Raw genomic sequence first — 288,358 nt, forward strand, 5'->3', positions numbered from 1 at the left:
AACTACTGAAACCAACATGTAACAGTAACCATAAATACATAGATGCACACCGGTATAGAAATGATACAGGCTTTATATATGAAGAGGATATTAATAGTTTATACATTCAATGTTCAAACAGGTTTTATCAGCAAAGGGCCGATAGGAGTCCTGATGGAATTGTGCACATATATCTGGGTATATATATTTATTAATAGAGATACCTCATGATGAATGCTATGGCAAAGTCCAGTTGCAGGGGCCCCTGAGGATGATGTGGCATCTGTCTTTGTGACAGATCAGACCTGAAGACAAAATCAGCAGTCACAAGGGTATCCTCCAACTGTTGTCCGACCAGCCTGGAATGGGACTGGCAGGAACTGTGGCGTCGTATTGGAACCATCTACTCTGTGCTTTAGTCCTTCCCTAGTAGTTTATAATAGTATATTCTGGTCCAGGATTTAGTAGCATGGATCTCTCTCTCTCTCTCTCTCTCTCTCTCTCTCTCTCTCTCTCTCTCTCTCTCTCCGCAGGAAGTGCATACATAATAAATGTACAGGCATTTACAGACATTTACAAATTAAGACAGTAGAGGTAAATAGATCCCTATACTTGTTAGCACAAGAGCAATACAGCACAACTGACAGGCACCTGTATGGCTTTTCTCCTCTCCCAGTCTGAATTTGCAATACAGAGACTACAAGAGGTTGATACCAGGTCAAATCCAGGTACTAAAACTAGTTGTTTTTTAGTAAATATATTTATTATGTATTAATAAAGTCCACAGTTAAAGTGGAGTTCCACCCATTTTTCTATGTTTGTCTGTGCTGCATGCTCTAATCTCATAGTGTTCAGAATGGACACTTTTTATTTAATTTGTTGCTTGTAAATACCTTTATTTTGTAGTCCTTCATTACTTCCTCCTCCTTATTTGCCTAGGCTATTTGCAAGGGTTTCTGGGATAGGCATCATGTTTCCCAGTAATCCTTGCAAACCTGACTGAAACCTATTACATTGCTTGTGCAGCACTGAGCATGTGCGAGATATGCAAAGCTGAAATCCAGGAAGTCATACAGTCTGGCTTCATGATGCCCACACTTAAGATGGCCACAGTCTATTTCTAGATTATAAACTATTTAAATGCTGTAACAACCTAACAAAACAGACCTTAGTTTACAGACTAACTTTACTAGAATACATTAAGCTTGTGTATTACAGGGGTATTTATATTTAAAAAGTGAAATTGTGGGTGGAACTCCGCTTTAAAGTAATATTTTACAAGATGAGCATACTGAAAGAATATAAACGATGTACGAAAAGAGGTAAAACACAATGCTCAGACACTATAAACAGGGCTGTCTTAATAGCATCATGGGCCCCTGGGCAAAGTAATGCTCTGGGGCCCCTACAAAGATGACCGTGCAGGTAAACAGACATCAAGTAGGTAGGAGGCAGACTGCCTCCCCTGTGTATCTATCACTCTCAGTGCCATCATGGGGCCCCCAATTTCGGGGCAGCGTGGGCTCAAGGACCAACTGCTTTAGGGAAAGTGCAGGGGTCCCCCATGCAGCTGGGGCCCCTGGGCAGTGCCCAGGTGTGCCCTCTCATTAAGACAGCCCTGACTATAAAACCATTGTAAGCTTAGTTTGCTGCAGTAGTGTCACCAGATGTACAGTATGATCCTAGCCACAAGATTCTACCCACATCCTTAATTTATGAAGCACTAAAAACCTTAAAAACGTCCTTCTTGTTTCTCTAAGTTACTAACGCTGGGCATTTTGAGTAGCTAGACATGGTTTTAGTTTCTCATTAAAGGTCACATAAACCAACAAATACAAATTGCCATATTTCGAAGGAGCAATTTATTCACACATTAACCACCACATTAGTTCAAAACTAGAGATGACACTGAGATAATCTTCCCCTTCCACAGTAATAAGTTATTCTCATATATTACTTCAGTTATGAGTTTTATGTTTCCTATAACACCCATAAATGTTACACAGTATTCTATAGTAATGAAAATTACATTTATTTAAAGGTGGGTATATACAAAGTTGTATTATATACACAGTTGTGCTCAAAAGTTTACATACCCTGGCAGAATTGATGATTTATTGGCCATTTTTCAGAGAATATGAAGGATAACATAAAAGCTTTTCTTTCACTCATGGTTAGTGTTTGGCTGAAGCCATTTATTATCAATCAACTGTGTTTACTCTTTTTGAATCATATTGACAACAGAAACTACCCAAATGACCCTGATCAAAAGTTTACATACCCCAGTTTCTTAAAGCGGAGTTCCAGCCTTCCAGACACTTACCTATTCCACGGTCCAGCGATGTGGCCGCACGGAGCGTCGCTCTTCTCCCAGCACTACTCCTCGGCGCCTCCATTCACATTCTGGGCACCCGGCAGCTTTCGGCTGCACAGCCGAGCACACACTGCACATTCACGAGTCGCGCTCACTTCCCGAATGGACAGGCGATCGCCTGGGACCTGTCACGTGTCCCCAGAGATCGCCTAGAGAGAGGGGCTGCCTAGGGGCAGAGGAGGAATCGCCTAGGCGGTCCCTAGGTGGAAGTAGGAAGTGGGACAGGAAGTCCCACTCCTACCGAACCCCCCCCCCCCCTCAAAAAAAATGACATGTCAAATGTGGCCAAAAAGCTCAATTTTGATCCCATCACTCAAAATGACTTTGTGCCAGAAGGCTTGTCTCTGTGCTGTTTAGTGTATTGTAAGTGGGATACTTTGTGGCATTTAAGTAGTAATGGCTTTCTTCTGGCGACTCGACCATGCAGCCCATCTTTCTTCAAGTGCCTCCTTATTGTGTATCTTGAAACAGCCACACCACGTTTTCAGAGATTCCTGTAAAAGTCCCGCTGTTTACCCTTTTGGAAGCCTATTAGAGCAATGCATGAATCTATCTATGTGAGAGAGCATAGGAGATAGGGCGAGCAGGAGAGGGGGGGCGGTGTTCCTGCGCCCTTTATGAACACACCGCCACTGCACCTGCAGCTCCCATGTAGGGAGTTTACACAAGGACTTGTAGTTAAGCACGAGTATGCTAGTGCCTTATTGAGGAGCTTTTTTCACTTTATGTATTGATGATAGATTTTAATCTATGTACTGACACTTGTATGTTCACTTCACGTTAGTGGGTTTAGTACGGAATAGTACCCACCTGAGGATTCCTATCTAGGCCATGTTGGGTCAGTAGATCCCACGTCTGGCACGTACTATGCACGTATCTGTATGAAGAGTGATCTGATAGATTACTCTTCAGTTCAGAGGTAGCGCCACATACCCCACTTTATCCTATTATTTTATATATATAAAAAATAAATAAATAAAAAATAATATATATATATATATGTGGTGACCGGGGAGGGTGAGTCCCACGGCCACACACATGCGCTTGATGGTTAGCTACTTGGTTCTTGGGGCTAGGAGCCCAGGGTCAGGTGGTATTAACCCTTAGTGAGGGCCAGATGGTATTAACCCTCTCTGTCACGTGACGCCACTGTAGTCTTGGTATACCCCGGGAAACTACAGCTCCGGGGGGCCACCGTATCCCCGCTAGTTAGGATGGTAATAACACAGTCCACAACAGGGGGTTAAAACAACAAAGGCTTTACTGGCATGAAGGCAGGTGTCAAAATCTTCACAGCTTTAAACAGAGTGTCAAAATGTTCTGCAGGCAGTCTCTGGATCACACAGCTGATAATGCTTGAGCTTAGTTGATCATATACTGTATATACTCGGCTGCAAAAGCCGGATAGTAATTCAGGGCCTATGCTTAACTAGGCTGAAAAATAGATACACTTACTGGAGTGTCTGTAGACTTGAGGCTTTTTGCCGGAATAACGGATTGATCTGATAAATGAGCAGAAGTACTGGTTCTGTAATGTTTAGGGATACTCCACTCTTTGCTGTATTTTCTCCTGGAGGCTTCAGGCCTGCAATGCTTCTCTGACTGTGTGTTGCTCTGCTCTGCCAGGAACTGAGGGAAGCCTTAGACTCGCTTAAACAGGAAGTACAATCCCTTATAAGGGCCTGATGAGGCTGAAGCTCATTGGTTGAGAGCTGTGGATCATAGAGACTGCCTTGTAGGATAACATAACACAATAAGGTCTTATCTAGCATTTAATCCTCCTGACTCTAATACACTGACTTAACATGAGATGGTTGACTAAACCTCTTAAAGCTATACACACCTAATAAACGTATTATCAACCATAACAGTATATAAATCACATCATAACTATCTGAGTCCCTGCAGGGGAGACCCCACAAGCCGAGGGCCTCAATCTGACAGGGACTACAACAAATACCTGTACTGGGACACCACAAACCCCACCACTAAACAGAAGTCGTCCTCGACGATGAAGGCACTGACGGATTGAGGAATGAGGTGACCTTGGGGCCACTAGAAGTCCTGAGGCATTTGTACACCAATGTCCGTTCCAGGTTCTTTGGGAAAAAATAGACATATACGAACAGGATCATATGATAAGTCCTGCGGCATTATACACATAAATGTCCCTTGCAGGCTTATTAGATAAAGTGAGATCATTATTTTGTGCAGGGTAAGTGGTTATCTGGGTCCCAGACAGAATACATATCTGTTAAACGTTATCACTCAGTTTTGAACAGTATATTATTGTTAGATCACACTTTTAAGACTGAACAGGTTTTGGATTGGGCTGCCGGAGGCTTTCTACCCAATGCCTTGGCTACTGGGGCCCTTAGGCTATTAGCTCTTCTCCCCAGAACACACTTTAATATTTGCTAGACATTTTTAATCTATGCCTGAAGTACACAATTAGACATTTCTTAGAGGATACCCTTTTTCTTTTTGTAGTGCTTAAGTGAGGGATAGGAGACTTACTGGCCAGGTATGTTCCTATACACTAAATAAGGTAAGTAGGTAACTAGTGACATATTAGTTAGTAATGATGTATACTTGAGATGTATACTAACGGAGGTGTATGTAGTCTATCTACATATATTGTAGGTATAATTAATGGATTAATCCCTATATCTTGCTGGGGGATATCCGAAATTAGGTCTGGCGGATCTACGCAACACCATTTCTGAGTTTTCTGGAGCACTGTTTTCTCCTTGAACACTTGCTTCTTCTGGACTGACAGCTGCACCTTCATCTTGGACAATGGGGGCCAGTGATGGCTCTTGACTTATGGAGCTTTCTCCCACATTAGAAGGTTCTGATGGGACTGCAGCAGGTGAGCGGATGGCTGGAGTAAACTCTGGAGCTTCTGGTGCCAAGACTGAGGTGGATGGAATGGAACTGATTGGCACATAACCAAAGAAGACGTTTTGATCAGAAGGGAAGAGAGGATCATCTTCGAACATCAGGAGTGGCCTCTCAGGCTCAACTGGCTTGGTGGGCCGCACTTGTGCTGGCTGAACTGGAGGTGGAAGACTTGGTGGTGCAGAAGGAGGCACCAACACAGGCAGGTTCCCTTTGTGACACAGCTTGATCCGGTTTCGGTGGACAACTTGTGGTTCATATCCGGCTTTTTGAACTGAGTAGACATCAGAGTCCGGGTAAGGGATGGAAATCACTGTGTATGGTTCAGTTTCCCAAAGGGAGTCCAACTTATGGGTTCTAGGATGCTTCTTCAGCCAGACTTTATCACCAACTTGCAACGGCTGGGCAGAGGCATGGCGGTTGTAGTCCTGTTGCTGCCTATAGTGTGCCTCGCCCATCTTTTTGTTGACTATCTCTCTCGCTTCCTGAATCCTTTTCTGATGTTCCGAGACCCACTCCGAAGAGGCTTGGGGGGAGTGGTTGAAAGGTGCTTGAAGTCCAAAGACCCTGTCTTTAGGCAGTTGACCGTGTCGGCCCATCATGAGGTAAAATGGAGTATAACCAGTGGAACAGTGGATGGTATTGTTGTAGATTTCCAACAATTCAGGCATTAGTTGAGGCCACTCTTCAGGTCGGGATACAGAAGCAGCTCTCAGCATGTGGATAAACACCTGGTTGATCCTCTCACAGAGTCCATTCCCTTGCGGATGATAGGCAGTGGTCCTGAGTTTCTTACAAGCATGGAACTGGCACAATTCTTGAAACAGTTGAGCCTCAAAGGCCGGACCTCGGTCGGACAAGACAGTTTCAGGACATCCAAGTATCTGTACCCAATGGGTGTAGAACTCCTGGGCTGTCGTCTTGGCTGTTAAGTCTTTGACTGGCACAACCACTACCCACTTGGAATAGTGATCCACCATGGTGAGAGCATATGAATACCCGGACCGGGTAGGTGACAGCTTGACATGATCCAAGGCGACCAATTGGTTAGGCCTCTCGCTCTGAATGGAATGGAGAGGTGCTCGCGCATTCTTGCGACCATTCTTGGTGATATTGCAGACTGCACACTCACTGCACCACTTTTCAACGTCGCTCCTCATTCCAATCCAGTAGAACCGGCGTCGGATGGTGGCTTCTGTTTTATGGACCCCAAAGTGTCCTGACTGGTCGTGGTAGGCATTCAATACCATGGCGGCATCTCTCCGAGGGATCAGAATTTGGTGTAGCCTTTCACCCGACACTGGGTCCAAGAAGTTCCTGTACACCATTCCTTTGTGCACAAATAGTCTTTTCCTCTGACGCCACAATCGCTTCAATTCGTAGTCATTCTGGCCCCGTCGTAACCGGGGAGGTACTCTCCTGGTCAATAAATACTCCTGCAGATCTCCCATAGTCTGACTTTCTTCCTGTAGGGTCCTCCAGGTATACAGGTCTTCCTGGATTGCTTTAGACCCAGATTCACTCCCCTAGCGGGTGACGACCACATCCTGATTCACGAATCTTTGATAGAAGGGAGGCATCTCCACATCTTCCCACTTGTCCTCCACTGGGGGATCTTCGCCAGGAGCCATGCGTGATAGCACATCCGCATTAATATTAGACTTGCCACTTCGGTACTTGATAGAGAAGTCATAGTTGGCCAGTCTGGAGGCCCATCTTTGCTCAAGGGCACCTAGTTTAGCGGTGTTCAGGTGAGCCAGGGGGTTGTTATCGGTGTAGACCGTGAATGAGGTGGCTGACAAATAGTCCTTAAATTTTTCGGTGACTGCCCACACAAGGGCCAGGAGCTCTAACTTGAAGGAACTGTAGTTAGAATCATTCTTCTCAGCCCCTCGCAGATTCCGGCTGGCGTAAGCTATCACCCTCTCTTGTTTTCCCTGCATCTGGGACAACACTGCCCCGAGTCCTTCAAAGCTGGCATCTGTATACAGTCGGAAAGGCTGAGTATAATCCGGATAGGCCAGGATGGGAGGCTCTGTCAATAGATGTTTTAGAGCCTGGAAGGCCACCTCTTGCTCTTTGGCCCATTCCACAGGCAGCTTGCCATTATAGTTCCCCTTCGCCGTGCCTCGCAGGAGAGAGGTCAATGGCTCGGCAATTTGTGCAAAGTGAGGAATAAAGCGGCGGTAATACCCTGAAAATCCTAAGAAGCTCCGAATATCCTTAACGGTGCGTGGGATAGGCCAATTCTTGACAACTTGGACTTTAGCTGGATCAGGTTGGACCCCTTCGGCACTGACGACGTGGCCCAGGTAATGTACTTGTGGCTTGAGTAGGTGGCACTTGGAGGGTTTGACTTTCAGACCATGCTGGATCAGTACTTGGAAGACGTCGGACAGGTGAATCAAATGTTCCTTATAGGATTTGGAATACACAATCACGTCATCCAGGTAGAGTAGGACACTCTGGAAGTTAAGGTGTCCCAGACATCTCTCCATCAGCTGTTGAAAGGTAGCTGGGGCATTGCACAGCCCAAAGGGCATACTTTTAAATTCGAAAAGACCCATGGGGGTGACAAAGGCTGTTTTCTCCCTGTCTTCGACGGCCATGGGCACCTGCCAGTATCCGCTGGTCAGATCCAATGTAGAAAAGTAGGCCGCGGAACCCAGCGCGGTGAGTGACTCCTCAATCCGGGGGAGAGGGTATGCGTCTTTATGGGTGATGTCGTTCAATTTCCTGTAATCAACACAGAAACGGATGGTCCCATCTTTCTTCTTAACTAACACCACGGGTGCTGCCCAGGGACTCTGGCTCTCTTGTATTACATCTGCCTCCTTCATGTCGGTTAACAGTTTCTTGACGGTTTGGTACATGCCTGGTGCCACAGGCCGATGCCTTTCCTTGATGGGGGGTTTATCGCCGGTCAGGATTCGATGCTTAATCATGGAGGTTTTTCCAAAATCGGTTGGGTGTTTGCTGAAGGCACTCTGGCACTCCTTCACTACCTCGATGACCCCTTCGACTTGTTCTGGTGGGGTGAGAGATCCTCCTATTTGCAGTTGGCGCCACCAAGGTTCTGGACACTCAGCTGTTGGGCCGCCTTCCGTGAAGAGAGTATGTCACTGGAGTCCAAGAAAACAAGTTGGGCCACTGGAGTGTACTTTGGTAGGGTGGTGGCTACGCCGGACAAATTAACTAGGCGGACTGGGACCCGTCCATTCACCACCGTCACTAGGCTCCTTGCAGCTCGGACCAAAGGAAAATCTTCAGATTGTATGGGCTCCAGTAAGGCCTGATAGTCCTGATTCCTTACACCAGGGCGCGCCCGACACCACAAAATTGTCTCTGTGTTCGGCTGCAGGGTCACGGGCCTCATGTCTTGGATCCGAACTTTACCGATTTCTCCTCTCCGGTTCGCGAACTTCTGTTCTGCTTTCAGAATTTTGAGATGGTGTTGCGCAGTCCTCTGACCTGAGGAAGACATGTGGGGGAGAGAGGCATGCAAGGCATCCAAAATATCACTCAAGCAATGTCTCATTATATTCATCCCCAATATAAACTCTGTGGCCCCTGGTACCGTGACATTAGTGACAATTATACCTTGACCTCTAAGTGTGTGACCTCTCAGCTGAATAGTGGGCTCCCAGTACCCATGTCTGGGAATTGGTTTTCCGTCCCCTGCCAGGACACTAAAATCCATATCATCTGGTTCACACAATGAATCGACATTCCAGTACCTATAGAATAGGCCCTTAGAGATGGTAGACACCTGCGAGCCTGTATCAATCAGGGCCTGCAGTTGGACACCATCTATGGTAACATTTACATAGGGGCAGGATGCAATGTATAAGGACTGTCCTGAGTATATTGGCTCTTCTGCTGGACCTGTGATTCGTTTTCCTGAGGGCCGGTCCTCGACCTCAGGGGACGCCCGTTTAAAGCCCAGCATTGCATCTTCCAATGACCGGGTTTGTCACAGAAATCACAGTAAGGCCTACTAGAGGGTCCCGAGCGAGGCCCGCTAGAGCAGGGAGGAGGGGCAGGAGTAGGTCTCCTAGTCTCTGGAGGCTCTCTAAGTACCCGAGTGGTGTGATTAGCCAACTCCTTTACCACTTGGGTAAGCTGGGCAATATCTTGTCTAACCTCTTGAATCTCAGTAATTGTAGTGGAGGCCAGGGTGACAGCCACGGGTGCGGGGGCTGGTGGCAACAGTGGTGCAGGGCACGCCGCCGCACCCATGGGTTCCGTTTTAGGGTCAGGATGCTCCTCGGGGCTTGCCCCCTGCTCTATAACTTGAAGGGCTAGGCGCTTAAAGGCAGAAAAAGACATATTGGGGTTCTGTACAGCTAACATCTTTAATTGCGCCTTGTCCCATTTATTTTGGACCCCTTCTGTGAATCTATCCATCAATAGTTTGTTACCCTGGTCAGGGGTGATATTGTCCAGTTTCTGGACTGCCTCCAGGGCATTCTGCAAGGCTACTGCATATGCCCTTAGTGTTTCCCCCGGCTTTTGTCGCCTCTCGTACAGCCTGAGGCGGACCTCTGAGGGTGAGTGGGACTCAAATACCTGATGTAATCCCTCGAAGATCTGATCTACTGTGGTCTTCTCAGAAGTGGGCCAGGTACGGACTTCCTCACGTGCAGGTCCCTGCAACTGTCCCAAGAGCAACAGCACCTGTTGGTTAGGGGGGAGAGAGTAGAGAGAGAAAATGCTTTGGAAGCTCTCCTGGAAATCCTTGAGGGAAAAGGGATCCCCTCTGTAGTTAGGCAACACAGGCTTCCCCAGGTAGAATGGGGGGGCCCCACTGTCATGACGTCGTACTGGAGGTGATCCCGGAGGGGTAGCTTGTGCAGGAGCCGCAAGAGGATCTGGTATATCACCTGCATCTGGTGATCTTGGGGCTGACATGTTGTAGCCTTGTTTGAGTGCGCTGTCACTTTAAGAAACTTTGAGAGCGCTGTCTTTGAGTGCGCTGTCACTTTAAGAAACTTTGAGAGCGCTGTCTTTGAGTGCGCTGTCACTTTAAGAAACTTTGAGTGCGCTGTCTTTGAGTGCGATGTCGTTGAGTGCGCTGTCTTTGAGTGCGACGTCTTTGAGTGCGCTGTCTTTGAGTGCGCTGTCTTTTATTGCCGGACACGTTGCTATGGCTGCGCCCGGCAACTTCCTTTTTTTTTTGGTCCGGTCAGCAATTGTTTCCTCCGTGCAACACAGAGTGGATTCTCTAGTTCCGGCTTGCACACTGAAAAGGGGTCACCGCGGGGCTTGACTGGGCGGAGCTGCGACCGCTCCCGCGCGCGGGAAATGCTGGAAACAATTTAACCCCTTCAGGTACAGACTTTCTCCACTTAATAATGGCAGCTAACAGTCTTTCCTTCACCTCCCCCACCACTTGTATATGCGCCTCGCTGAGTAAATTACTTTCAATGACACAGTTCAGATTCTGGGGGGGGGGGGGGAGGACTTGCTTTAGTGGCTGAATGGTTAAGGCGTACACCCGTATCCTGTTCGTGACGCCAGAAAACGATGTGGTGACCGGGGAGGGTGAGTCCCACGGCCACACACATGCGCTTGATGGTTAGCTACTTGGTTCTTGGGGCTAGGAGCCCAGGGTCAGGTGGTATTAACCCTTAGTGAGGGCCAGATGGTATTAACCCTCTCTGTCACGTGACGCCACTGTAGTCTTGGTATACCCCGGGAAACTACAGCTCCGGGGGGCCACCGTATCCCCGCTAGTTAGGATGGTAATAACACAGTCCACAACAGGGGGTTAAAACAACAAAGGCTTTACTGGCATGAAGGCAGGTGTCAAAATCTTCACAGCTTTAAACAGAGTGTCAAAATGTTCTGCAGGCAGTCTCTGGATCACACAGCTGATAATGCTTGAGCTTAGTTGATCATATACTGTATATACTCGGCTGCAAAAGCCGGATAGTAATTCAGGGCCTATGCTTAACTAGGCTGAAAAATAGATACACTTACTGGAGTGTCTGTAGACTTGAGGCTTTTTGCCGGAATAACGGATTGATCTGATAAATGAGCTGAAGTACTGGTTCTGTAATGTTTAGGGATACTCCACTCTTTGCTGTATTTTCTCCTGGAGGCTTCAGGCCTGCAATGCTTCTCTGACTGTGTGTTGCTCTGCTCTGCCAGGAACTGAGGGAAGCCTTAGACTCGCTTAAACAGGAAGTACAATCCCTTATAAGGGCCTGATGAGGCTGAAGCTCATTGGTTGAGAGCTGTGGATCATAGAGACTGCCTTGTAGGATAACATAACACAATAAGGTCTTATCTAGCATTTAATCCTCCTGACTCTAATACACTGACTTAACATGAGATGGTTGACTAAACCTCTTAAAGCTATACACACCTAATAAACGTATTATCAACCATAACAGTATATAAATCACATCATAACTATCTGAGTCCCTGCAGGGGAGACCCCACAAGCCGAGGGCCTCAATCTGACAGGGACTACAACAAATACCTGTACTGGGACACCACATATATATATATATATATATATATATATATATATATATATATATATATATATATATATATTATTTTTTATTTATTTTTTCACTTTTAGCACAGATATAATACCCCCCCCCCCCAATACTTATTAATTCGATCCAGAGCTGTGCCTGTCTGCAGCAGCTTTCTCCTTTTATTTTCTGGACTCACAGGCTTTGCCAAGGCAGGCAGCGCTCTGCTCCCTCCTCGCTCACTGGAGCACTAAGCTGGGGAGGTGGTGGAGAGGGTCATCTCAGGCTCTCAGTGGCTGGCTGAGAGCCTGAGACAGGTGTCAGTCCAGACATTTTCAGGATCCAGACTTTATTGTGGTGATGACGCGGTGCCTGGACTGACTTCTGTGACTTCAGCCCGCTTTCTGCTAAAAACGGGTCACAGGCAAAAAATAAAAATATAAATAAAAACGGGTCACAGGAGTGCAAAACGAATTGCACTCCTGTGATCCATAAGATAAGTCCAGCCAAGCAAGTTTAAAGCCAAAAAACAAGCATAAGAAAAAAATTCCCTTGCAGTGGGACTCCCAGCACTATAAAGGTTAAAGGCGCATAATGGGCTAGATTCACATAGATCAGCGGATCTATAGATCCGCGTGATCTATGAGATTTAAGATCCGCTGCCGCAAGTTTGAGAGGCAAGTGGGTAATTCACAAACCACTTACCTCCAAACTTGCGGCGGCGGATCGTAAATCCCCCGGCGGAATTCAAATTCCGCGGCTAGGGGGAGTGTACTATTTAAATCAGGCGCGTCCCCGCGCCGATTTAAATGCGCATGCGCCGTCCGCGATTTTTCCCGGCGTGCATTGCTCCCACTGACGTCGCTAGGACGTCAGTGGTTTCGGCGTGAGCGTAACTTGCGACAAGCGGGTTAGAGAATCGGCGTACGCAAACGACGTAAAAAAAAAAATTTGGACGCGGGAACGACGGCTATACTTAACATTGGCTGCGCCTCATAGAAGCAGGGGTAAGTATACGCCGGGAAAACCGCTACGTAAACATCGTAACAACACTGCGTCGGGCCCGCGTACGTTCGTGAATTGGCGTATCTCGCTGATTTACATATTTCTCAACGTAAATCAGCGAGAACGCCCCCCGCGGCCATTTTTAAATTGCAGTTAAGATCCGACGGTGTAACATAGTTACACCTGTCGGATCTTAGGCATATCTATGCGTAACTGATTCTATGAATCAGTCGCATAGATACGACGGGCCTAAGTCAGAGATACAACGGTGTATCAGGAGATACACCGTCGTATCTCTTTGTGAATCTGGCCCTATGTCTATAGGCTCTGAAATAAAGAGAAAAACTTATCTTATTCCGCACTCCAGCAAGCTCCCTTCAGCAGGGTTACTACAGCCTCCTCTCTAAACCACTCACAGCAGAGGTTGCAGGCTTACCCCTCTATCTACAATGTAGGGTTATTGTGCTTTGTGCTAGGAGGGTGAATGAGGGGAGGATTTGTGCTAAAAGGAGGGATTTGTGAGGGACAGGACTTGTGCTGGGGGAATTTGGGGAAATAAAGGATTTGTGCTTGGGAGGGGGGATTGGGGGAAGTGTTTGTGCTAGTAGGCTGGATTTGCAATTAGGAAGATTAATGCTGGGAGGGTGAATTTGGGGGGGGGGGGGGATTATTGCTGGGAAGGATTTTGGGGGCAGGACAGGATCTTTACTGGGGAAGAGGATTTGTGCTAGTACCCAGGATTTGGGTGGGGGAGGATTTGTTCTGGGAAGGGGGGATTTAGAGTGGAATTGTGCTAGGAGGTGGAATTTAGAGGAAGGAGAGGATTCGTCATAAGAGGGGGGTTTGGGGGTGAAGATGATTTGTGCTTGGTGGAGGGGAAGATAATTTATGCTCAGTGGAATTCTGGAGGAGAAAGTTAGTTCTTGGGTAATTGCAGGGGGATGGATTTGTGCTAGGAAGTGGAATTTGTGGGAAAGAGGATTTGTGCTAAGTGGGGGAACTTGAGGTAGAAGATTTTGCTGGGAAGGGGGATCTGGGGGGAGAGGATTAGTGCTGGGGAGGATTTGTGTTGGGGAGATTTGGGGGGAGGGGATTAGTGTTGGAGGAGTGGATTTGGGGGGAGGGTTAATGCTGGGGGGTAATAGGAGGAGATAATTTGTGCTGGGGGGGGGGATGATTTGTGCTAGTAAGGAAGGATTTGGGAGGGAGAGAATGGGGGGGGGTTGCCTAGGAGGTAGAATGTGAGAGGGAGGGGATTTGTGATAAGAGGTTTAATGACTAGGACCTCTGAACTCATGTTGTACTCCTTACCCCTGCACTCTGACTAAGCATTTGTGCATTACATATTCCACAGGACAACTACCCCAAACATACATTCACTATAGTGGTAGTAAACTCTGGCACACAAATCATCCATAACCATAAGGCCACAAATGTATAGTTTTATAGACACACACACAATCCAAATTATCCGGCTAGCATGTTTCTTACTTGTTTTCCAATGTATTTTAATTTCCATGCATCCAGGTATTCTATGTATCCTGGCCAAAGCCGGTGCCATCTTAGCTCCTGTCTGCCACTTCCACCCTGCAGAACACTCCTGCCCTTTTCCCCTGGGTCTTGCGTCACGCTCGCACACTGTACAGTAGACATTAGCCAAGGTCCTATGGCAACCTAGCTTACTCCGTTGATGCGGAGTGCCTTTTTCGCCACTAGCTTTACCGCCGGCGCCCCCCACCACCCCATTGTGAGAGGGGCCTTAGATTTTACTACTGCCTTAAGAACTATCTTTAGCGTAAAAAAGAAAATGGAGTCCTGGAAGTGATGTTTTGGCCCACACAGAGCCCTGATCTCAACATCGTTGAGTCTGTTTGGAACAGCCTACCTTCCAAGGTCCTTCAAAAACACAAGCACTGTGTGTACCTAGAAAAAGAATTGATGCGGATTTGAAACCAAAGGGTAGTCACACCAAATATTGAATATTGTTTTGATTCAGATTATTCTTCTGTTCGCTCAGTTTGTATTTTGTAATTTGATAAAAATAAACAATCTTCATTCCTGCCTAAAACGTTTGCATAGTGCTATATATATATATATATATATATATATATATATATATATATATATATGAATATACTGTATATGTGTATATATATATATACACACTATGGGGCAGATCCACAAAAGAATTACGCCGCCGTATCTCTTGATACGCCGCGTAATTTCAAATTTTGCGTGTCGTATCTTTGTTTTGTATCTACAAAACAAGATACGACTGCATCTCGAATCGATCCGACAGGCGTACGTCTTAGTACGCCGTCGGATCTTAGGTGCATTTTTTTGGCGGCCGCTAGGTGGCGTTTCCGTTGAATTCCGCGTTGAGTATGCAAATTAGCTTTTTTTACGGCGATCCACGAACGTACGTCCGGCCGGCGCATTTTTTTACGTCGTTTGCGTTCGGCTTTTTCCGGCGTATAGTTAGCCCTGCTATTTGGTGGCGTACTCAATGTTAAGTATGGCCATCGTTCCCGCCTCGCATTTTGAATTTTTTACGTCGTTTGCGTAAGTCGTTCGCGAATAGGGATTTGCGTAGAATGACGTCACCGTCATAAGCATTGGCTTTTTCCGGTTTAATTTCGAGCATGCGCACTGGGATACCCCCACGGACGGCGCATGCGCCGTTAAAAAAAAGGTCATTTACGTTGGGTCACAACGTATTTACATAAAACACGCCCCCATCACATCGTTTTTAATTCCTCGCCCTTACGCCGCCAAAGATACACTACGCCGTCGTAACTTACGGCGTGAATTCTCTGAGGATTCGAAAAAAAAAAAAGTAAGTTACGGCGGCGTAGTGTATCTTAGATACGCTACGCCTGCCTAAAGATAGGCAGATCTTTGTGAATCTACCCCTATATTGTCAAAAGTAATGGGACACCTGCCTTTACACGCACATGAAATTTAATGGTATCCCAGCCTTAGTGTGTAGGGTTCAATATTGAGTTGGCCCACCCTTTGCAGTTATAATCGTTTCAACTCTTCTGGGAAGGCTGCCCACAAGGTTTAGGAGTGTGTCTATGTGAATTTTTGACCATTCTTCCAGAAAGAAAATTTGTGAGGTCAGGCACTGATGTGGACGAGAAGGCCTGACTCGCAGCCTTCGCTCTAATTCATCCCAAAGGTGTTAAGGTCAGGACTCTGTGAAAGCCAGTCAAGTTCCTACAACCCAAACTCGCTCATCCATGTCTTTATGGACCTTGCTTTGTGCACTGGTGCGCAGTCATGTTGGAACAGGAAAGGGCCGTAGCCAAACTGTTCCCACAAAGTTGGGAGCATGACATTGTCCAACATGTCTTGGTATGCTGACAACTTAAGAGTTCCCTTCACTGGAACTAAGGAGCCAAGCCCAACCCCTGAAAAACAACCCCCCACCATAATTCCCCCCCCCCCCCACCAAATGATTTGGACCAGTGCACAAGGTACGGTCCATAAAGACATATATACAGTGTATATATATATACACTGGCCCAGATTCACAGAGATCGGCGTATCTCTGTGCGGGCGTAACGTATCTCATTTACGTTACGCCGCCGCAAGTTTTTCAGGCAAGTGCTTTATTCACAAAGCACTTGCGTGTAAAGTTGCGGCGGCGTAACGTAAATCACCCGGCGGAATTCAAATTCGGCGGGTAGGGGGCGTGTTTCATTTAAATGAAGCGCGTCCCCGTGCCGAACGAACTGCGCATGCGCCGTCCCTAAAATTTCCCTGGGTGCATTGCTCTAAATGACGTCGCAAGGACGTCATTGGTTTTGACGTGGACGTAAATTACGTCCAGCACAATTCACGGACGACTTACGCAAACGACGTAAATTTTTAAAATTTTCGACGCGGGAACGACGGCCATACTTAACATTGGCTGCGCCTCATAGACCCAGGGGCAACTCTACGCCGGAAAAAGCCTAATGTAAACGTTGTAACTTTACTGCATCGGTCGCGCGTACGTTCGAGAATTCGCGTATCTAGCTAATTTGCATACTCGACGGCGAAAACGACGGAAGTGCCACCTAGCGGGCAGGAAAAAAAATTGCAGTTAAGATCCGACGGCGTAAGAGACTTATGCCTGTCGGATCTATTGAATATCTATGCGTAACTGATTCTAAGAATCAGTCGCATTGATACGACGGCGCTAGGCAGAGATACAACGGCGTATCTTGAGATGCGCCGTCGTATCTCTTTTGAGAATCTGGGCCACTGTATATATGTCTTTATGGTCCATAAAGACATATGTATTTATGGACACAAAATATAGGTTAACTTGTTAAAAAAATTATATATATATATATATATATATATATATATATATATATATATATATATATATATATATATATAAATATATTTTGACAAGTTAACCTATATTTTGTGTGTTTCTACCAGCATGTCTGAATATTCCATTCCAGAATATTTTGGCTCCTGGAGTATTAAAATATATCAATCACAAACTATATATTTCATGCCCTTTTGCGATACTTATTTCCACAACCAATTTGTACAATATGTGTGGGGTCAGTTCCATGATCGAATATGTGGAAATATTATTCTCATGTATGATCAGATTTTTGTGCTTCATTAATAACCCATGATGTGTTATAAAGGTAGTTCCACAGCTCAGCCACCAGATGGCACCATATAATAATCTGGAATTGAAGGTACTTGTTAAAAATGTGGTTTTAGCTTGAAAAAGTTTACCCGCCCCTATAATGTTTACCTAGTTAAACCGGATATAACTCAAAACCAAAGATTCATTGCAGTATACCAATCATTCTATGTGGTGGTTGTATCAATTTTCTTTTCTAATGCCGCGTACACACGACCGTTTTTAATGGTCTAGAAAAAAAACTACATTTTTTTCAACCCGATTATTGCCTACACACGATCGTGAAAAAAAAAATGCTCTAGCAAAGCGCGGTGACGTACAACACGTACGATGGCACTATAAAGGGGAAGTACCATTCGGATGGCGCCACCCGTGGGGCTGTTTTTGCTGATTTCGTTTTAGTAAAACTTTGGTGAGAGACGATTCGCGCTTTTCAGTCTGTTACAGCGTGATGAATGTGCTATCTCCATTACGAACAGTAGTTTTACCAGAACGATCGCTCCCATCTCATAACTTGCTTCTGAGCATGCACATTTTTTTCACGTCGTTAAAGCCCACACACCACCATTTTTTACAACGTTAAAAACGACGTTAAAAACAAAGGGGAAAATTTAGAGCATGTTCTAAATTTTTAATGGCCATTTTTAACGTTGCGAAAAATGCTCTGGAGCCCACACACAATCTTTTTTAATGACATCAAAAAACATGTCATTTTTTACATCGCCAAAAATGGTCGTGTATACGCGGCATTAGGCTTTTTTCTCTCTGTTTTTAATGATGATCTGGCCAGTAATACACCTCCTGTATTAGAGTGTCGCAACTCTGGATGAATGAGAACAGGGGGCACAGCAGACAGAAGCAGTGTCAGTCTGGGGGGAAGGCAGTGTTAGATGTACTAGCAGATTTAAATATACTAATAAATTGAAGCCAAACTCCAGCTAACACTTCATAAACAATGTTTTACAAAAACAAAAATAAAAAAAGGTTTTCCAAAAATAAAAAAGGCCCAGATCCTCCTCTTTTCCAGTCCCCCACGGCGCTCCTGGCTCCTTCTCTTCAGCCAGTGCCCCCAAAAGCAAACCACTTGCTATGGGGTCACTGGTGTGTGCTCGCTCCCGAGCCCCGCTCTATGTGTCCATAAGACATACAGAGCAGCGGCCTGGCCCTGCCCACGCTCTCTCATCATTGGCTCACTGGCTGGGAGAGACCCAAGAGAAGCTCAGCTCTTGTGCACATTGCTGGATTGGGAGGGAGCTCAGGTGAGTATTTGGGGGGCGCTGGGGGGGGGGGGGCATAGAATGCACGTATGTAAAAAATCTTGAACCTTTAAAACCACTTTAATGCCACTTTAACTTGGACATAACTCCTGTCAATGTTATGGAGACATTATCCTTCATACCCATCTATTAGTCTTTCCTATACAATTGTCCCTCTCTTGGATCTCATGTGCCGGACAATATAAATAGAATAAAGGAACTATTTATTATTATTATTATTATTTATATAGTGCCAACAGTTTACGCAGCGCTTTGCAATGTATAGGGGGGACAACACAATTACAGTACAGTTCAATACAAAAGGTACAGGAGGGCCCGGCTCATAGAGCTTACATTCTAAAGGGAGGGGGTGGTGGTACAAAAGGTCATAGCTGCAGAGAATGATTTGATGGGGGTGGCTCAGGGACAGTTGTTAGGTGGGTTTAGGATAAGCTTCACAAAAAAAAATGAGTTTTCAGGGATCTCCTAAAAGTGGACAGGGTAGGGGCTGATCGGACATTTATTTATCTACTAACACGAAAAAACAGCCAAGGGAATGTCACTTATCCCCTCCATGCGCTGCAGCTTGAGGTTGGCACGGTTCAAATAAAGGGTTAAGGGGGGCGCATGCGCGGCGCGATGCAGGGAAGACTCGCCTGAGTTGAGCTCCATCGGTCGCGGACCCTCCGGGCGGATTACCCAGGGCTAAAACGCACTTTCAGCGGCGATTTCACCCAGCACCCCTGTGGGAACACTTTGTGCATGCCATCAGCGCGGAAGAAGGGGAAACGGAGCTCCGGCCACTGCCTCACAAACTTCCTAATTGATATGGAGCAAAGGCACAGCAAGGTGTCCCAAGATGGCGCCGGACAACACGAGGGATCGCAGGCCTGCAAGGAATTCACTTCCCCATACGTCCACTCTGACCACCAGAACAGTGAGTACGATGCCCCGCTCTCCAAGGCAGACTTGGATGCTAGCCTGACCAACATTTTTAACAAACTGGTGGACAAGATTGAGAAGGAGGTTCATAGCTCCACGGCAGCCTTATCTCAAGAAATAGCTAATATAGGCAACCGCACTGATATGTTAGAGACCAAACATGATGAGCTCTCCCTGGCTCACAATGACCTCAGAAAGGACTATGAAAATTTGGCTGACAATTTCGCTTTTATGCAGGCACAGGTCGAGGACCTTGACAACCGAAATCGCCGCCATAATATCAGGCTTCGCGGGGTCCCTGAATCAATCACAGATCTTATGCCAGCAGTCACAAAATTTTTCCATAACCTCCTGCCAGATAAACCCCCATCTGCTTTCACCTGTGACAGAATTCACAGGGCACTTCGCCCTAAACCTCCCTCTGACAGCCCCCCCAGAGATATCATCATGTACATGAGAGACTTCCTGGTCAAAGAGGACATTATGCGGGCTTCCAGGAACACCCCCAACCTTACAATGGAAGGCAAGAGAATCCAGCTATACCCAGACATATCCCCTGCCACCCTGGACAGAAGGCGTAGGATGAAGGAGGTCACTAATGTTTTGCAAACAGCCAGAATCAAATATAGATGGGGATTTCCATTTAAGCTCACGATCCCACACAACGGATCAACGTACACAGTATTTAATGTCATTGAGGGCAAAGAGCTATTAATAAAACTAGGCCTGCTGGCCCAAGACCCTCAAATCCGCCCCCCATCTACGCCCAGGCCCTCACCAATCTGGTCTACTCCTCCCACCAGACGCAACCAGAGAGATCAAAGAAGACTAATCCACTCCTTTCAGAACCAGCACTTCTAAGTCCATCATGGACAATGAACAGTCCTAACATCTAACCTATTCTTTAAGGCATGCCCTATATCTGCTTTACTTTTACCTGCGTGCTGTTCGGAGTCTCCTTTTTTTTTTTCTCCTCTAGATAGCACTATCCACCAGAGACACTTCAAGATTCTCAGATACATCCACCCATACAACAGCGAACTTCATGAACCACTCGTCAGTTCCGAATCCATCTTTGTTGGATTGTATGGACCTGCACATTGATCGAGTGTGTATGGTTGCCCCATCAGGTTATGTTTTACACATTCGGTTATATGTTTCTCACCATTTATGCCAGTGGTTATATTTGTTCCTATGGTTATATCTCATTATGACCATTATGTTCCAATTCAACTATACCTAAATGAAGCTTATATTTCACACTCTATAGTGGTGAAATTGTCTATAATATCTATAATTATCTATATTACGCTCTATAATGGTGAATGGTGCAGTTTGCACCACATATATAACATTGACAGTTTTGCCACAAGGCATCAATCTTAAAATATTAAAATGCCCGGTGCACCCGCCGCCGCTTGATTGACCCCACCCCTACAGCTGCACTCGGCTGCTGCCCCATCTCCATATGGGGCATCACCCGCTCGGCTGTTGGGATAAGAACATTTTGTCCTTCTCTTTGTTCCTTTTTGTTTTATTTTTTAGTGACAGACTTTACTCTGTCCCCACTATCTGTAAGTTCCTAAACAGATTTATGATACTCACTCTAGAGGCTTATGAGACCTCACGTTTGTTCTACATGGTTCATGATCCCCAAGACATATGTACCCGTGCATTGCTATACTACTGTTGCTTTAGTTTTCTATATAACATGCTGCTCACCAAGGTTCATAAATATTTTGAATTGTTGTTAATACCCACGGGGCCGCTGACCGCACTCCTGACAGGAACCGATTACGGACCCGGTCGGGACTGTGGTCCGCTCCTGGAATTATATATAGGGAAGTCGTGCTTTCAGAAGTTATTTCCTGTAAGGTTTTACCATGAATCTTAAAATTATTTCTCACAACACGCAAGGTTTTAACTCCCCCCAGAAACGGAAAAAAGCGTTTCAGCACTACAAAAGACTGGGGGCGGACATTGTCCTAATCCAGGAAACCCATTTTGCCACTTCTAAACACCCCACCTTTTTTAACAGATCATATAATCAATATCATTATACAACTTTTTCTAATAAAACACGAGGGGTAGCGATATTTATTAGAAATACAGTGGTTTTTGACATTCAACACATCTTTAAAGACCCAGATAGCCGTTTTATAATTCTTAAAGGCACCATTAACAACAGAGTAATCACAATTGCGTCTGTTTACGCCCCGAATGATGCACAAACTACATTCTTTTCCAAATTCTTTGACACCCTAGATAAATTTCAAGCTCCCCATGTTATTTTAGGAGGCGACTTCAACCTGGCCGCACACCCTGCCCTGGACAGGAGCAGGGTATCCCCCTCCTCTAAGGCATTTTCTAAATCCATTAACAGACTCATTAACAAGTTCCAACTTATTGATTCATGGAGAGCACATAACACTGGTATTAAATCCTATACGCATTATTCACATCCTCATGATTGCTATGCCAGGCTGGACTACATCTTCTGTACCCCAATTTTATTAGCCAACTCATCACAAGCACACATACACCCCTGTCCATGGTCCGACCATGACATTACATCGTTTAACACGTCCCACATAGGCCTAGCCCCCTCTACATATAATTGGCGACTTAACGACTCACTCCTAACAAATCCTGACATCAAGAACTCTATAACTACCCATATTGAGAATTATTTTTTGGAAAATATAAATGTCGACACCCCCCCTACCTCCCTCTGGGTTGCCTATAAGGCGGTCCTGAGGGGCCACATTATCCAAATTGCGGCGACTAAAAATAAGGAGAGACTAGCGGGAATTAAAAGCTTAACTAATGATCTAAATGAACTGTACAAAAAATTACAACACTCCACTTCCCAGGATATTACTGATCAGATACAAGCTAAGCGCCGAGATCTCGACCTAATACTATCTGCTAATACTGAAAGATCTTTGAGATTCTCGAAAGCCAAGTTTTTTCTGCATAGTAACTCCCCATCAGCCATGTTTGCTAGGAAGTTGAATCAGGATGGTAACCCCACCCATATATATAAATTAAGAGATAATAATGGGAACCTCATCACACATCCTCAAGAGGTTTTAAAAATTTTCACCACCTTTTACAAAGATCTGCTATCTGATTCAGGTGGCAGACCAAATGCTCACTCCAAATCCTGGCTGGACAACCTCCAGCTTCCCACCTTAGATCAAAACCAAAAAGACTCGCTAAACAGTCCCTGCACCACAGATGAAATCTCCCAAATTATAAAATCACTCAAAACATCCACGGCCCCTGGTCCGGATGGATTCACATCTTCCTATTACAAAAAATTCTCCCCTCTACTAGTCCCCAACCTAACAAACCTTTTCAATCACATCCTTGAGGGTAACAATTTCCCAGAGGAGATGCTCCTTGCGAACCTTTCCCTGATCCCTAAACCAGACAAGGACCATACTCTCCCTCAAAATTATCGTCCCATATCAGTATTGAACAATGATCTAAAGATCTTTGGCAGGATACTAGCTGACAGATTAGCTAAGGTCATATCCCCCCTAATTCACCCAGATCAAACTGGTTTTATACCAGGCAGACAAATAGTAGACAACATTAGATTAGTAACGAACATTGTCCAGGATGCCAATTTGAATTCCAGGCAGGCCTGTCTTCTAAGCCTTGACATCCACAAGGCTTTCGATAGCGTCAGCTGGTCCTACTTAAATGATCTACTCCCGAGATATGGAATCTCAGCCCAATTTCTACAAGGATTTAACGCTTTATACCACTCACCCCAGACTCGTGTTAAGATTCCGGGCAACAACTCGAACTTCTTCCCACTAGGCAGGGGTACGCGACAGGGTTGCCCACTATCCCCACTCTTATTTGCACTTGCCATAGAGCCCCTAGCACATGCCATTAGATCCAACACAGATATCCGAGGTTATATTAAAAATGACTCAGAATTTAAGATAAGTATGTATGCAGATGATGCTTTGGTCTTCATCTCAGAACCTTTGTTGTCCATACCGGTCCTCCTAGATACCCTAAAAATATTCCATGATATATCAGGCCTTAAAATTAACGCCAATAAATGTTCTGCCCTTTCACTTAATATTCCCTCTAATGTACAAAAATTATTACAACAAAACTTCCCTTTTATATGGTGCCCTCTCTCTTTCAAATACTTGGGGGTTAATATTACAGCCTCACACTCGCTTCTCTATAAATCCAACTTTCCTCATATTATAGCTCGGATTGAAAACCTTCTTAAATCATGGTCCTCATATCATATCTCTTTCTTGGGAAGAGTATGTGCGGTTCGAATGACTATCATACCTAAAATACTCTACTACTTTCGCTCCCTCCCTATAACAGTTCCTAAATCCAAGATAGAGGGCCTTCAGAGAACAATAAATACATTTTTATGGGCGGATAAAAAGCCTAGGTATGGCTATGCACTTTTACACCGCCCCCAGTCTATGGGTGGTCTGGGACTCCCAAATCTTTGGCACTACTATTTAGCCACTAAACTATCTCAGATCTCCCAATGGTTCCCTCCCTCACATGATTTACCGTGGAAAAGATTTGAAGCTAGCTCGATCCTCCCTTTCCATCTCCAGGGTACTACTTGGTCCAACAACATTACATACAAGAAACTTTCAAAACTTAACCGAATAGTTGCACAATTAATCCAACTATGGCTGAAAATCAAAGATATTTATCTTCTCTCCTCACCCATCTCTCCCCTAACCTCCTTCTTAGGAGATCCTAGGCTTAGGCTTGCCTTTGACAACAGACAGAGGTTTTCTGCATGGATCGATAACAATCTCACCACACTATCCTCACTTCTAACCAAGTGGGTATTTAAACCCTTTACACTGATTCAGAGAGAAAATGGCCTCCCCTCCAGAGAACTAGAAAACTATGAAATAATCAAATCTTTCTATGCCCAATACTTCTCTCTCACCATTCCCTCCACGAACACAACATTTGAAAGAATATGCATCTCATCATCCAGGGATAAAGGGATGATTTCCCGCATATATTCCTACCTCAATAACCTTAACCTACAAGACAAATCCAATCAAATGCTTCATTGGGAGAGTGATCTGAATATTACTTTCACCCCTGATACATGGTACGTCATGGCAGAAAATCTAAGAAAATGTAACAAGGCCATATCCTTCAGAGAAACACCAACGAAACTCTTTACCAGATGGTATCTCACCCCCACAAAGCTACATACATTTTATCCCTCAGTCTCCCCGTACTGCTTTAGAGGTTGCACAGAACCGGGCACGCTACTACACACCTTCTGGAGCTGCCCCTCCTTAAGTCATATCTGGAATCTGGCGGCTGCCAGATTCAAAGACTCCTCGGGCCATACAGTTACCCCCACTCCTCAAATATGTATATTATATGCCAAGATCCCAGAGATCCCCACCCACTCTACTAGACTATTCCACTCATTATGTAGCTCAATTCAGTGGATGATTGCACTCAATTGGAGATCCTGTAGTGTCTCCTGGACACAGGTACTTGAAAGAATGGAAACCATCAAACTGTCCGAAAAAGTTTATCACACACTTAATGATAGCATTCAGATCTATAACACTAAATGGTCATGTTGGAATATCCCACCACATTATTAACCCCACCCTATTTGCCTTTCGGTGTGCTTTCTTTATTCAACTTCTACTAGACAACTGATTCTACCAATATCTCTTTTTGTTGTTACAATATGCAATGTACCCCACATATGTTCTTACATCCTTTTCAACAACTTTGTACTGACATCTATCTTTGTCAACTTGTATGATTGACCATGTATTACTACTATTATTTTTTTCATTGAAAATTTTCAATAAACTTTTGTAAACAAAAAACAAATAAAGGGTTAATTATAAATTTCCTGAAGCTCATTAACTAACTGAAGTTCCTGCAACTCTCTTCAGTACAGCACATAGGAATACGTGCAATCCTAAGGTATAACTAAGGCTACTTTCACATGAAAGATCTGATTGGCCCACCTGTCCGTTTTTCAGGAGAACCCGATCGGACCCTCTATTCTCCTCTATGGGTAGTTAGATATTAAAGAGGAAGTAAACCCTCTGAAAGTTTTCCTAAAAAAAAAAAACCCTGCAAGAGAAAGGCATAATGAGCTAGTATGCATAGCAAAAGCTGCAAAGTAGAGCTGCACAATTAATCGAAAAAAAAATTGTGATCTCGATTCAACCCCCCTGGCGATCTCCAATGCAGAGTTTGCAGATTCTTTTGTATAACAAGTGGAGAGACTTTATCTGCTCACTCAGCTGTCCAAAGAAAATATCCCAGTAGTCTGCCAAGTTCTTAACAGGAAACATTGTAACTAATGCTTCCTTCTTGGATCAAAGGGATAAACTTCTTTGTGTAAAGAAAAAATCTGGGCAGTGTGCCAAGTTTGTAACAACATGAAACATTGTAACTAACTTCCTTCTTAGAGCAAATGTCTGTGTGTAAATGCAGGAAGTTTAACCACTTAAAGTCTAAGGGCCAGATCCACGAAGCGCGGCGCTTCTTTACGGCCGGCGTAGTGTATCTCAGATACACTACGCCGCCGTAACTTACAGCGTATTTCCCGTATTCTCAAAGAATTTGCGCCGTAAGTTACGGCGGCGTAGTGTAACTGTGTCGGCGTAAGGGCGTGCAATTCAAATGGATGAGATGGGGGCATGTTTTATGGTAATACGTCTTGACCCGACGTAAATTACGTTTTTTCTGAACGGCGCATGCGCCGTCCGTGGGGGTATCCCAGTGCGCATGCTCGAAATTAACCCGCAACAAGCCAATGCTTACGACGTGAACGTCATTCTATGCAAAGCCCTATTCGCCAACGACTTACACAAACGACGTAAAATTTTCAAAATTCAACGCGGGAACGACGTCCATACGTTTTGTATGTATAGTTATATGTATCTGGATGGTAATGGTGAAATGACTGTTAATTCCTTTTCGACCACTAGAGGGACGCAGTGATCTTTATGATCAGTCTTTCAGTTTTTTCCTCTTATGTAAATCCGTCCATTATACAATCATGTTAGTACATACATTTTATATATGTCTTTGAATTACATTTGTTCTATGCACACTGTTTAAAACCCCAATGATGTAACAATAATTGCGCTCTCTCTGGCCGGTTACTTCCGGTCATACGTCCTGCTTGAACACTATAAAATGCATCTGGCAGTGTTCGTGGACATTACCCATGATTAAGTCACGTGGCAAGTGACGCAACGCGTGGGGGAGGAGCCTGCCATTTCGGAGTTCCCGAGTGAGGATCTCTCACTGTTACTGAGCGGCTATTACAAAGAGGGAGATTTGTGAGTGCATTAGAGCACAGCTACTGTTGTTTGTTTGGAGGTTACAGGATTACACTATATATGTTTTCTCTCCCCCATTTCTTTCATATCCTGTCGTGATCTGTATGGAGTGGAGTCTGTAGCTGTCCTATTGCACACAATTAGGCTGTGTGTCTCATGATCATCTGGGCTTTGAAGGTACTCTGCTGTTGAAACACTGACCTATTAACCCATTGGTGTCATCATCTCTATCTAGCTCAGAGGACATTGCAATTGGAAAGCATTTGTATTTGTTTCTCTCATGTGGATTGAAGCCCTTATTCACTTTATTTTTATGATTATGTTAATCACTTAATTCACTTTGATTTATCTAATTTTTTCATCATTATTATCAATCAATTGGTTGATTGAACCTAACTATATGTACCTGGTATCACATTATTAGTTGTTTTCTAGCGCAGTTTGTATATTATTTTAATTTACTATTTGGTTTGGTCACCTTATTACTTATTGCTGCTTTTACACATTTGGTTATTAATTGTGTGGTGTGATTTTAGATTGTAGTAGCGCTGTAGTATATTATTTCACTTCATACTTAACATAGGATACGCCTCATATAGCAGGGGTAACTATACGCCGAAAAAAGCCTAACGTAAACGACGTAAAAAAATTTGCCAGCTGGACGTACGTTCGTGGATCGCCGTATCTAGCTAATTTGCATACTCGACGCTGAAATCGACGGAAACGCCACCTAGCGGCCAGCGTAAATATGCACCTTACATCCGACGGCGTACTAAGATGTACGCCAGTCGGATCTAGCCCAGCTTCAGGCGTATCTTGTTTTGTGGATACAAAACAAAGATACGCCGGAGAAAACTAGCCAGCGTAAACGCTTCGTGGATCTGGCCCTAAATCTTTTTCTGACACTTGTTTCTTTATTTAAAATCAACATTTTTTGCTAGAAAATTACTTGGAACCCCCAAACATTATATATATTTTAACAGAGACCCTAGGGAATAAAATGGCAATTGCTGCAATATTTTATGTCACACACCCAGCGGTCTTTCAAATGCAATTTTTTGGGGAGAAAATACACTTCAATGAATAAAAGAAAAAAAAAAAACAGTAAAGTTAGCAAATTTTTGTTTTTGTTTTAATGTGAAAGACAATGGATGGGGGTGTACACATCCTGCAGCTGCGATACTTTGTATCCCTCTGTCTCATTCAGCCACCAAACGTGACCCATTCCAATGAATGGGGCTGCCCTGCAACTGTATACAATGCATGCAGTTGCAGCATGGTAGTGCAGGTTTTTAGGGATTAAATTAGGCGGCGAGGAAACAATATAATGCTTCCTCACCCTCTGTCACATGCCCTCTGAAAAGCACTCCTCAGAGGGAGACAAGTGTCATCTAAAGTTTCTAGCAGTGGCGGCCCGTCCATAGGGGGCGCCTGGGCAAAACCCCCTCCCCCCTCCTGTAGTCACAAAAAAAAAAACGGGCCCTTTAAGAATTGTTATTTTGCTTAAAATTTAGTTTTAACTTTTTACTAACTGCAGTGATGGCGGCCGTCTATAGAGGGCACTGCAGCGCCACCCCCTCTCGCAAATAACATACATTTATGTATCGCATTGCATGAATGTATGTTATTGTTGCCAACTGCCGCTGGTCTATTCAGATAGCCGGACATTGGGCGCCGCTTTCCTGAATAACGGCAGCTGGTTGGCTGAGCGGAAGTGCCTATCAGAGCCAGCGGCTCTGATAGGCTTTCCGAATACAGCCCTCGTCTCCCGGATGTCTATCTTCGGAACGCACGGGGGGTGCGTTCCTTGGATAAGACTGACGGCCGTCTCAGCCAATCAGATCCGCCTATTCTGGTTATAGGTAACCTGATTGGCTGAAGCATCATCGAGGGCGGGAGAAGGCATCGAGGGACAAGGGAGCAGAAAGGTAAGTGCATTTTACAGGGCACAGCGGCGACAATGGGCACAGCGGCGACAATGGGCACAGAGGCGACAAAGGGCACAGTGGTGACAAAGGGCACAGTGACGACAAAGGGCACAGTGGTGACAATGGGCACAGTGGCAACAATTAAAGGGCACAGTGACATGCACAGTGGCAACAATGGTCACAGTGGTGACAATGGGCACAGTGGCAAAAATTAAAGGGCACAGTGACATGCACAGTGGCATTAATGGGCACAGTGGTGACAATGGGCACAGTGGCAACAATTAAAGGGTACAGTGACATGCACAGTGGCAACAATGGGCAAAGTGGCGACAATTAAAGGGCACAGTGAAATGCACAGTGGCAACAATGGGCACAGTGGTGACAATGGGCACAATGGCAACAATTAAAGGGCACAGTGACATGCACAGTGGCATCAATGGGCACAGTGGTGACAATGGGCACAGTGGCAACAATTAAAGGGCGCAGTGACATGCACAGTGGCAACAATGGAAAAAGTGGTGACAATTAAAGGGCACAGTGGCGTTGGATGGCATGGCACAGTGGTGCGAATTGATGGCATAGTGACTGCATTTGATGGCATGGCACAGTGGTGATAATTGATGGCACCGTGGCTGCGTTTGATGGCATGGCACAGTGGTGACAATTGATGGCACAGTGGCTGCGTTTGATGGCATGGCACAGTGGTGACAATTGATGGCACAGTGGCTGCATTTGATGGGCACAGTGAGGCTGCAATTTTTTTTTTTTCGTTTGCGCCCCCCAAAAATTTTGAGCACCAGCCGCCACTGGTTTCTTGGCATTTCTTATAGAGTCTGCAGCAATTAAGGAAAACTTCCCCAGGCCCTATTCCTCATTCAACATTTTTTTCCCGGAGTTCTTCTTTAAACACACACTGCCACTGCCAGAGAGAGAAGTATAAAGCATCCTATGTAACTGTCCACCCAGGTCACTTGAATTATCAATAATAAGATTGCAGATTCATGCACACAGCTAACCTTTCTATTGGTCGTGCCCGCACCTTTCCGATAGAAGATCTCCGCCCTGCAGACACGGCCACTCCAGTCAAAAAAATCCCACATGGGGGAGCCATGCAGACAAAAACGCTCTTGCGATTATAGTCTCAGATTGCCAAATGTGAACGGCAGCAGGTCCATCCTTCCTCCTACTGCCTGACAACAATTATATGAATGATAGCCACCTTTCTTCCCCGGCCCCATTTATTCAGCGGGGGCCCAAGGCCAAAATGGGGACCATTTAATCACTTTTGATTGCAGGCAGAGTGATCTCCCGTCTCGCGGTGCAAAATAGCTAAATTAATGTTCCAGCCTCTTCAATCAGCCAGGGCAGGCCGGGTCTTTAATTTAATTGTCGGGAACTGTGGCATGAAGGATTTCTCTGCCTGCACCCAAAAGTGATTAAATAGTCCTTTTTCTGCATTCAGATCCCGCTGAACCAATAGGGCCTGGGGAAGTTTTTTTTCAAGCCATTTCTCTGTGTGTCCATTCAGACATGGAGCTGTGACTCGGCCCCAATCACCTCTTTCTCCTCATTGGATCACTGACTTTGATTGACAGGAGCAGGAGCCAATGGCGCCCTACTGCTGTCTCAACCAATGAGGAGGGAGAGTCCATCTTGATCGCTGGATCAAGATGGGGTGCAGGTAAGTATTAGGGGGCTGAGGTGGGGCTTCTGCACACAGAAGGTTTTTTATCCTAATGCATAGAATGCATTAAGATAAAACACCTTCTGATTTTAGAACCAATTAAATTGCCCTGTCTGTTTGTGTCTGTGTTTGGTCTAATTACTGTTTAGCTCTCTTTTTCAAGAGCACTAGACTGAGAGACCAAGGGATTGTGGGATATATCATTTCTTCATAGGAATTGTCAGTTCTTAGGCCTTGTACACACGACCGGATCAGTCCGCTGATATTTGTCCGCGGACCAGTTTCATCGGACAGATCCGGTCGTCTGTACGGGGCCTTAGAATACAGACAGAGGTCATGCATTAATCTGTGCAGTACTATGTTACAAGCCTCATGTTTGAACTCAAACAGAAACTGCTGACAAAAGAATGTGAAGAGTCACTCTATACTACAGGCTGGGTATAAAGGACAACAGATGACACCATAAAACTACACGATCAAAGTGCATCTTATGCAGGTGAAAAAAACAGGGTGCCGGTAGGATGATTGGTAATGCCTTAAACTGGGCATGCTGTAGTCCTCTTCCACTCCTCCATGATGACATCACAAAGCTGGTGGATGTTAGAGACCTTGCGCTCCTCCACCTTCCATTTGAGGATGCCCCACAGATGCTCAATAGGGTCTGGAGATATGCCAGTCCATCATCTTTACCCTCAGCTTCTTTAGCAAGGCAGTGGTTGTCTTGGAGGTGTGTTTGGGGTCGTTATCATATTGGAGTACTGCCCTGCAGGGCCGTCTTACTGAGCCGGCACCCCTGGGCACAGCCCCATCAGGGCTGGCTCCAATCTAGGGCGATGCAGTACGGAGGTCAGGTAGCATGATAATAGCACGCACTGCGCGGTGATGTGACAGGGGAGAGACGGGCTGCGGGTGTATCTCCCCCGCTCGCCCCCTCCCCTTTCTCCTGTCAGCCGACAGGCAGTAAAGCGGCCCTCACCACCTGTTTTATTCCCTCTAAATGCTGCATCACCCCACCACAACCACATGCATTGCACGCGGTTTTGGGGAAGATTCAGCACAGAACTTTTTATTTGAATGGGTTGCGTTTGGTGAGCAGTAATGCCCACCAAATGCAACTGGTGATATAATTCTTGTATAACTCAATATAATTCTTTCTGCAGTCATAAAGAAAGGCATTGTGGCTGCAGCATGTGCACAAGCCCAGCTAAGGATTTTCTGGTGTGAATATACCTTTGCCACTTGCCACCCACACGCACTATTTTTATTGAGCTTGGGCAACACAGGCATGTCAGCTACTTGTTTTCTGGATATTTGGGGCACACACGCTTGCCCCCACCAACCCATGCTGTGATTGGAGACAGCACAAGTTAATAGACAGGTTTCAGCCAATGATTTTGTCAGAAACCTGCTAATCAGCTGTTTTCCAGTAATCCATGTCCTTAGTCTGCTTGTCTTCTGCAAACAGTTTGCATGCTTTCTTGTGCATCATCTTTAGAAGAGGCTTCCTTCTGGGACGACAGCCATGCAGACCAATTTGATGCAGTGTGCGGCATATGGTCTGAGCACTGACAGGCTGACCCCCCACCCCCTTAACCGCTGCAGCAATGCTGCCAGCACTCATACGTGTCGCAAGGTCCCAGGCCTTCTTTGATCTAATGAGAACCTCCAGGGCCAGGGATAGCTGACATCTTTCTGTATGTAGTGGGTTGTGAGGCATGGTAGGTGTAGGGTAGTTAAGTTATTGGGCGCTAGACACATCTTGGATGCAAAAAAAAGTTTATTTCTCTTAACAAACCTTTTTGGGGGAGAGAGGGTTAGGGCTCTTTCACACGGGCGGCCCCGTTCAGGTCCGCCTGCCAGTTTTTTAGGCAGACCTGAATGGGCGCTCCGGGCTCCTCTATGGAGCCGCGGATGTCAGCGGTGACATGCCCGCTGACATCCGACCCGCTCCGATCCACCAAAGTGTGACGGAGGAAAAACCTACTTTTCCATCCGTCTGGCGGATCGGATCGGGTGAACATGGACAGACGATCTGTGTTCATCCGATCCCCCCATAGGAGAGAGCGGAGAAAAGACAGGGCGGCCCTGTCATCCGACAGCTCAGCGGGGATCAACGGAGCGATCCCCGCTGAGCAAGCGGAGGTTCACGGGGCGGATCATTACTGATCCGCCCCGTGTGAAAGGGGTCTTAGGGCCAGGACATCCTTAGGCAGTTGCAAGATTAACTGACAGACTCCGAGACTTTAATAGGAGGACAGCCATGCAGGGAAAGGCATCCAGCATGAGAGGTGTCTAGTTGGGGCCTAAGACATTGTTTGTTCTTATATAAAGAATGCAGTTCATGGAAACTTGCCTAGAGTTTAAAGTAGTATTAAACCCTCAGCATTTTTTAGCTTATTGCATTGAACACAAAAAAATAAACATTCCCTAGTAAACTATTTGTTAAAATTCTTACAGCAGCACTTGCAATTTAAAACTTTAAGCGCTGCTGGCTCCTGCTCTTCCAGTGTTGCTTCCCCGATCTTCCGGTCTGTAGTCAGTCTGTTAGCTTAGAGAAGGGAGGCGAGAGGGGAGAAGGGGAGAGCCTGGACATCCTAGGCTATGTAGGCTGACAAAATTTCAGCTCCTGCATACAATGGTGACTCCATAGGATGCTGCAAGATAAAGGATCCACCTTGAAACAGGAAACCTGAAGCAGAGGTCCTGGCACCTACTTAAAGTATAAGTTCACCTTTAAAAATAAATAAATAAATAATAGTAAATGTGCATTTATAGTTTGTTTGGGAGGAGTCTGGAAAGCATTGCATCCGCGATTATCAGATTGCATGTGTAATGCAGTGTAAACTTCCTGCTCGTACCTTGCACGTGTAAGCAGTTATACAATGGCAGGAACACTCAATAAACTACCTAGAGCGCTCAACAGTGCCCTAGTGTCATGAATATGCATCAAGTCTGTCTGCCTACCTGATCTCCATCTGTTCATTAGAGGCAGATCTTGTTCTGGTTTCCCTTCTTATCACTTCCTCTTCCTGTATGGCTCCACCCTAGTCCATCCCAGGAAGCCTATATTAACCTTTGCTCTACAGGTCTGCAGTGCTGTTCAACAGTGTTCCTATGCTTACTTCCTGTCTGCAGTGTATTGCTAGTTCCTGGTTGCAGAGTGCTATGATCATCTTCCGTGTACCGTTTTGGCTTGTCCCCGACTTCCCTGTCTGCCTGTGCCCCTGACTATTTGCATGTTCCACGGTTATCCTTGTCTGCCTGTTGCCCTGACCTCAGCCTGTCCATCACCACTGTTTGTCCTGTTGGCTGCCTCCCCCTTCTCCCTGCGGAGTGTGACTTGAGGAATCCCGGGAACGCGACCTGGACCCAGTTGCGGCCAAGACCATCCCTACCACCAAGGGCTCTGGTGAATACAAAACTGGGTCTTAGACTCCGCGCCCTGGGTGATCTTGTGTTACGCTTCCTCCCTGCCAGCAGTAGTCGGCTATAGGGTTCACTTCCCTGTGGTGCATCCCTGACCCCTACAGGGTGCACTTGTCACCTGGCCACAGGTGACCTGACACCTAGTAGTTCATTGAGAACTACAAGCTATCCGCCGCAAAGGCTGTCGGTACTTGTAGTTTATTCATTCTCAGAAATATTTTCAAATTGTGACAGCGGGTGCAGGGAGAGGATCCTCAACCCGCTGTCACAGGGAGGGGAGGATTGGGGAGCAGTTCCAGGAGCAGGAACATATTTTATGTTCCACCCTAAAAATGGGTGGAACATGTAACATGTTCCCAAAGGTAAACGTATCCTTAAAAATAGAACATAGGCAAGGATTAAACAAGCTGCATACACAGTGATTAAAGCAGTAGTAAACTGACCAAAAATTTTATTTTGGTCCCCTGCAGGTTTATGCCATAATGTGCTAGTGTGGACCATATACTAGCCCATTTTGACAAACTTACCTTTTCAAACGAAGGCCTCCAGCGACCCGCTGTCACTGCTGCAGCGGCTTCTATTTTTACCCGGTCTTGCTAAGTGGGCTCTGGCCGTTTAAATGACAAGCTTGTGATGATGTCATTCCTGCATATGGGCACGGGAGCAGCACGTTGCTCAGCATTCCATGGCACACTGTGTGCCCTGAATAAAGAGTGTCACTGTGCATGTGCGAGTGATGTCAATGATTATTGCCAATGTGAAGTTCTCCTAAATGGTAGGAGATATTCATTGTTCCTACATGTAAGCCTGATCATAAGCTTACCTGTAGGTACAAGTTCAAATAGAGCGTTAACTACCGCTTTATATAGCTGCTAAAAGCACTTAAAAAAACTGAGGGTTTAGCGTCACTTTAGGGGATCAGTGCTCCTAGTATGCACTGCTAATAAGCAGTTGAGTCTGTTGCTTTGTTGGTGACCTACTCTTGCTACCATTGTCGCCACCATAGCTTTCCTGTCTGATCTAATTTTTCATCTGCCCTGACCTCTGCTTTGTTCTTCACCTCTCTTCTGTCCCTGTCCTAGTAGATTGCTGTAACGGTTTGACTTTCTTATAAATGACCTTTGGCCTGATGTAGATTACCAGCCTGCCTTACTCTTTGTACTCTGGTTCATCTGCCCTGCCCATTTGCACTAATAAGACCATGCCTGGGGTTTTACTCTAAAGTTCTTTCTTTAAAAGCACCAACCACATCATAAATGGCTCTGGTTAAGACCAGGTACCTCTAGCATCCTTGACTAAAGCATTTTTTTTATTTCTTTATATTTCAACTTTTTTTCCTTTATACAGGGAAAGGAATAAAGAAAACAGACACAAAAAAATAAAATAATCTTTACATATTTTAATAAATCTAAATATATATATACAACAAAATACAAAAAGTAAATTAGTACATTTGATTCCCCCTAGTCTTACAAACTCCTCCTTTCTAGGGTAATATCCACTAGGGGTGGGGAGGACAAAGTGAGACATTGGGCCAGATTCTCGTAGAACTGCGGCGGCGTAACATATCTCCTTTACCTTACACCGCCGCAAGTTTTACGGGCAAGTGCTTGATTCACAAAGCACTTGCCTGTAAAGTTGCGGCGGCGTAGCGTAAAGTCCACCGGCGCAAGCCCGCCTAATTCAAATGGTCCAGGTAGGGGGCGTGGATCATTTAAATTAGGCTCGTTCCCGCGCCGATCGTACTGCGCATGCTCCGTCTCGAAATTTCCCGCCGTACATTGCGCGAAATTACGTCGCAAGTACGTCATTGGTTTTGACGTTAACGTAAATTGCGTCCAGCGCCATTCACGGACGACTTACGCAAACTATGTAAAATTTTCAAATTGTGACGCGGGAACGACGGCCATACTTAACATTGGATACGCCACCTAGGGGGCATGTTTATCTTTACGCCGCGTATCTCTTACGGAAACTACGTAAATTCACTACGACGGGCAAGCGTACGTTCGTGAATCGGCGTAACTAGTCATTTGCATATTCTACGCCGACCGCAATGGCAGCGCCACCTAGCGGTCAGCGTAGATATTGTACCCTAAGATACGACGGCGCTGGCCGTCGTATCTTAGGCATGTTTAAGTGTATCTCAGTTTGAGAATACACTTAAACATGCGACGGGCTTAGATTCGGAGTTACGTCGGAGTATCTGCTGATACGCCGGCGTAATTCTATGTGAATCTGCCCCATTTAGTCTAAACCATAGTAAGGAGCGAGGTGAAAAAAGAAACAACAATAAAGTAATGAAAGAAAAAGGAGGTTCTTCCCCTCTAAATTCCGCCTCTCATATTATTTTCCTATGTCTGATCATGGGACGAAGCTATCCCATGGCCCTGCCTGTTTGGCTACAATCTCACAATATTCCATCCACCCCCCTTATTCATAGTCCATTTCCATTTCCTAAAAAAAACCCCCACAAATGTTCCCCTCCACTTCCCCCCCCCCCCCCCCCGCCGGGGCTCTCCCCCCCCATCTCTTCTCTAATTTCTATCAATTCGCTTCTTCCCTTCCCTTCCCGCATACATTTTAGATACTACGTGCGTAATTGGTTCTTTTTCCATGCATTGTTTCTCAAATGGTGTTAAATTTCGGTCCAAGGAGCATGGTGCTACCGCAGTACTTAGGAAATGTCTTAATTGTACCGATTGCCAAAAATCTAATTGGAAAGGGCCATTTCTGTACATCAGTTCCTGCAATGTTGCCAGTTGCCTGATCTCATAAAATGCGAGGCCTGATACAGTCCTCGTTCAATCAGTACTGCAAAGGGTCCTTTCTGTATACCTGGTATAAATTGAGGGTTACCTAATATAGACACCAAAGGTGAATTCTGTGTAGATATCTTATCCTTGGAAAAAAGACTATAGCATACCCGTAGTGTAGGTCCTATTGTTGGGTGTGACTTAAGGACCTCTTCACGCCGATATACGTCGGCAGAATGTCACGGCTGGGCACAAGCACGTACTTGTACGTTCTCTTTAAGAGCCTAGCCGTGGGGTCGCGAGCGCGCCGCCGCCGCCCACACGCTCGTGACCCAGTCCGAAGCTCCAAAGCTCCGTGACCGCGCCCACGGGACCCATGGACCCGATCGCTGCCGGTGTCCCCCGTTCTTCATTGTGGCAATGTCAGTGATCGTCTGTTCCCTGATATAGGGAAAGAAAATCACTGACGTCACATGTCCAGCCCCGCCCCCTACAGTTAGAAACACATATGAGGTCACACTTAACCCCTTCAGCGCCCCCTAGTGGTTAACTCCTAAACTGCAATTGTAATTTTCACAGTAAACAGTGCATTTTTATAGAACTTTTCGCTGTGAAAATGACAATGGTCCCAAAAATGTGTCCAAATTGTCCAATGTGTCCGCCATAATGTTGCAGTCATGCAAAAAATCGCTGATCGCTGCCATTACTAGTAAAAAAAAAAATATTAATAAAAATGCCATAAAACTATCCCCTATTTTGTAATCGCTATAAATTTTGCGCAAACCAATCGATAAACACTTATTGCGATTTGCTTTTCTCAAAAATAGGTAGAAGAATACGTATCAGCCTAAACTGAGGAAAACATTTTTTTTTATATGCCCTTTTTTGGGGATATTTATTATAGCAAAAAGTAAAAAATATTGAATTTTTTTCAATTTTTTTGTTTATAGCGCAAAAAATAAAAACCGCAGAGGTGATCAAATACCACAAAAAGAAAGCGTTATTTTTCGGAAAAAAAGGACACCAATTTTGTTTGGGAGCAACGTCGCATGACTGGGCAGTTGTCAGTTAAAGCGACGCAGTTTTTTTTTCTGTATAAATATATAGCCCCCCACCCCCCAAAAAGAGCTCCATAAAATTATTTAACACATGTGAAGATGCAGAACACCACATAAATCATCGAGAAAGTATTCACAGTTAACCTTGAACAATTCACAAACCTCCCACTGAGTTTTTGCAAAGTCAACAAAGAAGAGTAAGTTAATCATTCAGGACTTTAGGAAGATACTTAGATGTAATTGCCACTGAAAGACACCCTCAAAGACTTTTATGGCTGAAGGTTTGATGTCACTAAGTAAAAAAAGGAGTTCATGGGCTTTTCTCTGACCCTTCCAGGAGGTCGAAGGTTATATGTCATGTGGTCATTCTTTTGACTTAGGGGGCACAAAAAGCCACTAAACATACACTCACAATAGGAACCACATTGATGAAGGGAAAACATCTATCATTTACAAAGGGATGTGAAAGTAAATTTAAGTATTTAAAATGTTGGGGAATGTTTAAAACCCATTTCTGGCAATTGCAAATGCAAACAGTACTTATTGTTCACCGATTTGTTATTTTTAAATGAAGGCTAGAATCACTTTGTTCATAATATCATGAAACCTTTTTCTAACCTACTTTGTGCCAATAAGTTCCTTTTTCATCACACTTAAAACATGAGGTAGTTTAATATGCAGAGTAGAATTTGAGCCTATACCTAAACCTTATTAACCACCCCCCTTAAGCCCCAAAGGCAGCTGGATGGGGTTAAACACATGCCGAGGCAAAAATGATCCCCCACTGTCACGTTTAGCAGGCAGTACCACCAAACACAACTCATTTAAGTGAATGGGGTGGCGTCACAAACTTTTGCAGTGCATGCGGGTTGTGGCGCAGTGGTGCTGTATTTTATGGGGTTAAACAGGCAGTGATGCTGTGAAAACGCCTACTCACAGCCTGTCAAATGTATCAGAAATGTATTTCACTGCAGACCACTTTTCAGAGTTGTAGCTGCTACTGTAAACTTGACCTAATGGACTACTTTGATACAAAGCATTGTAGTAAAATGTGCTTACTATCAGAATGCTTTTGAAAGACGTGGGTTACCTTTAGGCACATCTCCAGCAAATATCTACCCCCCCCTTACAAGAACAAATCCACACAGCACAAATCTCTGCCCCCTCACACACCCTTTCCTTCAGAAAAAATATACCTCCATCTAAACAAATATCCCCCTCAGTACAGATATTCCCCCCAAGCACAAATCCACCACCACAAATCTTTCCCCTATCTCCCTCAGGCACACATTGGGTCTGAGGAGAGAGAATGTCTAGGAAGGGTCTGAGGAGGGGAGGGAATGTCTAGGTGGGGTCTGAGGAGGAGAGAGAATGTCTAGGAAGGGTCTGAGAAGAGAGAATGTCTCGGAAGGGTCTGAGAAGGAGAGAGGAGGTCTAGGAAGGGTCTAAGGAGGAGAGGGAATGTCTAGGAAGGGTCTGAGGAGAGAGAATGTCTAGGAAGGGTCTGAGGAGAGAGAATGTCTATGAAGGGTCTGAGGAGAGAGAATGTCTAGGAAGGGTCTGAGGGGGAGAAAGAACGTCTAAAAAGGGTCTGAGAAGAGAGAATGTCTCGGAAGGGTCTGAGGAGGAGAAAGGAGGTCTAGGAAGGGTCTAAGAAGAGAGAATGTCTATGAAAGGTCTGAGGAGGACAGAGGAGGTCTAGGAAGGGTCTGAGGAGAGAGAATGTCTAGGAAGGGTCTGAGGAGAGAGAATGTCTAGGAAGGGTCTGAGGAGAGAGAATGTCTAGGAAGGCTCTGAGGAGGAGAGAGAATCTCTAGGAATGGTCTGAGAAGAGAGAATGTCTATGAAAGGTCTGAGGAGGAGAGAGGAGGTCTAGGAAGGGTCTGAGGAGAGAGAATGCCTAGGAAGGGTCTGAGGAGGAGAGAGAATGTCTAGGAAGGGTCTGAGGAGAGAGAATGTCTAGGAAGGGTCTGAGGGGGAGAAAGGAGGTCTAGGAAGGGTCTAAGAAGAGAGAATGTCTATGAAAGGTCTGAGGAGGAGAGAGGAGGTCTAGGAAGGGTCTGAGGAGAGAGAATGTCTAGGAAGGGTCTGAGGAGAGAGAATGTCTAGGAAGGGTCTGAGGAGAGAGAATGTCTAGGAAGCGTCTGAGGAGAGAGAATCTCTAGGAATGGTCTGAGAAGAGAGAATGTATATGAAAGGTCTGAGGAGGAGAGAGGAGGTCTAGGAAGGGTCTGAGGAGAGAGAATGTCTAGGAAGGGTCTGAGGAGGAGAGAGAATGTCTAGGAAGGGTCTGAGGAGGAGAGAGAATGTCTAGGAAGGGTCTGAGGAGAGAGAATGTCTAGGAAGGGTCTGAGGAGGAGAGAGAATGTCTAGGAAGGGTCTGATGAGAGAGAATGTCTAGGAAGGGTCTGAGGGGGAGAAAGAACGTCTAGGAAGGGTCTGAGAAGAGAGAATGTCTTGGAAGGGTCTGAGGAGGAGAAAGGAGGTCTAGGAAGGGTCTAAGAAGAGAGAATGTCTATGAAAGGTCTGAGGAGGAGAGAGGAGGTCTAGGAAGGGTCTGAGGAGAGAGAATGTCTAGGAAGGGTCTGAGGAGAGAGAATGTCTAGGAAGGGTCTGAGGAGAGAGAATGTCTAGGAAGGGTCTGAGGAGGAGAGAGAATCTCTAGGAATGGTCTGAGAAGAGAGAATGTCTATGAAAGGTCTGAGGAGGAGAGAAGAGGTCTAGGAAGGGTCTGAGGAGAGAAAATGCCTAGGAAGGGTCTGAGGAGGAGAGGGAATGTCTAGGAAGGGTCTGAGGAGAGAGAATGTCTAGGAAGGGTCTGAGAAGAGAGAATGTCTCGGAAGGGTCTGAGGAGGAGAAAGGAGGTCTAGGAAGGGTCTGAGAAGAGAGAATGTCTATGAAAGGTCTGAGGAGGAGAGAGGAGGTCTAGGAAGGGTCTGAGGAGAGAGAATGTCTAGGAAGGGTCTGAGGAGAGAGAATGTCTAGGAAGGGTCTGAGAAGAGAGAATGTCTCGGAAGGGTCTGAGGAGGAGAAAGGAGGTCTAGGAAGGGTCTGAGAAGAGAGAATGTCTATGAAAGGTCTGAGGAGGAGAGAGGAGGTCTAGGAAGGGTCTGAGGAGAGAGAATGTCTAGGAAGGGTCTGAGGAGAGAGAATGTCTAGGAAGGGTATGAGAAGAGAGAATGTCTCGGAAGGGTCTGAGGAGGAGAAAGGAGGTCTAGGAAGGGTCTAAGAAGAGAGAATGTCTATGAAAGGTCTGAGGAGGAGAGAGGAGGTCTAGGAAGGGTCTGAGAAGAGAGAATGTCTAGGAAGGGTCTGAGGAGAAAGAATGTCTAGGAAGGGTCTGAGGAGAGAGAATGTCTAGGAAGGGTCTGAGGAGGAGAGAGAATCTCTAGGAATGGTCTGATAAGAGAGAATGTCTATGAAAGGTCTGAGGAGGAGAGATGAGGTCTAGGAAGGGTCTGAGGAGAGAAAATGCCTAGGAAGGGTCTGAGGAGGAGAGGGAATGTCTAGGAAGGGTCTGAGGAGAGAGAATGTCTAGGAAGGGTCTGAGAAGAGAGAATGTCTCAGAAGGGTCTGAGGAGGAGAAAGAAGGTCTAGGAAGGGTCTGAGAAGAGAGAATGTCTATGAAAGGTCTGAGGAGGAGAGAGGAGGTCTAGGAAGGGTCTGAGGAGAGAGAATGTCTAGGAAGGGTCTGAGGAGAGAGAATGTCTAGGAAGGGTCTGAGGAGAGAGAATGTCTAGGAAGGGTCTGAGGAGAGAGAATGTCTAGGAAGGGTCTGAGGACCCTGCAACTCCCCCCTGCCATCTTTCCAGTGCAAATATCCCCTCCAGCACTTAACCCCCACCTCACCACACAATTCTCCCCAAAAGTAACATTCTCACTCCAACACTAACCTCCTCCCCTGGCACAATCCAACACAAGTCTCCTCCCATCAGAAATGTCCTCTCCTCGTCCCTTAATAAACATATCTCCCATGCAGACCGCTAAGGTCTTTGACCAGAGCATGTTGTGTTGTGCAGTATGGTGAAGCTCCAGGCTTCTTTTAATCTGTGTCATGTGACAGAGCCAAGGAGGAACATGGAGGCCTTCTTCTGCTCAGATCTCTATGGTCTCTGAGGTCTAAATATTGCAGGTAATAGGACTTGCAGCACTGTAGGGATGGCTACATATAAATGTTGCTCTACCAGGGCACTGAGGAGGGGACCCATGGCATCTGCAAAGGCCTTCCTCACTGTATTTGTCTATGTATTGGGTGAAGAATACTCAGGAAATAATAATTTCTAGTTTGAACCTCTTCAAATTCTGTTTACAGATTGCGTCACCATAAATGGTATGAAATATTTAGCCTATACAGAAATTACTGGTCCATAACCAGTGAACGCAAACTCTGCTCTAGTCTAGCCCAGAAGACCCAATTATTTCCTGCTGGGCTCAGTCATTTTATTATTATTATTATTATTATTATAAAAGATTTATATAGCACCAACTGTTTATGCATCTCATTGACACATCTGCCTTTCATGTGCCAGTCATGTGTCATTGCTTCAGAACTTCAACAACTCTGAGGGAGTGGTTAGAGATGGAGATGAGGGTTTAGATCAGAGGTCTCAAACTGGCGGCCCTCCAGATGCTGCAAAACTACAAGTCCCATCATGCCTCTGCCTGTGGCAGTCACGTTTGTAACTGTCAGCCTTGCAATGCCTCATGGGACTTTTTAGTTTCGCAACAGCTGGAGGCCGCCAGTTTGAGACCCCTGGTTTAGATACTTACCAAAACTGAGCTATTGCATATCACATACAGTCCACTTAGGAAGTCCATTTTGGGAAAAAGTGCTTTTGAAATAGGTGATGGAGCAGGTGATGTGAATGCCACTATATTTATATGTTTCAGGAATTAAATGGTTAGTTTTAAAAAGGTACTGGGCCAGATTCACAGAGAAATGCCCAGGCGCAGCATTTTTAAGATACGCTACGCCGCCATATCTTACCTGGCTCTAAGTCGAATCCAGGAAGATTTCGCACCGTAAGTTACGGCGCCGTAGTGTATCTTTCGGCGCGTATTTCAAATTGGGCGGGTAGGAGGCGTGATTCATTTAAATAAAGCGCATCCCCGCGCCGATTGAACTGCGCATGCTCCGTTTCGAAATTTCCCGCCGTGCTTTGCGCGAAAATGACGTCGCAACAACGTCATTTTTAGAACTTCGACGTGACTTCCGTCCATCCCTATTCACGGACGACTTACGCAAAAAAAAAAAATCAAATTTCGACGCGCGAACGACGGCCACACTTAACATGGCAAGTCTATCTATACGCCGCAAAATAGCAGCTTTAACTATACGCCTGAAAAAGCCGACTAGAGACGACGTAAGAAAATGCGCGTACGTTCGTGGATCGTCAGAAAAAGCTAATTTGCATACCCGACGCTGAAAACGACGCAAACTCCACCCAGCGGGCGCCGAAGTATTGCATCTATGATCCGAAGGTGTACGAAGCCGTACGCCTGTCGGATCTTACCCAGATGCCGTTGTATCTTGGTTTGAGGATTCAAACTAAAGATACGACGCGGGAAATTTGAAAGTACGCCGGCCTATCAGTAGATACGCCGGCGTACTTGCTCTGTAAATCTGGCCCACTGTGTTAATTGCCATTCTTGATTCTTTTTCTGTTTTGGAAATAATGAAATAGGTAATTTCCTGCTCACGATTAGGTCAACATGTACAGAACAGGAGTGTATGGGGAAAGATCCAACTAATTTTTATATTAGACTACCAATCCTTCCTTTCCAAGCAAATGGGTGGCTTTGGGAAGTGATAGTAAAGCTAAACATACTTGGATCACAATTTGTCTGGTTCAGCAAATTTAGCCTTCTGTACAACCGGCCGGTTGGATTATTGCCACTTGATCAGTGCTGTTGGCTATTCTGCCACTGTCACAACACAATAGATCAGCAGGGAGGATTCCCCCATCCACCTTTAACCACTTCAATATCGGGCATTTTCACCCCCTTCCTGCCCAGGCCAATTTTCAGCTTTCATCAGTGTCACGCTTTGACAATTGCATGACGTGGCTCCCAAACAAAATTGACGTCCTTTTTCCCCCCCACAAATAGAGCTTTCTTTTGGTGGTAAATTGTAATAAAACACAATATTTTTTACTTTTTGCTATAATAAATATAATTATTTTTTTTTTAAACATTTTCCTTTCTCAGTTTAAGCCGATACGTATTATTTTTTTGGTAAAAAAAATCGCAATAAGCGTATAGTGATTGGTTTGCGCAAAAGTTTTAGCGTCTTACAAAATAGGGGATAGATTTATGACTTTTTTTTACTAGTAATGGCGACGATCTGCGATTTTTGTCAGGACTGCGATATTGTGGCGGACAGGTCGGACATCTTTGACACTATTTTGGGACCATTCACATTTATACAGTGAACAGTGCTATAAATATGCACTGATTACTGTATAAATGTGACTGGCAGTGAAGGGGTTAACACTTGGGGGCAATCAAGGGGTTAATGTGTTCCCTAGGGAGTGATTGTTACTGTGGGGGGAGGTGACTGACTGGAGGAGGTGACCGATCGGTGTCCCTATGTACAAGGGACACACCATCGGTCTCCTCTCCCTGACAGGACGTGGATCTCTGTGTTTACACACAGAAATCCACGTCCCTGGCTCTGTAACTGCCAATCGTGGGTACTTGGCAGACATCATGGGCGGGAGGCCCGAGGACGTCATATGATGTCCACCCTGGATGGCAGAGCCACCTTGTGGACGTCATTTGACAAGACAGCAGTATTGAAGTGGTTAATGTGTGGATGGGGAAATCAGGTCAGTTTTTTTGCTCAATCCATTTGTTAAACGTAAAACATGAATTTATTTATGGGTTGCCAAAAAAATCAGTGGGTGATTAATCCAGGGTTCAACAAATCCATGGCGACCAGAAACCGCGTCAGCCCACTCACGGCACCAGGAGCCAGCCACTACCATTGCCTGACGCCCCGGACATGCAGCTCTGGGTGTTGGCAGCCGATCCAGTTCAGCATCCAAAAAAAAAACTCCAGTTCTGTTGCTTTCCTCTCCACACATCGGCACCCTCATGCACCCTTCACCCCCTCCCCCCCTTCTATGCAGAAAAGCTCCCCCACACTCCAGTGAGAAAGCCGTCCCACCCAGCAGCATACCCAGATCCAGTCACCTCCATGTGCAAATTCGATATCTGCCATCTCCGTTTTCGAAAATAAAGCCCTGTTATAAAAAAAAAACAAAAAAAAAAAAACTCCTAACATAGATTTAAAGCAAATTTGTCAAGCCCTGGATTTAAGCCTGCTATTATTTACCCAAAAGTTAATTGGTATTCCAGAATAAAGCAAGTGAAGCCATTTCTTCATACCAGAGATTGTAAAAGCCTTTTTGATGTACCTTGAGCCTTTGTAGTTCATGTTTACCTTAGGACTGTATGTGTGATTTGGACCTTACCCAGAGCCAGGAGCATTTTCGGAATGCAATGGCTCATGTGCAAGTTCATAAGCTGAACTGCCCATCAGCCTGCAACATGGGAGAGCTGTGCCACACTCCTGTCACCTTCACATGTACATAAAATAAAATAAGAAATAAATACAGTCAGCAATAGTGGCGTGCACAGCGTACCACACTGAATGGTGGGTATGGCCAGATTGTAAGTTCTAAAGAGGCATCTGTGATTTTTAGGAAGTAAATAACATATGCTTTTTAAATGCTACAAATGTTTAGACCAGTATGTTCCCAGTAGCCAATGTCCTGAACGAAGACTGCTTGCATTCTTAACATTCGTCCCTGGGCACATACTGCCCTAACTGTTAGTAGCATTTGCTGCACCATCCAGCCACAGCAGCTTTCAGCCTCTCATAAAGTTGTACAGGAAATAGGAAAGTAGTTTTAATAGTAAAGTAATAAAACCAGTAAACTGAAATGAGTTTCTTTCGGTAAAATGATCTTTTGCATTTTATTTTTTTTACATAAAAATGTTTAAATATTTACCTCACAGACATAACTGTGGTACAAACGTGATCTAATAAACATTTATATAAGTTATGACACTGTCTTCACTTTCAAAAGGAGTCAGTCATTGTGACCTTTAAAGCTAAACCCCAGCCTATATATATATATTTTTAGTTTTGCATAGAGTGGGGTGCTTTATTGAGGTCTATGTCAACAAGATTTTGTAGGTCTTTGAATTCCAGCGCTTTCCTTACAGCCATAGATCTAAGATATCATGGGTGTTGCAGTAAAGAGACTGTTAGGGGGTGTCCTAAAACAAAGTTAAAGGAGTTGTAAAGGAAACATTTTACAGGGTATAGAGACATAATAGTCAACTGATTCCTTTAAAAAATGATTAAAAATAGATAAAAAATCAATCATATAATGTGCCTGCAGTTTCCTGCTTCTGTGATGTACAGAGCCACAGAGCCAATACAGGGCAGTGATGGTTTGGAAAACGAAACTGATTGGTGCTGAGGGGTTTTAGACACACAGTAATCACACCTCCTTAATTAGTGACCACAGAGAGAAAGCTCCCAGTACTGTGGTCATCAGGAAACAGACAACCAGGAAGTGTGGAGATCAGAGAAGAATTACAGCAACTTGAGACAAAAACCAACAATGAGGACATAAAAACAGCACTGCATTAAGGCAAAGGAAGCTATTAAGATAAAAAAAAAAAATCCTTTACAAACCCTTTAAGATACCATGGGTGTTGCAGTAAAGAGACTGATGGGGGTGTCCCAAAACAAAGTTCAAATACAGAAATCTCACGACACATCATTTAACATGAATTTATTCACCATAACCTTTTTGGGGCCAATGATGACCCTTCCCCAGACAGACCATGACCAGAGGCATTGTTTGGCTGAGGAGGAGGTCCTTAGTTGCGCAGAAACATCACTTTCTCTAAGATGGTGAATAAACGTCTTGTTGATATTCTTCCTTAGTGGTGTGTCGGTGAGATCTCTGTGTACTGTCCTGTTACGATGTCACTGAGACAGGGAATCAGGGTCAAACTCTTAAAAGAGGACACTGAACAGAATAAGGACCTGACACAAGTTCTAAGCCGACTCCACTCTACTGAAAGGTGTTTTCACTGCTGTTTGTCTCTGTTGAAGAGATTTTATTTTACTTCCTGTGCTGATGAAAGGGTAACAAGAAGTGAGGAGAAATCTGCCCATCTGGAACTCCAAAAGTAAAGTTGGGCTTTAATAAAGTTAATAGCAATGTGGAAAGTTCCGCAACCAAAACCAGACAGTTATAATTCATCTTTCCTCCCTTTTATTTTGATAAGAGGTGACATCTTTGCTAAAAGATACTGCACACTATCTTATCTATCTCGTCATATTTCAGCAAAAAAGGCCACCTGATCACCACTATTGGCTAATGCCTCGTACACACGACCAGTTTTCCCATCGGGAAAAACTGCCATGACAGCTTTTGGCTGGGAAAACTGGCCGTGTGTATGCTCCATGGCAGTTTTCCCGACAGGAAAACCTCCGGGAATCTGGCGGGAAAAATAAGAACATGTTCTCTTTTTTCCTGCCGTGATTCCCGGCGGTCTTTTTCCTGGCAGTTTTCCTATGGGAAACACTGCGGTGGAGCATACACACGGCTGGGTTTCCTGGCCAAAGCTCTCATGGCAGTTTTCCTGCCAGGAAAACCGGCTGTGTGTAGGGGGAAAAAGCTGCCAAACCGGTTCTTGGCTTTCCCACATGTGTACAGGGCATTAGCTGGGAAAAATGGACCTTGGCGTGAAATTATTCATAGAACAGAAAAATAGCAACTATAGGAAAGTCAGTTATTTTTTCTTGCAAAGGTCACATAGTCAACTTACATCTAGATGGACAAATAATGTTGGTGCCTTATAAAGTAGTTTGCTATTTCAGTACATTCACAGAAGTAAAGTATACGGATGTACAGGTTTTTTCAATGCCTTTTTTTTACATCACGTAAGGTGCTTGTTTTGGGGGAACATTCGCATGTAATATATCACTGTATATCAATGAGCATTATATTTGTTCTAAATGTTATGGCCAAGCCAAAATACCACATTTGTTCTCTTTTTACACAATACAAAAATCTACAAAAATATAACGTTAATATTTACAGAAAAAAAACTCTGAATCTCTAGTCATAGACACTATAAATATATACAACCATAATAAGTACAGAGAGTCTCATAAGGATGACATCTGAGCTAAAGAAAGTTTAAAAAGCTGTGCCTGGTTGGAAAGTTCTGTCACGCGGTCCACCATTTCCTGCAATGAAGCAGAACTTGGATAGTTCAAAGCGGCCATCTTAGTAGCCATCACAATACTTTTAAGCAGTTCACACATCTGGTTGCTGGAATTCATCAGTCTGTTGCAGATTTCCTTTGTGGACACTTGCCTTGCCAGAGTGTCGCCAATAAATACCAGTTTGTGGGCGCTCAGGATGACAAACTTGCTGTGAGCAACAAAAATCCTGGGAGGCTGTGAGGTGCTCATGCAGTTGAAGAAGGCGTCAATGGAGTTGAGGAGGGAGATGAAGAGTCTCTCACATTGCTCAGAGTAAAAGGACAGCAGCTGCTTATCTTGAGGTGTCAGGGCACTGCTTTCAACAGGGACGCTAGGAGGCGACTTCCACTTTGAGATATCATTTTCCATTGGTGTGGTAATCTCTTGCTCCAGCTGCTGGAACTGACTCAGCTGCAACAGAGATAATGAAAAACATGATCTCCTCTGTCATCTCTAAAAATAACGGTAAATGAAAAGAAAGGGGAAACTGCTTACCTGATGTTGTTCCAGTTGTGGTTTTCCGTGCTTGATAATATTTTCCTTTTCTAAAAGCTCTCTCTGGTGACGTTCAAATTCTTCTTTTCCCTGAAAAACAAAGCACGTCTCGGTTAAAACATTTTAGTGATTATGTAGTGGAAACAGTGGGTCAGAACATAAATCACAGTGAGGTCATTTCTATATATAGAATCTGTCAAACATTTTGTTAGGGTAAAGTCATGATGTAAAAAGTAGTTAAAGGTGGTGCCTAAAGTACAACTAAAGTTCCTGTATGACCGTGTAAGCAAGTACCATATTAATATGCGATGCACAAACCTCATACAGTAAATTAAAATCTTCCTTTACCCTCCCTGGCTGAGCCTACTCCTCCTTCATTTGTGTCTCAAACGCTCATACGCTCAACCTTCCAGACACTGCAGCTCACATTGGGAGGGTTTCAGCATCAGAGGCAGTGTTGCCAATCTAGTAAGCAGCAGGCAGGACTGGGTCAGGTGCAGAGTGACAGGTACAGAATCACAGTATATATAAAATAATATGCAAAGGGAGGGAAGCTTCAGAATGGCAAAGATGTTTTTATTAGGTTCCTCTTTAACTATTAGCAGAGCTGTGAAGGAAGGCCACAAATGTGATTTAGGACTGCTATTCTTGCACTGGCCCATAGTCTGATGATTCCAAGGCCTCAATATATTGAAAGGCTGAAGAATAGGGTGACAACAAGCTGACCCCTGTTAACCTCCCTCGGTATGATTATTTCAGAAAAAAGGTGCTGAAAGCGGTACCATTATTTGCAAGGAAATTTGGCGTTTTATACTGTAGGCCTGTAATTCTTATGAATAACTCATTTAAATCTGACCAAACAAGAGTCTAGTAGGTATCCCGGGTATGACATTTTTGTAAAAACAAAATTATAAATTATAATATAATAAATAATTATAAATAATTATAACAAATAATAATATAATTATAATAAAAATTATTCAATAATGTAATCAACTCAAAATCACTGAAATTTGCTCAGTTGCAGAATTGTCGCTGTCATTACTTTTATTTTTTTATGACGAATTTCCCCACAAATCGCTATCGCACAATTCTGCAAGTGATTATAATTTATTATCGCTGTTTTCTAGCTGCTCTAAAACCATTTTTGACTGCTATGGACAATCTACAGTTTGCAGGCAGAAAGAACAGTTTTTATTATATAAAAGAACATGTAGGGCACTGGGCAGACCACTAGGGACAAGGGGGGTGTGTATTTTTTACATACAGTACTGTAATCTGTAAGATTACAGTATACTGTATGTATTGTGTTTGTTTACCTTTTTGAATTTGGCGCCGTTCTCCGCTCCTGTGCGTCGTAACGTCGCAGGGAACGGAGATCGGCGGCACACACAGGCACTGTGTGAATCGAGCGAGGTCCCGCTGGATCCAGGGACAAGGTAAGTAAACCAAGCCTGTGGATTCAGCGAGGCGAGCCCGAGTCTGACTCGGGGTTACCGATCGTAGCCCAAAAATCTCACCCCGAGTCAGACGGAATACCGCCAGGGGGGTTAAATTAACATATCTGTGAAATTTCATGGGAAATACTGAAAGTGTGCATGCAAAACATACATTTAGAGCCGGTTCACACTTCCGCGGCACGACTTCGGGGGCGACTCTGCAAGTCGTCCTGAAGACGACTTCAGAGGCGACCTGCAAAACGACTTCTGTATAGAAGTCAATGCAGGTCGCCCGGGGCGGCCCCGAAGTCGTGGTCCCATTCTTCACCCCTTTTAAAATGCATGAGGGACACTTTCATAAGATCTACCAGCACCAGTCTTTATGCATTCCAGGGACTGTGCTCAAAAGGGGCCTTCAGCAAAGAGCCCTTTAGTTTAAATAACTTGTAGGCAGGAACTGCAGAGCGCACATCATGCAGGTTCTATCCTGGATTACTTTTACATGATTACAATTTAATCTGTTTAATATTAATAAGTATCAGATATAGAGTATAGATTAAGCTATAATAACAAATAAAATAGCTAATCTACTATCTTTTCATTTGTAACAACTCTTGTACAAATACAGGCATATGAGAAGTCTGAAGTTTCATTATGCATGCAGACATAACTCTTATTTTAGCATTTCTGAAACTGGAAAAACACCATCATGAAAAACAAGTTTTTGGCAACACGACATGCAAGTGCATAAAAAGATATTTAAAGCTGATTTCCAGCTTTTAGTGAAGTGTAAATAATGAATTTGGAAGCTGGTCCAAATGAACTAATTTCTTTAGTACTGGACGTGCCCACTGTGTGCGTTCTAGGTATGTGCTGTGTTCCATTAGTGGGATTGGAACTTCCCATTCTGGTCCTGGAACAAAATAGAGTCAGGCTGAACGCTGCACAGCTATTCACAGAGAGCATTGTACTCTATGAATGAAGGCGTGTAGATGACATCATGATCTCTGACTCATCCATTCATTTTTAGAATACAAAGCTTTCTACGAATGGCTAAGCAGCATCCATCCAGGTTCATCCTGACACAATTTGGTTTTGGGAGCAGTGCGAGAAGTTCTAGTCCTTCTGCCGCAACACAGTGCTATATGTTGTATGTAGCTAAGGCTACCTAAAGTCCATAACCTCGCACACGACAAGCACATCTAGTAGTGAAGGTTAAAGTTCATTTGGACTAGCTTGGTCTAAAACTATTCAAAGTGGTTCTAAAAAGGTCTAAAAAGCGAGCCTTGACTGCTGGATGCTTGGCAACTAAGCGGGGCATCAACCTAATCAGTGAGTCGGAGTGGCTCCTTTTGGATTGGCTGCTATGGCACGAGGTGACTGGGTGAAGCCGGAATTTTAGAAAAGGCAACGCAGAGGCACGACCCACTACTCCCGAGAAGATTTGACGTGACACAAGTTAACCCACCCACCAGGCCTTTGTGCGTTTTCATCACAGCTTCTTTGCAGTTTTTACATTTCCAGCAGTTGGCATTACTTTATGGGCTATGCCCTCAAGTTTAATTAAGGGTCAGTTTAATGCCTGTCTCGCACTGATGGTGGAGACAGGCCTCTTAGACTATACGGTTTGTTTATACGCTCACGGTATAACCATGACCGGCATGGTTACTGGTATGTTGAAGGTTATATACTTATGTTCACTAAACCTTTGGCCTACTTCCAATTTAAAGTGGTCCATGTGTCTTCTTTGGGGGCAAGGTTTTTTGGTTGGGGTTTAAATAAAAGGGGTGTTAAGACAAGCCTAAGATTCTCAGCAGTCATGCACTTGGAGTCCTGCACTTTACAGTACGTTAAAAGTACTTGTACAAACTATTATTAACAGCAGGGAAGTATAGGGTTCAGAAAAACACTGGCTACAATTCAAGCAGTGGTTTTACAGCAGAATGAATTTAATGAGTTTTCTCTTAAATAGGGGCACGTAAACTATTTATGCCACTGGTGTGCAACAGGTGTCCAGATGGTCTGAATGAGGTCCTCAGAAAATCTTTTTACTAAGTGTAAGAGAATGCTCTGCATTCCCTCGGTCAATAGAACCGCTGTGACTGTGTATGTCTTCTAAGACTTTTACATAACCAGTCATTGGATAGCACATTGATGGGTTATATGAACATTCCTAGCAGTGCTATAATTACAAATGACTTGCTGGCTCTCCAAAAATGAACTGCTCGTGCTAAACTACAATATAACAGCACTTAAAGCGGAGTTCCGGCCACAATTTCACTTTTTAAATATAAATACCCCTGTAATACACAAGCCTAATGTATTCTAGTAAAGTTAGTCTGTAAACTAAGGTCCGTTTTGTTAGGTTGTTACAGCATTTAGACACGTTATAAAATATAAATTGACTGGGGCCATCTTAAGTGTGGGCATCATGAAGCCAGACTGTATGACTTCCTGGATTTCAGCCTTGCAGATCTTGCACATGCTCAGTGCTGCACAAGCAGTGTCAGATCAGGTTTCAGCACCTGTGCTGTCCAAGTCACATGATTCTTTGAGACTGGGGAGTGCACAGACTCCTGGAAAGTTACACCCATTACATTCCCAGGAGTCTGTGCGGTGTAGGTTAGGAAGCATTATGCACCTAGGTGCAGGAAGTGGGAAGATTAACTATTCTGCCTAGCAACAACACTTTGAAGGCATCTAAAAAAAAAAAAAAATTTGTAAAGGACTAATGACATTTTTTTAAAACTACTGATGTAATGTTATATTTATGGGTGGAACTCCACTTTAAATACAAGTTAAATATGCAAATATTACCTGTAAGTGGACATAATCATAGTCATCCATCCAGCTTCTCATTATGCCATCCCGACTCACGAAATTAGGGTTATGTTCTTTCCCCATATGTGGAAAGGACTTTTTGTTGTCATCTTGTATATGAGGTTTTGAGTCACTGTACATAATTTCAGAAACACTGCTGATTACGTCGGAAGGTCTTCTTTTTTGCGCATTGGCAGGAGCATGCTTAAATAATTGCACAGCATTAATACTAACTGTTGTTGTTATCTGTTTTGCATCGTCCACAATCGTCCTAGCAACCATGATAAACCTTTCAAGGCTGTCACATTTGTTGGCAGTTTTATTGAAAGAAAGAACATTGAGCGACCAGTTGCAATTATTGAGTTCTTGACTGGTTTGTGTTAAGATTTGATGGGAGTCATCTAGTCTCTGTAACTCTCTTTTCATTTTATTATAAAGCCCAGGCTCCGACACACAAGATGCATTTATTCCAGCCCCTTTTGAAAAGTGAAGAAACTCAAATAGGGACTGCTTTACTTTGTCTACTGCAGAATGTATTTCATTAATATGCCTTTCCATGTAACTGTAAGATCGCCACTCAACATTGACAAATGTCAAAAGTTTAGAGACAGAAGACTCCACCATTTGTTGAAGTTTCAACAACAGTTCAATAGCAGAGTCAGGATCCATCAAGAGTTTTTTGTCCTGAGAAGGCGAGGATGTCACAGAAGATTCCTTGGAAGTTGTGGAAGACGTAGACATGTTGCTCCTAGTGCTTCCAGTGCTAGAGAAGGAAAGTCTATTTACACCGTCAGTTGCATCCTGAATCCCTTTACAGTCCTGCTGAACCTGTGGTGGGAAGTCATAGATCCCTTCCTGGTCATCAGGAAAACTTCCAGTCTCTTCAGAGAAATGGACTCCTCGAGGGAAATCATAATCTTCAGATGTGCACTGATTTTGCTGATTACGAGGAAAATCGTATAAACTGGATTTCCTTGGAGGTGTCTCAGAATGTAAATGACCGTTCATTTTTATGCATTGTTCTTGACATGTTTTTGAACTTGGAGGCAAGGTGTCATATGTTGCTTCAGGCGTTTGCTTCATTGAAGAAGGGAAATCATACATTTTATCCTTGGATGGGGGCAAGGTGTTATAGATCTGTAAAACAGCAAATGTAACAGAATTACTTATTTAGCAAACCAACTTTCTTAAAGGAGTTGTAAAGGAAAACATTTTTTTGCCTAAATTTATTGTCTGCAAGGTAGACAGACAGAATAGTGTAATGATTCTGTTAAAAAACTAGTAAATACCTATTAAATTCCTTCATCTATATCACCTCAGGCATTCTAGTTTATGTTCTCTCATCCTCTTCCTGGTTTGCGCCGCTCGTTCATGTAAGAACTACATTTCCCAGTATGCATTGCAGCACGCCCAGTAATTCACACCTCCTTGAAGTCTCTAACACAGGGATCCTCAAACTACGGCCCTCCAGCTGTTGCGGAACTACACATCCCATGAGGCATTGTAAAACTCTGAAATTCACAGACATGACTAGGCATGATGGGAATTGTAATTCCTGAACAACTGGAGGGCCATAGTTTGAAGACCCATGCTCTAACACGTAGAGAGCGTCCTGCCGCACAGATGTAGTTCCCAGGAGGGGGCGAGCACGTCACTGACCACCGCAGTAAAGCCTCCCATCGCGATGGTCAGTAAAATCAGACAAGCAGGAAGTGAACAGAATAGAAAAGAAATAGAGCAACTTCTGAGCAAAAACGAACAATGAGGAAGTGAAAAGAGGAATGTCTGCAGGTAAAGGATGCTTATTATGAAAAAAAAAATGTTTTTAATTCAAAAACTATCTCAGTTTTATAGCAAGTCTAATATTTAAAAATAAAAATAAAGTTACTCATTCTAAACTGTCACTGTGGCGGACTGTTTCAATTGCCATTTTGATGTAGATGACATATTTTATGCAAAGATAATAAACTTCAAACTACACAATGTATTTGTTTGTCGGTTTTAAGAAATGAACAAAAAAATGATAAAAAAAATTCTGTTTCAGTCTGCCTGGCAGTGTTCATTTCGTAGACTAAAACATTTTAATCTACTCAATTAATACTATTTTAGTCGACTAAAATACAACTAAAACTAAAACAATTGAGATGACTAAAATTAAAATGGCATATTAGTCAGAAGACTAATGCCGCGTACACACACTAGGAATTTCCGACAACAAATCTTCGATGGGAGCTTTTGGTCAGAAATCCTGACCGTGTGTAGGCCCCATCGGACATTTTCTGTTGGAATTTCCGACAACAAAAATTTGAGAGCTGGTTTTCAAATGATTCCGACAACAAAATCCATTCTCATAAATTCCGATCGCATGTAGACATTTCGGACGCACAAAATTCCACGCATGCTCTGAATCAAGTACGAGACGGAAGCGCTCGGTTTGGTAAAACTAGCGTTTGTAATGGAGATAGCACATTCATCACACTGTAACGAACTGAAAAGCATGAATTGTCTCTCACCAAACATCTACCACGACTGGTATTGCCCTTTTCATTAATAGTGCCACCGTACGTGTTGTACGTGACTGCGTTCTTGGCAATCAGAATTTGTGCGACCGTGTGTATGCAAGACAAGTTTTAGCCAACATCCGTCAGAAAAAAATCCACGGTTTTGTTGTCGGAATGTCCGATTGTCTGTACACGGAATAAGACTAAAACTAAATAGAAATTTTCTGCAAAAATTAACACTGCTGCCTGGTCTTAGTGGAATTGCTTAAAGGGGTGGTTCCCCCTAAAACACATTGCTAACAATAGATTCGTAAGACCCGTTACACTGCGGGTAGGCTGGCTTTTTTTTTTTTTTTTTTTTAGTACATACCGATATCTCCCCGTCTCGTTCCTTGTCGGTGGGCGTTCCTAGTTGATTGACGTTCCTCGGACGGGCGCGTACGTGACGTCACGACTTTCCGAAAGAAGCCGAACGTCGCTGCGCATGCGCCGTATAGAGCCGACTCTATACGGCGCATGCGCAGCGACGTTCGGCTTCTTTCGGAAAGTCGTGACGTCACGTACGCGCCCGTCCGAGGAACGTCAATCAACTAGTTCCGCCCACCGCCTAGGGACGAGACGGGGAGATCTCGGTATGTACGAAAAAAAAAAAAAAAAAGCCAGCCTACCCGCAGTGTAACGGGTCTTACGAATCTATTGTTAGAAATTAGTTTTAGGGGGAACCACCGCTTTAAATTGGTTCTATTTTTAAATGCTAACAGTCTTTCTGGGGTGGATACATAAGGGACTAACAGATGGTCTAAGATACTTACCTTTCTAGGAGAAACTGCAACTCCAGGGTCCCTGCAGTGGTGTTTTTATAGCAAAAAGCCTAGTTATTGGCGGTGTGATCTCCACCAAAGAGTTTTTCGAATTTAAATGAGCTGATCCTTCCTTTCAGAGAAGAACCAACCCAGTAATAAGGCTGGATTATTCATTATTAATCTATCCAGCAGTACTGGATATCATAACTTTAAATTGGACCAGTAAATAAACACACACTTCACATTAATCAATAGGTCACATGTCAGTATTTTCAAATATCACTATATTTTTGGATAAAATGATCTCATTCTTGCCATGAATAATAAATGCAGCTCACTACATAGGTAACCAAGATTGAAAAACTGGTTAATGAAGAGAGAAATCAAATCCTTACCGCTTGCGGAGGAGGAACATCGTAAATTCCTTGTTCTCTGTCCGGACTTAAGCACATGCTATTTTTAGAAGGTGGTGGAACATCATATACCTGGAACAGAAGTGGGATAAACTATTATACATTTTTTAGCCTTTAGAGTTACAGAATTAGTAAATTGCTTCCTAAAAGCAAGACCTTATCAAAGCTACACATCTGGATACAGATCAAAATTACACAGTTATCTGGATACAGACATATGTGTAGCAACTTTCATTTTTTTGGATTGGATATTAGCAGTCAAGACACTCAGAAAATGCTGAATCCTCAATTTGCAAGCTTAATGCACTACGTTGGCCACAAGTGGCACTTGGGCACATGAGCATGATCTGACTATCAAAATATATTTCTCATTAAACATTTTTTCATTAATTTATGACCTCGCATCGCCAGGTTGTGAGCTATGGAGAAAAGAGAAGGGCAGACAGATATCTAGAATGCAGCCCTAAACAACAGGGTCCTCCAGAAAAATTTAAACCCAACTAATTGTTACTCAGTGGCTCACTACTGGTATTTGATGCTGCCCATAGACACAAGTGTCACCTGATCATTACAATGAATATAAACCCGATTCATGAAATTTGAGCTGGGCACATAAATCGGCAGTATTTTGTTATCTCTTTTCAATGAGCTAAGTCTTATAGCTCTCTTCTGAACGATTCCTCTGTTACCAGCCTGAGAACTCCTGAAATATTTTTTAACTTTTTAGACAAAAGCAGCCTGAATCTTTTGTCAAATGAGGTTGCTAAAATAGAGTAGCAGAGAGCAGCTCCTATTACCAAACAGCTCTGAGAGTCTCTGCCTATGATGAGAGGGACTTGTGCCTTTCCTCCAATCAGAAATTTTAGCTATCTTGGCTGTATGCCAAACATCACACTCTGTGTTAACCAGGAAGAGAGAATCTCCTAACAAAATCTGAACTTTCTAAACAGTATATAAATGTGAAGACAGCAGATTTGGTTAATCTCTGTGTATCATCTGAGGCTGTTCACTTCACTGGGTGTATAGAGGGTTTACATCCACTTTAAGTCATATTCATTGTAATTTTAAGTTAGGAAAAGTCTTCACTGTAAAGATAAAATGTCCAGTTTAGCCCATGTAGTGCCAACTTTAATGTGTAAAGCGGTAAATACTGTATAGCAAATTTTCATTTGTACACATCTATTATGGTAGGGCAAACATAATGCCAATAAATAAAAAATAACTGCTTGGTTTCCAGCATTTCTAACAAATACCAGTACAACTAATTCAATAACTGATGCAAGAAACACAAAACTGTAACCTTTGCAAAAACAAAAAATGAATGTAAAAAAAAAAAAAAAAATGTAAATATGAAATATTTTACATTTTTAGTATGTCGTTATGTACCTACCCCCTGAGGGCGAGCCGGTGGGATATCATAGACACTGGCCTGCCATACTGAAGCTGATTCATGGTTATATCCTTGACAACGCCTGATTGGATTTACGGCCTATAATGAAAAAAAAAAAACAGAAATACTACATGAGCATTAAATGACAAGTTCTACATAGTATTAATATAGTAGTGTATGTAATAAATGCAGTAAGTAAGCAGTAGTCCTGCCTGCAATCCTCTAGTAACTACTAGACAAATGTCAATGGTCTTTTTTTTCAGTGGTGATAAATGGTTGCTTTGGAAAGCACAGTTCTTTCAGACATGTCAAAAATAAATCCCAGTAGCAAACAAATAAAAAATAGACAATTATAGACAATTATATTTATAAATTATAATTATCTACATACATTTCTGCAATATCATGACAAAGCAGTGCTATATATACAGTGCCAACATATTTTTTCCTAAATCACAGAAAATGGAATAAAAAAATGGCAAGCATTATAACCTTGTGCCTTTATTTATAGTTGTGGGATGACAATACTATCTCAAGAATGGGGATTTTTTTTTATTATAAACTTCTTATCCAGTGAAAAAAAAACAGGGACATTCCAGTAAAAGGAAATATTTCTTTGGCTATATGTGCTGCCTCCTTCGGAATGTACTTCCTGGCTTCTATGCTAATGAACTCCCTGCCATTTCACTTATTTAGGTTTCCACTAAATTCCTGCAGTCATTTTGTGGGACAAACAGCACATTCCAAGCCTATAATCGCTTGCTTGTGCAACAAAAGAAACAGCTGGAGAGCCTGCAGATAATGGTAAGGCCCTAACCCAAACACCAAATAAGCAGGCCTGTAATCACATCTCTGCGAGAAATGCTCATGTCTTAGGCTACGTGACAAGAGCATACAGTAGAGTCCTTTCCATTCAGGATGGAATACTTGCATAGTTCTATATAGGTTGGATGATATTTATGAAGCTATTGCACTGAAGCAGTATTATATTATTTTAAGGCTTATTTCCACATGGCAGCCAAACTGGGATCTCACCTACTATTTGCTATTCACATAGCATAATTAAAAAATAATAATAATTGCTGTCCCCAAAACTGCTTAACCTCTTGGAATGTTATCCATTTCTGTACTTTTTCATCCATGAGATGAGATCCATGAGGTATTTTCCAATGAGATGAGATCCATGAGGTATTTTCCAATGAGATGAGTTCCATGAGGTATTTTCCAATGAGATGAGATCCATGAGGTATTTTCCAATGAGATGAGATCCATGAGGTATTTTCCAATGAGATGAGATCCATGAGGTATTTTCCAATGAGATGAGTTCCATGAGGTATTTTCCAATTTAGCATGCTGGCCTTTTCTTCATATGTTGACCATGCATTATTATTGGTCATGCACCCTCCAGTCTAAAGCATTATAAGCCTTGGTGTGGAATGCAATGTTTACAAACTGAGTGTTTGAAGTCCAGCCTAGTTAGGATACAGCCTGGTCCAGCCATAGATTCAATGGAAGAGTGAGCAAAAGCACCCAAGGATAGACTGTTAAACCCTGTACACACGATCAGAATATCGTACAAAAGAAATACCGCTTTCGAATTGACTGTACGATAATCTGATAATCGTTAGTACACAGCTTTCGCCCAGAAATTTTTAGAAGGGACAAACACAAAAAATGTTCTCGCACAATATCAGAACATACGATTTTTGTTCTATTCTGTCATACAAGAGTTTTTGTACTTTAATTCGTTTTTCGATATGGAGACTAGTATGCCAATAAAAAACGGATGATCATTCTTCTGATAATCTCATTGTTATCATTGAATTCCTCCATTCCTTTCCAGCATTTTCTCCTATTACCAACAGCATTTAAGTAAGGAGGGAGCTTTGATCCCCTGAACCACATTAGTTTTACTTTGTGATCTTTTTATCAAGATTAATAAATCTGGACTTTTTGCACACTTCTGGCACTTGCATCATATATTCTTAACAAATAAAGGAAAAAAAGCCTATAAAAAGAAAATGAATGCAGCCACCTCGTCTAATGACTAATAAGCAGCAATACATTAGATTCTTTATTTTTTTTTGGGGGGGTTTAGATACAGTTTAAACAGTCATCCACTGTTTTTAGGAGTGCTGAAACATATTGCTTTCCTCAATATGATTATTTATCAGCTAAATAATCACAATATACACAGTACTATTTATTTGTGCCTGAGGGTTTCTTAAAGGGCCCATTTAGATGGGCACTGGCACCCGTCCTGCATGCTGAGCCACTTTTTTTCTGCGTCTACATCCACCTTGGAGCAGCCTGCAGACAGAATTTTAGAATCGGATGTGGACGCAGGGGCTGCATGAACACAGCCATATGGCAAAATCTGAAATGCGTGCGGGTGCATGGCTTCAAATGCAGACAACCCGTGTGTGTCTGTATCCGTATACTTGCTCTTGTACGGATGTCAAATTTTGACATGCAGCTGTATTCATGCAGCAACTGTGTTTGCATTCGCTTCTATGGGCTGCCTGCTTGAAGCTCTACGGTGGAAAAAAGTGACTCAACATGCAGGAAGAATGCAAGCGCCTGTCTGATGAAGTCCTAAAGCATAGGTCTATACTACGCATCACAATGATATATAATAATATAGAATTTTCCATGTGGCTCCTTGCATGCACTAGGTATGCTGTGCTTCCCTTACACTTCTTTTATGTGTAGAGTCACTTCGCTCAACAATAGTTCCTGAACCCCTGAAGAAGCTACAACTGCGAAACGTGTTGGGTTTATTATCACCCTCCTCTTTGATCTATATATTATATTTGGTGTATTGATAGCTGTATGAATATGATTGGTATATAGGGGGTATGTCAGGAAAGCTGAGCTGCTATCACTTTATGTACTTTTAAGAGGATCATCTTCCACACGATTTTTTAATGATTTACTGTAATACAATTCTTCATTGTAAAGATATGACTTTGAAGGGGGTTTTGGCACCATTATCAATACCATTTACTTTTCTTTTTGTTGTTTACTACGTTCAATCAGTATGAGGTGCTAATAAGCTCAGTTGGACCAAACATTTTTCTAATTTCCCATGTCTATTGTAGAATTTATACCTTTTTTTGATGAAGCAAAAATATAACAAAATGTGCATAAAAGAATAAATAAAATGCAGCAGTTAAAAATAAAAAATGCTTGGCAAATTGATTCCTCTTTGTATGTGGCAACATTTGAATAAGTTTACTAACTGTGTAGAATAATTAAATGTTAATGTACCATATCATGGTGCCCTTGCTTTGAAGGAGGCCTTAAACAATGAACCCATAGTGAAAATGTGAGAAACAAAAAGGACAATGTTATAAACTTTGAAAGAATACAAAGGCTTAGATAAAAGCAGCCTATTACAGTATCTGCCCACATTGAAGAAATACGTCTGTACTGTGTAATTTCCTCTGTACCGGCGTACACAGAGGTTACATTACTTCCTGTCGCTCACATTTCAGTTCCTGGTCTCCCCATTAAGACTGATTTTCTCAGGGAGAAGCTGTGGGGAAAACAATGAGGGATCTTGTGTGAGAAAATAATAGTGAAGCAAATCATTTCTTTCCGCTACTGGACATGCTCCAGATATCTGAAAGACAAGGTGACAGCCTGTAAACTAGCCTGAGATCAGAGGGAAGTGATCTGACCTCTGCTGTCACTCCTTATAGACAGGGGCAGGTGTTGTGGCTAGTAATGTCACCAGTACTGGTCACCGATATTTACGGCCCTGACACGGCAATCATAGAATATTATTAGTATATACATACTGTACATACACATTTTTCAAGCAAGTTCAATTTGATCAGGTCCAAAAATTAGCTGCAAAACTGTGGTATATATGAAATGTCTCAGTACATGATTAGGTACCATACTGTGTGACTATTCTTATACATGATTGCTTATATAAAGCAGAAGAAATAAAGCTTCTATTGCACTGAGAGGTCTATGTATAGAAACATTGTTGTGTGAAGGTCTGAACATTCGTACAAACTTTATTAATAATCCCTGTATTGTGTCTAATATGTTTATTTCCTTGGAGTGTCATCTCCATTTAGTGGCCATAATGCCGTATTCTTCTGATTTAGGTATTTCAGGCATGAGATAAGCCTTACTTGAAATTTCTGCTCTGACAAGGAGAGAATACAGGTATATAATCAAAAACATACAATCCCTGATGGATAAAGCTGCCCTAATATAACAATTCAGGTGTGGAGATTCAGATAGGCGACTATTTTTCCTTAATGACAATTAGCCCTCGTTCCCACTGAACACGGCTTTGAAATTGAGCAAGCTCATTTGAACTTGCACGATTTTAAAGCCACATTTCAGTTCCGACTTCAGAAGCGACTTGAAAGACATCTGTGTGGGTTAATGCACAGATATCTATATAAATCGCCTCCGAAGTCTCCTAAAGTAGTACAAGAACTGCTTTTGGAAATAGGTGTGGCGTCGCAAAGTTGGCATCGGACCGATTGAGACGCTCCTATTTCCGGCAATAGGCTCTGACATTGGTGTGCGCAGCCTATTGCATTAGGGTGTGCACCCCGAAGCGCAAACATAATTGCATGTGTATATACAGTATACTGATGGTGTCAGTAGAGCGGTGGATGGTGTTAGTAGGGCAGAGATTGATGTCAGTAATTTTTATTTTTATTATATTTTTTTATTTTAGGAGCCCTATTCGGGAGCTTTGGTGAAATATCAGGGGCCTATTTCTGTGCGTTAGTGCACGTTTAACGCAGTATATTTCTGTGCATTACTGCATGTTTAATGCAATATATTCCAGTGCGTTACTGCATGTTTAACGCAGCATATTTCTGTGCATTAGTGCACGTTTAACGCTATATGTTTCTGTGCATTTCTGCATGTTTAATGCAGTATATTCCAGTGCATTGCTGCACATTTAATGCAGCATTTTTCTGTGCATTAGTGCAAGTTTAAAGCAGTATATTTCAGTGTTTTACTGCATGTTTAATGCAGTATATTTCTGTGCATTAGTGCACGTTTAACGTTGTATATTTTGGTGCAATCTTCACCACACAGGGTGATTAGGGTGTGCGCATGCCTATGGGCTCCGATTTTACTTGCGATTTGACCTGTCAAATCGTGCTGATGTGAATGGGGGCTTAAAGTCAGAGTAAACTTCCATGCAGGACTTTTACCTATAGGTAAGCCTATACTAAGGCTTACCAATAAGTACAGTAAATAGATAAGTACGGTAAATTTCTAATTTAGGAGATATTTACTTTTGATGCAGCCGGTGACGTCACCAGCGCATGCGCCCTAAAGGAACGGTATACCATGCTGTTCCTTCAGAGTCCTGTGCCGTGAACAGTGGCTTTGGCGCGCACGTCATCGTGGCTCCGGTCACTGACACAGCTGGAGCCCGTGAACCTGGAAGGAAGACCAGGGTGAAGATGGAAGCGCCTTCAGCAGTGACAGTATGTCGCTGAAGGGCTTTATTTTAAGGTAAGTTTTACATAATGTGCTAGTATGTGATGCATACTATTGTTATTCCTGTTATGAGCCTGCTGTACCATGTACTTGTATGAGAAAGTCCCCTGTCCACCTTGTATTGCTTCCTTTATGTGAAATCCCTGATGTGTCTGCTATGCCCCTTGCTTTTCTATTAAAAACTGACCACACTAAGCAGGAGAACACACCATTGTCAAGTGTACTCCCCTCCAATGATCAGACTTCTGCTCACATGCCACCGCTGCACAGCCATTCACTGGGATGCCGTTTCTCCTCCCACTAGCTCTTACGCAGCTGAGAACAGAGGGAATGTGATCACTTATAAAAAGGGGAAAAAAAGTATTCATGTTTTTTTTTTTATATCTATACAAAAATTGCTATTTTAAACTGAATGGGTTGCTTTACAAGGTGATCTTTACAATCACTTTAAGACAGATGTATCTAGAATATTAAGAATACAGGCTAACCCTTTTCTAGCACATATCAATGACACCTGGCTCAAAAGGTAACATAATATGTACCAGGCTCCTATTTTTTTTATTCTACAAAACCCACGTCATAAAATAAGACAAGGACGTAAATAACATTTCAGAAGGTTTTCAATACGGCTTTTCAGCTGCCCCAGGTGAATCACCAATGAAACAGAAGGGCCTGCACAAACAGCAGGTGCTTTTGCTATACAAACACTTAGGACAGAACAGAACATTCAGGACCCATCTATTCAATGAATGCCATTCCTTTAACCCATTAGTTATACAACAGCAGTCGTCAGAAAAGGCTTTATAGTTCCAAAAGCCATGTCCCAAAAGTTCTGATGATCACTCATGTAAATGACTACTGAGCTCTTCTTAGCAGTAGTACATCAATGATAGACACCTGTTGTGTCTATTATGAAGATCCCACTCTACCTTTAGGATTTTTATGAGGAATACAACAAGAGAGGCTGGAACACACAATTCTAGGAGAAAGAGATCGAAGCTGGGTTGTTAAATGAACAGATTCCTCCAAGCTGAACCATTGGGGGGTTATTTACTTAAACTGGAGAGTGCAAATTCTGGTGCAGCTCTACATAGAAACCAATCAACTTCCAAGTTTTATTGCCAAAGCTTAATTAAGCAAGCTGAAGTTAGAAGCTGATTGACTACCACATTAGATAATTACCGCCTTCCCCCAGCCCCCGTTTTACTTACCTGAGCCTTCGAAAGTCCCTCTGGATCTCGGCTCTTCATTGGATAGATTAATAGCAGTGCAGCCATTGGCTCCCGCTGCTGTCAATCAGGTACAATGATGCAGGCGCTGGGGGTGGGACAAGGTAAGCCCCTTGGGAGAGCACTTCCCAGAGGGTGTTATCTGATGCGGAGAGGAGCAGAGAGAGCCGCCGAGGGACCCCAGACGACGGCTTTCAGGGCCACTCTGTGCAAAACAAAAAAATTTAACCTTACTCCTTTAACTGTGTGTAAAAGATTTTGTATATTGAGGTTTTCTGTTTATTTATGTTTTTCTGTTGGTTGAACTACATGGACTTGTGCTTTTGCAACCAAAACTCCCATTTGGACAGAAACAGGGTTTTGTGTGAACTGACTCTTTAAAGGGTTTGTAAAGGAATTTTTTTTTATCTTAATAGCTTCCTTTACCTTAATGCAGTGCTGTTTTCATGTCCTCATTGTTCGTTTTTGCTCTCAAGTTGCTGTAATTCTTCTCTGATCTCCACACTTCCTGGTTGTCTGTTTCCTGATAACCACAGTACTGGGAGCTTTCTCTCTGTGGTCACTAATCAAGGAGGTGTGATTACTGTGTGTCTAAAACCCCTCATCACCAATCAGTTTCGTTTTCCAAACCATCACTGCCCTGTATTGGCTCTGTACAGCAGAGAGGCAGGAAACAACATGCAGAAACTGTAGGTACATTATATGATTGATTTTTATCTATTTTTAATTGTTTTTAAAAGGAATCAGTTAACTATTATGTCTCTATACAATGTAAACAGTCATTTCAGCAAAAAATATTTTTTTATTTACAACTCCTTTAACTTTTTGTTTGCATTGCTCAAAAGACTACTTCATAAAATGTTAAAACTGGCTTTCGTGGTGTGAAATCCACAAATTGCAACACTGGCTATAAATAAGTATCATGCAAGCTCATATTTAGACTCATTAATATAGCTCAGTATAAATATTGCATATGGTGTTTCAGATAATTATACTAAGCCGCTAAAAGTGTTTACATTGCTGTGGCTACTTGGTAGACTTTTCTTTACACCCAAATGGTCAGAGACATATGGTGTTTACTCCTGAATTCTGCGTCCTGCTAGCTGTGTTTGCTCTCAAGTTGAATATTACTCTTGTGTGGCCAAAAATGTGAATCGTGTTAACTCTGTTCTCTGAAACTCGAATTCTAAAAAAAGCAACGCGTCTCTGGCTGTAGTAATGATTCAGTCTATTTGCTCACATAGCAACATGCTTATGAATAAAACCAGCCCCGGGGAGGCCAATAGAGCAAATGCTTACATAGATTTAGATGGCTTCTGTTAGTCATTTCATATTAATGCACTGCATTACTAAATCAGGTTTTCATTTGTCCAAAAGGGGATTTTATTCCAAAAAAGGTACACATGAGCAATTCTCGTTGTTTGTTTAGGATCAGGGGTCCTGAAACTTCATATGGGGCTTCATGCACACGGTTTTAGGCTCCAAATATATTCTTGTGTAAAATCCTGGGATATTTTTTCCTGCCCAGGGAGCCACAGATGACACATAGCCAAAGACATTAATAGCTGTATGTGGCTGTATTCCTGTATAATAAACATGCACATGTGTGTATGATGTATTCCCTGAACACAGAATTTCCAGGTTTAAGGAACATTTCATATGCAAATTTACACGCCGATGTACAAAAACATCAATGTATACCATTACCAAAGTAAGGCCACATATAGCCATTCACTTCTATGGCTGGTTGTATGTGCCACCTGATGCTCCCTGGACGAGGAAAACTGCTGGGATTTTACACTAGAACATATCCTAAAGTGGTTGAAAGCCCTTACATATATCAGGTGACGTGACTGGCCTCTGGTGATACACATAGATGAAACCAATTCTCCTGCAAAAGTTGGACATGTTTATCTACAGCTGTCTGTCCCCTACATCCAAAGTGCAGAATTTACATGGGATCCCTTAGCTCTAAAAAGCAGGGGGCGGAGACCTGAAGTTACATCAGTGAGGAGAGCTCTCAGAGCTGATTGAAATGAAGAGACACACCTCCGTCCACACAGCACACAGGAACAGAGCTGGTGCTGTCAATCAGCTGGAGCTCCCTCCCCTGTCACCATTTTTCTCTTGGTGTCAGGAAAACTTGTCAGAAGTGATTCATGCTGATAGCAGAGGAATAAGGCAGCAGACAGAATTGAGACTTAGTGCTCTGGATTGAGACAAGTACACACACTATAGAGGGATAAGCTTTGTTCATATTTCATGTGTGAGGTTTACAACCACTTTAAGCATCAAACTGAACAAGTGCATGCTAAGGCGGTGAATGAGGTTGTTTCTGCTCACTGGGCTTTGCTAATACCAATCTAAACATTTCCCAGCATTGAGTAACTGCTGGACATTGTTGTCTACCATACCCACAGATGTCTTAGATCAGGGGTCTTCAAACTACGGCCCTCCAGTTGTTCAGGAACTACAATTCCCATCATGCCTAGTCATGTCTGTGAATGTCAGAGTTTTACAATGCTTCATGGGATATGTAGTTCCGCAACAGCTGGAGGGTCGTAGTTTGAGGATCCCTGTTTAGTTCCTGCAGCAGTATTATGTTACATAGAAATCTAAATGCTCTTTTTGAATATAGATTTTAATTCTTCAACCTTTTATTCTTTGTCGATTTTCCATTTATTTGGTCCCGATATTGTTTATTATGTGATCGGTTTATGCCCTGAAGGGAGAATACTAAAACCGCAAAACGCATTACAACAGTCAAATACAGTGTCTTTGAATAAGTACCCTCAAGTCCATCTTTTTTAATACAAGGCTTTGCCTTTCTGGACTGGAGTGCTTTTTTTTTGTTGTACCAGATTTGCTTTCCACTATATGTAAAATAATTTTTTTGGGCCATGACATCTTGTGCCTTTGAGTAGCCTAAATATTGTGATTCTTCATGCTTTCTGATATAAGGCCTGAATTTTTTTCCCAATCGCTCAGCCTGCCTGCATTATGGAAAATAGGTGGTTACAGCCTAAAATGGTTAGTTGGATAGGTGGTACGTGGGTCTCTAATAAGCCCAGTTGTGGCTGCCTTTTTTGCACCACTGGTTAAGTAAATAGCACCCATGTAAAGCACAGAGCAACACATTTAAGGTCTGTCCTTTTTGCCAGATCATTAGCTAAGAACTGCAGGCAATAGCAGTATGACTAATTTAGAACATACATTTCAAAACTCTCTCACTGGTTACACAATTACATCAGAGCACTGGCCTCTTGCAAAGGCTCTGATTGGAGAAGAAAGCAGAAAACAGCATAGTCATTGCTGTTATCTCGGAGACCTTTGGAATATTCCATCATATTGTGATAATAAGAACACTGTGGTGCTTATATTATTGTGACCGATATCTTTTTATGAAGTCACCTCTGTAAATGACCCTTACAATATTAAAGTACTGTATCAGTGTATTCAACCACAAAGTAACTACCATTGAATAGCTGGAATTTATGTGCCAAATGTTGTTAAATGTTTGGTTGCATTTTACAGTTTTGACCTTGACATCTTCTGCAATGTGAATGCTTTGGGGCCTGTCCGCATTAGTGTTTTGGTTACTTGTAAGTTACAGTAGCATGCAATGATAAAAAATACTGGTAGCTTATTCAGAATGACTGACCACCAATCTGCCATGCTCATTCTGTGTTGGCCAACAATCTAAAAAAAATGTGCGCACGATACAAAGAGAACCACTTGGTTCTTTTAAAGTAACATATACAAAAAAATAAAAAGGAGAGACATTTGTAAGCCACAAGAAAAACTTCTTCAAGGGAGGCCATACAAGTGTGTATGCTTCACCAAGAATGATCATTGACAAAATACCTGGTTATCCTTTCCTTGAATGATTCGTGCTCAGTGTGTGATCATTTCAATAATTCAGCTTCAGGCCTCGTACACACGACCGTTTTCCTCGACAGAATCCATCAAGAAACTTGGTGGCAGAGCTTTTTTGCAGAGGAAAACGGTTGTGTGTATGTTTTTCATCGAGAAAACTGTTTTGGAACTCGATGAGAAAAAAAGAGAACAAGTTCTCTTTTTCCTCGTCGGGAGTCTCAATTTCCTCGTCGTGTTCCTCGTCGGCCTGGTTTTCGACAAGAAACACGTTCGTGTGTATGCTTAGAAACCCGCACATGCTCAGAAGTGTGGCGCCAGTGGAATCAAACTTCCCCTTTATAGTGCCGTCGTACATGTTTTACGTCACAGCGTTTGAGAACGACAAGATTTTGTCTTGACAGTACGCAAAGAAAGCTTGTCAAGATTCTCGACAAGCCTAACAAGGAACTCGTCGAGGAAAACTTACGATGAGTTCCTCGGTCGTGTGTACGAGGCCTCAGTGCCAAAACAGAGTACTTGATAAACACTTTATTTCCTTTTCATTGATAAAAACGGAAGTGGCTATCAATCTCAGATTTAACATCAGGCTAAAAAAAAATCTTTCTGTGATAATAATAACTTTTTCCTACCAGAAATGCTAGCAACTTTATATTTTGTTGCAAATTGTACCTAAAAGATGAACTCCAAGCAAACAGCTACATAAAACGCTGAAATACCTGATAAAGGATTTATATTTCGGTCTATCAGCACACAAGCACATCCCTGTCTAACAGTGTAGGGGACCTCATTTTCCTTTGCTGCACTTAGGCCACTTTCCCCCGAGAGGTCCGACTGCGTCTACCTGTCCTCCGTTTTTCAAGCAGACCCTTTATTCTCCTCTATGGAACGGTGGATATAAATTAACTTTTGTCAATTTACACCTGCCCCCTTCAATCCGATCTGATAAAAACAAACAGAATGGGCGAACAGGGATTGGAATTGGATCAGAGGGCAATCAGGTGTAAAACGGACAGCCAGGCCATTTACATCAGACTGTCTATAGAGAAGAGCAGGCTGTTTCATTCTGCATAAGCGGAGCGGACCTGTCATCCACCCACCTTGCTCAGCCAGGGATCAGAGGACAAACGGATCCGGCTAGTGTGAAAGGGGCCTCAAAAGCCTAGTCCGTCCCCCAGCCTGTGACCGGACTGTGAAGGAGAAGCAGCAGACTGATGTGCTTATCTCTCTTTCACTGTGCTCTTTGCTCTCATCGATATGCTTAGCACAAAAGCACTACAGCATTAGTGACTGGCTACTCCTTTTCCACTCTGAAGGCTGCTTTACAGAGGATTGCAAGAAACTGATATCCGGTCAAACTGAGGTACTCAGTGCTACATCAACACGTATCTTTTTAAATCTGCCTGTAGTTCAGCTTTAAATTGTTGCATTTCTTTCCTTTACCAGGCCAAGTATGGCCATCCTAACTATGTTTCCACGCTGAATTATCATGAAATATAATCCCTAAACCTCAACTGGCTGCCTCTTTATGCTTTCAATAGTTCATCAAAGGTATTCGGAGGTGCTTTGGAAATGCCGTTTTTCAACAGTAATGCGCTCGCTTTTACAGGATTGGCTGAAGGTCACACTGTGGCTTGTTGGTGGTTTTCATCAGTTCTTTATTGCATTCCAATGTGACAGATGGATGAATATAATATGTCAACTTTCTCCAAACTTAACAAGTTCACTGAACAGGTCTCAAGGTCTCTGTAATGCAACATCTAATCCCTTCCTCAGTATGCAGGGATTTATCAGGAATTAGCACCATGTAATTGCTCCATTTTGCCTAGTTTCAGATAACTCAATGAAATATATGCTCATTTATGTGATAAATCCTTACAGGTGTGTTCCATCTACTTCACTTATATCACACATACTTTAGAGTAGTTTTCGATTACTATAGAACAAATAAATACATGCTAAAATGTAACATTATTTTGTGCTAAGTTAATAACTCCTTGTTCTTTGATAGCAACACTCCCTTCCAACCAAAAAAATTATGTAATTTTTGAGTCAAAAATAAAAGGACAACAGCCATGGCATCTGCAATTTCTCCATGATCCAGAATGCTCAGAAGATGCCCTCTTTTGCATCTGACTTTTTATGAACATAGCCTATTGTGTGCTATGTACAGTAGGTCCCAGCTGTATTTGATACGGGTTAACTAAAAGAAACACACAAGATGCTCAAAACTCAAATGACCAGTAAACAAAGGCACTAGCTCTAGATCTGAACTTTCTACTGGTAATGTATACTACTTGAAAAATAATCCAGCGCCTGGCTTTGATCAAAAACAGGAGGAGCTTCTGCAAGTGTTATGAAACAGAAAATCCATATGTGAGCCTTGGTTTTCCAAATATGCACTATAGCGGCTTCAAAAAATGTAGTCTGGAGTAAAAGTCCCACAAGAAATATTACAAAGGTCTGCAAGCAGCAACATTAAAAGTCTAGAGAGGAAAATGTCTAACCTCGCTGCCAATATAAGCTGGCGTTCAAAGGCTAAACGGCAAAAGCAGCCAAGCATATCTTCCAATGTCCTGCCTTTGTCTGCTTGGCGGAGTCAGGAATGCTGAAAACATATTGACAACAACTCTGTAAAGTCTAATGCTTAAAGAAGCATGGTCTAATTGAAAAACAAGACCTCGTTTTAAAATGAGTAACTGTAAAGCTCACTAAATACAGTCAACTATCACTATACCTTCGTTGGAATGGGAAAGCAGCCAATGAGCAATTCGGAATCTGACACCCTGGATAATATTGTGTCTATGTTTAACCCCTTCTCTATACTATGAAAAAAGACAGCACAGGTTATGTAAAACAAAGCAAGGAAACATACTATTGTCTCAAGGAACTACAGTATTTTTTCCAGTTAAAAAGGCTGCTTGGGAGCAGTCATTTTTCCTTATCCCTGGCAGGAGGTACTTTTCTTTAAAGTCACCCGGTCACCACAGAGCCACTTTTATAAAAGATCCCACCTGTAAAATAAATGTTTACCCACCTACTATTGCAGTGGCCCATGTAAAGAAATTATGCCGCTTCTCTGCTTCCCAGCCGCTACAAGCATTTGTCCATAAGAAGAGTTAAATGCTTGCTCCCCCTGCTGGATGATTTGAATGCTTGCTCCCCCCCGCCAGCTGCTGCTGTTCCTCTTGTTGGCTTGTACCTCCTATAGTGATGTATGAATTGGAGAAAGGAACCACAGCAGCCGTTGGTGGGACAAGCATTTAACTCAACTGATGGTTGATTGCTTGCACTGGCTGGAGAGTGGAAAGGCAGTGGCTTTTCCTTACATTGGCCAGCAAAAAAGTAAACCAACACTTTTTTTTACAGGAGTGCTTTTCTGTAAAAGTGACCCTGTGGTGAATGGGTCACTTTTACACAAAGTAGTGCTGTCAAGTGGTTAAGTGGACATGTGCCCTAAAAATTGATGAAGTGTATTTTTTAATGATAAATCCACTTGTAGCGCCCTGCTCCTGTTGAGTAGGCGTTATTTGTAAATTTAGTTATCTAAGCTGTAGTTTAGCTCAGAAAGATTATGCCAAATTATAGGTTTCTGTTCCAGTTCAGCTGCATTTTCCACTTGACTGTGGGTGTCGCTGTCACCAGGAGTCAAGGTTGGAAATGCAGTGAGTTGAGTGTATTGGGTGCCTTTTTCCCTGAAGCAGCCCAGTGGGTGTGGTTTCCATCGCTGTGCATTCTGGGAGGGGGTACTTAAGGGACAGACACTGTTCTGGCGGGGTCTTCCGATCCTGACCTGATGGCCCTTCTAGCCTCAGGGATGTGTTAACAGTCTTTAGGCCTCGGGGGCTGCTGGCCCGAGGCTCTGCTACTGAGAGTAGGCCCAGGAGTTTCTGAGGCCTACTGGTCCAGGGGTGGTCCTGTGCTGTCTTGCCTGCGGGAAGAAGCCAAGCAATTGGGGACTCAATTGGAGGGCGCATCCTGGCCAATTTACTTCACGGTGTTGCCGACTAGCTGAAAGATTCTGGCACCGTGTAGCTGTATTTTCTTTGGAACTTTACAAAGTGTGTGTGTGGTTATACGATCCTGTGGCAGAGGATTGTGTAACGACTCGTACAGCACTCATCAAGTCTGTGGCAGAGACTTTTGAACGAGCTTTGCATCGGCTGCTAGGTCAGTGGGCCTATCCGGTGGTTGCTGAATCCAGTGTGGAAACGATCTGTCCTCTGGATCTAAGAACATACCAGTGATCCACAAAGTAAGGCACCTGATTCTCCCCTACCCCCTCCATCCCACTGATGGAATTTGTTTAATAAAACCCTTGAAGAAAATAAACTAAGTGTTGGTGTGGAGATTTGTAGATAACTCTTCAAGGAGGACCCCCTAAGAGAGCGTGGCGAACAGAAAGGTAAAGGCAGGCCCAAATCTAATCCAGCAGCTCCTGCGGGGGTAGTGCTACACACTATTGGAGATTATGACTTTCTGGCAAAAAAGTACACCCTGTAGCCTATCATGGAAGCATAATGTAACTCCTATGAAATCTGTTTTAATGTTAAATCTATATATACTCATCCAAGCTTTAACAGCATAAAACATACACTATTATAAAGCCAAAAGTTTTGTTTTTCATTTGGAGTCAACAGATGACATTACTTAAATTTAATTTCATAGTTCCAACAAATAGCTGACTAAAGATTATATGGAGCCAAAAGTACTCAGACTTTATTGGATTTAAAAGCCAAGAAATAATTGATGCTGGAATTGAGAAGGAATCATTCTAAGCAGGGTGCAAATATCTATTTCAAACCTTTCGTGAACACAAGGAGGGTATTACTGCAAAACACTAATTTGCAAACAGAACGTCCTGTACTTAAAACATACACCATGAAAATGTTTATCTTACAAAACAGTATACAGTATAAAACAAGGTACCCCAAAAAGTACTCACAGACGCGGCAGATGGTGATGGAAAACTGTCATTGCTACAAAACTGACCTAATGAATAATTGTGCCAAAACCATAAACAGCTGCACTGGGTGAGCATGCAATCCTAGCAATCCCCCCAATCCTAGGCACGATCCTAATCTTCAGGAAACTACGAATCAATTCTTCCCACTTCCATCACTTAGCCCTAAGACACAAGTTTATTTTTTATCCAAAAGACATCTAATTGCTTCCTGATTTCATAGTTATCAGCCAGATCGGGTGTCAGTCATCCAATCAGCCACTGGCTTTTAGTAGGCATGCCTCATCATAACAATTAAAGTAAAATTTTATTGATGTGGATAAAAATATGATCTTAATCTTTAGACAGGGTTTAACAAACACAGGTCAAAAGTTTTATGTTGCTGCAGCATATACGTATGTTTTTGTATTCACTTTTTACCTGAATTGAGGAAGTTCAAGTCAGTCACAGAATGTAATTACCCATGACTACTCATAAACATGCTAAGTATTGCAATCAGTACAGTGAAATTACTGACCCTGAGAAACAGTGATCTCATTATACTGCCTGTTTTTAAGGGGTTTTATCAAGAACATAAATAGCCCCTTAATTCATACCATCAAAGTAAAAATCCTTTGTGTACTGCAAGTACATAGTATGGATATATACTTACTTTGTTGCCTGGAGAGCCATCTACATTTTCCGAGAACGGTGCTCCTTGCTTCACATCTCCTAAGTCATGACCCCGATAGGCTTTAAACATGGCTGGACTGTGGTGAGATGGGGGCACCTGATAAACAGGATCTGAAAATGAAGACTTTGGACTCTGGTAAAGCTGATGTTGATAGCCAGGCTGCGGTGATGCTTCTTGTTTGGGGATGTCATGTCTAGGAGTCTCAGTCACTGGGCCTATGAGAAGCTTGAGTCTGTTTCCTGGTGCAATGCCTTGCCGTCCATGTAATGAACAAAGCCACCATCCCTCCAGACCTCCAGTGTTCTGCTCAATTACTGTTAAGATATCGCCTTTCCGGAATGATAATTCTTCTGCACATTCTGGCACGTTATCATATAAAGCTCTTGCCATAAGGTTCTGAAAAAAATGAAAGCAAAATGTATTATGAAATGATTACATCTAAAAAAAAGCAATACAGTAGAACTTTGGATTGAAAATAACTTGGGTTGAGATTGTTTTGCAAGACAAGCAAATTTTTATTATAAATCTTGACTTGACTTGATATAAGAGTAGCACCATGTCACAACCGAGCATAAAAGAGAGGAGCCTCAAAGTGTAGCAATATGGTTACATTTAATGAAGGTACAACATTTAACAACTCATGATTTAATGATTAAAACAGGCACATCTAAGTATGCAGGCATTCGGGTAAAGCTGTCCACATATACCATCCTCCGCACTGCCATCAACATCATCCCTTCCACACTGCGCTCCACGAGCACTTCAAGCCTTGCTTTCAGGTTGCTCTACTGCATAGTAGTCTTCCCGGTCACTATTGCAGACTGACAGCAGTGAGAGCCGGTGGTGCAGGGGAAGGTCTATGTGGACAGCTTCCCCCCGGATGCCTGCATACTTAGTTGTGCCTGTTTTAATCATCAACCATCATTGCTAAATGTTGTACCTTCATAACATGTAACCATATTGCTACACTTAGAGGCACCTCTCTTCTCTTTTATACACTGTAACTCCTGCTGGATTTTGCTTCTAATCCCCTTGTGGAGGTTTCCATGTTATGGTTACACAACCTATCACATTGCTATAATCTTTTTATATAGACTATAAACTGAAGGATTTATGAATAAATGGTTGTGGAACGAATCATCTGAGTTTCCATTATTTCTTATGGGGAAATTCGCTTTGATAGAACAGTGCTTTGGAGTACAAGCATGTTTCCAGAATGAATTATGCTCGCAATCCAAGGTTTTACTGTATATCCTTTTACAAGGGCAATGTCGGGTCTCACAATCAGGCACTTGAGGCACATTTTCAACTGACCTTAGCCACCTGTTAAAACCAGGCAATGGGTACAAGACAGCTTCATACACTTTGCCGCAGCCACAAAGCTGTGCTTCATGTTGCAGCAAACAAAGTTTTGTAGAGGTGAATGGATCCAGTGGATCTAATGGATGCAGTTGTGGCTCAGTGAAGTTTGGTGTGAAATTCCTCTTCAAACAGATGTGCAGGAGGCAGCATATCTCCTCCTAAAAACTTAATAGAGGCAGGCCAGCTGCTGCTGACAAAGTGATTTACCATAGAATGCAAGTCAGCAGCTAGGCCCATGTGAAAAAGGCCCAACTTTTCTGTAACTGGTTCAAAAGTAGTTGAAGTTAAACTTTGCATTGTTTGTCAATTATTTAAGGTCTACCTAAAATGAAATGTTCATTTTGGAAACCTGGTCCACGGGTTGACAACAGTGCAGTGCTTTCACTGAAGAACTGCAATGTTGTCACCCTGTTAAATAAACTGGAATATTAATAGATCTACTGACAGAATCAACTGGTCATGACTCAGATTGTGTTAATGCTAGTGACAGACAGCAGTGTATCTTTAATTTTTTATTTTATAAACTCATAATGGGCTCCATAGGTCCCATCTATCATATTGCCACATTAGAGATACTCTGGCACCAAATTCAACTCTTTCAAGTATTTCGGAGCTAGCCTGATAGCAAGAAACTGTATCAGTACTTATCATATTCCCATGTGAAAAGAGTCAGTAGGTTCTTATCACTGAACTAGTAGCCACCTAATTCACAATACACAGTCGAAATCAGCATAGAATGCTGTCTCACAGTAAATATTCCCACAGATTGTTGCCGTTAGCTAAAACTCCTGCAAGCAGACTGACCTGAATGTCAGCTATTTGTTTTTGCATGTCTGGATTAGCATATGTGACATAATTTCAACATCAATATGGGTAGATACTGTATTTCTGATGTGTTTAGCAGTAAACAATTCATAGTCCACTATAATAATTCTAGAATGTTCCTGATTTTGAAACAAGATAAGAAAAGGAAGCAGATGTGTTGTGGAACTACAAAATAAAAAGTGCGGAGCATGATGAGGTTTTCATTTTTTGGAAAGATCATCACAAATATTGTTAAAGTAAAGCTGTGCTTTGCCCATGCAAGACAGTTAACAACACGTTTACCTCACGATTTTGCCGTGATTTCAGGGAATGCCTGTGTAAACTTGAGGTCTATGGACCTCAACTTGCATTAACATCGAACCAAAGTAGTACAGGGACTACTTTGAAATATATATATATATATATATATATATATATATATATATACCGTATTTTCCGGCGTATAAGACGACTTTCTGGATGCAAAAACATGCATCCAAAGTCGGGGGTCGTCTTATACGCCGGGTACGGTCTCAGTACTCACTTTTTTTTCCAGTGACAGTCCCCCATGCTGCGAGCGCGAGCGTGAATGATTTCAAAGCCGCGCCTTCTCTTCAGAGTGTTCTGTGATAGGAGGAACAAAAATCTTCCCAGCAGCGCCTCTGTTCTGTGTTCCTCCTATCACAGATGCCTTCTCATCCTCGGACGAGATGAGAAGACGTCTGTGATAGGCGGAAAACAGAACAGAGGCGCTGCTGGGAAAATTTGTGTGCCGCCTATCACAGAACACTCTGAAGTGAAGGCGTGGCTTTGAAATCATTCACGCTCGCGCTCGCAGCATGGGGGACTGTCACCGCTGGAAAAAAAAAAAGTGAGTGTTATTGCACTGGGGGGGCAACAAGTTCAGGCACAGTGGGGGCAAGTGATGACACAGTGAGAGGCAAGTGAGGGGAAAGTGATGGCAATGTGGGGGCATGTAATGGCACAATGGCAATGTGGGGGCATGTAATGGCACAGTGGCACAGTCTGGGCATGTAATGTAATGGCACAGTCTGGGCATGTAATGTAATGGCACAGTGAGGAATGTAATGTAATGGCACAGTGAGATTTGAAAAAGCCTGTTTCTGTCAGCGGTTCTGGCTCCCCCTCAGCTTCCAGAAAGACTAGAAGGAAGGGGGTAGTCTTATACAGTGAGTATATCCCAAAATCAAATTTTTTCCTGGAAAATTAGGGGGTCGTCTTATACGCCCAGTCGTCTTATACACCGGAAAATACGGTAGTTATATATATATATATATATATATATATATATATATATATATATGTGTGTGTGTGTGTGCTTTTTTTATCTCAGGGTATATAGATTCATGTGAATGTCAGTCTTTACATTTTCAACAAAGGTAAAAGCTGTAGAATTACTGTGTGGTGCACACATGATCAGGAATTTCTATGGACATACAATTAAATTCTGTTAATAATTCACTTACGAATAAAAGGAAGCTACAATGTTATATATCCAAATCCTTTCTAAACAAAGTAACTGTGTATTCAAAGTAAATAGGTAAAGCTGCATAAGCTCACGTACCATGCAGATAAAGGGAGTTATGGCTTTGTTGATTTGATCTACATTGTCACAGAGCAGGCCTTTCACCTTTATTGCCATGTCACCAAGGAAGCTGCCTCCCTGGTTTTCACGCAAAGAACACTGTTATGTAAGGTCAGCTATATGAAGTCACAAGATTCTCATATGGTTCCACATCCAGAACTCATAAGAGAAGCAATCAATAGCATAACCTACCTGCTCATTGCTTCAGTTTTTCAACCAGTTATTGCTGTAGTGCACTAGTCCACCAAACCCCCTTGGATCAGTAACCTGGTGATCTGAGAACCTCTTTGTACTTTTCAGAAGAGGAATTCCCAAACAACCCCACCACATGTCCCTTGCTATTAGTCACATACAGAAACTCTTAAATAAAAAATGACAGTAATTACAGGAGGTTTAGAGATTCTGACTGCAATGGATTTAATAAAACTCCCATTAAAGGGGTTGTAAAGGTTTTTTTATTTTCTAAATACCTGTAGGTTCTTTTAAGCTAGTGCATTGTTGGTTCACTTACCTTTTCCTACGATTTCCCTTCTAAATGTTTTTTTTTGGTCTTAATTTCTCACTTCCTGTTTCTCCTCAGTAAGCTTGCCCCCATCATCTGAGCCATTCTAGCTGGGGGTTAGTCAGCCAGAACAGCTTACTGAGGAGGAACAGGAAGTGAGAAATTCAGACACAGAAAACAAAGAAAAAAAACAGAAGGTAAATCGAAGGAAAAAATACCTGAACCAACAATGCACTAGACTAGCTTAACCTGCCTGGCGGTCTTCACGAGTCTGACTCGGGGTTAGATTTTCCTGCTGCGAGCGGACACCCCGAGTCAGACTCGGGATCGCCTCGCTAGATCCACAGGCACAAGTTACTTACCTTGTCCCTGGATCCAGCGATGCCACCGCGCTGTGTGAGCGAGCGGGACCTCGCTCGATTCACACAGTGCCTCCGTGTGACGCCGATCTCCGTTCCCTGCGACGTTACGACGCACGGGGACGGAGAACGGCGCCAAATTCAAAAAAGTAAACAAACACCTTACATACAGTATACTGTAATCTTATAGATTACAGTACTGTATGTAAAAAAAACACACACCCCCTGTCCCTAGTGGTCTGTCCTGTGTCATGCATGTCATTTTATATAATAAAAACGTTTCTTTCTCCCTGCAAACTGTAGATTGTCCATAGCAACCAAAAGTGTCCCTTTATGTCAAAAATAGTTTTAGATCAGCTAAAAAACAGCGATAATAAATTATAATCACTTGCAGAATTGTGCGATAGCGATTTGTGGGGAAATTCGTCATAAAAAAAAAAAAATAATGACAGCAACAATTCTGCAACTGAGCAAATTTCAGTGATTTTGATTTGATTACATTATTGAATAATTTTTATTATAATTATATTATTATTTGTTATAATTATTTATAATTATTTATTATATTATAATTTATAATTTTGTTTTTAAAAAAATGTCATACCTGGGATGCCTATTAGAATCTTGTTTGGTCAGATTTAAGTGAGTTATTTCTAAAAATTACAGACCTACAATATAAAACGCCAAATTTCCTTGCAAATAATGGTACCGCTTTTAGCATGTTTTTTCTGACAGAATCATACCGCCAGGGAGGTTAAAGGAACCTATTTAGAAAATAAAAAACCTTTATAACCCCTTTAAAGTAAATTGGTGAAATTCTGACTTCAGCAAAGCTGTTGTATTTGTTAAATAAGTTTTGAAGTTTGTAATTCTTTTACTTGTTGCATAGAGTTGCTCTTTAGAAACCCTGATGAGTCTCAAAATAAGGTGAACCAACAGTCCCCTCTTTGGTGGACTATGTCTCCTACCTCCCCTCTCTTCCACTGTTTCAGCCTATTTTTGTGTTTTCGCCAATCGACTCTTAAGGAATGTCTGTCTCTGCTACCATTCGCTTTGATACCTACATCATTACTGAGTCCTGTAGTGATGAAGAGAATGGAGGATGAAACCAAGGCATGCAGCAGGGGGCACAGGCATCCAACGATCCTGTAAGTCTATTCAATGCCAAAGACACTGAAGGAGGCTGCAGTGCTGGACCAGAGGGAAGGTTAGAGCTATGAGCCATCAAAACAATTAGTATAATCCTTCTACTTTGCAGAGAACTGTTGGTTTATTTTATTTCAAGACCTGACAAGTCTCTTTAAAATATAAATTTAAAGTTCTCAACAATACTAAGAATTTGTATAGCATTTGCTCTTAAGAAATGTGGTTACTTTTGTAAAAGAGGTCAGTACACAATATTTAGTAACAGAAGTGCTCTTCTTCATTAACCCAACATAATTTCAGATTAATTAGCACAGTGGAGAACTGGGAATTCTCTAGTATCACAATTAAAGGAAAAACTCTATCATAATAGGCATTATGTGAGAACAATTCCTCTCATTCTGTTTTCAATGTATCTAAATGAGCAAACGGTTTCCTGCAGATTTATATAATCAAAATGGCTTCCTTGATGCACGTGTATAGGAGAATCATGGAAGCTGCCATCAAGGAGTATTTCTGTGTGAGGATATGTAGCACATATGGGCTAAAGACTAGTCCCTTTCAAATAAAAGTATATTAGATAAGAATGGGGAAAAAAAATCGGGATTTAAAGGTCTTTCACACAAATGTACTCTTGCATTTGTTAGTGAAATTTGACTGGAGTTAATATTTAGCATCATCTAATGGGTTAAGCTTCCTGGAAAAGACCCCCCCCCCCCCATCCTCCTTTTTCCGGTTCCTTGGTCTAATTGTTCCTAAATGCATCTGGCTTTACACCTGCAGCTTACTGCTAATTTGTCTTGGTAAAGTTATACTATTATACAATGTTATCGGTGACTATCAGCCTTGCTGGCATGAACAAGTAACATGTGAGAGGATATTATTAGGATTAAAACAAATGTTACAATTTGGCAACATTGTTTTCCTGCTTTTATTTTTCAGAATGTACACCACTAACACAACTGGACTCTGCTGGACAAGAAAAAGGATCACAGGAATATTTTTGACAAAGAGCAGGCTACTTCCCTACAGCCCTTAAACTGGGGGTATTTGGATCACACTTCTCTATTTCACCCCATTAACCACAACTTCATGTTTTCACACAAGTATATAAATATTCTGATAAATGCATTTAGTGATTCTAGAAAACCCCATCCCATTTTTGCAACCTTCTGTCTGATAAACTTACTCCAGCTATGAGTCAGTTCTGTTGTCAGTCCTTTCATCTTAAAAGAAACGTAATATGGGGAAAATACAGAGGTTGCTTTAGATACACTGTATATGAAAATGATAGATGTCTCACTGCCATTCTGACCTTCTCCAAAAAATTCATAACGAGAATTGTAGACACTCTTTAGAAAAGTGTCGGGCCTCTGCACAGCAAATGTCTGAGCCTGGGCCAAATTCAAGTGCCTGGCATCTACTCTACAACTTCACACCCTGCAGAGGGTGGGTGCATGCCCATCGAGACACTTTAGAGAATCGAGGACAAATAATGGCCAGCACACCAAAATTGGCGATCTAAATTTTTCACTGAGATCTTAGTAGAAAACATAGCTTTGACAAATTTGGTCAGTTGTGTTTCTGAAACATTTGACCATCAACATTTTGGAAACACATGGGTCCACTTTCTCAAATTGACAGGGAGGCGATATTAGGTCCAAAAGCTACCTGTTAAGAAAAAAGGTTACATTTTATACTTCTCTCACCCCCATCTTCCATTTGTGGCCCATAGGTGAGGGTAATGTCACACTGCTCTACCAAGATGCTGGGGAAGATACAAGCCTAAATCTCCTGAGAAGATGCTCTCATGTCTTGTACACACGACCAGTTTTTCCGTCAGGAAAACTGCCATGACAGCTTTTGGCCGGGAAAACTGGCCGTGTGTATGCTCCATGGCAGTTTTCCCCGACAGGAAAACCACCGGGAATCCCAGCGGGAAAAATGAGAACATGTTTTCTTTTTTCCTGCCGGGATTCCCGGCGGTTTTTAAGCCGGCAGTTTTTCTATTGGGAAAGCCTGCGGTGGAGCACACATGGCTGGGTTTCTCAACCAAAGCTCTCATGGCAGTTTTCCTGACAGGAAAACTGGCCGTGTGTAGGGGGGAAAAGCTACCAAGCAGGTTCTCGGTTTTCCCCTTGGTTTTCCTGGCGGACTTTTTACCGCCGGGAAAACCGATTGTGTGTACAGGGCATTAGGATGTTTTCTCATGAGATTTCACCTACTCTACATCCCTCAGTAATGGATGGTGATGTCTTATGCTTAGTAATGCAAAAGATGTCAATAAGGCAACAATACAATCTAACATTGGTACACTGTAAATGTTTGTATAAATATACTCATTGTAAATCTACTATTACCAGACAATTTATACAAGTGAGAGGACCAGGACAGTATATGTGAACCAAATGAATAGAGTTTCCCTCTATTATACATCCAATTAGTTCGCAAAAAAAGAAAATTACATTCAACTAAGGCTCTTGGTTCAACTTGTTTTTTAGAAGTGCAGTAAATTCCTTCCACTTACTTTAACAACCTTCCAAGTACAAAGAAAAGGTATATTAGAAGGGCACAAACATGTATGTGCAGATGTGCTGTGCCACTAACCCTGTTATTAGCATCTTTTCAGCATTCAGGGCAAGGTATGACAGGTTAATAAAAATATGCAGGTATGCATTAATGTTATTTTTTCCGCAGTGATAACTGTCAGAGTTCAAGAAAGGAGAAGTCAAGGAAAACAGAAAATACCAACTGATTGTGAAGTGAAATGATCTCATTGTGAGCAAGTGAAGCCACGCCAAAGTAAAGGCACACACATATGAACACACACAGTGGTACAGTGGTAGGCGTGTGAGAAATCATACGCTCACTTGTGCAGACACTCTCAAGGTGTGTTATTATGTACTTAGGAAAGAAAAGCATAGTTGTTGATGCCAGAGGCTACTAGAACTCAGAGACACTAATTAATAAGCTAAGTAGTTATTAATACGATTAAAAGGCTACCATGTGTTTATAATCTCCACCTGTTCCTCTAGGATAAAACATCAATGAAAGACTCCTCTACAGCTACTTATTACAGTAACACATACATATTGTGATCATACCCTGTATTCTGTTGGGGAGATTTATTTTTGCTTCCTGTCCTGGCAACTTAGGCCTAGTACACACGAGAGGATTTATCACCGTTTCCGCGGATAAATCCTCTGGCGGATTTTGATCTCATGGTTGTACTAACCATGAGATCAAAATCCCCACGGAATTCCGTCCGCGGTGACGCGTCGCACCGTCGCCGCGATGATGACGCCGCGACGTGCGCGACGCTGTGATATAAGGACTTCCACGCATGCGTCGAATCATTACGACGCATGCGGGGGATGGATTCGGACGGATTGATCCGGTGAGTCTGTACAGACCAGCGGATCAATCCGTTGGAATGGATTCCAGCGGATCGATTTCTTAGCATGTTAAGAGATTTTGATCCGCTGGAAATCCATCCCCGGGGGAAAAAATCAGCGGAAAAATATCTGCTGGATTGTACACACCAGGGGATCTATCCGCTGAAACCGGTCCGCGGATCAATTCCAGCGGATCGATCCTCTCGTGTGTACGGGGCCTTAAGCAAATTCCTCCAAAGTCAAAGGAATCTCCTTTTAGGTACTTGTTAATGGGACAGATGACACCATTGGAAAATTTCACCTTACCAAATGATCTGGTGATTACTGTAAGATTTTGGATTTCCCATCGCAATGTTCACCAGGGAAGTGGGGGGAAAATCTCCCCACAGGGGACACAGGCAGCAAAAAAAATAGACTTTTTTTTGCTCCTTACTCTACTAAAGTTCTGGCTTTAGAAACACTTTAAAGTAGACCTTCCATGAAAATGGAGGGTCTACTCTATTGAAAGTCCCACACCGCCCAGTCAAATCACCTACAAAGGTGTTTTAACAATATAGCTTACAAACAAAACTGAAAAAATAGCTTAACACTGACTGGGCTACTGATGCTTCCAGGAGGTGAGGGTGGAGCAACTGTGCCTCACCGTTACCTCTCGGAAAAGGTGGGTGCTCATGATCCTACAAGTATGCGGATATGCAATGGGCCCCAATTCTGGGCAAGTTTAATTTTAAAACATTTGAAGTGTCTCACAGCCCTTTATACCTTCCTCACGGTTATGAAAATCCACCTGACTGGACATTTAAGGAAAACCCTTCTCTTTGTCTCCATGGATAATACGGCAAAAGCTGTTTTTCTAGATAAGTGTTGATGTCAGCCAGGATGCTATAACAGACACCAGTCCAGTTTTTGTGTCTATGCTCCCTTAGATGATCCCGGCATCATATCATCATGTGCTTTGTGAATGGCAAAGCACGCAGAGAAGGTGGAGACACAACGCAGGGACTGGGTTGCCAACATTTTTTACTGACAAAACATGGAAAATCTAATGGCGAAGCACATTTTTTACTGGCAACCTGAGAAATTACAGAACTCCTATTGAAAACTAAGAGCCGTTTCACAAAGGTGTGACTCATCAGGCGACTTAGCCGCCTGACAAGTCGCGCTCCGTTCTGTACTATGGAACCGTTCTAATAGGAGCGACTCAAGTCGCTCCGACTTAGAAAAAGGTTCCTGTACTACTTTGGGACGACTTCAGGGCAACTTGCATTGACTCGGCAAGTTGTGCTGCCCCAGTGTGAACCGGCACTTACACCGTGAATATTTGAACAGTGTAAACATGATATGGAAACACTGACAATACCTATAACAAATTAATTTGCTTGATTTACACTTAAAAAGTAAACAAAGCATGAAATTATCAGCCCCTGATATTTACAGGCAGTTTAAAAAAAATCACAGATTTTTACAAACTGTCAGTAAATTTACTGGCGGCTGGCAACCCTGCGCAGGAAACGGTGTACATTATAGCAGCCTGGCTGATGCCAGCGATTGACCAGAAGTAAAGCTTCCATGGTACTATTCTGGCAGATGGAAAGTTTAGCGACTTTTAGTCCAGAATGATTTTTATAAGTTAGAAAGATATAAAGAAGCATAACAAAAAAAATGGATCATGCCTGTAGTTAAGATTTACCCATAGACATGGTACACTTAGTAAAAACTCTATTAACAGAAGTCAATCCCTTCATCAAGACACCTGATCATATACTATTATAAACAACCAAATCACATATTAGCATATTTATTGTTATTCTGATTTAGACAGTGATTTAATAATGTGGCTCTAGACCAGGCCTTTGAACCTTTGTCCATTGCCATTCTGAATAGCTGATGAAGCACCCGGCTACCAAAGGCTACCAGCAGTCACATACAATCCTGCTAAATTCCCAAGCAACTATTGCATCCTTCAGCACCCATTGTGTGTTTGGAATGCACAGGCCCGTTTCCAGTGAGCTGCCAAGCCTTCAGTGAATAGGATACTTTTCCTAAAAGGCTGCTGATTTGATTATTGTATTCATGTGCGTAACCAGCCCATTTATTTACCTCACAAACAACTCCTTTCTTCATTTCAATCTTTGTATTTAACAGTGCAAACTTAAGTGTCCAGCAATGCATGTCATCTCCAGGGCTGAAGTAGAAAATAATGGGCCAACCACAAAAAAAAAGAACTTCTTTATTCCCCCCCCCCCCCCATCAATTAATTCACCCTCTTGCTGGATCTATGTGCAGAAGTATTTGATATCTCGTGGCAGGAAACTGGCAGTTCATTTTTTTCTTCTACAAATTCAGCTAAATAAATGTGTACCTCCAGACAGCAGAATTCCCTATTATTCCACCCATTTCCTGGACACACAATGACACACCTAAGAATCTGACAAAGGAGAAAGTTTTGCCTTTTAGGTATATTTTTGTAACAGCTTGTAAAACATGAATCATTACCAGAGACTTAACTTTTATAGGGAAAATTTGTCTCTTTAGAATATTGATGTAGAACAAGCTTTTAGGAAAGATGCAAGTTTTTTTTCACTGGATGGCCGCCTATAAAATGACTTCAGTAAATATATTTATTTACATACATCTAACATACTGTAAACTTCAATCACTTGGATTTGGATTCAGAAAGAGCTAAATTGCTGCCTCTGTTGGTGAGATTTTCCTTTACCACCCTTCCCAATGACAGTTGCCACCTGAACATATATTTTATATATATATATATATATATATATATATATATATATATATATATATATATATATATACATACATATATTTGTCACTGCAACAAGAGGTAAAGGGAAATCCCCTGTGGTTACAAGGTTGTCTGTGGTTTTAACTAAAATAGGAAAAACACAGATGGGAGAGAAGCTGCACACCCCAAAGCATATGAATATTATATGGGAAGTTCCCCCAAGGTTTTTTTTTTAGCAGCAATGGTATCGGAATCAAAAAACAGTACCTATTATAAAAGTTCTTTATTCATCTTGGTGAGGCATGTCCTTTGGGGGCAAGGGTAGGACCCGAGGACCCCCCGTGATGTTTCTAAATTAAAGAATATATTTGTAATTAATTCAAAGCACCCCACATGGACTATTCCTTCCATTTCCCAGTGGTAAATATGACATATGACAATATGATATATACTAAAAAGTGTGTCTTCCGATGGACTCACGGGCGGACTTTTGCACGGTCAAAAGTCCGACCGTGTGTACGAGGCATTAAGAACATTTTTTGAAACAATGTATTCTATAAACAAAATAAGATGCCTCTTCTTATACCTACTGTCATGGAATCTAGTCATTGTCAGTAATCTTAGAAGAATTAAGTTGTTTGCTTAAAATGTTCCTCCCAACATCAGATCCTCCATGCACACACAATGTGTTTAGTAGCAGCTATGCCAGAGGGCGAAAGCTACGTAATCATTTTCATTGGAACTTAGTTTGCCCAAAGCATTTTCTTTAACTTTCCAAAGCACTATCTACCAATTTAGCAGACATTTAATAACCATAGGAATCAGGAATGTGAGACATAAGCATATCCAAGTCTACAAAGCACACACTGTTACCCCCCCCCCCCCCTTGTACAAAGTAAAATACACTCTGTCTTGTGTTGCCTGGGTAATCAGTGTCCATCTAATGGTATTCTTGTGAATCTTTCCAACAATAGTTCCCATGTTCTTACAGGCACAGGAGCTCGGAATACGGTCCTGTATGTTATTGCTGCTAAAACTTCAAAAGTATTTTTTTTAACCTTTAAAAGGAGTAGGGTTAATAGAAAGTATTCTAGCAACAAAAAGCAACATACAGTATTACTAATTAGGCAGGGGAAAACCCAAGCATTTCGAGGGAAATTCCAGACTATAAGTGAAACCAAGGAGAGCACTTCTATTGCACTTCACTTATTCTGGCAATCCTCTGCTGTCCAACTCCAGAGCTCGGTTCACACTGCCACGTCTTGGGAACAGACTTGTGATACCCCAAGTCACATGACAAGTGAAATCCCATTTTTGGCAATGAGAGCTGTCTGAATTAGCACTACTGAAGTTGCTCTGATTTTAGAAAGGGTACTGCTTCAAGGTGACTTCTTTCCAATTTGTGCCCATAGACTTCAATGGACGTTGCCTCCAAGTTGGACCCTCATCTTAAGATTTAAATCCGACATTACAGGAAGATTACACAGGCATTCCTTGAAGTTGCTTCAAAGTCGTGCCAAAGTTGCGCCGAAGTTGCGTCAAAGTCACGCCGACAGTCAACTGGTAAAGTGGCACTACTTTAAGGTCATGGCAGTGTGAACTGAGCCTAAAGGATTACAGTGAATGAACATCCTAAAGCTTCAACTGAGTAACTTTCTCTCTGCCACCTGCAGCACAGGCCACATTTAAAATACCAACGCAGGTGATTGATGGCCGTGAAAAAACGTATTTTGGTATCAATATTTTTTTTACATCAGTCTTTCTATATGTCCTGTCATATACATCCTGTAGTGGGTGTGTTTGGGAATTCCTTTCCTGCATAATAAACTGGGGGTTTCAGATTACTCACAAAAGGGATTGAGTTGAGTTGGTGAACTACAAGAGTGTTTCTCAACTTTTTATCCAGTCAAGGCTACCTTTAAAATTATGCACAATCTGGAGCCACCCCATTCTAAAATGTAAAAAACTGAACTAATAATTTTATATAATGCAGAGGCATCAACAGACATAGGACAGTCAACATTAGAGTGAATTTATGCTTACAAAGCAAAAACACATTGGCACACTGGTACTGACCAGTATCCTAGCATTTCTCTTATCCCTCAATAGTTCTCGATCATTCAGCTAATGTAAATCCCAGTGGAGGAGGGGCAAACAAAGATGTCCTCAGACACCTGATGTCCTCTTTTTAAACCTATGACATCATTGGTTGTTATAATGCCAGCAGCTGGCCCACATAGTGACCAAGGCCGTAATGCTGCACAACGAAAACCTGTGGCTTTGTGTAATAAAATAGGCAGGCTTGGTCCTCCTGCTGGCTGGTTGACAACTTTTTTTTTGTGGCAATTTGACCCAATTTTTAGTCATTCTGCCAAGGCACCCTGAAAGAATGTAGAAAGCACCCAGGTTGAAAAATACTACACTACAATAATGCTTTTTTTTTTCATCTGGAGGCTTATTTTCCAATAATGTTTACCTTCATAAGGAGGTCCATTCTGTAGAAACCTTCTAAACTATTCCAGTAAGTCATGTAAAGTCATGTATTCACTTTTGCAATCTGCATTAGTGACATTCTAGCAGGTCAATCTTTGCCTCTTGACTGCAACAATTTGTCATTTACATACCAAACCAAGCTGCTGCTTTTAGGCTACCCCCAGACGTGAGATGCTCATTGCTCAATATGGCTGATAACAACTGAATAGGGTATGATAGTATGACTATGGACACATTATGGCCATTGCAGATACTATGTGGCAGAAAAGGGGAATGATTGTATGTCTACGGACACATTATAAGCATTACAGACACCCTGTGGCTGAAATAAACAATGACTGTATTTTTATAGATACATTAGAGGCATTTCAGAATGACCACAGGGGGAGATAATGATGGCACCAGGAGTGCCTCCACGGTGTCTTATTATCTGACTACTATGTCTATAGCTAGTCCTAGGAGTCATGATCACTGTATCTCTTTAAAAGACCAATAAACATTAAACGGTAGTGGCAAAACCTTAATACAACCAGTGATAAATTGCTAACATTGTAAAGCAGCCTATAAAGAAATTAAAGTGGTTGTACACCCTGTACCAGTGGTCAACAACCCTGTCCTCAGGGCCCACTTACAGGCCAGGTTTGCAAGATAACTCAAACACATCACAGGTGATAACATTTGCTGCTCAGTGATTGTAGTATTCTAGTCTGCATCTCCCCATGGTAATACGTAAAAAAACTGGTCTGTTAATGGGCCCTGAGGACAGAGTTAATGACCACTGCCCTGTACAACCACGTTTACCTACAGGTAAGCCTAGATTAAGGCTTACCTGGAGGTGCTGGAAATATCTCCACGGTTTAGGAGACAGTTACAATAAAGCTGTGCGCCGATGTCTACAGCGCATGTACACTTTAGAAAGGGCAGATCGTGCTGTTTCTAAAGGGGTCATGCCGTGACTGGCGGCTCCCATGCGCATGTGCGGGAGTGACGTCACGCGACTCTGGCCAGTCACAGAGACGGATTTTGCGGCCCCCGGAAGGAAGAGGAGTGAAGATGGACACTCACTGCCAGTGGGGACAGTGGTGACATCGCAGGCTTCGGTTTCAGGTAAGTGACACATAATAGGCTACTATGCGATGCATAGTAGCCGATTATGCTTTACCTTTGTAGGGAAATAAAGAGGAAATAAAACCCATCAGGGTTTACTTCCTCTTTAAAGCAGCTAAGGCCAACCATAAACAAAGCAAACTTTTAGGGATATACTAGCCGATAGCGATAATCGCATTCAAAATCCGACAGGCTGGTTGTACCCAAATTGATTAATCGATCAGCTTGGTACATTCAGCATGCCCATACATGGTTCGAATCTCGGCTAGTTCCTGCTGAACCGGCTTAGATTCGAGCTATCTATGGATGGCCTAAGGACACAAAATGTATTTACTTAATAGCCTATTAAACTTTGTTTATAAAGTTCAAATCAAATAGCAACTTTTGATACAGCATGTACATTTTACATTCTTGCTCTTCCATATTTGTTTTGTTATATTAAATATACAGATTTATATATTGGCCACTAGAGGCACTGTAGATTAGCTCACTGCAATGACTGAATAAGATATCAGCCACCAAGGGAGCACATTTTTTCAGTAAGAAGGCCAACTCATAGACGTGTCATTGTATAGGACTGCAAAGGAAAAAGAAAAGTATCCAATGAGCAAATACATGAATGGAATGGAAACTCAATGTTAGTTTATGGGCAGGCAGATATAAACAGACATGCATTTGTTTACATCCAATTAACTCAGATTCATGTCCATTCACATCAGCCTCTATATTGACCTAACATGGGTTCATTAAACTCCAGTTTTTACTCCTTCACAAGATGTTGGAAGAAACTCAACATACAAAAGTGACATCCATTTAATTTTGCTCTGACTCTGTGAACAGATTCCTTACTGATCGAACGCTACCCCTGTGAAAGGAGCCCTATGCTAAAATGTAGGAAGAAATATGACAATTTATTTATTTACACTGATGGCTTCTGTTGGAGATATTATCGTTTTGCAGACACCAGGTCATAGTAATATAAAAGTAAATGAGAATGTATAAAAAACAGCAACAAGTCGAAGGCATATGATACAATAATCACACTGTACATTGATTATTGCACCCCAGAAACATAATGATGTATGTCTAGATGGTGATAAGAAGATCAATGGCCATCCCACCAAATTATTACAGTGTTACTAAACCCAGGAGCTTGCATTCACTATACCTGGTCTCCCAACAGTACACAGAACATGGAAATGCAATCGTTTTAGTAAATATAAACTGCTAAATATTTTTTCTCATCAGCAGTTAGAGCAGTCTTATGACATCTATCAGTGTCTGGTCAAAGCTTGTAGGAGGAGTTTTCATTCTACTCTGACTGTTCCATGAGGCTACAGGACCCCTGACCCCCTGTCTGGATAATGCTGATTGGCCCTGTGCTGATCACATGCACTCTCCCAAAAAAAGAAAAACTCTTGAGCAATACACTCCAAACTGAGCATGTGCAGCCTGTCCCCAATGCTCTGTTCTATCCAGAGATGGTTTGGAGTCTGCGGAAGAAGGGGAGGATCAGAGAACACAGGATCAAACAGTCATTTTGTACAATGCAATGGATTAACCCCTTAGGTTCCACAATGAGTATAACAAGCATGCTTTACTGCATATGCAGATGGATTTTACTGTTGTGGGTTTAGCAACGCTTTAAGCCCTATATTGATCTTAACCAGATATGCAGAGGGGGAGTCTATTAGTCTAGCCATATGTGTTTGACTTAGTCAAAACCATTATCTGTCCAAGACAATCTGGTCTGATTTTAAGCAGTGTTACGTAACAGCTCCCATGCACTAGTGATACTCTAAGTAAGGGGGGCTTAGGCATTCCAGAACTGACATATGCTCATAACAAGGGTAAATTGAAATTACAAGCTACTATTCTTACATAAATTACACCCTTCAGTATATCAAAGCAAAATGACAGCCTCACACAATGAGATATAGGTGTGTACAAAATTATAACCTTCTGCTAATATACAGCTGTCATTTCAAGGTATACGGGTCCAGATATAAATCTAATGCAAATGTCTTTCTCTTATCCGAAGAGAATATGACCATAGTGAAGAAGAAAGCGCTATTCCAGCATATTTTTGGAATGCAATTGGCGGGCACAAAATGAGCTGTGTGATTCAGTGGGAAAGTGTGAGGCCCCGTACACACGACCGAGTTTCTCTGCAGAATTCAGCCAGAAACTCGATGGGAGCCGTATTCTGCCGAGAAACCCGGCCGTGTGTACACTTTCGGCCGAGGAAACCGACGAGGATCTCGTTGGGCCAAATAGAGAACATGTTCTCTATTTCCTCGTTAGTCAACGGGGAAACTTGGCTCGCCGAGATCCTCGACGGCTTCACAAGGAACTCGACGAGCAAAACGATGAGTTCCTCGGCCGTGTGTACGGGGCCTCAGCTTGAATCAACTTATGAAGGATTTTCATCTCTTGGTAGCCTTTTTACAAAATACATGCAATGGGTAGGTTTAACAATGAAAGAATCAGCCTGATCATGACTGCCTTTAGGTCTTGTGAATAAACCCTCAAGAAAGTAGCGCATTGTTGTGCTCAGTCTTGTTCAAACTGCCTTTTCTTCCAGCAGAGATAACAGGAGCAGAGCCAAGGACAAAGAGGCTCTTCTGAGCCTTACAGTAGAAGCAATGTCATGGAGATGAGACTGGAGGATGTATACAGGCTGGAACAAGAACTCCGCACCTCTTCAGCTTGCTGCTACTTGTCAATGCTGACCTTTCACAGTCCCAAGTATGTGTTCACCATGGCAATTCACATACATATAGTATACTCTCCTCTTATAGCCCAAAAAGCCAAGATGACAGCGAAAGAATTTGGAGTCAGATGGGCTAGTTTATTATTATTATACGGGATTTATATAGCATCAACAGTTTGCACAGCGCTTTACAACATTAACGGATTGGTTTACCTTTATAATAAACTTTGCAAAGCAGTGTAGGGTGATTGAACTTTATTTAAATGACATATCTGTATTCCAAATTTGGCTTCCATAAAGTCTGGACCAAAAAAGTAGCATTTTAATGCAAATAGGTCAGTATGTGGTACATCGAATGATCCCCCAGCATCACAGGAGCAAGAGTGGAGCTGCTGCGTGTCTTGTCCACAGATCCACAATGCGCTCTTGCTTTCCTCAAATACGTACCTATAAAGTGCACTCTCCCTTGTCCACAAATGCTTAGTGTGTTCTCCCACTCCCTCATTCACAAATCCACACAAACTCGCTGTGTTCTCTCTCGTCTACAAATCTACACATTCACAGTACGCTTTCCTTCATCCACAAATCTACACGTGCACAATTTGCACTTCCTTGTCCACAAATTTACACATCTGCAGTCTTCTCTTCCTTGTCCACAAATTTACACATGCTCAAGGGATCTCTACCGTATCCACAAATCTACACATGCTCAAGTGCTCTCTTCCTTGTCCACAAATCTACACATGCTCAAGTGCTCTCTTCCTTGTCCACAAATTTACACATGCTCAAGTGATCTCTTCCGTGTCCACAAATTTACACATGCTCAAGTGATCTCTTCTGTATCCACAAATCTACACATGCTCAAGTGCGCTCTTCCTTGTCCACAAATTTACACATGCTCAAGGGATCTCTACCGTATCCACAAATCTACACATGCTCAAGTGGGCTCTTCCTTATCCACAAATTTACACATGCTCAAGGGATCTCTACCGTATCCACAAATCTACACATGCTCAAGTGCTCTCTTCCGTATCCACAAATCTACACATGCTCAAGTGCTCTCTTCCTTGTCCACAAATCTACACATGCTCAAGTGATCTCTTCCTTGTCCACAAATTTACACATGCTCAGCCTGCTCTTCCTTATCCACAAATCTACACATGCTCAAGTGATCTCTTCCGTATCCACAAATCTACACATGCTCAAGTGCGCTCTTCCTTATCCACAAATTTACACATGCTCAAGTGCTCTCTTCCTTGTCCACAAATTTACACATGCTCAGTTTGCTCTTCCTTGTCCACAAATGTACACAAGCTCAAGTGATCTCTTCCTTGTCCACAAATTTACACATGCTCAGCCTGCTCTTCCTTATCCACAAATCTACACATGCTCAAGTGATCTCTTCCGTATCCACAAATCTACACATGCTCAAGTGATCTCTTCCGTATCCACAAATTTACACATGCTCAAGTGCGCTCTTCCTTATCCACAAATTTACACATGCTCAAGTGCTCTCTTCCGTGTCCACAAATTTACACATGCTCAGTTTGCTCTTCCTTGTCCACAAATGTACACAAGCTCAAGTGATCTCTTCCTTGTCCACAAATTTACACATGCTCAGTTTGCTCTTCCTTGTGCACAAATTTACACAAGCTCAAGTGATCTCTTCCTTATCCACAATTCTACACATTCTCAGTGCTCTCTTCCTTGTCCACAAATCCACAAATATTTAGTCCGCTCTACCGCATTCATAAATCTGCACATGCTTAGCGTTTATTTCACAACCTGCAAATGTGTTCTCTCCCTCAACCACAAATCTGCACATGTACAGAGCTCTCCCTTGTCCACAAATCTACACATGCTCAGTGTGCTTGTCACAGCAGCATTGAGCTCAGCACTGCTGTGCCATGGGGTGGGAGCGTGCACTGCGTATGTGTGGATCGGTGGACGAGTGATACGGCAGCTTCATGCTTGTTCCTCTGATGATGGGGGCATGCTTAGCGTATAATCCATACTAGTTTATATGCAAGATGGCGCTGACCACTCAGAAAGCTAACTTTTGCTTTGCGGAAACCACGGTTTGTCTACAGATATGTCACTTATCTATGCTCACTACATGTACCAAATCAGGTTCAACAGAATTTAAAAAGATAAACTACAATACTGAGAAGGATAACCATTACTCTCAAAATTCTCCCATTTATCCAATGCAGAATCATCATATACATTGTATCCTGAGCACTCAGTTATATGGGATTGTTTCATATCGTAGTGCAAAGAGTAACAAGATTGTACAAGGTGCAGCAGCTCATAGTAGTCATCTGAGTTCTCTATGCTGGAGAACTTTGTCCCTTGCTATTTTTGTGGGTCAATTATTCTTTATAGGTAGTGTTTAATATAAGTTTTTGTTTTACAACATAAAAAGAACAAACACAACTCAATGGTAAACCCACCACCCCTCATCCATACAAAGCTGAATTACACTGACTTTGCTGATATCCAAAGATTGGGATCCAGGAGTAATGACAATGTAATATTTACAAACAATGTGTCAAATACTAAACAATGCAAGATCTGTAAAAATCGTCTCAGGATTGTTTTTTCTTTACCTTTTCGAACAAACCTGTTATGATTTCAACAGCATTAGCCACGTCTAATACTTTTTCATTACTAAAAGATATATAGGTAAAGAAAAAGGATCTTCAGGCTGCTGACTTTTAATAAAAGGACACTTAGCTGTCTAAAGATCCAGCACCATCCTCACAAAGGCTGGTTGTTCACCAGTCTTCGGATCCCCAGCATGTTTACTAAGGGAAGTCAGCTGTGTCTTCCTTGTGGCCCCACAGTCGGCTTCCCACTGCGCTATATGAATGGTCCCGCAGCCTTCTGGTACCAGTGATGCCTCCCAGAGGACTGCGAGCAATAGGGAGGGGTGATCCGAGTGGGAGTGGGTACCTGTCAAAATCAGGTACCCACTCCCTTAAAAAAATAACTGTAGCCAAAAGTGATAGAGGAGGAGGAAGAAACCAGAACTTGCCCCTTTGGGTAAAGTTCCGTATTACGCTGGCCATACACGTTTCGACTTTTCTTCAATTTTTTTGTACAAAAATCATTCGCTAAAACATTCTTTCTTCCCATCACTGAGCCAACTAATTTTGCTCAAAGCCCTTCAAATTTTGTCCAGACCTTCTATTTGAACGGCATCCCAGATGTATTAAAAGGGTTTCATGACAATATAAAAAAGATTTTTCCAAAACGAAAACCACATTCAGAGGATTTTTAAGAAGAAAAAAAAATTCCATTCTGCTCCTTGGACTTTTTCAGTCACTGCGGTCCAAAGCTGAACATCAATTTGACCCCAATCATAAGAAACTTAAAGGAAACGTCCTAAAAATAAAAACTTTTTGAACAAAATTCTACTCGTCCAGCTTGTGGGATCTTCCAATACAAGCTTCTGGCAGAATCAGAGATAAGTCCTAGGATGGCCATACATTGTGCGACAAAACTGAACGACTGAAGTTGGACATCGATGTACCAAGACAAAAAAAAGGCAAAGATGAGCAACCAATGCCAGAAAAATGATAATTTGGTGAAAAAATAAAAATGATTGTATGAGGTTGATTGATGACTTTTTTTTTTATGATTCACCACTTCCAATCGCTCAGGAGACCCTTGCATCCGTCCAGTAGACTTGATCGATTTATGTACACAACGAATCACAATTCAGGATACACACGTATAAAAACATTGAATTATGTGTGGCACGCGATCAATTTATGCGATCGATCAGTTTATAGCACCTGTAATGGCTTAGTAGAGAAAACCTGCCAGATTCCCCGTCCTCGGTGGCTGGGACTTGGATGGGAATGAGTCCCCCCCCCCCCCCTAGTGAGTGTCAGCAGCTCGCACGCCTTCACACTGAGGGGTTAACCTTTTGCCATAGGGCCTCATTACAAAGTCAGACTGCGATCCCACTTTGGGAACATTCCAGCCTCCTATTATAATGAGAAGAAGCACAGAGCCAGACTCCATCAGGATTACTAGAAGGTCTTTCTAGCAGTCTGCCAACACAACCAAGCACTAGAAATCAGCCTGATCCAGGGCAACACACAGTCCCCATCCTGTCATCCCAGATCTGCTGTCACACACAGGCTCACCCTAACCCTTGAAAAGTGTCAGGCTATAGTAGAAGGCAGGGAAAAGTTGCTCTCACCTTGTACTTCATGGTTGCACACTCTCCGGTGGTTGCTGTTAGGAAGCCTGCATTGGATCAGTGTTGATAGGAAGGGAACAGAGAAATCACAAGCCACTACTACAAAAGCTGTACTGCTAAGTGAGAGCTCTGTTTGGGATGCACCCTGCAGAGTATGAGCGCATTTGCATACTGTCTCCTGATAGGCTGGGAGGGGCAGGGCTTAGTGGCAGGGGGGTGTGGCGTCCCCTTCTCTGTGTACACAGTATTTGGAGTTGTGATGAACTCTTTGCAGGAATGATCTGATACTTCTATATCGGGGCATAGCTGTATTTAACAGAAGGGAAGGCAGCTCACATAGCTATGTACTGACAATAGCTTCCTGGAAGACTGCACATTGTTTTATATGGCACTTTATTTTAGAAAGTGTTATTATTTCTTGTCAAATTTGTTTATTGATTTTGTAAATATAAACATTGGTACAATTAACAAACTATTGATTACATTAGATCAGGGGTCTCCATACTTTTCAAGCAAAGGGCCAGTTTACTGTCTTTCAGACTTAGGGCCCTTTCACACTGGTGCGTTTTTGCCGCGTTTTTGCGGTAAAAATATCGCTATTAAAATTACCATAAAACGCTCCCCATGCCCCCTCCATTGAAATGAATTAAAAACCGCTGTAAAAACGCGGTAAAAACGGAGAGTTAAAATCGCGCTAAAACACTGTGATTTTACTGCGTTTTTACCACGTTTTTAATTAATTTCAATGGAGAGGGGCATTTGGAGCGTTTTAATAGCGCTATTTTTACCGCGTAAACGCGGCAAAAACGCGGCAAAAACGCACCAGTGTGAAAGGGCCCTTAAGGGGGCCCGGATTCTGACCAGTGGGGGTAGAAAATTCCCCAGGGCCGAGCATCAGTGAGAATAAACATGGCCTCAGTGCTGGTGGGCAGTAGGAGGAGGAATAGTGCTCCATCATTGCTATTAGTGGAATAAATAGTGCCCCATTGTTGGTGTCATTGGGAGGAATAGTGCCTCATATCGTTGGGAGCAATACTGCCCCAAGAGCCGAATGAAGGCCAGCAAAGGGTCACATCTGGCCCTCGGGCCGCAGTTTGGAGACCCCTGCATTAGATGATAGCATTAGTTGAATTTACATATCAAATCTTAGTATTACTTGTATTTACAAGCAATTGAAGACTTAAAGGGGCTGTAAAGGTAATTTGTTCCCCTAAATAGCTTCCTTTACCTTAGTGCAGTCCTCCTTCACTTACCTCATCCTTCGATTTTGCTTTTAAATGTCCTTATTTCTTCTGAGAAATCCTCACTTCCTGTTCTTCTGTCTGTAACTCCACACTGTAATGCAAGGCTTTCTCCCTGGTGTGGAGTGTCGCGTTCGCCCCCTCCCTTGGACTACAGGAGAGTCAGGATGCCCACTAACACACAGTTCCTTTCTCTATCTGCTACGTAGAGAGCATCCTGACTCTCTTGAAGTCCAAGGGAGGGGGGCGAGCACGACACTCCACACCAGGGAGAAAGCCTTGCATTACTGTGTGGAGTTACAGACAGAAGAACAAGAAGTGAGGATTTCTCAGAAGAAATAAGGACATTTAAAAGCAAAATGGAAGAGTGGACCTCATATGACATCCTCAGGATATTAATAGCTCCCCAAATCGTTCCAGAAATCATTGCAAAGACTTGCCTTATATCCTCCAGCTCATGTTGTGGCCGTATCCATCATATGTGTGGGCATGTAAAGCCCAGTTCCATTTTCTTCCTGGTTTTCAGGGAGAGGTGCATGCTGGGCGATTTTCAGGCACAGTAATGCCCAGAGACTCCTGGGAAATTAGTGTCATCATTTCCCAGGAGGCAATGGGGTCTTAGGACAGGAAGTTGAACCACCTAGGACCAGGAACTAGGCAGATTACGAAATCGGCCTAGTAACAGCCAGATAGAAGTGAGTAAAAAAAAAAATATATATATATTTTATTTTTTTTACATTAAAGGCAAGCTGTTAATAGAAAGTACATTTTTAGGTTGGAACTCCGCTTTAAAGAGCTAAGGTGTTACAATAAATTTTAACAATTATATAGTCAAGAGAAACAAAAAATTGAAAAGTTGTTAGACTTTTAACTTTTGTAGTTATATGTAGTAAAGAAATTGTATTAATTACTACGAGATGCAGTAACTTATAATAGGACATTAGAGCTTACTATCTATTGTTGTGTTATAATTGAACATTCTAAAAGTGAGTGTTTCGCTACCATTTTGTTATATAAAAATAAGTTGGAAAAGACAGGATAGAATAAGGAGAAAAGAAAAGACTAAAAGGAAAGTAAAGATAAGAAGAAAAAAGTCAGGATTAGTAGAAGTTTCCGGGGATTTCTTAGTAACTATATATATATATATATATATATATATATATGTATATATATATATATATATATATATATATATATATATATATATATATATAGCATCTATTCGTCAGTTATTCAAAACAAAGTTACATAGTTACCAAGGTCTTAGTAAAGAAGTGTCAAAATTAGTATGTATGTATATTATCGTTGGATATGCATCTGTTTTCGAGAGGATCATGGCTTGATTTATTCTATTATTATTATTTCATCATGTGGGTGAGCAGGGGAAGAGTGGGTTGGTTGCAGGAGATCATTTCCCCCTGGATCAGTACTAATGATATAGGTTGGGCTGGTGGTTGTGAATCCCCTTTAAGACCCCGATTAGGGAAGCTGTTATATATGTATTCTCTCATTGTTTACACCTGGGATTACAGCGATTGACATCAACTTCCTTTGTGGCCATGAGATGTTATGTGATGTGACTTAAGGAGGAGCTCCAGCCCCCCCACATTTTTTTTTTTTAAAGTCAGCAGTTACAAATGCTGTAGCTCACTGGCAGCCCACTCATTAGGCTCTCCTAATCCATGTGCCTGGCCCCTAATATCAGGGCGCCGGACGCATGGATTTAAATTTTTGTTTTAAGCATGTGATTAGAGCCAGAGATTCTAACTGACTTTAAAAAGGGTAGGCTTGTTCTGGGTAACCTTGCCGCGGTGAGATCTCCCGGACGTGGGCAGGGCCGGATTTGCTCTCCCTGCCGCCCCAAGGCCAGGTTCCGCAATGCACACCCTCCCCACCAACTGAACTACAACCCCCCCCTCCCCAAATCAATGGAGAATGGCTACCGGATGGCAGGGGCGTCACGGTTAGTTCAAATTTTATTTTTTTTTAAACTTTTTTATCACTTTTTTTTTTTAATTTATTTGTAGCTTGTCGTTTACTTTTTGTTTTGTATAATTTTCTTATTATTTTTCTTATTCTTTACTTTTTAATTACTTTTTTATTTTATTAATTTAATTCTTATTTCTTATTATTTATTTATTTTTTTATAATTTTTTTTCACTTTTTTGCTATCATACAGGAGAAAATGATTCCCTGTGTGATAGCAATTGGAGGTGACATGTTCTCTTTATTGACTCTGTCACCTCCAAAACAGGAGTCCTAGCACTGTGCTAGAACTCCTGTCACAGCTGAGATGGGAAGAGCACAGCTCTCCCCTATCACTGTGTACATCGGCAGCAGGAACAAGAGACAGACTCGGTGGCCGGGGGGGGGGGTGGAGTTCCGAAGACAGAGCCAGCAGAGAGAGGTATGTGGGGTGGGGTGGGGGGGGGAGGGGAGGACGGACGGGAGCACACATTTTACAAGTGATTTCGGCGACATCGCCGCAATCACTTGTTAACGAGCGAGCGGATTCCCCATAACTAACCGCCCTTAACTGTATGTTACGGGCGTCGGAGGAATCCATGCCACTGCCGCCTCCTTGGTGCCCTGCCGCCCCAAGGCCTGGCCTCAGTGGCCTTGTGGGAAATCCGGGCCTGGACGTGGGGACGTGTACCTGTCAAAAACAGGTATCAGCTTCTCCCCAAAAGGTACCAAATGTGACAGTGGAGGGGGAGGAAGCAAACAAGCGGAGCTTCCCCTTTTGGGTGGAGCACCGCTTTAAAGTGGTTCTAAAGGCTTTTTAGAATACATGAAGGAAAAAAAAAAAAACTTCTCTGTGCAGAAGCCCCCCAATACTAACCTGCGCTCCCTCTGGATCCAGCGATGCGCACGAGAGCATCGGCTCTCCGAGGACTCTCCCTCCTCATTGGCTGAGACAGTCAATCACAGCCAGTGAGTCAGAAATTAGAGAAAGAGGGGGGTGGGGCTGAGCCATGGCTCTGTGTCTGAATCGACACGCAGAGCTGCAGCTCCAGAGTGTGCCTGATTGGGTGCCCCCAAGCTGCTTGCTACGGGGGCACTCCACAGGAGGGAGAAGCACCAGCGGGGGACCTGCACAGAGCAGGTGAGTATGATATGTTTCTTATTTTTATTTTTTTGTCTTTAATATAATTTTAAGCCCCATACACACAATCAAAAAATCGGACCAAAAATATCGCCTTCGAATCGGTCATGCGATAATCTGATCGTTGGTACAGATTTCGAGAGCCGATCATGACAGTTCATCTGAAAGTATATAAAGAGACAAACATGAAAATTTTCACGTACGATACCAGATTGTATGATTTTTATTTAATCAATACAGTATCAGTCGGAAATAAGTCGGAAGAGCATTACCACACATGCCCAGAAACAAAATAATACATTACAATACAATATAACACATGACATCATTCCTGTGTTGTATGAGAATTTTTGTAGGTTTAGTAAACTCTTAGGGCCTGATCCACAAAAGGGATACGCCGGCGTATCCCTGTTTCTATCTATGGAACTGATCCACAGAATCAGTTTACCATAGATAGGCAGAAGATCCGACATGTGTAAGGGACTTACACTGTCGGATCTTAGGATGCAGTACCGCAGCCGCCGCTGGGGGCATTTCTCGTCGAAATCCAGCGTCGGGTATGCAAATTAGCACTTACGGAGATCCACAAAGCTTTTACGCTTCGTTTTTTCTCCGTAAGTATTAGTTTGCCGTCGCAAAATTAGGGCTGCTTTTACAAAGTGTAAACTGTTTACACCTTGTAAAAGTAGACCCTTCTTTCCCGCGACGCTGTCAAATTTTTGTTTACATTTTTTTTTTCCGCCGCATCTCTTTTTTTTCCCGACGCAACTTTTTTTACCCGGCGCGATTCACAAAACTCGGCGTAACATAACTTCGCGCAAAGCACGTCGGGAAAATCACGTCGGGAGCATGCGCAGTACGTCTGGCGCGGGAGCGCGCCTAATTTAAATGGGACTCGCCCCATTAGATTGGGCACGCCTTGCGCCGGACAGATTTAAGTTACACAGCCGAAAATTTCTAGGTAAGTGCTTTGTGGATCGGGCACTTAGGTAGAGATTTTGCGGCGGTGTAACTTAAATCCCAAAAATTAAGTTGCGCCCGCTGTACGTGGATCTGGCCCTTAATTTTCCATATGAGTCTATAATGCAAAAAAAAAAAACGGACAATCATTAATGCGATATTCTCATCGCATGGGTTCTGTCTGAACCTGGAAAATAGCTGTCTGGAAGAGCCTGGAAGATTGCTGAGCCAATGAGATATGGACAGGAGATTCCCTGTCTACAGCTGTACGTATACAAAGGGGTGGAGATGCTTGTGACAACAATGCCCTTATTTGGTCATGTGCCCATATAGGGTCAATAATGTCACAAGCATTCCCACACCATCAACTGTGAAGCAAGAAATCTACTTTCCTGACCCAGCAATGACAGTTAGATCCCAGGTTCGGACACACATGAGTTTGGCCTGAACCCAAGCTCATCTCTAGTGACTAAATGCAAAGAGCTTAGAAGTAAGCATTGCCAGAAGAATACAAGGGCTGCTATGCATGCAGTATTCTGCATTCAGGGCATTTACCCCTAAGTCCCCATTCACATCTAGGCGTTTTTACGCCTGTAGCGCTTCGCCGCTGCCGCCAGAGGGCTGGAAACACATTTCCCTCTATGGAGATGGTTCACATCTCCACGCCGAACGCCGGACGCCTGACGCCTGCTGCCTGAAAAAAGGTCCCGGACCTTTTTTTCAGGCGTCTTTCGGCGTTCGGCTAGGAGATGGGAAGCATCTCCATAGAGGGGGTCAATCTGGGGCACATCTAGGCGGACAATACCGGCGTTTTGTCGCCGCAAATCGCGGTACAAAACGCCGCTATTTGTACCGCGATTTGCGGCGACAAAACGCCGCGATTTCGTCCGCCTAGATGTGAATGGAGCCTTAGTGCATAGGGCCCTAAACACTTGCTTGGTACAGCATTCAGTCTCCTCTAGCCACATCATATTTCAGTCCATCATAGCATTTGACAGGCTGCCCACAGCAGGGCTGGATGCTGTACCTGGGCCTCAAGGCAGGGCTGTCTTAAAAGCATCATAGGCCCCTGGGCAAAGTAATGCACTGGGGCCCCTACCAGCCTGTCTCAATTTACGCACCTACTCTCAAAAATTAAAGTATAAATAGTTGATAAAATTAAACATAATAAAGTTGATTTTAAACAATAAGAAAACATGCCATGAATCAAAGATTAATTAACACAAAGGGCACAAAACAGGGGGAGTCAGGAGGGCAGAATACTGGATCAGGAGGGCACAGTACAGTTTATGGGATGCTGGCATTGCCATTCCGATGACGGGACATTGCCATACTGAGACAGCTTAGTAGAAAGTGTGACTGTCCCAGAAAATCCGGGACAGTTTGCAAGTATGATGTAATGCAAGGTAATGGGGCCCCCATGCACCTGGGCCCCCTGGCAGTGGCGTATCTAGGGTATGGCAGCCATGGCACTTGCCATGGGTGCCATGGGGGGGTGACAAAAAAGTCGCCCCCGCACAAAAAAAACCCCCACCCGTCCTGCGGCCACCTCTCGGCTCTCGCGGTCTCTCTGTCCTTGTCACACTGCGTCCCTCTCTGTCCTTGTCACACTGCATCCCTCTCTGTCCTTGTCACACTTCGTCCCTCTCTGTCCTCATCACACTGGGTCCCTCTCTGTCTGTCCCCAGTGTCCCTCCCTGTCCCTGGTGTCCCTCTCTGTCCCCAGTGTCCCTCGCTGTGCCTGGTGTCCCTCGCTGTGCCTTGATTGTGTGTTAGTGTATCATTGATTTTGTATGAGTTACTGTGTGCACCAATGTGTTTTGATGAGTGTGAGGTGTGCCAGTGTGTTGGCATCATCAGTGATTTTTGTATCAGTGTGTACCTGGGGGCCATTGTTAGCTGTTTTTTTTTGTTAAGGTACCGGTTATCTGATTATTTCAGTGCTTGCCATAGGCGCCATTAGATACGCCTCTGGCCCCTGGGCAGTGCCCAGAGGTGCCCATGCATTAGGACAGCCCTGCCTCAAGGTCAGGGCCGTCTTTAATATGGTTTGGGCCCAGGGCAAACATTTTTTTTGGGCCCCCCTCCAGCTTATTTTGGGCCTGGCTGGTTCACATGTATGTTTTGGCGGCCCTCATTTGTGCAGGTACAGCAGCCCATTGATTTGAATGGGCTGCCATGCCTTTGTTTCCTGCAGAAAAAAGGTGCATTCAGCATTTTAAAAATACAGTTGCCTTGAAATCCATTCTGCTTTTGCACCATGCTACTTACCTGCAGTTCTTGCACACACAAACGCACTGTGTTTTTAAAAGCGTGACCTAAACGTCTAAAAATGCAGCAAGTTTGACAGTGCGGGAACTGCAGATAAGTCACAGCAGACAGCAGAATGGACAGACAGTGCTGCATTTCAGTGCTTGATGGGCATAGGCGTGCCGTGTGCGCAGCCTATTACATGAGGCATGCGATTTTCTTTGCAGGAAACGCAGGCATGGCGGCCCATTCAAATGAATGGGCTGCTGTGCCTGCGCAAATGTGGGCCGCCAAAACACATACATGTGAACCAGCCAGGCAGGGGTCAAGTCCTGGGGAAAAAAGTGTGGGAACTCCCACCCAAGATCTACTCCCCCCACCAAAAAAAAAATGATACGCACATATGCATAATTACTAAACCGCATTTTTTTTTTTTCCGATCCACTGTACCTTAGTAATCCTTTGTTACTGCCCGCTTCCTGTATATGGATTCATCGGGTAGTGTGCGGGTATTCCGTCACTTCCTCGATGCCGCAATGTCTCCTGGGAGCTTTTGTCATTGTTCCCAGGAGACATTGCGGAGGTCTGCCGTGAGTTATCGTGGGATTTAGAAAGAACTTTAAGCAAGTTCTTTCTAAATCCCGCGATAACTACCTGATGAATCCATATACAGGAAGCAGCCAGTAATATAACGGATTACTAAGGTTCGCCTGCCCCTGACAGTGACTCGAGCTGGGCATCACCGCTTAGTGAAGGATTGGCTCAGGCGGCTCAGCTGCTCTAGTCCTGCAAAGGGAACTGCGTTCCTGCTGTGAAAAAAGTGCAGGGACTCCGTTCCCACGCGTTCCCGCAGGACTTGAGCCCTGCAGCCAGGCCCAAAATAAGCCCATCAAGCAGTTAAATACAGACAGTAATGTCATGTACTCTGAGGCTTTACTCAGCCTGGACTGCAAGTCTGGTCTGTGATTTAAAGAGTTCCTCTATTTTACACATGGCATGGGGGTCCCATGGTGCTAAAGCAGAATGGACAGACGGTGCTGTGACCCCCATGCCATGCCATGTGTAAAATAGAGGAACTTTTTAAAACACTGACCAGACCTGCAGTGAATCATCAAATATTATAAAGACTTTGGGCACACTCTACAGAAAACTTCAATTTACAATATAGATTAGCAAACAGTGACATACCTTGAGGAGCAGGACATGAAGAAGTCAGCCTCGGGAAGAGCAAACTGGGGATGTTATAAAATCACATTCTAATTCACTTTTATATGCAAGCAGCACCCAGTGGCAGGAAGGGAGAAGTGCACGTCTAAAGGGAAGCCAGGGGTGCTGTACATTTTAAAACACTGGGAAGGGAAGCAGTACTGTCACTGGCTGCGTGCCGCTGATGATTTTCAGCCTGGTTTGTGGGCAGCACAGGGGCTTAACGGGAGGCAGGGCCACCATCAGGAATTATGGGGCCACTTACACAGCTTCAGGCATGGGCCCCCTGGAGCAGAGAACCGGGATGGGGGGTGCTGCCGCCTGAAATTAAGCAGGGGGGGCTGCCGCAAATTTAGAAGCGGGGGGCCCTTTACAAAAAAAGAAAGAAATAAAGAAAAATATATATAAAAAAGGGGTGTAGCCATCCGGGGCCCTGGGGACCTCTGGGCCCTTTAATAAAAAGAAAAAAAGAAATTAAAAAAATATATAAAAAATATATTTTAAAAAGGGGGTTGCCATCTGGGGACCTCTGGGCCCTTTAATATTTTTTTTTTTATAAAAATAAATTACAAAAAAAAGGGGGTTGCCATCCGGGACCTCTGGGCCCTTTAATTAAAAATATATATAAAGAAACATTTATAAAAAAAAGGGGGGGTTGCCATCCAGGGCCCTGGGGACCTCTGGGCCCTTAAATAAAAAATAAATAAAAAAAATATATAAACAAAAAAAATAAAATAAACATTTATAAAAAAGATAAAGGGTGTTTGCCACATGGGGACCTCTGAGCCCTTTAATAAAAAAAAAATTATATATATATATATAAAAAGAAAAAAAAAGAAATAAAATATATAAAAAAAAATGTTTTTTATAAAAAAAAAAGGGGGGTTGCCATCCGGGGCCCTGGGGACCTCTGGGTCCTATAATAATAATAATAATAATAATAATAATAATAATAAACATTTTTATATATATATAAATATATAAATAAAAAGATTTTTTTTTTATAAAAAAAGGGGGGTTGTCATCCGGGGCCCTGGGGAACTATGGGCCCCTGGGGACCCCCAGACCTCTAAAAAAAATTGGCCCTTTAATAAAAAATAAAATAAAAATATATTAAAAAATTGTCCCTTTAATAAAAATATATAATTTTTTTTATTATTTAAAAAAAAATAAAAAAAATGGGGGGTTGCCATCTGGGGCCCTGGGGTCCTCCGGGCCCCTGGGGGCCTCCGGACCCCTAAAAAAAAAAAAAAAAAAAAAAAAAATTTTTTTTTTTTTTTTTTTTTTCAAAGGGGGTTGCTTTGGGCCCCCAACAGTGACAGGGCCCAGGGCACCTGCCCCATTTGCCCTGCGGTAAAGACGGCCCTGCTCAAGGTCTTACTAAAATGATGAGATGACAGCTAGATGCCCCATGTGCGAGAGGCCTGAAAGTATAACTAAACTCAAAACTTTTTTTTAAGTGTTGGATAAAGTTGAGAGGGGTTAGAACATGTCAGGTTTGTGTTGCTGTCTGTGTCCCGTTAGGAAGATTCACTCTCTTGATTTGTCCAAAGGAAACTGTTTGTACTATGAAAGGTTTGGTTGTGTTTGCCTCCAGGGTAAGTGTTCCCAGTCCTTTTCTGTGGGTGAGAGAGGATAAGGTGTTCATGCATGTGCATAGTATCTGAAGGGAATTTCCAGGCTGTCAAAAGCTTTCCCATTACGTATTTATCTACATTGGGCTAGATTCAGGTACCGCTGCGCACTTCTTACGGAGGCGCAGCGTACCGTTTTTGCCCTGCGCCCCCGCAAATTATCTGCGCTACGCTTCATTCACGAAGCAGTAGCCACGTAATTTGCGTGGGCGCTCCTCAAAAATGCCCGGCGTAAGGGTGCGTAATTTAAATGATCCCGTAGGGGGCGTGGACCATTTAAATTAGGCGCGTTCCCGCGCCGAACGTAGTGCGCATGCTCCGTCGCAAGGACGTCATTTGCTTCAAAGTGAACGTAAATGGCGTCCAGCGCCATTCACGATTCACTTACGCAAACAACGTAAAATTTAAACTTCGTGACGCGGGAACGATGGGTATACGTAGCATTGGCTACCCCTGCTAATAGCAGGAGCAGCCTTACGCGAAACCCGACGAACGCAAACGAAACGTAAACTGCGTACGCAAGGCTCGCGTAGGGTAGTGAATCGGCGTTAGTATGCAATTTGCATACTATACGCTGACCACTACGGGAACGCCCCCTAGCGGCCATCGTAAGAATGCAGCCTACGATATGACTGGCGTAAGAGCCTTATGCCAGTCATATCTTAGGCTGCAGTCGGCGTATCGAGGTTCCTGAATCAGGAGCATTCGAAACGCCGGCGCAAGTAAGCAATTGCGCTGCGTAACTATGGTTACGCAGACGCAATTGCTTTTTGAATCTGGGCCATTGATATCATTCAGGTGGAGCAGAGTGAGTTGTTCAATGGTTGGATTGGTTTGTGTGGGCAACTGAGATTATAATCTTTGAAGTAAAATCAAATGTTGCCCTCTTCCATCTTCTGAACCTACAATGGGGTTGCCCATCACATAATAAGGCCCAATCAGGAAAATGAGAACATAGGAAGTGGCAGATGTTTACAAAAAAAGTCAAGATTTGGATACAGCTTTAAACCAGACATAGATGGTTTGAATCTCGGCTGGTTTAGTAGGAACTAGCATATCTGAACCATTAGTGGGCAGGCTGAATGTACTCAAGTTAATCAATTGATAAACTTGAGTACAACCAGCCTGCTGGCTTACATGCACTTATCTCTAGCGGCTGTTATTGCTGCTAGTAATAATCACTATGTTCTCCTGGTGGGGTGGCTTCCCTTGACCCCCCCCCCCCCTCCCCACCAGGAGAACACAATGGCTCAGTGGGAGGGATTCATTAAATTTACCCCTTCTTTGGTCAGCCTTTGCTATATTTCTGTATCTAATGATTGACTTGCAGTAAACAAAACTTCTGATAATGAATATTTTTATCATGGGTTCAGTTTGAACCATATTGGTTTGTGATAGGTCTGATTTAAAGTGGTTGTAAACCCTTACATACAGAGAAGTTACTGGCCTCAGGTGATACAAAGAGATGAAACAAATACATTGTACCTGTTTATCTCAATTCTTCTCTTCTCTACAGCCTTTCAAAATCCAGAATTAATAAAGCTTGTCTGAGATGACAGAAAAAAAGTGACAGAGAGCTGAAATTACACACTGCAGAGTTTTGGTCAGGAATCCCGGCTGCGTGTATGCTTCCTCGCAGTTTTCCTGACAGGAAAACTGCCGGGAATCCGGTGGGAAAATAGAGAACCTGCTCTCTATTTTCCCGCCAGGATTACCGGCAGTTTTAAACTTGGCAGTTTTCCTATGGGTAAACACTGCGAAGGAGCATACACACGGCCGGGATTCCCGGCCAAAGCTCTCCCCGCAGTTTTCCCGAGGGGAAACCCGGCCGTGTGTACATGGGGAAACTTACCGAGGAGGTTCTCGGGTATCCCGTCCTGACTTTATACTGCCGGGAATCCCGGTCATGTGTACAGGGCTTGAGAGCTAATTTGAGAGCTTCTCCCCCTACTTCACACAGCACTTAGGAACAGAGCTGAGGCTGTCAATCATGGGCTGTGCCCTTCCCTGTCACCTTTTTTCTCGTGGTGTCAGGAAAACTTGTTAGAAGTGATTCATGCTGATAGCAGAGGAATGAAGCAGCAGACAGAAATAACACTTAGTGCTTTTAAGTGAGACATATACACACTATAGAAGCATATTCTTCATATTTCATGTATGAGGTTTAAAACCCCTTTAAGGCTTGAGGCCTCGTACATACGTCCGAGAATCTCGTCAGGAAAAACCTGTTGTTTTCCCTGACGAGATTCTTGGCAAGAAACTCTTGCCGCTGGAGTGTACAGACTTTCGTTTCAAAAGAACCGTGGTTCTCTTGAAAGGAAAGAACGCTGTGACGTCATCGTGTACGATGAACATGCGCTCATCACATTCGATGCCGTCGCCGCTACCACACATGCGTCAAAGTCATTTCGAGCATGCGCGTGTTTCCACGGCGACAGGTAAATATACACACTCTCGGGTTTCTCGTCGGGAAACAGGCCGACAAGAATCTCGACGAGAAAAAAGAGAGCAGGTTCTCTTTTTTTCTCATCGAGATTCTGGCCAGATTTCCAGACGAGAAAGCTGAATCCCTCGTACACACGAACGGGAATCTTGGCAAGAAGTAGTTTTCTTGCTGGTTTTTGCCGAGAAACCCGGTCGTGTGTACGAGGCCTAAGGCCCATACACACGATCAGACTTTTTGACAACAAATGTCCGACGGACCTGTTTGATCGGACAATCTGACCGTGTGTACGCTCCATCGGACAAATGTTTTCGTTTTTTCATTGGACAAATGTTCGAAAACAGGCAGACTTTCCGGCAACAAATGTTCCGATCGTGTGTACACAAGTCCATCAGACTAAAGTCCAAAGTACAAACACGCATGCTCAGAACCAATGCTAAAGATCAGAAAACAATAGCAGAAGTTGCCCACAGGGTGGCGGTAAAAATCTGAAAAAACACGTGATTTGGTGAAAGTTGGTTGAAAAGGTCCTGTCATGTGTATGAAGAACAAGTTCACAGCCAACACCCTGCAAACAAAATCCACGGAAAAGTCCGATGGAAGCCGATCGTGTATATGAGGCTAAAGCTGTTCTTTGACTTTAATAAGCAAAGTAACAGGTTTGGTGTAAAGCAAGCATCATAAGGTGACCATACATTCTTTCTCTGCTTTGAAGAATGCCGTATGGTGGTGGTGGGGTGTGACCTTCTCCTTGGAACCCCATAATGCAGTGCTTGGTGTCTGAGTGGCCTGTCAGGTCTAAACACTGGTATATGGGGACAAGAAAGAGCTTGTTAAGCTCTGCGCAAGTTTCATCTTTTAGAAAGTGGAAACCTTTCTAGGAACCTTGGGTTCCATGGTGAGGGGGTGAGATAGCGTGCAGGTCAATGTAAGTGCAATCACTACTGTTTATGATGTGCAGCAAAGCTGCATCTACAGGTTTACCTTAGGACTAGGTGGTGTACAAAAATTCTTGTGGCCAAGCTGTTGACCAGTTCTCGGCCTTTTTGCTAAGTTCAAGTGTAGTATCTGTTCTTATCAGTTGCCAATAGGTGGTGCTAAGCTGACTGTCCCCGGTACCCTGTGAGAGGGGGAAAGGGATGGCAGTCGGCGGACGCTAAGCCTGTTGGCGTGGAGGTTAGAGCCTTCTGATCGGGACAGAGAGGCATGAGGTCGAAGCCAAGAGGCCGGGTCCCTGGCCTTTGGCCTGGGCTCGGTGGTATCTGCCCCAGTCAGTTGTTCTGGAGGGAACCCTTGCTTCTCCTTTAACCGGGAGGAGCGGGTAGTACTTCCAGAATGTGATTAGGTGGGAGAGATAGGGGCTGTGGGTAGTGCCTGCTTAGGTGGGCACTCCCCGACCTCTTCTCCTACCTTCCTGGCTGGGAAGGGTGCTGCCGGTCCAGACCGGGGGCTAGGGACCGTTGAAAAGCCTGTGGAGATAGTGCCCCTGGAGTGGCAGTCCAGGGGTGCCATACATTGCACTGAGTGTGTGAGGGGCACTCAACGTGTGGCACCTTTTTGGTCACTTATCTCCACAATACACCTTTTTGACACCTGCCGCTAGGGCCCGGCCTTTTGGATAGGACCAGTGGAATTTTTGTTTCCTGGCCGGAGGGCCGGCCAATGTATTGCACATTGGTCACTTTACCTCACTCTCCCATCTTCCTTCTCCCCACTTTCCTTTTTTATTTTACCCTTGTCTGTCTTGTTTTGTCACTTTTTTTTGGTTGGTGCTTGCACTTTTAGTGTGGCGAGTAGAGTGCTGGTCCTCGGGCCTGCCTCTGAAAGTCTTGGTAGTTTGGGGACCCGGCCTTCTGGCTAAGTTCACCGGCTCTCATGGGGTCTCCCTTCGGGGGAGCCTCACCGAGGAGGGTTCTGTTCCGGCAGTCCCTCCGAGGATGTTGGGTCCTTGTGGCTTCGGCTGCTTGGACCAAGAAGGGTCCATATGGCTTTGGCTGTATGGGCCACTGTAACTCTTTTCCCTGTCAGGAGCCTAATGCCCCGGGGGATCAGAGACGGGTCCTCTTCGGAGGACCATTGACGATGGCACCCATCGCAGTTTTTTGTGTTTCACTCTTTATGTGTGTGCACATTTTTTCCTGCACCGGGTGGAGTTTTTGGGTTGTGTTTTGCACACAACAGGCTTTTCAAAAAAAAAAAGAAAAGCTGTTCACCAGTTCTTCTCCCTAAACCCTTGTTTTGAGAACTTCAAAGTCTGGCAGCTGTCGCAATCCTTAAACACCAATGTGTCATCACACAGGAGAAACTATCCTAAGATAAGTGCCAGAAACGTGGAATGATGGGCTGTACATTCACAAGGGGTATTCAATAGAATTTTATTTAGAAAGTCATTGAGATACATAACAAAAGCATATTTGTTATGAGAAGGTTTGAGGCTTTATGTATTTAATATATATATATATGAAAATGTGAATAAAGACAATTGTCAGGACGAAAAGAACAAAATACGCATATTTGTGGTTTTGACTTGTTTTCTAATTGGATTATTTAGACAATCTTTGTGGTATGAACTATTATAAAAGATGTCCTCATCTCAATCATATCAATCATCATACAAAATTAGTAATTCCTATCATTAAGACTGATGTCAGACAGGCAACTCTGCGCCAGCAATCCTGCCTCTGGCGAGGATTGGCAGGATTTTAAGAGGCTGTCTGTCAGTCCCTATTGAATCACTCTTCTCTCTGCAGCTTCCATTGCTAGTGATTGAGATTAAAGTCGCCATACACACATCGAAAATTCGGTTGGTCGGCAGGGACCGGCCAAATTTCAATCCTTGTATCAGCAGGCTGACTGTACCCAAAGTCGATTGACTTGGGCAGGGCCGTCTTAATAGCATCATGGGCCCCTGGGCAAAGAAATGCTCTGGGGCCCCTACAACGATGACAGTGCAGGTAAACAGACATCAAGTAGGTAGTACCTGTGTATCTATCACTCTCAGTGCCATCATGGGGCCCCCAATTTCGGGGCAGCATGGTCTCAAGGACCAGCTGCTTTAGGGAAAGTGCAGGGGCCCCCATGCAGCTGGGGCCCCTGGGCAGTGCCCAGGTGTGCCCTCTCATTAAGACAGCCCTGGACTTGGGTACAACCAGCCGGTCGAATTTTCAACCACTTCCTTCCCGAGTTATTGTAAAATTACATTGGCAGGAACCCTATCTCCCTCCGGGTGGACGATATATGACGTCCTGGATTTCCCGGCCATCTAGGGCGCGCGCCAGCCGCATTGCTCGGGACCCAGTGCGCGTGCCTGGCAGCCGCGATGTCTGCCAGGCACCCGCAAATGCCTGCCATCACAGCAGGACCGTGGATCTCTGTGTGTGTAAACACACAGATCCACCTCCTGTCAGAGGAAAGGAGACCGATGTGTGTTCCCAGTACAGAGGAACACACATCGGTCTCCTCCCCCTACAGTTACAATCACTCCCTAGGGAACAGATTTAACCCCTTGATCGCCCCCTAGTGTTAACCCCTTCCCTGCCAGTCACATTTACACAGTAATCAGTGCAGTTTTATAGCACTAATCGCTGTATAAATGTGAATGGTCCCAAATAGGTGTCAAAAGTGTCCGATATGTCCGTCGCAATGTTATGGTCACAATAAAAATCGCAGATCGCCGCCATAGTAAAAAAAAAAAAAAAATGCCATAAAACTATCCCCTATTTTGTAGACGCTATGGCCCGGATTCAGAACGAAGTTACGCTGGCGTATCTATTGATACGCCGCGTAACTTCTAGGATGCGCCGGCGTATCTTTTTTCTGTATTCAGAAAACAAGATACGCCGGAATTTTGGTAAGATCCGACTGGCGTAAGCCTCTTACACCGTCGTATCTTAGTTGCATATTTACGCTGGCCGCTAGGTGGCGTTTCCGTAGATTTACGCAAGGAATATGCAAATTAGGTAGATACGCCGATTCACAAACGTACGTACGCCCGGCGCATTTTTTTACGTCGTTTACGTAAGGCTTTTTCTGGCGTAAAGTTACCCCTCATAAAGCAGGGGTAAGTCATGTTAGGTATTCACGTCGTAAACGTAAGAACAGCGTCGTATTTTACGTCGTTTGCATAAGTCGTTCGCGAATAGGGCTGTACGTAAGTTACGTTCACGTCGAAAGCATTGACAGTTTGCGGCTTAATTTGGAGCATGCGCACTTGGAAACGTTCACGGACGGTGCATGCGCCATTCGTAAGAAACGTCAATTACGTGGGGTCAAAAGTTATTTAAATAAAACACGCCCACATCATCCACATTTAAATTAGGCGGGCTTACGCCGACACATTTACACTACGCCGCCGTAACTTAGGGCACAAGTTCTTTCTGAATACGGAACTTGCTCCCTAAGTTACGGCGGCGTAGTGTATCTGAGATACGCTACGCCCGCCGATAGATACGATAATGTATCTGAATTCGGGCCTATAACTTTTGCGCAAACCAATCAATATATGCTTATTGCAATTTTTTTTTTTTTTAAACAAAAATATGTAGAAGAATACGTATCGGCCTAAACTGAGGAATTTTTTTATTTTTTTTTTAATTGTGATATTTATTAAATCAAAAAGTAAAAAATATTGTGTTTTTTTCAAAATTGTCGCTCTTCTTTTGTTTATAGCACAAAAAAAAAAAAAAAACGCAGAGGTGATCAAATACCACCAAACGAAAGCTCTATTTGTGGGGGAAAAATACATAATTTAATTTGGGTACAGTGTTGTATGACCGCGCAATTGTCATTCAAAGTGCGACAGCGCTGAAAACTAAAAATTGGTCTGGGCAGGAAGGGGGTGAAAATGTCCTGTATTGAAGTGGTTAACATGCAATTGCTGCTAGCGGGTATAACCTCTAGCAGTAATCATGTTCTGGTGGCCAGAAAGACTCCCCGCGCCCTGCACTGGAAGAACACAATAGGAGACATTCTCTCATCAACACTAAAAAAAACAACCTTTTTCAGCATGTCCAAAAAATGAAGTTTTTCCAACTTCATCATTAAAAACGACGTTGCCCACACACCATCGTTTTAAAAAAATTATGAACAAAGCGCGTGATGTACAACACGTACGACGGCACTCTGAAGGGGAAGTTCTATTCGCCTTTGGGCTGCTTTTAGCTGATTCCGTGTTAGTAAAAGACGATTTGCGCTTTTTTGTCTGTTACAGTGTGATGAATGTGCTTACTCCATTATGAACAGTAGTTTTACCTGAACGAGCGCTCCCGTCTCATAACTTGCTTCTGAGCATGCGCAGGTTTAAAGGGTAGTTTTAGCCCACACGCGATCATTTTTTACAACCCGAAAAACTACATTTTAAGAAGCCGAAAAACGATTTGAAGCACACACACAGTGGGCCAGATTCACAGACAAATACGTTACGCTGCGGCGGCGTAACGTATCCCATTTACATTACACCGCCGCAAGTTTAAAGCGTAAGTGCCTGATTCACAAAGCTCTTACCTGTAAACTTGCGGCGGTGTAACATAAATTCGCTCGGCGCAAGCCCGCCTAATTCAAATGGGGTGTGCACCATTTAAATTAGGCGCGTTCCCGCGCCGAACGTACTGCTCATGCTCCATCCGTCAAATTACCCGACATGCATTGCACTAAATGACGTCGCAAGGACGTCATTGGTTTCAACGTTAACGTAAATGGCGTCCAGCACCATTCACGGACGACTTACGCAAACGACGTGATTTTTAAAATTTCGACGCGGGAACGACGGCCATACTTAACATTGGCTAGGCCACCTAGAGGGCAGCCTTAGTTTTACGCGGCGTATCTCAACGGAAACTACGTAAAGTTAGAGCGACCGGTAAAGCGTACGTTCGTGAATCGCCGTAACTAGTCATTTGCATATTCTACGCCGACCGCAATGGAATCGCCACCTAGCGGCCGGCCTAGAATTGCATCCTAAGATCCGACGGTGTAAGTCAATTACACCTGTCGGATCTTAGGGCTATCTATGCGGAACTGATTCTATGAATTAGCCGCATAGATACAACAATCGTATCTCAGAGATACGACGGCGTATCAGGAGATACGCCGTCGTATCTCGGCTGTGAATCTGGCCCAATGATTTTAAATGATGTTTTTAAAAACGTTGTTTTTTTCATGCCGAAAAACGACCGTGTGTATGCGACATGACTGTGGAAGGAAAGAAAATCAAAACATCTATGGGCTGCCAAGGTAGTACTCAGGCCAGCCATAGATCAACATCTTGCTGCTTGTGGCTACAGAAGGAGTAACTCCATAGAGACACACAGGCAACCTCTTTAGCAATCCTACAGCTGGCGATTTGTCTCTAGCAGCAGAATTACCCATCTGCCATCAGCCTAATTGTGGTTATACACTCGTTTATTATCTAATTAATATGTGATTCAATTAAAAAGATCCTATTCACAAATAACTGAGTAGCCATAACTTCCCTTCTCATTAACTGAGTTGATTAGCCAAGGCAGACATTTATCGATCATTTAGCATCGACTTGAAGCACTGGGATGAATATGATCATCTTTCAATTGATTAGATACTGAGATTATATGGTGGTGAAAGGGATCAGATTAATAACTTACAACTGATTGATAACTTAACTATTAATTGAAATCAACTTCCCCATATGTGGCATATCGTTCACATGGATTCATTGATTATAGATCAAATATTTCTACTGGAGAAGATTGATTGGAAGAGAAATCAGTAATTTATTGAAGTTTTTTTGGCCACCATAAAGCTACAAAAACATATTAGCAACTTCAGGGCCGTCTATAATATTGAATATACCCTGGGAAAACATTTTCTTGCACCCCCCCCCCCCCCCCAATCCCTTCATTTCAAGACATCCAAAAAAATCAGTTTACTGCAGCAGATCACGTAGCGATTGCAATTGGTTGCCAGAGGCTATAGCCTATAGTCAGAGATTGCAGGCACACATATTACAGGAGAGCATCAGAGACTGCAGACATACTACAGGAGAGCATCAAAGACTGCAGACATACTACAGGAGAGCATCAAAGACTGCGGACATACTACAGGAGAGCATCAGAGACTGCAAACATATTACAAGAGAGTGTCAGAGACTGCAAACATACTACAGAAGGGTGTCAAAGACTGTGGACATACTACAGGATAGCATCAGAGACTGCAAACATACTACAGAAGGGTGTCAAAGACTGTGGACATACTACAGGATAGCATCAGAGACTGCAAACATACTACAGGAGAGCGTCAAAGACTGCAGACATACTACAGAATGGTGTCAAAGACTGTGGACATACTACAGGATAGCATCAGAGACTGCAAACATACTACAGGAGAGCTTCAAAGACTGCGGACATACTACAGGAGACGGTCAGAGACTGTGGACATACTACAGGAGAGCGTTAGAGACTGCAAACATACTACAGGAGAGCGTCAGAGACTGCAAACATTCTACAGAAGAGCATCAAAGACTGCAAACATTCTACAGAAGAGCGTCAAAGACTGCAAACATTCTACAGAAGAGCGTCAAAGACTGCGGACATACTATAGGAAAGTGTCAGGGTCTGCAGACATACTACAGGAGATGGTCAGAGACTGCGGACATACTACAGGAGACGGTCAGAGACTGCGGACATACTACAGGAGACGGTCAGAGACTGCGGACATACTACAGGAGAGCGTCAGAGACTGCAGACACACTACAGGAGAGAGTCAGAGACTGAAAACATTCTACAGAAGAGCGTCAAAGACTGCGGACATACTATAGGAGAGCGTCAGGGTCTGCGGACATACTACAGGAGAGTGTCAGAGACTGCGGAACTACTACGCAAAAAACCTGACAGCTCAGATTGGAACCGCGGTACTAACTGTGCAATGTTAGTACATAGATCTCCCCCGCTGAGCTATTTTGTTCTGCCAAGGGGATGTCCCCCCCACCAGAACACTCCAGTCATTGGCTAAGAGTGCTGATCAGGAGCCAGTTGGCCACATGTCTTGCTTCTGTCGGACCGGCTGCCATATACAATGTTGCTGGACACTCGGTCCTTGTGTACTAGGCTTAAGGCAGGCCATAGATGGTGGGATTTTCTTTCCTGCAACCACAGTCAGTGTTGATGGGGGAATCCCTACAACAGAGCTATTGTGTTCTCCTGGCAGGGGGACACTGCCCCTGCCAGGAGAACACTAATTGCAATAATCACATGCCGAAAATCTGACATGCTGGTTGTAACAATGAATCAACTTTCGTACATTCAGTCTGCCCAGTGCCCACATATGGTTTGAATCTCGTCCCTGCTGAACCAGCCGAGATTCAAACCTTTTTTGGCTGACTTTAGTTTTATGGAAGCAAAAAAAAAAGGCATATTACAGAGTGTGTACATTATAGTTTATCTTTTTACCATTTCTACTGTAGACAATTACATAGTAGTGTTTTCTAATTTATCAATGTCCAACACATTCAAAAATGAGGGTGAAATGTATTGCTCCTGTGGGTACATACGCATGCATGTAGGCTTTGAGTTATTCGTGTCTTACAAATGTGGGCCCTAAGGGTACAAGGACCCAGCCAAAAGAGATTACTAAACAATGCAGGAACACATCCTCCCCTAACCAAAATATGCACAGCAGGAATTACACTTCACTCATTTGATTCACTGCCCACAATGGGACTGCTGCCTTCCAATAGATTTCTGCATTAGAATTCCACATTCCAAGGAGACACACAGCACTTGGAGCTGCTAACCACATCTTTAAGTAGAAATGCAGTAGATTTACGTTCTGTTTTGCATTGCAAATTACAGGCGTCTTCCCTACTCCGCCCATAACAAGGTTGATGAAAAAGGTGCCTGCAGGGGCAATGACATTAATTCTGTCATTCTGTCTTCCACAGACTTCAGTAAATCAAGGGGAGGTCGTTTAAACTCAGGCATGTAGGTCAAAGCACTATAGGTGAGACCCTACGGTATCTTGTTGTACAGCATCTGATGGCGGTAAATGATGGAAATGTATGACTACGACAGAACTCGCATTTCACCTTTTTCTTAACCACATGCCGACTAGTGTTGCTCAAGAATATTCGTATTGCGAATATTCGTTACGAATATTGCATATTCGAGTATTCGCGAATAACTCGAATATCGCGGTCAAAATTCGCTATTACGAATATTCGTATTTTTTCAAATTTATTTTTAAAACAGATCACATCCTAGTGATCTCCATCGACGTCTAAAAGCATTGCTGGTATGATTAGAGACCCTGGGCCGAGTAGCTGAGGCGATCCTTTTATGTTGACGAATATTCGCTTTCGCGAATATTCGTATTACGAATATTCGCGAATACTTTCTCCGCCCTTCTTTTGCATCAGAGCCAATCAGAGTTCTCCTACCACAGTTGTCAGAGGTTAGCAACCTCCATAGCAACCAATAGGAACCTGCCTGCACAACCAGTATATAAGATCACTCCCAGCAGTATTTCAGTGCAGATTCACAAGGTGGCTAGAGAGAGTGGAGTGTTTCTGTGCGTTTTTCCAGTGTATTGCGATCTTAGAGCTTAGAGCATTGTGCTTCCTATAGTGCTTTCAGTTCTGAGTTTCCTGCTTCTATAACCAACTGCTTTTTTCAAAGCAAAAGACCCAACAGCTTTTCTAAAAGCTCAGATTTGTGTTGTTTTGTCCAGGTTAGTGTAGCTTAGTGTTAGATAGATTTCTGTGTAGTTAGTGTAAGTGTACATTTCTTTAAGGTAGCTTAGTTTAGTGTGTGTTTAGTCTCTGGCAAAGATCCAGGAAATGATCTCCGTTCTCGCGTGTTCTTAGCGCGCATGCGCGGACGAGAATTTCGCAATCAATTTCGCGTTCGCATTAGCAAATTTTTTTTTATAAAATATCACGAATATTCGATTTTAACGAATATTTCACGAATATTCGTCTATATATTCATGATATATCGCGAAATCGAATATGGCGTATTCCGCTCAACACTAATGCCGACCAGACTTTTTCTGGCACTTTTTGTATCAGTATTGTTTGCTAGAAACATTATAGATTTTTTTTTTTTTTTTATCAGAGACCCTAGGGAATAAAATGGAATTTGTTTCAATTCTTTACGGTATTTGTGCAGCGTTTTATTTAACGCAACTTTTTGGGAAAAAATACATTTAAATGAATAATAATAAAAAATAAATAAATAAAAAAACAATATATACCCCAATTGTTGGAGAAAATCTGAATGATGATGTTACACCAAGTAAATCGATAATTAACATGTCGGGCCAGATCCACAGCCAGCCGCCGTAACTTAAAAATTCCCATTTAAGTTACACTGCCGGAAAATTTCTACCTAAGTGCCCGATCCACAAAGCACTTACCTAGAAATTTTTGGCTGTGTAACTTAAATCCGTCCGGCGCAAGGCGTTCCTATTCAAATGGGGCGAGTCCCATTTAAATTAGGCGCGCTCCCGCGCCGGCCGTACTGCGCATGCTCACGATGTCGCTTTCCTGACGTGCATTGCGCGGTTTTACGTTACGCCGAGTTTTGTGAATCGCGCCGGGTAAAAAAAGTTGCGTCGGGAAAAAAAAAAGATACGACGGGAAAAAAAAAAAAAAAAAAAAAAAATAACAGCGTCGCGGGAAAGAAGGGTCTACTTTTACAAGGTGTACTAACTTTACACTTTGTAAAAGCAGCCCTAATTTTGCATTTGCAAACGAATACTTACGGAGAAAAAACAAAGCTGAAAAGCTTCGTGGATCTCCGTAAGTGCTAATTTGCATACCCGACGCGGCATTTCCACTCAAAATGCCCCCATCGGCGGATGCGGTACTGCATCCTAAGATCCGGCAGTGTAAGTCCCTTACACATGTCGGATCTTCTCCCTATCTATTGGAAACTGATTCTGTGGATCAGTTCCATAGATAGAAACAGGGATACGCAGCAGATCCGCCTGCGTATCTCTTTTGAGGATCTGGCCCGTCATTCTTAAAAATTGCACACGCTTGTGGAATGGTGACCAACTCCATAGACAACGCTTTGAACGCTTTACTGCAGCAGATCACGCAGCGATTGCAATTGGTTGGAGGAGGTCTAGCGCTAGAATAATTGCAGAAACCTGCACAGATGTCTCTACTTTTTGAAATCGATGCAGCACCACAGATGCGGCATCGCACCGATTAGGATGGTGCCATTGCCGGTGCATTGCCATGAAATGAGATTTGCCATGGAATGAGATGGTCCGCCTCCATCTCATCCTATTGGCTCACTCATGTCACGTGACAAAACATCAGTCACAGCTAGGCTATCATAGGGAGAGGATCTCCTCTCCCTGTGATAGCCCGATAGCACTGTCAGCAGCGTGCCTCCCGCCAGCGCTAAGTACACCCTGCGCCCACAGCTCTACTCCCCGATTAAGTACACCCCGCGCCCGCAGCTCTACTCCCCGTCCCCCGCACCCCGCGCCCGCAGCTCTACTCCCCATCCCCCGTTAAGGCTCAGGGAACGGGGCGAGTCTACGCTATTAGCGTAGACCTAGCGTTGGCTACGTTAGTAGCGTAAACTCTCCCTATGATAGCCTAGCTGTGACTGATGTTTTGTCACGTGACATGAGTGAGCCAATAGGATGAGATGGAGGCGGACCATCTCATTCCATGGCAAATCTCATTTCATGGCAATGCACCGGCAAATGCTGCCGATTTGACATGTCAAGTGTGAACCAGGGCTTAATTATCTGTATATAATATAGCATAGAAGAATGCATATGTCAATGCTATATCAATATGGGAAAACATAAACTGTTTTTGGCCATTTAAATTGTAATAATAAATAACACAGAGCACTGCATTGAAGACAAGACGCTAGATAGAATTACATTTCTATTGAAGAGGTTGTACGTTTTTTTTTGTGGAAAGGGGAAAATAACATCTTCCAAAGCTTAGGGGAAACGAATTGTGAAACAATTGCCTCTGAGAGAGCCTGCTTATGTTTGGCATTGCGAGAACTCTGTCAGACAGTGAGCTAAATCATGAGGTATGGCTGGTCTGCAGCTAATGTCTGGTCTGCCTGGACTGCTCCAGTCTACTTGGCACGCTCAGCCTGACTGTAGAGGAAAAAGCAAAGCAGTCAGATGGAATCCAAGCTATGCGTGGGCCAGAGAGGAGGAATGCAGGCACAATGAAAACAATCGCATGCAAGAAAGGCTCCAATTAAGTGCTTGTTGTGTAATAAAGGGTTCTGATGAATGCACTCGTCCTACTTCATAATATACTCATATAACCTGTATCCGTGACATATACAGTACAAGTGACATCTAATATATCTTTCAGTAAACACTGCGGATGAAATGATACCACTCAGTCTATATCTTTAATACTGAACTCCAAGAATTCTTTTGTACTGCATACTTTCATTGATCCAGCTTGGCATGATGTATAAATATGCATTACTCATACATGACGGGCCACAGGGGTAGCTGGAAATCACTGTAGTAGTTGATGCTACTAATGAGATAGCTGTGATCTCCTGGGTCCTACTGAGGTTTCTATGCGAGCGCCCCACTGTACACCAACCACAGGGAGGCGCTTGCTTGGCACCCCCACTGTTCACAGACCATCTTGTTTTTTTTTCAATGAATAGGAGGCATTCTCTGATTTGACAAGGTGGAGAGGAGGGAAGATGATGTCACAATCACCACCTTGAAAGAAGGGGAGGGGGGAGGTAGGGAAATTTGGGACTTTAAATAAGGCATAGGACTTGTAGGGCCAGTGTCTCCATCCCTGTATTGCGATTAACTCCCCACTTTTCTAGAGTATTTATACTCCCCTCAGTCCGATATATGCCCCGTGAGGTTGTTGGTCCCCGTCTAACTTTGGCAACCATATGGACTCTATGGGCCAGATTCACGTAGAGCGGGCGCAGCGTAACGTAACCGGTTTACGTTACACCACCGCAAGCACTTACCTGGAAATTTGCGGCGGTGTATCGTAAACAGTTCCGGCGCAAGGCGGGCCAATTCAAATGGGGAGGGTACCATTTAAATTAGGCGCGCTCCCGCACCGGACGTACTGCGCATGCTCCCGTCGCAAATTTCCCGACATGCTTTGCGCGAAATTACGGCGCGCCGACGTTTTGTGAATCGCGACGTGAAAAAAGACTTACGCCGGGAAAAATAAAAAATGTAAAAAAAATTCAAAAGCGACACGGGAAAGACAGGTATACTTTTACATGGTGGAGTACTTTTACACCATGTTAAAGGTGCCCTATCTTTGCGACGGAAATCTAACACTTTCGACGCCGTAACGACGGGAAAAATCTTCGTGGATCGCCGTAACTCCTAATTTGCATACCCGACGCTGGTTTACGACGAAAACTCCCCCCAGCGGCGGCCGCAGTACTGCATCCTAAGATCCGACAGTGTAAAACAATTACACCTGTCGGATCTTCTGGCTATCTATGCGTAACTGATTCTATGAATCAGCCGCATAGATAGAAACAGAGATACAACGGCGTATCGGGAGATACGCCGTCATATCTCTTTTGTGAATCTGGCCCTATGTGTCAGCCCTGAGGACAAGGTAGTTTTATGATCCACTTGTTATTTTGGCTTTTCACTTTTGCTTGTTGTAGTTTTATACCTCACTTGCCACTACCTAATTCCTGGATTTAGTTTTATAACCTTATATACCACTTTCTTATTCTATCTAGAGATGGTCTACCACCACCTAGTCATTATATCTCACTTTCATGTTTTTAATGCATTATACTGGCTTTGCTTGATGCATACCTAGTTAGCATACTACATAGTACAGTCTACTTACACTATCACATTTTTTTATCCTTTATAGATGTCTTCACGATTACACCAATCACTTTTTATTTCACCATCCATGGGGTACCCTACCCCTTGGGACAGGTCCTCTGAGGGTCTTCTTCAACATCTATTTTGGGGATATGCCGCCTGAGTTCCCGGTACTGTTGACTTGCCCGGCCAGTTTGCAGCCCATCTCGCTACCAGTTAGATTTGCAGGTGATTTGTAAGTCTTGGGACATGTTTATAGTATGTCCCACACTAGTTTATACTGTCTTTACCTTCTTCCCCCTTTTATACACACCCTCCAGCTCATTTTAGACCCTGTACCAACAGTCTATCTATCTTATAAATTTCAGATACACATTAGCATCAGCTCCTGAAGAGTGAAGAGTTGCACGAAACGCGTCAAGCTATTCCGATGCTATTATCGTGTACTACATTAGATTATTTCATGATTTTTAAATGTATTATGCTGTAACAATCATGATATGTATATAGCTATCATGTGATGTATGGACTAATCTGCCTGACTTTTTGTATACTACTACCAAGTACTGTAATGCTTTTATGCTATAATGTATTATATGTATATATATGAAATAAATATTATTATTATGTATTACTGTCCTGTGTGCTGAGTATAGAGATTCAGCTAGTACAGCTCTAACATGCATTCTACTGGTCAGACACCCATTGTCAGTTGTCACTCTTTTAGGTGCATGTTTCATTCACAATCTCCACCTTGTCCACTCAGAAAATACAAGGCATTCTATAAATGCCGGTGTTCTATCGAGAAGTGCCCCCCATCGAATAGTGCCCCCACATGCACAGGACGGAGCCGCACTCCAGCTGATTTGCCTCAGTTAAACCTGTAATCCTCAGGTAACAAAGGCTTTTTTGTAGTTTATTGTTTCTGATCATGCGCAGCCTTTCGTATCTGATTTTTCTCGAAACGTGTACGAAAAAACAGTATGCATTAAATGAAAATCATTATTTCTGTTCAGGAAATATTTTGGAGTTTGTCCCTTTGGAAATTTTCAGATGTCGAAAGTTGTGTACACACTATATGAAAATCGAACGATCGTGCTTTGTATGGAATTTTTCTTCTGATTTTCTCTCTTTCACTTTCTTATTTCGCTATGCACACCACCGTTGTGTATCAAACAAATCTTACTTTTGGTATATAGATATTAATTTTAAATAGGCTTATTTAAAACAAAACAAAAAAAAGCATTAAAGATTATAGCAATGAATCAGCAATCACATGCTGACCCATGATCCAAGCAGACTCATAGGAGTTGATCTACTAAAACTGGAGAGTGCAAAATCTGGTGCAGCTCTGCATAGAAACCAATCAGCTTCCAGTTTTTTTTTTGTCAACGCTTAATTGAACAATCTGAAGTTAGAAGCTGATTGACTACCATGCAGAGCTGCACCAGATTTTGCACTCTCTAGTTTTAGTAAATCAACCCCATCGTGTTACTAAACCCAGGACCCTGCATTCTCTATATCTGGTCTCCCACAGTACACAGAACATAGAAATGCAATTATTTTAATATATAAACTGCTAAATACCATTTCTCATCAGCAGTATTTAGCAGTCTTGTGACTTCTTTCAGTGTCTGGTTAAAACTTGTAGGAGGAGTTTTCTTTCTACCCCTGACCCTCTGTATGGACAGTGCTGATTGGCATTGTGCTGATCACATTCTCCCTCCCCCCCAAAAAAACCTCTCCAGCAATACACACCAAACTGAACATGTGCAGAGTGCCCCCAAGGGTCTGTACTATCAGGCATAGCTCCCAACTGTCCCTGATTTCAAGGGACTGTCCCTGATTTGGAGAAATGTCCCTCTGTCCCTCTTTCCCTCTCATTTGTCCCTCATTTTGGTCTGATCTATATAGTTGTATATAAAATGCACTTTTTATCTTTCCAAATGTGTTTCCCAGTGCTAAACTTTAAATCCAATTTCTAAATTGCTGCATTTGTATATTTTAAAAGCCAATATGAAGGAATAGCAGTGGTAAAAAAAAAGTCCTTGTGGATTTAATTAACCTTTTTTTGGTTAACTCCCCTTTAAGGATGTGTGGCAGGGACGTGCCATATGCCTACATACATTTGTTACTAGATGTGCCTCATTCCCATCTCAAAATGTTGTGAGGTATGCTATCAGGAGATGGATTGGGGGCAGTGGTAGAGGGGGAGGATCAGAGAGGACAGGATCAAACAGTACAATATGGAGGATTAATCCCTTAGGTTCCACAGTGAATATAACAAGCATGCTTTACTGCATATACTGCAAATCAAATCCAGTAGATCAGCATATTAACCATTATTTCTTTAAAAACTGTTTTTTAAAGCGGTGGTTCACCCTCCATAACAACATTTTAGCATAAAATTTGGCATAGTAGCTTGAGCTACAGTATGCCTGTATTTATTTTTTTAGCCCGGTACTCACTGTGCAATCGTATATTGAAGATTCCGACTCCCCGCGTTTTATAGGGTGAACCCCCGCTTTAAGTTATAGAACACAAATTTGACTGCCTTGAAAAGGCCCATTAATTCACATGCACACACAAAAAAAAAAAGCGCCAAAGTAATTTTTTATTGTCTTTGTGCCAAGATTGCCTGTCTGGCTAGAAGATGACAAATTTCTCCGCATTTACAGAATATAACTTCCAAATACGGTAATAGTTTCCTACTAGTTTTAGTTTTATTAAAGCGGATGTGCCACTAAAAAAAATATATTAAAATTTAGCAGCTACAAATACTGCAGCTGCTGACTTTTAATATTAGGACACTTACCTGTCCTGGAGTCCAGCGCCGCCCGCAGCAGAGGACAAGCGATCGCTCGTCACTCTGCTGCTCCCCCCGCCATCCTCAGTGAGGGAACCAGGAAGTGAAGCGCTCCGGCTTCACTATCCGGTTCCCTACGGCGCATGCGCAAGTTGCGCTGCGCCGCTGAGTGGCTCCCGCTGTGCTCTGGGAGCCGAGTGTTCCCAGAGCACAACGGGGGGAGGACGGGAGGTGACGTTCTGCCCGCAGAAAACCCGAAACTGTGTGGCCGGAAGTGGGTGCAAATACCTGTCTTTAGACAGGTATCTGCACCCCCCTCCCCCATGAAAGGTGTCAAATATGACACCGGAGGGGGGGAGGGTTCCGATCAGCGGGAGTTCCACTTTAGGGTGGAGCTTCGCTTTAAATACGCTTTTGTGTGTTTATGGACTAATAGTATCTCTTATGTTTGTTGGAGGGGAGATGTCCTTGCTTTTCCTTGGAGAGTTTGGCTGGAGGTGCCATATACACCTTCAGAGTGAGCCAGGGTCATTATGTCAATGGAAGAGGTCAGAGTTAGGAATCCTGATAGAGAAATATAAAACCTTTGCCTACAGATATGCATTATATCAGGGATATGCAATTAGCCGACTTCCAGCTGTTGCAGAACTACAAGTCCCATGAGGCATAGCAAGACTCTGACAGCCACAAGCATGACACCCAGAGGCAGAGGCAGAGGCATGATGGGACTTGTTTTGCAACAACTGGAGGTCCCCTATTGCATATCCCTGTATTTGATAGTGTATTGGTTGTTGACACCTGCCTCTAGGGCCAAGCCTTTTGGCTAGGACCAGAGGAATTTTTGTTCCTGGCCGGAGGGCCGGCCATCGTATTGCACGGTGGCCACTTTCCACTCACCTTCCCACCTTCCTTTTCCCCCCACTTTCTTTTTTATTTTACCCCCTGTTTGTTACGTTTTGTCACTTTTTTTGTTTGGTGCTTGCACTTTTAGTGTGGCGAGTAGGGTGCTGGTCCTCGGGCCTGCTCTGAAAGTCTTGGGAGTTGGTGGACATGGCCTTCTGGCTTAGTTCGCCGGCTCTCATGGGGTCTCCCTTCGGGGGAGCCTCACCGAGGAGGGTTCTGTTTCGGCAGTCCCTCCGAGGATGTTGGGTCCTTGTGGCTTCGGCTGCTTGGACCAAGATGGGTCCATATGGCTTCGGCTGTATGGATCACAGTTACTCTTTTCCCTGTCAGGAGCCTAACGCCCCGGGGGATCAGAGACGGGTCCTTTTCGGAGGACCATTTGACGATGCATCCGTCGCAGTTTTTTGTGTTTCACTCTTTATGTGTGTGCACATTTTTTCCTGCACCGGGTGGAGTTTTTGGGTTGTGTTTTGCACGCCACAGGCTTTTCAATAGAAAATTGGTTGTGGGACAAATTATTCTCCAACACCAGAGCTATATTCCTGTAATTATTTTTAGTATGAGCACTTTTCCTGCCCTTTGCTCCTACAGAGCCACAAATTGTCTGCATAAGCAAATGCCAACACAGATATGAACTTTTTTTTTTAACAATTTCTGCATTCATGGAACACAATAAAGTCTGTTCCCAGACATTATGTATGTGTGCTGTTTATAGTGCAATAAAAAGGGTGTGGACCATGAGCTTCATTTCTTTCCTGCTGAAGTCTAAATGCACAAAACAGACGAATGAATTGACAGATTTAAACAGAACCTCCCCTACTTCTCAGTTATTTTTAGTACCTGGTTTATAAACATTTTCCTCATAAAAATGTCTGCTTCCTATTCATTATACAAAAGGTTCTATTCTACTATATTTAAAAAAGGCCATGAATTGGAAAAGTGTGGAGGAATGATGCTCTAGAAATGTTCCGCGGCGGGAGGTTAGGTCACCACCTTTCATAAGCATGGTGAAATGGAGAGCGAGCCGGTGGAAGCAATTTTAGCATTTAGGATCACAATATTTGTATATTAGCTACAGTGTATTGGATAAAGTTATCTACAGTAGTATTAAACTAATTTATGAGGTTCTGAGTAAATTTCCCTTTCTTGATTGTGGAAAGCTGCTTGTAATCAAGTGCAATAGACTGAATGTGAATAGTCCTCTGCGCCAGTGTTGCCAACTGTAAGTATTTTTACAGGCAGCCAGTAAAAAACAGGCAATTTTCTCCTGCCAGTAAAAGTAAAATGTTGCCAGTAAAAAATATGGCTGAGATGCTCGGCTTGGTCCGAAGCTGGCTGGGACCATCTGAGTGCTTGCTACAGTGTGATTGGGCAGCTCTGGTGGAGGCGGTGCCTGAGCATGTCGTGTGATGTCATGGTGCAATGGAGCCAAGCAGAGCTGCCAGAGCCTCGTGTGTGGGTCTGCGATATGGGAACAAGGCAGGCTGGGCCCGGGACTGTCAGTGCTGTGTAGACTGAAGTGTACTGAAGGGACCACTAGTGTCACTGTGAAAGTCCCTGAGCTACTTACTATAAAAAATATATATATATATTAGGGCTACGGAAATTAACGATTAATTGCTCGATTAATCGTTAATTTCTTTGATCGATTAAAATAATTTTGATCGATCACTATCCACGGAGTGAGCTCCGCAGTCTCGCCCATAGGAAAGGCCGCTGCTTTGGCCTAGCTCTGGAGCTGCGGTCATCTTGGTCCACCCGGTGGCAGCCGAGTAGTGGCGCGCTGACGTTATCATCAGCCGCCCGCCTGCTTGTATCATCTACTCTGCGGACAGGTCTATCATCTACTCTGCGGACGGGTCTGCCTGCCTAATATATAGTCCGGTAAGAGTGGGTACAGTAACAGTATGGTGGCACATTTATATACCCCGGTCAGTATGGGGGCACATGTATATATCCCGGCAGTATGATGGCACATGTATATATCCCGGCAGTATGGGGGCACATGTATATATCCCGGCAGTATGATGGCACATGTATATATCCCAGCAGTATGGGGGCACATGTATATATCCCGGCAGTATGGTGGCAAGGAGATCAGCTAAAAGTAGTTGTATCTGTATGTGCGTTAGTTAATCAAAATGAGTCGATTAAAAAAAAACGATTAATCGAACACAAACATTTTAATCAGTAACAGCCCTAATATATATATATATATATATATATATATATATATATATATATTGTATATATATGTTTTTTGCCTTATTATCTACATTAAATCATATTGCTAATTGCATATTGTACTTGTTTGTAGCCTAAATGCTCAAATTTGCACTTAAAACTGTGATTTTGTAACTTTTGGAAATGCCTGTAAAAACTTGGCTGTGCCAGTAAGTTTTGGGTGTTGTGTCAGTAAATTTCAATCTGGTAGGTTGGCAACACTGCTCTGCGCTACTATGTGAAATATATAAGCAACATATGTTGAAAGAGAAACAACTGCAAAACCTGAATGAGTTCACAACTCGTGCATAAATAAATCATGTATATGATCTTGGGAATATTCCTTCATCTATAATTAGATGCCATATATACCAATAATCATAATAAATAATAGTAGTGGTAAATGAAAATTATATATATAACAGTCCAATAGTAAAAAGATAGGTGTTCCAGTACAATGTGCTTAATCCTTGGATAGAAAGGGGGTAATCCACAAAGATCCTGCGTAACTTAATTTTTTCCATTTAAGTTACACTGCCTTAAAATTTCTACCTAAGTGCCCGATCCACAAAGCACTTACCTAGTAATTTTGGGCTGTGTAACTTAAATTCCGTCGGCGCAAGGCGTTCCTATTTTCATGGGGGCGATTCCCATTTAAATTAGGCGCGCTCCCGCGCCGGCCATACTGTGCATGCTCGTGACGTCATTTTCCCGACGTGCATAGCGTGAAATTACGTTACGCCGAGCTTTGTGGATTGCGACGGGTCAATAAAGTTGCGTTGGGAAAAAAAAAAGATACGGTGCGAAAAAAAAAATTCTAAATTAAAAAAACATCGAGTCGCTGGACAGAAAGGTCTGTTTTTACAAGGTGTAAACAGTTTACACCTTGTAAAAGCAGCCCTAATTTTGCGTTTGCAAACTAAAACTTACGGAGAAAAAATGAAGCTGAAAAGCTTTGTGGATCTCCGTAAGTGCTAATTTGCATACTCAAGGCGGCATTTCGACTCGAAATGCCCCCAGCGGCGGATGCGGTACTGCATCCTAAGATCCGGCAGTGTAAGTCCCTTACACATGCCGGATCTTCTGCCTAACTATGGAAAACTGATTCTGTGGATCAGTTCCATAATTAGGAACAGGGATACGACGGCGTAACAGCAGTTACGCCGTCGTATCCCTTTTGTGGATTTGGCCCATAGTTCCCAGAGAGTCTATACGCTGCCACCACCACCTCAGTGCTCACAGAACTCTCACTTTATATCCACAGAACATGCGCTTTGGGAACAAATCCAATAGGGGTAAACTGATCCTTCCTCCCGGAGTCCCCTCCGTAACTTCTCAGTCAAAGATCACAATTCACATGTGGGGGTGAAGTAGACAAACAAGCCTCCAATAGTGTATTAACGTACCACAAACCAAAATTCAGTAAAAAGTGCTCAGATAGATAAAAACTTTGGCATTTTGCACCTCGCACAACACTTCCGGTCCGCTGTGTGCTCCGGCCACGCCCTACGCGTTACATCACGTGATTTCTAAAGTCCGCTGAGGAAGTCACGTGAAGTGACGTAAACACTTAGGGCACACAGCGGACTGAAAGTGATGTGCGAGGTGCAAAATGCCAATGTTTTTATCTATCTGAGCACTTTTTACTGAATTTTGGTTTGTGGTACATTCAGGTACATTCTAACTAAGCTTTGACAATAAAATCTGGAAGCTGATTGTTTTCTATGCAGATCTTTCCTCATAACTAATATCCTCCAGACCCTTTATTAACTTTGTTGCCCTTCTTTGTACTCGCTCCATTTCTAGTACATTTCTAATACATCCTTCTTGAGGACTGGTGCCCAGAACTGGACAGCATACTCCAGGTGCGGCCAGACCAGAGTCTTGTAGAGTGGGAGAATTATCATTTTATCTCTGGAGTTGATCACCTTTTTAAAGCATGCCAATATTCTGTTGGCTTTGTTAGCAGCAGCTTGGCATTGCATGCCATTGCTGAGCCTATCATCTACTAGGACCCCCAGGTCCTTTTCCATCCTAGATTCCCCCAGAGGTTCCCACCCCCATGGTATAGATTGCATTCATATTTTTGCCACCCAAATGCATTATTTTACATTTTTCTACATTGAACCTCATTTGCCATGTAGTTGCCCACCCCATTAATTTGTTCAGATCTTTTTGCAAAGTTTCCACATCCTGTGGAGAAGTTATTGCCCTGCTTAGCTTAGTATTATCCGCAAATACAGAGATTGCACTGTTTACCCCATCCTCCAAGTAGTTTATGAATAAATTAAATAGGATTGGTCCCAGCACAGAACCTTGGGGGACCATTCAGAGTACTCCCTATTTGTCACCACCGTCTGAACCCTTGTAGACAGATTTCAATCTATGTACTCACCCTATGGTCCATGCCAGAGGACCTTATTTTGTACAGTAAACGTTTATGGAGAAATGTGTCAAATGTTTTTGCAAAATCCAGATACACTCATAGAAGGTTAATAGATTGGTATGGCAAGAACGATTCCTCATGAATCCATGCTGATTACTGCTAATGATACCGTTCTCATTACTAAAATGTTGTATATAGTCCCTTATCATGCCCTCCAAGAGCTACATTGACCATTGATTGCATAGTTCTTGTTCTTCACTGAACAGACCGTAGTAACTGTCAGTCACCATTGTCTGCCTGTTGGTCAGGCATCTGGATGGATATATATATATATATATAGCTGCCATTTTGTAGCCTGCTGTTGGCTGATTCTGGGATATATATATATATATATATAGCTGGCTTTAGCCCACTGTTGTTTGATTCTGAGTCACAGGAGTGCAAACGTAAGTGCACCCCTGTGACCCACAAGAGAAATATGACCAAACAAGCTTTGGCCATACTTCTCTTTTAACCTAGGTTCACACATATGTGATGCGGGAAGCAGCGCATCACATCTCTCCCGTAAGCAGTTCACACTGCCCTCTGCGAACCGCTGCGGGTGTCAATACAATGTAAATGACACCCCCAGGTCAGTTCACAGATCCCAGTGCAATCTGTAAACTCGCACAGGAGACAGATCGCATGGGTAAGTACACCTATGCGATCCGATTCCAGTGCAGGAAAAAAGTCCCTATTTTCCTGAGAATCCAATGCAAGTTCAGCCATACAACTGTATGGCTGAACTCGCATTGCACAGACATCACATGCGATCGACACTGCAGTGCGGGTGCACAAGTGTGAACACAGGCTTAAGCTGGACTGGTAATCTGCAAGATACTCTTTTATGGGGTACTTTATGATAGAAAATCCCCATGTTCCAGTCTCATGAATTTGAAGAGAACACCTTATTGGATATCTACTTTTAATATAACGGGTCCTTGAACAGATAATGCTTCTCCTTTGACCCCTTTCACACTGGGTCGTTATGCAGGTGCAATTGTGATACAAAATAGCACCTGAAAACCGACTTAAAACAGCTGCTGCTGTGTCTGGAGCGGTGCGCTAGCAGGGCAGGAAAAAAAGTCCTGCTAGCCGTATCTTTGGAGTGGTGCAGGAGCAATGTGTATACTGCTCCTCCATCGCTCCTGCCCATTGAAATCAATGGGACACCGCGGCTATACCGCCGGCAATTCGCCTCTGCAGAGGCTCTTTGCAGTGTTTTTTAACCCTTTTGTCGACTGCTAGCAGGGGTTAAAACTGCCCCGCTAGCGGCTGAATAGTGACGCAAAATTGGCAGTAAATCGGCGCTAAAAATATCGGCGCTTTACCGTAAAAGGGGCCTTTGGCTTGCAGCTGAAAATCTGCAGTTGATACTACAGGCTGAGATTAGCTTTATTCAGTAGCTATTACACATACAGTACATTTCATAATATCTGTAACTTTTTTCTTATCATTTTTTGAAATTACATGACACACCAACCTTATGGAAATAATGAAAGCTACAGCTTATTCAATAAAGTCCATATCAAGCAAATACATTTCAGGTGACTGTAGTGAAAACATAGGAATTTAAGTAAAGCCCTTTATTAGCTGACCCAAAGGGTTACTGTGGTAATATTAGTTATATGATACTTTTTGATTGGTAAATACAATTCGTGAATCACTTCTTGCACTTTTTTATTTTTATACTAGATCTTTAGTGTTATAACAAAGGCTGCAAACTCGTGGACCGGGTACTTGCTGTGGCGCAGTGACTATGTAAATAATATCAGCTTTATTTTCCTTGTCAAAGGTTTTTTTGCTTTGTGATACAGACCCGGTAGCCAGTAGCTGAGAAGCCACCAAGTCACCTCTGAACTTGCTGAATTTTCATAATTTTTTTTGAATGTCCCTGAAACCAAAAATCTACATTATTGAAGTCAGGGATTTTTTTTATATTTACTGTAATGAAACTCAGTTCAATAGCTCGGCATTCCCTTGTGGCAGTCTCAATGTAAATGTCATGTCTGTTTCAGAATTTCCAGCAAGGTTTTGAAGAATGTTGGCGTTATTCAGAGCTTTACCACTGAACAACTTCCCCTTGAAGAAGAGTGTCCAACAGCAGCCTAAGTAGATAGGAAGAAAGTCATATTTCCGTAACATTAAATCCATCATTTTTTTTTTTTGCTGGCTTTTTATTTTTAGAAACTGAGTAAGCAGGGAGGATAAAGAGAAAGATATATATTCACTGAATAATCATGGGATTTGATGCATTAAATTTGTTAAATAAATATTACATCCATCACTAGCCCTGGTATAAGGAAACCCTTGCCAAAAAGGGAGTTGTTCCAGTAGGCCAGTCTTTCTCAATCTTTTAACCCCAGATGAACCCTTCAAATTTTTTAACGTTTTCAAGTCTTAAGGTATCTCTGTTAAAAGTCATTATATCTGCAACTTTTTAAGGTGTGATAAGTAAGTTGTAAACATAATAATATATAAAATAATAAACAATGTAGTGTACATAGAGGCCCGGATTCACAAAGGAGTTACGACGGCGTATCTCCAGATACGCCGTTGTAACTCTGAGTGTGAGGCATCGCATCTCTGCGCATGATTCATAGAATCAGATACGCCTCACTGTTGCCTAGATACGAGCGGCGTAAGTCTCTTACGCCGTCGTATCTTGGGGTGCATATTTACGCTGGCCGCTAGGGGCGCTTCCGTATATTTCTGCGTTGAATATGCAAATGAGCTAGATATGCCGACTCACGAATGTACGTGCGCCCGGCGTATCAAGATACGTCATTTACGTAAGGCATCGGACCGCCGTAAAGTTACCCCTCATAAAGCAGGGGTAAGTCATGTTAGAAAACAAATTGTGGGAAAATAGGCCTAATTTCACACTCTCGGCGCTTATGGGGCTATAGGTATTTACAACTCTGCAAATAAAATTATCTATGTCCTATGGCTAGGATATGGATAAAGCAGCTGCTCAAAATAAAACAAAACATGTATACATAGTAAAATAGTGATAAAAATAATGATAAAAATCATCAAAAGTCTCTATCAATAAAATACAGCAGCGCTAGTGATCAGAACACAGTTCAAATCCGATCACTCATTCACATTCAAAGAGATAAATGAAGGTAAGAAAGTTCTCCAGAGATCAGAGGGTGCACAAATATTCCGTGACACAAAGGGGTGCTCTTCAAGACAATTTCAACTGTCCATGATTGGTGATATCACTCGTGAGCCGAGCAAAACATGCGAAAATCCAGTGACAATGTCCCCTCAAGGATGTCTACTCACCAGATTGATGTTAAAACAGGCTTTGAACAGTAAAGTCATGTTAGGTATGGACGTTGGAAATGTACGAACAGCGTCGTATTTTATGTCGTTTGCGTAAGTCATCCGTGAATGGGGCTGGGCGTAGGTTATGTTCAAGCCGACTAAGCATTGAGCGGGCGTAATTTACTTTGAAAATTTGACGTGATACTGAGCATGCGCCGTTCGTTAAGGGCGTCATTTACGCGGGGTCACGAATCATTTACATACAACACGCCCCCTACCAGCCTACTTTGAATTACGCGCGCTTACACCGGCCCATTTACGCTACGCCGCCGTAACTTAGGATGCAAGTGCTTTGTGAATACTGCACTTGCCTCTCTAAGTTGCGGCGGCATAGCGTAAACAAGATATGCTACGCCCACACAAAGTTACGCCGCCCTACATGAATCTGGGCCAGAGTATTTCACATCATGTCTATTTTGTTTAGTAATAATCATGAAATTAAACAAATATTCATAATGAAAGAACACGTGTTCTGATGATACATTTGTAGGCAGAGATTGTTTACATTACAATACAGAGTTACTTCCTCTTGTATTTACAGGACAGGAAGTGAGGAGAAGCTTTTTGAATGGGACTAAAAAAAAAAAAAACTTTTACAAAGTGGAAAAGATGTTGTGGTTTGGATGTACTATAAACATTGGGCATGGTTGCTTAAGACCCCATACTGGCATCCATTTTTCACAAACTCTCCTTTTATGAAAACATAAGAATGCAGGATAGAGCACACTAGTAGCATTACAAAGAAGACATCTCTTAGTTTCTCAAAGACTCCTGTGAATCTGGTGCACAGCACCCTGGTAAGGGTTTGACAACCTTCTTAAAGTTACTTGATTTATGAACGACCCAATACTTTCCATATGATTAAATGTCCATGTGGCTTCTATATGTGGGTCAAAGATCACATAACTTCCAAGTGAGAGTTTGATCCGCAGGGATCTACCATTCATTCAAAAAATGCAGTAGTGGGGATGGTTTTAGAAAAAGGCATAATTAGTCCAAAAATTTTGTGCCATACACAAATAGTATAATATCACACTATGGAAAGCCCCGGGATTTTGCTTGTAAAACTCTCACTTGGGTGTTGGATCATGATGAGTATGTGCAATGAGAAACACGAATATTTATGTAACCCTACTAGTAATGGATAATTTTGGTAACCAAGGTTTGCCCCCCCCCCCCCATGTTTTCTATCAATCAATATTTTAGGCTCTCCACATTACCTAATATTTTAGCTTGGTGGCAAAATTTCACTCTCCTTTAGGATAAACATTGTATATTTCCCCTTCAATGAATGAGAAGTGTACTATATACTCTTATCCTGTCAACGACAGCTGTGCTAACCAATCAAAGGACAGGGTGGTATACTTCCTATCACTAAGGATAGCTGTACTTGTTTGCCCTTTTCCTGTAGCAGAGGAGATATGCTGGAACAGTTAAGCTGCCCACCCCCTTTGCAGCCTATAACAAAGAGACCATTAGCTGGATTCATGTACAGTTACGACGGCATATCAATAGATACGCCGTCGTAACTCCAAATCTGCGCCGTCGTACATTTAAGCGTATGCTCAAACTGAGATACGCTTAAATGTTGCTAAGATACGACCGGCGTAAGTCTCCTACGTCACCGTATCTTAGCTGCATATTTACGCTGGCCACTAGGGGCGTGTACGCTGATTTACGCCTAGAATATGTAAATCAGCAAGATACGCCTATTCACGAACGTACGCTTGACCGTCGCAGTAAAGATACGCCGTTTACGTAAGGCATTTTCAGGCGTAAAGATAAACCACCAAAAAGATGGCGCAGCCAATGTTAAGTATGGATGTCGGACCAGCGTCGTATTTTTCACGTTTTACGTCGTTTGCGTAAGTCGATTCAGAATAGGGCTGGGCGTAGGTTACGTTCACGTCGAAAGCATTGACTATTTGCGACGTGATTTGGAGCATGCTCACTGGAATACGCTCACGGACGGCGCATGCGCCGTTCGTTTGAAGCGTCATTTACATGAGGTCACGATTAATTTCCATAAAACACGCCCACCTCTTCCACATTTGAATTACACCTCCGCTTACGCCGGCCAATTTACGCTACGCCGCCACAACTTACGGAGCAAGTGCTTTGTGAATACTGCACTTGCCTCTCTAACTTGCAGCGGCGTAACGTAAATAACATACGTTACACCGGCACAAAGTTAAGCCGCCGTACCTGAATCTACCTACATGTCGCCATTCTTTTTAAACAATCCTCCCATAAGATTTTATGGGTTTTTAGCATAATTTAGTCAGGTTATTTACCTGTAAATGCCTACTTTTTGTATAGATCCAAAAGTTCTAAGGCTACTGCTGCACCACCATCTTGGATGTGATGTCGGCAGCCCCCATTAGACCCAGAGCTGTCACTCTAGAGACAAATTATAACATTCCCATTCACTACTTTCTCAGCTTGTAGGAGAGAGTTAACTTATTCCCTAGCTAAGGTCCCTCCTCTGCAGGAAATTACCTATTGCCTCTGTCCCTCTGGCAGGATCCTTGATACAGTCCTGATCAAAAGTTTAAGACCACTTGAAAAAGGGCAAAAAATCATATTTTACATTGTTGGATCTTAACAAGGTTCCAAGTAGAGCTTCAACATGCAATAAGAAGAAATTAGAGTGAGGCCTCGTACACACGGCCGAGGAACTCGACGTGCCAAACACATCGAGTTCCTCGGCCAGTTCAGCACTGAAGCCGCCGAGGAGCTCGGCGGGACGAGAGCTCCCATAGAACAACGAGGAAATAGAGAACATGTTCTCTATTTCCTCGTCGAGCTCCTCGTCGGCTTCCTCGGCCGAAAGTGTACACACGACCAGTTTCCTCGGCAGAATTCAGCCAGAAACTCGGTCGGAAGCTGAATTCTGCCGAGGAAACTGGTCGTGTGTACGGGGCCTTAGACAAAACATTTTTTGAGCATTCAATTTAATGAAAACAACGAATAAACTGAAACAGGCTGTTTTTCAGCTGATCAAAAGTTTAGGACCACACCTCCAAAAAAAAAACTAAACCCCCCCAAAGCAGAAATATAACTTCCAAACATGATCTCAGTAATGAGTAGCTCCGCCGTTATTGTTGATCACTTAAAAAAAATTGTTTCGGCATGCTTGATGCAAGCGTTTCCATGAGGTGAGTGGGAACATTTCTCCAAGTGGTGAAGACAGCCGCACGAAGGCCATCTACTGTCTGGAACTGTTGTCCATTTTTGTAAACTTCCATTGCCATCCATCCCCAAAGGTTCTCAATTGGATTTAGATCAGGGGAACACGCAGGATGGGCCAAAAGAGTGATGTTATTCTCCTGGAAGAAGTCCCTTGCCCTGCGGGCATTGTGTACTGTAGCATTGTCCTTTTGAAAAACCCAGTCGTTACCACAAAGACTAGGGCCCTCAGTCATGTGGAATGCTCTCTGCAACATCTGAACATAGCCAGCGGCCATTTGACGCCCCTGCACTTCCTGAAGCTCCATTGTTCCACTGAAGGAAAAAGCACCCCAGACCATTATGGCGCCCCCTCCACTGTGGCGCTTAGAAAACATCTCAGGTGGGATCTGCTTGTCATGCCAGTAACGTTGGAAACCATCAGGACCATCAAGGTTACATTTTTTCTCATCAGAGAATAAAACTTTCTTCCACCTTTGAATGTTCCATGTTTGGTGCTCTCTTGCAAAGTCCAAACGAACAGTTCTGTGGCGTTCAAGGAGACAAGGTTTTTGAAGACGTTTTTTGTTTTTGAAGCCCTTCAGTCTCATATGCCGTCTGATGGTTCTGGGGATCCAGTCATCACCAGTAAGGGCCTTAATTTGGTTCGAGGATGGTCCAGTGTCTAAGGCCCCTTTCACATTGAGGAGTTTTTCAGGCGGTAAAGCGCTAAAAATAGCGCTGCTATCCGGCCTGAAAAACTCCTGCCCAGCTACCTCAATGTGAAAGCCGAAGGGCTTTCACACTGAGGCGATGCGCTGGCGGGAGACAAAAAAATCTCCTGTCAGCAGCATCTTTGGAGCGGTGAGAGGAGCGGCATGTATACCGCTCCTTCACCGATCCTTCCCATTGAAAACAATGGGAACCGCGGCAATACCGCCCGCAATGCGCCTCTATATAGGCGCATTGCGGGCGGTATTAACCCTTTATCGGCCGCTAGCGGGGGTTAATACCGCACCGCTAGCGGCTGATTTCCACGGCAATCCTGGCGGTATAGCGCCGCTATTTTTAGCGGCGTTATACCGCCACCGCAGCTCCCGCCCCAGTCTGAAAGGGGCCTTAATGAGACTGCTTATGCAGTTCAGTATCCCGACCACGTTCAAAAAGGGAGAGTTTTTTTGTCTTTGCCCTCACTACGTGTGACTACCTGACAGAAAATGACAATGAATCCACATCTTTGCACAGATTTGGCCTTTTAAAGGCATGTGGTCCTAAACTTTTGATCAGCTGAAAAACAGCCTGTTTTTAGTTTATTTGTTGTTTTCATTAAATTGAATGCTCAAAATTTTTTTTGTCTCACTCTCATTTCTTCTTGTTGCATGTTGAAGCTCTACTTGGAACCTTGTTAAGATCCAACAATGGAAAATGGACTTGATACTGTGCCCGAAGATATGTGTTTACTGGTCAGAAACCTACAGTGTCTTCTTCACCTAGCCAAATTTTTGGAAGTTATGCTCATTATTCAAGTAAAGAAATTCAAGAGGATGCCTGACACCTGAGTGGAAGTGTGTAAGGTAAACCGGTACACAGTTAGGTCACAGGTGTGGCCTGCAGATCATGATGTGTTGCATGGTTGTTAGTGTACAGCAGGGGTTTTCAATTCAGGCTTGGTTTACACTGTAATCTTTGCAACCTTTATTTTAATATGCTGTAGATATGAATGGTGTTCTTTTTTTTTCTTCCTCTCCTTTCTTGTCTCTTTTTTCCTTCTTTCTAAATTAAAGAAGTTGTAAACATTTGTTTTTTATTTTCTAAATGGGTTCCTTTAGGCTAGTGCATTGTTGGTTCACTTACCTTTTCCTTCGATTTCCCTTCTAAATTATTTTTTTCTTTGTTTTCTTTGTCTGAATTTCTCACTTCCTGTTCCTCCTCAGTAAGCTGTTCTGGCTGACTAACCCCTAGCCAGATGATTGGGGCAAGCTTACTGAGGAGAAACAGGAAGTGAGAAATTCAGACAAAGGAAAAAAAAATTAGAAGGGAAATCGAAGGAAAAGGTAAGTGAACCAACAATGCACTAGCTTAAAGGAACCTATTTAGAAAATAAAAAACAAACCTTTACAACCCCTTTAAGAAGTTAGACCCCTTTCACACTGAGGAGTTTTTCAGGCGGTACAGCGCTAAAAATAGCGCCTAAATACCGCCTGCAAAACTCTTGCCCAGCCTTCTCAATGTGAAATCCCGAGGACTTTAACACTGAGGCGTTGCGCTGGCAGGAGAGAAAAAAATCTCCTGCAAGCAGCATCTTTGGAGCGGTATGTATACTGCTTCTTCACCACTCCTTCCCATTTAAAACAATGGGAAACCGCGGTAATACCGCCCGCAATGCGCCTCTGCAGAGGTGCATTGCGGGCGGTATTAACCCTTTATCGGCCGCTAGCGGGGGGTTAATACCGCACCGCTAGTGGCCGGATCCCGCGGCAATTCCGACGGTATAGCGCCTCCCGCAACAGTGTGAAAGGGGCCTTAGTGTAAATCATCTAACCTTGTTTGGAATATTTTTTTTTATAAATGATCCTTATCAAACATCACAACCTATTCGGTTGGTGTAGTGGAAAATTTTAAACATCCTTTTTATGTATTTATTTTTTGCTGACAATGCACAGAAACACTTTAAAATGATCTGTGCATACACACTTCTCCCAGGTACATCACACGTATTCGCGGATCGACCACGTTTTAGTGCGCACACCCTTGCTCCCGTACGTGACGTCGGTTAGGATACTGTTGACCCCAAGTTCAGATCATTCTCCAATTAAACTTTTAGTAAAAGGACTGTGGTCCAAACCTGGTCCTTCTCCATGGAGACTTAACCCTAGTTTATTAAATGACCCCTTACTGTACACAGAGATTGAAAAGGAGCTACAGGAGTACTTCAGAAACAACAAGGCATCAGACACCTCCCCTACCATTAATTGGGGGGCACACAAAGTTACGGTACGGGGTAAACTGATTCAATTGGCTGCTAGGGAAAAGAGATACCGGGAACAGACAGTGCGGCAGTTAGAAGTTGACCTGGACCAGTGGCGGAATTATCATAGTCGCAGCAGTCGCATGTGCGACTGGGCCCTGTAGTTCCACCAATTCAGGGGGGCCCGCCACCCGCGTGAGGGGCCCACCTAACTGTCCTGTCACTGTGTGTGCACTGTCGTCGGTTCGTTCCGACGTGGGGAGGGGGGGCTTTCGTCAGCTGAGGGGAGAGAGAGAGAAGGCAGCGCTGAGACTGTGGACCGCCCCGCCCCCGCCCCTGCCTATCCAAAGACAGAGAATGTAGGGAGGCGGGGCGGACACTGCTGACACCAATTGAAAGAAGGTGGGGGAGGAGCTGCAGGAGGTCGCGGCCACTGTGAGTAGAGACAAGGAGCAGTGCAGGGGGAAACTGACAGCAAGTAAGTCTCTGATCCTGGCACCCAGCGCTGCCAATGTACCCAGTCAGTGACAGTCCCCACCACCACTGCTGATTCCATCCCACCCCACCACTCATTCCTCCCACCCAGCACTGATACTCATTCCCCCCCCCTCCACCACTGTCACTCATTCCCCCCCCCTCCACCACTGCCACTCATCCCTCCCACCCAGCACTGATACTCATCCCCCCCTCCACCACTGTCACTCATTCCCCCACTCCACCACTGTCACTCATTCCCCCCCCTCCACCACTGTCACTCATTCCCCCCCCCCCTCCACCACTGTCACTCATCCCCCCCTCCACCACTGTCACTCATTCCCCCCCTCCACCACTGTCACTCATTCCTCCCTCCACAGCACTGCCACTCATCCCTCCCACCCAGCACTGATACTCCCCCCCCCCCTCCACCACTGTCACTCATGCCACCCACCCACCACTGCCACTCATTCCCCCCCTCCACCACTGCCACTCATTCCTCCCTCCACAGCACTGCCACTCATCCCTCCCACCCAGCACTGATACTCATCCCCCCCCTCCACCACTGTCACTCATGCCACCCACCCACCACTGCCACTCATTCCCCCCCTCCACCACTGCCACTCATTCCTCCCTCCACAGCACTGCCACTCATCCCTCCCACCCAGCACTGATACTCATTACCCCCCCCCCTCCACCACTGTCACTCATGCCACCCACCCACCACTGCCACTCATTCCCCCCCTCCACCACTGCCACTCATTCCTCACTCCACAGCACTGCCACTCATCCCTCCCACCCAGCACTGCCACTCATTCCTCCCTCCACAGCACCGCCACTCATGCCACCCACCCACCACTGCCACTCATTCCCCCCTCCACCACTGCCACTCATTCCCCCCCTCCACCACTGCCACTCATTCCTCACTCCACAGCACTGCCACTCATCCCTCCCACCCAGCACTGCCACTCATTCCTCCCTCCACAGCACCGCCACTCATGCCACCCACCCACCACTGCCACTCATTCCCCCCCTCCACCACTGCCACTCATTCCTCCCTCCACAGCACCGCCACTCATGCCACCCACCCACCACTGCCACTCATTTCTCCCTCCCTCCACCACTGCCACTCATCCCATCCCCCCCAGCAATCTCACTCATTCCCCCCCACCACTGACACTCATCCCATTCCCCCCAGCAATCCCACCCACCACTCATTCATCCCCCCACCACTGTCACTCATTCCTCCTCCCCCCAGCACTTCCACTCATCCCATTCCCCCCAGCACTGCCACTCATCCCATTCCCCCCAGCACTGCCACTCATCCCATTCCCCCCAGCTCTGCCACTCATCCCATTCCCCCCAGCTCTGCCACTCATCCCATTCCCCCCAGCACTGCCACTTATCCCATTCCACCCCAGCACTGCCACTCATCCCATTCCCCCCAGCACTGCCACTCATCCCATTCCCCCCAGCACTGCCACTCATCCCATTCCCCCCAGCACTGCCACTCATCCCATTCCCCCCAGCACTGCCACTCATCCCATTCCCCCCAGCACTGCCACTCATCCCATTCCCCCCAGCACTGCCACTCATCCCATTCCCCCCCAGCACTGCCACTCATCCCATTCCCCCCCAGCACTGCCACTCATCCCATTCCCCCCCAGCACTGCCACTCATCCCATTCCCCCCAGCACTGCCACTCATCCCATTCCCCCCAGCACTGCCACTCATCCCATTCCCCCCAGCACTGCCACTCATCCCATTCCCCCCAGCACTGCCACTCATCCCATTCCCCCCCAGCACTGCCACTCATCCCATTCCCCCCCAGCACTGCCACTCATCCCATTCCCCCCCAGCACTGCCACTCATCCCATTCCCCCCCAGCACTGCCACTCATCCCATTCCCCCCCAGCACTGCCACTCATCCCATTCCCCCCCAGCACTGCCACTCATCCCATTCCCCCCAGCACTGCCACTCATCCCATTCCACCAGCAGGGGCGTATGTACAGGAGTTGCCAGGGTCACAATTTCATGCTCCAGGGTTTCCATGCGGCCCCCTGTACACCTGCATAGGAGGGGCTGCATATAGAGGAACCTATCCCTTAATTTTCCTTCTGCAGCAGCTGAAAGGCTGCAGGAGGAAAATTAAAGGGAATGGTTCCTCTATATGCAGCCCCTCCCCCGTGCTATCCACCACCTGCTGCCCCAATCTCCTGTGTACTCTTTGGCACCCCATCCCCCACAGTGCTGCCGGGTTCCCCCCTCTCCTCTCCTTCACGGCTGCTGCGGGGGGATGTTTTCTGCATGGAGCATGGGGAAGGGACCAGTAAATGTGTAATTTACCGGCTCCTCCCTTGTCTTAATGAATAGGGATCACTGACCCAGTTCATTTATAACTGAGACATGGTAAACTATGTTTACTATGCTTCAGTTTGTGAATGAACAGGAAGCTCTGTATGGAGCTATTTCTGTCCATTCATTCTGTGCAGCTGTGGCTGCAGAAATGGAGATTGTGGGCTGTGTCCTCAATCTCATTTCTCTGTTTCAAAGATGAAACATCAGAGGTCTGTTTAGACCCCTGATATCACACCCACAGTCCAAATTTCCCATCGCGCACACTCCTGGAATGCACGCTTAAGGTACTGGATGCTGTAGCGACCGCTAGCTGGATATTGGAACCTGTAGATATTGGCCAGTACACCAAGGATCGTCAATTTCGTCCAAACGTTTTTTTATTCAAGAAAGCTCACATCACAAAACAATGTAGTACAACGTTTCGGAGCCATGTAGGACCCCTTTGTCAGGGGTCCTGCGTGGCTCTGAAAAGTTTCACTACATTGTTTTGTGATGTGAGCTTTCTTGAATAAAAAAACATTTGGACGAAATTGACGGTCCTTGGTGTACTGGGGAATACCCACATATGATATCTCACCCAAGGCCCCCCCCCCCCCCCCCCCAACGGGCTCCTAAAAAAAATAAAAATAAAGTGGTAACAAAAAAAAATAAAAAAAAATACTGACACCAGTGTCGGTGTTACTAGGGTCCCAAAGGTCGCACTTGCGACCAAGCTCTGGCATTCTGCCACCATGGGTGTGCCCCGACTCGTGGTCAGGGGGGGCCCTTTATGGTTTCTTGCACCCGGGCCCTGAAGGTTCTAGTTACGCCTCTGACCTGGACCACCTGTTAGATGAACAGCGCAGAAACCCCCAGACCGACATTAGATGTAAAATTGACGATGCACGGTTGGCACTTAATCTAAGTCTGGCCACCCAAGCAGCAAAGCATATTAGCTGGTCTAAGCATAAATTCTATACAATGGGTGATAAACCCACCACCATGTTAGCTAGGAAGTTAGTGCCCAGACAATATGTTTCAAGCCATGAATAAGCACTGAAGCCAGTGCGAAACGTCGGTATTCTCCTGTTCCTATTGCTGTGATCTGCTGTGTTCTTGCTGTTGATTTGAATAAAGACAACCCGTTTGGTTTGGAGTGCGGCTGTCCATCCCTCATCTTTATACCAATATTTGCCTTAGTGCATTGCCTGCACCCTTGGAGTCCTATATTTGTGAAACGACCCTACAATAGACCTACCTTGAGCGGTGATCTTCTCTCTCACAATATGTTTCAACGTTACCTAAATTGCGATTACCCTCAGGTCACCCCACTCAGAACCCCGAATCCATTCTCAGGGAATTTCAAAAATTCTATGCCACTCTATATAGGAAATATAATGAGATTCTTGTACCACACCTGTGTTCCTATTTTAATGACTTGAGGAGGGGAAACACTATCCCTACTCACGAAAATGTAGCGTATCTCCATGTTATACCAAAACCGGGTCGAGATCATGGAGATTGCGCCAACTATCGCCCAATCTCCCTGATCAATACAGATCTCAAGATAATGACGAAGGTGTTAGCATTAAGATTAAATAAGTTTCTTTCCAATTACATCCATCCAGATCAGGCTGGTTTCATTCCCAATCGTCAGGCATCGGATCAGACTCGTAGAATTATAAATTTAATTTCAGCAATTCAGTCGGACTGGGACGGGAAAGGTCCCAGGCGGGGAATGCTGCTTTCGTTGGACGTTCAAAAAGCGTTTGACTCCCTCTCGTGGGACTATTTATTCGATGTACTGCACCGTTTCGGCTTCGGCGAGCGCTTTCTGGTCCTCCTACGAACACTGTATGATTCTCCCTCAGCATCTTTGAAACTGCGGGGATATTCATCCCCACCATTTGATATTAGAAGGGGAACAAGGCAGGGATGTCCATTGTCACCGCTGCTATTCGCCCTAGCAATAGAGCCGTTGGCAATCAAGATCCGGTCGAGTCCAGATGTCAGGGGCATAGTTTGCGGTGAAGATGAGCATAAGTGCTTGCTCTTTGCTGACGACCTATTATTGGCGCTGTCATCACCTATTACTTCCCTTCCTAACCTATACGCGATTTTACATCCATTTTCGGAAATATAGGGTCTGCAAATTAACCACGACAAATCGAGGGCACTTAATATTTCGTTACCGAAACCTATTCAGGAGACTCTTGAACGATCACACCAGTTTAGGTGGGAATTAGAGGCTCTTCCTTACCTCGGTGTAAATTTGACTTTGTCTATTCAAACGTTATATAGACGGAACTACCCAGCCCTATTTAAACGCCTAACAGACGATTTAGCCAGATGGCAGATTCACCCTCCTTCGTGGTTCGGCAGATTGCACTCAATAAAAATGAATGTACTACCAAAGGTTCTATATTTGTTTCGCACCTTGCCTGTGTCACTAGTTCGATCGGACCTCCACGCGTTCCAAAAAAAGGTTTTTCAGTTCATCTGGGGTGATAAGAGGCCTAGGGTGAATAAAGGAACTATGTACACTCCAAAGCAAAAAGGAGGCTTGGGAGTGCCTGATCTTATTAAATATTTCTATGCGGCCCAGTTGGCCCAACTCACGAGGCATCACTCTCAAAAACCCAACGCAATATGGATGACTATGGAATCCTATTCCTGTCGCCCTGAATTGATCTCCCACATTATGTGGCTACCTATGAAGGACAGACCGATCATACTGTGTCCCACTCTTTCCTTCTCCTTGGGAATTTGGGATAGGCTCTCAAGGTCAAAGAAATTTCAGTCCCCTCACAACCCATTAGCCCCCTTGTTGGGGAATAGACATTTCACCCCGGGCCTCTCTCCCTTTGGGTTTAATTGGTGGACAAACAGGGGTCTTATACGAATAGCCGATATGTGCGATCACAAAGGGATATTGTCAGAAAGAACACTAGTTGAGAAATATAGAATGCCAGCGACTGAACGTTTCAGGTATACGCAACTCTATCATTTTTTGCAAGCTGTAGCTCGTAAAGGGGATCTAACCACTATGACTTCTATGGATAATGTATGTAAGCAATATGACAAAATAAGAGGCCATATTTCTGCTATATATTCTATTCTAGCGTATACCTCTAACAAGCTGAGCTATATGCTCCAGTGGGAACAGGATCTCCAGGAGTCGTTTGAGATTGATGAATGGCACAGGCTGTCGGAGTCAGCTTCTCGCTCAATCATGAATACCTCCATTATAGAGGCTAACTACAAGGTCTTGCTGAGATGGTATATGGTCCCGGCTAGACTGGCCGCTTTTGTGCCGGGTGCCTCTCGGGAATGCTTTCGGGGATGTGGCCAGACGGGTTCCACCTACCATATTTGGTCGACCTGCCCCAGGGTTCGGAGGTTCTGGATCAGGGTCTATAATTTCATCTATTCCCTGACCCAGCTTAATTTGATGAAATCTGCTAAACATGCGCTCCTGGGGGGTAAGGTACCTGACAGTTCTGGCTCCCAGAGACGACTGGTGGCATTCATATTCACCTCGGCGAAAATAACTATAGCGAGAAATTGGAAGTCGGCGGCCTTGCCATTTGATCAGCTTAAATATAAACTGTCCTGGCTTATGCTGAATGAGAGGCTAACGGCAATTACACAAGATAGGATGAAGCAGTTTTACGGAATCTGGGACCCATGGATCCGCTACTTGACAGGTGATCCTGGATCGAGCGGTTTTTAGGTTAATATTGTGGAATATTTATGGAGCGCGGAGCCTCAACTTCCCCCCCCCTCCCTTTTATTACTTCTCTTAGTCTTCCTTATCTCACTGTCTTCTTATTTGTCATTCCCCCACGGGATTGAACCTTCTATTTCTGTACCTCCTTCTTTCCTTTTACACATTGGATGTATTGCTAAGTAATGTCTATTTTGCTTGCGACATACTGTGATGTTTCGTGTGCTAGAGGAGGTTATATCCTCAAAAGGCAATGGCACTTTGTGTTGTGATTCAGCTCGCTAAACCGTTTCTTAAGAATGATATTACTTTTGTATGTTTTATCCCCCCCTTTTTTCTTTGAAAAAAATCAATAAACATTATTGGAAAATAAAATAAAATGATCTGTGCAAAAAAAACATATTTTGCACAGGGTTTGTTGGGTTTAGGATATATATTGAGGCATCTTGTGTAAGGCTATGTTAGCTGCAGTTTTTTAATGACATAATTAACTATAATGATGTTAATGCATAAATTAGTATCTGAATAATTCAGAAAATATGTTAGAATGTTTCTAAGGTACACTGCAGTCAAAAATGAAATAAACCTTGAAATGCATACAGGGGAATCAGCATACCTTAATTCCAAACACATTCACTACAAGTTCTTTGTGCCACATACAGAAAGCCTAATGTAGAAAAAGTGCAGTTTAATGTCGCGTACACACAGTAGTTTTTTGTGATGAAATAAAACAAAGTTTTTCATCATGAAAAAAAAACTATGTTTTTCTAACTTCATCATAAAAAAAGATGTTGCCCACAGACCATATATGATTGTATATGATATGATTGTTAATAAAAATGCAGCACAGGATTCAGGAAATACACTTCCAGTAACCCTGTTTGCTGTTGTCTGGATTTTTGTTTCAGTTGATTGCAGAGAATTTAGATTTAATTAGCCTAACTTTTACTGCTCAGATGCTCATATAGAATGAATATGTCGCCTGAAATGTTTGTTTTGACGTACAATTGTGAAATCAGCAAGGAAGCAAGGAAGCACGTATTTCCTTAATGTAATTGGCCATACGCAGATATTGTTTTCCAAAGTTTAAATAAAGTATCAATTGTATTCCAGCTGAATGAGCAGTACCCACTCCTACTATGAGTGTCCTGAGTCACACAGTGACACAGTATGCTGATTGTTGTCTCTGCAGAGGTGACAGGAAGCAAATTAAAGTTGAAAACTGGAATTGTCTTAACTGCCTTCTTTAATAACGATGAGGATTATGATGAAAATTATAATGACAAAATAATTATCATCGTTGTTTATCTATGTTTGCATTAAGGGATACTTTGTTAAAGTGGATGTAAACCCAAATTTTTTTTTATATATTTTTTTGCTGTAACACTATAGAGTAAAAGATTTACTATCATCTGTGCCCAGTCTTGCCACAAAGAGTTAATCCAGCTCTGAGCAATCCTCTTTTATTGTCCAGTGAGATAAAACGGACTAACAGAGAAAAACCTTAGTCCGTTCCGCCCCCTTGCTGTGAGTGACAGGTTATTTACATATCTCATGCACTAGCCTGGAAACACCCCCACTCCTTTTCTGAAGTCATGTGGTTACTTTTCTGGATTTTGACTGGATGTTAGTGATCATAGCAGAATTCAGTAAGTAATACACAGGACAAAATGCATGTTGACAAGGGGAGTGTAGAGGTGGGCGGGGGGTCTACTTACATCACGACTCCACCCACCAAGCTCCAGACAACAGACCCACCCACAGAATCTGCATTTTTTCAGTTCCTCTAACAGACAGAGGGGAGACATTTGACAGGTAAGGATACATGCAGGAGGCATCCATATCCTTATAGATCAGCACTATGGCAGTAGATTAGAAAGGATGAGAGTGGGTTTACATCCACTTTAAGTTGTCTCCAGTGTAACATTTGCCTCTTTAAAATTGGTGATATCACTGTTTTGATATGTGTCGTTCGCCTTATCTACCTTGTTCTCGAAAATAATAATAATAATAAAAAATCCATTAAACAAAAAAATTATAATAATTATCATCATCAAAGTACCTTGTTCTAAGAAGGTTTTATAGTTATAAAAGACAACAATTATCAAGTCTATTATAAACGTCAGCAATATGTTTTATAGTTAAATAATTATCTGTATTTTTAATAGAAGGAGTCCCTGGGTAATGTATGAAAAAAACGTTGGCCGCAACAATCAGTTTGATTACGGTAATTATTTTCCAACATGAAACAACGAAACTCTTTGGAAAAGAAATAGAAAACAAAAGAAGTGGCTGTGATTCACCTATTTGTAAAATTAAGCTCATTATATTGTAGAATGCCTGCAGACCCCTCTAATACCTACCCTCCAGATAAAAGTAAATGCTACTGTCTATAGGAACGTACCATGTGCCATTGACAAATATCTGTATCATCTATAGCAGGGATATGCAATTAGCGGACCTCCAGCTGTTGCAAACTACAAGTCCCATCATGCCTCTGCCTCTGGGTGTCATGCTTGTGGCTGTCAGAGTCTTGCTATGCCTCATGATATTTGTAGTTTTGCAACAGCTGGAGGTCCGCTAATTGCATATCCCCGATCTATAGTATCAGATTATTGTATAGCTGAAACTGGCCATAGATGGTTTGAAATTCGGCCAATTCAGCAGACTGGCCAAATTTTTGTCCATGTGTGGCATACCTGTTCAACAAAAGTCAATCATTAAAAAATCATTGAAAACTTTTTTTTAATCGGCTGCAGCTGCTGTTGAGGGTATTTGGACAGTGGATAGTTCTACAATCAGAATACAATGTCCCATTGGAGAGGATTTCTCTATTAACTTTGCCAATATGGATGGAGGAATGTGTTCTTTTGTTCTGTTCAGCCCACTGGCCTAAGGCAACAGCACAGTAAGGCTGCTCAGGATGGCATATAGTCACCCACACATCGCAATGCCAACTTTAATAAAGTGCCATCCTATAAGGTATTATTACCTACAAGGCATTTTTGCCTATAGTATACTGATGTGTGGGATGTGTGCTAACTCCCACTTTCCCAGCATATATGCATTATCACCTCAGTGGCCAGTCCCCTGGTTGTGTGCATTCATTTTTTAATAGGCTGTTCCCAAACGTGGTGACCCCCTCAGTGGCCAGTCCATGGCAAGTGTATGCAAGCCCTTAAGTGGCCAATATCCAACATGTATGTATCAACCCCACAGTGGTTGGTTTCACAAAGTATGTGTGCTAACCCCTCAGTTAACAATACCTAGCATATATGTCCTTTAACCTCTGAGCAGCCAGTTGAAGGCTTATGTATGTTAAGCCATTGGCCAATCCCTAGTGTATGGGTGATAGTCACAATAATTATTAACATCTAGCTACAAATCACAATTATACTGACTAGTTTCTTTAAAAATTCACAATTCTAAGAATGATATTATGAACGGAGTTTGAAGCATATGATACAGCAAACATAACTGCAGAAATATATGATAATCTAATGTGAAACTGCATTGTAGCTTATTAGATTGTAGGCTATCAGGAGCAGGGCCCTCCTAACCTTCTCATATTTAATTGTATTGTTGCTGCACTGTCTCCCTTTATATTGTAAATGTGGGTACGCCTGTTCAGATTTATATAGGGATATTGCTGATACTAGATCTAGAAACGGAAAAGGATAAAAATAAGAAGGGAGAATAGGATCTACCAGCATTTTCTACACCCTATAGTATGGAATTCTCCAAGGTGATACTATGAAGAATCATGACACTAGTATAGTATGTCATTTTAACGAATGCCATGGGGTAATAACATGACTATTTGCCTCCAAGCCATAGAGAAGGTTGCAACTCCTAAAGGAGGGGGAGGCAGGTTCAGTTTATCATGTAAACGTGGGGTATATTGGATTTTTTACTTGCATACCAGAATTCCAGAGGGTCTCAATTTTGAGTTGCACCTCATGCCGCGTACACACGATCAGTCCATCCGATGAGAACGGACCGATGGACCGTTTTCATTGGTTAACCGATGAAGCTGACTGATGGTCCGTCGCGCCTACACACCATCGGTTAAATAACCGATCGTGTCAGAACGCGGTGACGTAAAACACAACGACGTGCTGAAAAAAATGAAGTTTAATGCTTCCAAGCATGCGTCGACTTCATTCTGAGCATGCGTGGATTTTTAATCGATGGTTCGTGCCTACTAACGATCGGTTTTGACCTATCGGTTAGGAATCCATCGGTTAAATTTAAAGCAAGTTTGCTTTTTTTTAACCGATGGTTAAATAACCGATGGCGCCCACACACAATCTGTTTTGACCGATGAAAACGGTCCATTAGACCATTCTCAACGGTTTAACCTATCGTGTGTACGCAGCATCACACACTTTTATGAATGAGTAAGGTAATATTGGGGCATTTTTGCCCTTTAATAGGATATGGTGTATTGAATTCTGGGATGGATTTGTGAGCTGAGGGGTACAAGGAGAGTATTTGGAGAGTATATTGTTTATGTAATAGTTATGATTCAATGATTGTATTCCCTTATACCTCTATTACAGTGTTTCTCAATTTCATTTCAGTCAAGGCACCCTTAACAAATTATGGACAATCTTGAGACACCCTTTAAAAATTATGAAGTCTCAAGGCACACCATTCTAAAAAAAATAACGATTCTAATAGTTTTACACAATGCAGCAACATCTACAAGTCCAAGTAGGACACCCAACATTAGAGGTGAATTATTCTAGAAAAGCAAATACACTTTTGCAAACTGGAACTGTCTAGTATTCCAGTGTTTCTCCATCACTCAGCTAATGGGACCCCACCGCTGATGGAAAGGGGCAGAGTGGGGTGAAACAAGGATGATATGAAGGTAACTGACATCCTCCTTATCAACTGATGACGCCATTGGTCATTAGGACGCCGGCAACTAGAAGGTTGTAATGGTGCACAATGAAAACCTGTAACTAAAAGGCAGCCTTCATCCACACGCCAGCTTGTATACAATTTTTGGGCAATTTTTAGGCCTTTTGCCAAAGCACCCGAGAAGCAACCTCAAAGGGTGCCTGAGCACCCTGATTGAAAAAGGCTGCTCTAGAATATATTATGCTAATGATTGGATAGGTCAGTGTACCCTGAGAAAAAGAACATATCATTTTGCAGTTTAGATTTTTTTACTAAAAGCCCAACACCCAGACATTGTTTACTAACACTCATTTATGATTTTATAGGATGACTTGTATTTGTCACATTTTTGTGTTGATTTAATTTCATCAGATGATCAAGAGGAAGTGTGTGTTTTGACAGCTTGCGGTGAGCCTTTGGTGTTGGCTCACATGGCTTGTCGAGACATTGTTTATCCTGTGGGCCGCCTCCCGACTGACCTTTTGGTTTTATTCTAGATTAATTTATTGGATTTGATTCTTCATTTCAACCAGTCTTTGTTGTAGTGAGTTGCAGTGGTTGCTGGTGCTGCAGTCGGGGGGGGGGGGGGGCAATACGATTGCTTCTCCTCTTGGTCAATCCCGCTCCTAGACCCAGGCTTATTTTGGGGGAAACACGATACGTGAGGGAGTAGATTTGTGTTGCACTTTGCACAGTGTGTAATGAAGTTACTGGCACTGGGTTTGGTCACTGTTAACCTCCCTGGCGGTATGATTCTGTCTGGAATTACGTACCAAAAGCGGTACAATTATTTTGAATGGAAATTCGGCGTTTTATACTGTAGGCCTGCAATTTTTAGGAATAACTCACTTAAATCTGACCAAACAAGAGTCTAATAGGAATCCCGGGTATGATAAAGTTTGAAACACAAAATCATAAAATTATAATATAATAAATAACTATAAATAATTATAACAAATGATAATGTAATTATAATAAAAATTATTCAATAATGTAATCAACTCAAAATCACTGAAATTTGCTCAGTTGCAGAATTGTCCCTGTCATTACTTTTATTTTTTTATGACGGATTTCCCCACAAATCGCTATCGCTCAATTCTGCAAGTGATTATAATTTATTATCGCTGTTTTCTAGCTGATCTAAAATCACTTTTGACATAAAGGGACACTTTTGGTTGCTATGGACAATATACAGTTTGCAGGCACAATTTTTTTTTTTTATTATATAAAACTACATGCAGGACACAGGGCAGACCACTAGGGACAAGGGGTGTGTGTATTTTTTACATACAGTACTGTAATCTATAAGATTACAGTATACTGTATGTAATGTGTTTGTTTACTTTTTTGAATTTGCCGCCGGTCTCCACCCCCGTGCGTCGTAACGTCGCAGGGAATGGAGATCGGCGGCACGCTGGCACTGTGTTAGTCGAATGGAGGTCCCGCTCGCTCACACAGCGGGGATGCATCGCTGGATCCAGGGACAAGGTAAGTACAGTAACCCTGCCTGGAAAAGGTAAGCCAGCGCGCGCTGCAGGCTCTGCACATCTACCCTGAGCGTGACTCGGGGTTACCGATAATTGCATTGAAAAACAACCCCGAGTCACGCTCGGGAATACCGCTAAGGGGGTTAAGGATAGCTATCGAAAGTTTACATACAAGGTGGACTTTTAAATGCACTGATAATGGTTGGAGAGTGCATATAGAATGCTATATATGATCAGAAACTTTTCATGACAGAAGTACGGAAGACATCTTATGCTTTTCTATAAAAAAAAATGCTGTTATGTTGCCAACAGCTGGCCAACCTTCCATTGCTTAACTGATAAAGTCATCAATAAGTGCTGAAAGTAAAAAAATAATATAGGTTTTTTTCACCTTAATGCATCCTATGCAGGGGCAGGGGAGGGGCAAACAAGAATGCTGTGCAGGTATTCCCTCAGATTAGATGACCCATCAGATTTCGTAACGAAAGTGGTTCCTATCTGAATCACATGCGGTTCCCGACACCGCACCAGTGTTAACCTAGGCTAAGGGTCCATGAGGAGGGTTATATGTCAGATTTGATTTGATCATCTGTGTGCCATTGCAGAGATTTCCCTTCACTTCCTGTCCCATAGTCAAACAGGAAGTGAGAAGAAATCCCTACAAATTAAGGGAATTCTATGGGGACCCCCAGGTCTCCAAAACTAGTGTCTCCATTGGAAGATTTCCACTCTATTACTTTTCTGGGGACAACCCAAAATGTAGGATTTTATTTTACTTTCACTTTCAATGGTAATGGGAATCGGGACAAATAGAAAGGGAGAATCTCCTTAACGGGGACACAGACCGCAATAAAAACTAACAAGTGTTCTAATCCATCTCCACTCCATCCAAAACAAAAAAAAGTTTTGCCTTTAGTTATACTTTAAACCTCATACAATAGAATGATGTGCAATGTACTGTGTTGGTATGCACTGCCTTGAAATAAGTATGACATTAAAAATGTTGTAGTGCACGGGGTTCTATCAGCAATGCTTTTCCTGCATTTTATTTTAGGCCTGGTTCACACCTATGCATTTTTTTAGCGTGTTTTCAGTTTTGCAGAAACACAATACAGTCCATTTTACATGGTTTCATATGGATGTAGTTTTTAGATTTTGGTTCCATGGACTTTAATGGTACAAAAGCGTGTATTGAACCAGGCCTAAAAACAAATACTATGGGCCAGATCCACGTAGAAAGGCGTAATTTTAAGCAGGCGTATCGTATCGTAGTTACGCTATGCCGCCGCTACTTTGACAGGCAAGTGCAGTATTCTCAAAGCAAAGTTGCGGCGGCGTAGCGTAAATAGGCCGGCGTAAGCCCGCCTAATTCAAATATGGAACATGTGGGCCTGTTTTATGTTAATGTATTGTGACCCCACGTAAATGACGCTTTTTACGAACGGCGCATGCGCTGTCCGTGAAAGTATCCCAGTGCGCATGCTCCAAATTAACCCGCAAAAAGCCAATGCTTTCGACGTGAACGTAAATGACGCACAGCCCTTTTCGCGAATGACTTACGCAAACGACGTAATCAACGGAAAATTCGACGCTGGCCCGACGTCCATACTTAACATTGGCTGCGCCTCATATAGCAGGGGTAACGTTACGCCGGAAAAAGGCTAACGTAAACGGCGTATCTGTACTGCGACGGCCGGGCGTACGTTCGTGGATTGGCGTATCTAGCTGATTTACATATTCTAGGCGTAAATCAGCGTACACGCCCCTAGCGGCCAGTGTAAATATGCCGTTAAGATACGACGCCATAGGCGACCTACGTTGGTCGTATCTTAGCAAAATTCTGGCGTATCTTGTTTTCTGAATACAGAAAAAAGATACGCCGGAGCATCCTAGAAGTTAGGCGGCGTATCAATAGATACGCCAGCGTAACTTCTTTGTGGATCTGGCCCTATATGTGCATTTGTATTTTTTAACTATTTGTTTTTGTAGGAAATGCATTCTAACTGATGTTAATGAATGTAAATGTAGGTAAACACATGTAAACTGTTGTTTATACATTTTAATGCACGTGAAAGCACCAAAACGAAAGTACAAAAAATTTGCAAAACCTGAGGTGAAAACACACTTCCTTCCAGGGTAAGCATTTTTGTTGTGGAAACATAACTTGGTAAAACTATTTAGTAGCAAACCAAAGGCCTCTTTCAGAAAGTTCTTATTTACTAACAAAGTTCAAAAGTGCAATCAGGCATGTGCTTTGATTGTCTATTGGATAGGATCAATAAAGCTGTGTGTTGCTACAAATTTACATTTCACACATTGTTAGTAAATTAACCTTTTGTTTTGTTGTCACGAACACATTTGTGCTTTCTTGTCTACTACATCATTATCTCTAACAGTGAGAGCCATTAGATGAGTACATACAATAAGTAAAACATATTTAATGATTTAGGTTCAAAAATAATTCTTTAGCTACAGTGTTGTGACGTAAGAAACAACTGAACATAAAGCTTTAAGTCTCCCCACAGCGCTGGAGCCGTGATACCCGGAAGACACGCTGAGGGAAATTGTCATCTCCCTCAGCGTGGACCGGCAGAGATACCGATGCCTCATTCTAAAGTAAGTATTTCATAATGAGCTAGTATGCGGTAGCTCATTATGCTTTTTCCTTTACAGGTGGCACAACACATTTTTTTTTTGTCTATGCAACCGCTTTAAGGCCTAATTCACACCTATGCATTATTTAGTGTGTTTTCAGTTTTGCAGAAGCACATTCCAGTCCATTTAACATGGTTTCCTATGGGTCACATTCACTTCTGTGTATTTTTTGGAAAGGGCCAGGGACTTTTTCTGGTTTTTGGTTCCATAGACCAGCATTCCTCAATCTTTTTACAGTCAAGGCACCCTTTAAAAATTATGGATAGTCTTGAGGCGCCCCATTCTAAAAGGTAAAACATCTTATAGTATTACATAAGGCAGCAACTTCCACAAAAGTAGTACACTCAACGTTAGAGGTGATTTATTCTTCCAAAGCAAATACACTTCTGCAAAGTGGTACTGACTAGTATTCCAATGTTTCTCTTCTCCCTCAGTTTTTCGCCATTACTCAGCTAACCCCAATGCTGATAGAGAGGGGCAGGTGAGGATCTAACAAGGATGCTATCGAGGCGACTGACATCCTCCTTATCAACTGATGATGCCATTGGTCATTAGGACGCCGGCAGCTAGAAGGTTGGAATGGTGCACAATCCAAACATGTGGCTTTGTGTAACTAAAAGCCAGGCTCCATTCACACGCTGGCTTGGGTGATTATTTTGGCAATTTTTGGGTGATTATTAGGGATTTTGTCAAGGCACCACTGGAGAAACCTTTAGGCTGGATTCACACCTATGCATTTTTAGTGCTTTTTGCATTTTGCAGATTTGCACTACAAAACGTGTTCCATAGGAAACCATATCACCCAATTTGACAGATAATGGTTGGGAAAAATTGTAGGTCTATGGAAACCATTTAATTTATGATGCACCTGGCCAATTGATTTAAAATAAAAAATAACAATGTAGTTATCTCAAGGATGCAATGGTAGGACATGCAGTTTTTAAGTAACTGTTATCTCCCAGGTGATATAATCAGTTTTGCAGTTTCCCATAAAAATAAAAAATAAAAAAAATCCTCAAGATGGAAGAACAAAAAGGTATTCCATTTGTAAACTTTGTAATACTTTGTACTAGGAACATAATTGTATTGTATTGTATTATAAATTGGATAACTCATCAAATAAAATCTGTATTTTTTATGCACTGTAAATTCAGTAGTTTTATAACTATCATTGGTCAAACTTAAAAAAAAAAAATATTTATTGCTAAAAATGAGAAAAGGTATTTTTACCCATAGATTGCAAAATAAAATAAATTTCACATGACAATATTGCCAAATAAAGCCTTTTTGCCTCACCCAAAAACAATATTAGTGTTACTTTGTTATCAAACGTAATAATATGTTTTTGTCAAATCTGCAGCTAAAATTTTAAATGTTTTTTTTTTTTGCCATAAAGGATATACATTTATATACTGTATGATGGTATATAAACATGATATATTGTATATACTGGTATGGCAGCTGGAATAGATAAATATGTATGTGTTTATGTGTTAGTTTGAAAGCATAAAGCCCTGTACACACGATCGGTTTGTCCGTTTTATTTCCATTGGTGTAAAAAATATAGAACATGTTTTACATTTTTCCTATGGATAGAAAAATCTGATCGTCTGTGTGGAAGTCCGGACAAAAATCAACGCATGCTCAGAATCAAGTCGACACATGCTCAGAAGAATTAAACTTCATTTATTTCGGCTTTTCGTAGTGTTGTACGTCACCGCGTTTTGGAACGATCGGATTTTTGACTAATAGTGTGTAGGCAAGAATGATGAAAGTCTGCTTCATCGGATATCTGACGAAAAAATCCATAGGATTAGATTCAATCAGATATCTGATCGTGTGTACAGGGCTTTAAACATGAAATGATATCAATCAAAGAAACAAATTAAATGTAAAAATCAGAAGCATTACGTTTTCTGTATTTTATTCACAAGCCTTTATCCATATCTTCTATATATTTGTAAAGTAAGACAACATCCTGTAACAATAAGGCAATGTACAGACATTGATATTCCAACATATCATGTGCCAGTGATGTGTAAATACTCTTATATGGTGGCATTGTAAGAAGTAACCTCATTTGACTTTTTGGTCAAGTGTTAACAAGTTTGGGTGGGGAGGTAACTTTCCCACATTACAGTAGGCCTTTTTATACATTTGAATGCTTCTTATGCAAGCAGGATGTTTATATCACTGTAGAACAGTGAGTGCTGATAGGGATAATCAGTATAATTGCCCTTTTAATATACACATTTTTTTTTCATGTAGCTTCTATTAGCATGAAACTACACTAAAATAGGCCTGTAGCAGTTATAGGGAAAGCAGTATCTGGAGGAGTACATGGGTCTCCATTGCTGACTTCCCCTGAAAGGTCCATCCCCTCTCTTTCTGCATATACTGTACATGCCCCATGGTTCTCAGAGGTAAATGAACATTCCAGAAACTGCTAATGCTATAGGACAGCACTGATATCTACGCTCCTGAGGAAACAGGTCTTACCTGCAAAATGGGCAGAGCAAGTCATTCTGTCCAGGAACCCCTCTCAGATACAAATGGGAGACTTAAGCCCTCGTACACACGATCGGTCCATCCGATGAATACGGTCTGATGGACCGTTTTCATCGGTTAACCGATGAAGCTGACTGATGGTCAGTCGTGCCTACACACCATCGGTTAAAAAAACGATCGTGTCAGAACGCGGTGACGTAAAACACAACGGCGTGCTGAAAAAAACGAAGTTCAATGCTTCCAAGCATGCGTCGACTTGATTCTGAGCATGTGTGGATTTTTTTTTTTTTGTTTACAAACGATTTTATTGTAGAAAAAGTCAAGGTACAAATAAAATAACAATGATGGTACAGGAATGTATACAGGTATCATTGATAATTAACATTGTATAGGGAGAAAGGGTCATGGTTAGTAATGTTTAAACTTGAACTAGAAGCGTGGCGTCCCAGAGAGACCATTTTTTTTGATATTGGGGCATAGAATCATATAGCGTATGGTGAATTCTCTCTGAGAGATTGATGTTTGTCATACGGCTAAGAATCTGTGGCCAGGGTACTGAGGTGGAGCGCCAATTAAAGGCTATGGCCCAATGAATGGAGGTGAGAAATGTGTGAATAAGTCTTGTGATTGATATTGGAATATCCTGAATAGGGCAGAATAAGAGGCAGATTAGGGGTGTAAGAGGGATACGGCGGCCGGCTATTTTGTCAATTACAATACTGGCCTTGTGCCAAGTGTCCTTTAAATGAGGACAGTCCCAAAATATGTGCAATAGCGTACCATGGGCGGGGCATCCCCTGAAGCAGAGTGGAGACTGTGAAGGGTAAAATGAATTAAGTTTTGCTGGTGTAAGATACCATCTGTAGAGCAATTTAATAGCTGATTCTCTGATAGATGTAGTTTTGGTACATCTATGGAGGTTAGTGAGAAAGGTATCCCATTGCTCCAAAGTAAATGAAGTGTTTAAATCCGACTCCCATTGTAACATGGGATGTGACTTCTCAGGCATGTTTGTTTCATTCAAGCTTCTATATATTCTGGAGATCAAGCCCCTATCACGAGGGGAGGAGATACAGATTTGTTCAAATTGAGTATAAGGGGGATGAAGTGTAAGTGAGTAGTATTTCTGATAGAACTCTCTAATTTTGGTGTAATTATCAAATTCCCCAAGAGACAGGTCATATTTTGTTTGTAGGTTGGAGAAAGTGGGAAATGAGTTAAGGTGAGAGAGCGATTTTAAGTGTGTTAGGTTATGCAACTTCCAAACCGTTAGTAAGTTTAGACTTTGAGTACTATCTAGGGGGGAAAAACGCGGGTCACCTAGGAATGATGCCAGGGGGGGAGTGTCAGAAGATAGCTTAAACTTTGGGACCTGTCTGATCCATAGTTGGAGAGAGTGGGCGACAATACTGTTTAATGTTCTTATTTTTTGTGGTGGGACGTTTTTGGACCAGAGGAGTCCTTGTAGGTTGTACGGTAGGATAGACTCCTCCTCGAACAGGAGCCAAGGAATTTGGAGTGAAGGGGCATACCATTGGGCTAGTTGGGTAAATCTGGCAGATAAATAATAAAGCCACAGGTTTGGGATGCCAAGGCCACCCTTCAAGTGAGGTCTAAACATAAGAGAGTAACTAAATCTGGGTTTCCTGTTCTGCCAAATAAATCTGTTAGTCTCTCTTTGAAGTGAATCCAGTGTTTTTTTAGGCAAAATAAGAGGGAGGGCTCTAAAAAAGAACAAAAGTTTGGGTAAAATCATCATCTTTACAGCGACTATTCTGCCCGAGAATGAAATCTGGTATGATGACCAAAGTTTCAGTAAATTTTTAATATTGTTAAATAAGGGGGGGGTAGTTTGCTTGGTATAAGGAGTTATACAGGGGTGTAATCTGGATGCCCAAGTATCTAAACGAATCAACATGCCAATTAAATGGGAATTTATCTTTAAGTGAGGCTATTAAGGTTGTAGGGATATTAATCGGTAAAGCTGAGCACTTCGATAGATTTACGCCTAGACCTGTCAGGTCATGGAAGATGTTTAGCGTTTTAGTCAGATTAGGTAGGGAGATAAGAGGGTTAGTAATGAACAGGAGAACATCATCCGCATAAAGACTTAGTTTATATTCCTTGAGACCTTTAGAGTATCCTTTGATGTCAACATTGTTTCTGATAGCACAGGCGAGGGGCTCAATTGCAAGGGCAAAGAGTAGGGGGGAGAGTGGGCAACCTTGTCTAGTGCCTTTCGTCAGGGGGAAAAAGTCAGAGTTGTTGCCTGGGAGTTTGATGCGAGTTTGGGGATTATGATAGAGGGCCTTAAATCCATGAAGGAATTCATTCATGATGCCATATTTGGGGAGTAAGGTGTCAAGATATGACCAGCTTACACTGTCAAATGCTTTATGTATATCCAGACTGAGTAAAAGCGTGGATTTGGAGTGTAAGTTGGAGTCCTGAATGATATTAGCGGTCAGTCGTATGTTGTCTGTTATTTGTCTGTTGGGGATGAAGCCCGTTTGGTCAGGGTCTACTAATGGCGAGATCACCGCAGATAGTCTGTCTGCTAAGATACGGCCAAATAATTTTAAGTCATTGTCGATAACCGATATTGGGCGGTAATTTTGGGGGGTGGAGTGATCTTTATTTGGTTTGGGAAGCAAGGACATGTTAGCTAAAAGCATCTCGGGAGGGAACTGGCCACCCTGTAAAATATTATTAAATAATTTAGTAAGGTGTGGGGCAATGGTAGAGGCAAATTTTTTATAATAAGAAGAGGAAAAGCCGTCAGGGCCTGGGGCTGTGGATGTCTTTAACGTACTAATGATTCTGTTAACCTCCATATCTGTACATGGGGCATTAAGGGAGTCCATTTGATCTCCAGTAAGAGTGGGTAATGAAATGTCATTAAGCCAGTCTAGGGAGGATTGTTTGGGAGGTGATTGGGGTGACGAGAGAAGATTTTTATAGAAATCTGTGAACAGTTTCATGACCTCTTTGGGATGGGACACGATGTTACCAGCTGAGTTCCTTAGTTTGTATGTGTGTGTGGGTTTCATGGATTGATTTAATTTTCTGGCAAACATGGTGGAATAAGAATTGCTGTTGAGGAGGAATCTAGCTTTTGACCATCTGAGAGCTTTTTCAGTGTCATTTGTTAATATAGTGTCTAAGGAAGTGCGTTTCTCTTGGATCTGTTTAAGGAGATCATTAGAAGGATTTTGGTTGTGTCTGTGATATAAGTGGTCTAATTCTTTTGTGAGGGATCTAATATCTGCAAGCTTGGCCTTATTTTTGATGGAGGCAATGTTTATCAAATGACCTCTCATTACCGCTTTATGTGCCATCCATATAGTTGCAGGGGACAAGTCGGGTGTTACATTGTGCGTAAAGTATTGCTCGAGGTGAGATAGAATTTGTTGTTTGCTAGATGGGTCTGTGAGTAGGGAATCATTCATTCTCCAAGAGTGTGTTGTGTTGGCTAGACCTATGTGGGAAGTATTAAAGGAGACTATATTATGATCAGACCACGGACATGTATGGATATCCGCATTGGAAGAGTTGGCCAGCAGGATTGGGGTGCAAAAGATGTAGTCAAGACGGGCGAAGCTATTATGGGGATGAGAGTAGAATGTGTAAGACTTTATGCCAATGTTGTGGGCTCTCCAGGTGTCTACTAATTGGTGGTTATAGAGTGTTCTGTTCAAAGATTTAGGGAAAGCCTTAGAGGATGGGACAACTCTGCTCCTGTCTAGAGCTGAGTGAGCCGCCAAGTTGAAATCACCCCCTACTATAAGATGAGTGGAGTGATAATTGTCTAATGTGTTGAAAAATTTATTGAAAAAGCTAGACTGGGCATCATTGGGAGCGTATACAGAGGAAATAGTAATGGGACGTCCCTTAATTGAGCCTTTCAAAATCAGATAACGGCTGTCTGGGTCTTTAAAGACATTTTGAACATCAAAAACTACAGAATTCCTAACATATATAGCAACACCTCTAGATTTAGAGTTGTAAGTGGTGCAATAAAATTGATTGTAACTTTTGTCAAAAAATTTAGGGTGATTATCTGATGCAAAGTGAGTTTCCTGCATCAAAACTATATCTGCGCCTAGCCTTTTGTAGTGGCGAAAGGCCTTCTTTCTCTTTTGGGGTGAGTTAAAGCCTTGGACATTGTGGGAGATCACTCTGAGACCCATTGTATTTGTAATAAAGAACGATAGTAGTTATGACATAGTGGCGTATGGGCGCGAAGACCAAGGTCTAGCATATAGTGAAAAAGAAGTGGCAGTAATGTTACGATAAACAACAAGTGAGAGAATACCTGCGTTGGGAAGAGATCTAGTGACGACCGTGTCATTCTTTGAATATCCACGTTTACAGTACAACAATACATACATCAATATATAATCCAAAAGATTTCCTGTAGCCCTTTCAATAATGGGTATTATGTTGAACTCATACAAGTGAATCCTGGAGGATGGGGTACCTGAACTATAGAGTCGAAGCGATGATGAACTACTAAAAAATAACCAATAAGTGTAGAACCACATCGTTCCGACTTGATACACTGGGTATACTAGAAACATTTTGTTTGACCTTTTCAAAATTTTATAAAAATAGAATATTTCACTGAAAATATGAAAAATATTGTAAAAAACAACATGGGGGTCAGGGTGAGGGGCACTACCTGACCAAAAAAAATATAGAGATGGACAATGGCGTCCATTACTCACAAGTGGAAGCTCCACTGTTATGACCATGTAAAGCAGGATCAGTAGCAGAGAAGATTCCGCTAGATGAATCATGCCTTAGGAGTCCTTTGTGAGTGGGGGAACAAACAAGCAGAGGCGGAGCAGAACAGCCTCAGCGAGGATTCTATAAAAAAAAAATAAGTGCATGCCGTAACATATCAGACATATTATTAAGGTATAGCTCAATTGGTAAATTTTCATGCAGTCAATCTAGCCAAACAGTTTTCCGGAACTGTAATTACTTTTCCCTGAAACGTGTGACAGGCAAAAAAAAAAAAAAAAAGAGGGGGGGGGGGGGGGGGTTCTTTGCATGTGTGTGTTAAGGCATACAGCGACTTTTTGAACCTGTTATCAAAATGTATACCGGTGAGTGATGTACTGCCAATCAAACTGTCAATCGAATTCAGAATTGTTATAACTTTAACTTAAGTCATGCGAAAGAAAAAAAAAAAAAAGGGGGGGGGGGGGGGAGAGAAAAAATTATTCAAACATAAAACAGGGAAAAATGTTAACTGTAGGAGAAAGACCGCTTTATGTAGGAATGCTCATGCGTCTAGGTTTCTGAGTGGTTGTCGCCATCTTCTTTGTTCACGACGCGTAGCAGGGGTGGCCCAGATAGGTGAAATATGGGGAGTAGAGGGAGGTCTTGCGTCAGCACTCGGATCTAAAAGGCCCAATTTTATGAGAAGATCTTTGCCCTCTGAAGCGTTATAGACCGTGTAGGTGGTGCCATTGTGGGGAACCGTGAGTTTAAACGGGAATCCCCAGCGGTACCTAATACGAGCTGATTGAAGAACCGAAGTCACCTCCTTCATTTTGCGTCTCCTTTCTAGGGTAGCTTGAGAGATGTCTGGGAAAATTTGAATTTTGGTACCATTCAATTCGATGTTGTGCATATTTCTTGATGCTCTTAATATGTTCTCCTTTGTGATGTAATCTTTCAAACATAGAATGATGTCTCGTGGAGGTTTGTCTGGGGGTGGTTTAGGGCGTAGGGCCCTGTGAATTCTATCACACACAAAAGAGGACGGAGGTGAATCAGGAAGGAGATTGTGGAACAGTTTGGAGACTGCCGGCATCAGATCGGCGACTGACTCTGGGATTACACGAATCCTTAGGTTATTCCTTCGGTTTCGGTTGTCCAAATCTTCCACTTGTGATTGTAAGTATGTGTAATTTTCGGCTAAGAGTTCAAAGTCCTTCCTGAGGTCGTTATGCGCAAGTGATAGCTCGTCGTGTTTGGTTTCCAGAACGTCGGTGCGACCTCCCAGGGTTGCTATTTCTTGTGTGAGCGTGTTTGTTGTCTTTTGAAGTTCACATTGTATTTTGTCTACAAGTTTTTCATAAATCTTGGTTAAACTGGAGTCCAAATCTGCTTTTGTGATCTGAGCGCAGGGCTCATTTTTATTTTGTGAGGAAGCAGAATTCTGCAAGATGGCGCTAGCAGATGGTGAAAATTGAACAGGCGGTGTGCCGTTGCCTTTCTGCGCCATTTTCTTCTGTTCCTTGTTGCGCAAAGAATATGTAACCAGAGAGTGCTGATGCGCACGGCGGTTATACGCCTTCTTGCCCGACGGCATGCACAGGTGTGAACTGCAAGGGTGTATGTGAAAGAAAAAGTCAATTAGGGTGCTTTTGCCTTACAGTATGAGTAAAATCCTCGCTTGATCGAATAGGTGTTTAATAATTGATGGTGAACTGCATCGCACCTTGCATACGTCCCCACTTATTCATGAGTGTATCTTTCAGTACATTATGGATCCATTATCTCGGGTAAAAGATTTGCTTTCATGCATTTGAGGGACTATTTGTAGAACAAAGCGAGGGTCCCGGGCACTGACAGTGGGGTGTAGCAATAAGGCTGCTCTTGAATGTGTCACAAACTGCAATCCAATATATAGCAGTGAGGGGGATCCTGGGTGAGAGATAGGTTTAAAGGCTGGGTGAGATAAGTGACACTGTTGCTAGTGACACTGCTGCTAGCTATTTTGGCCAGGGAACTAATCAGCTCCTGCTACAGACTGGGTGAGGGTAGCAAGATGGCCTCTATGCTTAGTCCTGGGGGCAGTGGGTGTAGTAATATGGCCACTCCAATCGATAGGGGTATAGCAAGGCAGTCACTTTATATAGCAGCCCTGGGCACCCCCCTGCAAAACGGGGTATGTTGCTCTTGCTGTGGGGTTTGATTTGGGCACAGGGGGGACGGGGAGGCTGCTGATGCAATTGTGGAGCAGCAAGATGGCCGCCGAACCACGCCACCTACCTCCACCTCAGAGCGCCGTCATCCGCAGGGTCCCCGGATAGCACCAGCAATGTCCCGGACGTCAGAGGAGCTCCTTGGATGATGATCCCAGAGGGGGGGGGGGGTCGCCTCTCTTACCGCAAGACACGGCACGCTAGCTCCTCGGATTCCCAGGCCGGGGAGGCCTCAAGATGGCGGCGGGGCCTAAGTGAATGCAGCCCACCGCGGGATGGAACACAGACCAGGCGGCCGTTCACATTCCTGGGCGAAGGTAAGGGGAGCTCCAATGGACCCGGAGGGGGTTCGTCTAGCTCGTCCCGCAGCCGCGGGAGGCCGGCACAGCAAGTTCCCAGGCCCTGCAGGCCCCAAGATGGCGGCGGGGCCTCCGTGAACGCAGCCAGCCGCGGGATGGAACACAGACCGGGCGGCCGGCTACAGTCCTGGGTGAAGGTAAGGGGGCTCCGATGGACCCGGAGGGGGTGCGTTTAGCTCGTCCCACAGCTGCGGGAGGCCGGCACAGTCAGTTCCCAGGTCTCGCAGGCCCCAAGATGGCGACGGGGCCCGCGCAAGCGGGATGGATTTTGGACCGAGCCGGGGACCCCGGAGCAAAAGGAGGGCAGGGATGCCTTCAGGGGTGGCCCAAAGGCCTTGATGGAGGACTGGACGGCCAAAATTTGAAGCGCTGGCAAAGGATGGCTGTGGATATCCCCCTGGTCTGCAGAGTCCTGCCAGAACACGTCTTCCTCAGCCTGTATCCGGACACGCCCCCCCGCATGTGTGGATTTTTAACTGATGGACGTGCCTGCAAACGATCGTTTTTTTTTTCTATCGGTTAGGTATCCATCGGTTAAATTTAAAACAAGATTGCTTTTTTTTAACCTATGGATAAATAACCGATGGGGCCCACACACGATCGGTTTGGTCTGATGAAAACGGTCCATCAGACCGTTCTCATCGGTTTAACCGATCGTGTGTACGCGGCCTAACCATTTCATAGGATGGTTAAAATGTATTAAAAAAAAAGGGAGGTTTGATAAGTGATTCAAATATAAAAATAGCACGCAAGAATTGTTTTATGTATTTATCTTTGTTTTGGTTTTTATATAAATGCTTTTATATCTAAAATATAAGAGTCAGTTCACACTAGGGCAACACGACTTCCCGCGCGACTTTCAGGGGTGACTCCGACACGACTTGAACATGAACCACAGGGCGATCTGGGGCGATTTACAACACAACTTGAAGTCGTCTCCAGGACAGGAGACTTTCCAGTGGCCAATAAAACAACAATCAGCTCTGGGAGAGGGAGGGGGAGGGAGAGGTTTGCCTGAGAAATGTATGTTATCTTCCTGGAAAGTCGCTTCAGTTAAGACAGTGATCCGACTTCTGAGGCGATTTCCATTGAAATCAATGGGTACAAATCGCCTACAAGTCGGATTGAAGTAGTACAGGAACCTTTTCTGAAGTCGGATCGCCTTGAGTCGTGTGTATTAACACCGCTCCCATTCACTTCCATTGTTTTTCTCTACAGCGCGACTTGGGACGACTTGAGGCGACATGAAGTCGGATCGCAAGTCGCCCCAGTGTGAACCGGCTTTAAAAGTGTTTTATTTTTAACATTAAATAAAAATAAACAATAAAGACACAATAAAGATTTTGATTAACCACTGCAGCCCCGTAAGATTCTACCCCCTTCCTGACCTGAGCACTTTTTTACAATTTGGCACTGCGTCGCTTTAACTGACAATTGCGCAGTCATGCAATGCTGTACCCAAACAAAATTTGCGTCGTTTTTTTCCCACAAATATAGCTTTATTTTGGTGGTATTTGATCACCTCTGCTTTTTTTTTTTTTTTTTGTGCTATAAACAAAAAAAGAATGACAATTTTGAAAAAAAATATATATTTTTTTTACTTTTTGCTATAATAAATACCCCCCCCCCCAAAAAAAAATCAGTTTAGGCCAATATATATTCTTCTACATATTTTTGGTAAAAGAAAATCGCAATAAGTGTATATTGATTGGTTTGCACAAAAGTTATAGCATCTACAAACTATGGGAAAGATTGATGCAATTTTTTACTAGTAAGTGATGTGCATTTTTTAGCGGCACTGCGACATTGCGACGGACAGATTGGACACTTGTGACACTTTTTTGGGACCATTGATATTTATACAGCAATCAGTGCTATAAAAATGCACTGATTACTGTGTAAATGTCACTGGCAGGGAAGGGGTTAACACTATTGGGTGATAAAGGGGTTAACTGTGTGTTCCCTCAGTGTGTTCTAACTGTGTGGGGATGGGAGTGACTAGGAGAGGAGACATATTGTTTTTCCTACTTAGTAGGAACAAACTATATGTTTCCTCTTCCCTGGCAGCACAAGGATTTGTGTGTTTACACACACAAATCCCCCTGCCAGCGCTCGTGCATGGCCCGCGGCGATTGTGCCCGCCGACCATGTGCATCTGGTCCCCCGCGCGCCCTCTGGTGTCCCAAAAAGTTAAGCACATACCCATATGGAATTTTGCCCAGGGGAGCCATTCTGCTGCAGTATATCTGCGTGAGTCGGTCGGGAACTGGTTAAAGGATCTTGGCAGTCCTAAATAGAGGAACAGCTGCTTTGTATATGTTTTTAGAGATATAGAATAAGTAGAATTGGGTGCATAACACTTATGGTGTAAGTGTAGCTGAGGAATTGGGTTTCCTGCTTTAAACATGTTAATTTGATGTGAAACTGGGTTGTGGTTCATGTGTGAATTTAGAAACATACACTTTGCTTCTGCTTGGGTCACTTTTTTTTTTTTGTGCGTAATAACTTTGGGTATACGATTTATTGTATAAGTAGAGATGCTCACAATAGTGACAGCAGTCAAGAAGATTAGCAGAACATCGGCATCGCTGCATGGAAACAATGTGATGATGTATTGAAGGAGCTTTGCCCAATGCTCTTAATTACCTGGGAATGTCTTCTTTGCTGCTAACATTGAGAGTACCTCTACTTAATGATTTTTTTGTGTCAAAGTTTTTATTAAGGTTTTTCAATGCACAATAATAATAACAAAGAGCACATTACAGTTGTACATATATAATAATTTCCATACACAAATAAGATAAATACAACTTTAGCAATGTCCTAAGAAACGTGGCAGTGCATATGGTTAAAGGGCCCTTCGGTTCGGACCCAAAGGGTAGCAAGTGGAGACACAAGAGGGATTCCATTATGAACTTATGGAGAAAGCGGACATGCCTCCAATACACCCAAACACCCTTATTGGGATCAAACTGTGAGTGAGTGGGGGCATTTATAGTCGATACTTATCTTATTATCTAACCAGTTCTCTGGGGGGTCTAATAAAGTCTCTCTACATCTCTGCTTGAGTCACTTTTTAGTTAAAAAAAGCATGCACCATAATTAAAGAATGCAGATGTGACCACTAGTAGAAAAATATATGAGCACATAGCTAACCCACTATAGCAGCACCACAGCCTTGGAAATGCATTGTTCACATCTCTGATGTAACTTTTGCTTGCTGTTGACATAACACTACGACTAAAGGCAAGCTTATTAGATTTATATAAACGTTAAATGCTAAATATGTGCATGAGATTGGCCGGGCACCCTACTATATATTTTTTAGAGAATGTCCACAAATTCATCCTTTTTGGACCCAAGCTGGAAAAATCATTGCTCAACTTACCTCAGTCAGCTTGGGAGACCACCCTTTAAACTATTTGCTTTACATTAACCCCTGTCCCCCTGGTTAGGGCTGGACTGGGACAAAAATTTGGCCCTGGACTTCATCCAGACTGGCCCACTTTGACAGGTCTCTCCCATGAGGGCCGGACAACTCCCGCACCTCCCCCGGCCACCCAGGCACCCTCTACCCCGCCACTAGCCATTCTACTTTATTAGAGTAGAACGACTGGTACTGGTACTCTTATAGGCAGTACCAGTGGGGAAGCTAGACATTATTTCACCCGGGGCAAAGAATCAGTTCGGTGCCCCCCCTTATGGGACAAGATTAGGCAGAAGTGATAGACTCCCACGCCATAGCTGTTGAGTCAGCTGTCTGTCCCCTCCCCCATGCTCCTCTGTCGTCCCCCCTGCTCCTCTGGTCCTCCCCCTGCTTCTGTTCCCCCCAGTTGAGCGCTGCGGGAAGGGAGACAGAGGAGCGGAGGGGGGTGGCAGTCCCCTGTCACTGAAGTGGCCCACTGAGCCATCGGCCCACCGGGAAACTCCCTGTAGTCCCAATGGCCAGTCCATCCCTGCTAATAAAGAAAAATTATTCAGCGCTGGAATGTAAATATAAACTAAAAAATGCGAGCCAGCACTAAGGTAAATTCAAATAAAACACCTCACATTGACATAAAATAATAATAGTGCAGCGCAAAACAAACAATTTTAAACTATACATACAGAAAGTTAAAACATATGATATATGATATATAATTAAAAATTATATAATAGAGTCCATATAAAGTGCTCAAGTGCAAAAAGATGATCCAAATCGGAATATAATAGTGCAAAAATCCAAAGGGTGATATCCAGAAGGAACCTCCACCAAATAGCAGGAATGGCCTCTCACCTTACAGCTTCGACCTGCAATAGGTCACAAAGCATAATCAGAGAACCACCTGTTCTCAGAGGACAGCAAGCAATGCAGCAGTAGAACCACGATATCAGTCCGACTCAGGATCAGGACATGGCAATCAGGGCATAAAAAACAAAGGAGAGGAAATCTAGTGCTCTCTGAAGCCAAAATACATTTATTTAAGAATAAAAAACGAATACACTCACTGTATAAGCACTCTCAAACGAGTGCAGCGAAACAGCATAAAACATCCATAAGAGCATGGGTTTCAGTCTAGGTCGGCGATCGCGGGTGACGTCACATGTGGCCCCTTCCCCTCGTACGACGTTACGTCCCTATGAGCGGGACTTCATCAGCGTGGGGTGAAAAAAGGCAGCAAGCCTTTTTGCTGCCTTTTTTCACCCCACGATGCATGCACTTAGGTGTAAAGGGATTAATTAAAGCGGGAGTTCACCCGAAAAAATGTTTTTAACATTAGATTGATGCTCATTTTGTCAAGGGGAATGGGGTAGTTTTTTTAAAATCGAAGCAGTACTTACTGTTTTAGAGAGCGATCTTCTCCGCCACTTCCGGGTATGGTCTTCGGGACTGGGCGTTTCTATTTGATTGACAGGCTTCCGACAGGCTTCCGACGATCGCATACATCGTGTCACGAGTAGCCGAAAGAAGCCGAACGTCGGTGCGGCTCTATACGGCGTCTGCGCACCGACGTTCGGCTACTTTTGGAAAACCGTGACGCGATGTATGCGACCGTCGGAAGCCTGACGGAAGCCTGTCAATCAAGTAGGAACGCCCAGTCCCGCAGCCCATACCCGGAAGCGGCGGAGAAGATGCATCTCTAAAACGGTAAGTACTGCTTTGATTGTAAAAAAAAACACCCGATTCCCCTTGACAAAGAAGACTCAATCTAATGTTAAAAAAAAGGTTTTTGGGTGAACCTCCACTTTAAGTCCCACTCTTTTTTAATACAAGACCTCCTTGGTGGTCAATCTCCTTAATTCGACCAGGACCTGCATTCCCTTCACTTGGAAACAAGCAGGTACTGTGGTTCACTAAAACTAATGTTAATAGATGGTAGAGCTTAGCCTCTTTGTATCAAATGGAAGATAAGTTTACAGATGCGTGGTTCCCCATGTCTGTTTTTACTTACTTCATTAAATACTAGAACTACCGGCAAATTATGACCCTGGTTAAGGAGAGATAGCCCCTTAAATCTGCGCTGGAGATGGTTCAATAATGATCAAAATGTATAAACACAACTAAATTCCAATAATTGGACCAATTAAATAAAAGCGTAGTGCCAGACCAAAATATAAGTGTTACACCATATAAATAAAATATGGGATGCTGCAACCAAATTCCCAGTGCTCTAAACATGGTTTTTCCAACCTAAAACGATTTATATACAATAATAAATGTAAAGCTCAAAATTCCCAGTGCCACAAACAAATTATAATAAAGCTCAATAGTCTTCTAAATTATACATGAATTAAATCATACTATACACACACACACACACACACACACACACACAAATCATTAGTGCAGTGCAATTCATTTGCTAGGATTTGACACCACAATCCCAGTGCTGCAAATCAAGTTCATATAGAATTCCCCTCCACTGAAAATCTTCTAAACCCAGTTTCTTATTAAGATCCCAGCTTATCCGTGTGTTCAAACCCTCAGTGAAATTTGATCCACACTATCCAATGCTGTGTTCAGTCAAAGTGCTCCACCCAACGTGCAGATTAGCAGCTTACCATATTATTATTATTACAACACACGGGGAAAGGAAGGTGCAAAAAGGTATGGAAAGGCAAGACACCAGCTGAAAGTGTATCAGTAATTAAAAAGCAATCCTGCCCCTTGTCAGTGAAAATTAATATCAGCCAGTTGAGCCTCAACGTATGGCCTATAAAAAGGAGTCTCATTACCAAGGTGTCACACAAGAAACATCTCATGAAGAGTAAAAGCAAAGAGCTCTCTCAAGACCTTCGCAAACTTACTGTTGCAAAACATACTGATGACATTGGTTAAAGAAGGACTTCTAAACTTCTGAATTTTCCAGTGAGCACTAATGGTGCCATAATTTAAAATTGGAAAGAACATAATTTCAACCACCATTTCTTAGTCAATGGGCCTCCTCTGCACCCCCCAGTTAAGGGCCTCCTGTGTACTCCTTTGAAGTCTCCCCTTCTCTGGGATGCCTCACGCAGAAAAGACATAGGCTGTTTGGGCACTGGGCAGGACTAGGAGGGAGACCTGCCTGTCCATTTTACTTGATCGGGCGGCAGTGACACCCTTAGAGCAGTGGTTCCCAGTGCGAGTGGGGGCGGCACCCCCCCAGATGCGTCACCACAGGGCAGGTGGTACTGCTGTATGTATGTGCTAGGTGTACAATGAATAAGCGGCGCTGGCCTGACAAACCCTAAGCTGGCCTAAACCCCCCCAATTTGTGGCACCAGGGGCAAACTGCCCCCATCCCCCTGCCCCCCTGTTGTTACACCACTAACCACAGCTTAAAGCACCAAAAGTGAATAAGATGTTTAAAGGGTAAGTCCACCTTCAGCAACATTTTTCAAAAATCCTGATGTGTAATTCCATATGTTCTGAATAGCACATAGCAGTGCTTCTCCTTTTTCAAATGCTCCATCTCCTTCCATTTCCAAGCTCAGCTAGAGAAAGAGAGTGTACTGTGCATGCACACAGTCCCACAGGCCCTGGGGTGGCTGCTAGAGGGTACACAATTAAAACATTCCACACATCCTGAAAATGGCAGACTGAAATGAAAATGAGGGACTAGCAGTTTTTGTGGAGAGCCCCCTTCCTCCCCTGCATGTGTAATGGCAGGAGGTGCAGCATTTGAAGCAGGAGCATTTCTAGTATGTATTATACAGAAATTATGGAATTGCATAGGATTTTGCAAAATATTGCTGAAGGTGAACTTATGCTGTGTACACACGACCGGTTTTTCCGCCGGAATAAACTCTGACGGGTTTTTCCGATGGAATTCCGCTCAAGCTGTTTTGCATACACGCGGACACACCAAATTCCGACCGTACAACGAGCCTAGAAAACTAAGTTCAATGCTTCCGAGCGTGCGTCGACTTGTTTCCAAGCATGCATGTTTTTTTCTCCATACAGACGAACAGAATTTCCAATAGAAATTTTTTCTGTCACAAAAAAAGAGAACATGTTCTCTTTCTAAGTCAGTTGGAATTTCCAACGGAAAAAGTCCAATGGGGCATACACCCGGTCAGAATATCCAATGAAAAAATTCAGTTTGACTGGAAATTATGACCGTGTGTACGCGGCATTACACTTTAAATGGGTCACGTTTAAATACACTGGGACCTAATAAAGGCACACTTCTTGGACTTGAGTATTTTCAAAAATGTTTTCTTGAATCTCTATTATATTAAAGTTTTGCAGGCTTCAATAATTTAAATTAAAGAGACTAATCTGATTATCTCAAATGCATGTGTTAATCCCCAGAGTGCTCTAGTATCTTTACAATTAGAAAATATCTTTATAGTTAGGTAAGTGCTTTCCTCCTTAGAGTTAAAGTGGCCCCTTATAGACTTATCCTACTCATTGAACCATATGTTTTAGACATGCATGCTATAAAAGCTCATCAGTAGTAGTTTCCCAAAGAGAAAAGCATAAATGTATTAAAGAATTTCTGTTTTTTTTTTCTGTTTTTTTTCCAGAGTGTTGCTTGGATCTTAAAAGACCTTGGGGCAGATCCACAGAGCGAGTACACCAGCGTACTACTGATACGCCGGCGTACTTTCAAATTACCCGCGTCGTATCTTTGTTTTGAATCCTCAAAACAAGATACAACGGCATCTGGGTTAGATCCGACAGGCGTACGTCTTCGTGAGCCTTCGGATCTAAGATGCAATTCTTCGGCGTCCGCTGGGTGGCGTTCACGTTGTTTTCTGCGTCGAGTATGCAAATTAGCTATTTCCGACGATCCACGAACGAACAAACGGCCGGCGCATTCCTTTACGTCGTCTCTAGTCTGCTTTTTCCGGCGTACAGTATAGTTAAAGCTGGTATTTTGTGGCGTATAGTTAGACCTGTCATGTTAAGTATGGCCGTCGTTCCCGCGTTTATTTTGATTTTTTTTTTTTTTGCGTAAGTCGTCCGTGAATCGGGATGGACGTAATTCACGTCTATGTTAAAAAAATTACGTCCTTGCGCAATGCACAGCGGGAAATTTAGGGACGGCGCATGCGCAGTTCATTAGGCGCGGGGACGCTCTTCATTTAAATGAAACACGCCCCCTAATCGCCGATTTGAATTACGCGCCGTTACACTGCCAGAGATAGACTACACCGCCGTAACTTATGGCGCAAAATCTTTATGGATTCGAAGTAAAGCCGGGTAAGTTACGGCGGCGTAGCGTATCTCTAATACGCTGCGCGGGTGCAGATCTCTGTGGATCTGCCCCCTTAGATTGAAGTAGAACTTGTGGCATAAACAAACTGTTTCTTATCTCTCTTTTCTGTCTTCTTTTTTCCCCCCTCTCTTTGATTACTTTCCCTTTACCTGCAGCACTCGCTTAGAACTGAACCCCTAGTACTCTGGTTCTTTGCGGAGAGTAGCTCCAGGCTTTAAGAAACAGAGCATTCAGGGGCTTTGCAACACCACTGCTTACCTAATTAAAGGGGTTGTAAAGGTTCCTTTTTTATTTTCTAAATAGGTTCCTTTAAGCGAGTGCATTGTTCGTTGACTTACCTTTTCCTTCCATTTCCCTTCTAAATGTTTTTTTTTCTTAGTCTGAATTTCTAATTTCCTGAGTGGGGACACTCTAATACAGGAAGTTTGGAAGAAGAAGATGAACAAAAAAAACATATATAAAGAAAACTAATGCAACCACCAATCTAAGGAATGATAATCTGCAATAGATTACATTTTTGGTTTGGAGTTTAATACCGCTTTAGGCTAAGTAAGCTGATACTGGAGAAAGCCTTTTATTAAATAAATAAAATAAAATGTGCTTTGTATCAGATCCAGATCTACAATTATAACAATGTAAAAAAACTACAGAAAATGAACTTACTGTGCCAGATAGTAATAACAGTCTTTTATAATTATGGTCATATGGCTAAAACAAAAATGGGTTATAATTTCTAAAGAAAAAAATAATATTAAATAAATTAAAAGGGCATACATTGGACAAAAAGTATATTATGTATTAAAGTGGTTGTAAATCCTTGTAAAACAAAAAGACAAAGGCATAATGAGCTAGTATGGATAGCACACTAGTTCATTATGAAATACTTACCTCAAAGCCCCCGTATCGGTCCTCGGACCCCCTTCTGGCTGGCGACATCTCTCCCGGGGGTTACTTGCGGGTATTGCGGCCCCGGCGCTGTGATTGGCAGGAGCCGCGGTGAAGTCATGTACGCGGGAGCCGCCGGTAACGGCGCACAGACTGAAGCAACGGCACATACGTGCCATCGGTTCAGTTTGCTTTAGAGCGCATGTGCCGATGACATCGGCATATGCAGGGAACCGGGGATATCTCCTAAACTGTGCAGGTTTAGGAGATATCTGGGGTAGCTACAGGTAAGCCTTATTATAGACTTACCTGTAGCATAAAGTGGTTGTAAAGGGTTTACAACCACTTCAAAGTGGTTGTAAAGGCAGAAGGTTTTATTTATCTTAATACATTCTATGCATTAGGATAAAAAGCTTTCTGTGTGCAGCAGCCCCCACTCAGCCCCCCTAATACTTACCTGAGGTCCATCTCTATCTCTATCCTGCACAAGAGCAGGAGTCAAGTCCTGGGGAAAAAAGTGTGGGAACTCCCACTCAAGATCCACTCCCCCACCAGAAAAAAAAATGATACGATCCACTGTACCACTGTAAGCAAGTTTTTTTTAAATCTCGCGATAACTCACGGCAGACCTTAATGTCTCCTGGGAACAATGACAAAAGCTCCCAGGAGACATTGCGTCATCGAGGAAGTGACAGAATACCCGCACACTACCTGATGAATCCATATACAGGAAGCGGCCAGTAACATAAAGGATTACTAAGGTTTGCCTGCCCCTGACAGTGACTCGAGCTGGGCATCGCCGCTTAGTGAAGGATTGGCTCGGCTGCTCTCGGCTGCTCTAGTCCTGCAAAGGGAACTGAGTTCCTGCTGTGAAAAAAGTGCAGGATCTCCGTTCCCACGCGTTCCCGCAGGACTTGAGCCCTGCACAAGAGACTCACCTGCCCTGGACTCCCCTCCTCGTTGGCTGAGACAGCAGCGTGGCGCCATTGGCTCCTGCTGCTGTCAATCAAAGTCAGTCAGCCAATGAGGAGATAAAGGGGGTGGGTCCAGGCTGAATGGACACAGAGTTACAGCTCGGCTTGCGTGCCCCCATAGCAAGCTGCTTGCTGTGGGGGCACTCAACAGGAGGAAGGGGCCAGGAGCACCGGAGAGGGACCCGAGAAGAGGAGGCTCTGGTCTGCTCTGTGCAAAACCACTTCACAGGGCGGGTTAGTATATTTTTAATAAAAATAAAACAAGATTTTAGTATCACTTTAAGAAGGTTGTTTTTTTTCTTATCTGACAAATGTATGAGTTCTTGATGAATTGTTCATTGTTCTAAATGTAGTTTTGTTTATTGACTGATTGCTAAATGTTATGAACAGTCAGGGTTGTCTTTGCCTATAACAGGTGGTTTCTTTGAAATTGGTGTCTATGATCTGTGCAATCCAGTTATGATCATACAGGGACCAAAATGATGCCACTTCAAAAGGGACTTGTTGAATTTCAATCCATTTATGGCTTCTCCCACTAGCAGTGCAAACTAAAAGTGCTCTTGAAATTACACTAAAAGTGCACTTGGAAGTGCAGTCGCTGTAAATCTGAGGGGTAGATCTGAAATGAGGGGAAGCTCTGCTGATTTTATTATCCAATCATTTGCAAGCTAAAATGCTGTTTTTTATTTTCCTTGCATGTCCCCCTCAAATCTACAGCGACTGCACTTCCAAGTGCACTTACAGTGCAATTTCAAGTGCACTTTGCACTTGTAGTTTGCACTTGTAGTGCAAAGTGGATTTACCTTTCGTAAATAACCCCCATTGTGGAATGAAGATTGGTAAGTCAATAATAGAGTCAATAATGGGGAAAAGGGTCATCTTCCAGGAGCCCACAGGTAATACTGTTTCTAATTCCTTTGCCCTTTGCTTATGTTTTTGTTAGAGTTCAGGTGTTGCTTTACAGATCAGCAGTAGCTGCCTGCCTTGAGGCTGGCTTTGTCTGACTGAAACCTTGTCTGAAAAGATGTAGCTTCTTGTAGCTGATGAGTCGTAGCTTAAAGGCATTGGCTAAAGTTATTTTTCATTTATAATAAAATATTTTATGTTACATGATTTAAAAGAAATGTAACCAATGCTTTTTCTATCAACTAAAACTATGTTACATATAGAGAACTTTTATATATTACATTTTTTTTACTATGCTTTCATAGTAAAGTGTATATATAGATTTGGAACAAAATGACCTTGTTTTATTTAAGCAAATTACATTTATAAAATGTACTAAATTTTTAATAAAATACAAATACTCGAGAAGCTAAAATAGCACTTTACTGACCCTGAAGCTGTATCATAGGGTGACATGTTAATTACGGCTCGTGTGGTTAACCCCAAAGGTTACAGCTGTGCTGCTTTCTGTTTCTTAACCAGTAAGCAAAACTTGCAGCTACGACACATGAAGGTTTATTGAATTCAGCAGTATCCTGAGAGGTGAAGATGCACAAAGTTCAACTACAATGATTTGGTCATAGCTTTGAGCTATAAGAATAAAGAATGGTTATTTATGATTTGCACTTTACATGTTGGTTTCTTATTTAATGTTTAAAGCCTAAAGGGTTGATATGCATTCTGACTCTTTCTAAAATGTGCTATCTTAATATGGGTGCATGCCACCTCATGGACTTATCTATTCTATTTACAACTGGCAGTTTTACTGAGCACTGGGAGTACAGTTATCACTATAGTCCCGGTGCTCTGACAGGAGAGATGCTCCCCTCTGCTGTCCATTCACAGATTGTTTTGTATTTTGTGAATGGGTTAACATAATGCAACGCATTCTATTTTTGGCCAGGAGGAGGGGAGGGGTGGGTAGAGTGGCTGCATATGACTTTCAGCTGCAGCAGGGGAGACCAGAAGGTCCACTGTCGAAGCGTCAAAAATACAGCAATAACTGTGCTACCAGCACTCAGTAAAAATGCAAATTAAAGAGAGAAGTCCATGAGGTTGCTTGCACCTTGTTGGACTTAAGCCATAAAAATATGGCACATTTTAGCAAGTAACTACATTTCTGGAGTTCCGCTTTAAGCATTATCTTTATCTACTTTAAATATATATATATATGCAGGTGCTAATACTAGATTAGAAAAGGCCTCTCTGAGAATGAGGGGAAGTAAAAAATGTGTTCACCATCAAAAGTTCCATGACCCTTTACATGTGTCTTTGAGAGAAGACATTGTACATAGGGGATTGAAGCAGAACTTCAGTAATTTTTTCATCTTTCCATCTATTAAATCTCCTGCCCTTGTTGTTTTAACTTTGGATAGTAATTTTTGCTGCCAGTAAATACTGTATTTATTGGCGTATAACACTCACTTTTTTACCCTGAAAATAGAGGGTAAACTGTGCCTGCGTGTTATACACAGGGGGCTGTGGATAGTTTATTTCCTGAAACTTTCCTCTTAAAGTTAGGGTGTGTGTTATACGCCTATGCGTGTTATACGCCGATAAATACGGTACCTTATACAGCCCACTTCCTGTTTCATGTTTGGTAAAAAGCCTAGGCTTATGACATCATGCACAGCTCTCTCTCTCTCAGGCTGGGTTCACACTACGATTTTCCCGTCCGTCAGCCGCATACGATTTATATGAAAAAACGTATGCGGCTGAAACGGACGTAAACGTATGGAACCGCACATATGTGCGTTTTCCATTGACTTTAATGTTAAAAAAAAACGTATGCGTTTGCCATACGGTTTCAAAAACGGCCGCAAAACCGTGGTTGAACACGGTTTTGCGTACTGTTAAAAAACGTTTTTGCCAGCAAATCGTACGCACCCGGATGCATCTGAGTGCATACGATTTGCAATGCATTGTCTATGTATGCGTTTTCCCGTACGGGCCCGTACGTTTTCAATACTGAAATCGTATGCGGCTGACGGACGGGAAAATCGTAGTGTGAACCCAGCCTCACTCTGGTGAGAGTTTGCCAGGAAGGGAGGGAGGATGAGTCATAAGCGGGCCAATGAGAGTTGCAGTGCTGGAGGTGTGCCTCTGTGTGTTTGTGTAAATCCAGGAAGTAAACAGGCAGCAGCTTCAGGTGCCCACAGTTAAAATGGATGCAGACAGACTCAGCGGAGGGAGATTTCTGCAGCATATTTGGCAAGTGGAGAATCACAGTATATATAAAATGATATGCAAAGTGGTTGGAGGGAAGCTTCAGAATGGCAAAGATTTTTTTATTACAAATTATATGAGCAGACTGCATTTCCTCTTTAAGTACTTCCTTCCTCTTTTTCAATGAAAATAACAAATAATCAGCCATTTTTTCATAGGTAATAATTTTAAATTTTTTTGGGATAAAGGTTTTGCGTGAATAAATAAAAACTGATCATTTGAATCACCCATGCTAGTGTTAAGTGGTTTGTCTCATCCATGTAAATGGATACATTCTGCTGGAGAGCTTGTACTTAAAAAAAAGCTGCAACAATACACATGTTTGATTTTTTATTTAATAAAGCCTTAATGATAATGAAACTAAGCAACCAAGCTGAGGGTTTTCCAGTTCAGCTTAACAAATTCCATTGCTGGTTTTAATAAGCCTCCTCCCAAATGCTAGTTTTCAAGGGATCAGTGTTTATGTACCACCCATGTTTATTGCTTCCAAATGTTCATTATGTGGTCTGCAGCAGTGTATTGGAAGTGATGTTCCAATCTGACAAAGCACAGATATCTCATCATTATGAGCCTCCAATCTGTTAACACAGAAATCTTACTACTTTTATCTTACTATCCTTTAAAGAATTCCTACAAGGCTTAACCATTTCAGTACCAGCCTGTAATAGCCCTTCCTTACTGGGCCAGTTTTCAGTTTCCATTGCTCTGATAGCTTGACTGCCAATTTTTCTGTTTTGGAACACTGTATCCAAATTGATTTTATAGAATTATTTAGAGATAGAGCTTTCTTTTGGTGGTATTAAATAACCACTGTGATTTTTAATTACCGTATTTATCGGCGTATAACACACACAGGCGTAAAACACGCACACGCACATTTTAAGAGGGAAGTTTCAGGAACAAAACATATTTTTTAAATAAACAACTTTGAATTAAAATAAGGGTCAGTGCCCATCCATGCAACCTGTTTAGTTCCTATCTGCAGCTTCCTCATCTCCCATCAATGCAGCCTGAACAATGCTCATCTGCTGCCTCAATGCAGCCTGATCAATGCCCATCTGCAGCACATCTCATTAATGCAGCATGTTCAATGCCCATCTACAGCCAACCTCATCAATGCAGCCTGATCAATGCCCATCTGCAGCCCATCTCATCAATGCAGCATGATCAATGCCCATCTGCAGCCCACCTCATCAATGCAGCCTGTTTAGTGCCTATCTGCAGCCCACCTCATCAATGCAGCCTGTTTATTGCCTATCTGCAGTCCACCTCATCAATGCAGCCTGTTTAGTGCTTATCTGCAGCCCACCTCATCAATGCAGCCTGTTTAGTGCCTATCTGCAGCCCACCTCATCAATTCAGCCTGTTTAGTGCCTATCTGCAGCCTCCTCATCTCCCATCAATGTATCCTGAACAATGCCCATCTGCAGCCTCAATGCAGCCTGATCAATGCCCATCTGCAACACATCTCATCAATGCAGCCTGATCAATACCCATCTGCAGCACATCTCATCAATGCAGCCTGATCAATGCCCATCTGCAGCACATCTCATCAACGCAGCCTGATCAATGCCCTTCTGCAGCCCATCTCATCAATGCAGCCTGATCAATGCCCATCTGCAGCACATCTCATCAATGCAGCCTGATCAATGCCCATCTGTAGCCCATCTCATCAATGCAGCCTGATCAATGCCCATCTGCAGCACATCTCATCAATGCAGCCTGATCAATGCCCATCTGCAGCCCATCTCATCAATGAAGCATGATCAATGCCCATCTGTAGCCCATCTCATCAATGCAGCCTGATCAATGCCCATCTGCAGCACATCTTATCAATGCAGCATAATCAATGCCCATCTGCAGCCCACCTCACCAATGCAGCCTGTTTTGTGTCTATCTGCAGCCTCCTCATCTTCCATCAATGTAGCCTGAACAATGCCCTTCTGCAGCCTCAATGTAGCCTGATCAATGACCATCTGCAGCACATCTATCAATGCAGCCTGATCAATGACCATCTGCAGCACATCTATCAATGCAGCATGATCAATGCCCATCTGCAGCCCACCTCATTAATGCAGCCTGATCAATGCCCATCTCATCAATGCAGCATGATCAATGCCCATCTTCAGCCCATCTCATCAATGCAGCATGATCAATGCCCATCTGCAGACCATCTCATTAATGCAGCATGATCAATGCCCACCTACAGCCCACCTCATTAATGCAGCCTGATTAATGCCCATCTCATCAATGCAACATGATCAATGCCCATCTGCAGCCCATCTCATCAATGCAGCCTGGTCAATGCCCATCTGCAGCCCATCTCATCAATGCAGCCTGATCAATGTGCTTTTTTTAGTGGGCCAAACATGCTCCAATGATGCTGCTAGCAAGAGTTTTTCCACCGCCCCGAAAGCGCACCACCCCAGTGTGAAAGCATTCATTGATTTAAATGGAAATAGGTTTTCGTGAGCTTTTCAGGTGCTTTTTTTAGCGCCACAGTACTTGATAGGTGCCTCAGTGTGAAAGGGCTCTAACAGCTTTCAAAAAATTGGTTCTATTCATCAACTCAAAGCAGTAATAATAAAGAGAGTGGATCATTTGAAAACATGTCTTGAAAAATTAGGTGGCAATGTTGCTAAAAAAAAAAGTATCAAATACAGTACTAAAGTTCTCTGACCATGGCTATATATACCATTACTTGCAAAGAATACCAGTATGTCACCTTTATTCCACCTTTCTCCTACAGTAAATTAGCCTATTTTTTGTTTACCATTAATTATAGGTACAGTAGGTCTATTCATTCCTTTCATTAATGTACAGTATTTGCTTGGCTATCAAACCTCTTTGTTTTCTTCATGATCTCGCAGAAGTAGATGCCCAAAACTACACCAGCGTACTCAAGATGTGTCTTATAAATGATTCATTCAAGAGTATTACTAGATTTCTATCACATATGAAATCTACCTTTTTGTACATTCTAAGGATCTTACCGTTTACCGTTTACTTCTCCTAAATCCCTTTTAAGCCCTTACCTAAACCACAAACTATGAACACCAACAGTACTTGTATGTCTTTGTGTTTAAAATGAATGCACGTCCCCTTGTTTGGCTTGGTGACTCAGAGCTCCATGACAAAAGGTCATATTTTCACTATATATCTTATTCTCACGTCAGCTTTTAACACAGAAAAAAAATTACAGAGGAAATTGAAATAGAGGATGGATTTGAGTAGGCTGGTGGATGGATAAACTATTCTAGAGGTCCTTCTCGTGCTGTCCTTGCCACCATCTCAAAAACTCCACTTGTTATATACTACACAGAATCGCACCCCACCACACAGGCACTCTGCCTAATACATAAGTGTATTCAAGGCAGCGCCCCCCAATATCTATGTGAAAAAATAAAAGCCCATAACCCCAATCGCATTCTGCGATCCACCAATCAAAACCTACTCCAGATACCCAAAGCCAGATACAAGTCCAAAGGAGATCGAAGATTTGCAGTCCAGGGACCTCGCCTGTGGAATGCACTACCAACCACCATCCGACTGGAGTCGGACCACTTGGCCTTCAGGAGAAGGATTAAAACCCATCTCTTCTGAGGTCAAGGGGTTGCTTACCCATGAAATGGATACAGCGCCCAGAGGAGATTCAGTTTGCATGTGTTGCGCTTTACAAGTTTCTCACTCACTCACTCACTCACTCACTCACTCACAAGGCTCCATCGGTACAGTGGTAGGCCTCTCCTGGGTTGTTGAAGATGTGGACAGTCCCCAGGGGATATCATACACATGATATAGAGGTGGCCAAAGCTTTTTCCTTGTTATGCCCCGTACACACAATCAGGCTTTTACCCGGCCAAACTCACATCGGAATTCCGACGGAATTCTATCAGAGTAAAAGAGAACATGTTCTCTATGTAAACTCTGACGGAATTCCTCGGAATTTCCGATTGAAAAACTCCAATAGGCATACACGTGGTAGGAATTTCCAATGGAATAAGTCCGTCTGACTTTTTCCATTGGAAATTCCGATCGTGTGTACGAGGCATTAGACAGATATGTTAACCACAGTGAATAGTGTTTTTTTATGCTACCTTTACCTTCTCCCCTAAATTGTTTTTACATGGATAATTAGATGGCAAAGAGGTTTCACCCAGTGTATAGAATACCCATGCACATACTACTGTTCCTGGTCTGCAAGTTCATAGCACAGTGGCTGATTGTTCCTTTACCACCAGATGACAAAACATGGGTTACCATAGTTGAAGATATTTTGGTTCAAGAAAAATTAGTCTATCAACAGAGGACTTGTCCAGAAATTTTGAGGCAACTGGTTCAATGTAGCAGACCTTGCCCCTATACCATTTATAACTCATAGGCTACTCTTGTAGGGTGGCTGCAATCTCTTCACAACCTGTCAAAATTCTCTTTGTGTGAATGCTGTAATAGCTGAGTGTACAACAAATGCCTTATATTAATCTTTTCCGTAAATGATGCTAGCTTGTTCTCTTCTTATGGACTTGTTTTATTGTCATACACATAGCCTAGTCATAACACTACCTACCCTTTTATAGGTTACAATGCCTAGAGGTGTACAATGTTAATGTATAATGAATTTATCAAGGACTTATGCCTGTTTGTGAGTTTTAAACTGAAGAATAATCCATGTCATTTTTTAAATAATCAAATCCCTTTTGTACAACTGATAACAATCAAATTGAAAAAAAAAAAAACTAAAAAGTATTAACTGTCAACATACACACAGTCATTTTCCTCTTACCATTGTTCAGATCTTCCTCCTTGAATCAAGCTATGTAATATTTTGATGCAGTGGTAATCTCCATAGGAAATCCCCTTTGGCATTAGCTGGGTGTATTTCATGGGCCTTTTTGTTCCATGCAGTTTACGTGCTCTGTAATAAAAATAAAAAAAATACAATGACATCAAATTTTGTAAAAAAAAAAAGAAAAATAAGAACACTCTCAGAAACACAGTGGGCCAGATTCAGAAAGAGTTATGCCGGCGTATCAGTGATACGCCGGCATAACTCACACTTTGAGCCGGCTTATCTATTTTTCTGTATGCAGAAAACAAGATAAGCCGGTTTGCAGCAAAGATCTGACAGGCGTAATTGTATTACACCGTCGGATCTTACTGATTTACGCCGAGAATATGTAAATAAGCGAGATACGCCAATTCACGAACGTAGTCACTTTACGCCGTTTACGTAAGGGTTTTCCCGGCGTAAAGATAAAGCTGCCCAAAGCAGGTGCATCCTATGTTAAGTATGGACGTCGTGGCCGCGGGAAATTTTAAAATGTTTACGTCGTTTGCGTAACTCGTCCGTGAATGGGGATTTACGTTGATTACGTTCACGACGAAAACACCGTCATAATTCGTCATAATGCACAGTACGTTCGGCGCGTGGGCGCGCCTAATTTAAATAGGAGACGCCCCTACCCGCCTATTTTTAATTAGGCCGCCCAATTTACGCTACGCCGCCGCAACTTAACACGCAAGTGCTTTGTGAATACAGCACTTGTGTGTTAAGTTGCGGCGGCTTAACGTAAATAAGAAAAGTTACGCCGCCGCAACTTTGCGCGCGGCTTTCTGAATCTGGCCCAGAGTCTCTAATACTTTATAGAGCACACAGATCTGTTCACATCAGTCCATGTCCCCAGATAGCACTTACACTTCTACCAAACTCATTCACACTAGAGCCATTTTAAAGAAATTGTACTGAACTGCTAGCAGTGCTATATATTTTAGTACTAATATCAGAGAAATAATTTAATGGTGTTGCCAGTCCTGTATATCCATAGAACCATCTGAAAAAAGTGCATAATAAAAGAGATACTTGAACTCATATATAGAATATGGGTGACTACCGTAAATTATTAAACCAAACCGAGTTGCTGTGGTTCTGTATGTCATTTTACTCTATCTGGGTGTGTCCGCATCTGGGTCATTATCTACAGGTAATGGGACTGTTAAGCTGTCACATGGTATGCTATGGCTTTAGTTATGCTCGTGACCTGCATTTAAAGAAATACCAGGGCAAGAAAAGAATATGCTTTCCAGAACTTGAAGTAATGCCTAGTATTATGGTTCTCAAGGCAATAGAAAAAGACAGAAGTTTAAATCAAACACCCCAGAGAGAGCAAGAACATAAAGAGGTACCACAGAAGACATTTCTGTGAGAGATTCATGGGAGATCAAGAAGTTAGAGCATGCAGGGGCCCTTCATGGGAGAGACTCCAGGGTGAGAGTCCTGAGCATAGGTGTGCGCAGCTTATTGCATTATGGTGTGCACCCCAAAGCTCAAACACACCCTGTCGATCACTCACGATGTTGATTCAGAAAGGGAAGGGACCGGTAAATTACATATTTAATGGCCCCTTCCCACAACTGAGATAAAGAATTAACATACTACAGTTCATGGGAGATCAAGAAGTTAGAGCATGCAGGGGCCCTTCATGGGAGAGACTCCAGGGTGAGAGTCCTGAGCATAGGTGTGTGCAGCTTATTGCATTAGGGTGTGCACCCCAAAGCTCAAAAACACCCTACCGATCATTCACGATGTTGATTCAGAAAGGGAAGGGACCGGTAAATTACATATTTAATGGCCCTTCCCACATTTATCCTAAAACATCCCCGCAGCAACAGCCGGCAGGAGAGGAGAGGAGAGGAGGGAAGCCAGCAGCACTGCAGGGGAAAGGGGGTAAGCCAAGGCAGTAGGGCGATTCTGTGCTGCACAGGGTGATTAGGGTGTGCCTGGGCACACCTTGCACACCACGTATTTGGTGGATCCGATGTAGTAGCAACTGAGATAAAGAATTAACATACTACAGTATATAACTTGGTCAGACAGTACTTGGTCAGACAGTACTTGTATTAATAATATATAACAGATAACCAGAGTCTGTGAAGATTTTATTGTAGCTCTATGCATATTTTCTAGTGTAATGTATACTAGACAATTTCTTGGACCATCAACTTTCTTATTTATCTCCAGAGCTGGCTTAGATGTGCCATTGACTGCACTAGTTCCATGAAAGCAGTTGAACTCCACCTTGTTCCAAGCTGATAAAAGAAGTGATGAAACATGACACTGAGCCTTTGTTGGCGCAAAGTGATAGCAGGCTTAATTGGCCTGCAATCCTACATAGGAAATGCCAGGCTTATCTTTTGTTTGAGGAGCCTTTATCAGCTCTCGGCATGGCTGGTACTATGTAAATATGAATTGCTAAGATGTAAAGTGGGTAGATAAACTTTCTTCTGCAATCCTTTGAGCTTCTTGTACCTAAAGTAAAGCATTTAAATTTTCACTCAATGTCTTCAACCTCTTTATTGATGGTGATTTGAGGACAATGGCCCTTTCACTCTTATGTATGTTCAATAATGCTTGTTTTTGACACCCATTACCACCCATTACCACATGTGTTTAAGCAGATTTTTTGTATTTTATACGTATTTTTAAAGCATGTTTGTGTGCATAATATATATATATGTGTTTAAGCTTATTTTTTTCTTGTTCATTCATGATGTAGAGTCAAGAAGAAATATTTAGAATATATATTTTTATGATAGTAAATATTTGAAAACACCCACAATACTTTATTAAAAAATATTATCATATATATATTTAAAAATACACATTTATATTTGTAGCAAAGTCCTGAGGCCCCTGAAGCCCAATGGTGACCTCCAGAGTTAGGGACAGTAGACATCCTTCAGTGTAGAGTGGGTTACAAGGCATGGTGGGTGTAATGCAAGATGAACAGGTGGGCACCCAACACTTTTTGAATGCAAAGAGATTCATGGTCTCTTAAACAGAACTGTGAGAGAGAGGATTAGGGCCAGGTCTCCCTTAGGTCGATGCAATGTTAATTGGTTAATTGGCAGATTCCAAGACTTCTATAGGTAGACAGCTATACAGGTGAAGGCCACCAGTCGGACACAACTTCTGTATAGGCAGGATCACTGTCTCCTATGGCAACGATCTTGTAGCTGTTACTAACAGTAAAGGTATTCAACTATCTGCAACACGAACAGTTCTCTTTACCCCACACTCACTCACGGTGGGTCTTCACTCAACAAGCTTCCAGTCTCTCTTACTAGACTTCAGATCCACTAGCCACTGGATCCCCTGAGCTCTTTCACTGTAGTACTCAGTATCTTCCTCATTCCTCAAGTGTCACCCCCGCTTCACTGCTGGGTTTCTGGCTTGGCACTCACAGATACTCCTCAAGCTTTACCCCTGCTGACACGTTAGGTCCCTGGCTTGGCACTCCACAAGCGTCACCTCTGCTGTCTTGCTGGGTTCCTGACTTGGCACTTGCTGATGCTTTCCCACTTCTTCATCATCCCCGATTGGTCAAAAAGTCTGCTCTGGTACTGGCCTCAGCTCATGCACTGTGGTCTCCAGTAACAAGGTGGATGGTCCCTTTGTGGTGACAGCTTACCCTCTACCTCCTACCACAATGGGTTCCCCCGGCCGGCGGAACCATTACTTCTGGTTGGACTACAAGCCTGTAGTCCCAACCCTGCACTATTTCCGGATAGGCTCTCAGATAGCCTAGTAGCCAGATGTCCCCGGGATAGGCCTTAGGTTTTTGGCCTAGCAGCCTGAGGCAATACGACACATGTCCACCCAGACAGCTGCCCAGGTGGCACAGAACCCTGATCACCTGACTCCATAAATAGGTTCTCCCAGTAGGCCAAGGGACCTAACAAAATCCCTGCCCATTGGCTGAGACACCCCATTCATTCCTAATCTGTCCTTGCAGTGCCCTTGTCCTATTTAATGTCACCAGATACCCGGCCATCTAGTGACATAAGAGAGAAGTACAGCAATTTCAAAATTAGGGTGAAATCAATTGACCTCCTAACAATTGATCAAGGCAACTATCAATTGGCAAATAAATGTAATAGCAACCCTGCCTAAACATCAGGGTGCTACATATTAAATACAACATTATATTTAAACATACACTTGATTCATGTTACACATGATAACCATTAATTTTCATGGGCCTGTTTAACACATGTAAATGCACATGACTGTAATGTGAATGTATGCAAATGTCCAATATTTTAAAAACACAATAAACTGCTGTGAACATATAGAAGTCTATTAATCAATGTTTTCCCCAAGATTCATACAATTTTCACCAAAGATTCACATATTTCCACCAAGATTCAATTTACTAAAAATCTGTAAATCCTGGGTATAAGTTGTGTGAATATTGGGTAAAAACATTGATAAACTGGGACCCTATTGTTAAAAAAGACATGCATCAGATAATATAAAGCATAAATAAATGTTCTTTATATTTTAGGCAGGATTAACACCCCTTTCTATGTGTGTCTATTGTCCATTTTAATTTGTTATCAAGAAGCATTGCACATTTGTGAACTAACACCATTTAGACAATGGCTAACCATTAAGGCCCATTTATACCAAGTAGATCCATGGAATATGCACCATATAGCTTTTATTTGAATGGGCTTCCAACAAACCGCAATGGATCTGAAAATGGACATGCAAACTTTTTAGCAATGTAGTGGGCAAAAAAACACAGTAGTATCTTACAGCATAGCGCAATGCATTCCTTTCATGCAAAAAGCTACCCTTGTACCGTATTTTCCGGCGTATAAGACGACCTTTTGGGCTTAAAAACTTGCCTTAAAACCTGGGGGTCATCTTATACATCGATACCTGTCTCGGGGATCCATTATTCAAAAGCCCCGCCTCCTCCTCCTTGTGGTGTTCCGTGATAGGCGGAACACTTGGTTTCCCAGCAGAGCCTCTGTTCGGTGTTCTGCCTATCACGGATGTCTTCTCATCCTCGGCTTCGGACGAGAGGACCTTTGTGATAGGCGGAACACAGGCGCCTATCACAGAACAGCACGAGGAGGAGGCGTGGCTTTTGAATAATGGACGCCCGCAGTACAGGAATAAGGTATGACATAGTGAGACATGTTGACGGCACAGTGAGGCATGGGATGGCACAGTGAGGCAGGGGATGGCACAGTGAGGCAGGGGATGGCACAGTGAGGCATGTTGATGGCACAGTGAGGCATGTTGATGGCACAGTGAGGCATGTAATGGCACAGTGAGGCATGTAATGGGCACAGTGAGGCATGTAATGGCACAGTGAGGCATGTAATGGGCACAGTGAGATTTGAAAAAGCTGAATAAAGCCTGTTCCTGTCAGCGGTTGTTCCGGCTACCCCTCAGCTTCCAGACAGACTAGTAGGAAGGGGGTCGTCTTATACGGCGAGTATATCCCAAAACCCAAATTTTAGCTGGAAAATTAGGGGGTCGTCTTATACGCCCAGTCGTCTTATACGCTGGCAAATACGGTATATCTTCTATTTGCAAACTGGACTGTAGCTGATTACTGCTGTGGAACTTCTTTGTTTGTTTTTGCTATTAACCTTTGCAGTGTGGACAAGGTTAAACCGAATATTCATTAACACAGCCATCTTTAGGGAAACCACATTGTAATGTTCGTCTATGAAGTGTCTCCGGTGCAAAGGGCAGCCATCATGGCTGGGTCTGGAGGACAGTGACTGGCTAATACAACAGAGCAAGGGGAGAATGAACTAGGCTGTTGGAGATCGAGAAACTCTGATGTGCCACCAGCCTGCAGAATGCAGAGAGGAATCCTCTGTGGGGACCATATGCTGCTGCAAACATTTTCCTCTGCTAAACAGCTGAAAGAGAGTACCTCAAGGTTGCAGTGAAGGGGGAACATCAGTGTGTGACCAGAGTTTGCTGAAGCTATCATCTGATGCTGTGCTGCTGAGGAGAAGAGGGCTTATCCAAGACTGATGCTGTCGTTAAACTTCATGTAATGCTACATGTGAGGGGACAGTCTTGGAAGCATGCAGGTGTGTTGGAAAGAGACTGAGTTGCTGATGGGTGAACTGATTCATGCCATAGCTGACCACAATCGGGTGAGAACTCAGAGAAGAAAAGGGACTGAGAATCTTTTTCCTGGGAGGGTGTGATTTGGATACTTGGTGAGATTAGACTGTACTAGAGAGCACCACCACTACTTGTACGGAAGGAAAAGAGGAACTTCCTTAGCAGGATTAAAAGAAAGAAATCATCACCAACTTCTATCCTTGTCTGACTTGAACTGAACTTTTATTAAATCTAAGTATGTGTCTAGAGGCCCAGAAGAGGGACTGGTAAAAACCTAGCATCATACAAGTTAATCTGTTGTCTGCTGTGAACTGTTGTGTTTTCTTCAAGGGCCCAATGTTGCCGGCCAACAATTGTTTTCATCAATCACTGGCCAGTGGGATACAACTGACATTATTATAGCAAGTTAGGACTGTCTTTATATACTGTTGCTAAACTGCAGTTCAGTTCTGTTAATTACTGTTAGTCAGAATACTGCAGGTGTTTAACCATATGTCTCAGGCCTTGTACACACGGCCAGACATGTCCGATGAAAACGGTCAGCGGACCATTTTCATCGGACATGTCTGCTGGGAGGTTTTGGTCTGATGTGTGTACACACCATCAGACCAAAATCCCTGCAGACAGAGAACGCGGTGACGTATACGACACCGACGTTCTCTGACGCGGAAGTTCAATGCTTCCACGCATGCGGGATTTCGGGTCGCTGGTTATACGTCATAACCAGCGGACATGTCCGATGAGTCATACTAACCATCGGACATGTCCGACAGACAGCTTTCCAGCGGACAAGTTTCTTAGCATGCTAAGAAACTTTTGTCTGCTGGAAACCTGTCCGCTCGGCCGGAAAAATGTCCGCTAGGCCCTACACATGGTCGGACATGTCCGCGGAAACTGGTCCGCGGACCAGTTTCAGCGGACATGTTCGGTCGTGCGTACAAGGCCTAAGAGAAGTGCTATTGTCTTATTGATTGTTTGTACAGTTGAACCTCGGATTGCGAGTAACGCTGCTAACGAGCATTTCGCAATACGAGCACTGTATTTAAAAAAATCCTGACTCGGTTTGCGAGTGTTGGCTCGCAAATCGAGCAGGATTCAAGCCAAAGCGGTTAGCAATACCGCGTTTGGCCTGAGGTGGGGGTGCCGGAGCCGAGCTGAACAGTGCCGATTGGAGCCGATCTGCGCCGTTCGGAAATGCTTGGAAAATCTCGGAAATACTCCGTTCCCGAGCCTTTCCGATGTTTTCCGAGTTCAGCCGAGATGTCCTTGCGCCTTTTCGTGTGTTTCCGAGGCTCTCCGGTGCCCCCCCCAACTCTGGCCACATTTGGTATTGCATGCCATTGAAGTCAATGGGGAACAAGTTATTTTTGTTTCCATTGACTTCAATGGGGTAACTCGCTTTGATATGAGAGTACTGGAACAGATTTTGCTCGTAATCCAAGGTTCCACTGTATAAGTATACTTTCTAATTATTTCTCTTTTAGGCTATGCTTGGCTTAATAAAATCTTTAACGTATCTCAAGGTGCGTCGGTAAGCGCTGGGTGAGTGAGGTGTGTAATCCTCAGGTGTGCAGAGAAATCACATAACAATTCAGCGGCTCCTCTGGGGGTAGCGCTACATATTCATTAATTATTCAAAGCCATGCCTGATTGCAAAGAAAGTAAAGTCCAAATATTGAAAAGGTACAGTACATGTAAAAAAAAAAAAACAACATAATAGGCATAAGAAACCACCTGTAAGCACTTCAAGTCCATTCTTTCACAGTTAGAAAATTGTGAATCCATTAATCAGTTTTTGGGACTGTAAGTCCCTGGCAGTTCTACTGATGAGATGCAACACTCAAAATATTGTGTCCAGCCAGCAAATAATTGTCAAATGTTGCCAAATGTGTGTACATAAGATTGTACAGAATCTGTCTTGGATCCTCAGTGCTACAGTCATGTTTTAATGTAGGGAAGAAGTAACAATAACTTCTGCTGATTGGGTGTTTCTGCCTAGCTTGTGACCACAGTCGAGCTGCCACTGCTAGTAAGCCTGTTAGAAGGTTATGATTGTGCCTTATGTGAAGCTGATGTGACCTCAATGGGTTCAACATTTATGAGTTGCAGGCACCTTGTGTTGCCCGTCAGTACCAGTGTTAATTTTAAACATCAGCCCTTGTGTCTTTGTGAATCCTGGACCAGGCTGTACACATGACCCTGATTAAGATTTATCCCTTCTTGACACTAAGCCTCATTTACCGTAAACATTTTAAAAATGTTAAGGCTTCTATAGCCCACTGAGGCTCTGACTTGACAATGGAATAACCACAGGCAGGGCTTAATTGCAACTTGAATGAAAGTTGAGGCCATATTTGAGTTTTAGCCTAGGAGCAACAAGGATATGAGATCAATTTGAAAACAAAAGCTTTTTATACACTTAAATTTTGGCCAAAATTGGCTGAACAGTGACTGCATCTATATTAGAAACCATTGTCCACTCCTGCATTCACACTGTTTATCAAGGAGAGGGGGGATGACTGACTTCTCTCATTCTCCCCCGAAAGCTGAATAAATGAAATCTAAAGGTTTATGCCTAGCTTTACAGGTAGCACAAGTTGCCTGTACTTCAGCACCGTTGGGCTTTTTAAGCCAAGTCATTTTACTTTTATGTAATGATCCAGATATGATAAAACATTGCATAGAAAACATAAATATTAGGCCTCGTACACACGGACGGACTGTCCGATGAAAACGGTCCGCCGGACCGTTTTCATCGGACATGTCCGCTGCCAGATTTTGGTCTGATGGTTGTACACACTATCAAACCAAAATCCCTGCGGACAGGATACGCGGTGACGTGGCCGCGCCGTAGCCGCGACGATGACGCGGTGACGTGCGTGACCCTGGAAGGTCAATGCTTCCACGCATGCGTCAAATCACTTTGACGCATGCGAGGGCTTTCGGCCGAGCGGACATGTCCGGTGAGTCTGTACAGACGACAGAACATGTCCGACGGACAGGCTTCCAGCGGACAAGTTTGTTAGCATGCTAAGAAACATTTGTCCGCTGGAAACCTGTCCGATCCGCCGGACAATTGTCCGGTCGGACGTACAGACGACCGAACATGTCCGCTGAAACTGGTCTGCGGACCAGTTTCAGCAGACATGTTCGGTCGTGTGTACGGGGCCTGAGATTTCCTTCATATACTGTAGTACAAAAAAAGGATGCTCATTTAGTACTGTTTTTTCCCTGTTGTGGTTTCCTTATCACATTTTTGAATTGTTAAAAAAATTCCCAGTAAACTTCTTTTTTTTTTTTTGTACAAATTATTTTCAGTGTCATTGGTGGGAAGCTTCCCTTCATCTGTGACAAGGTTTCCAGTCAATGCAAATTATTGGACCTTTATACTTTCAGTAATAGATTGAATAACTTCTATTTTTGATGAAAAGAAGTGACATGCAGTACAACAAGGTTGAGCTTGTATTTTTTATCTGTTTGTTGGGTTCAGAAACAATTGTGGGATTTGGGTCCACACTGTTGCACATGACTTAGGGGCAAATGGAGTTACCACTTGTTTTACTGTAAACAAAAGCAATTAGCTGTTGATTATCTAAGCTTCATGTGAAAGGACACTTTAGCCTCGTACACACGGCTGCGAGGAGAGCTTTTGGCCAGGAATCCCGGCCTTGTGTATGCTCCTTGCAGTTTTTCAGACGGGTAAACTGCCCAAAAACCGCCGGACAAAAAAAGAGAACCAGCTCTCATTTTTATCGCTGGGAAAACCAGCGTTTTGGCAGTTTTCCTATGAGAAAAATTGCGATGGAGCATACACACGGCCGGGATTCCCGACCAAAGCTCCATCGCAGTTTTTCTCCTGTCGGGAAAACCGGCCATGTGTAGGGGGAAAGACGGACGAGCAGGTACTTGGCTTTCCCCTCGGGATTTCCAACGGGTGTGTACGGGGCATCAGTTATAGTCCTTTATTATATTTAACAGCATGCAAAGTATAAATTTGACACTTAAAATTGTTTACATTACGAAATATGACAGGTCACAAAATACAGCCTTTGCTTGTCTCAGTCATAGACCTACTCAACTCATCAATACTTTTATTTATTACTTAGGAACACTTTTGATAGCAATGCTCAACTTCTAAAACTTCATTAATTTCCCTAATTAATAATATTCTTTACTATAAATTGTGACATTAGGAGAAGAAATTTTGGCAGAAGCACTTATATAATAATATATAATAATAATAATAATAATAATAATAATAATAATAATAATAATGTAAAATGTATTTAAGGTTGGCCTAGAGTGGGAAATAAAGACGAGGGAGTAAAGTGATTAGTTGTAGGCACACTGAAAATAAAGACGTCTCACAAACCATGAAAATGGGCTGTACTGAATATTCTTGTTTGTGCTAGAGCAGAGATTAGTGCATTACTGGCAGATGCTGTTACTACCATTCATTTCAGTGCAGAAAAATAGTAATTGGATCACCTTTTTTTAACCTGGCTTATTGATTGTTTCCTCAGGCAGTTGCCATTAGGTGGTATCAAAAGTCTTCCAGATGGTTGGATTGAGTGACTGTTATTTCAAGTCTATGGGTACCGTAATACCAACATTTAGAAGGGTAAAGAAAGGAAAATATAGAAAAGAGTGTTTTGGGATACAGTTCAAATTCCAAAGGTGCCCACATGCCATAAGGAACAGCTGTTTCACCAATTCCTAAAATGGTGAGATCTTTAACAAATTTGGCCATATAAAGTATGTGCACAGTCATGTCTCAAAAGAGCCAATTTGTGAATAAGACCAATATGGATTTCATTGTTATGAAGAATCTTATAGAAGCAGTGAGAAGAGTGAGGCCCAGTACACACGTCCGAGAAACTCGACGAGCAAAACACATCGTTTTGCTCGTCGAGTTCCTTGTGAAGCCGCCGAGGATCTCGGCGAGCCAAGTTTCCCCGTTGACTAACGAGGAAATAGAGAACATGTTCTCTATTTGGCCCGACGAGATCCTCGTCGGTTTCCTCGGCCGAAAGTGTACACACGGCCGGGTTTCTCGGCAGAATACGTCTCCCATCGAGTTTCTGCCTGAATTCTGCCGAGAAACTCGGTTGTGTGTACGGGGCCTAACGCTTGCCCTAAACTTTTAGAATTTCAGCCAAGTCAGAGGAATCATCTGAAATTCTAATAATGGGTCACCCTGCTGGCTCAACAAAAGTTGTCTGCTCAATCAATTTTTATCTGAGAAATTAGGTCTGAAAATTGTCTGCCAAACAGCGCCTGCAGTCATTCACCTGCAGACACTGTATGGGTAGTCTGATAACCAGCACTAGCATCTGTCAGAATACAATTAAGGAGGATTTTTCAACCAACGACTTTTGTGTGAATCTGTTAGATTTCTTTTGTTCTGCCCACAGACTGAACAAAATAAATCTTCTAGTGTATGGCCAGTTCAACTACTATGAACTTAGCTCCATAGAAAAAAATGATAAGGCACATTGGAACTGCAAGCTCCATCTCCATCATTCACACTAAAGTAAAAAATATGTGTTATCCATAAACAGTAATTAAAACTGCGGTAAACAAAACAACTATCTAGAGATTTGCATGTATGCTAACTTGTAGATATGTTTTTACTCAAATAAGATCTTGTTGGCACTGGCACTTGCTTTAGATCAAATCCCAATTATAGGGGGTTGGTCTTGGAAGGAGTTATGGAATGGCCACATACTGTACATAGATACATTCAACATATGAACCAATTTGATATTTTGTTTCTTCCATATGTGAACAGTTATAGATCATCTGTTCAAATAAACCCTTCTCTGAGTGACATACTTAAGCCGGCCATAGATGGTTCAAATCATAAATCTATTTGAAACTTGTATGGGCAGGCTGATTGTACCCAACTTGATCGATTGATCAACTTGGGTACAACATGCCTGTTGGATATTGCATGCGATTATTGGTAGCGGCTATCATAACCGCTAGCAGTAATCACTGTGTTATCCCAGCAGGGATGGCTTCCCCCGCCAAGTCCCCCCATGGAGAACACGTTGGCTCCGCGGGAGGGATTCCTCTCCATAGGGAAATCAAGAGATTTTCTTTTGTGCCACCCATGGTTGCAGGAAAGAAAATAGCTCTGTCTATATGGCTGACCTTACACATAGAGTCTGACTTTTACTTTTGTCACCTAGTTAATCAGCTAACTGTTCCTTTCTGGTAAGTAAATATAAGGTTAATTTGTGTTTGCAAATTTCACTAGGGAGCCTATGGTAAACATTTAATTAGCACTCTCTCTATAAAGCTGGGAAAACAGTAGACAATAATGAATAGTTAATGCGACGAGAATAGATTATGTAATTTTTGAAGTCAACATAGCAGTATTAGAGAATGAAGCTTTTGTAAAATGTGAATATTTTAGGCACACATTTTTTTACATTTACAGGTGTTTATTACTGAATTTTTATGTTTTGCATTTAAATATATCAGTGCTGTAGTTTCCAGTTTTAACTATACATGCCAAATCCCTTTTTTTTGTAGCTTGTACCAGAATTTTATAGATTATATCACCTTGGCCTCTTGCAGCCATAAAGTATTTGCAGATAGTAAAGATATAATTTTGGAATAACTATAGTTCTGCACACCTCTTAAAAATAATGCAATATAAAAGAGCAGAAAAATCAAGTATTTAATGGAGAAGTATGGCCAAAGCTTTTTTGGCCATACTTCTCATTGGGATCACAGGAGGGCACTTGGTTCTGCAGTCCTGTGTCCCAGATTCAGCTGACACCGGAATGAAGCTCGCTGTTGGCCTCAAGCAACAGAGATAGCCCAGACTGCAAGGATCCCAACAATAATGCTGAGATCCACCCAGATGCCTGACTGTCACCTGGCTCAGCCTCTCAGTGCACTGCTGAGAGCATGAGCCAGCTGCTCCCTTCCCCTCCACACCCCAGCACTCCAGTAAATGCTGGAGCGGCAGAGCAGACAGTCACCAGCTCTCTGTTCACTGAAGACCAAGAACTAAATGATCAACAGTCTTTGATCGCTCAGTTCTCAGTGTAAAGTCAGTGGGGGACAGCTGCAGCTCAGATTGATGCTGCCGCCATCTAGGTGAGTATGTACAGTACGTTTGTTTTTTGTAAACTAACACTTCTCTTTTAAATACTTGCATTTTTTTTCCTTTCCATAAATCTTTTTTTCTTCCAATGTGCCTTTGAAATCGCTAGGCACTTTGACTACTTCAGTTCCCTAGCATAACCGTCTCCTCTGCTGAGAGTGTCTGGTTAGGCAGCACATAGCGGGTTGAACGAAAAAACGATGACTCAATTCCCCCATCCAAACACTCATGGAGACTTCCTTACTGTCAGAATACACTGATCAGTGCTGCCAGATATAGCCTGTGGCACTGATCAAGCTCGGACAATCCAACAGGGAGGTTGTACAGAAGTCGATCAGTAGATTTCTGTACAATCTCATTCATGCATGTATTGAAATTTGGCTGATTCATCATCATTTAAATCAATGTATGGCCAGCTTTACTCTCTCTCTAGATAACAGAAAACAAACGCTCCTGCGCATGAGTGGATTGTCAAGCAGTCATTATTCCATAACGATGACACTGGCCTTGCTGCCCTTCATGGATATCCTGGTAACAAACAAAAATAAAACAAGGGCGCACCAGCCTAGTGTATTACCGTTTGGATACATTTTATTAAAATATAGCATAAGACCTACTCACAATTGTAGTAGAAAGGTTTGCAGTAAAAAAGTAATTCTATAAGTGGCTGCAGCATGTAGAACCCAAACCGCACTCTGAATGGTCATGGAGGATGTGATGAGGGTCACTGCCAGCTGACGCGTTTCAAAGCTTGTGCTTGTGCTTTGAAACACGTCAGCCGGCAGTGACCCTCATCACATCCTCCATGACCATTCGGAGTGCGGTTTGGGTTCTACATGCTGCAGCCACTTATGGAATTACTTTTTTACTGCAAACCTTTCTACTACAATTGTGAGTAGGTTTTATACTGTATTTTAATAAAATGTATCCAAATGGTATTACTCTCTCTCTATGCTGGTCCAGCTCCTTCTTCATGAGTGGTCTGGCAATAGGGTCTCGTTAACAATGTAGCTGTCCCCATATTATCTGCAAAGTTCTAAAGTTTTGACACTATTAATGGCAGATATTAGAAAATGAATATTGGTTTATGAGACTTGGGGAGGCACGTTATTTTACTGTTGCAAGGCTTGACTATATAAATGGCATTATTAATAATTTTAATAAATCTGATTGATGGGTCTGTGAGTTTGTTTTGAATGTATCAGGTGGTCTGCCGTATGTGTGAAGATGATAGTTCCAAAGGTAAGGATAACAGATGCCCAATCTGTTTGATAATAGATGAGCAAATGAGCATCTGGACAGACACCCCTCAGCCTCATTTTCTCAAATGATTACTGTTGCTCTCCTAGGATAAGATCAATACCGAGGGGTGTCTGAACAAAGTATAACCATGCTTTAAGGGTATTTTAAAACTGGCTGTTCAGATATGATTGATTTGGAAAAATGGTCCTTGAATCTCATTAACTCATAGACTGTCCTATGCCATAAGTAAGATGGTGTATATAAACCTTTTGATGGGTCCACACTTTTTTTTTGCTTAAATGAAAAGGGTATGTACATCACAGGTAAAACTAGGTTACCCACGGGCTAGATCATATTCAGGCAGTATAGTACAGAGGAAGTGTGTCCTCCCTTTCTCAGACCAGATAACACAGAGAGCAAAGCATACAATACATTTTATATTACTATAGTTGGTGGAGCTCTGGAGAAGAAGACACATCGGGGCAGATTCTCGTACATTTGCATGGGCGCAGCGTATGTGAGATACGCTACGCCGCTGTAACTTACTTTTCAAAGCTTTGAATCCAGAAGAATTTGCGCCGTAAGTTACGGCGGCGTAGTGTATCTCTCGCGGCGTAACGGAGCGTAATTCAAATCGGCGAGTAGGGGGGCGTGTTTCATTTAAATGAAGCGCGTCCCCGCGCCGAACGAACTGCGCATGAGGATTCAAAACAAAGATACGATGCGGGAAATTTGAAAGTACGCCGGCGTATCACTAGATTTGCCGGCGTACTTTCTTTGTGGATCTTCCCCATCTTCTTTAAGAGAGGGGACATACTATGCAAGCTGGCCATACACTAGTAGACTTTCAAATGGACATTCATACAAAAATGGGTACAATAATTCTCAACACTAGAAGGCTTGACCAATGAAGTTTGAAAGTATTTTCTGTTAATGTTCAATTTTGGAACAAATGGACTTTACCAAATGAAAATCAGATACACTACTATAAATTTGTTAATTTGAGAAAAAATTTCAACCCTGTTTCTTTGAGCGTTCTCACCACAGCAGTCAAAAATGAACATTGATTTAATCCCTCTAATAAATAGAAAATTGAAAGAACATTATTGAAATTAACATTTTAGACTAAAATTCTACTGGTGTATAGCCAGCCAGCCTTAGTAAACAGTGATTTGTTTTAAGGGCTAGGGACTTTAGGTATAGGAGGTAAAAGGATTGGCTTGTTGGGTTTATATTGAGTTATAGGGGTTGAGGATGTTGAAGCAGTTGATGAAAAACAAAAAGAATCCCCTGCATGGCAATGTCATAATGTCAAAACGAAGCCCACCAGTGCCCACCATCTTCCCCAGGTCTTTCTTCCGAGTTTGCGACCTCTGGCTACACGAGTGGCCAGGGGTGCGATGACGTCGCTCCCGCGTATGCGTGCAGGGGCCGCCATTTACAGCCCAGGCTCTGGAGGTCCGGCACTGTATGCCGTACCTTTATAGCGCATGCACTCGTGATGTCAGTGGATGCAGACACTCTGAATATCTCCTAAAGCCCTGTACACACGGTAGGACATCCAACAAAATTTCCCTTGGATTTTTCTCCTAATTGATTTGTCCGATCACACCCATAGCATACACACGCTCTGACTTTTCTGCAAACTTTTCTAACACTTTCCCAACATCACATGGTTTTACTTGCTCTTTACCGCCACCCTTTGGTTAACTTCTGCTATTGTTGGTTGAGTTTAACATTGGTTATGAGCATGCGCATTTGTACTTTGTCCAAAAGTCCGATGGTTTGCTGTACACACGGTCGGACAAGGCACCATCGGACTTTTGTTGCCAGAAAGTTGGTCCGTTCGCAGACCCAACTTTTTGTCCGATGAAAGCCAAAAAAGTTGGTCCGATGGAACGTACACACGGTCGGACAAATACGAAAAGTGCCGGATTTTGAAGTTGGTTGGGCAAAAGTCCGACCGTGTGTACGGGGCTTTAACAGTGCAAGTTTAGGAGATATTCACAGTACTTACAGGTAAGCTTTATTATAGGCTTACCTGTAGGTACAAGTGGTAGAACAGAGTTTACTACCACTTTAAATCTGTGTTTCCTAATGAGGTGCTAGGGCATAGCTAGATGTTTTCTATCATTTGGCATAGTTTTGTGTTAGAAAAGGTAATTGGGTAATTTGTTTTCATCAATTAACCATAATAACTAAAATCTAAGAGAATAATTAGAGAGTATGAGAGAATATGCAATTGCTAGACAGTTACCGTACGTGTTTAAAAGGTCAGACATTCCAGAACACTTCTCCATGTTTCCCCATGGAGCAAGAACTGCTAATGAATGTTTATTGTTTACTAGTCTTGTAACAAGTATGTGAGATGTTAAATACCACATGCAAACTTTGGGGAAAATGTGTGTTGTTCCAGAAAGGCTGTGCTCATTGGCACAGAACTGTGATTTGTAAGTACGGTCAATGAGAAGCAAGTCTGGAACTTGTGCAGGGTAGTATTAATGTGCGGAACATTGGTCTGGCTTCTTTTCCCTCAAAGGAATCCACTAGTAAATGTTCTTAAAAAAATACAAGTTTACTGGAAATGTCTTGGTGGCATAAATGCTGTGTTTTCTTCTTGCAAAACAATAATACTATAACTATGTACCAAGTCACAGGCATAGATAATCACAGGGCCCTAGAGGAAAATTTTACATTGAAAACAGCAGAGGGCTAGGTGGGATTTTTGTTAATAAAACAAGGTCTAGCTTGTCTTTTAAACATAAAAAGTTGTTACTAAAAAACAACATATCTTAGCATTTCCATGCATTGAATCAGACATAAGAGATTTGTATTTAGCTGTAAAAAATGTGAAAACATAGTGGTTTTTGGTGTCAAAGTTCAAAAGTCTAATGGGTGACAAATGTGGAAATGACAACAAGTTCAAAGATACCCGCATGTCAGCAATACTACTCTTGATCTGTATAGCTTAAAATCAAAATAATACCGGTATATCATAACCTACACATCTTATTCTACTTGCTTAAGGGCTTTTGTCGATGGATTTGATAAAATCAGTTTAAGATGTTTCTGAGATCCACAGGTCATTGGCAGGAGCATTTGACTTGTCAGTTTGCGCTCCTTCTTACCTGTGTTTGACCGTGAGTTCTACGTTCCCAAATAGTTGTGTGAGAATGCAAAATTAGCTTGAAGCTAACAAAAGCCTATTTACATAGACCCTAATATATGCACAAATTAATATGCAATTGCATTGCCTTCTCATTAACTTGTATAGGGAGGCAAGCAATGCTGACGTGTACAAAAGCCCATCAACACAGCTCCTAACATAGACACAAGTTAGAGCATTGTTAAAAAATCGTGATCTCGATTCAACCCCTTTCACAATCTTAACAAGGCGTTTCCACGATTCTATGTAACAAGTGCTCAGAGCTGTAAAAAAAAGTCGTTGAGTGCTGACATATAACTATGAACATTGTATAATTTAGTTATTTTAGATCAAAGGGGTGAACTTCTGTCTGTAAATGAGGGCAGTTTAACCACTTAAAGACTGATGCCGCGTACACACGACCGTTTTTCATGACAAGAAAAATGCCATTTTTTTAATTGGTTAAAAACGATCCTGTGTAGGCTCCAGAGCATTTTTCTCAATGACAAAAATGGGCATTAAAAATTTAGAACCTGTTCTATTTTTTCTCGTCGTTTTTCACCTTGTCGTTTTTCTCGTTGTGAAAAATGGTCTTGTGTAGGCTTTAACGACGCAGGAAAAAAACGTGCATCTTTAGAAGCAAAAAGGGGGTAGACCCGCGCTTAGGCTAAGTTGGAGAAGGAAGGAATAAATGTGATAATGAACTGCAGCCCCCCCTAATTAATATTTTCCGAAGAAAATGTAATGTAGAAATAAAGTGAATGGTGGGGGTAGTGGCGCTGTCTCTACACTCCCTGTTAGTAGACCAGGGGGTAAATAAGAAGCTAACTAAGGAAATAGCAGCTGGGTGCAAAAAAGTGTCTTTTTTGCTGAGTAAGGGGTACTCAGATCGGGCCCACTTCAAAAGACGTAATCTAACGAAACATGCGTAAAGCGGCTACACGCACACCCTCACGCACTTCCGGAAGACTAGCTGACACGCAAGTGGAGCGCACGCCGCTCTTCAGCTCATGCTGTTACAACACCGGACTCCAAGTGCTATGGTGGGATCACTGCTATCCTAGTAGACTAACACTTTTACTATCTGAGCATAGGTTTATGCTATTGTTCAGTTGTAGCTGGACATTTTATCATATTTTATTTTCAATTTTATTCCTATATATTTTGTTGTACCTCCTGTTTGTGATTCTGTGCGTGCCACCCTGCTGGCAGTGCCAATACATTTTAGCGTTTTTTTCAAAAAACATACCACGCTATGGGAGTCTGTTTTCTTTTTCGGAGGAACCTGGACAAGTAAAAAGTACCTCTTCTACCTGCATGAGAGAGACAGCTTGGAAAACCTAAGGACGGGAGAGCCGTGCTGCGGAGTGCCTGGAGTTTAACAAATTACATGCACTTTACCCCTGCAGGGGTGAGTGTCTCTGGTGAGTGGGGACACAGGAGGGGGAGCACCGGAACCACAGCGATTTCACCTGGCATAGTGTGATTGTTCACCAGTCAAGGCACACTACTGAATGAACAGACCAATTTCACACTAATCACAGCCTATTGAATGGACTTTTCATTTATATGTTTATTTCATTTTGATGATACATTCTAATTGAATGCACATGGACTTCCTTGCTTATGAGAAGATTGCTACACCTTTAGACTACCATTATTATAATTTTATGCACTTAGCTACCTCATTTAGGTTGAGGACTTAGCCTTACTTATATCAATATTGTGATTATTATTGTGGACAAACTTGTGTCCATATATTTGTGTACACTTTTAGCACAGGCATCTTTTTGCACCTAATATCACTACCACGACCCAGTTGGTCAGGCTGGGAGAGGCACACTCGCCTAGTGGACTCATTTATATTACTTTATTTTGATTATTTATGGTGTATTTCATTTTATTTTTGGGTGACACTTATTTTGTTTACTGCCTATACATCACGTATGCAACCTGAGGGATCTGAGTACCCCTTACTCAGCAAAAAAGACACTTTTTTGCACCCAGCTGCTATTTCCTTAGTTAGCTTCTTATTTACCCCCTGGTCTACTAACAGGAAGTGTAGAGACAGCGCCACTACCCCCACCATTTACTTTATCTTTAGAAGCAAGTTATGAGAAGGGAAATTTGCATAATCAGCCCAAAGGGTGGCGCCATTCGAAAGGAACTTTCCTTTATAGTTCTGTCGTACGTGTTGTACGTCACTGCGCTTTTCTCGAGCATTTTTTATCACGATCGTGTGTATGCAAGGCAGGCTTGAGAGGAATCACGTCCAGAAAAACTTTTTTTTTTCCCCTGGCATGAAAAACGGACGCGTGTACGCGACATTAGCCTTTTTTCTGACACTTACAAAATCAGTATTTTTAGCTAGAAAATTACTTAGAACACCTAAACATTATATATATTTTTTTAGCAGATACCCTAGAGAATAAAATGGCAGTTGTTGCTATATTTTATGTCACACTATATTTGCGCAGAAGTCTTTCAAACGCAATTATTTGGGAAGAAAAACACTTCAATGAATTTAAGAAAACGAAACAGTAAAGTTGGGCCAATTTTTTTGTATAATGTGAAAGATGATGTTATGCCGTGAGAATCGTGATATTTATTCTAAGCAAAAAAAATTGTGAGGCCCCATACACACCATAGAATCTATCCGCAGATAAATCCCATCAAATGGGTTTCTGCGGATAGATCCTATGGTGTGTACACGCCAACGGATATTTATCCGCAGATAAATCTCCCCTGGGATGGATTTCCAGCAGATGGATATTTGCTGACATGCACAACAAATCCATCTGCTGGAATCCATTCCAACGGATGGATCCGCTCGTCTGTACAGACTTACCGGATCCATCCGTCTAAAGGGATTCCCCGCACGCGCCGTAATGATTTGACGCATGCGTGGAATTCCTTATATGACAGCGTCGCGCCCGTCGCCGCGTCATAATAGCGGCGACGGCGCGACACGTCATCGGCAGAGGATTTCAGCGCGGATTTCAATGCGATGGTGTGTACACGCCATCGCATAGAAATCCTCTGAAATCTTAGAGAGGATTTATCCGCGGATACGGTCCGCTGGACCGTATCTGCGGATAAATCCTCTCGTGTGTATGGGGCCTTATTCTCAATTTAGCCAGAAACGTGCAGCTCTAACACAAGTTATGCATTCCCACTGACTTGTATAGGGAGGGAAGTAATTCTGAAGTGTACGAAAGGCTTTCAATGCAGGTCATAGACATAGCTATAAGGTATGCATTCCCATTGACTTATATAGAAAGGGAAGTAATTCTGATGTGTACCAAAGCCCATCGACAAAGCCCCCAAAGAATTATACAGCAAACAAAAGAATGGCGGAAGGAATGTGAAGTAAGGATTAATGTTTTATGTTGAACAGATAGTAATAAAAGCTGGTAAATAATGATAGCAGCCAGGGGCGGACTGACAACTCATGGGGGCCCCCGGGCAATAGGAGATTATGGGGCCCCCGGGCAATAGGAGATTATGGGGCTCCTGGGAAATAGATTATACACAGACACACAGTATGCATACACACAGAATACACATACACACACTAAAAAGGTACTGGAGAGGCGGGGCAGCTTTAATCTTGTTTTTTTTTTTAATTAACTATCCCTGGTTTTACTGAGGCTGGCAACCCTGATGGAGCCCCCTAGTGGCATAGGGCCCTTGGGCAGTGCCCGAGTTTCCGAATGGTCAGTCCGCCCCTGATAGCAGTTATGTTTGGGCTTCTGATTTTATGGGTTACTTTTTGTAGTCTTATCCATGTACAAAGCACATGTGGTAGAAGCTTGTCATACTGTATACTGAATTTACATGAACAGAGCTAGAGCTAGTTATGGTAATACACAATCTTTGGTTTTTGAAATACTGACAATTGTCATTGACATTTTTAGATATCATGCTGCCCCAGATAAACCTGAATGATGTACTTTTATGCTAAGCAGCTCATTGTGTCAGGTGACTATTTTATTAAGACTACCGCTAGAATGTACTATTGAAGGCAGTACTTTTTAAACTGTAAAGATCATCAAACATAAAGAATAATCGTTTTCATGTTTTCTGAACAGCAAAGAGCCTAGTGACTCCTCTCAACTTCCCTGCACTCGCTAACCCTTGCCGCTCTTTTGTTGAATTTAGCCTCAAAAGTCTACAATGTACCAGCTATGGTTCATAACTGATCACCTCTTTTCACTTAAATGAAATGCATAGAAAGTACCGGTAAGTTATATGGTTTTCAATGGCATAGTTCACACCAGTGCTTGCAGTTCCAGTGCGTTTCAATTACTGAAAAAGTAGAACATATTGCATTTTTCCTACACTGAACTGTACTGGAACGCTGTAAAAAATGCACTGGAACACACATGTCCTTATTTAAAAGGGGGGGGGGGATGCACTGGACTGCATCAAAAATGCACCAAAAACGCACTGGAACGCATCATAAACGTGTCCATAACACACATGCAGAAAAGCATCTGGAACATATCCGGGCTGTGTTACATAGTTACATAGTTAATCAGTTTGAAAAAAGACACAAGTCCATCCAGTTCAACCACAAAAAAAAATAAACAAACAAAATAAAAAACACAGTACAATCCCATTTACCCAACTCCATACCCACAGTTGATCCAGAGGAAGGCAAAAAACCCCAGCAGAGCATGAGATCCAATTTGCTACAGCAGGGCAAAAAATTCCTTCCTGATCCCCGAGAGGCAATCGGATTTACCCTGGATCAACTTTACCTACACATCTTAGTACTCAGTTATATTATGTACATTTAGGAAATAATCCAGGCCTTTCTTAAAGCAATCTACTGAGCTGGCCAGAACCACGTTAGGGCCTATGGTGTGAATTGGCCCTAAAGGTTTTTTGTTTATTTTATGGAGCTTGTGCATCACATAGTAACTGGATTTGGGACTATGACTTGTTTAGACTGAGTTTAGCTACATTGTTGCCAGCCTTCTGAGTAACTTTCGTAGTTTAAACAGTAAAGTGTTTCCAAAACTAATTTAAAATGTAGGCACTGTTTCTATTGTATCAATACTGGCACCAGACAGCAGGGCATCAGAGTTAGGCAGGCCATAGATGGTGCAAATTTCTTTCCAGCCACTACAGGAAGGAAAGAAGGAAAAAAAATTGCATGATTCTGCCATCAACACACACAGTGCTGACAGGGGAGTCCCTCCTGCCAAGCAATTGTCTCCTCCCATTGGGGGGGGGGGGCTGTCCCCACAGGGAAAAACTGTGATTATTGCTAACGGCTAATGCAGTCGCTAGCAATAAATGTAAATGCAAGTGAATCTGCCAGACTGATTGTACCCAAGTTGATCACAAATGGTTTGAATAGTTCAGCAGGAACCGGCCGAGATTTGATCCGTCTATGGCCGGCCTTAATGATAAGCTGAACTGCTCTGGGTTAGGCTCAAGCAGGGTTGAACACCTTTCAAAAAAGTTGGTTGCCTAACTCTGAACTCCACTGAAATCAATGGGAGCGGAGTCTGTCAAATGAAAATGCCCAAAAACATTTTGAAATATGAAAATTTCAAAACTAGCATGGGGGGTTGATAAGAAATCTCATTTGCCAGCAATTTAAACTGTACCATTTCGTTTTCTTTGTAAATGTCATTTTTGCTGGAGCACATCCTACAGCAAGAATGAACAACAAAAATTAAATGTGATTTTTTGAGTCTGATATAGATTTTATCGGGGAACAACAACAAAAAACAACAACAAAAGAAATTCGTCAACTCTCCCAGGAAATCCGTACCAGACCCTTATTCCAGATTCCAGACTAGGGTAGCTAAGAGCTAACCATCCCACTTACACATTACCACTTACTTGTGACCTCCATCACCCCCCCCCCTTTACCTTGAATAAAAGACCACATCACACTGTATTTTTGGGGTAAAATGGCCGAGCCCGGCCTTTTATTAACAACCAAATTATTAAATTAACCAAAATAACATTTCAAATAACCAAAAAACAGGCATAATGCTTTTGAGGTCCTTAACAGTACCGATCCAACCATACCCTTTTCTTGTGTCAGAGGCACCAGCTAGCTCAGTTGCCACGCCAGTCGCTACTTCTAGACTCAGACCCTAAAACCCAGCTGACCTCAGCCGCCCAGGGTCCTTAATGCTCTCTGTTCACTTCCCAGTGAATCGCTCCCACTCGAGGATACCATACACTGCTCACCAAATGAACCAAATTATAGTGCCGCCAAGGACCCCAAAATGCCACCCATAAACCCACAACAAAACCTAACCAAATATTACGGGTGGGAGGGAGGGATGTTCTTCCCTGGCTACCTCAATAAACTGTTGGAGCCCCACCCCCTTTACAAAGCTAATATCTCCCTAGCTCCCCCCAGCACCTCCTAACCGACCAATAAGGACGCCACTTATTCAAAAACGAATAGCTGCCTTAACCAACTGGTTGCCTGGCTACCCTTTACAACCTGTCATGTGCCCCCCTCCACTGATTCAGTCCCTGCTCAACTACAGGGCTTTCTTTCCCCCAAAAAAATAGTTGTAACCTAAAAATAAAGACACCCGAATGTTTAAAAAGTCCATTATTACGGAAAAAAATTAAAAGAAACTAAACATGTCCTTCATTATAAATCCATCTCCAATGCACGTGACCCTGATGGTAACACTAGCTAAATTAAAGGTCCCTGAGCTGTCATCAGCTATATAATGGAAGAAGCAGGAGCAATGGTGACATCATTGACCAAATATGGCCACGTATTTGGGCAGTAATGTCAATGCTATCTCGACTCACAAGGAGCACCCACAACTTCCTTAGAATCCAGTGTCAGCAGGAAACTGTCATATATAGAAGCAATATAAATACAACTTCAGCTTAGGTTCACACTGCTGCGGGATTGAAATTGTGCGAGTTCAGCTGAACTTATTCCCGAATGTCAGTCCGACTTCAAGGACAATTTCAGAGACATCTGTGCGGGTTCATGCACAGATGTCTATTGAAATCGCACCCGAAGTCGCCAAAAGTAGTACAGAAGCTACTTTTGGGAATCGGTGCGGCGCCCGTAAAATTCGGACAGTGCCATTGCCGTCAACATGACATGTCAAATTACATGCCAAATCACATCAATGTGACCCGAGTCTAAATGTATGATTTTGGCTCCCTCCAAACAGGGGTATGTTCGGACCGAACTATCAGCAAATTCCTAGTCAGAAATTTGTATATACAGTGTGGCCTAATACTCAATCAGGCAGACATCTGTAAATATCATCCAATTACCATAAATCAGCACAGTTTAGAGCCCCTGAGTGGTTTTCATAGTAAATTGACACACGTCCTTTTATCTTGAGATGCACTACGCAGGACTAAACACTTCAGCAGTCTATGAAGGACATCCTCACAGCACACATGTACTAATGCACTTTCTCAACTCCTCCATCAGGCTTATTACATTTGCTGTCTTACCTCTGAATGAACCTAGCTCAGAGCAAATGTTATTTAGCCCTCTTATCCATGTCTGAGTAACTGGATAATATCATTAGTTGTTTCCGTCCATGGCAACTGCAATCAGTTCAATTATGGCTCTCCTACACAAATTGACAGTGCATGAATCTAGTTATGCCAGTGGATGCGTGATTTGCCTTTTCCTAGCACAAGCCTCTCAAAGGTCATTGAGTTAGCATGTACATCATAAAAAGGAAAATTGGTTTTGTTTAAAGGGAAAGTGGCATGAGATCAAATAGTTAACCACTTCAGCTCCAGAAGGCTTTACCCACTTCCTTACCAGGGCATTTTTTGTGATACGGCACTGCATCTCTTTAACTGACAATTGTGCGGTCGTGAAATTCTGTACCCAAACAAAATGTATTTCCTTTTTTCCCCCACAAATAGAGCTTTCTTTTGGTGGTATTTGATCGCCTTTGCGCCTTTTTTTTTGCGCTATAAACAAATATACTGCTGCAGTAAGTATACGTGGGGTGGTCCGGAAGTGGTTAAAGTATGTAAGCCCTCACATTGTAAATTAACCCATTCAGTTTAAAATAGAAATGAAAGGCAAAACATTTTTGTATAGATGTTTAGTGGTACCCCTGTAGGAGCTTGGTTTAAAAAGGTTCACCTTGCCCTGCCCAGCTTTGTGGCAAGTTCCTTTACCTCTACAGAAGCCCATAGCTTTGGCAGCAAGCCATGCCCCTGTTCCGCCCTCCAGCTGCAGATGGACAGTAGCTGAAGCCTGTGTTGTCCTAGCTGAACAGTTCCTGTAATGCCTCGTACACACGGCCGGACTTTTCGAGAAAAAAAGTCTGATGGGCTTTTTTTCTCGGAAAGTCCGGCCGTGTGTAGCCTCCATATGACTTTTTTGTCGGAAGACCGACAGACCTTAGATAGAGAACCTGTTCTCTTTCTTTCCGTCGGACTTCCGACTGACTCACGGCGGACTTTTGCACCGTCAATAGTCTGACCATGTGTACGAGGCATGAAGGGCACAGGATGCATGCTTCACTACCTGCAAGGTCAAGGAATGTGCATGTGCGCATGCGCTATGGCCAAGTCACGCAAGCTTATTGGGAAATCATCTGGAGTTCCCTTCCATTCTGCACATTTCTGGGCACTTTTTGACTAAGGGCACAAATCAACAGAACACCGGCTCTCTCTGCTCCTCTGACTATCACAGCGTGATGAAAGAAATTCTGAAAACCTGCAAATGTGTTTACATTGTGATCAGCTGTGATTGGACACAGCTGATCATGTGGTACAGAGCCTCTGTGATTGGCTCTTTACCCCAATCTGTGATCAGCTGTGTCTAAAGGACACAGCGATCACAGAGCGCACCGGGTGGATGCCACTGCGGATACGTGGGGAGAGCGTCCATTGACATCCTCCAAGAACAGCTCTCCCCACGTATCCGCAGCGGCATCCACCCAGTGTGCTCTGTGATCGCTGTGTCCTTTAGACACAGCTGATCACAGATTGGGGTAAAGAGCCAACCCTTTGGTTGCGTATCGCATTTACGCTACGCCGCCGTAACTTACAGGAGCAAGTGCTGTATTCACAAAGCACTTGCTCCGTAAGTCGCGGCGGCGTTGCGTAAATGGGGCCGGCGTAAGCGCGCGAAATTCAAATGTGGAAGGGGGCCTGTTTTATGTAAATGTATGATGACCTGACGTGATTGACGTTCGTGTACATATCCCAGTGTGCATTGCTTCCAAGTACGGCGCAACAACGTATTGGTTTCGACGTGAACGTAAATTACGTCCAGCCCTATTCGCGAACGACTTACTCAAACGACGTAAAAAATTCAAATTCGAAGCGGGAACGACGTCCATACTTAACATTGGCTGCGCCTCCTAATAGCAGGAACAACCTTACGCCGAAAAAGCCTAACGTAAACGACGTAAATACATTGCGACGGGCGTACATACGTTTGTGAATCGGCGTATCTAGGTAATTAGCATATTCTACCCTGACAACAACGGAAGCGCCCCTAGCGGCCAGCGTCAGAATGCACCCTAAGATACGACGGCGTAAGAGACTTATGCCAGTCGTATCTTAGGCAAATGTCGGCGTATCTAGCTTTCAGAATACAGAAAGTAGATACCCTGGCGCAGATTTGAATTTACGCGGCGTATCTATGGATACGCCGGCGTAAATTCTCTCTGAATCCACCCCACTGATATTTACAAACTGTCAGTAAACTTACGGATGGTTGGCGACCTTGACTAGGACCAAGTTCTGTCAAGTGGACTAAACTTCAAATGTTTGTGAAGCGTCAATGTTTGTAGGTATTCAAGATGAAATATGTTGCTAATCCTGTCTGATACATTAACAAACTTATCAAACTGAATGTGTTGCAATGCATGCATAACACAAATTACTCTGACAAAGACCACAAAAAATCTAACACTATGCACTATACAAAGTAACATAAGCTATGCGTAGTAGCTTAAATGTCAAATGAACTCTGAAGACTTTTCCTTAAATTAGAACTGGATGATTCAGTTCTCATTTTAGCTTCCACTTTTCCTAAACAACCTCCTCAGCTATTTTGTTAACAAGCACCCATCATCCACAAGCTAAAGCCATTTTTAATTGAACCCATGTACTTCAGTGTGAGGCTATAATTAATAATTGGCTGGGGAATCTTGAGAAATTTTACATGGACTTTGCTCCTTATTTAGCCATCTCAGTTACTGACATAATTAGTCCTTTCCATCTGTAATAAACATATTTACAGTATTCTGTACTGGTAACAGGCAAAACAGTAATGTACTAATAACTTGTTTAGTAATTGCTATCTGAAAAATAAATGGAACTGGCACAACCAACATAAGAATGATTGTTCAGTCCATGAACACATTCTGTACTTTCGTAAATTCAATTAACCACTTCCTTTCTGGGCACTTAAACCCCCTTCCTGCCCAGACCAATTTTCAACTTTCAGCGCTGACGCATTTTGAATGACAATTGTGCGGTCATACAACCCTGTACCCAAATTTTTATATTTTTCACACAAATAAAGCTTTCTTTTGGTGGTATTTAATCACTGCTGGAGTTTTTATTTTTTGCTAAACAAACAAAAAAAGATGTAGTTTGTTATAAAATTTTGCAAACAGGTAATTTTTCTCCTTCATTGATATGCGCTGATAAGGCGGCACTGGTGGGCACTTATAGGCTGCACTGATGGGCACGGATAGGTTGCACTTTTGGGCACTGATAGGCACAGATAAGGCAGCACTGATGGGGACAGATGAGGCGGTACTGATGGGCACAGATAAGGTGGTATTGATGGCCACTGATAAGATGGCACTGATGGGTGGCACTGATGAGTGGCACTTATGGGGGCACTGATGGATGTTACTGATAGGTACCACTGATAGATGGCACTGATGGGCACTGATAGGTGGCACTGATGGGCACTGGTAGGTGGCACTGATGGGCACTGGTAGGTGACACTGACGAGCACTAGTAGGTGACACTGACTGGCACTGGTAGTTGACACTGATGGGCGGTACTGGTAGATGACACTTATTGGTGACACTGACAGGTGGCACCGTGGGCACTGATGGGTGGCACTGTGGGCACTGGTAGGTTGCACTGGTGGGCACTCGTAGGTGGCACTGTTGTGCACTGGTAGGTGGCACTGGCAGGTGGCACGGATGAGCAGGCGGCTGCTCTCCTTGATTGGGACCGTTATCACTATGACACCTGACGGTGATCGACTTTTTTTTTCTCCTCACGCTATAAGTGTGAGGAGAAAAAATAGCACTTGTCAGTCCCGATTTCGGCCGTGATTACAGAGACATCTGTGCAGGTAAATCGCGTCCCAAAATCGCAAAAAGTAGTACAGAAACTACTGCCCTGCAAATGCTGATAATATTGCAAATCGCATGTCAGAACGCACCAGTGTGAACCAGGGCTAAGGGGTTGATTTACTAAAATTGGAGAATGCTAAATCTGGTGCAGCTGTGCATGGTAGCCAATCAGATTCTAACTTCAGTTTGTTTAATTAAGCTTTGACAAAAAAAATGGATGCTGATTGGTTTCTATGCAGAGCTGCATCAGATTTTGCACTCCAGTTTTAGTAAATCAGACCCATAATGTCTAGAAAATAATGTCCTACAAAAGTGAATGTCCCACAACAATCCTCTCCGGCCAACACTCTGTTTCAAATAACATCTCCTTGGCCGCTGCCTAATGTAAGCAAACCAACCAGGGTGCTTGCTGATATTATTGACCAAATACAGTATAGTCCAGACTATTTTTGGTTAACGGCATCAACTGGTCGGCTGTCATTTTCAACGGAGTATCGTGAACATGTGTACATGTCAGCAGTTTGTTGAAGCATCGTGATTGGCAATTGATCTACATTGCTGGACAACAGGATTGGTGTTAGATATACATTGTAATTATTTATTTTTTATAGTAAAGTTTTTTTCAAAGGTCAGTGTGTTTGTGATTGTTTATGACTTAATAAAGGAAGGGGGGGGGGGGGTCCCCTCTTAAAATGGTTTAGATGTTGAGGGAAAACCCCTAGCTGCTTTTCTTGCAAACAGGATGAAGCCAGCTACTGTAGGAAATTTTATAAATGACTAGGGATGAGCTTTATGTTTGAGTCAAACATGAGTTCGACTCGAACATTGGCTGTTCGCCCGTTCGGCGAATAGCGAATAATTGAATAATTTGGGGTGTTCACCGCAAATTCGAAAAGCCACGGAACACCCTTTAAAAGTCTATGGGAGAAATCAAAAGTGTTCATTTTAAAGGTTAATATGCAAGTTATTGTCATAAAAAGTGTTTGCAGACCTGGGTCCTGCCCCAGGGGACATGTATCAATGCAAAAAAAAGTGATTGCAGTGATTTTAAAAATGCTTAATGTGAAACAATGAAAGTGAAATATTCCTTTAAATTTCGTACCTGGGGGGTGTCTACAGTATGCATGTAAAGTAGCGCATGTTTCCCGTGCTTAGAACTGCACAAAATGTAATTTCTAAAGGAAAAAAAGTAATTTAAAACTACTCGCGGCTATAATAAATTGTCGGGGTTGCCGCCAATACAGATCAAAGTCATTGATAAAAATGGCAAACCCCGAACCAAAAAAAAACCCCTTCAGACCCTTCAGGTCTGGTATGGATATTAAGGGGAACCCCGTGCCATTTTTTTAAAAAAAAACACACAGGGTTCCTCCCAACATTTTTTGGGGAACCCCTCACCAAAATTAAAAAACATATGGCGTGGGGTTCCCCTCAAAAATCCATACCAGACCCTCATCTGAACACGCAACCTGGCAGGCCACAGGAAAAGAGGGGGGACGAGAGAGCGCCCCCCCTCCTGAACCGTACCAGGCCACATGCCCTCAACATGGGGAGGATGTCCCCATGTTGATGGGGACAAGGGCCTCATTCCCACAACCCACAACCACAGCCCGGTGGTTGTGGGGGTCCACTATATGAATTGGTAAGGGGTACGTTGTACCCCTACTATTTCTCAAACAAAAAGTGTGAACATTTTAAAAATGACAGAAGACGGTTTGGGACAAGTCCTTTATTAAAAAAACAAAAATATTCAGCGATGTAATCCAGTTTCTCGATGTTCAGCAATGTAATCCCGTCTCTCCATGTCCAGTGATGATCCATTTTCCAGCGATGCTCCAGTCTCCAAGAGAGACTAAACCCCCGTGACCCGTCCATGTCATTGGGTAACCCCCAGCTTTCTCCTTCCGTAAGGATGCTGATGACATCTTGCTCTGGTTCCTCTCCCTCTGCTGATGTCTTCTTCTGCTGCCGGTCCTCTTCTCTCCGCTGTCTTTTCCCTCTGTTCTTCCTCTATTCTTCCTCCGATCTTCTCCTATCGCTCGCTCCCACTGTAATGCTAGGGCCGCTGTGTGCCATTATTTATATAGCCATGGGGTATGGCTACTCTGGATGACGTCCCTGGGTGGCCATTATCCATGACTATATAAGTAATGGCACACGGCGTACCTAGCATTACAGCGGGAGTGAGCGTCAGGAGAAGATTGAAGGAAGAAAAGAGGGAGAAGACAGCAGAGAGAGGAGAACTGGCAGAAGGAGAAGACAGCGGAGAAAAGAGAACTGGCAGCAGAAGAAGACATCAGCAGAGGGAGAAGAACCAGAGGAAGATGTCATCAGCGGAGGGAAAAGAACCGGAGGATGAAGATATCACCAGAGGGAGAAGATAGCGTAAGGAGAAGAGACGCCGGAGCTGCTTTAATAAATTCCTTGTACTGTTTTTATTTTTGGTACTTTTTTTAGATGATTAGGTAGTGGTACAATGTACCCCATACTCATTCACATAGAACCGGAGGATGAAGATATCACCAGAGGGAGAAGATAGCGTAAGGAGAAGAGACGCCGGAGCTGCTTTAATAAATTCCTTGTACTGTTTTTATTTTTGGTACTTTTTTTAGATGATTAGGTAGTGGTACAATGTACCCCATACTCATTCACATAGGGTGGGGGGACAGTATCTGAGGGCCCTCTTGTTAAAGGGAGCTTCCAGATTCCAATAAGCGTCCGGAGACCCCGATAACCACCGGACAGGGTTTTCGGATAGAGGCGCTTGTCCCCATCAACATGGGGACAAGGTGCTTTAAGGTGGGGGGTGCAGGACCTCCCCTGCCCCAAAGCACTCACACCCCCATGTTGAGGGCATGTGGCCTGGTATGGTTCAGGAGGGGGGTGCTCGCTCATCCCTACCCCCTTTCCTGACCTGCCAGGCTGCGTGCTCAGGTAAGGGTCTGGTAAAGACTTTGAGGGGAACCCTACGCCATTTTTTGGCATTGGGGTTCCCCTTAAAATCCTCAGAGTAGGCAAAAGTCAGATCAGTTAAGACGATGATCCGACTTTGATCCAACTTCAATGATATTCAATGGGCTGAAGTAGGATCAAAGTCAGACCAAAGTAGTGCAGACCAGTAGAATGCATTAACCTCCCTGGCGGTATGAATATTTCAGATTTTAGGTGCTGAAAGCGGTACCATTATTTTTCATGGAAATTTGACGTTTTACATTGTAGGCCTGTAATTCTTAGGAATAACTCACTTAAATCTGTTCGAACAAGAGTCTAGTAGACATCTCGGGTATGAAAAAGTTTGAAAAACAAAATCATAAATTATAATATAATAAATAATTATAAATAATTATAACAAATAATAATATAATTATAATAAAAATTATTCAATAATGTAATCAACTCAAAATCACTGAAATTTGCTCAGTTGCAGAATTGTCGCTGTCATTGCTTTTATTTTTTTATGACGAATTTCCCCACAAATCGCTATCGCTCAATTCTGCAAGTGATTCTAATTTATTATCGCTGTTTTCTAGCTGGCCTAAAATCACTTTTGACATAAAGGGACACTTTTTGGTTGCTATGGACAATCTACAGTTTGCAGGCAGAAAGAACAGTTTTTATTATATAAAAGTACATGCAGGACACTGGGCAGACCACTAGAGACAAAGGGGGTGTGTATTTTTTACATACAGTACTGTAATCTGCAAGATTACAGTATACTGTATGTATTGTGCTTATTAACTTTTTTGAATTTGGCGCCGTTCTCCGCCCCCGTGCGTCGTAACGTTGCATGGAACGGAGCTCGGCGGCACACAGGAACACTGTGAATCGAGCGAGGAGACACCGCTCGCTCACACAGAACGGCGGCATCGCAGGATCCAGGGTCAAGGTAAGTAAACCATGCCTGTGACTGCTGCGAGGCGATCCCGAGTCTGGCTCGGGGTTACCGCTTTTGGTAAAGAAATTCCAACCCGAGCCAGACTCGGGAATACCGCCAGGGGGGTTAAGGTGAAAAAACATGAACCTTTACAACCCCTTTAAGAGGCCACAAACTAGTATCTTCCAAGCCAGATATTCTGTATTGTGCAAGGCCTCAGCTAGTTTAAAAGAATGATGTGGGTGGCAAAAAAAAACTATAAAGCAACTGGGGGAATTTTTAACTGCGGGGACTTTTAGCTATCTGTTGCTTAGATTTAGAGGCACTTCTTTCAACTAGCATCACCAACTGTGATCCTAATAGCATCCTAATGTACAATACTACAAGTATCAATAGACGTCCAAATTACATTGCAGGGTCTTGGATAAACTTGTAAAATTATATAGTAAAATGATTTTTATTGGTAATAGAATAGATCCAGATCTTTTTTTTTTTTTCACATTATGCATTAAAAGATATGGACAAAAAATTTTGGGAAGTAAATGTATAAACTAATTTGCAGGAAGTGTCATTCAGCGGCCTAGGGCCATCCATTACTGTCATCAGTATCCGTGCACCATAAACTTGTCTGGCTCTTTGATGTACGGCTTGGTTTCAATTTCACTGTGTTTGTCGGCAAGTGTTAGAATTTCACATGTGTGACATTACATAAGATGACATTTCAGAGTAATTTATCCTAAATCTGTCATCTTATCTTCCTCATGAAGAGTATAAACCATAAGTAGTGAAAATATTGTGGACAATTTTAAATGATGCTCATTTCTCAGTTGCTAATGACCAGTTCTCTAGATCTTTCTCTTTCTCGTTACTCCATGCACTATAACTGGCATATATATGTGTATATATTAGGGTATCAGACAGAAAAAATTATGTGTTACCCAAAGTTCCTTTTTTTTTTCATTTTTCTGTGATTTTATTTCTATATCTTAAAAAATAGTTTTTGCGCTTTTGTTTTCAAGCGAATGTACTTTGAAACTTTTTGCTATTACCATCAAACATGATTTTTTTTATTTATAATCTGTTTTCAAAGATGTGGAGATTTACCTTGAAACTTGTTCTTTCTCCCGTGTCTGCATTGAAATAACCTGCACAACATAATTTTATATACTGTACATATGTTGCATTTTCAGATGTTACTATTTACTGCACACACGCAAAGAGACAGACCACTAGACCCCAGGCCACTAGAACTTGTTCACAGTACATTTCACTCTCCAGTACCCCTGCTACTAACTCAATTTGTACTCCATCACATACTGTATAGATAACCTTCCAGTATTTATGCCACCAGTTATATGTGTACCACAACACACTCATTCTGCAGTATCTCCATTGCATCAGTGTTATCTACGCTCCAGCACACATATATTTTTCACCCACCACTATCTATGCCACCAGTGGGATCTACACTGTAATGCACTTTAGAGTGAGCAAAAGAGCACTTTAATGGCAACATTGTGCCCCTGGTCCAGTTTTTCACATCCAGTAATGGGCTCATGAGTTATTCCTTCTGAGATAATGGGCACGTCCAGGTAACTCTGGCTGTCTAAAATTTGAATAATATACATGTGGAATAGAATTCTTTTAATTTAGGTTGTCGCTCATAAACATTGTGAACCAATTATAAACAATCTATCTATCTATCTATCTATCTATCTATCTATCTATCTATCTATCTATCTATCTATCTATCTATCTTTAAAATATTAAAATATTAAAATATTTAAAATATTTAAAATCTTTGAAAGTGCATGAGACACATTAGGAGAACGCATAAAGAGTATCTTAGACACCCTTTAAAATTCTGTTGGGCTTCTGCACCAAAATTCTTAGTGCTTGTGAAAGATTCATGTACCTCCCAGAAACATATAAATTAAGCTTTTGGAGCCTGGCACTGAGGTCAGAGTAACCATACTGTAAGCTCCCACTCTTGCCATTGTGCCCATCACACAGACGTGTGTAGTGGGGTGGGGGAAGCCTAAAAAGAACTGAGGATGCTTGCTCCTGCTGTTGGTTGACAGTGCATGGCAGTGTGCATAGGGGGGCTGTGTAGATTCCACCCATTGCTGTGTTTTGTCAATCAAAAGCAAGGCAAACCTGATGGTGAGCTTTTTTCTCAATTCCCCGTTCTTCCAAAAGGCACTGTGGAGACTAGTTCCCCATCTGGTTTGCCTCTGCTGTGACTCATCATTTGCATGTAAAGGCAGGTGTCCCAATACTTTTCACAATATAGTGTGTATATATATATATATATATATATATATATATATATATATATATATATATATATATATATATAAAAAAATATACAGTATACTGCATATATAATATATACAGTATTCATAGATTACTCTAAAATGTGTCAGTTTATTGAGTTTAGCACATTTTTGCCTGGTCACATGCATAGTTAAGTGGGACACACAATATGTACACTCTTATTGTTCATGCTACGGTGCAATAAGTAGACTGGCAACATGCATAAATATTCCATGTTTCAATATTTTTTATTAAGGCATTTTCAATCTCCACACAACAAAACGGAACAAATGAAATCGTATAAGGAAGCCATATTATCAAAAACAGTATAAAACATACACAGAACGTATCCACGACTGTAATATATATGGTGGTAGTCTACGTATACAATGTAGAATTCTCAGTAGATTTCACCATTCGGCATACACAGTAGTATGCCAATCAATCAGAAGTCAGTTAACAAAACACATGTCAAGGCCAACGAAATTCAAGGCAGTAATTGAACAATCAAATGCGTGGAAAGGCAGAACAGTATTATCATCGTTAAAAATGAATAAATTAAAACGAATTACAGGGGCCCAACACCATTCCCAATATATAGAATATCAGGTTAGGTATTGGGACCGCGTGTCAAAGATACAGGTATTCCAAACCTATTACTATAAGTTAAGCAAGGAAAATAAATGTAGTAAAATCAAAAGAAGAAGAAGAAAGAAAAAAAAAAAAAAAAAAAACATAAATGGTATGAGGGGGAAAGTATCTCCGTGCCAGCCAATGAAACATCCGATATCTAGATCAGAAGAGACCTAGGATCATATGACAAATAGTTGATCCATGGATCCCAGACAGCTTTGAAGAAATCTAGTTTGTCATGAAGGATAGCAGTCATATGTTCGTTGAGCATGATCCAGGAGAGTTTGTTTTTAAGGTGGTCGAATGGGAGCATGGCCGACCTCCACGATTTTGCTATAACCATTCTAGCTGAAATAAATATAAATCTTATAAGGCATTTTTGAGGTCTAGAGGCGTTTTTCACATCACACCCCAGCAGCGATTGTTTCGGAGATTTAATTAAATTAATTTCAGTAAGAGTATATATAAAATTATAAACTCTGATCCAATAGCGCCTCACTCTGGGGCATTTCCACCATATGTGGTACATTGTTCCCTCAAGTCCACATCCACGGAAGCAAAGAGGAGAAGCATCAGGTACAAAGGAAGCCAGTCTAAAGGGAACCATGTACCACCTCAAGAGTATTTTGTAATTCGCTTCGATTATTGAAGTGTTCATAAGCGAACGTGATGCCCCCTGAGCCAATTTGAACCAGTCCGAAAGCTCAATACTTTCCTGGATATCCTCATCCCATTTTACCATATATTTCAATCTAACTGAAGAAGCTGTCAAAATAGAGTAAATATTTGAAATAAGACCTTGCATACTGTCGAATTTACGACATAAATATTCCATTTTTGACAGTGACGTTAAATTGGAATCACATGGCAAGGTTTCCAAAAAACGTTTTATTAGATCATAATTACATCTTTCAGAAATTGGAATATGAAAACGTTCCTCCAGGATATTATAACGTAGCATTCCACCAGTATCACAGACGTCCGCAATGCGTATCAGACCTTTATTTTTCCACCATTCAAAATTATTGTGAACAAGTCCCGGCGCAAATTTTCTGTTCCCAAAAATAGGCGCCATCGGGGAGTGAAGAGATCTAAATTTATATGTTCTGGACAATCTATCCCAGATATTAAGAGATAGCGATAAAGTTGGGCATAATATCGGCGGCCTATCACCAGGTGGCAACCAAAGCATGTGTGATAAAGACATACCTCTACATGCGTGGCTTTCCAATTCCATCCAGATAGGACCGGGGCGTGAAGAGTGTGATCTAGTCAATTGTGCCAGTATTGCAGCATAGTAATATTTGATTAAATCAGGAGCGCCCAGACCCCCATAAGCCTTGGGAGTAAGTAGGGTATGTTTATCTACTCTAGGTTTCTTATTCCCCCATATATACGAAATAACTCTGGATTGAAAAGCTTTGAGGTCTGATTGAACTAATGCCACCGGAAGTGAGCGGAAATAGTATAATAATTTTGGGAGGATATTCATCTTGATAGAAAATAATCTACCCAGCCATGACGGTGGATGAAATAACCATTTGTCCAAATCAGCCCTAAGTTTTTTAAATAGAGCAGGGTAGTTCTGGGAATACAATGCATAAATATTCCATCACAAAACCTTCCATCGTGTCAGCAACACCTTCTACTGTAAGTTTGCATGATAGATTTCTCAGGTCATGACCTAATATTTCACCATGACACATATTTTACTTTTCTTGTTTGTTTTACATTTGTTTTCATAGATCACAGTTCTTACAGGTAGAGATGAGCAATTAGATGCCAATGCATTAGAAATCACCCCAGTCGATATTGTAAATATACAGTATGTCACATAAGCCATTATGGACACAGGTTATTAAATAATCAGTATATACTGTAGGTACCCAAATCACTCTTATATAATTTAATTCCACGTTCAACAAAATGGCACATTCAAGGTACCAAAAGCATTCTTTGGTACCTTGAATGTCCCATTTTGTTGAATTGGAATTAAACTATATTGTTACAATTTTAATTATTAATTCACTACTACTGACCCTATCTACACATGAGCGGCACTTCAACAAAGGGTAAAGCATTGCTTTACAAGAAATGATTGCGTATGGATGACAATTAAAAATAAGTGTTTTGGCTCACACACACAGTTTGAATCATTTGAAGTTGAAATTTTCGAGCATTCTTGGAAAAAGCTTACCTGAATTCAAGTTGAGTCAATTTTTAAATAATTCTCTTGGTGCTCAGCAGTCATTTGGAGAATGGGCAAAAACTGAACGTTTAGCTCTACTTGACAAAAAGTCATCTTGCTTTACCAACCTTTACCTAAAATTCCTCAGAATTTAAAATGGTTGTATTTAGTATGACTGGGATTCTATGATCAAATCTTGACCCTAAGATTGTTATTGATCCAGGCAAATCATAAGCTGAACACATCATACAGAATCCTCAAGCATGCTTGAAATTCTTTGTATCCAGTCCTTTTTTACACATGTATACTCTTGTTGAGTATACATGCACCTCAAATTGTATTTCAAATAGAGATTTGTGACAGACTAGTATATGCGCCAACTTTTCTTCAATCCAGGTTATCTAACTAAGCCAATATCCTTGCAGAGGCGGTATTTAAAATAGCTTACTGGCTATATTAGTCGCCCAGCTTGGGGATGCAGGCTCTCTGCCTGATCGAGCATAGGGGTTGATTTACTAAAGGCAAATATACTGTGCACTTTGCAACAAGCAGTTGAGCAGAGCTTAGTAAAGGAGCAGAAGCTCTGCTGACTTCCATCATCTAATCATGTGCAAGTAAAAATTCAGATTTTTTTTTCTTGCACGTAATTGGGTATTCTTTGTAAAGTGGAGCTTTACCCCATTTACTAATCTACGAAGCAACTGCACTTGCAAAGTGCACAGTATCTTTGCCTTTAGTAAAGCAACCCCATAGTCTCTCATTTAAGACAGTATCTCACTGTCATTGCCATCATATGTTAATCTGGTCAGAGTGCCTGTCTGTAGGGCCTGACAGATATGAATATGCAAGGAGTGAATGTTCATACAGCCCATGGGCGTCTGCTCCATAGGGCAAGGGGGGGCAATTGACCCCCCCCTAGCAAATTAAGAAGGTGTTGAAGAGTTTTGCGGCTGCGGGCTGCCTGAGCGGTCCCGGGCCGGATGTCACACAGGCACAGCGAGCAGAGTGAAGCCGCCTCCCCCTCCAGTGTTTATGTGTACACAAGGGGAGGGAACCTGCTGTGCCAGTGCCATGCTGATGGCTGATCTGAGGTAGTGAATGGGATGGAGGGTCCTTCTGTGCTGAAGGGGGGGTCTGTACTGAAGGGGGGTATGTTCTAAAGGGGGGTCTGTGCTTAAAGGGGGTCCATCTGTGCTGAATGGAGGGGTCTGTGCAGAATGGGGGGTCTGTGCTGAAGGGGGGTCCATCTGTGCTGAATGGATGGGTCTGTGCTGAAGGAGGGGTATGTGCTGAAGGTGGAGTCCATCTGTGCCGAAGGGGGGTCTGTACATTCTCTAGGCTATATTTTTATGGGCATGGAGTAAAGCTGAATTATTTCATACTGTCAGCTGTCAGCTGTCAGCTGGCCGCGTTATCGGTAAAGCGGCATTGTTTTAGATGCGCTATTCGGCCGCTAGCGGGTAGCTTTTAACCCCCGCTAGCATTTGAAGAAAGGGTTAAATGCGACTGTGTATCGCTGCTGCCAAAGCGCCCCTCCCTGAAAAAATTTCAGCGGACGCCCATGATACAGCCTTGTTATTTTGGTAGCACTGTCTGATTGGAGACTGCTCTCTTTGTGGGCAGCACCCAACTGTCTCCAATCAGTTTCACTCCTGTTCAGGTACCCATTTGCTGCTAAAGTAGGCTCTCCCTCTGTCACTATTTGCATTTTACACAGTGACAGTCCTTCCGTAATAGCACTTAGGCCTCTTTCATACTGAGGCCCTTCTTAACTACCCATAAAACGCTGAGCGCTTTTGCAGCACTTTTGCAGTGCTTCTCAGGCGCGTTTTAAACATTTGCGGTACGCTTTATAAAAGACATGTGACTCAAAACATCTCCAAAAATCATTTTGAGGAGCTTTTGAAACGCTTTTCAAGTGCTTTTCGTGCGATTCCCATTCTCAATGCTGCATGACGGATTTTTTTCAGGCGCACCGCCCCAGTGAGAAAGCATTCATTGGTTTTAAGGGAAAGCATTTTTCATGAGCTTTTCAGATTTTTTTTTAACGCCAAAGCGATTGAAATACTTCTCAGTGTGAAAAGGGTCTTACTGTATTACTTCTGATGCACAGACTGGTCACAAAACTAGTAAAAGTTGCATAACTTTTACAATTGGGGTTTTGTAGTTGATAAACGTATCTAAAGCCAAAACCTTCTTAGAATGTCCAATGGCAACCCATCCATTAGGGGCACCCAGATGCCGCCCCCTCGTTCCGGCCACTCCCATATGGCTAATGGATAGATTCATGCATAGCATGCCACGCCCTTCAGGCATCTGGACGCCGGGTGCCTGAATTACAGCGGTGGGGGTGTATTTTTGAAGCACTGATTAGACCCATAGGCTCTAATAGGCTTCAAAAAAGGTGGACTTGTAGCACAAAGCATTGCGCTACAAGCCCACCCAGGTGTTACAACAGCGAACGAACATTCGCTGTTGTAACACTGATCCTCAATCCAGCCAATCAGAAGCAGGTCTGAGACTCGTTTTCTGATTGGCTAAAAAGACAAGACTCTGGATTGGCCACCCGTGGAGAGCAGGGGGAGGACAGAGGATACGGAAGCCAGAGCCAGGAGGGAGGAATCTTAGGCCCCGTACACACGGCCGAGGAACTCGACGTGCCAAACACATCGAGTTCCTCGGCCAGTTCAGCCCTGAAGCCGCCGAGGAGCTCGGCGGGCCGAGAGCTCCCATAGAACAACGAGGAAATAGAGAACATGTTCTCTATTTCCTCGTCGAGCTCCTCGTCGGCTTCCTCGGCCGAAAGTGTACACACGACCAGTTTCCTCGGCAGAATTCAGCCAGAAACTCGGTCGGAAGCTGAATTCTGCCGAGGAAACTGGTCGTGTGTACGGGGCCTAAGGGTGAGCCGCCACTGAGAGAGAGCACGGGAGAGGAGAAGCGTTGATTAGATGGGGTAAGTCAGTGAAGCAGACCCGCCGGCTAACCAGTGGAGGGGGGCTTACTGTTTGCTGCCCCCCCAAAGAAAATAACCATTGACCCTCACTATTAAAATCTATGTAAGATTTTTTGGTTGTCACCAGAACAGGAGTAGAGAGGAAATTTTCCAATAGGGACCACTGTCTACAAGGGGATTGGTCCTAATTTAAAGAGATTTCCCCTCACTTCCTATTGTGTCTACAAGACAGGAAATCTCTCCAATTGGATACAGCAAACAAAAAAAAAACTGACAGAGGTTTTGACTAGAACTAAAAGTTCTAACACCTGCACAAAAAAAGAAGGAACAAATCTCTACCATGGCAAAAATAACTTCATATCAGTAGAAAACTTACAAAACACTAAATATAAAATGTAACACACTGTAGTATGTAACTAGTCAAAACAAGTGGCCTTGAAGCAAGATTCTTTATTTAATGCTACAAACTAAACAACTCTGCAGCAGCCTTTTGTTTCCGTGTAGGTTATTGGTATAAGTTTCAGTGTCTTGTTTCCTGTTGTTTTAGACTTCCTCATAAAGATGGCTTAAACACATATATTTAATAAATGCCCACACAACGAGAATAATAGCTGATATGGGTAAAAGGTAATCTCTTAAAGATGTAGGATGCATCTTCTACCCACATTTTAGTAGGTTGTAATGTTTATACAGCAGAAAACTTTTAGCCCCACAAACACATAAGAGAGTTAAAACACACATAAGCCATTAGAGAGCAGTTCAAACAATATCACTTTCAAAAAAGGCAAGGAGAAAGAATCGCTTACCATCAGCAGATACTTTATTTACTCCATACGTGATGAAATGTTTAATCTTTGAAATGAGTATCAGCAAGTTCACGCTTGTGTTTTGCATGGAAGTGTTTCAGTAACTACAAGATTTTTTTTAGTGTGGGGGGGGGGGGGGGGTTGTCTTCTTACTAAAAACCACAAGCTTTTCGACTTCCTGTGCAGCTGAAAACTCACAAAGTGATGTATATATTCAGATTATATTACACCATGTCATTCAGAAAGTCACAACATTTTCTGACGGTGACTATTTTGTCAGTTCAGTCTTGGAGGGAATTTACAGAGTAATTGCACCTGCTTTTAGATGTAAAGGCCAGTACACACGATCAAGTATTGCAACAACAATTGTCCGACGCACGTGTTTTTTCGAGTAATCCGACCGGATTTGTCCGATAGAAGTCCGATCGTGTGCACGAGGCTTTAGAATGTGAAAGGGCAATGTAACGCAAAAACAGGCACAATTATGAACAGGTGATAGTAATACTCTAAACTGCCAAGGATTACTCTATTATACACCAAAATGCTCGATAAAATATGTAAAACCCTTATTTTGTACTTTTACCTCATTGAAACGGATTAATAAAAAAATGGAGGGAAATTCAAATAGCAAAGCACTGGAGTTGTTGCTAGAACCAATCAATTAGGATTCACATTTTTATTGCATTAAACAAGAATTGAGATTGGTCACAATGAGCAGCAACTCCAAATGTATGCCCATTTTCTACTCTCCAGGTCTCATGAATCACCACCATTAATCACAAAGTGCAGCGCTAAGAATTAATAAAAAGACCCAATGTTGAGAAAATATGACATCTCAACAGTCCAATAGGTGTAGGTTCACACAAAGGAAAGTGCTGGGAAGAATCCGTTACCAAGAAGGAAAGGTTCACACTGACTCTTACCCCAATGAGTACTACTTAAAAGAGAAGTATGTTTTTTTTTTTGCTAGTTATATTTACCTCAGTAGATGCAGCATCAGACTGATGCTATGCTGCATCTTTCTCCTGGTCTTCTCCGCACTGAGAACCAAGCCACCGAACATGAGATGGCTCGGTTCTCACTTCTCACCGAGCAGAGCGATGCTGACTGTCAGTCAGCATGGCTTCAGCTCTCCTTTTCATCGCTCATTGGAGCATTAACCTGTGAAGGGGCGGGGGCGGCCGTCTCAGCGGCTCGCTGAGACTGCCTTCAATCAAGGCAGCTGGCGGATCCCAACTTGGAAGTCGTTGCCTCGACTGATGACAGTGACGTCAGCAGAGAGCGGACTTCAGACCGTTCTCTGCTGAAAACTAATTGCACTCCTGTGACCCAGAGGAGAAGCCCAGCCTAAAAAGCTCAGGCTGGAATTCTCCTTTAATCAAAAGCAGTCAAACATGCTTAAAAATCCTCCACTTAGATTTCACCATAGACATGGGGAGATAGATTGCATGAACACCAATCGGATCCTCCTTAGACAGACTCTCATCACATCAGGACATCACGTAAATAGGTATAAAAAAATGTAATTGTGCAGTATTAGGCCCGGTTCACACTACTGCGTCTTCAAAATTGCAAAATTTTACCGCGATTTTGCTGTGATTTTGCCGCGATTCGTGGCCACGATTTCAAGGAATGCCAGTCTATAGAGCTGAATTTGCATTGCACATGGATCAAACTCGCACAGGTCCCTTTTTTAACGCAGCTTAGATTCGCAACGCATTGATGTGAACGGCACTCATGGAAAACTATGTTAGTAAAGTGACTTGCGAATTTGAGCAATCGCAACGGATCAAATTTGCAATAGAATTCGCAGCAGTGTGAACCGGGCCTCACTGACGAGTACATTTATTAAGAGTACAACAAAGGCCAGAATACTCACAAACAATGCAGTAAAAAGCTAATTTCAATCCAATAAAAACGTTTAATGTTTCCATCCAGTGTGATGGCTGGCTGTCAAGTTTAGCAATGTCACATAACTGTCACATAACTCCTCACATCGAGTTTCATCGTAACCAGACATCATCAGGGGCGTGACCAAACATACGAGTTGCTATATATATATATATATATATATATATATATGCTGCAAAGCTGGAAATGGATTTAAAAAGCAATCACTGGCATTCCAGAAACAGGAAGTGAAGAACAGGAAGTGTTGTATTAGTACTCCCACCTAGGCACCTTGCTACAATATTACTCTGGACGGTCTCTAGGTTAAAATGGGGCTAAAATAATGGTGCTACCCCCATGACATACCTCAGGACACAGCAGTCTCCAGCCAAGAGTTATTTCCAAAAGGCATTAATTGTTTCTGGTTTCAGGCAACAAACAAAAATGTGTTGGGATAAACTATTTTAGTTTCTAATATTATTTTCCATTCAATTTTATACTGGTGTGCTGCTGACAGAGGCCAACTCACTTTTTGCATCAATGATGATTTATCCAAAAGTACATTTTTTTTAGAACGTTATGACATGCAAGGAAGGGAGGAGCTGTTCTTGGGAATTGACTCTTGCTGCAGTAGTCACGTTTTCTAGTAAGTTAAAGGCATGATGCAAGTGAATAAAAAACAATGTATTAAATTATTATTATAGTATAGGAGAGGGGAACTAGGAACTAGGATGCAATATGTTTGGTACCTAGAAAACAAAACAACAGAAGCCACACACACATGCAAACTCATACACACATATATCTCACCAATCTTTAGTGAGATCATTACTGCATTAACTCACTCTTCTAAAAGAAGTTTAATTTCTTAGGTCTATATTCTTCCTTCCACAACTAAAGTAGCAGAGATCAGCAGAGATAGCCTGAAGACTGATCTGATACCCTGTAATGCCATAGGTACGACCTCATGTTACTCTATGTCCTCCGTCATACATTTTTCAGCCAAGTACAGTTTTAAACAATACAGTTCCCCAAATACGGCATGATTCAGCTTTTGGCACTTTTTACCTTGCTATGGTTCTGCACTCATGTTATAGATTTTTGGAAACATATAGTTGAATTAAACACAATACTTCTGCTAGACACAACATTATGTATCTTAGGTTTCCCACACAAAATGTAAAGGATATTTTAAAGAACCATTGCATTAGTTTATCAATATCCATTTAAATACATCTTATGCCGCGTACACACGATCAGTCTATCCGATGAGAACGGACCGATGGACCGTTTTCATCGGTTAACCGATGAAGCTGACTGATGGTCCGTTGCGCCTACACACCATTGGTTAAAAAAACGATCGTATCAGAACGCGGTGACGTAAAACACAACAACGTGCTGAAAAAAACGAAGTTCAATGCTTCCAAGCATGCGTCGACTTGATTCTGAGCATGCGTGGAATTTTAACCGATGGTTGTGCCTATCAGAAATCCATCGGTTAAATTTAAAGCAAGTTGGCTTTTTTTTAACCGATGGGTAAATAACCTATGGGGCCCACACACGATTAGTTTTGACCGATGAAAATGGTCCATCAGACCGTTGTCCTCTGTTTAACCTATCGTGTGTACGAGGCCTTAGGGTGGCCACACATGCTTTGATGCAGGACTGAAAGAGAGAAATCTATAGATTATCGTATCCACCCTAAACAGCATTAATGGAGCTTCTGCCGCAACTGTATTCTGACTACCTGAACAGTTAAGCCGGCCATAGATGGGTCAAATCTTGGCCAGTTAAGCAGGGACTGGTCGAGATTCAAACCATCTATGGACAGGCGCAATGTACCCAAGTCAATCCATCACTCGACTTAGGTACAACCAGCATGTTGGATTTTTGGCATGCAATTAATCGCCAATAACCACTATGTTCTCCCGGCAGGGACAGCTCTGCTGGAGGGATCCCTCCTATCAACACTGATTTTCTTCCCTGCCACCATGTGGGAAAGAATCGCACCATTTATGGCCTGCCTTACTGCCATGTATAGCTAGCATTACCAATGGCGTTGTCAAAACTGCTTTGACTGCTAAAAGGTGCAGTAAATTATATCAACTAATATGATGATGACTAGTGCTAGCCTAACTACTTGTTTTGAGCACTTTTTGAAATGTTGTGAGTGCTATGCCCTGTACACACGATTGGATATCTGATGGAATCTAATCCGATGTATTTTTTCATCGGATATCATAATATTAATTATAATAATAATATCAAATGTGTTCAACTAAAACTTATTTTTTAGGCACTTGCCGACCAGTGGCAGCTGCAGCGATGACTGAGACATCATTTTTTTTCAACCGTTGATTCTGAGGCTGGTAAATGTAATCCCAGGGACTAACGAGCCCCTGGATTACTTTACAGGTGGCGGCAGGGCCCTCCCTCCCTCCCTCCCTGAATGATCAAAGAGTCAGTCAAGGATGCGACCGGTGGCATCTGGTTCCTGAGACACAGTGAGGGGAATAGATGTTGTTCCTCCTGCTGTAGGATGTCAGAAACTGGAAGGAGGAACTTCATCACTTCTGATTTCGGTCTCATGTAAATAAGCCCTTACCGGCTTGAACAAGCATCGGATCAAACAGATCTTGATTTTATCTAATGTTTTGGATGGCAAAGGAGAGTTCTGGGGTCTAATAAATTCCATATTTCTCAATACAGAGAACCTGTCATTGCCCGGCTATCACAAGGGTTGTTCAGCTTTAATTACTTTGAATTAATACCTAACTGCATTTATTGGTGCTTTGCATATCTGTTTGGGGCTCAGCTATAAAATGTTACATTCTTCCAGCTACTCAGACATTGCTTTTAAAGGAAATCTATAGTCACAGCATACACTTCATTTTATAACATCAGCATTGTAATAAAAATACAGTCAATAGCTATGTTTGACAAACCAATGTAAGCTTACTTGAAACATCTCCTTTCGTCTTGTGTGTGCTGCCTGTCTGCTGGTCATCTCTTTCCCAAAACTCCTGGATTTCCCGCATGCTTTGCAGATTCTCCTCTGCTATTTACTTTTGGTTTTTAAGGACTATATATACCATGGTACTTTGTTGCCTTGAATCAGTGTTTCCTATACTGACTCCACCTTCTGAAACTTCTCCTGTCCGTACCTCCGTAGTTTAGAAGGCAGATTCTGTGAATTCTGTGACACAGCAGTGCCCACTCATAGGGAATACTGAATATGTGTCAAAGAATTCAAGAAAGTAAATGTGTGGGAATTTTCACAAAGTATGAGTTTTCAGATGAATAGGTATAGGCCTGAAATAATTGAAATGTTATGTACAAATGAATATATGATTTTATGTTTTGACCATAGATTCACTATTTATTAGAAGAGTTCTACAAATAAAGGAACTTTAAATAGTATACCACTGGTGAAACATATATATATAATGGAGCAAAGAATATTAACCGCTTAAGCCCCGGACCATTTTGCAGCTAAATGCCCAGGCCAGGTTTTGCGATTCGGGACTGCGTCGCTTTAACAGACAATTGTGCGGTCGTGCGACGTGGCTCCCAAACAAAATTGGCGTCCTTTTTTCCCCACAAATAGAGCTTTCTTTTGGTGGTATTTGATCACCTCTGCGGTTTTTATTTTTTGCGCTATAAACAAAAATAGAGCGACAATTTTGAAAAAAATTCAATATTTTTTACTTTTTGCTATAATAAAAATCCCCCAAAAACATATATAAAATTTATTTTTTTCCTCAGTTTAGGCCGATACGTATTCTTCTACCTATTTTTGGTATAAAAAAATCGCAATAAGCGTTTATCGATTGGTTTGCGCAAGATTTATAGTGTTTACAAAATAGGGGATAGTTTTATTGCATTTTTATTAATTATTTTTTTTTTACTACTATTGGCGGCGATCAGTGATTTTTTTCGTGACTGCGACATTATGGCGGACACTTCGGACAATTTTGACACATTTTTGGGACCATTGTCATTTTCACAGCAAAAAATGCATTTAAATTGCATTGTTTGTTGTGAAAATGACAGTTGCAGTTTGGGAGTTAAACACAGGGGGCGCTGTAGGAGTTAAGGATCACTGTGTGTGTGTTTACAACTGTAGGGGGGTGTGGCTGTAGGAATGACGTCATCGATCGTGTCTTCCCTATAAAGGGAATGACGCGATCGATGCGCCGCCACAGTGAAGCACGGGGAAGCCGTGTTTACATACGGCTCTCCCCGTTCTTCAGCTCCGGGGAGCGATCGCGACGGAGCGGCTATAAACGAATAGCCGCGCCGTCGTCCCGGATCGCTCCCCGAGGGAATCCGCCTGCCGCACGCAGCGGAGGGGGTCCCGATCGGACCCCCCACCCGCTAGAAGGCAAGGGCGTATATATACGCCCTTGTGCCTGTCCGTGCCATTGTGCGGACGTATATAGGCGTGCGGTGGTCGTTAAGTGGTTAATAAAAAAAACACAATTCCTTGTATTGTACAACATCCTAAAAGTTATACATAAACGCCATTTTAGAAACAATTAAAAAAAAGAGAGAGCAAGCGCCCAGAACATATATTAGCTTAAATTGGTCTACGCATTTAAATTTTTTCTACTACTTCCGCAGGACCTTCGGTGCTTAATAATCAACATAGAAACGACAGTTACTCCTCTACAATAGAGACAAAACACAATCAATATATGAAAGAATATACAGTATACTAATTAATAGCAAAGATGGCAAATTACTCTCCAAACATAACAGGGGACGCTATAACTTTTGCGCAAAACAATCAATATACGCTTATTGCGTTTTTTTACCAAAAATATGTAGAAGAATACATATTGGCCTAAACTGAGGAAGAAATTATTATTTTTTGTTTATTGGGGGATATTTATTATAGCAAAAAGTAAAAAAATATTGCTTTATTTTCAAAATTGTTGCTCATTTTTTGTTTATAGCGCAAAAAAAAAATTGCAGAGGTGATTAAATAGCACCAAAAGAAAGCTCTATTTGTGAAATAAAAAGGATGTCAATTTTGTTTTTGTACAATGTCGACGCAGTTATGTTAAATGTATTACAACAATGCAAAAGCAGTGGTCTCCAGGGCTGAGCTCCATTCTGATTATGGCTCTGCCCCATCAACTCCTTTTTAATACAACTCCAATAGCCAGATTCAGGTACAGTTACGACGGTCTATCAGTAGATACGCCGTCGTAACTCCAAATCCACGCGGTCGTAACATTAACCTCCCTGGCGGTATGATTCTTTCAGAAAAAACATGCTGAAAGCGGTACCATTATTTGCAAGGAAATTTGGCGTTTTATATTGTAGGTCTGTCATTTTTAGAAATAACTCACTTAAATCTGACCAAACAAGCTTCTAATAGGCATCCCGGGTATGACATTTTTTTAAAAACAAAATTATAAATTATAATATAATAAATAATTATAAATAATTATAACAAATAATAATATAATTCTAATAAAAATTATTCAATAATGTAATCAAATCAAAATCACTGAAATTTGCTAAGTTGCAGAATTGTTGCTGTCATTATTTTTTTTTTTTTATGACGAATTTCCCCACAAATCGCTGTCGCACAATTCTGCAAGTGATTATAATTTATTATCGCTGTTTTTTAGCTGATCTAAAACTATTTTTGACATAAAGGGACACTTTTGGTTGCTATGGACAATCTACAGTTTGCAGGGAGAAAGAAACGTTTTTATTATATAAAATGACATGCAGGGCACTGGACAGACCACTAGGGACAAGGGGGTGTGTTTTTTTTACATACAGTACTGTAATCTATAAGATTACAGTATACTGTATGTATAGTGTTTGTTTACTTTTTTGAATTTGGCGCCGTTCTCCGTCCCTGTGCGTCGTAACGTCGCAGGGAACGGAGATCGGCGTCACACGGAGGCACTGTGTGAATCGAGCGAGGTCCTGCTCGCTCACACAGCGCGGTGGCATCGCTGGATCCAGGGACAAGGTAAGTAAAACTCCCTGTACATCCAGCGAGGCGAGCCCGAGTCTGACTCGGGGTTACCGATCCTTGCCCAAAAATCTCACCCCGAGTCTGACTCGGGAACACCGCCCAGGAGGTTAAGCGTATGCTCAAACTGAGATACGCTTAAATGTTGCTAAGATACGACCTCCTACGCCGTTGTATCTTAGCTGCCTATTTACGCTGGCCGCCAGGGGAGTGTACGCTGATTTACGCCTAGAGAATATGTAAAGCAGCGAGATACGCCTATTCACGAACGTACGCACGGCCGTCGCAGTAAAGATACGCCTATTACGCAAGGCGTTTTCAGGCGTAAAGATAAACCACCAAAAAGATGGCGCAGCCAATGTTAAGTATGAACGTCGGGACTGCGTAAAATTTTTCACGTTTTACGTCATTTGCGTAAGTCGTCCTTGAATGGGGCTGGGCGTAAGTTACGTTCACGTCGAAACCAATGAGTCTTTTCGGCGTAATTTGGAGCATGCGCACTGGGATACGTCCACGGACGGCGCATGCGCCTTTAGTAAAAAACTTCATTTACGTGGGGTCACAATGAATTTACATACAAAACGCCCACATCTTCCACATTTGAATTAGGCGGGCTTACGCCGGCCCAGTTACACTACGCTGCCGTAAGTTAGAGCGCAACTTCTTTGTAAAAACAGGACCTGCCGCTCTAACTTACGGTGGCGTAGTGTATCTGAGATACGCTACGCCCGCCTATAGATAGGCACATTTCTCTGAATCCAGCTAAAAAGTCTCTGAATGATTAGTATTGTATAGGTTATATAGCGCCAACAGTTTGCACAGCGCTTTACAATATAAAGGAAGACAATACAGCAACAATACAATTCAATACAAGAGAGTTAGGTGGGCCCTGGTCTCTGCTCCGGCTTCAGCACGTTTTTGATTGTTATGCAACTTTCAATAAAGCATAAAAAAGACAAAATTGTAAAACTTGCTCAGACATTTGATTTACAAAGAAGAAAATATTTTTACAATAATTTCCATCAATTATAGTGATGTAATGAAGGGAAGATCAGTGTTGTACTAATTGGATAACTGCTGCAGTTTGTAATTTGTCCAATTGCATGGATTTAGCTGTCATGTGAAGTCATTCATCCCTATAAATAGCCAATTTACATTTTAGTTCTCATTACTTGTTTTTACTCTGGGGAGGTTTGTGTGTTTAAATTTTTGCTCTTGTTTATTCTGAACTAATTACATAATGGTGCTAAAATGCATATTTCTTTAAAAAAAAAAGTACCCAACTTCAAAACTCCTGAGCTTCTGTGCTGTCTATGTAGAAGCATCCAGGCATTACACCTGTAAGGGGCCCAAATGTTCCCAGGGGCCCGGCTGCCCCCCTTCTCAGCTCATGTACGATGAGATGAGTGAGATGCCAGATGCCAGTGTCATTTTCGGCAACCCCTGCCCCCCCCTATTTTTTATTCGCGTCCAGTCCCCCCTGTTCTCAATTTGTGGGCTATGGGGCAAGCACGTGGGCTAGCTCCCGAGCAGCCTCTGTGTGTCCATAAGACACACAGCGTGGGTCGGCCCAGCCCCAGCTCCCTCCTCACTGGCACAGGAGGGAGAGACCCAGAAGAGCCACCGCTCTCCTGCGTATTGATGGATCGAGATGAGGATTGGGTAAGTGTTGGGGGGATATTGAATACAGAAGATTGTTTACCTTCATGCATAGAATGCATAAAGGCAAAAAAATAAACCTTCAGCCTTTACAATCACTTTAAAATTTCACAGACATTTTTTTAGAAATATTCTGTGGTGTCTTGTATGCGGGCTGTTAAATTCTAGCCATTCAAATCTAAGGGGGCTCATTGCACTGGTGTGCCACTGTTGAAATAGAAATGTAAGTAAACAACAAAGTTGGCTGTGGAAGTCATGGTGAGGTAAATAATTTAATGGGTGGAAGTTATTTTAGTTTTATATAAATTGCAATTGTCCTTCAAAGCTAAAGTTAAGTCAGATATAAAATACACAAATGAATGCAGGTCTGCAAAGATTTAAACAACATTAAATGTATTTCATTTTTAATGCAAACAATATAAATACAGTAAAACCTTGGATTGCGAGCATAATTTGTTCCGGGAGCATGCTTGGAATTCCCATAGGAAATCATGGAAACTCAAGTGATTCGTTCCACAACCATTTATTCATAAGTCCTTCAGTCTATATTCCATATAAAAAGATTATAGCAATGTGATCAATTGTGTAGCCATAAAATGTCCATTCATAAATGGCAGCCTCCCCATGGGGATTAGAAGCAAAATCAAGAGATACATAGCTGGATTCAGATAGCTTTACGCCGGTGTATCAGTATATACCCCGACGTAACTCTGAATCTACGCGGTCCTAAATTTAAGCGTATTCTGGAAACCAGATACGCTTAAATTAGGCTAAGATACGAGTGGCGTAAGTCTCCTATGCCGTCGTATCTTAGGGTGCAATATTTACGCTGGCCGCTAGGTGGAGCTTCCGTTGAGTTTGGCGTAGAATATGCAAATGACTAGATACGCCGATTCAGAAACGTACGTGCGCCCGGCGCATTTTTTTTGGGTCGTTTACGTACAGCCTTTTCCGGCGTAAAGTGAGTCGAACAAATAGCTGGCCTAGTCAATGTTAAGTATGGCTGTCGTTCCCGCGTCGAAATTTTTAATTTTTACGCCGTTTGCGAAAGTTGTCCGTGAATGGGGCTGGACGTAATTTACGTTCACGTTGAAACCAATACGCCCTTGCGGCGTACTTTGGAGCAATGCACACTGAGATATGTACACGGACGGCGCATGCGCCGTTCGTAAAAAAAGTCAATCACGTCGGGTCGCCAATCATTTACATAAAACACGCCCCCCTCATCCTCATTTGAATTAGACACGCTTACGCCGACACCATTTACGCTACGCCGCCGTAACTTAGGAGGCAAGTGCTTTGTGAATACAGCACTTGCCTCTCTGACTTACGGCGGCGTATCGTAAATACGATACGCTACGCCGCCTGAAAGATGCGCCGCCCTACCTGAATCTAGCTAACAGAGTAGAGAAGAGAAAACAGGTGCCTCTAAGATATGGTTACATTTAACCACTTCCCTACCGAGTCATTGTAAAATGACGTAAGCAGGAACCTTTCTTCTTTCAGAGTGGACGTCATATGACGTCCTTGCATTCCCGGCCGCTAGGGGGCGCGCGCGCACCCCCGCCGCATTGCTTGGGACCCGGTGCGCGTGCCCGGCGGCCATGATGTCCACTGGGCATCCGCGATTGCCCGCAATCACAGCAGGACCATCGATCTGTGTGTGTAAACACACAGATCCATGTCCTGTCAGCAGTGAGGAGACAGATGTGTGTTCCCAGTACAGAGGAACACACATCGGTCTCCTCCCCTTGTGAGTCCCCTCCCCCCTACAGTTAGAACACACTTTAGGGAACATATTTAACCCCTTCAGTGCCCCCTAGTGTTAACCCCTTCCCTGCCAGTCACATTTACACAGTAATCAGTGCAGTTTTATAGCACTAATCGCTGTGTAGATGTGAATGGTCCCAAAAATGTGTCAAAAGTGTCCGATATGTCCGCCGCAATGTCACGGTCACAATTAAAATCGCAGATCGCCGCCATTACTAGTAAAAAAATAAAAATAAATAAAAATGCCATAATTCTATTCCCTATTTTGTAAACGCTAGAATTATTTGCACAAACCGATCAAATACGCTTATTGTGATTTTTTTTTTTACCAAAAATATGTAGAAGAATACATATCAGTCTAAACTGAGGAAAAAAAAGTTATTTTTTAAAAAAATTATGATATTTATTAAATTAAAAAGTAAAAGATACACTTAGAGGCGCCTCTCTTCTATTTTGTACACAGCTGTGACATGGCGCTACTCATATATAAAAACATTGCTTGTAGATCAAGTCAAAACGTATTAAAAAAATGTCAAAACGCTCTCAAACCAAGTTACTCTCAAACTAAGGTTTTACTGTACCTGAATTTGCCCTGATATCAGCTTCTTGCAGTCCCTATGCGAGGGGCGTGAGAGAAAGTCAATTAGTTCATATGCTGAGAAGAAGAATCCTGATAGTTAAAGGAAAAGTATAGACAAAGCTTGTTTGGCTGTACATCTCCTTGGGGTCTCAGTCCGTTTTGCACTCCTGTGACCCGTTTTCAGCGGAGAGTGTACTGAAGTCTGCTCTCTGCTGACATAACCAATTGTCAGTCCAGGCACCACGTCATCCCAACAATGGGAGTCTGGATCCGCTGAGACGGCCGATCCGCCCCCTCCCCAGCTCAGCGCTCCAATGAGCGAGGAGGGAAAGGATCAGAGAGCTGTGACTACTAATCTACAGCTCTCTGCTCATATTGGTTAGCTCTGTTCTCAGTGTAAAGGCACCTGGGGATAGATGCTGCATCCACCTAGGTAAGTATGATTAAGGAAAAAAATATGTTTCTTTTACTTCTCTTTTAGGGAAAAAGTGACAGAGAGTTGAGCTCACAGCTGTACTGCTTTTCCTTTAATTTTCCAGTTACAGGCTGGAGCAGGTCCAGGACAATCTGGGCTCAGAGGAGGTGGGTTGAATATTGGTGGCCATCAGACTGAGGACTAGCAGCAGGAAAAAAAACCTTATGCTGGGGAAATCTCTGAACTGAAGTTAAATATTACAGCAAAATCTTTTATTCATTTATTTATTTATTTATAATAAGCCATTCATTTTTTTATCTTACTATTTTAAGAGTTCTGCTTTAAAAGTTATGTTTTTACAACATCTGTTTTTTTTTTTAGTGTATTAATATCTGTGATAATTACACCACATTCTTTTTCTTGCAATATAAACGCATTAGTGTGTTTAAAAATCAATTTTATTTAGAGAACTCAATGGCTATGTTTACGAAGTACAAAAGAGTGATATGATCTTGCATATTTATGCAAAACTTGAACTTTCCTTTGGCCATTTAATACAGCAAAGGAACCAGTGTACCGTTTACTTATAGCAACAAAAATACACCAAGGGATAATTGTAGAATTTCTCTAGGCAGAGACGTGGGAAAGTTCCACATAGCCATATGTCAATACCATAATAAAATGTTAAAGTAAAACCACATTAACAAAAGAGTATGTTCAAGCCAAGATTTACGCCAATGGTTGCGTCACACGTTGTCATAGAAATAACCGTAACAAAGACTAATTTAGAGGTCATAGGTACCTTTCAGTTTGGTGTGACGTTACAACACCACTCCTATTCTTCATTTAGTACCAGTGCCCTTTTTATAGACAGTGACTAAGTATAGCTGTGAGAAAAACATGGCCGACAAGCTGTAACTCAATAGTCAAATTGTTTCCAACCTGTTAAAGAAAACCAGCTTAGTAAAGGCATCTTTATGAAAACACCAAACCACAGGAGTGGTTTGTGTCTGTATAAGGTTTACAGAAGATATTTTTTTTACCCTGATCTACGCATATCATTGCGTCCACTTTCTAATATTAAAAATACAATTTCTATTATGTTAGTGGATCCTAGTAGAACCAATTTGAAAGGAAACCTGTACTGGAGAACTCCAAAAGTAGACCGCTCCTTTTGAAAATACCAGTTCCTTGGTTTTTATGCTGATCCAGTGACTTCAGTACATTCTGTGTCACTGACCTGGAACAAGCATGAAGCTTAGGAGGCTGGACACCCCTATGACCTTCCTGATTTGTATACCTATTCTTGGTCAGTGTATTTGACAGTATTGAAGCAAAACTGCATATGGGTGGTGCAGGGCTAAATGCCTTTCCAGGACATAGTCCACTTTCTCAAAAGCCAAAGTGGGGGTGATAAAACATTTATGGCTGTAGTTATCTGGAGCACAACAAGAGAAGAGATGGAACCCTCACGCCACGAAAGACCTGCAAGGGGGTCCAAACACTAGGGGGCAAGGCCACCCAAAACAGCACACAAGACAGAGACTAGGATACTGTAGATGACAAAATCTAGTTTCCAGAATCCAGATACTGATAATCTAAAAGGGAAATAATCTCTAGGACTCAGAATGATGCTGGTCCATCAAGGTATCGAGTTATTACAGAGAGGGTGTGTGACCATATTTAAGTGATTTTGAGGCATTTTTTTGTTGTTGCTTTGTTTGCAAGCAAATTGACACATGGGAGCTTTTTGGGAGCAGAATTGCATTTTTTGATGGAAGTATCTAAAAAAAAGTGATATATACTGTACATATTTTACATATTTTTCTTTTAAAAAATGATTCAATGGGGCTAAAAAACACCCCTCAAAAGTAGCTTGTGTACCTTTCTAAACATGGAATTTAGCTTGCTGAGCATTTTGGAACTTTGAGATACACTAAATGTGTGCCAAATACCAGATGCCTCCCAAGTTTCTCCGATGAGTTGACACTGGTATGAAGTCACAAATGCTACACTTTAACAACGGATGACAAAAATCTGGTTTTGGCACATGGAGCACAAAATACTTTTAGATACTTTAGATACTTGTTAGAGGGCAAAAGATGCTGCTGCTGAAAACTTTCAACAGATCTGAGGAATTTTGGCCTCAAAATTGGTACCATATGGATACTGTACTTCTGTAGGAACAGACATAATAGAAGAGGCAGTGCATTTAGGATAGCAGGTTGTACAAGCAGTGAGTGTAAACATTACATAAAACAAGAAAAGGGGAACACACCCATATGTGGTAGCTGCTCAATGATAGTAACAACTGGGAGTATGAAGTCACTCCTCATGTAAGCAGTCTCTACCGTAGCCAATGCTGAATTGTTATTCGCACCTAGTATTCTATTACTGGTGCCTACTGTCTGTACACCTTAACCAAGGACCTTGGTATATCAGCATTAGCACCTTTTTGTTTTTTTACTATTTGTAAAAACATAATTCTAATAAATTATCTTTTTCATTGACTCCAGGTAATGTATGTTGTCCATCTCCACTAATAGTAGCCCCTTTTTTCTGGGTGGAATCCTATCTCTCAGGATTCACGCCAGAAAGCATTTTGTTTTTGAGTGTAAACATTACCAATAAGGGAAAAAGGAGGAGCTAACCACCAGTCTAGGGGCTCAACTGAAGATTAGAGCTCTGCAGCCTGGGTCCCGTATCAGTAGGGCTACAGATGCACAAGTTTGTAAATAAGAAGAAAAAAGCAGCTAAATTGGGCACCTATCAGGAAATTAAACTCATCCCCTCTTCATGTTGTGATGTGATGTAGCGTACTATATGATATGAATACATCGCTGGGACACGTAGTGAAGAGAGGCTTTTGTTTTATTCCCACACTGCAGTACTTAAATTTCAGGGCACACACAGCCCCAATAGTGTAATATACGTATATTATATAGAAGATATATCTGTAGATATACGTGTTTATAACATTTATTTATGGTTTGCCCACCTGCTTCCCTCTTCCAGCTCCTGCTTCCTGCCTATATTACACACTCACCCCATTCAGTTTTTAGCATCACTATCCTGCTAAAGTGGGTCCTTGATGTACCTCCATTCTTTCAGAATTCAGAACTCTGCTCATAAAAAGGGTGTTTGTGGGTCATTACAGCCAGAGAGACCATTATGCTGGGCTTTGGATATTTACTGCTGCTGGCCTAATTAGAGGGGTGCTGCTTTTTTGCTGGAACATGGTACACTCAGCGCCATGATGAGCAAAAACAGCAGCTGTAGCAATGGTCCATAGGTTACAGTGTAGCCAGCTGCCGCCATCCTGTAGAGCACAGGTGTCAAACTCCAGCCCATTTTATGTGGCCCTCGCACCTCTCCTTCAGCTAAAGCAGAGCTTCAGCCCTCCTCTAGTCCTCCTCCAGATCCTTACTTTCTGCTTTCAAGCAATGCATCCAGCTTTTTCCCAGCAGCAACATAAGGATGGGGGGGGGGTGCACTGTGATGTAAGGGAGAGTGGGGGACTCAACTTCTGATGGTGGGGGGGCCCTTGACATCTAATGTAAGGGGAGTGGATGCGCTTGACATCTAATCTTACAGATACAACGGCCCTTTTGAGGGCAATCATAATGCTGATGCGGCCCACAATGAAATTGAGTTTGACACCCCTGCTGTAGAGCATGGTTTCTCAACCAAGGTTCCACGGAACCCTAGAGTTTCTCCAGAGGTTGATAGGGGTTCCTTGAGAAATTTGAAATTTCTGTCTTCCAGATAAGTACCCAGCCCCACTGACATAATAGATCTTTGTATGTATCTGTAAGGGGGTAATTCTTCCCAATAACCACAAATGTAAGGAGCATTCTTCCCACAGACTATCACTCTAATGTCTCATGATTTGTAGATATAGTAATATCTAGCAGGGGTTCCCTGAGATCAAAAAGTTATCTTCCCTCTGGTTACGTGCCTCCATACCACCCCCTTAGTTTTCAGTCTGTGCTGCTACCAACCTCATCCCTTGGTCATAGAGAGTGAACCCCAATCAAAGTTCATCTATCAAACCCATTTAATCACAGTGCCTTCATACCTCCCCATTATCTTATGATCACAGTGCATGCCTGCCACCCATTTTATCCCTCTGTCAGGCCCGTACACACATCCGAGAAACTCGACGGGCAAAATACATCGTTTTGCTTGTCGAGTTCCTTGTGAAGCCGCCGAGGATCTCGGCGAGCCAACTTTTCCCATTGACTAACGAGGAAATAGAGAACATGTTCTCTTTTTGGCCCGACGAGATCCTCGTCGGGTTTCCTCTGCGAAAAGTGTACACACGACCGGTTTTCTCGGCAGAGAAACTCGGTCGTGTACGGGGCCTTACAGAGAGTCTAGAGTTCCCTTTTAGAAAAAAAACATAACTATGTTTGATGGTGTACCTGACTTTGTGAAAGATAAAGGGACATTGCCTCACTGAAGTATGTCTCCAGTTGTTATTAGTTTATAAAGAATATACATCTTACTGACTTATATACTCTACATGTGCAAAGAAAGAGTAGTTGCCCAGACTTAAACATTAGCTGCAACACTGATTTTTGTCTGGGACAGTCTGAACATTTTCTGTTAGCTTTCAGTTAATATTAATGATTCTAAAGAATTTTATGGACTATTATAAATTATATGAATAACATCACAGATTTTTCTTCAAGCCAATGTTTGATCAGGCAGACCACAGGTTGCCTAAGCCTGATCTAGACTACATGGTCTGTGTTCAGTCAATGAACTAGATCTATCATGCTTTGCTGCTTGCTGTAGCATGACTCCTCGGTTACTTGTCGACGTGTAAGCACTCACAAAGTACAGCTGGAAGCATGGCAAATCAATTGGGCCTGAAGGACTACATTCCAAACCAAACAAAGCTAACAATGCATTGCTGCAGGCTATGAATATATACTTTCCAATAGTAATGTAAAGTCAATAGAATTATATGATGAAAATGATAAGTTGCATTTTATGACAGCTTCTATAACACTCTGTCATCGGCTTCCTTACTTTACCCCCATTATTATACCTTAGGGCTTCAATCTTACACCTGTCACACATGCTACCTTATCCAACAAATTATCTCTGACTTGTCTCTTGCCTCCTTGCCAGTGACCTTCTGCTAACATTTATAGGTTTGGACACGCTTTGGTTAGACATTGCTTATTTTTAGTTAACAACCTTGTGATCCTGTTAAAGTATCTCTTTTAATATAATTATATCTTATAGGCAGAATAATCATATGTGACACAACCTACAACATTTCTACAATGAAATTACGAACCTTACAAATTCTTTTTAATCAGGAGAACCTTTTATTTAACATAAGAATTCAACACACTTTCCAAACAATAGCTCATTATGAACACCATAATTACAATAGTATTGTTAAAATTAGGAACAAGAGGGTGGGGCTGTGAACGAAGCATGTGGTTGACTGAATGCAATGGTGGAGATTGAGATATTTAATATTCTGTAAATAACAAGATTACACACATAATTTCAATATACATACAAATAGGAATACACATTAAACGTGGTGTCAATTCCTAAGACAGTGATAACTGGTAATAATATGGTTAAAAATGGGTAACATGATAGAGTTACAGAGTCCACCATATGTCACGGTTGGGTACAAACATGTTGCAAGGTAACATCTGCATGGCCTATGACCTTACTGGCCACTGTCGCATGATGTGATGGCATGAATATATAAACATTAGAAACTGTTAGAGCTGTGGTACACAGCAATTGCTATCTTGACGCGTTTTGCGGATTGATGCCGCTCATCAGGAGCAAGCACGTGGTGTATCTGCAAATGAGAGATGAACAACTAGATAAATGAACTTGTATCAATAGAGGGGGGGGCATGGAGATAAACCCCCCCCCCAATAGATCACCTACAAGATTATATGCAGCTGGAGGTGTAATGTCAAGGACCACGGACCACCCAAAGGCATCAGTGTTGGGAGCTAGGAAGGCTGGCACGATGGCGAAACACACCACAGGGGGCAACCCGGGCACACAGGGCATACCTAAGGTGAACATGATAAGCATAGGAAGTGATTAGGCCAAACAAATGTAGTGCAGAATTGGTGTGAATGGGGGTGTGATGACAGTGAGGTCTATGTAGTGTGGTGGGACTAAAGTGTACAGGGGAAGGGGAAAACAAGGGAATGGTGTGGGTGAATGAACAGGAGTGAGGGTGGACAGCCAAACAAGATGACTGCAAACTGAACAGAGATAACCTGGTGCTGGAGAAGGGGGAGAGAAAAGCCCTCGTCCAGGAGGGACATGAGATCTTGTGTGTGCAGGACCCCCATGTGACCAGGTCCGACCAGCTCCGACACTTGCCAAACAATAGCTCATTATGAACACCATAGTTACAATAGAATGATCAGTAATAGTGTGCAATTTGATGGCAGATCCATTCTCTTTTCTGTTACAGACAACTAAATCCTTTGTTAAAAAATGCATACATTTAATACATTTCACTGATGATCAGGCAAGACTGGATAAAAGAGGAATGTTACACTGGTCTACACATTTCGGAAATGATCGATCTCTGAAATAAAATGTGCTAATTCTTACATATTTTGATTAGATGAATTAGAAAAAGGTGATAAAGGTGCTAGTTGGCTGGCCTTTTCAAGATATTTCACAATAAATATTTATACACAGAAGAGTATATTTGCCCACAAGGGAGGGAGGTGTCTGATAAACACGATTCCTCGTAACTTCTCGACAAAGTATGGTAGAACCATTAAAATGGTACCATATGGAAGTGTATAATGTATCTTCACTTTGAGACTAAAGATTATTACCTAACTGTAATGTATTGTTCTTTTATTGCAAGGTACATTTGTCTTTGTCAGATCTATGCATCATACAGTTACATCTGGTAGCTTTCCATGGAACAGTTGCTAGATGTTTTCCCTCAGACGCCAAGATGCCTCGAAACTGTGTAAACAATGCAGATAAATTCTACTACATTTGTGGCGGAGTTACATTTGCGTCTCAAAAGTGCAGCATGACGGCAGTGGTAAAAAAGCATACTACCTATATTTTAGATGCAATATAGGGGATCAGGACAAGAGTTGGGCAACTGATTTATGTTAAATTACATGTGCAACTTATCTGCTTCTTTGGCTAAACAAGAAGAAAAACCCACCAATCATAGTAGCGACTGCTATTTTTGCATGGTTCACTCAATTGAAAAAGGGCCCTCAAGAAAGAAGAAGTGGAATATCCAAACATTCCATCCGCACTGCATCCTTTACCTCATGATGAGGACTTGCCAATTCCAGATCCACTAGAATCCTACTCTCTAGGCTCGGATGATGAGAAATATGATGAGCAGGTTTCAGCTGTTCTGGGCCTGTCGATGTCAGTGGACCCAAACTTTAACTTTTGGTATCAATAAAAATACATTTATAATGATTTATAATGATTGATGTGTCACCATTTTCATTGCTATATCATATTTTGCAGAAAAGTTATGAAGTATAATCGCACGTCCCCCTCGTAATTTTGAACTATTTTGATGCAATTTTGACCTGAAGCTGTATCTTGCAAACTGGAGCCAATGAACATTCAGGACTTAATTTTCCTTTATTAGTGATCCAATTCTGGTAAAATGTAGCTACTTTAATTTCCTAAGCTTTCTCCTTGTAGACCAGTGCTATAAGCAAACTACAACTCTCCATTTCTTTTGTATATGTGAATGGGATTTGCCAGAGCCATCGGGAGTAATGCAAAGTATGACTCCCGATCATTTGGATCCATAACTTAAAGTAGATAGAGCAAGCAAGAGAGTTATAACCCCTGTCCCATTGTGGAGATTTCCATTCACTTTCTGTCCCGTAGCCAAACAGGAAGTGAGAGGAAATCCCTGCAAATTAAGGGAATTTCTTGGGGACCCCCAGGTCACCAGAGCTAGTGTCCCCATTGGAAGATATCCCCTCTATTACTTTATTGGGGACAACCCAAAATGTGGGATTTTCTCTCACTTTCACTTTCAATGATAATGGTGAGCATTACAAATCCCTAACAGGGGGCACAGACAGTTATAAAAACCTGACAGGGGGTCCAATCCCTCTTCAATCTATCCAAAAGTATAAAAAAGGTTTAGCTTTAGTTATACTTCAATCTGTTAGGTGGGCATACTGGCACACACATGTGTAGGAGAATAATAGAATAATGTTTCACTTGGATGGAATATCAGTTGCTCCACATTCCCTACAGCCAAAGAAAAATGGCCACTAAATGCAGAGGTCAAATACAGGTTAAAAGTGCATTAATATGCTATTCTATGAAAACACTTGCTATTACTCTTTCTACTTTTGAGTCTCCCTGTTGATCCTCAAGGATTGTTTGGATTTGTGATTTGGGGCATTAAAATAAAAGTTTGGACTGCCTTTTAGCCTCCTCCATCTGCCCCCCTTAAGGTGCAAAGGGTGTTTAATGGTTTGCGATGCTTTGCTTCATGCGCATGGAAAAAATTATCGTTCCTGCCACACTGAGTGTGGATAGGAATGTGCCACAAATGTGAATGCATTGTATTAGCGCAATTGCTTTGGCATGCATTGGAATGTGTCCGTGGCACTTGGCATTCACACAGACCAGAGAGAGCATTTAAACTCCTTTCCCCATTGTATGGTGGCTTATCATTGTTCTGTCTTGCTCATTGCCTGACTCTGCCTGCATTTCCCAATTCTGTTGCTTACTCTGTTGCTGGTATTCTCTTGCCTTTCACTAACTTTGACCTCTCCCTGACTACTCTGTTGCCTGGCACCTTGTTTTACCTTTGCCTGGACACTGAACACTCTATCCCGCTGCCTACCTCAACCCATGCCTAGATACTGACTACTCTTGCCTAATGCCTACCTCAACCTCAGCTTGAATCCTTATTTCTCACAATATGACTCTTCTGACTCTAGTCTACAGCATATCCATGTTGTTTTAGTGACCCCTTGGTTTAGCTATTTTGAGGGCCACAACCTTGTGTCATCTCGCAGTAAAGTAGTCTGTGGTCCACTAGGGTCACTGGCCCATCACTCTGTGTGGGATGTTCTGGTGAAGACCAAGTTGATTCATATGACTCCATTCTTTGGGTAAGCCCATGTCTCCTGCCAGGGATGTTAACTGTAATATTTGTACTTTTTACTTTTGTTTAGAAAAGGTGATTATTTTGCTGTCCTACTTTAAACTTTGACAGAAATTGTAAGATAGATTTATGAGGCATTACAGCACAGCTGTGTTCATGCTTTAAAATAAAATGTATGTGATCATATTTTCTATCAAATTGTTGTACTGAATGGTACCTCTGATAATTATATCTAATTATATGCTTGTTGTAAAAAAAAAAAAAAAGTAGACAATATTGTGAGATTTGATAGATTACACTAAAGCTCTGGTAGCTGTCATTTCACATAAGGCATTGCTTCATTTCATACAAGCTGTTCAAAAAAGCATACAGGTGAAACATGAGCAAATGACACACATATACATGTCACTGGAAAATCCCATTTAATTATACAATGGGAAGAAATGTGTGTGGGAAGGTCTAGACAAGCAGTGCATGAAAAGCCTTGTCTATCTGAAATGTCTCACTGGTGTAAGAAAAGCCTGCACAGACATGGGAACTCTACATATTTTCAATGCATCTGGAAATCAAAATCTTTCTTCAATGCAAAACAAAATGGAAACAAGATAACACACTCCTTAAGGCGGTGGTTCACCTACCATGCCATCCAGCATACTAGCGTGAGCTACAGTATGCCTTTATTTTTAATTTTTTGTGCTGTACTCACAGTTTAATCCCGTGGTTAAGTTTCAGACTCCCCGTGGGGAGTAGGCGTTCCTATGCAGAGGGGAACATGATTGACGACCGGCTATGGCGCGTCACGCTTCCCGAAAATAGCCGGAGTAGGACTCGGCTCTTCACGGCGCTATACGGCGCCTGCGCACAGACTAGGAGCTGACTGCGCAGGCGCCGTGAAGAGCCAAGTCCTATTTTGGCTATTTTCGGGAAGCGTGACGCGCCATAGCCGGTCGTGAATCATGTTCCCCTCTGCATAGGAACGCCTACTCCCCACGGGGAGTCTGAAACTTAACTACGGGATTAAACTGAGTACGGCGCAAAAAAATAAAATAAAGGCATACTGTAGCTCGCGCTAGTATGCTGAATGGCATGCTAGAATTTTTTTACATTTTTTTTAGGGTGAACCCCCGCTTTAAGGCACTATGGGCCAGATTCACGTAGGTGAGCGGCGGCGTAACGTATCGTAGATACGTTACACCGCTGCAAGTTTTCATCGCAAGTGCCTGATTCACAGAGCACTTGCGATGAAAACTACGCCGGCGGCCTCCGGCGCAAGGCGGGCCAATTCAAATAGGCGTGTGCCATTTAAATTAGGCGCGCTCCCGCGCCGGACCTACTGCACATGCACAAAGTTAGGGCACCCAAAACGACGACTAACTTTGCGACGGGAAACTAGACTAGCGGCGACGTAGCGAATGCGAAAATCCGTCGTGGATCGCCGTAACTCCTAATTTGCATACCCGACGCTGGTTTACGACGCAAACTCCCCCCAGCGGCGGCCGCGGTACTGCATCCTAAGATCCGACAGTGTAAAACAATTACACCTGTCGGATCTTATGGATATCTATGCGTAACTGATTCTATGAATCAGTCGCATAGATAGAAACAGAGATACGACGGCGTATCAGGAGATATGCCGTCGTATCCCTTTTGTGAATCTGGCCCTATATGTATTGTATTTTCATGGTATTACTACACCTGCGGTTCCCAGGAAGGGCCCTGTACAAAATTTGAATTTTATATTCTGTTTTTAACTTTAGCTCATGGCAGGGACACAGAAATGTGACCACATGGGATTACTGGTCCCAGGCATTTGATTTCATTTTTTTTCCAGTCATTTTATTAAAGGGTATGTTGTTTACTGAAACTAATGTCTTTATTTGTCAAAGGATGTTTGGCCTTTTGCTTTCATAGCTGTATAGCACAGGTGTCAAACACAAGGCCTGCGGGCCGAATCCGGCCCTCCAGGCCATTTCATGTGGCCCTCGCACCTTTCCTGCAGCTGCAGGAGAGCTCCAGCCCTCCTCTGGTCATCCTCCAGACCCTGTACTTTCTGCTTTCAAGCAATGCATCCATCTTCTTCCCAGCAGCAGCATAAGGTAAGGGGGGTGCACTGTGATGTAAGGAAGGGTGAGGGACTCAACTTCTGATGGTGGGGTGGCTTTTGACATCTAATGTAAGGGGAGGGGATGTGCTGGACATCTAATATTACAGATACAACCAGCCCTTTTGAGGGCAATCGTAATGCTGATGCGGACCACGATGAAATTGAGTTTGACACCCCTGCTGTATAGGCTTAACCTAAAGTCTGCAGTTGCTAGGAACACTAAAAAAGTTGTCACTTACCAGTATTACCATCTGTATAAAGTATAATCATTCCAAGGTCATTGGAAATTGAGGGCCAATAGTGGTCCTGGGGTAGTTTTATTACTCTGATGGTTGGGTGTGGACTTGCATAGTCTATGGAACTATTTTGTGATCTGCAACACCCTCCAGGGTCTATTGTAACTGGACAGGTATTCATTCATTGGGAGTATTGTTACTTACTTTGTGGGTTGAGAGTTAAGTTAAAGCAAATGTAATTAATTTGCCCCTAACTGGAAAAAATTTGGTTGGTTAAAGAATTGGGTATCATAAGTAATTGTCATTGTATGTTTTTATATAACATTTTTCATCTCCGTGCTCCTGGTCTCCTCCAGTATTTTTCAACTACTTCCTGTTTACATGTACCTGCTTTAGCGTCAGTTGCAAAGAATGCTCTAAACCAGGGGTCTCAAACTGGTGGCCCTCCAGCTATTGCAGAACTAGAATTCCCATGATGCATTGCAAGGCTGCCAGTTACAAACATGACTCCCATAGGCATGATGGGACTTGTAGTCCTGCAAAAGCTGGAGGGTCGCCAGTTTTAGACCCCTGCTGTAAACAAAGTCTTCTGATCGCAGATATGACAACTCACCCTAACATTCAGAAAGTCACCCTGCATGATGTATGAATCTCCCTTGATTTCTCTCATACACCAGAGACCCACATTTCCTAGTTGCCAGGTGTCACGCATTTCTACAAAATTTCTGATATTTTCATATGTAAAATACATTAATGCCCTGTATACACGATAGGTTAGTCTGATGAAAACAGTCTGATGGATTTTTCCATCAGTTATCCGATGAAGCTGACTGATGATCAGTCGTGCCTACACACCATCAGTTAAAAAACCTATCGTGTCAGAACGCGGTGACGTAAAACACAACGACATGCTGAAAAAAATGAAGTTCAATGCTTCCAAGCATGCGTCGACTTGATTCTGAGCATGCGTGGATTTTTAACCGATGGACGTACCTACAGACGATCATTTTTTTCTATAGGTTTTTTATCCATCAGATAATTTTAAAGCAAGTTCCTATTTTTTTAACCTATGGATAAATAACCTATGGATAAATAACCGATGGGGCCCAGACATTATCGGTTTGGTCTGATGAAAACGGTCCATCAGACCGTTTTCATCAGACTAACCTATCGTGTGTACGCAGCATAACAGTTTATTTTGCTATTTTGGCTACTGCTTCTAAAATGTTGACTATTTTTTATATTAACATTGAGCAGTACTTTTATTTTGTTAAATATAGTGGAAGAAACAATATTTTTTTTGTCCTGTGTATATAAAGGTGACACTGTACTGCTTTTAAAGCCACGTTTCACACCACCATTTAGCCACATCCCATTTTCCACTAGCTTATCACCCTAAGAACTGTTCTCTTGGGTTGACATCCCAGCGATCGTGACAATGGTGGACCATGCCTGCACAATAGGTGTTGGCTCAGCCGCTTGTGGTCCCCAAAGGAGGAGCACAAACAGGAGACAGTTGTAACTCTGTAACAGGAAGTGCCTGTACAAGAACCATTTGTGGCGGGATCAGGTATTCTTTTAATGAAATCTACAGATTTAAAAAGAATAACAACTACTTTTGTAAATATATAAACATTCTTAAAACTTATAAGAGATTACATAAAACTTATAAATTGTTATTTTGATTTTAATATCTGATGAGTACCACAGTTTATGTGGTAAATATTTTGGTTGATTGATAACAAGTGTAAATTTTTTGGTTGAATAAAGTTGTTTAATTTTTGAACTCCCATAAAGAATGACATGACCATTCAATGTTGTTTGGTGTCAGTCTAAGTTTTTTTCACTTTTTTGACCACTTGAGGCCACCACACATTCAACCTGTTCAAAGAAATGTATAGGCCACTGGTGTGCATGCAACCTAAGAGGAAGATCCAGGAGGATGCGTGATGTGTGACACCAAACAGGCAAGCACGATAGAGATATAGTATCGTGAAGGAAGGTATGTATTTAAAGGTGAGCTGCACCAGGGGGTGAGATGGAGGAAGTGATTAAAGGACAATTGTACCAGAGGTATAGTTGTCAATTTCTTAATGGTTTATATGTGCCATATTTACCAAAATAAGGTCCTAGGTGAAAATTTGAATTATCAGGGTTGGTAGCAATGTATTGATAGCTAAACTTGTATTGATTAAAAAAAAGCTGCTGTGATAATAGATTAGGAACTTTTACCAAGATGCTGTGTGTTTACGGGGCTGTTAAATCGAAATCACTTGGAGGAACTGGGTAAAATGCTTGGGGTACTTTACAAAACTGAACCTAGAAATTGAAAGCAGGATCACTTCCCTTTTGTAACTGCACTCACATTTTCTGCACATGATTGGGTATTTGAAGTAAAGGTTGACTTTAATACTGTGTATTAAGGAGGAGAATAGGTGTAACTGATTAGACATACAGTACTTGGTACTTGGTTGCAACAAGTACATTGGTTCAGAGTTGGGGTAAGGCAGAATTTGGCAAAACCAAGATAGCAGACATCCCTCCCTCCACCCTTATGCTTTTGATTATCATTGATAATCATTGCAATAGGCCATTTGCACTGTATGAACGGACATGATCCTATCAACTACATTTTCCTTGAGCAGTTATAGGCAGATTCACAGCTTTGACCAGCAATGCTATCGCTGGGTCATCTGGAAAACAACATGGACCTAGACTTCCTAGGTTGCCGTGGTTGGCAAAAATGATTGGACTTTGCATTGGTTCCCCTTTTTAGTGGCAAAGCAGGATGTTCAAAGGGTATCATGTCCTTTCTAATAACAGCATTTTAAACTAGCAGGGCTGAGTTTCCATTACCAGAGTCTATAAACACACAATCTTTGGCACCCAAAAGAATACTTCACTGCTAAGTTCACCTCTTATTGCACAAAAGATTTTTGTGCCTTCTTGCATCAACAGCCTATAAGCATATTGTGCCCAATAGTAAATGCAGGCATGATACCTATGATTTAATTATTGGGATATATAACACAATTTATATATGGAGAATCCAAGTAGGAGTAATAAAACCCCTACATCAGTGGTCAGTGTTAGTTAAAAATGGCCTTACATTGATAGTCAGTTGGAGTAAAAATTGCTCCTATGTCGTTGGTCAGTGTAAGTAAAAAATGCCCCAGGGCCATGGGTCAGTGGGAGTAAAACATGCCTCTGTGTCAGTGGGAGTAAATGCCCCTGTATCTGTGGCCAACAGGAGTAAAAAATGCCTCTGCTTTAATGCATGCTAAAAATGATCGTACTTCAGTGATCAGTAAAACAAAATGCCCACCATCAGTGGTTTGAAGGTGTAAAAAAATACCTGTGTCAGTAGGAATAATACATGCCCCTGCATCAGTGGTCAATAGGAGGGGAAGAAAAGTCTCCATGTTTTAATGGCAGTGATAACTATCCCTGCATCAGTGATTCAAGTAAAAACTATAAAAAATACCCCAACTTCTGTGATGAACAAAAAAAAATGCTCCTGTGTCAGTTGTCAGTGGGAGTCATAAATGCCCTGTTTCCATGACAGTGATAATTATACCCACACCAGCGTTAGTAATTATCACCCCTATGTCAGAGAAAGAAATGTCCCTTCCGCTGTGGTCAGAGGTAATAATACATGCCCCTGTATCAGTGGTCAGAATGGTGCCCCCTATGTCAGTGGAAATAATGCCCCATCAATGTTTTTTAGTAGGCACCTACCTTCATGCCTAGCTTCATGTCCTGTGCCTCTCTCTCGAAGATATCATGGCTAGGACTAGGAGGCACCATTGGGAAGAAAATTACTCATTGAGTAAGTGGACGAGGAATTGAGTCAGTTTTGCTTTTTTAATCAACCCACTCTGTTGAATGAAATAAAAACTATATCATCCATAAGCTGCTTAAAAAAAAGTTTTGGATGGACATTCACTTTAAACTTTTACATATGGTATTTTCAAAGCAGACAATATGAAGTTGAGTCCCTGGCATCATTAAAAATATTGTTTTTCTGTTCAGCCTCCTTTTTTACAAAACAATTATTGACAGTTCATCTTCACATAGAACAGAACATATTGTGAATAAAAAAAAAAAAAAGGACAGAACAAAGGAATATTTCAAAGTAGCCTAGTTCCCAATGATTGGCTATGAATTGCTGTGGAGGCAGACTGGCTATACAAAGGGAAAACAAATGAAATTCATTATGTGTAAATGACTGTTAGAGGCCTAGGGACACCTTAAAATACATTCGTTTTCCCAGAAATTGTATGAGTAGTTCTGTAATAATAATATACATTCTGTATTGTGTCTGTACACACAGTATATCCTGATTTAAAACAAAAATGAGGCTAAAAATTTGCTTTGTCATGCACTGCTAGGAATTATTAATTTTTAAGGACATAAAACTGACTAATTAGTGCTATTCAATTACAAACCTATTTCCTAAGCATTCCAAAGGAACCTCATGATAATTAAATATCTAATGAAGCTGACATAATGTAATAAAGTGACAATTTTATATAATAAAGACACATTAAAATTAGGTCACTGAATATTCTAGAAGTTTTGATATGCAGATTTGGTGCACCACTGATTATTAAGTTATTGTACTTTTTAAGGTATATAACATTAGAAACTTAACAGTTTGGTTACCTCCACCCAAATGTTATGCATTATTTTATTATGCTATTAGTATAATTGTGAATGGGTATGAGAATAATACTTCTGTACATCTGAGGATAAATAACCAAACAGAGTCATCAGTTTAAGTATTATCTTAAAGGGGTTGTAAAGGTTCGCCGTTTATCTTCTAAATAGGTTCCTTTAAGCTAGTGCATTGTTGGTTCACTTACCTTTTCCTTCGATTTCCCTTCTAAATGTTTTTTTTAGGGCTGTTACTGATTACAATTTTCGTGTTCGATTAATCGATTTTTTTTAATCGATTTAATCGACTAATTTCAATTAATTATAACTAGGGTTGTCTCGATACCGATACTAGTATTGGTATCGGGACCGATACCGAGTATTTGCGCGAGTACTTGTACTCGCGCAAATGCTCCCGATGCCTATGCCGGATACTTTTTTTTTTTTTCGGAGTGGGGGCGGAGAGCGGGCGGGAACCGATCAGAGAGGAGACTGAGGGGGCAGCGAGGAAGGCGGAGTGGAGGCGGAGAAGAAGTTGGAGAGAGGGCGGAGAGCAGAGCAGTCCCCAGGTATGTATAACATCACACTGGAGGAGAGCTGCTGCCGCTGCCGCTGCCGCCGTCTAGCTGATCGGCGCTCAGGCCAGGGAACATAACAGCTTTCATTTGAATAGCTGCTGTTCCCCGACGCGTGTCGTCATGGCCCCTCCCCCTTGTCGGGCACTTTTCCCAGGGTTGGACAGGTGATCTGTCTATCAAAGTGCCGGACAAGGGGGAGGGGCCATGACGACGCGCGGCGGGGAACAGCAGCTATTCAAATGAAAGCTGTTATGTTCCCTGGCCTGAGCGCCGATCAGCTAGACAGCGGGGGAGACATGGCTGCATATGGGGGGAGACGTGGCTGCATATGGGGGGGAGACATGGCTGCATATGGGGGGGAGACATGGCTGCATATGGGGGGGAGACGTGGCTGCATATGGGGGGGAGACATGGCTGCATATGGGGGGGAGACATGGCTGCATATGGGGGGAGACATGGCTGCATATGGGGGGGGAGTCATAGCTGCATATGGGGGGGAGACATGGCTGCATATGGGGGGGAGTCATGGCTGCATATGGGGGGGGGAGTCATGGCTGCATATGGGGGGGGAGTCATGGCTGCATATGGGGGGGAGTCATGGCTGCATATGGGGGGGAGACATGGCTGCATATGGGGGGGAGACATGGCTGCATATGGGGGGAGACATGGCTGCATATGGGGGGGGAGACATGGCTGCATATGGGGGGGGAGACATGGCTGCATATGGGGGGGATACATGGCTGCATATGGGGGGGAGACATGGCTGCATATGGGGGGGACACAAGGCTGCATTTGGGGACACATGGCTGCATTTTAAAAAAAGTATCGGTATCGGCGAGTACATGAAAAAAAGTATCGGTACTTGTACTCGGTCCTAAAAAAAGTGGTATCGGGACAACCCTAATTATAACGCACATACAGATCCAATTACTTTTAGCTGATCTCCTTGCATTTCAACTCGGTAAATGTGGTATACACTATATACAATCACCCGTCACTAGTTAGTTTCCACAATCCATGACTTAACTTCACTGTTCACACAAATACGTTTTAAATTCAAATTGTAGAACTGACGCAAGTAATTTTTTCTTATTAAACTTTAAGAAAAACGTAGAAAGTTTGTTTTACTTTAATTGTAAAACTTATCTAGTATATTGACTGTCAGTCACTTTGTAGTAGGCAAATAGGCATCACTTTAGCCAGTCATGCAGACATACCAGAGTGTTTACATTTTCTGGAAGCAGACACGATCGCATTTTATTGACAATACACCCTGAAGAACTGAACAGTCTTTCGCACGGAACAAATGTTGCTGATACACAAATAATTGTCTGCACAAAACTGCTTAGGACAGGAAAACGATGGTTATTTTTGCCCCCTTCCCCTGATAGAGCCTGATGCATCCTCCTGCTCCACAGATGCAAAGGTATCTCAATCCAATGGGTGCAGTTTGCTCGCATCCAGCAGGGTAAGTTTCACTGTCCAGGCTGTCCAGTGATGTCAAGAATTTTGATCGATCAACAAAATTAAAGATTAATCGAGGAATTAATCTTTAATTTCCCCAGCCCTAGTTTTTTTTCTTTTTTTTTTAATTTCTCACTTCCTGTTTCTCCTCAGTAAGCTTTCCACCATCATCCGAGTGGTGGAAAGTAATTTAGAACAGCTTACAGAACACCTTACTGTGGAGGAACAGGAAGTGAGAAATTCAAACAAAGAAAACAAAGAATAAAAACATTAAGAAGGGAAATGGAAGGAAAAGGTAAGTGAACCAACAATGCACTAGCTTAAAGGAACCTATTTAGAAAATAAAAAAAACAAACCTTTACAACCCCTTTAAGTCTTGTAAAAAGATGAAAACAGTTGTATATAAGTAAATGTATGTTATTCGAAATAACAATAAAAAGTACTTAGTACTTTCTGCAATTTTTACTCACCTAAAGTAAAGTACAATTCAATAAAAAATCTTCTATTAAGTTCCAACGGCTGTTTGAATTTTTTCAGATATCCCCTCACTTCCTTTCTCTATAACCACAAGGCAAAAAATCAAGAATTTAGGGGACTAGGTGTCACCAGCACAGGAAGACATAGACAATAACATTTCAGTGGTGGAAATATGTTTTCTATGTATATGCAAAAACAAGATGTAGAATCTGTCGTTATCATGACGGTATACTGCTTACTAGCTTTTAAATTCATTACACCCTAACTATGGCACTACCTCCTTGGAGTTTTCATGTTCTCCCTATGCCTGCATGGGTTTCCTCTTGGTATTCCAGGCTACTACAGTGATTTATGACTTCTACAGAATGCCAATCAGGTATTACATATGCATACCAAGCTGTTTCAAAAAAAGTTAAATAAATATAATATATCATCCTTGGAGTTCAGCTTTAACCACTTGACTTCCGGAAGGTTCCCCCCCCCCCCCTTCATGACCAGAGCACTTTTTTGCTATTCAACACTGTGCTATTTTAAATGGCAATTGGGCAGTCATGCAAAGCTGTATGCAAATTAAATTCATAATTTTTTTTTCAAACAAATAGAGATTTATTTTACTGGTATTTGATCAACACTGGATATATTTTTTTAGCGAAATAAATGAAAAAAGACCTAAAATGTTGAAAAAAATCCCCAATATTTTCTACTTTCTGGGAGATATTTTTTTGCCAAGGAAACCGGTCGTGTGTACATTTTCGTTGAGGAAACTGTTGAGAAACTCGACGAGCCAAAAAGAGAGCATGTTCTCTATTTCCTCGACGGGAATGGAGAACCTTGCCTTGTCGAGTTCCTCAACAGCCTAACAAGGAACTCGACGAGGACAACAATGTGTTTCGCCCGTCGAGTTCCTCGGTCGTGTGTACGAGGCTTTACTTACAATCTGATTTAATTGGCTGCCTGTCTATTCTAAGTGGTTTAAAATGTGTTGCAGTCAGAGAATCAAGCACCACAGCCAGACAACTATAATTTTAAAAAGTGGAGCAACAATGGCAAATTCCAAATTTCCAAATTTCCAGTGACAGCTGTCTAAGATGTGAATTATACCCCTCTTTGTGAAAAGTTCCCCTATTTCTGCCACATCCACTGAACAGGAAGCTTCTATCACTGTATCTTTAGCTTCCATCAGGTTCACATCCAGGAGAGCATCCCAGCTTGTCAAGTAGAAATTAACAGGCCATACACTGATGCCACCATTAATGCAAAACCAGCTTTAATATAATAAGTAAAGGATTCGCAACATAATAGTCTTGCCTGTCCACCTCCCACTCCAAAGTCTCCATGATTAAGCCCTTTGTGCAGTGAAGCGCATTGGAACAGAAAGTGGACAGGCACGCTTACAGGTTTGTTCAGACTGTGCACTTTCTAAATTCAATTTCACAAATGTTCCCCATAGTTTAGTAAATGCGGTGAAGGTCTGCTGATCTGCATCATATGATCACGTGCAAGCAAAAATGCTGTTCTTTTTTAAAATATTTCTTGGCAGGGGCGTCATTAGGCCCGGGCTTGGGGGGCTGGAGCCCCGAATGGGACCCGAAAAGCTCTGAATCTATTTAAATATGCTTTGTATTGTTGGCCCCGAGCACTGGGGCCCGGGACCGACCTGATGGCCGAGTGTGGGCGAGTGCGGCTGTGGCCGAGTTTGGCCGAGTGCGGCTGGGGCCGAGTGCGGCTGAGTGCGGCTGGGGCCGAGTTCGGCCGAGTGCCATAGGTCCCGCCTTCTGGAGCCTGCAGCGCCAATGCCAGGAGGACCATGGGACGTGTGACGTGGTGCGTCCATCATAGCCTGCAGAGTCTCCAGAAGGCGGGAATTTCAAAATGCAGCCGCTGAACAATATCCCTGCTCGGGCGGGCGGCTCTCCTCCCTCTCCTCCTCGGCTCGCCATCGCAGCTCCTCTCCTCCTCCTCGGCAGCGCAGCTCCTCTCCTCCTCCTCGGCAGCGCAGCTCCTCTCCTCCTCCTCGGCATGGCAGCTACTCTCCTCCTCCTCGGCATGGCAGCTCCTCTCCTCCTCCTCGGCATGGCAGCTCCTCTCCTCGGCATGGCAGCTCCTCTCCTCTCTGACAGTGACAAGTGACTGACACCACGGCTGAGCTCATTTAAGTCAGTGTGTGTGTATCTATGCCATTGTCAGTAGGTCAGTGTGTGTTAAGGTCATGCAGGTCACTGGTCAGTGTATGTAGGTCAGTGCAGGTAGGTCAGTGCAGGTAGGTCAGTGTAGGTAGGTCAGTGCAGGTAGGTCAGTGTAGGTTGGTCAGTGTAGGTTGGTCAGTGTAGGTAGGTCAGTGTAGGTAGGTCAGTGAAGGTAGGTCAGTGCAGGTAGGTCAGTGTAGGTAGGTCAGTGTAGGTAGGTCAGTGCAGGTAGGTCAGTGATCAGCATTGATGGGCACTGGTAAGTCACACAACCCCACTGCCCAGCCCCAAAAAACGCTACGCCACATACAACACCTCTAATTCCGCCACCCCACCACCCGCCACCACCCCGGTTCCGGCTTTGGACTGGTCTTTTTGCCACCTAGCAACGCCCCTGTTTCTTGGACTTGATTGGGTATCCTTTACTAAGTGAAATATCACCACATTCACTAAGCTCTTCCTGGGTGTGCACCTAATAAGAGCAGGAGAAGAAGGGAAAGAGGCAAATTTGGAGTGGCATAGCTACTTTAGTTGGTAATCCCCATACTATTGGTGGTAATTCCCTTCTTAGACAGCTGTCACTGGAACATTTGTCCCATTTAGATAGCCTAGCTGGACCCAGGATGTCAAATTGTTAAACATTTGAGAAAATGCTGAAAATACAGTAGAAATGGATAGCAGGATCTGCCAGTGCATATTACTAAATGTATAATATTGGGTCAGTAGAAAGGGAGTCAAGAAAGTGGGATGTTTTTTCACACTAGGTTCACAACTTCATATACAAGTCAGGTGATGTTCATCAAAATATAAAATGTGATGTCAGTTTGAACGGATCTGTTATTCAAACAGACTGTCAGTGTTTAAAATATCATGACTCAAAAGTTACTTTGTTAACCATTGCACTAGTTGGAGCTCACATAGGGCTGAGAGATCTCTCAATCAGTGGAAGAAGTAGAGAGAGTCATGTGCTCCTCCATATCTGGATGTGCTGGAAGTTTTCTTTGCCACCAGCTACCACACAGAGCATAGGGGAGAGAAAGAATAGTGAGCATGTGGTGCTGGGGATATGGGCTTTACTGCAAACCTGTTGCTTTCACTTATATGGACAAAGCCTAAATTTGCATAAGGAACACTCAATAAAAACACGTGTGTACAGGAGTACAGAAGGCTAAAGAACAATACATGGACAAAAATGTATGTAATTAAAGCCCAACTGCGGGATATTAGCAACCCCCTCTACCACCCCTTCCTTCAATCTTCCTCTAACTAGCCCCTGATTACCAAAAAAAACCCCTCTGCATGCTCATTTTACCCACCTGAAGTCACATGATGATTCTTCGGTCTTCCTCAGTTTACTTCCTGGGGTCCTTTTTGGTGGCTTCCAACACTCATGAGGACAATGAGGGGCCAGTGCCAAAGAAGATAACATGCAGGAAAAAATGCCTCGTTAATTTGTTCATAGAGGAACTCTTTGACCTTGATCTACAGTATTACACTGTAGGATGGCTTAGGAAGAGGCGTTTAAAACCAAAACTGCAGAGTATGGAACCTAATGCACGATACACTAATTACACTTACGTTTTTCCTGGAGTTGGCCTTTAAATTAGCTGCATTAAAAAACACATTTATAATATTTTTAATGACTACACAACTGCATAATTATTGTTTTGTATGTCTACCCGAGTTCACTTTACAATGAAAACATAAGAAAACCTTCGAAAAAAAAAAATTACTTTCATTAAAAAGTGTATTGTTCACATGGGTACCCCATCCCTAACAATACCAGACATAGGAACAAGTAGACTTGTGCACGACGGAATTTTTTTTTCGTTTTGCTTCGTTTTCATTCGTAAAATATATAATTTTGTTGTTATATATATATATATTCGTTATGTTACGTTAATTCGTTTTCGTATAATTTGTTATTTATGTAGAGTATAGATATTTGTTATAATGAATCGTTTCGTCTTCGGATAATTTGGGCCAAATCCTCAAAAGAGATACGACGGAGTAACTGCTGTTACTCCGTCGTATCCCTGGTCCTAACTATGGAACTGATCCACAGAATCAGTTTTCCATAGTTAGGGAGAAAATCCGGCATGTGTAATTGAATTACACTGCCGGATCTTAGGATGCAGTACCGCATCCGTCGCTGGGGGCATTTCGTGTCGAAATGCCGCCTCGGGTATGCAAATTAGCACTTACGGAGATCCACGAAGCTTTTCTGCTTCGTTTTTTCTCCGAAAGTATTAAGTTACATACGCAAAATTAGGGCTGCTTTTACATGGTGTAAAGTTAGTACACCATGTAAAAGCAGACCCTTCTGTCTAGCGACGCGTTTTTTTTTCGAATTTGAATTTTTTTTCGCGCCGTATCTTTTTTTTTTCCCGACGCAACTTTATTGACCCGTCGCAATCCACAAAGCCCGACGTAATGTAATTTCGTGCTATGCACGTCGGGAAAATGACGTCATGAGCATGCGCAGTACGGCCGGCGCGGAAGCGCGCCTCATTTAAATGGGAATCGCCCCCATGAAATGAGGAACGCCTTGCGCCGGCGGAATTTAAGTTACACGGCCAGAAATTTCTAGGTAAGTGCTTTGTGGATCGGGGACTTAGGTAGAAATTTTAAGGCAGTGTAACTTAAATTAGAAATTCGCCGTTACGCCGGGTCTTTGTGGATTTGGCCCTTTGTTCTTAATGTATGTATATATATTCGTAATAACGATTCGTGGTTCGGAAAGTCATTTGTTTATTGAATCCATTAACACACACAATGACAATATCTCTTCTCCTATGCACAAATACAATACAACACCCTTCTCACTCAGTTCTCAGGAATGCACTTTGCAAGTAATCCAACCTCCAGCTCAAAATGAATCAACTTACTGGACTGTAAGATTTACTCCGAATTAACCTTTTGTTTCATTAGACCTTTAACTAATTAGCGAATCATGCCAAATTAATTTGTTATTTTCATTATAATTTCTTTCGTATTAGTTGAAATTCATTGTTTTTTTTTATTCGGATGCATCCAAATGTCCAAAAGATGCAAAATTCAGCTGAATTTCGATTCATAATGACACATATTGCACATGTCTAGGAACAAGTCGATCTTGTTATATGGTTTTAAAGTTGGGTGGGTACAGGTCACATTTTTCTGAGTGTCTAGTTTAGTTTCCATACTAGCAGCCTCCTAAATTCAGAATCTATGAAAAAATTGTTTTTTAGCTTATACACTGGATACTAAATGGCTTTTCCATTAACAACTATGGAAACATTTCTGCCCAAACAATAGTTCTTTTAGGTGAAGTGCCCTCATTTCATACTTTACATAGAGGAAAGATTAAATGTTGACTGTTGACATACTGTAACTTATCAGTACCCAATATGACGTCAGCCGCATTGATGTATATGCAGGCATTTGTTGAGTCCAGGAAATAGTTTTCCGTAACAGTATGCAAACACAAAACAACTCTTACAGTAGTTAATTAGTAAGATGGAATTTCTTCATGTAAAAGTAACTGATGCCATTGTTATATTGTTCAAAGTCAGAATAATTTCCTCAAGATAAAAGCAATAGTGGGAAGAGATAAAAGTGACTCACCATGGCTTCAATTAATTTCTTATAAAACCGAATACTTTCCCCTCAGGCAAAAAAGGTGGAGGGAGGACACAGAAAAACAGATTAAATAAGTTATTTTTTTGAATCTGCAAGTACATGTTTAAACTGAGCTGACATGAAATGCTTGTGGGTATTTGGGTAATCTGACAAATACACGTGATATGCTCAGCTGTTTTTGTACATGAATTACTGAGCTGGCAGACCAGCTCTTTAAAAACATATGTTGAAACACAAAGCCCACAAAAACATAATTATATATATGTCAATCACTGAAGCAAGTACGCAAATCCCCTGGAAGACAAGCTACTAATGCACACTGCCAAGCTAAATACAAAAGATAAACCACTATTACATAATAGACCCATGGTACCACAGATACCATCCAGCTTTGAAAACACGACAAATATTGCTTAGCAGTTTGCAAAAACATCTTAAAGTGGTTGTAAAGGAAAAAAAAAATTTCCTTTAAAATAAAAAACATGTCATACTCACCTCCACTGTGCAGCTCGTTTTGCACAAAGTGGCCCCGATCCACGTCTTCTGGGGTCCCTCGGCGGCTGTCTCTGGTCCTTCCCGCAATTACTCACCACAGTCATGCGAGAGCTCGCATGGTGGTCAGTAATTGCCGACGTGCTCCCGTGATACAGCGAGTGGCCATAGCCGCTCACTGTATCACTCAGCCCCGCCCCTCGGCACGCCGCGTCACTGGATGTGATTGACAGCAGCGCCAGGCAATGGCTGCGCTGCTCTCAATCCATCCGCTCTAGCCAATCAGCAGCCAGGCTGAGCGGCGAAGAGGATCTCAGGACCGCGCGGGACTTTCGATGGGTCAGGTAAGTAAAACGGGGGCTCGGGGGCGGCAACACTAGATGTTTTTTCACCTTAATGCATAGATTGCATTAAGGTGAAAAAAAAAATTCATTTACAACTCCTTTAATTTGAGAATCAAATTTCATTTCTGGACGAATAATTCCCACTTATACCCATTTTAACTTTACAATAACAAGGGCATTTAAAGCATAGCCCATTTGACAGGGGCATAATAAGCTCTGTCTGAACCCAGAGTATACACCATGGAAAGTGGAAAAAATTGAAGTGGATTGGTTTCTATGCAGAGCTGCACCAGATTTTGCACTCTCCAGTTTTAGTAAATGAAACCCTATGATACAATAATATGTGTGCTTTTGACAAGGCAAAGACCAGCATGTCCCACACACCAAGCCTCACTTGCCTCTAAACCTCATACAGTAGTCACTGACTGATCAATTTAAATCTTAAATTCAAAGATTGAATTGGAGTCCAAATTCTTTAACAATCCTTCACAGTACTTTAATTTGGTAAAAGATACGTGATCTGGGACATTGAAACAAACTCATCAGAATACTCACACATTTCAGTCAAAGCTTTAAGCCTGGTACACGCATACGGAAATTCAGCTGGTTTAACAGGAACTGGCCAAATTTGTGCATACTCCTCTAACAACAGGCTTCTGTTGAATGGTCCTGTTGGAAAGACAGCATTTGATCAGAGCCAATGTCTGCCATGCTGATTAGTGTATTCTGGCGGTGGGGGAGTCTCGCTGTCAGAATTCAATAGTACAGATCCCTGCAATTGTCCACAACTGAATAATTGAAACTTTCTGAAAATATGTGCAAAAACACCCTCACATACTGTATATCTTCCATCAGTATACACATAGGCCCAGATTCACAAAGGAGCAGGGCCGTCTTTAATATGGTTTGGGCCCTGGGCAAACATTTTTTTTGGGCCCCCCTCCAGCTTATTTTGGGCCTGGCTGGTTCACATGTATGTTTTGGCAGTCCTCATTTGTGCAGGTACAGCAGCCCATTGATTTGAATGGGCTGCCATGCCTTTGTTTCCTGCAGAAAAAAAGTGCATTCAGCATTTTAAAAATACAGTTGCCTTGAAATCCATTCTGCTTTTGCACCATGCTACTTACCTGCAGTTCTTGCACACACAAACGCACTGTGTTTTTAAAAGCGTGACCTAAACGTCTAAAAATGCAGCAAGTTTGACAGTGCGGAAACTGCAGATACGTCACAGCAGACAGCAGAATGGACAGACAGTGCTGTATTTCAGTGCTTGATGGGCATAGGCGTGCCATGTGCGCAGCCTAATACATGAGGCATGCGCTTTTCTTTGCAGGAAACGCAGGCATGGCGGCCCATTCAAATGAATGGGCTGCTATGCCTGCGCAAATGTGGGCCGCCAAAACACATACATGTGAACCAGCCAGGCCCAAAATAAGCCCATCAAGCAGTTAAACACAGACAGTAATGCCATGTGCTCTGAGGCCTTACTCAGCCTGGACTGCAGGTCTGGTCTGTGATTTAAAGAGTTCCTCTATTTTACACATGGCATGGCATGGGGTCCCATGGTGCTAAAGCAGAATGGACAGACGGTGCTGTGACCCCATGCCATGCCATGTGTAAAATAGAGGAACTTTTTAAAACACTGACCAGACCTGCAGTGAATCATCAAATATTATAAAGACTTTGGGCACACTCTACAGAAAACTTCTATTTACAATATAGATTAGCAAACAGTGACATACCTTGAGGAGCAGGACATGAAGAAGTCCGCCTCGGGAAGAGCAAACTGGGGATGTTATAAAATCACATTCTAATTCACTTTTATATACAAGCAGCACCCAGTGGCAGGAAGGGAGAAGTGCACGTCTAAAGGGAAGCCAGGGGTGCTGTACATTTTAAAACACTGGGAAGGTAAGCAGTACTGTCACTGGCTGCGTGCCGCTGATGATTTTCAGCCTGATTTGTGGGCAGCACAGGGGCTTAACGGGCGGCAGGGAATTATGGGGCCACTTACACAGCTTCAGGCATGGGCCCCCTGGAGCAGAGAACCGGGATGGGGGGGGTGCTGCCGCCTGAAATTGAGAAGCAGGGGGGGGGCTGCCGCGAATTTAGAAGCGGGGGGGCCCTTTACAAAAAAACAAATAAAGAAAAAAGAAATAAACAAAAATATATATAAAAAAAGGGGTGTAGCCATCCTCTGGGCCCTTTAATAAAAAGAAAAAAAGAAATAAAAAATATATAAAAAATATATTTTAACCCCTTCCCGACCGCCGCATGTACATATACGTCGGCAGAATGGCACGTACAGGCACATTGGCGTACCTGTACGTCCCTGCCTAGACGTGGGTGGGGGGTCCGATCGGGACCCCCCCCGCGACTTGTGGCGGTCGGGTCCCCTCGGGGAGCGATCCGAGATGACGGCGCGGCTATTTGTTTATAGCCGCTCCGTCGCGATCGCTCCCCGGAGCTGAAGAACGGGGAGAGCCGTATGTAAACACGGCTTCCCCGTGCTTCACTATGGCGCTGCATCGATCGAGTGATCCCTTTATAGGGGAGACTCGATCGATGACGTCATTCCTACAGCCACACCCCCCTACAGTTGTAAACACACACTAAGGGAACACTAACTCCTACAGCGCCCCCCTGTGGTTAACTCCCTAACTGCAACTGTCATTTTCACAGTAAACAATGCAATTTAAATGCATTTTTTGCTGTGAAAATGACAATGGTCCCAAAAATGTGTCAAAATTGTCCGAAGTGTCCGCCATAATGTCGCAGTCACGAAAAAAATCGCTGACCTCCGCCATTAGTAGTAAATCAAAAAAAAAATAATAAAAATGCAATAAAACTATCCCCTATTTTGTAAACGCTATAAATTTTGCGCAAACCAATCGATAAACGCTTATTGCGATTTTTTTACCAAAAATAGGTAGAAGAATACGTATCGGCCTAAACTGAGGAAAAAAAAAATTTATATATGTTTTTGGGGGATATTTATTATAGCAAAAAGTAAAAAATATTGCATTTTTTTCAAAATTGTCGCTCTATTTTTTTTTATAGCGCAAAAAATAAAAACCGCAGAGGTGATCAAATACCACCAAAATAAAGCTCTATTTGTGGGGAAAAAAGGACGCCAATTTTGTTTGGGAGCCACGTCGCACGACCGCGCAATTGTCTGTTAAAGTGACGCAGTCCCGAACTGTAAAAACACCTTGGGTCTTTAGGCAGCATTATGGTCCGGGACTTAAGTGGTTAAAAAGGGGGTTGCAATCTGGGGCCCTGGGGACCTCTGGGCCCTTTATTAATTGTTTTTTAATAAAAGTAAATTACAAAAAAAAGGGGGTTGCCATCCGGGACCTCTGGGCCCTTCAATAAAAAAAAATATATAAACATTTATAAAAAAAATAAAGGGTGTTTGCCACATGGGGCCCTGGGGACCTCTGAGCCCTTTAATAAATATATATATATATATATATATATATATATATATATATAAAAAAAAAAAAATTTAAAATTTTTTTTTTTTTATAAAAAAAGGGGGGTTGCCATCCGGGGGCCCTGGGGACCTCTGGGTCCTTTAATAATAATAATAATAATAATAATAATAATAATAACATTTATATTATATATAATAATATATATATATATATATATATATATATATATATATATATATATATATATATATATATATATATATATATATATATATATATATATATATATATATATATATATATAAAAGAAATAAAGAAATATATAAAAAAAGATTTTTTTTATAAAAAAAAGGGGGGTTGTCATCCGGGGCCCTGGGGAACTACGGGCCCCTGGGGACCCCCAGACCTCTAAAAAAAAAATGGCCCTTTAATAAAAAATAAAATAAAAATATATAAAAAAAAATGTTTTTTTTTATTTAAAAATAAAAAAAAAATTGGGGGGTTGCCATCTGGGGCCCTGGGGGCCTCCGGGCCCCGGGGGCCCTTTCGGACCCCTAAAAAAAAAAAAAAAAAAATTAAAATTTTTTTTTTTTTTTTTTTTTTTTAAAGAGGGTTGCTTTGGGCCCCCAACAGTGACAGGGCCCAGGGCACCTGCCCCATTTGCCCTGTGGTAAAGACGGCCCTGCAAAGGAGATACGACGGCGTATCTCCAGATACGACGTCGTATCTCTGAGTTTTGCCGTCGTATCTATGCGCCTGATTCATAGAATCAGTTACGCATAGATTTCTATTAGATCCGACCGGCGTAAGTCTCTTACGCCGTCGGATCGTAACTGCATATTAACGCTGGCCGCTAGGGGCGTGTATGCTGATTTACGCCTAGAAATATGTAAATCAGCTAGATACGCGAATTCACGAACGTACGCCCAGCCGACGCAGTACAGATACGCCGTTTACGTTAGGCTTTTCCCAGTGTAAAGTTACCCCTGCTATATGGTGGCGTACATGCGGCGTACCAATGTTAAGTATGGACGTCGTTCCCGTGTCGAATTTTGAATATTTTACGTCGTTTGCGTAAGTCGTCCGTGAATGGGGCTGGACGTAATTTCCGTTCACGTCAAAACCAATACGTCCTTGCGGCGTATTTGAAAAGAATGCACACTGGGATATGTCCACGGACGGCGCATGTGCCGTTCTTGAAAAACGTCAATCACGTCGGGTCATGGATATTTTACATAAAAACGCCCCCAGTTCCACATTTGAATTAGGCGGGCTTACGCCACCCGATTTACGCTACCCCTCCGCAACTTACAGAGCAAGTGCTTTGAGAATACAGCACTTGCCCGTCTAAGTTGCGGAGGCGTAACGTAAATCGAATACGTTACGCCCGCGCAAAGATACGCGGATGTACAAGAATCTGGCCCTGATATTTGCTAACTTAACATTGAGAGATCTTTCAACCTTCAAATGAGATCCTTCCAAGAGCTATACCTTAGAAGCTTCATAGACATACTTAGGGATCATGCAATTTGTTTTCTAAGTGGATACAACATGCCAGCGCAGCGTAACTTTAAACGTTAAATCATTAAAAACGTGTCACAAGACCTTGGTGCAGGAAAGGAAGCCTTCAGCATTGGTAGTTTCAGCACCTAAGTGAGAGTGGGCAATAGCTAAATCATATCCAAACCCAAGAACAAAAAAATTCAATATTAATATTAAATTATTAATATTATTATGATTAATATTGCAACTTACAAAGATTTTGATCTGTTCAATGCATTAACTTTCTTAGAATTTTCTTTTTCCTTTGTCATCATTGGACAGGACTATAGAACACCTCACTTTTTATTTATCGTTTTTTTTTTCTGTTTAACCACTTGCCGAGGCAGATGAGGCAGATGGGGCCAATTTGCGGAATTTACTGGGTATCCAGATCAGAGGCAATAGGTCTACCCCGCTCAGGTCTCTAGGTATCTAGTTGCCAGGGCCGGCCTTTGAGGTGTGCGAGCTGTGCGGCCGCACAGGGAGCCATGGGCAACAGGGGCACCGTGCGGCCATCACAGCTCGCAGAATGTGAGTCGCAGTACCGTACAGAGAGGAAGACAGAGAGCGCTGCACCCAGCATGACTGGCACTCCCCCGCTGCCCATTCAAGTCTCCCTCTCTCAGTCACATGATGCAGGAGCGTCACCCCAGTGCCGGGTCACATGATCGTGATTTCATCAAGAGTGTCTCCTAGAGGAGAGAGGTAGGACATGTGAGGTGCGGGTCACTGGTGTTCATTCATTGGGAATCACCGCTGGCCGCTCCGGTTGTTGTAGTGAGCGGTCATAGAATGTGTGGCTTGGTTGTATGTGACTTCTGTACTGTGTGAGGAGGAGGCTGATAGGGAAGGGGAAGAATACTGACAGGAGCAGGTTATCCTGACACTGTCATCCTATAGTGTGTGTGAACCCTGTCAGCGATATTCATGTGAGATTTAATGGTAATAGAATTGTTCTTAAAAACACTTCCAGCTTACAGGTCAGGAACAAGATTGGGAGGAGAGTAGATGTGTGTCTGCTCCCTTCCCTTCCCTCTACTCTGCAGTGCCCACTATGCTGGTCTGGGGCCCGCAGATGGGCAAGCGGAGCCCATGATACATAGTGGGGGGCACTTTATCTGCGTGTGTGGAAGCAACCGGGCAGCAGCGGAGCCGCTAAAATTTTCACCTACCAAGTGAGCCCTGATGCTTCCCTGCCGTTTCACACTAGTGTGTTGCAGTGAAAATCACATGCGATCTCTGTGCGATTTTAGGCATAAAGATCCTATGGTTGAATTTGCATCAAACTCACACAGGACGCCCTTTTTTTTTGTCCACAACAGAATCAGATTCCTGTCAGAGTTTGCAGATCACACTGCAATATGCAAACTGATTTGGGGGTGTTATTAACTTTTAACTGACACTCCCAGCAGTTCACATTTTTTTTACTAGTAATGGCGGAGATCTGCAATTTTTTGTGGGACTGCGACATTGCGGCGGACAGATCGGACCCCTAACTGAAATTTTTTACACTTTTGGGGGTACCAGTGACATTACTACAGTAATCAGTGCTAAAAATATGCACTGTTACAGTAATAATGCCATTGGCAGGGAATGAGTTGAGTTATTCATTATTGTAATTGTTTGCACATGCACTTAAATTAACTGTTATTAAAACAAATTATTTGTTTCAAATATTGTTTTCCTCTTTGTGTATGTTTAGGTGACCAGGGGGCGAGGGGTGAAGATGGGGGCACCACAGGATTAGCTCGCACAGGGCGCCTGAACACCTAAAGCCGGCCCTGCTAGTTGCACCCATAGTTTGGATTCCTTCTGGTATTTCCAATCTGATATCCTATTCAATATAATCGCCAGAAAGTAACTTTTAAAATCCGGTAGCTCTAGGCCCCCCCTTCTTTTTGCGGTTTAATAAGCCATTTATTAGCAATTCGGGGTGGCTTGCGATTCCATACATACTTGCATACTATAGATTGCAATATTTTGAAGAACCCTGGAGGTATCTAATTGGGGAACGATGGCTTCAGCTGTTTTGTGTGAGAACGATATGTTCAGAATTTCTGACTTGGATACATTTGTTTTAAAATTAGAGATATCTCCAAATTTAGTGAAGGCCGACATTAGGTTGGGAAGGGAGATAAGGGGTTGTTGGACATAAAAAAGTATGTAATCTGCGTACGCCGCATACTTATTTTCCACAGAGCCTATTTTAATTCCGTGTATGTTGGGGTTGTAACGTATCGGAATGGTTCTAATGAGAGGGCGAAGAGGATTGGTGAAAGAGGATAGCCTTGGCGGGTGCCATTGTGTAAGGTGAAGGGATAACTTAAAGTGCCATTAATCCGTAGCTGAGCCGTCCATTTATCGCTCCGCCGTGCAAAAAATATTAAAAGCCAGCAGCTACAAATACTGCAGCTTCTGACTTTTAATATTAGGACACTTACCTGTCCTGGAGTCCAGCGACGTCGGCAGCAGAAGACGAGCAATTGCCATCCTCGGTGAGGGAACCAGGAAGTGAAGCATTGCGGCTTCATTGCCCGGTTCCCTACGGCGCATGTTCTGGGAGCTGTGTGTTTCCCAGAACACAACGGGGGGGGGGGGCGGGAAGTGACGCACTACCCGCAGGTCCCCGCAGAGTGGACTCCTGGAAGTCCGGAAGTGGGTGCAAATACCTGTCTTAGACAGGTATCTGCACCCCCTCCCCCTAAAAGGTGTCAAATGTGATACCGGAGGGGGGGTTTCCGATGAGTGGAAGTTCCACTTTAGGGCGGAGCTCCGCTTTAACATTGTCATGTCGCTTAGCACATGAGAACTTGCTTGCCCCCTGGGGTGGGCAGCGATCTGATCCCGTGATCACAGTGCTTGAAACTCGGCTGCTGTGAGTGGCCGGGATTTCATGTGGTCGCTATGATTAGTCAATCACATGATTACATGTAAGAAATGGCTTCTATTCCTGACAGCTTCTTTACTACTGTAATGCTGTGATTGGCCCACAGCTATCAAATGGTACCTGGAACCCCCCCCCCCACCCCAACCAGAGTAGTACAGTGTTACTCTGATGACACTGAACTACTCTACATTTTTTTTAAACATACAGTTTTATGGTAGAGCACTTTACTTTATCACTTTTACTGGACTGTTTGGGGACTTTTCATTATAGAATAATTGGTGAAATCTATTTTATATATATAAAACTCAGTGTGTGTATGTATGTATGTTCCAGCATCACGTCCAAACGGCTATAGATATCAACATGAAACTTGGCACACATGTTACTTATATGTCAGCAACAAACATAGGATAGGTGGTTTAACCCTTACCCACCCCCATTTGCCATGGTCGGAGTTTTCCTTTAAAGTCCCATTCAACTCTATGGGAAATACATGTTACTTCATAACTTCCAAACGGCTGTACATATTTCGATAAGACTTGGTCACATGTTACTTATATGTCCACTTAAACTATAGGATAGTTAATTTATCCCTTAACTACCCCCATTTGTGAGGGTCGGGGTTTTTGTTTAAAGTCCCATGCAAATCAATGGGAAATGTATGTTCCCACATAACTTCTGTACGCCTGGAGATATTTCAATAATACCTGGTACACATATTACTTATATGCCAAATAAAAATATATGACAGTTAAATTAACCCTTACCTACACCCTTATATAAAAGATGGGTATATTTATATTACTATGATTTTCCTCCCCAAAAGGTTAAGATAGGAAGACCGGGCAACGCCGGGCATTCAGCTAGTTATTAATAAACTAAAGGCTAGTGGTATTCGTTATTGATATAGACACTGACGATTATTAATTATTAATTTCCAATATATGCTATATTTAGATATTAATTCATTATTGATTCATATATTTGAAGATTATTGATGTATGATTCCCGTAATGAGGATTATCAATTATCTATTGATTTGTATTCTTTAATATACTAATCACTGAATTTATTGCATTGATTTATTAGTATTTATTACTGAATTACATTTGTTTTGTTTTTTAAGCAGAGCAAGCACATATTATTTTTATTTCTGGATGCTGTAGGAACACATTTAGTGGTTGATGCAGCTTTTGATGTAGGTAGTTTTAATATATTTTTGGCAGAGCACTCAAACACATTTTTATATGGGTCAGTAATGCCTTCAATTTTGAGGATAAGTCAAAAATACCTGTCAGAATGGGCAGGGCCAGTAATCAAAACTACCAGTCAGTGCTGAAATGTGTTAATTATACAACAGGTAGTTACAGTTATAGGTAAGCAATGTAGTACAATTAGAGCATGGGTCTTCAAACTATGGCCCTCCAGTTGTTCAGGAACTACAATTTAGCCATGTCTGTGAATGTCAGAGTTTTACAATGCCTCATGGGATGTGTAGTTCGGCAACAGCTGGAGGGTCGTAGTTTGAGGACCCCTGAATTAGAGTATTGACAGCAGGTGCACTTTGAGATTATAATAATGCTTAGTGATATGGCACAACACAAAATTTGAAGTTGTGAAACATGATATAAAAGCTTGTTAAGTTTATGGATAAAGCCAAACTGAAAAGGTCTCTTGGCAATTTATTTGTAAAGTTAGTTATTATATAACTGTGTGTATAATACATACAGGATTTGCAAGAGCAGCAAATTGTTCTTTTTATAGTTTGCACATCGCTGCTTTAGTAATGTTAGGACTTAGTTATTACATGAATTTAGTCAACGGAAGTCATAAGATCATTGTTGTATTTCCTTAATAGATATTATTACATTGGTGAGGTTAGCATGGCTAAACATAGCTGTCATGTGCCTAATATTGTGAAAGTCACCTTACTATTCTTAAACCAGAATCTGTTAGGAACAGGGAACGCATCATAGTGACATAGACAAGAACACAAGGAAAGTGCTGATGTCAGAATTCTCTATTTGCTTTCTTTTTTTGTTCAGCTCACTTTCCAGTGGCAATCCAAAAGCCTCAGGGCAAGGACAAGGCTGCCATTAACTTAGTTATCCTGTTACTTGTGTCATGGAAAAAGCAGATAGCTGCCACATTTCACTCTACATCTGACATTTAAGCAAATGGCATTCTGCCTACTTTTTATAATGAGGTCTTTTATTTAGCAACGACTTTTAATAACATATAATATAATTCAGCATATTTGAAACACGCATTTACATATGTTAACAGAATATACTGTTCTTGTATTAAAATAAAAACAATAATAGAGGAAAGCAGTTACACAAACATAAAGACTAAGGCCTCGTACACACGACCGTTTTCCTTGACAGAATCCATCAAGAAACTTGGTGGCAGAGCTTTTTTGACGAGGAAACCGGTCGTGTGTACGTCTTTCATCGAGGAAACTGTCAAGGAACTCGACGAGGAAAAAAGAGAACAAGTTCTCTTTTTCCTCAACGGGCGTCTCAATTTCCTCGTCCTGTTCCTCGTCGAGCTGGTTTTCGACGAGAAACACAGTCGTGTGTATGCTAAGAAACCCGCGCATGCTCAGAACAAAGTATGAGATGGGAGCGCACCTTCGGTAAAAGTAGCGTTTGTAATGGAGATAGCACATTTGTCCCGCTGTAACAGACCGAAAAGTGCAAATCGTCTCTTACCAAACTCTTACTTAACACGCAGTAACATGAGATTAGCAAAAGCAGCCCCAAGGGCTGTGCCAGTGGAATCGAACTTCCCCTGCCGTTGTATGTGTTGTACGTCACCGCGTTTCAGAACGAGGAGATTTGGTCTTGACCGTGTGCACGCAAAGCAAGCTTGTCAAGTTTCTCGACAAGCCTAACAAGGAACTCGTCGAGGAAAACAATGTTTCATTTATGACGAGTTCCTCGGTCGTGTGTACGAGGCCTCACAGTTGAATTAAAGCTGGACTCCAATCAAGCCCCTCAAACTTTCAGCTCTCATTCCTATTTACTCTCTTCTTTTCTTGAATTGAGAAAAACAGACAAAAAAAATGAAAACCAAGTGTTGGTGAAAGTTGGTTTCTGATGCTTTAATATCTAATGTATTTTTAACAAAGTTTTTTAAAGCAATTTCTACCTCTTTATCATATCTCTGTGCAAAGAATATGAATGTATACAGAAACACTGTTTGTTTAGAGTCATATCCAACAACCCCCTGAACCCCAGAGGCTCATGAGGAACCTCAGATGCAGGGCAGGCTAACATTTACACCTCAGGGTCTAGTGCTTGTCATAGTGGAGCAATGTGAACAGGGTGCCAGTCGCCAACTTTAACTCAACATTCCTAGGAGAGAGGGTTAGGGCACAGGGCACCAATGAACTTGGCAGGCATTGGATGAGGGAAAAAAATATTTACAGTCTTTACAAATAGATGACCTTCAAGCCAACCCAGCATTCTGTGAAATCAGCTCCTGACTGCAAGACACTAGTTGTTTCAGCTACCAAATCCTTGGGGAGAGGCCACCACACTTTGGTCAAAGACCAAGATACATCCAGCTTGTCAGGTATCCCAATTTTCTCCATGGTGCTTCTATCCTGTAAGAGAAGCTCAGTGTGTATTGTAACTAGAAGGCTACCACGTGCTCATGTCCATGCTCATTATTCTGAATAAAGGCTCACTGCAGAACAGGTATTAGCATGCATGCATAAATATATTTGCATGCACACAAAACAAAATGCGCATGTGCACACACATGCCCAGTACTGGCACTGGTGCTGGCACAAAAAGCCTATTTAAGCTGGGCTATGACATGAATCGATTGCTGAGTGGTCTTCAACTAGTTCCTGTTAATTCTGAACTTTGACCTGCTATACCCGTCAACGTGTGCACTACCCGGCTTGCACCTGATCTGTCTCTGGATTCCTGTCTGCCTGCTGTGAATTCAGCTTGTTCTTTGAATCCACTTCTGTATCTCACTGCCCAGCTGTTTATGACCTTTTGGCTTGTGTCCTGGGTACGCTCCTGCCTGCCGCTCAAGCGTTACCATGTTCCAGTTCCTTATTCCTGCCTGGTGATCTACAGTCATCTGCTTATCCTACACTGGTCCTTGTACCACTCTGTGTTCTCACACCTTCAGTCATCACTACCAGAGGTGTTGAACAAGAGACCCTCTCCTCTGGCGGGAGGCCTACGAGGACCTATCAGCCATCTATGTCTCTCCATAAGCCCAGCAGCCCAGGAGGTAGACTGACTTACCGAGGTCGCTACTGAATATTTGTAACATCTCCCAGTCTATACCACAGGAAAAGAAAAACTCCAAGTGGTTGCAAGTGAGAGATACGTATTCATAACTCTCATTGGTTCAAACTCACACTCTGTTGTAGCAGACAGAAGCAAACAAATGATTTTAATGCTCAATTATAGAATTATAGTCCTCAAAATGGTGGTGACTTGACAATATGTAGGCATAAAAATTGCATCCCTGACAACAAATTGGCCACAAATGGACAATCATATACAGCACCCAGGCAACAAACAGTCAATTGGTACTATATAATAAAAAACAATATACCTTGCGCTTAGAACCGTGTACCCCGGCTGCTGCCCCCCTAAAAAACCATCCCCTAAGAGGGGATAGTGACAATAGTGTAAAAAAGTGTAAGAATTGGGGGTGGTGGCACTGCCTATACCTTACCCCCTAAAGCCAAATGAGGTGAAAGAGGGCCCCAACTAGGGGATTCAGTAAGAGTGAGCTGCTAGTAAGTGAACTTAATAAAAGTAAAGTATGTGAATATATCAATATATTCAATGTGTAAACCTCCACATCAAATACCAATAGTAATTTAGAATAAATGTGTAAACCTCCACATCAGGTACCAATGGTAAAAAGAAATACATATATATAATGTGATAACATTAGTGTGAGCCTGTGGTGACCCTTATACAGGTGTATGCAAACCTGCCAACACGCTCCCACCCACAGTGACAATCTTATTTGAACAATAGCAACCTATTGTCAATGTGCTGTATATAAGTGAGAAACAAATTAATAATGAGAAAATAAATAAGAAGTCATAAATAGTCCAGATACAGCCTCAAATCCAAGGCTATATGATATCCAAGCGATAAATCGCATAAAAAGGAACAGTAGTCTCTAGTATAAAAGTTCTATTAATTCCAATCAGGACTTTAAGGATGCAGAGTCTTGCAATGAGGGAAGGTGTTCCTATACCACAGATGATATGTTCACAGTGGCCCCGGTGCTCCCCCACAAGGGTCCCCACTTACCAGATCCAACTCCCCACCAGGGGTGTACAGCATGTAGTATAGGTTTCCCAAGTTTTTACTGCTCCAGGTCTCTCCTCGGCAAATAAGATCCGTCCACTTGGGAAACCTATACTACATGCTGTACACCCCTGGTGGGAAGTTGGATCTCACTGCAAGACTCTGCATCCTTAAAGTCCTAATTGGAATTAATAGAACTTTTATACTAGAGACTGCTGTTCCTTTTTATGCGATTTTTCTCATGCGATTCATTGCTTGGATATCATATAGCCTTGGATTTGAGGCTGTATCTGGACTATTTATCACTTCTTATTTATTTTCTCATTATTAATTTGTTTCTCACTTATATACAGCACATTGACAATAGGTTGCTATTGTTCAAATAAGATTGTCACTGTGGGTGGGAGCGTGTTGGCAGGTTTGCATACACCTGTACAAGGGTCGCCACAGGCTCACACTAATGTTATCACATTATATATATTTATTTATTTTTACCATTGGTACCTGATGTGGAGGTTTACACATTTATTCTAAATTACCACTGGTATTTGATGTGGAGGTTTACACATTGAATATATTGATATATTCACATACTTTACTTTTATTAAGTTCACTTACTAGTAGCTCACTCTTACTGAATCCCCTAGTTGGGGCCCTCTTTCACCTCATTTGGCTTTAGGGGGTAAGGTATAGGCAGCGCCACCACCCCCAATTTTTACACAATTGGTACTATATGTCAGCAACAAATCTATCTATACAATACACAAACAAAAAATTACAACACTTGATAATAAGCAAGCAAATCTTACAGCACTAATTCAACCACACCCAAGCAAAATTTCCTTCCCACTCTACTGTATCTGCCTCAAGCAAAAATCCCCTCTCATTCCCCCATCTCCCATAGCAAAATATCTTAGCGCAAATATCACATTCCTCACTCCCACAACAAAAATCTCCATCTCCTGCTAGCAAAAAGCTCCCCCTTAATGAAACTTTAGCAAAAATCTCCACACCAGAAAAATTCAGCCTTCATCCTCTCCCATAGCAAAAATCTCCCTCCAACACTTCCCATGTCTCACACGCAGAACAGCACCCTGGGCTGTGTGAGGAGAAGCCTTGCCATGTTTCGCCCGTGGCTCTGTGTCATGTGACATATCAAAGCCAAGGGGAAGCCGAAAGAGCTTTTCTTCACTCTGTGCCACTCTGAATCTGAGGTCTGCACCATACAAAAACATTGGCTCTGTGTGCCTTCAAAGCTACAGGCTGTGTGCAACATGACCCAAGGTTTTGCAGAGGCCCATAGTGGTATTGTGTGGCAATGGTGTACTTTCATAGCACCCAGTGGTTAGCTGCACCCTAGACAGCATCCATGTTTTTCTATTTCAGGTGAGTTGTTTTACTAAAGAATAAAAAATGGGGGGCGGGGCCGAGTCCTGCTGTCTGTGTCAATAGATGCAGGGAGAGCGGCTCTCCAATGGGGCACATTCAAAAAGAGGAGGAGCCAGGAGCGACGCTGAGGGACCCCAGAAGAGGAGGATCGGGGGCCCTCTGTGCAAAACCAACTGCACAGAGAAGGTAAGTATGACATGTTAAAATGTAATATGCAAATACAGTGCTACCTGATGTGAAAAAAGGTATCAAATGTGATATTAAGCAGCGCTCAAGAGAATAAAATAAAAAACCACACATATAATATTGCTAGACTTTTAAGTGAAAAATAATGAGTGATCCACCCTCTATGTGAAACAATATATCAGTGTCAAAAAATAGGTGTCAATAATACACCCAAAATAACAGGTTGGCAAAAAAAAATCCATAAACTTATTGTGTGAACGTAAATGAAGTTCATAAATGGAGAACAGAAGAAGTCCCTTCACGATCTTCAGAAAGTGCTTTCACCACACCACAGTGACTGCGTGATTCCACCACCCATCAGAATGCAAACTCACCACAATAAATGGCCTGACACTCTCGTGTTAAGGCACACAGGCTTTTTAACTGAACCACTCAGTTTAATTGATGGAACTCCCTCTTTAGAAACTAGAGCACTCAGTTAAATGGATGGAGATCCGTTGGAAAAAGGAAAAACTCCAAGATGACAGCCACATGTATAATGAAGAGAGAGAGCACAATAGTGTGACATTGCAACACAACTTTTAATAAAAACACTAAAAATCTCCCAATAGATGCACTCACAAAAATGACTCTTGTCATAAGCAGTGATTAAATCCAAACATCACACGGTGTAAACACAAACGAAAATTTTCCTCCAGGTGAACCAGTGGTCACGGCGGACCAACAAATAGCCCAGGTTTACTCACAGCCCTATGAAGGTGTACTGGAGTCGCTCTTCAGATGACTATATTGGTGACAGATGGACCGTTCCACGCCCGACCAGTTCAGTTTAAGGTATGCGGTTGTAACTTAGTAACTTTTGTGTTTTTTTATTTTATTCTCTTGAGCGCTGCTTAATATCACATTTGATACCTTTTTTCACATCAGGTAGCACTGTATTTGCATATTACATTTTGATTGTTTAACTTTTAGAGCAGCAGCTCACATATATTTATTTATTAATTTATTTATTTATATTATCAATATCACTATATTTTCACTTATATTCTCCAGTTACGCGCAGTGGGGGTGGCTCAATTAGACGGCCCTTATTTCCACCTTTTTCCCAAGTATGACATGTTATTTTAAATTTTTTTAATTTTTTTAAACTCGACTTTAGATATCCTTTAAAGTGATTCTAAATTCAAAATATTTTTTTTACCTTAATGCAATCTCTGCATTAGGGTAAAAAAAACTCCCTACTACCTATCCTACCCACCCCATCTCTAAAGACTTACCTGACTTCTCTCACTGCTCCAGTGCTCTCCTGGCTGCAGCATGGCTTATCTCACTTCCTGGTCCCATATTAGACAATTAGAGCAGTAGGAGCCATAGGCCTCGTACACACGGCCGAGTTTCTCGGCAAAAACCAGCAAGAAACTTGCTGGGAGATATTTTTTGCAGAGGAAACCGGTCGTGTGTACATTTTCGTTGAGGAAACTGTTGAGAAACTCGACGAGCCAAAAATAAAGCATGTTCTCTATTTCCTTGACGGGAATGGAGAAAATTGGCTTGTCGAGTTTCTCGACGGCTTCACAAGGAACTCGACGAGCAAAACGATGTGTTTCGCCCGTTGAGTTTCTCAGTCGTGTGTACGAGGCCATAGGCTTGTCGGGGATGAGTGTCCATTGATGCACAACAGCCAAGGTCAGAAATGTGTGTGCACAGGTGCCCCTTTAGCACTCGGCTTGCTATGGGGGCACCTGGAGGAAGAAGGAGCAGACAGCCTCATCGGGGGACCACCAAAAGGGAAACAAGGGACCACTCTGTGCAATAACATTGCAAAATAACATTGCACAGAGCAGATTAATATGACTTCTTTTTTATTTTGATAAAAAAATACAAAAAAATAAGCCTACAATACTATATGATATTTGTATAACATGCTCAGAAAATACTTGAAAGAGACAGTAGGCTCAATTCACTAAGCTATAATAATTGCTGTTCACTATAACCACCATTATTTCCATCATCAAGAGCCAATGGAAGCTAAATAAATTAAGTCACGCAAAATAATGTTTGTTTTGGCAAGCTATAAATGCATTATAGCTTGTTAAATTAAGCCTTGTACGTATGCATTAATACACAAATAAAGTGAACAACTCCCATATCTATCATCAACGTAGTTTTCTTTTTGTAAGTGATTATACTTTCTACCACATCTTTATTTAAATATTGCTTGATTTAGCAACTTTCTTTTTTAATGGCCTGCAGCAGTGGCTTCATTTTTCTAGGTTTCCTTTCTGCCAGTAAAGCATGAGCTCATTGTACACATATCCTACTAAAGAAGTGTAGGTGATTCATCGTGTTGATATTTCTGGCTGTCTGCACTACATTCTGTTTGTTGAAAATAAGTAATCCTTCCAATCTGTCAGAGTTAAGAATAAAACTCCTTCCTGTTGAAATATGATTTTATTTAATATGGTAGTCAAAATATACAAAGACAATACAGTCTGTGTATTATGATTGCACATATTGGCACTGTTAAATCAATCAGTTAAAAAAAAAAAAAAAAAAAATCCTCTCTTCAGAAAAGTGTAGCCAGGTTGTGTCACCCCCTGCTTGCCCCCCTATGCCGATGTGAACAGGGACAGAGCCGGCTGTAGAAGTGGGCTGGGAAGCCTCATACACACGACCGAGAAACACGACGGGCGAAACACATCGTTTTGCTCGTCGAGTTCCTTGTTAGGCTGTCGAGGATCTTGGCGAGCCAAATTTCCCCATTCCCGTCGAGGAAAAAGAAGACATGCTCTCTTTTTGGCTCGAAGAGATCCTCGACAGTTTCCTCGTCGAAAAGTGTACACACGACCGGTTTCCTCAGCAAAAATAAAAAAAACAGCAAGTTTCTTGCTGGTTTTTGCCGAGAAACTCGGTCGTGTGTACGAGGCCTGAGTGTGTTCTTGTGCCCACTCTCCTTCACCCCTCCCCCCTCATCACTGTACTGCTAGGCTACCAGATTTGTAAAGTTCGGAGCGGGCTTTGAAGCTTCATGTCTGTCTTTCTTCTGGCCACTGCATTGGGATCACTGTGGCTCTGTGTGGATTCCCTGCTCCCCCTCCCGTTTTGGTAATGGCTGATCGAGTCCAGTTAGGGGCAAGTGTGAAGCTGCCTCTAAGGATCATGGGATATGTAGTCCTTAAAAAAGGCACTGTACAATAAAAGTGAGTGGAGGCTAATAGCTTTAGAAATAAAGGCCCACAATTCCATGCTTACAGGGGAGGAGAAATATAATGTTTTCTCAGGCAAAATGATCAGAACTCACACAGACCAGCACAAAGAATGAGATAGTACAGACCTGTTGCTTGGGTCTGTTCAGTGCACTAGGCAGACAGTGTGGGAAAATCAGTGTGAGTAGATCTGTGATAAGCTTACCTACACCAAGGACAGAGCTGTAAGGATCAAAGTTTGAGCCACAAAGAGAGTTGTTGCTGTGACTTGGAACCCGAGCTGGGGAAACCTGTTGCCATGTGACATCACATTAGAGAGTACCTAATTGTGAAGTCTGAGACTAGGACAACAGATTGTCAAGTTTACTGGACCTGATCCGTTGCATATTGGGAGTGGTGAGTGGATTTAACAAGTTTAAACCCGTGCTGCCCTTAGTTAAGGCCAACTGACACTGCCCCTTTTATTGAAACCTAAAAACATAGAAAAGTGATGGCAGAAAAAGACTAAGTGGGGCATCCAGTCTGCCCCCCCCCCCCTTTTTTTTCCACATTTCCACATATTTTCTTTTTTTTATTGAGTTGTTTGGATTTTTTTTGTCTGAGTATAGCTTTGAGTACAGATACCATTGACTAACTCACTACCTCTGCTTATCTAGCAGCCTATCAGCCATCTATTGCATACAGTCTTAAAGGGACAGCTACATGTGCGCCACCTACAGAAGAGCCCCAACAAAAACTGACTAAAGCAGACAATTAGGCACCAGGATACTTTCAGACACCTTCAGGGGTACTCTTTAGGAACACATATGCCCAATTGGGGCTTAATTCATAGTGTGCACATGAGGACCTTTATTTATTGAATACATTGACGATAATGCCGCGTACACACTGTCGGAATTTCCGACAACAAATGTTCAATGTGAGATTGTTGTTGGAAAATCTGACCGTCTGTATGCTCCATTGGACATTTGCTGTCGGAATTTCTGACAACAAATATTTGGGGGCTGGTTCTCAATGTTTCTGACAACAAAAGCTCTTGTCGGAAATTACGATTGTCTGTAGCCAATTCCAATGCACAAAAATCCTACGCATGCTCAAAATCAATTCTACGCATGCGTGGAATTATTGAACTTTTCTCAGCTCCTTGTAGTGTTGTACGTGACCGCGTTTTTGACGTTCGGAATTCCCGACAACATTTGTGTGATCGCGTGTATGCAAGACAAGTTTGAGCGAACAATCCGTCGGAAAAAAATCCACGATTTTGATGTCCGAATGTCCAAACATGTGTACGCGGCATGATACTTTATTCCTGTTGCACCTGTTATAACTTTGTTGAACATTTCTGTCGGTAAATTTACTGCCAGTTTATGGGTTAGTGCCCACTTATCTAGAATGGTGTGCTTAAATCTGTAAACTTGCCAATTGAATGATGTGTGCGCTGTTTAACCACTTGCTTACTGGGCACATATACCCCCTTCCTGCCCAGGCGAAATTTCAGCTTTCAGCACTGCGTCGCTTTAATTTAAAATTGCGCGGTCGTGCGACGTGCCGCCCAAACAAAATTGATGTCCTTTTTTTCCCACAAATAGAGCTTTCTTTTGGTGGTATTTGATCACCTCTACGGCAATTTTGAAAAAAAACACAATATTTTTTACTTGTTGCTATAATAAATATCCCATTTAAAAAAAAATATAATAATTTTTTTTTCTCAGTTTAGGCCGATATGTATTCTACATATCTTTGGTAAAAACCAAATAATAAAAAAATTGCAATATAGTATCGTGATTGGTTTGCGCAAAAGTTATAGTGGCTACAAAATAGGGGATAGAATTCTGACATTTTTTTAATTTTTTTTTTTACTAGTAATACGGCGATCTGCAAATTTTGTCAGGACTGCGATATTGTGGCGGACACAGCGGACACTTTTGACAAATTTTTGGGACTATTCACATTAATACAGCGAACAGCGCTATAAAAACGCACTGATTACTGTATAAATGTGACTGGCAGGGAAGGGGTTAACACTAGGGGGCGAGGAAGGGGTTAAATGTGGATCCTGGGAGTGATTCTTACTGTGGGGGGAGGGGACTGACTGGGGGAGGTGACCGATGCTGTGTCCCTATGTACAAGGGACACAGCATCAGTTTCCTCTCCCTGACAGGACGTGGAGCTCAGTGTTTACACACAGAGCTCCACGTTCCTGCTCTAAATCTGCTGATCGCGGGTACCTGGCGGACATCGCGGCCGCCAGGCACGCGCATTGGCATTGCGGTGATGCGCTGGGCCCCCCCGTCGCCACGCACGCGCCCCCCAGTGGCCTGAGGACCCGAGGCCATGAAAAGACGGCATCCCGCATTTATAGAGCCACCTGGAGGCCGTCTTTTTACTATGGCCCGGGTCTGAAGTAGTTAATTACATTTCTTAAAGACTGTACATTCATTTCGTCTACCATTAGTCGCTTGGCTTTGCAATTTCTATGCAATAATATAGAGTGGTGGCCTACTAACGCTTAAGTCATTCAGGTGTGAGGGGCCTTCTAAATAAAATCGGGCATATCAGTGGGAAGTGATAACAAGTTGAGAATTGTCCACTTGCCACGTCACCTGGCCAGGTCACCTGGCCACATCACCTGCCACAAGTTGTGGATTGTCCACTGGCCACGTGACCTGGCCACGTCACCTGCCACGTCACCTGGCCACATCACCTGCCACAAGTTGTGGATTGTCCACTTGCCACGTCACCTGGCCATGTCACCTGCCACAAGTTGTGGATTGTCCACTTGCCACATCACCTGGCCACGTCACCTGCCACCTCACCTGGCCACGTCACCTGCCACAAGTTGTGGATTGTCCACTTGCCACGTCACCTGGCCATGTCACCTGCCACAAGTTGTGGATTGTCCACTTGCCACATCACCTGGCCACGTCACCTGCCACAAGTTGTGGATTGTCCACTGGCCACGTCACCTGGCTACGTCACCTGGCCACATCACCTGCCACAATTGTGGATTGTCCACTTGCCATGTCACCTAACCATGTCACCTGGCCATGTCACCTGCCACAAGTTGTGGATTGTCCACTTGCCACATCACCTGGCCACGTCACCTGCCACGTCACCTGGCCACATCACCTGCCAGTTGTGGAGTGTCCACCTGCCACGACACCTGCCACAAGATTGTTCACTTGCCACAAGTTGTGAATTGTCCACTTGTCACGTCACCTGGCCATGTCACCTGCCACAAGTTGTGGATTGTCCACAATGCAATGCAAGCAGATACAGTCTGAAACGTGGAAAACTTTTGCGTCTGAACCCATTTTTTTGCTTTTGGAAAAAACGAGGTTAAACGCAACTGCCTAAAAACGGCAATAAACGAGACGGTGTGCATGGACACATAGGATAACATTGAATGTGTTCAGGGGCAGTTGAAAAAAGTGTCCAACTGCCTCTGAACACGCGTTTAACAGCGTCTCGTGTGCATGGGTCCTAAGTTTTCTTCTTCTAAATCATCTGCACATTTAATCTAATGGGAAAATTGTTGCTGAAATGAATGGTCTGGCAACAGAGTCTCCTTAACTACTGAGTTTTCAACATGAGGTCAGGAAGTTAGCACACAAGCAATTGGCAGACTTTGACCTCTATCAGCAATCAATAATTTATATTAAACAGCAACCTCTTAACCACTTATCAACCGGCCCATAGCCGAATGACAGCTAAAGGGCGGTTGCTTAACCCTGGGAGGGCGTACATTGACGTCCTCCCAGAGAATCGTTCCCGCGCGCTCCCGCGGGCGCGCACTCGGGAACATCCGTGCTCGCTGGGTCAACGAGCTCTTGTCGCAACACAGATCGCGGTAAAGGACCAATGACGGCGGTCCTTTACCACGTGATCGCTCCGTCCAATGACGGAGCGATCACAAATGTAAACAAAACATTGTAGTGGGGTCATCCCAAGTTCATGCTCTCCTCTCCTCACACAGATGCAGCATGAGAGGAGAGTGACCCTGTGACAATAGTAAGTGCCTAGCAGTACCCCAGCAGTGCCCAACATTCCCCCAAGTGCCAGAATAGTGCCATCTGTGCCACAATTGTGCCACCTGTGCCACAATTGTGCCACCTGTGCCACAATTGTGCCACCTCTGTGCCACCAGTGCCACCTCTGTGCCACTACAGAGCCACACCAGTGCCACTACAGAGCCACACCAGTGCAACACCAGTGCCACCTGTGCCCATCAGTGCCACCTGTGCCCATCAGTGCTCATCTGCGCCACTTGTGCCCATCAGTGCTCATCTGCGCCACTGCAGTGCCACATCAGTTCCGACTTTGCCCACCAGTGCCGCCTGTGCCCACCAGTGCTGCCTGTGCCCACCAGTGCCGACTGTGCCCACCAGTATCGCCTGTATTCTAAGCAGTGCCACCAGAGCCACACTGCTTCAACCAGAGCCACACCAGTGCTATTACAGTGCCACTACAGAGCCACACCAGTGCCACCTGTGCCCATCAGTGCCACCTGTGCCCATCAGTGCCACCTGTGTCCATCAGTGCCACCTGTGCCCATCAGTGCTCATCTACGCCACTTGTGCCCATCAGTGTTCATCTGCGCCACTGCAGTGCCCACCAGTGCCGCCTGTGCCCACCAGTGCTGCCTGTGCCCACCAGTGTCGCCTGTGCCCTCCAGTGCTGCCTGTATTCTAATCAGTGCCACCAGAGCCACACCGCTTCAACCAGAGCCACACCAGTGCCATTACAGTGCCCATTAGTGCCGCCTGTGCCCATCAGTGCCACCTATGCCCATCAGTGCCACATCAGTGCCGTCTGTACCCAGCTTTGCCACCACCACAGTGCTCTGAAGTGCAACCTCACCAGCCACCAGTATGGCAAAAAAAAATCACTAGTAAGGAGGCCTACCAGCTTCTATGCCTGACCGATAAGAGCAGCGGGGAGCTCTCTGAGTCTCTGTTAGATTCCGATTCAGCCTATGAACCTGTTACAAGCAGTGGGTCTGACACAGAATCGGAAGAGGAAAATGTGCCTGTGAAAAGAAGGCGTTCTGGCGTGGAGCAGCAGCCTACTACCAGCAGTGCAGGGCCATCCACCTCGAGAGCAGTGCTGTCCACTTCGAGAGCAGTGCCATCTACCTCGAGAGCAGTGCCGTCCACCCCAAGAGCAGTGCCATCCACCCCAAGAGCAGTGCCGTCCACCCCAAGAGCAGTGCCATCCACCCCGAGAGCAGTGCCAACACAAAGGCCAGGCACCAGTAGGGTGTCATCTCAGCCCCAAAGGGATAGGGGCCATGCCAGCCTTCCCTATGCCCTTCAAAACCCCCTGTGGCTTCCCCCTAATTCCGGAGCAGCAAATATCCCCCCTTACACCGCCCAGCCAGGTGTCCAGGTGAACACCGACGATTTTGCCATGCTCAAATTTTTTCATTTGATTTTTACAGAAGACTTGCTATCGTCCATTGTGGCCCAGTGCAACCTCTACGCACAGTAGTTTATAGTAAGCAACCCTGGTTCCAGTTATGCCCGTCCCTTTGAGTGGAGAGAACTAACTGTAGAGGAATTCAAAATTTTCTTGGGCCTAACTTTCATTATGGGACTCACAAAAAAAAAAAATGTACTCCTACTGGTCTCCCAAACCCATCCACCACATGCCAGTCTTCTCATCCACTACGCCCAGATCCCGATACCTAATGATAATGCGGTTCCTCCACTATAACAATAACACCCAGTGCCCTCCCCAAAATGACCCAGCTTTTGACAAATTATTTAAAATTTGGCTACTCCTAAATTATTTCTCTGAAAAATGTCCCCAGTTATATATTCCCGAACAGAATATTTCCGTAGATGAGTCCCTTGTAAAATTCTCAGGCAGGCTGGGCATCAAACAGTTTATCCCCAGCAAAAGGGCCCGATATGGGGTTAAACTGTACAAACTTTGCGACCGAGACACGGGATACATTTACGGCTTCCTGGTGTACGAAGGGAAGGACTCCCAACTGCATCCCCCTGATAGCCCAGAGTATATCGGAGCCAGCGGAAAAGTGGTCTGGGAGCTTGTCT

General features: G+C 42.7%; 2 protein-coding genes across 3 annotated transcripts; both read right to left on the reverse strand.

The window, feature by feature from the left end:
- Positions 1 to 4,968: 4,968 nt before the first annotated feature.
- On the reverse strand, positions 4,969 to 6,297 carry LOC120940717 (uncharacterized protein K02A2.6-like). The gene has a single exon (XM_040353723.1). The coding sequence runs from the start codon at positions 6,232 to 6,234 to the stop codon at positions 5,011 to 5,013; it is 1,224 nt and encodes a 407-aa protein (XP_040209657.1). The 5' UTR covers positions 6,235 to 6,297; the 3' UTR covers positions 4,969 to 5,010.
- Positions 6,298 to 47,476: 41,179 nt separating this feature from the next.
- On the reverse strand, positions 47,477 to 185,055 carry NEDD9 (neural precursor cell expressed, developmentally down-regulated 9). 2 transcript variants are annotated; one of them, XM_040353725.1, is made up of 7 exons: positions 184,999 to 185,055; positions 74,169 to 74,585; positions 57,962 to 58,060; positions 56,554 to 56,643; positions 52,852 to 53,991; positions 48,596 to 48,685; positions 47,477 to 48,511 (listed from the first exon to the last, which is right to left on the reverse strand). In XM_040353725.1, exons 1-7 carry the CDS (start codon positions 184,999 to 185,001, stop codon positions 48,002 to 48,004), a joined length of 2,349 nt encoding a protein of 782 aa, XP_040209659.1. In that variant the 5' UTR covers positions 185,002 to 185,055; the 3' UTR covers positions 47,477 to 48,001. The 2 variants fall into 2 exon arrangements, with proteins under 2 accessions (XP_040209659.1, XP_040209658.1); XM_040353724.1 differs by lacking the exon at positions 184,999 to 185,055 and adding an exon at positions 96,633 to 96,782.
- Positions 185,056 to 288,358: the final 103,303 nt, after the last annotated feature.

The sequence above is a fragment of the Rana temporaria genome, chromosome 5 (genome assembly GCF_905171775.1).
Source record: "Rana temporaria chromosome 5, aRanTem1.1, whole genome shotgun sequence".
NCBI lineage: Eukaryota > Metazoa > Chordata > Amphibia > Anura > Ranidae > Rana > Rana temporaria.

Coding starts and splice junctions, on each gene's coding strand:
- LOC120940717 (XM_040353723.1), bottom strand. CDS start 6,234: ATGGTGGATCACTATTCCAAGTGGGTAGTGGTTGTGCCAGTCAAAGAC.
- NEDD9 (XM_040353724.1), bottom strand. Junction 58,061..74,168: donor ATGGCTCTCCAGGCAACAAA/GTAAGTATATAT, acceptor TTTTCATTATAG/GCCGTAAATCCAATCAGGCG. Junction 48,686..52,851: donor ATGATTATGTCCACTTACAG/GTAATATTTGCA, acceptor TTTGTTTTTCAG/GGAAAAGAAGAATTTGAACG.